The sequence below is a fragment of the Delphinapterus leucas genome, chromosome 6, assembly GCF_059928025.1.
Source record: "Delphinapterus leucas isolate spDelLeu-1000000601 "Yukka" chromosome 6, BTC_Dleu_Yukka2, whole genome shotgun sequence".
NCBI classification, from domain to species: domain Eukaryota; kingdom Metazoa; phylum Chordata; class Mammalia; order Artiodactyla; family Monodontidae; genus Delphinapterus; species Delphinapterus leucas.
The window spans coordinates 14,607,774-14,896,131 of NC_143134.1; the positions used below are offsets into that span (position 1 = coordinate 14,607,774).

At 37.1% G+C, this 288,358-nt stretch overlaps 2 protein-coding genes across 2 annotated transcripts; one reads left to right on the plus strand and one right to left on the minus strand.

Annotated features, from left to right (window-relative positions):
- Positions 1-34,587: 34,587 nt before the first annotated feature.
- GLRA3 (glycine receptor alpha 3) lies at positions 34,588-191,797 on the minus strand. Its single transcript, XM_089912733.1, has 9 exons — positions 191,708-191,797; positions 161,599-161,726; positions 143,579-143,646; positions 99,892-100,115; positions 88,035-88,117; positions 70,351-70,488; positions 68,060-68,274; positions 54,428-54,571; positions 34,588-36,613 (listed from the first exon to the last, which is right to left on the minus strand). The coding sequence occupies exons 1-9, from the start codon at positions 191,776-191,778 to the stop codon at positions 36,335-36,337; spliced, it is 1,350 nt and encodes a 449-aa protein (XP_089768859.1). The 5' UTR covers positions 191,779-191,797; the 3' UTR covers positions 34,588-36,334.
- Positions 191,798-270,032: 78,235 nt separating this feature from the next.
- On the plus strand, positions 270,033-273,418 carry ADAM29 (ADAM metallopeptidase domain 29). Its single transcript, XM_022594834.2, has one exon. It carries the CDS (start codon positions 271,025-271,027, stop codon positions 273,236-273,238), a length of 2,214 nt encoding a protein of 737 aa, XP_022450542.2. The 5' UTR covers positions 270,033-271,024; the 3' UTR covers positions 273,239-273,418.
- The last annotated feature ends 14,940 nt before the right edge of the window (positions 273,419-288,358 follow it).

Genomic DNA, 288,358 nt, shown 5'->3' on the forward strand with positions numbered 1-288,358 from the left:
TTTATTATTTACATACTAGGAGTCAGAAACTTTATGTAGTTTATATTTAAGCGTTACAACAGAACTGCAGGGTAGGCAATACTTTTCCAACTTCAAAATGAAGGAAGTGAGACTCAGAAAGCCTTTGTAATATGGAATGTAAACCTCAGTCTGTGTTATTCCTAAATCTGTGCTCTTTCTACTATACCATGCTCCCTCCGGACTCACACACAGTTGACAGTTTGGAAAAGAAAGAAGTTTTTGCTGAACTATTCTCACGAATTTGCTCCAGAGTCAACAACACGGCAAAACTGTAAAGGGAAATCCCTGACTGAAACTTGGAGACCAAAGAAATGAGAATTTAGGGGCTGTTGCTTAACAAATAGAGCCAAAATAATTTCAAAAATAACTGCATTCTATGATGACTTCTGTTTACTCCAAATTTAGAGTTCCAGGGGACCGTGGAGAAAGGTGAAAACTTGGCTGTTTTGCAAACTTAGAATGAATACGTTGTATACTATTTTTTTTTAATGTTGCAAAGAACTTTCCTAGGAGGTGTGCTAAAATTATACAAAGGAAAAAGCTGTGTGAAAGGAAATTGGAGAGAAAATACAATAAAAAACAAAAATATCCTCCATAAGTAGAAGTTAAATATTCCACTTGTTAAATGTTACCTCTTTTATGGTTTGTAATTTAATTTATTTTCTTGTCAGACATGGTGCTTAAGTAGAAATAACTCTGCCTTTTTATTTTTCTAGTGTGTTATTACTTATTTTTGCTTCTGCTCCAACTGGCAACCCTCTGTAGTTAAACTGCACTAATATGTTGAGGGTAATTATGACAATAAAATTAGTTTGCCTATTTGATATAATAAGTGGTCCCTATCCAAAGAATTTCTAGCCTTATGAATAAAATAAGTATTGTAACAGGGTTTGCTATAACTCTATAAGGCTAAGGGTGACATAGCATTTTTTCAATCAGGAACTGAATTTCATATCTCTGAAGGTTTCTAAATTACCACTAGACAGGGCTTAATTTTAAGGATCAGATTAAATTTAGAATCCATAGTATGAACTCTTTTAGACTTTAGAATTAAACATAATTCTACACAATTGTGGAATTTCTCATTTTGGCTTTGTTTTTCCTCTACCCATCTTGGGTTCGTTGCCTGGAGCCCTATACATTAAACTCGAAAAAAACAGATTACCAAGAAAAAACATGAACACAATTTTATTAACGTGCATCACGCATGTACACATGAGAGTACTCAGTGATGAGTAACACAAAAGGGTGGTTAGAAGTTGGGTTTATACACCATCCAAGGCTACAGAAAGGGAAAGGTTTTGAGGGTTGGGAATTCTGAGTGAGGGACACAAGTTAATGGAATGTGCCCAGGAAAAGTATGGTAAACAAGGGTTGTTTAGCATTTTTAGGGCAGATTTAAGTCAGAGATTTCTCCACTGATGAGTTAAGAGTCCTCTTCTTCCTGGTACAGGAGAGGGATACACCTTTACAAATGGAAATTTCCTTTACAAAAGGAAAACTTGTGCCCCATTTTTAGAGCTTTTCCCGGATTTGCTGATCCTCGTTGGCTTTTAGATCAAAATAATCTATATGCTAAAGAGGCATATTTTGCAGTGGCATATTCTGGTACCCTTTATGGTAATGTCTTTAAATCTCCCTTTTGTCTTTCAACATTTGGTCCACAGAATGGTCTTAGTACCCCCAACTATTTAAGAATAAATCCTTAAATAGTTATTATTATTATTTTTCATTTGGACACAACAGTAGAATTTCACAATCTCAGAAACAAAAAAATTTTTGTTGTTGTTGTTAGGGAATAATTTCTTTAAATAATCCAGAAAATCCAAATTAGTTGTTGTGTTTTCTTTCTGTGCATAAAGGATGGGGCTAATGAGAGGGTCTTGTACCCATCAATGTTTTTTATGGTATTGGGTTCACGGGGCGTCATGACAGCTTGGATTTGGACCCGTAGCTTTGGTTTGAGACAAAAAATACAGCTGCAATGTTTTTACTTCTTTTTCAATAAAAATTTTTCCACTTTATTGTTAATAAAAAGCTTCTGCTTAGTTTCAGGGCTCTTCATCTAATGCTTTTTTAGTTTCTCATGCTTTATATCTTCTTATTGTATTTTCTAATCAACCTTTAAAGTGAAACTATATGGTCAATGCTGAAAAGACCCAAAAAGCTTAAATAATTTTCACTGCCAAGAAGGTTGTTTTTTTTCAGTCTTGTTTTCTCCCTCTTACTGTCTCTCCCTCTGTCTCTCCATTCTTCTTTTGCTCACTTCTTTCCTTCCTTGCTTCATTCCTTCCGCCGTCTTGACACTTTTTAAAATATATTTCAAATACATTGAATATTAGCATCTTCTGGGCTTTTGACTCCCGCCCCTGCCCCCACCTAAGGAATCTAGTTTCTTCCTGAAGACTTCTCCCAGTTGTCCTATTTCTCATTGCTGTGTTATTTAGCACACGTTATAACCAAAAGAAGTCAGAATTAGAATTGTATGTGATGTAAATCAGCTAGGTCCTCTAATTTGATTACTTAAAATATTCTAGTTTATCTCTGCCCTTGAAATCTTTTCCCTCCTGCCCTTAACCCTATTCTACTTTTCTTGCCTTATGAAGTTGGATATAAACACAATTTAAAGAAGACAACTAGGTGTTACTGAAATCCAAATTAGGAAGCACAGATATTTCTAATAAACTTTCTCATTGTTGTGGTTTTTCAAACATGGAAACAAGCCCTGGTCTGAAAGCCCCAGTTTGGCAGTGTTGGGGGCAAGCAGGCCTCTGGGACTCTGGGCTACAGTTTCCATGCGAATGTGTGCCCATCAATTCCTAGTCTACCCATTTCAGACTGTGACTTCTTACACTTAATAGAACAGAAAAAGTTATTAGAGACGAGAAGGAGTGGGAAAAGAGGGCATTGATAAGAGAGATCAGGGTTAAATCAGGTCTTGAGGGAGGACACCGTGTGGGGGTCAATAGTTTGAACTCTGTTTATCAGAATTCTATGAACATTTCCTACCTTTCTTATTTCTTCTTTCTCAGCCTTTGAGGAATGATGTCATTTGTTTCTAGTGTGTTATATAAGTCTTCTTCACATACATATTTTATTTCTTCTTTTTTCCGATACTTATTTTTGGATTTTATTCAAATATAAATATTTGAGTTTATGTTTTCATACTTCATATAAATACAGTTTTATAAACCACAAAGGAATACATTTTAGTCGTATCAAGTGACTATGCAGGTGGGAAATACCTAGACACTTAACTGGGGCCTTTAAGGACCTTCAAAATCTGATCTACACCAACCTGGTCATCTTCCCAATTCCCTTACAGAGAAACTTACTATCTGTTTGAGGAGACAGATATAAATACAAATAGAAGATAGAGATTAAAACTCAGACTGACTAAGAAAAAGAAGTGATACTTGAATTGGGCTTTAAGGGGTGACTGAAATTTCAGTAAGTCTTGGTGGATTAGTACTATCCCAGGAGTAAGAAACAATATGAACAAATTTCTGTATGATGTTTTGGCAAGTTTCCTGGTATGATATCAAGTTTCCTGGTATGATTCGTCTCCAGGGTTGTTGTAGTGGTTGGTAAAGAGAAGTATTTATTATTTTGGGTTAGTCATAGAGAGCCTTGAATAAGACATTATTCCATTGCTTCCAGAAGAATCATAAGGTATCTAGAGTGAGGAGAATGTTAAGATTAAATCTGTACTTTAAAAAAAATTGTTTTTTTCTTAAGCCATACCACCTTCTAAAAGACTATGCAATTTATTTATGTACTAAGTTTATTATTTACTATCTATTTTCAAGTCCACAAGAACAGGATATTTGGTCTGACTTTTAAAAATAAGGCTTCCAAATGGCTAGTATGTGCATGGTTCAGAGAAGATACTCAGTAAATATGTGGTGAATGAAAGAACAGATACACACTTTGGGAAGTTAATTCTTGTGATAATGAGAAGGGCATGCGCGTTGTCCTGCGATCCTGCTTTTATTCAGTCTCCAATTCGACTGGCTCACTTACTCTTTTTTTTTTCTTTTTCTTTCCCTTTTCTTTTTTTTTTTTTAACGTCTGTATTGGAGCATAATTGCTTTACAATCGTGTGTTAGTTTCTGCTTTATAACAAAGTGAATCAGTTATACATATGTTCCCATATCTCTTCCCTCTTGCGTCTCCCTCCCTCCCACCCTCCCTATCCCACCCCTCTAGGTGGTCACAAACCACCGAGCTGATCTCCCTGTGCTATGTGGCTGCTTCCCACTAGCTATCTGCTTTACATTTGGTAGTGTATATATGTCCATGCCAAAACCATAATTCAAAAAGAGTCATGTACCAAAATGTTCATTGCAGCTCTATTCACAATAGCCAAGACATGGAAGCAACCTAAGTGTCCATCATCGGATGAATGGATAAAGAAGATGTGGCACATGTATACAATGGAATATTACTCACTTACTCACTCTTAAAGTCATATCCTGTATTTCCTTCTTGCTAATCCTCTCCCTTTTACCTATAGGGTATTTTCTGTGACCCAAGCCTTCTGTTCACCTACTTGAATCTCACCCACGAAAAGGAATAGAGAGAACATTGTACACCTGGGTCCAAACTTTTTTTTTTTTTTTTGGCTTCCTTAGGGCTGTTACCTCACCTACATGTAAAATGTGCATAAAAATACTGCTTCAGAGAATTGCTATGAGACTAAAATGAGAAGACTTATAAAATTCCTAGGAAAGTAACCGATATATTATAGAGGCTCACTAAACGTTAGTTTCCTTAGCTTTCCGTTCTTCAAGAGCTCAAGTTTCTATCAGATCCTTAAAGTCTTTTCTGACCACCAGAGATCATGGCGCTGGCCCTCGGTGCTGAAATACATCCTTCCTCACACACTCGCTGACGATGTCACTTGGTTAGCATCTGGACTCTCTTTTTGATGCAGAGCCCTGCACGGCCATGTATTCTAGCTGTTTCTGAATGTACGTGGCTTCAGAGTGTTACCACATCTGATTATCCTTTGCCGTCAACTAGAGCTACTAGCACATAACCTCATGTACAATGAACGTTCATATTTTTGTGTTTGCCTGCATTGCACTACTTTGTATTTAATCTTCCCCACATTTTATTCTTTCAGTATTATTTACTGAGACCCTGTTGTCTAGGCAATGGAGATACAACATTTTCTCTACCTCACAAAATTTACAATATCATAAAGTTTTATTTTACAACAACTTACTCCTACTAATAAAGTAACTGCTTTGTATTATTTGCAAAGTGTTCTCTGGAGTGCATGCCATGAAATTTCAATAAACTTGAACCTTGCTGGGTTTTTATCTGAAGGACAACATAGGAGAGTTGGGTTGTGCTCTTATCCATTTTTCTTGCATCTATTTGCTGCCATACCATAAGTTCATTCTCTAAGTCTGTGAGTCTGTTTTGTAAATAAGTTCATTTGTATCATTTATTTTTTGGTTTCCACATATAAGCAATATCATATGATATTTGTCCTTCTCTGTCTGACTTACTTCACTCAGTATGACAATCTCTAGGTCCATCCGTGTTGCTGCAAATGGCATTATTTCATTCTTTCTAATGGCTGAGTAATATTCCATTGCATATATGTACCACGTCTTCTTTATCCATTCATCTCTTGATGGACATTTAAGTTGCTTCCATTATTGGAATATTAATAGTCAGTTTGCCCAGAAACTGGGCTTTGTTGTATTTTGGGGAGATTAAAGTGTTTAGAAAATCCATTTTTTGGCAAAGCTATTTATTTAAGTCTGTAGGCTTATTGGGGTCTCAAAAATCTTAAATCTCAACATCTGAATATTGACAACACTTTCTTTACATTTTCTTTTTTTATCACCAATCCTGAGCCACCTTGAGGCAAAAGCATGCCTTTGGTAGAATGGAGATGAGGTGGGTAGAAGGAAACGCAAAGGAGAAAAGGCACATTCATCCCGTCCTATACATATGACCAAGCTGCGCTGGGGAGGCGGCCATGCCGCGAGGGAAGGGGCAAGGTCCCAGGGTCTTCATCTTTTGATAACAGAGGTGAAAGTTCACTGGGGAGCTCTAGGGTGGAACTTTTAGCAGGAAAAACTTCAAAACCAGGAAGGGCTTGGTGCTGCCATAAAGCAGAGCAAGAAAGTCAACCATGAAAAGGAAGCATTAAATCCAGCTGAGAAGGGAAGGAAGTGCAATGTCACAGCAGAAGTACTGAGGGCACCCAAGACTTCCCTGAATATTTTAGCTTCCTTTACAACCAGTGACATTACTCATGTGTTTCTCTATGTTGCATCTGCCGAGGGACTTATGAGAGAGAATAATTAGATGTATGGTATTACTTAAGGATGGTAGGACGCTAGGTATACATTGCTAGTTGGGATGATGTTTCTTGTGGTCTTTATACAAAGAAAGTAGGTCGAGAAAATTTAGATTAGGTCTTGAAACCTATAGAACGAAAGCAAACCAAATTATCTAAGTCTTGGGCTTTTGAGCCTAATAGCCTATGCTGAAATTTACAATCAAAAGTCAAAAGATTAAATCCATGGGGAGGAGGTATAATGATGAACACTAGCTGATTGTGTTGAAAACTTTCATTTGAATACAGATCATCTGGGGATTTTGATTCTGGTTTGGTAGGTCTGGGCAGGGCCTGAGACTGCATTTCTCACAAGCCCCTGGGACAGTTGATGGCCTTAGTCATAGGCCACCTTTGAACAAGACGCTAAAGAAGAGCTCTCAGAGAGACTTGATGGGCCTACTTGGGTGTCAGAATTGTCCTGGGGGGTCCTGGGATTTGTATTTTTCCAGACGAATTTTAGAATTCGCTTATGTAGTTAAGGGTGGCAGAAAATGCCACCCCAAAATATACCACTTGGCATCAGGATTATTTTGAGTTAAAGGCACTTGAAAAACAGCAGATACCAAAGGGATACTCTGCCTGCCTGCTTTCTGCCCGAAAGCAGGAGATAAAACTCCATGTGAGATTTGCCTTCTCTGTCCTAGGAGAAAAGAAACATTCTTATCACCAGAGATGCTGAGTTGACCCTGAGAAAAACCTGTACAAATAGACTTTGAAAAATAACTCTTATCTTCCTTTCGCCTCCCTCTATGTTTTAGTTACTTTTCTTCGGCTGCCACTCTTTGTTCAATCTACTAGATAAACATCTGGGTCTTGCTGCTGCTTCTTTGGGTCTTTATTTCCTGTGGGGCTGTGAGGTACATGGAAATATCTGTACGCTTTTCTTCTGTGAATCTGTTGTCTCAGGCCCAATCACAGACCCTAGGAGAGTCCAGGTAAAGCTTTGCACCCCCTTACGGTAGCTTCATGAAAAATTCCCTGGATATTTTGGTTGAAATTACATTAGATTTGCAGATAAATTTGAGGAGAAATTGAGATACACATAACATTGACTCTTCCCACTCAGTATTAATGTCTTTCTCCAGTTATTTAAATTTTATTTATATCCATCTATGAAAATTTATAATTTTTCTGTATAGCAGTTTTACATTCCTTTTATTAATTTTGTTCCTAGAAGCACCATGTTTGTTGCTGCTATCACCATGTTTGTTTTTATGTTAGTGCTTTTTCTTTTCTTTTTTTTTCTTTTGGCCACACTGCACGGCATGCGGGATCTTAGTTCCCTGACCAGGGATCAAACCCCCGCCCCCTGCATTGGAAGCTCAGAGTTTTAACCACTGGACTGCCAGGGAAGTCCCATTAGGGCATTTTCTAATGGGTTATTGCTGGTGTGTAAAGACACCACTCACTTCTCCATATTGATCTTTCCCCCAGATTTCATGCAGAACCCTCTTATTTGTTCTAACAGGTTGTCTATATATATATATTTTAATTTTTTCTGTGAAAGCAAATGTTTACAGATGACAGTTCTGTCTCTTCCTTTCTTCCCTGCTGTCTCTTATTTCTGATACTTCTTTTTTTTATTGGCAAGGAATTCCAATATGATGTTGATTTTTGTCAATCACAATAGACATTGTTGTGTGTTCTTCTCTTAATGGGTGATACAGCTATTTGTTCTCAGAAAAATTAAAATGATTTCCTACCTCAGGAAACTTTCACCTACCATTTCCTCTGCCAGAGATGCTGTTTCATCCATATTCTTCCCAACTCTTTCCTTTAGGTCACTCATGCCAAAGCTGAAATCTCACCCGTGAATAACTCATGATTATTTCATGAGTAATGCTACAGGAACCAACGACAAGCTAAGTAACTTAAACAATTTAGGGGCAGTGCATTGGCCTCAAACTGAAACATGCGGAGGTGATTGTGGCTTTAGTCACAGCCGGGATTGGAATTGAAGGCTTCCTCTTTTTCTCTTTCACTTCTTAGACAAATTCCCTGTAGGTTGTAAATGTGACTGCGGCCAGCTTTTTTAAAGTTTAGCAACTCCACGAGATGGGAATTTTTTTCTGTTAAAGTACCAGATTCTGACTGCCCTCCTTTGGGTTATGTGCTCATCCCCAAACCAATCCCTGTTATAGAGGAAAAGACACAATCTTATCTCCACGGTAAGTGGACTATAGGCGCCTTGGCCAACGGTCTGTCCAAAATTTCTCAGTGCCGACAATGAATAGCTCACAGATCAGGCTGGATAGACCAAAACATCTGAAGTCCACCAAAGTCGCTCAGAGGTATCCTTCCTGACACCCGCCCCCATCCTTTAATTCTCTCCCTAAGCCCTTTGTAACCTGCCTATCACCGATCCTGATTTGGAATTATTTCATTTAGGCGTATTTCCTGAACTAGAAAATAAGCTCCACAACGGATGGGACACCAGCTTATTTGTTCACCGTTGCGTCTCCAGGGTATAGGCTGATGGGGGCCACATGGGAGGAATTCAATAAATATTTTGCTAAAAAGAATGATTAAATTTAACTGTAAATATCAGGAATCTGTACTTGAGAAGGATAACCTTCTAATACTTATTGAGGCGACAATACTCAATATTATCATCTTCTTCACTTTTTTGGAAAAAAGTTGACAAGAGAAAGTGGAACATTAGCTTTTTGCTTCTCATTTTTAAGGAGGTCTGTTGCCAGTTAGATGCCTACTTACAGCCAAGCAGAGCTATGACTGTCACCGTGAACTTAAATGAATGAAAGGCCGATCTACATGAACAATTTATAAGGTCTCTTTTTTTCAGAACTACACCTTGCTTTTTACACGTATTGATTATCAGTATGTTATTATATGTGTTCTTGTTATGTTATCTCAGTCATCTTACTTAACTTCTCTAAAAGCCTTCATTATCATGTCTGTAAAACTGGAGTCAATACCTACCTCACAGGATATCAGGAAGATTAAATGAGAAGATATATTTTTGAAAACTAAGTACAATACTTTGCAATAGTGGGAACTAAAAAATGATCATTCTTATTGTAATTGTTTCTGGCCTTCTGGTATAGAGTGTCTTTTTTGGGCAGAATTCTTGTCAACCGCGTTAGAGGTGGCTGGGTTCCCTTATAAGCCATCTTTCGTATAAAATCTTTGGCAAATATAGCATGTACGTGGCATTCCTAGTACAGTCCTCTGTCTCTAGGCTAACCGTTTCTTTCAATTCTCTATCATATGGCAATTTCAGTATATGTGCCGCCAAAGCGAGCACTAAAAATCGTATTGCAGAGGACACAGTGACTAAGTAGAAAAGAGAAAAAAGGTATCACTGACATTTTCTCATAAAACATCAGTGCTCATGGCAGGCATCTAGGCCTCAGGAACTCACCGATGTTCACGTGGGTGGTGGAGAAGTGGGAGGACGGGACGCTGGGAACTGAACTTCCTGTTTCCCACTGACTATTCTAAGGTCATTCCTTCTATGTGGCTTATAAAATGTTTCCTAGGGTTATTACAGATTAATGTAGTAGACGGGTTTATCATTAAAGACATTGGCTTCCATGTAAAGTCATCTAAAACATGCCAAGTAAAAAATGTAGAAACAAGTGCAAATCGTTTCGAGCAGCAGCGATAGGCTGAACTGTCCAGATACGCTTGATGGACACTTTCCTTCTGGAAGGTCCACTCCTTCACCTGAGCCAGCTGCATTCACATTCTTGCTCCCAGATTCATGACTTAGCTTTGCCCTTCTAGAACTTTCCCAGTGAAGACACTAGAAGCAGCTGGGAAGGGGTGCTCAGCCAGAAGGGGCTGTGGGAACTGGATTTTGCAGGGAGAACTTCCTGGGATGTGAAAGCCCTGCAGGAAGGTGAAAGATACCTGGAACCACAGAGCCAGAGAGGCAAATAGTATTGAAAGCCTGCGTTCAGAGCCAAGCCCTGCAGGACAAAGGAGACAATAAGAGAAGCAGGTTAAGGTGTTCCAGTCGATTCCTTGAAACAGGTTTTGTTGTTTTATTACTTCCTCTTATGGGTAAGCCGTGGTGGTGGTGGTGGTGGTGGTGGTGTGTGTGTGTGTTTGAATGTGAGGGTGTTTGGATGTGGGTGTGTGCGTTACAAGAACCTGGACGAGATAGACACGTATCCCAGCAGTAAGCAAATAGGTAAGTCAGACTGAAACATACAGGGAACTATCAGTCATTAAAACCTCAGTCACTGGTGCTTGATGCACCTGCTGTCTGATTTTCCAAAGTTTTGTATAGATTGCCTATTTTTCTTTTCATTTATTTATTTACTTTCCCCTTTATTTCTCCATATCTGCTTGGATACTTTCCTACTGCATGTTTGAGTGTTTGACATATCTTCCAGGGACCAATTTCATTTCGCACGTATTTTCTCTTGGTTTCTTCTTGTCCGTTCATATTATTGCCTGCTTTTCAGTTCAGTTATTTTCCTCATCTTCTTTTGTTCCCGTGTTTATCCAGAAATTGATTTTATGTTCATCCTGACCTTCGATGCTGGTTTCAACTCGTAAGTTTTGCCTGGGTGATGACTCACTTCCTGGATCGTGGGACACGGATGGGTGGATTTTTCAAGCCCTGCCGTGGGCAGCCCAAAGAAACCGAGAAGTAGTGTGCGTGGTCCCTGGGGTGAATGAAGAAGGAGAAGCGTCTGCTAAAGGGAGAAGGCAACTGCTTCCCCAAACCTTCGGCTCTTACATACTTTTATCCAAATCTAGCCTGGCTGATCATAATTTGTTTGAATTTGTGTACTATCCCCCCAAGTGACCTTTCTGTCGCCAGTCTTTGTAGCTCATCTGTCTATCACAGCGAAGCCCTGATGATTCTTTCTTAAAACAAAGCAAGTATGTTCTTTTTTTTTTTCCCCCTGTGCTATACAGTAGGTCCTCACCAGCCATCTACTTCATACATAGTAGTATACATGTGTCAGTCCCAATCTCGCAATCCATCCCACCCCCTTCCCACCCCTGGTGTCCATACGTTTGTTCTCGATGTCTGTGTCTCTCTTTCTGCTGTGGGGAGGGGAGTGGAGAGGGGGAATGGAGAGTTAGTGTTTAAAGGGGACAGAGTTTCAGTTTAGGAAGGTGAAAAATTTGGGAGAGAGACGGTGGTGAGAGTTGTACAACAACGTGAATGTACTTGGTGCCACTGAACTGCACAGTTAAATATGGTTAAAAGAGTATGTTTTATATTGAGTCTTTTACCACAAGAAAAAAAACATTTAAGACAAGTATGGTTCTCCTCCAATGACACTTTTTTCTTGCTTTCCATTATCTAAGAGAAAACCCTCTTATCTCTACAAAGTCCAAGCTCGATGATCAGGATCTTCACAGCTTTGCTCCAACACCATCATTCAAGCCTCACCGCCCACTACCCATCACTCTTGTTTCCACCCTGGGGACCTAGACTCCCATCTAACAGTACTTCTCCAAACCACTTGTGTTATTTTCTGATTTGTCAACATTACATATATTCCCTCAGCCCAGGATAGTTTTCCTTATAGTTTCTTCACTTCATCTTTTACAGCTCACTGTCGAAGATCACCTCTTCTTCCCACACTGACTTTCTGAAATGCTCACTCACGTTTAACGCATCTTCTTTATCCCTCCTTTGATAGTTGCTCTTACCCTCCCTCTCCTCCCTTTCACCCTTCTCTTCTTTTCCCTTTATTTCTTTCAACTGTAGACAGAAATAATAAACTATAATACGAATAGAAAAGAGTTTTATTTGAGCCCAGCTGAGGACTGTAGCCTGGGAGACAGCCTCTCAGATAACTCTGAGGAAATGCTCCAGAGAAACATGGTTTTCAGAACAGTGTTATATCTTGTCAGAACAAAGAATCTCAAACAAGTCAGGTGTACATTTCTTCAAGGTTTCAAAAGAGAAAAAAAAAAAAAAAACAGAACAGCTCAGCACATACACAGCAAGTCAGTATGGCCTTGGCACCTGGGAAGGAAGTCTTATCACTGAGGGAGTACAAGCATTGGTGTTCCAGGAAGGGAGACATTTAATTTTTATTTTTAACATGGACATTCTTTACTTCTGGTCAATGCACCCTTTTCTTTAATAATTAAAGTAGATGTACAATGTATGTTTGATAGTCCACAAACAGGCTCTTCTAGTTAGCATAAAATTCAACTTAAATTGTGGATAAGCCAGAATGACTTCCCTAGGCCTCAATATGTGAAAACCTCTTTCATCACAACACATATTTTTGGAGTGTACCCTTTGTGCCAGATGGTGTGTTAAATGGAAACCAAGGGTCCCTATCCTCAAGGAGCTCACAGTTGCAGTGCAGCCGCATCGTTTATTGCTTGTGTCCCCTACTAGTTGCAAACTACTTGCAGGGCAGGAACTGACTTGTCATCACATTTTCAGTAATAGTACAGCAGAGGGCACAGAATAGACTCCCAGAACTGTTTCTAGAAAGAATGACGAAAGAAGTTAATGAAGTTTTTAAATAAAAAAATTTTTTTCTAGCTGTATTATGCATATTTAGTATGTTTTTGTAATCTATCTGATAAAATGAACAGACAAAAACAAATGCAACACTACCATTTGGGCACTGGACTGAGCTTGTATGTGCATGATCTCATTTATACTTCACAACCCTCTGAAAAATGTTGTTATTATCTATAGTTGAGGAAACCAAGGCATGAATGGTCACTTGCAGATCTTGGTGGACTTCAGCGTCTGAGTTTTCAATCATTTGCTCTCTCAACTGTCTCTAAGTTCAGTCTTCTGCTCTCTCTTTGTAATGATTGGAGCTACAGTAAAACTGTTTTTTGTCATACATATACATTAAAACTCGAATGGCCTAATATTCATTCAATGTATTATGATTTTTATGAAAGAAAACAATGTCCCACTTATAAAACAAAAAAGGGGGCTTCCCTGGTGGCGCAGTGGTTGAGAGTCCGCCTGCCGACGCAGTGGGCGCGGGTTCGTGCCCCGGTCTGGGAAGATCCCACATGCCGCGGAGCGGCTGGGCCCGTGAGCCATGGCCGCTGAGCCTGCGCGTCCGGAGCCTGTGCTCCGCAATGGGAGAGGTCACAACAGTGAGAGGCCCGCGTACCACAAAAAAAAAAGGAACATGGAATGTTATAGTACTGAACATACACTTTTGATTTTAAATATTGAAAACAAGAGTATGTCATAAGTGGATAAACAACAAGGCTCTGCTGTATAGCAGAGGGAACTATATTTAATATCCTGTGATAAACCATAACGGAAAAGAATATGAAAAAGGATATATACATGTATATAACTGAATCACTTTGCTGTACAGCAGAAATTAACATAACATTGTAAATCAACTATACGTCACTAAAATAAATTTTAAAAGAGAGTATGTCATAAGTTCCTTTAAGGTGTACACCAGAGTTATTGTTTGCTTAAGACTGTCTCAACTTGGTACAAAAAGTTCCTGCTTTAAATTTCAAACAGGATCACAGTAAATTTCATAATAACTTGTCAGCTTGTTTAAAGTAATGAGCTTCTGGAGGCTTACACCCCACTGGGCATGTTCTAATGACAAGGAAATGCCAAATGAAAGTACAATAAATCTGTACCAATAGAGACTGGGTGTTGTGACAGTACCATCATTGGAAGATTGGTTTTATAATTTATTCTGCTATTATATTCTCCTTAAATTTGGTCTCCATGCTGCTGGAAGGATTAACAAATGCCATTAACACATGTTTAGCCTGTTTAATGCTTTCATATACTAAATCAAATCTAAAAAGGAAGCACACTATTTCAAACATATGGAAAGTTTTCTTCTCTGCTGCAAATGTTAAATATAAATATTTAATATCTATAAATATTATATATAAAGGCAAAAGTACAATATAAAATGCCTACTTCACTCAACCTTAAGATCAGTGTTATAATATAAAATAATATAAATATATAAGTATTTTATATATCTATTTAACATATAGGTTATATGCTATAAGGGTGAGTGAGGTGGGCACTTTATGTTATACTTTTGCCTTTCCTGAGGGTCTACTATGCTTGTCTCTAACATGTTTACCATTTTACTTTTCAGAAATATTTATGGAGTATAACCAGCTGTTAGTTGATGTGTTAGTCTCAGGTACACAGACATAAAAAGTAAAGTTTCACCTCAAAGAACTCAGTAAATTTGGGACGATGGTCAAGAAAAACAATAATAACATAGAGAATAGCTGTTTTAATATATGTATACACAGAGTATTTTGGAAGTCAAGAAAAAGTGACTCAAAGGAAAACCTGAGTTTACTATATTCAACATGCTTCTATAATCTACTTGATACTGTTTTCCAAGGGGAGCTGAGTATTGTAAGATGATGACATGATATTAACTGCACATATTAGAATGCCAAACTCAGAGAACAACAGGTATAAAGGTGCCCCTGACATATGGTAATATTTAGAAAATTTTCAGTAATTTAATATATTTGCAGCAAAAGATATATGTAGGTCCCAGCTGAGGGATATGGCTGGAGCAGTAGGATTTCCAGACCGCCAAAGTCAGTGATAGAGTTCCACTAGAGAATTTTAAGCAGTGATGTGACATGATCAAAAGTGTATCTTTCTTTTTAGAATTAGCCTTTTGGACTGGTTGAGGATGACTAAAACCTGCAGTATGGAAATTGTTTGGAATCCATATGAGAAAAGATTAAGATCTGAACTATAATAATGGCAGAGGGAACAGATAACAAAATTACCAGAACACATAGAGACCAATAAATCAAAGGGTGGATGGTGAGAGCAAGACATTTCAGATAACTTGAAAGTCTAGGGCAAAACCTAATGATGCTTCTGAGAGACAGAACACGGGAAGTTGTGGTTTAGTTAAGTCTGGCATTAGAAATGAGTTTAATGTGAGTTTAATGAATTTGGAACCCAGGTCAGTGAACTGGGCTGTTGATATTGACCTGAGAGTAGTTATCACACGGGTGATAGTTGAAGCTTTTTGTTTGGATGAAATTGTCTGAGAATCACACAAAGTGTGAGATGAAAAGAGAGCTGGGCATATACCCTGAGAAAACCATAATTCAAAAAGAGTCATGTACCACAATGTTCACTGCAGCTCTATTTACAATAGGACATGGAAGCAACCTTAGTGTCCATCAACAGATGAATGGATAAAGAAGATGTGGCACATATACACAATGGAATATTACTCAGCCATAAAAAGAAACGAAACTGAGTTATTTGTAGTGAGGTGGATGGACCTAGAGTCTGTTATACAGAGTGAAGTAAGCCAGAAAGAGAAAAACAAATACCTTACGCTAACACATATATATGGAATCTAAAAAAAAAAATGGTCATGAAGAACCTAGGGGCAGGATGGGAATAAACATCAGACCTACTAGAGAATGAATGGGCTTGAGGACACGGGGAGGGGGAAGGGTAAGCTGGGATGAAGTGAGAGAGTGGCATGGACATATATACACTACCAAATGTAAAACAGCTAGTGGGAAGCACCCTCATAGCACAGGGAGATCAGCTCAGTGCTTTGTGACCACCTAGAGGGGTGGGATAAGGAGGGTGGGAGGGAGGGAGACCCAAGAGGGAAGAGATATGGGGATATATGTATATGTATAGCTGATTCACTTTGTTATAAAGCAGAAACTAACACACCATTGTAAAGCAATTATACTCCAATAAAGATGTTAAAAAAAAAAAAAGAGAGCTAAAATTGAAGACAGCTGCCGTTGAGAAGCCCATGAAAATCAAGGCATAGAAGTGTCCATTAGGGTTGACCATATTAAGGTTGCCTTTGGGAGATAAATTTAGTTAGAATATGTGGTGTTAGAGCCAGACATACTGTGATATAGATAATAATAATGTATTGACATGTAACAATCATTTTTTAAAATCTTTTATTTTAAGGGGATACAATGCCATTTTGATAAGTGAGTAAATTATACGCATAAATATGACAATTATATTGTTTTATGTCCTAGAGATCACCCAGTCATACTCCATGTAAATAACTGAATGACTCTCAAAAACATATTAGTCATATGGGGACAAGAAGTTTTCCAAACGTAAATCAGTATATGAGTGGTGAACTCACACTGGCTGATTTGAGAAGTGACAAAGCACGCTATTTTGGAGATACTCTATATTACAGCAAGAGGACTTAACTTCACAATCCAAGAGTTCTCATAAGGATTTGGGTGGAAGAGGTCTCTGCTCCAAAAGAAGTAAAAATTTCCCAGAAGAACAGCAAGTTTCACCAGCTTTCCTGACCAATGAAAAAGTTAATAGATTTTCAAGTGGATGAGGCATTTTTTTCTGTCCAGTCTTAGAATTTGAGTGGAGGGCTTCCCTGGTGGCTCAGTGGTTAAGAATCCACCTGCCAATTCAGGGAACACACGTTCAAGCCCTGGTCTGGGAAGATCCCACATGCTGCGGAGCAACTAAGCCCGTGCGCCGCAACTACTGAGCCTGTGTGCCACAACTGCTGAAGCCCGCACGCCTAGAGCCCGTGCTCCACAACAAGAGAAACCACCACAATGAGAAGCCCGTGCACCACAAGGAAGAGTAGCCCCCGCTCACCGCAACTAGAGAAAGCCCGCATGCAGCAACGAAGACCCAATGCAGCCATAAATAAATAAATAAATTTATTTTTTAAAAAAAGAATTTGAGTGGAATTACTGGTTGTGTTTCTTTTTCTTTTTTTTTTTTTTTTTGCGGTACACGGGCCTCTCACTGTTGTGGCCTCTCCCGTTGTGGAGCACAGGCTCCGGACGCGCAGGCTCAGCGGCCATGGCTCACGGGCCCAGCCACTCTGCAGCATGTGGGATCTTCCTGGACCGGGGCACGAACCCGTGTTCCCTGCATCGACAGGCGGACTCCCAACCACTGCGCCACCAGGGAAGCCCACTGGTTGTGTTTCTTGAGTTCCACTCTTGTTTGTCTTCATGAAACATCCGAGAGCAATAACTATGTTCAAAGTCTCAAATTAATTTATTCCATTTTTTTTCTGTTGTCTTAATTTTTTGTTCTAAGCATATCTTTCTTAGTTGACTTTAGCATCTGTTTTCATGGAAACTTTTATTTTCTCACTGAATGTCCTGTACCCTTAGAACCTTCCATCATTTATTTGTTCTGCTTTTTCTGATTTTGGATATTATACCGGAACAGATACATGGAACAAATTTCTCACAGAAAAAAAAAAATCTTTGTAGTTACCATAGTCACCATATCATGAGTAGCATGGCAAGAAAGGGCAAGGTGATTAAAAATAAATTAAAAGATTGAATCCAAAAAACTTAAAGTATAAAGTTTATAAATAACCTAAGGTAACCTGTAACTAAGTAATAAGAAGCCTTAATTAATGGGATATAATTGGATTTACTTTTCTGGACTGATGTTCAAGAGGAAAAATAAATGAAGCATTTATATCTGTGACCTGTATACTTCTGTATCTCTCTCTAAGCACAACAGAAGTTGTATTTGGAATAATTGCTTTTCAATATTTAAATTCTCATATTTTCAAACAACATAATTTTACTTTCTTACTATATTATACTTACTACAGGAGAAAAGTAAATTACCAAGTTTTGGAAAATTTTTCAGTAGCAGTACTCAAATTGAATAGGTCCTTACATTAATACTCAATTTAAAAAAGTCAAATAACAAGAACATTCATCCTCCAAGCATATAGATTGATTACAATTTAACTATGACGTGTATATAGAATACTTGCTTAGTAAATTATGTAATAATTTTAATACATGACAATCATATGTCACTGCCTTAGAATGGCCATTATCAAGTAGCAGTGGATATATTTACATCATGGACAAAGTCTAGTACATCCCCAGGATTCAATAAATATGTTTTTAAACAGTTGAAATATTACAATCTTGTAATTTGACTAATAATGCAGATAAGACTCAATCCCAAAGAATCTGAGGCGCTTGATGACTGAATTATGTCCAGATCACAAGTGGGAAGACATGTGAGATCCACAGTATCTTAGATTGTCGTCTTATCAACTAAAAGGCTCTGTTTAACAAGGAAAATACAACAGAACACAATTTTCAAAAATATGAGGAGGTTAAGAATCCACTATTACTGCAGATCTTACCTTTTGAAGACATCATACCCATATTGAATGCATTCCTGAGATGTGTGCTCAGTTGAATCCAATTTTGAGCTGCTATTTTTAGAGTCTTGTTAACTGAATTGACTGACCTTTTTAGCCCAAACAGTTGAGCCATGTTTGCTTGTAGATGGCATTTTTACCAGCTATTCTTGGACTGAAAAGTGCTCTGTACTATGTGGTCTCAGCAATTCTGTTCATTGTATTTCTAAATGCTCTTAACAAAAAATCAGCAAGAAAAAAAAAAAAAATCAGCAAGAACTCTTATATTCATACAATGGACTATCATTCTGCCATAAAAAGGAGTAAAATGTTGATTCATGCTACAACATGATGAGCATAAGAAAAGCCAGATACCAAAGGTCAGATATTTAATTTATTAATTAATTTATATGAAATGTTTAGAAGAGGCAAATCTATAGAGATAGGTCAGTGGTTGCTGACAGGTAGGGGAGGGGTAGGGGGAATGGGGGAGTGACAGGTAACAGGTGTGGGATTTCTTTTTAGGGCAATGAAATGTTCTGGAATTAGATACTGATGGTGGTGACAAAACCATGAATATACTAAAAGCCACTGAATTGTACTGTTTAATTTGTGGTATGTGAATGATATTTCAATTCAAATTTATAAAAATTAGCTACATCTTTAAGTCTATACCTTTTGACTACTAAGCATGGATTAATTCAAAGTGTATTTTTAGCCTGTTTTGCAATTTATTCTTAAAAATGTATTTTTCGGGCTTCCCTGGTGGCGCAGTGGTTGAGAGTCCGCCTGCCGATGCAGGGGACGTGGGTTCGTGCCCCGGTCCGGGAAGATCCCACATGCTGCGGAGCTGCTAGGCCCGTGAGCCATGGCTGCTGAGCCTGCGCGTCTGGAGCCTGTGCTCCGCAACGGGAGAGGCCACAACAGTGAGAGGCCCACGTACCGCAAAAAAAAAAAAAAAAAAGTATTTTTCTTAAAGGGAAATATGTGATGGGATGGATGTGTTAATTAACTCGATTGTGGAAATCCTTTCACAATGTATAGGTGTATCAAATCATCATGTTGTACACTTTTTATACTTCAATTAAACTGGGGGTGAGGGAAGAATCTAGTAAGACAAAAGAAAAAAGAAGGCTTAGAAAACTGGAGCTGGAGAATGGAGGATTGGGAAACTATAGATACATGAACAGTAAATAACCTGGTGAAAAGTAATATAAAGGAAATAGGAAGATTATGCGGGGATTTCTTCTATGCTTCTAAAATGCCATCTTAGTTATTAGAGTGTAGGTGTCTTTTATTTTCTCATATTAAAACTTCTCTGCTCAAATCAGAAACATCCAGGGCACTGATTTCACTTGGCTGTACACCTGAAACTAACACAACACTGTAAATCAACTGTATGCCCATAAAAAATTTTAAATGCATGAAGAAAGGAGGACAGCAAAAACAAACAGACAAGAAAAAGAGTATGTTTTTCTTGTGCTGATCGTAGTACTAAAGTGGTGTGAATTGTAAACCCTTTAATTGGGCTATAATTGATGTAGTCTAAGGAAAAACTGAACTTGAGACACACCCCAGGAATGATACCAGTGGTAGTTTTGGGTTATGATGACCTGTTTCAGTAAGTGCTATTAATGATGTGATGTATGGTTAATGATTTGATTTATGTTCATGTGCAAAATAAAATAGAAGTGCTGTATTGAAGTGACCATGGTGGGAGTTTTAGTAGACCAATGTATGCCATAGCTGGACTTAGTTTATGTCCCATGTCTATGTAAATACTACTCCACATTCTGCAGTTGGCTCTGCTTGAAGGATCTGCATAGGTACAAGAGTGGGTCAGCGAAGGAACAGCCAACCCTTGACATCTGATGCTATTTCCACAAGTTTCTACCTAGTCCCATTTTATTTTGGCAACACAACTGGTGAATAACGGGATAAGTCCTCCTAAATGGAGGTTTCATTCCTCTTAAAACTACTCCTGGTGGATGTAATAATTTATAAACCACTCCTTATACTTTACATATACGTGGTTGCATCTCACCAATGATGCTGTTTATCATTTAGTATACTTTTGGGTTTCCCCCCTTTCCCAAATGAAACCATAATGTTTTATGAATTTGTCTTGGATAGGATAAGCAAGCATTTTGCTATTTATATGGTCCCTTTCCGGGAGCCTCCAAGTGAATGTTATTCTTACAGTCTCCTCAAGGTTTTCTTATACACAGATTGCATGTTCTATCTTTACTATCTCTATACTAGATGACTCTCTTATCTCGACCACAACTAATGAAACCAGAAATGGTTACCTAAACCAAACTAGGTCGAAGTAATAAAGTGGGTGACAAATTAAGACCTAACAGAGATGCAAAACTCTGGCCGCCAGAAGCAGACTATATTGGAACGTGACGGGGTGGTCCAGTTAAATTCTTGCTTTTGGGGCGGTTTAACTAGGGGACCTACTGAGGAAGTTGGTAGTTGGTAACGGTAACTAGGAGACCAAATGAGGAAGTTAGTGGTTGGTAATGGGAGCAGAAGCTGAAAAACAGTGTGGAGACATGACAAGTCTGGAGCAGCTATTATATATGGAGAAAAAGTTAGGGGAGACTCAGTCGTTATTCATGGGGGGAGTTGAAGTAAAGCTGGAGTATGTTTGAAACTCAGAGCCTTGGAATAAGTGAGCCACCGAGAGTAGGAAGCAGCGTGTGCCTGCCATTGAGGGTGTGACCAGGTAGTGACTTACGGCCTGTGTTCTGCTGTGTGTTTCGGATGGCTTCTCAAGGTCTAGGAACACTGGCTTTGCAGTGCCTCGTCACTATCTAGTCCACAGATACTTATCAACTGCTCTATGCCAAGTGCATATTCATTAATGAACAGGCGAGCTCTCACCCCTGTGGAGTTTATATTCCAGCAGCTAAGATTATTTTCATAATTTTCTCCATATCTTTATAATAAACCTTTATCACCCGAATTAATGCAAGTGTGCCTTTTTCCCTTGTAGTCTGAAAGAGTCTAATAAAAATGCTATCTCTTTCTATTTCATTTTCACAGGCATTATTTTAAAGTGGTTTATTTTTTACAAATATTAATGCATTAAACTTTCTTGATAATTCTAAAAGTATCAATTTTACAGAAGAGGCAATGAAGGGGAAAACGAGGTTTAAAGTTTTCGCCTAAAACAAGGTTTAAAATTTTCTCCTAGAGGCTTCTCTGGTGGCACAGTGGTTGAGAATCCACCTGCCAATGCAGGGGACACCGGTTCGAGCCCTGGTCCGGGAAGAAGTTGCAGGGCAACTAAGCCCACGCGCCACAACTACCATTGAGAAAGTTTTCCATAGGATTCTCACCTTTGCTACATGGTAAATCTCTACTGGTTCAGGTACAATTATTTTTTGCCTCTTCTTTAGATACTTTTATTCTGTGGAATTATGTGAAATGGTTGAAAACATGCAGACGCTTGGAATGATTACACAACCCCGGTTGGCCTCACTCTTGACTCTGCAATTTACAGAAGTGCTGACCTAGAACACAGACTGTTATGTTCACACTAAATTACTTACAAACATATTTTGAATATCATCTATCTTCTCATTTTTCTTTCGATTTATTGAATTTTGGTGTCATTCACCAAGATTCCCAAATCTACCACAAATGTTTTTGATATACACCTAGGAGCCCCAGTGGAGCAACGTTTGTTGAAATTCAAAGTTGAACATATCCCCTTGAAATTCACTAGCACAAAAGGCTTAAAATGTTTGAAATGCTGCAGGTGACTTTCAGATTTATTCCCTGAGGCATGTACCTGTTACCAAGGAAACCTTTGGCAAATGTTACTAAACGTCTCACCGACTTGCTTTTTCACGTGCCCCCCGGTTTGTGCACGTGCCCCCAGTTTGTGGATTGGTGCTTATATATAGTCATAATATTTATATTTAATTTTTTAAAGGAAATTATTAAGGAAGCTAGGCTAGGAGCATTCTGACAATTCATTACATGCTTCAGTTTCTATAATAACCAACATTTGGTACTTTGATTTAGTTCATTAATTTATTTATAAAACAATCATATATTGATTGATCACTTACTAGTAAGTGCTTGATGTTGAGATTACAAAAATAACCTATGGTCCCTAAAGAATGCAGTTCTAACAGGGACGTGTAAAGAGAGGAATTATAGTCACGTGGTATTAGACATATGAATTGGGGAGAACATGTGTGTGTTCTATCGATCCTGACCCTCATTACTAGACTTTTAACTCCATCAACAGATTGTAAAGAATATTAGTCTTGTTATAGCTGAGGAATAGCTTGCTCATGGTTTCATGCATGGAATGACACTAGGATTAGGAAAAGGTGTAGGGAAACACATCTAATACTAGGTGGAAGGCTGTGGTTTTCAGCATTTATAACAAAGGCAAATCCACATAGTTTTGCCCTCGAGCACTCTTTTTTCACACCCATTTGTGGTTTTTTTTGTTTTTTTTCACTAGAGAAGACTAGAGAAAATTAATCTGGCTCAGAGGTGGCTGGACTACTGCTTGGCCACCCCCAAGGTTTAGGCTGCTTTTACGTGGACCAGTGATCTCATTATTGTGGTACATATCGAGCAGGACCCTGAGCCTTCTTACTCTCCCCTCAATTCTAATAGCTGATGATAACATAGGCAGGTATAAATATTGAAGAGGCAGACAACTTATTTATTTTGAAACATTTCAATGAAACTCAACCTGACTTTACTGTAATGGTCTGTAACTTGCCAGAAGGAGTCATATAAAAAATATTTCAGTCATTGAAAATTTTATTCATTGAAAATTCAATAAAAATTGAATTTAAACCATGATTATGGTTTGATTTTTGTGCTTGCTTTTCAGGTTTTGAAAATGGCAGCTAAGCAGAGTTTATAAACTGCAACAATATCTTAAGGAAATTTTATTAATAAATGTACAGAAAGTGAGAGTAAACTCATACTTTCACTCTTACACTGACCATTAAACAAGCAATAAAAATGTCACAGATTTATTGAAGAATAAATACATACTTAAAGAAAGACATAAGGGTGAATAATAAAAGGCACAGAGACACCCAAATTAACTTTCAAACACTAGTTCAATTCAAATAATTTCATGTTTGCTTTCTTCCTCCAATGCATGCTTCTATATGTTACAATTTTAGCAGATTTAGCATAGTATTTCAAGGCTGCTGTCAATTCCTATGTTTTTAAATTAGTCTGAAGTTGGAGTAGATTATCTGTAATGTTTCTTCTTAAATTATAATTTTACCATGTACAGTAGTGGTTGATTTACAATATATTTTATTTTTCTTTAGGATGTCATAGATAGAGCAGAGATGAATAAAGAAATTTTATCTAAATGCTTTTCAAACCCAGGGATTCATGCATGAGATGAATGTTTTTAATGTCTAATTAAAATAGTTCTTTTAATTATTAAATAGAAATTGAAATTTATCCACGTATTGAAAGCCAGAAAGAAATAGTAAAAGGAAATATCTGAATTAACAAAGTTTCGTTTTTGTGGTTTAAGGAACAATTTAGGACACTATTGCTATTTTGAAAGTATAGATTTTAAATCATACATTGAAACAGGCAAATAACATGACTGATGGTTGGACTAAAACTTGGTCATCTCAAGACATATTTTAATTTTCCATAGATCATATCACTTAAATATTTGTGGGGTTACATCTTCTACAGTATGAGTGGCCAGTTCACCCAGTCAGAGAAATTAAACCAGTCGTGTCAGTGTTTTAAGATGGAGGTTCTTCATATGCTGGGATGATGGAGAGACAGAGTAAGAATCTTTGTGTTCTCTCCTTTCCTTTTCTGTCTCTACATGTAGCATTTCCAACCTTTGGGGATCCAGTCGACTGTGGAAGAGTTAAGCTGACATGAAACGAAGCACAGAGAAATGGAACATGACTGCTGGGATGTAGATGATGATGGCAGCCCTGCATATGTTTTCTCGCTTTCAGAATTAGTATATATCCTCAGCAGTGCTGACTCTGTATTTATACTTCTTAAATTAGCTCCGGAGCAACTGCCCGGCTCCCAGCAAGAATCCCTGATGAAATTGGAATGGAATTGGAAACCAAAATGGGCACCATGGCAGCTTTCCCTCTATAACACTGAAATTTCTCTTCTGTTTCTCCTTCTTATTTGTTACTTATTTTAACTTTATATTTCTTTCATGATATAGTTTTCTCAAACTTTATAGTGAAATTGTCACTCTAGAAAGATGTTAATATTTTTCTTGGAACTTCTGATCCCAGCAAACCAGGGCCCTCTTACCTCAATCAAGATCAACAACAGGGTCCACCTGAGAGGAGAGCCCTGCGATCCGAAGCATGGGGTAAGACTGCCTGTATCTTTAGGCTCCATTTCATCACTAGAAAAATGAGGGTTTTGAGTAGGTCATCCCTCAAAACTCTGTTTAATAAAACTGCTAAAGAGTAGGATTATACTGACGTGTATAATTTGTTTTCACTTTAATACACTCTTGTATGCCAAAATATTGCCCTATATCATCAGTGAAATGACATTTAAAATTCCCAAACCAATGGGAGGGAGCCATCTTGTGGTTTAGGCCCAGTGCAGCTTACATTTAGAAGAGAAAAGAATGTGAAACCTTTGAAAATATAATATTATATATAACATTATATATAATACAATAATAAATGATAGATAGTTTATGAATGTGATCTAAAGTCTTAACTTACAGGTAATTAAAAGAAAACCCTTCAATTCTGGGTATGAGTAATTGTTCTTTAGACAATTCTGGGAACTTGTTTGAAACTAAAGGTATATAGCACATACCATGTTGTGATTTATTTTCTTATTTAATGAAGATATTTCAGTAGGTACTGAGTTAGTAGTTGTAGTGCTTACTGAAGATGCCAAAGGGGTTTGGCCCATCTCACTTAGGAAATAATGCAGAAGACAGAATAATGATATGAAAAAGACAATTGCATATTACCTTTATATTCTGTAATTACTTTTCTGAGTCATAAGAATCAAACATTGATCTCTAGAATCAAACATTAACTCTCTAATTGATCAATTAGAGAGTTAAACATGCCGATAATGGCATGTGAGATCGCCATATTTTGTTGCTTAATAATACAATATATAACACATACTAAAAGGTATGCATGTTTAGCATAAATAACACCAATGTAGCGGTTAATAAAAATATGATAATAATATTAAATACTATCACATTAATATTACTTTTTAAAGTTTCCTTTTAGAAACTAATTTATATTGTCTGTTAGGTAAATAAGTCGTATGAACGTATTTTCCCTAGGTGCATTTCTTTATATAAATAAAACAACTTTTTTCATTTATCCCAATATTTTCAGTAGTTAACTTTCACAGACAATATGCAAAAAGACGTTTCTAACATAAGCAATTCAGCATCAGTAAATGGGTGCTGACTTTTCAGATTCAAAGTAAATTACAGAGAATATATTATTTCCATTTATTTCTCATTCTTCTTCTTTTTCATTTAACATGGATAAAAACTGAATCAATAACCTGAACTGCAAAAATATTTTAACTTGCTATATGCAACACATCAATTTAAATTCCGTAATTTTAGAAAAGGTTGAGTCTTGTATAGAGATTAATGATTGCTCAGAAATGGTACTCACATAAAGTATGCATAAAATAAGCCTCTTGTCCACGACACATGGTTCCTGCAGATGTTCTTTTCTCCTTTGCTTTGCTTCTGAAGGTGTAGGAAGCTTTCCTATTTGCCGCCCCTTGCAGGAGGGACTCAGAAAGATTTGTTGGTGGTAATGATGGGAACAAAGGAAGAGCCCAGAGATAATATCTCCAGGTAGACTTCTGGTGCCCATTCTGGTGTTTATTAAATACAGTGTAACAGATTAAAACTATATTTCTTTCAAGGGGTTTAATAATCCATTATCAACCTTCTATCAGCAACTTTCTGGTAACTAAAAAAAAATAAATCTATGCTTTTGGATTTTCTACTCTGTTTCAAATAATTTCGAAATTTGAAAAAAATCCACTTTGTTTCCTATTTATATTTCATTCCATGTTTTTTTGGTTAGTCACTTAGCAAATACAAGGCTACACTTTGAATGATCTTGCATAGAACAAGTATTTCAAGCTAGGTCAATCTGTATGAAATTACTTTTTGGAAGAAATGTAACTGTTTCAAAAAAGACCCTGTAAGTCTAGAAATACAATTATTTCTGTAACTAGTTATTTGGAAGTCTTTTTATTTATGTATGTATTTATGTATGTATGTATTCCAAAGAAAATTGAATCTAACATCGTCTCAAAAGATTGAAAGAATGATTTTTTATGGATGACTTAAACACAGAGACCCATTTGGAAGAACAGGAGCCATTAGGTTACACAAGCAGATGTTGTCATTTGATTTCTAACTAGGATTCATTGTTTGGAGAACAAGTCTTCAGACCCTCTTGCCTCATGTCACAGCAAGGATGATGAGTGAGCCCAGCCTCCAGTTTCCAGTGTCCTGAGTGGGCTTTTTGGAGCAACACACTGTTGGGTAAAGACCGCCTACTGAGATAACTTGATAAGACAACACATGGGGTCAAATATTATATAGGGAAAGAGAAAAGCAAAATAGCTACATATTTATAGTATACCATAGTTCAGTAACTATGGTCAAATTCCAATTTAAGTTTTCCACGAATGGGTCATTAACAATGTAAATTGTACAAACTTATAAACAAGGAATATATACATAGAATATAAGTTTATCGAGGAAGAAAGCAACAGACAGCAAGAGTAAATTGGGATAAAATACCTAGAGAAAAATAACTAATTTAGTGGTATTGAAATGGCGAATAGAATGAGAATAATGAAAATATTTTAAACCATGAAAATAAACATTGATTTTTTTTTAAGTTATAGTTTACCAATAAGTTACACACATTATGCTTATTCACATACATTTTGGTTAATTATCTTTCACCTGTCGATACCTCTAGCACTTGTAGATGACCTTGCTTAAGTCTAGGGCAGCATTTCAGTCTAGAGTTTCCACTGACATTATGGGATGAACCATTCAAGTGCAAATTAAGAAGCTAGTGAAGCCCAGCTCATCAAAGAAAACACAGTGCCAATTTAGCAAGGAATTTCCAATCAATTTTCCTGAACCTTGTGCAGCCAATAAATACATAAAGACATATAAATTATAGGTACTCCAAAAATGAGAAGCAAGTTATCATAGACCATACTGCAATATTTTCTTAAATTTCCTATACATTAATTTTTCTCTTATTTCTTTATCAACTATTGTACCATCACTAAACTCCAGCCTAATTGTGTAAAGTAAAAAAAAAGCATACCTAAATTCTAAAAAACAAAAAAAAAGACCAACATTCTATCTTGAAGTGGTCTCTATGGGCAAGTTAAATAAAAGTGGTTTATTCAATAAATAGATTTTAAGGAAAAGACTTCCAAGCAAACAAAAATTATAAAGAATGTCAAATCATTTTTCTACATAGTAACACATCTTCTCTCATTCTATTCTGAGTTGAAAAGTTCCATTCACCAGCCTCCTTACTGTACTTTTCCTATAATGGAAGGTGTATGTTAAGGCTTCTCTGAATGATATTATCACTGGGTTTGTAATCTCAGTATAATCCTTTCCATCAGAACAGAAATGTATGACCTTTGTCAGGAAAACAACATGACCCCCTGATAAAATTTGATAAAATGGGACAAAAGAATTATTCATATTCTTGAAAGTGTTCATTTTTATTGTTTTTGATCAAATAATCTGCAGTTACATGATAAATACCATATACTATATATGAGTTAATGACTCTGACTTGAGAATTTGTCACTTGCAGAATTGAACTAAAGGTAATACAGGGAGAAACAAGTTGATAAAACCATGCATACAATTTTAAATATATTTTCAGCATAGTTTCCTGAAAAATATGACATCATCTGGACAGGAATACAGACAGACATCAAACTCAGGAAGACGTGTTTTAAAACTACAGAAAAATAATTAACACCATAGAATAGCAATACTTTTTTTGGTAGTCTTTTAAACATCTTGACTCACTAATAATAAATCCCTGTATATGACATTACCATAGTACATTGAAAATATACGGCACATTTTCTTTTCATTTTGTTTTCCACAGCAGGTTATATAATATTCACAGAAGGGCAGGCTACTTCTCTCTATTTTTCCCCAATATCATCATCTATCATACATTAAAATACAAACTGAAGGAAAAGCCACTGCATAATTCATAGAGATGAAAGTGAAGGCGTGCAAAATTATTCAGGCACGTTCAATACAGTCTCATGCCGGAATCCTTTCCTGGCCTTTGACCCACAGCTTCTTCCTCTTTGTTTACATTACAAACCAGATTGGATAATGAGTCTGTAGAGGGGCTGCCAGAAGGCACGTTGGCTAAAACCACCACAGAGAAAAACCATCTATTAAAATAAAACAACTTAAATCACTATATTTTTATTATAGCTTTACTCTAAAAATATTCTGTGTGGCTGATAGTTCTTTAATTCATATTACTTTGTAGGTTTTTTAAAATAATATATTCATATCATGAAATAGATTGTTAAATACTTAATTTAAAATTATTGTGTCATCATAGGAAGACATTTAAAATTACTAATGACAGTCTCTAGGTCCATCCACATCACTACAAATGACCCAATTTCATTCCTTTTCATGGCTGAGTAATACAGAGTGAAGTAAGTCAGAAAGAGAAAAACAAATATTGTATATTAACACATATATGTGGAATCTAGAAAAATGGTACAGATGAACCGATTTGCAAGGCAGAAATAGGGACACAGATGTAGAGAGCAAAAGTATGGACACCATGGGGGGGGAATCGGGGGAGGGGGAGTGGTGGTGAGATGACTGGGAGATTGGGATTGACATATATACACTAATATGTATAAAATAGATAGCTAATAAGAACCTGCTATATAAAAAAATAATAAAATTTAAAAAAGAAAAAAAATAAAGTTACTGCAAATGATTTACATAAACATTATATTTCATTATTTTATGAACCTGAAAACATCTCATCATTGTTTAGCACAATGTGTATTGATGAGTGGCTTAAATGAGAATAAAGCTAATGATCAGGGATTGAAAAAGTGTATTGATGGAGCCTGCACACGGGCAGCAGATATGGAAAAACACACGATGAGCTGTCCTTAAGGGAATGGAGGAGACTTAGTTGGAATTTATTAAGTAAAAGTCATTTCTTGATGAAGATAAACTTTTTTTTTTAAATCACTTAAAGCTGTGTCACAGCAGAAGAGGTTGGCTTCAGAATAATGACCTACCTGTTGCTCTAAGAGCTTGAGGAGAATGTGGATAATTTTGTATCAGGAATGTACCAGGGATGGTGAAGATTCTGACATTGGAAGGGAAGCTGAACTGAAACAGCTCAAAGGTTTATTTTTAATTTTAAGGAAAAGAGAAAGAGTTAAAATGAATTTGAAGAAAGAAAAGATTAAAAAGCTTTCAGTGTTAAATCAAGTATTATTAGAAGAATAGGTTTGTGTATGTTTATGTCAGTTGTTCTCACTTGTGGAACTTTATCAATAATCCAGAATGTCATGCTTACTCTGAACATACCTTATTCACTTTTCACTCAGAAAAGTGCCAGGTACCTAAAAGGTGCTTAAGGAATAGTTGTTGAATCACTGATTGAATTATAATCTCTTATGCTGAACACTAGTATGTATACATGTTTAAAAATGTGTTTAAGAGGGCTTCCCTGGTGGCGCAGTGGTTGGGAGTCCGCCTGCCGATGCAGGGGACACGGGTTCGTGCCCCGGTCCGGGAGGATCCCACATGCCGTGGAGTGGCTGGGCCCGTGAGCCATGGCTGCTGAGCCTGCGCGTCAGGAGCCTGTGCTCCGCAACGGGAGAGGCCACAACAGTGAGAGGTCCACGTACCGCAAAAAAGAAAAAAAAAAAAAAAAAGTGTGTAAGGGATTCTGATGTACAGGTAGGAATCAGAATCACTATTTTTTAAAATACTACTCCACCACCTTTAAAATTCTCTTATTTTGTTTATGTGTGAGCCATAAAAAATACTGAGAAAACTGCCTGTTAAGACACTGTGAAATCATCCAATAGTACTAGTTATTACTGATCGTCTTTTGAAAGCACTGTTTGACAAATATTTAGTCATTCTTCAAAGACAGTCCGAGAAGTGTTTTAGAATTCTATCATTAATAGTTGGAGAAAATTTGATCCACATAGCTTTGTTCATGAGCTGTTGCAACAAAGTATTATGGTTTCATAAATAAGGGATGGCCAAATCAAATGACTGCACAGCTCATATTTCCCACCAGGAATCACTGATATTGCAAAACACATCACAGGATTATGGACATTTGCCCAGAAAAGTTGACTTCCTTTGCATTTCCAATTTGAAGAAATTTACCCCATGAACAATATATAATGAGAAGTGTGTGTGCACGTGTGTGTATGGGTGTGTGTGTGTGTGTGTATGTGTAAGAGAGGGAAAAGGAAAGAGATTAAGGCAACATAAAAAAGGTGGAAGAAAAAACTAGTAAGAGGATCCTAGCAACTAGCTCAGGACTCTGTCTTTTGGGCTGATTTCTGGTAGAAGCTTCTCCAGAATATTTTCCCTGCCCTAGTTATTTTCAAATCCTAGGGGGCTCTATTTTATGCATGGGCTCTAAGCATCCTGGTTATGGAAGAATATGCATCACTTTACTTTTTAAGTAATTAGAACAACAGCTGTTTCCCTCTGGAGGTTCAGTATATTCTTATAGAGGAACAGGGGCTGGGATAAAAGTTTAAATTTAAAGTTAATTAACAACACAATTCCTATGGTGTGCTACGTATTTATTCACAAAGAATTTATATAGCAATGAGAATAAAATGGGATTGTTATATTTTATCACTCTTTGTAGTATATGAACCAGAAAATAAAAATCAATGCATCTGCTGAGGAAGACAGCTCAGGTATTATGGGTGTTTTGTTTGTATTCAATCAAGAGGGAATGTGTGTGTTCATATACACTGTATTTTCTAAAATATTTCATTGAAAACACCCCATTGTCTTACAGCCACAAACTGTAATTCTTCTTATCATTTTTAGCATCCCTTTAAAATGTCAAAAATGAGTTGACCTCATTTTTTAAGGTCTAAAATATGTCTTGGAAATGAGAGATGGTGTTTGCTTAGTTAAAGGTTGATATTCAATGCTCAATTCAATTAGGATGGACATGATTGTTTCTGCACTGCTATGAATGGTCCCAAGCAGAGGATACAGTAAGGAATTATGGAGGCATTGTGGAGAACAATACTTGGTTGCCATTATATTCAAAATTTCAGTCTTTTATAGAATTCTAATCTTCATGGTCATACTTTTCCACTACCCATTGTTCAGATAGGTTCAGCTAGGGAAAGTGGCCTTGTCAAAAATATTGGAAAAACTGCACCAGAAAGTCCTTTAATGTTGCTTGAACAAGTTAGACAATTCTGCATACACTTTTAAGAAATATTGAAATTTGTCACTTTAATAAATTGTGCAGTTTTTGCCACTAAATTATTCTCTGAAATGCATATGATGCCAGCAAGTTTTCATAGTCTGCCAGAGATGATGGTGCTAAAAGTTCCAACACCGCTACAATAGCGTGTAACTCAGTCCAAAAGCCAAGGCTAGGCAATAAAATTATCGAGTTCAAAAACTGAATACCCAAATGAACAAGCAAACTGTCGTTATCATAAATGTGCTTAAAAGGTAAGTATAATTCAAAAGGCAAGCTTGCAATTATAAAGGTGCAAAAACTATTCTGAGTCACTAAGACAATTTCCAACTAATCCCTTCAGTGAACTAAGATAATTATAAGTGCATAGACTATATTTCCATTGATGATATTTGCCTTGGATAGACTGTTAAAGTGCCTTGAGGTGGAAACCATACTTATTCTCTTAATGTGTTTCAATCAAGTTCATTACTTTGCAGTCTTCACCTTGTCAGCATGAATGAATATGGACTATATAAAAGTTAGTGCTGTGTCCTAGGAGTGGTCTGCTTTTCTTTACTAGGTCAGCATCAACTAGCTGAGAAATACAGATGGTATACCCCCGTAAATTTTGAGAGCTTTTGCTATTGTCTGTATTTCAAGGTCTGTGAAATCTATTTCAGAGTCGGACACATGACCTCAAAGATTGTTAATGATTGATTGGTCTAAGAACTGTGGCTTATATTCCTTCTGAGTTTCATTCTGAGAGGGCTCTAAGCGGCTGTCAGGGGACACCTGTGGATGTCAGTATTGCCAGCTTCCTACTTTTAATATTAAGAGTATTTTCTATGTTTAATATTGGCAAGTCCCATATTTCCTCCGGTCCATTTCATGGAATGTGTACTTTACCGATGAAAGAAAAATTTAGCTGCCAGTATAACATTCAGTCTTCCAAAGTGGCTAGCAGGTGAGGTATATCATGTTAAGAATAGAAAAGTATATTTTTTAAATGGGATGAAAGACATTCAGAAAAGGGGATGTATAGTATGGAGGATACGCGTATTATTCTCTTAAAATTATAACCACTTAAGTCGCAGAGTGCTGAAGTAGTTAACATCTTGCTCTCTTCTATAAAACATGTTGGCTTCTTTTTTCACATTTTTCCCTAAAATTTCCAGTATCTTCCATAAGATTCTGGGAGTTTATAAACCCAGTGTATGTATCTATATTTTAGGGGTATACAGATTTAAAGCATTTATAAATCAAAATTAAAGTAAAAATTGTTAGAATATAGCCATAGAATAGGAGTTGACTGTAGGATAAGATAAGTAGTCATAACAGTCCCTTAAATACAGCAACTGGGAGTTGGATGGGCTCTCCAGGTGAGTCACTGTTATGCAGAAACATCCAGAAAGTATGGAGAAGTTTTAAAGACCCTTGGCTTTCTTGCTTCCACAGTAACTTTCTGGAATCTCTTAAATAGTAAAGAAAGTTCTAGGTCCTCACTGTAATTGAACTCCAGTTCTAATAGTTGGGAAAGAAAGAGAAGGATGGCACATATATACTAAGGTACAAGGTTTCCTAAAAATTCATATGGAACCACAGACGTCAATGGTTGAGATACATAATTATAAAAAAAAGTGAAGTAAACGGCATGTAGAAAAATTACAAACTTTCTAATGTGACTATTTCAAAATGCTTCAGAATATCCATACTAGAATTCCAGCTTAGGTGTGGGTACTCAGGGTACATGCACACATTTTAATTTTCTCATCGTTAATAGATTTCTGGCTGGTTTAGTTTGAAATATTAGGTTTTGACACAGGGCTTATTTAGGCAAATACATCTCGGGGTGTTAATTATAATGTCGTTTTCCCATTTTAAAGGGTCTATGAGAGTTCATTAGAGGGGACAGATTCCTTTAAACATTTTGAATTCAGCTGTATTTGCAATGTCACTGTTGCCGTATGAGTGGAATGTCAATGCATTTTCTTAGTGTAGTGAGACAACTATATACACCTAAGCCAAGTGTAATCCTTTTGAGATAGGGAGATTTCTACCATACCAACGCCCCTGCTGAAAAAGTTGCTGTGTGGCTAGTATTTTTATATTCCAAGTTTCAGGCTTTAAAAAGAGACATTTTTAATATTCTCAAATATGAAAACAAGTGATGTCCATGAATTTCTTTGGGAGCATAGGTCCATTGTATTTGTGTTTGCTTTTGGCATAATTCACTTAATTTAAGCAATGATGAAGAACTTTAAAAATAAGATGTGTGAAGTACAGAAAAATGTATTCAAGTATTTCAGAGACACATTGAGACAATGTAGTTTATCATTAATTCAAACCAACTAGCTTACCCTCAGAGAACACCAACAGCATATCTTGGTCTAATCTATCTTGAGTACAAGAATATATTTTCATGGTTTTGGTTCATACAATCCTCAATGAAGAAGGACATGTTTAACTCTGGGGTGAACAGTCCTCAAAATAAGTAAAGTACACAGCAATAACTTCTTTCGGCTGTGGCATTTGCATTTAATGCCAAACATTTTTCTTTCCTAATAGTTTTAAATTACTTATAAAGGAGGGTAATTTGGTCTTTTACTAGCAAAAATTGCTAAACATATATTATTTTTTAAAGTTATTTAAAAAAATACAATTAGATAGACCAAAGTTCAATAACATTGAGACATTTTAGCTTTAAATGGCAGTTCTTACTTTTAGTTTGATAATGGTTAAAAGGCAGTAACTGGTACCATCTATTTCAAGAACTGGCTTTTTTTCCCTCTTAAATCTGAGTTAATCGTTTTCTTAATGGTTAAACTTTTCTCTGTCAATAATCTGGTACGAGTTTCCATCTAGTGAATCTGACCAGTAATTAAACATTTCTAAAAAGCATTCTAGAGCTTTTTAAAAATACAACATTAATGACAAAAATAATGCAAAACTGGCAAAACTGGAAAAGAATCAGAGTCTGGTTCAGTTTAACCTAGAACTCTATCATATATTTGCACTTAATTACACTGCATGAAATGAGTTAATGCCCCATTGTAGTTGAAATAATTCCATGGGGATGCTGATAAATTTTAAGTAAAAATTTTATTTAGAATTATTCACATCTAGTGGATGGCTTATATATTGAAATCATTAATTCAGAAATATAAAATAATCAATCCTCACTTTGTAGGAATGACTTATTTATATAATTTAGAATTAAAATCTTCCATCTTTACATTCGGAGCTAGGAGTTGGAACCCATATAACTTTGATGGGAAAACTGTTCTTATGAAAAAAATCTTTCTAAATCCATATTTGTTTTCAGTAAATTCATTTTTATCAAAATGTAAATACTATAATTCCATTGAATTTTAAAGTCTCATTCTAAGCTAAAATATAAAAGTCTTACTGAACTTTATTCAATTATATCAAAACAGTAAACATAATTACTTACAGACAATTAAGCAACTATTAAAAATCTAACAAAACAAAGATGCTGGCTTGAATTTTTCAGTGTTTGGCAATAATTAAAATTATTTAAAAAATTTAAAATACACAGCTATAACACTTTTTAAAAACAATAATGTTTTCAGTATACCTACATTCATCCATAGAGATATAAAGTTATGAAAAGTAGATTTTGTATATAATATGATCGCTTAGGCCATTAAAAAAATTTCCAAAGAGGGAAATTTAGTATTTTAAACAACTAAATTTAGTGTCTAAACAACAAAGTTTTTAATTTTAATCTTCTAATTTAAATTTTTTATTCCCTAAATTGGTTCTATAGCATGTGTATGTACAATCTTCCATCATTATTGAGCGAGTTTCCCACTGACTTATCTGATTATTTTTCTATCTTGTAACTACAGTGTAAGAAAATATTTTAAAGCCTCAAACTACTGATTTTTTATCTTCAACGTTTCCCCTTTTTCCTTTTCCAAAGTTTTCTGTGCAAATTTTACTTTTGTGATATTTAATATTGAATTAAAAATCAAAGAATTCCAAAGTAGTTTTCACATGTACTATTATGTGATATATTAGATACACATTGACAGCAATACTTCCACTTGTACGATTTACTGTGAAAAAACAGATAATCTTAAATTAATATGAAATAGAATCCCTATAATATATATATTTTGTATCCATTAAAGTACTCAACTGCCTCATGACTTTGCATAGCAAATCATAATAATACCTTTCCATATGCCACATATGACAAATGGTCATCATTTGTACACCACACACACACACACACACACACAGCCCTATGGCAAAAAACCTTCCTTCTGAGTTGACAGTTTGCACACTTGCACACCCTCAGAGACTTAATCTTGTTGCTGATGAATATCCTCATGCCTAAGAATTTTATAGATAACCCAGTAGAAAATATTAAAAATCAAAAAGGCTAATGGGAAGCAGGCTCGGGAGACGGTGTCAATCTTCTTGGCCCGGTCAATGAAGACCTTCCTCATTTCATCCAGGCTCTTTGGCATTACCTGGACAGGATGGTTTGGGCCCTTTGGAGTCACACCGTCTTTTGTTTGCAGACACGGTCCCATTCCATAGGCTGTGAAACTGAATCGGCTTTCCCTTACCTCATCATCCTGTCATAAGAAAAACATTAGAAAGCACTTTAACCCTGAGAAAACCAAAATTTAAAAAGAGTCATGTACCAAAATGTTCATTGCAGCACTATTTACAATAGCCAGGACATAGAAGCAACCTAAGTGTCCATCGACAGATGAATGGATAAAGAAGATGTGGCACATATATACAATGGAATATTACTCAGCCATAAAAAGAAATGAAATTGAGTTATTTGTAGTGAGGTGGATGGACCTAGAGTCTGTCATACAGAGTGAAGTAAGTCAGAAAAGAGAAAAACAAATACTGTATGCTAACACATATATATGGAATCTAAGAAAAAAAAAAAAAGGTCATGAAGAACCTAGGGGCAAGACGGGAATAAAGACAGAGACCTACTAGAGAATGGACTTGAGGATATGGGGAGGGGGAAGGGTAAGCTGTGACAAAGTGAGAGAGTGGCATGGACATATATATACACTACCAAACGTAAAATAGATAGCTAGTGGGAAGCAGCCACATAGCATAGGGAGATCAGCTCAGTGCTTTGTGACCACCTAGAGGGGTGGGATAGGGAGGGTGGGAGGGAGGGAGACGCAAGAAGGAAGAGATATGGGAACATATGTATCTGTATAGCTGATTCACTTTGTTATAAAGCAGGAACTAACACACCATTGTAAAGCAATTATACTCCAATAAAGATGTTAAAAAAAAAAAAGCACTTTAGTCATGGAATAGGGCATGTATAACAGGCATTTCAGAACGATAACTTAAGCTTTATCATGATAAATGATAACATTATTATAATGAAAAGGTAAAACATATAAAGGTGAGTTGCTTTTCTTTCCTATTCAAGTTTTACTGATTTATCCTGCTGCATCATACAGAAGTGTTCATTCAATGAAACACTCAAGTGTTATGTTTTAATGGAAAAATTAAATATTCTGGTATTGTCTACATATTGCTAGAATATCTAAATAAATCGAGCAAGAAAAGAATCTATTTGGATATTATATTATATATGTTCATGTACTAGATTTTTTTCACATCATGTGTTTAAATGTGTACATATATGATGTCAAAGGGAAAATACCATGATCATAGTTTGAATTTTTCTTTTTCATGGAGGCAAACATTTTAATGCCTGTTTCCTACAATTTCATGTTACTTCATTGGGAAATACAATCTAGATCGACAACACTGCTTGGTTATTGTTATTCTCACTTGATGTTTTATACTAACCCATTTGGCATACTATCAGATGGCCAGATATTCTAGTTCATATACTATTACTTTTAAGGTACATTGGTTTTGTCGAAATTATGAAGGAAATCTGGCAGAAGTTTCATGTTAAAGAAAATTATAACTTATCATGGTCCTAAAAGTATTGTTATTTTTCTCTAAAATGTTGCAAATTGAAGAGAATTCTCCATGTATATATATGAAAAAAACAAAATTTAAAGAAAAAAATACTTAATAAAAACACGATAGGGCTTCCCTGGTGGCGTAGTGGTTGAGAGTTCACCTGCCAATGCAGGGGACGCGGGTTCTAGCCCTGCTCTGGGGAGATCCCACATGCTGTGAAGCAGCTGGGCCCATGCACCACAACTACTGAGCCTGCGTTCTAGGGCCCGCCCGCTGCAACTACTGAAGCCCGCGCACCTAGAGCCCGTGCTCTGCGACAAGAGAAGCCACCGCAGTGAGAAGCCCGTGCACAACAACGAAGAGTGGCCCTGCTCACCACAACTGGAGAAAAGCCCGCGCACAGCAACGAAGACCCAACGCAGCCAAAAATAAAATAAATAAATTTATTTTAACAAATGATAAATGAAATGTGTTCGTGATAGGAAAATATGGTATTTAATCCTTTATAATGAAATTCATTAATGAATAATTTAATGCATTTGTTTGGAATGTAACTGTAGGTAACTGCCAATTAATTGGATTTTTGCTACTAAAATTCAATGTTTAAAAGATGACATCTTAAAAAGTTGTTACAGCTCAATTTTTATGAAAGTACTCTGTGATGGTAACATAAGAGTTAAAAGTAATTAACTGGCTCAAACTCTTGAAAATTATTTTAGGTCTGTGATAGCACAGGCCTAATGAACAGTATATTACAAAATATGAAAGCGAAAAATAGAAATTTAAATGGATTCTAAAACTGAGAGGATAATCAAAGTTGATGTAATAATGTATGAAACAGTTTTTTGGGGAATTAGGAAATAAGGCAATTATACCTGAAAAACAGAAAGATATAATTACTGGAATATATCTCAACTGTAAGATGTATAAGCAATTGAATTTTGAGGAAACAAGTCTAAAATAAAAGCTGATGATCCAAATTACATGTAACTGTTGCAGTCTTACAAAAATTGGAAATTGGTTTTCTAGTGGTCTTTAATAGGGATGTTCATTTATACTGCCAATGTTTTTAGCCACCATGGAAATGTTAAGGCTAAGTAACTGTTTTCTTTTTATTGTCTTTATCTTTATGGGGAAATAATCGATACATCACCGTATGAGTTTAAGATATACAGCATGATGGTTTGACTTACACATATTGTGAAATGATTACCATAATAGGTTTAGTGAACATCCATTGTCTTGTATAGATACAATAAAAAGAAAAGAAAAAAATTCTCCTTGTGATGAGAACTCTTAGGGTCTACTCTCTTCACAACTTTCCACTATATCATACATGATATATCTTACAGCAGTGCTAACTCAAGTCATCATGTTGTACATTATGTCCCTAGAACTTATTTAAAACTGGAAGTTTGTACATTTTAACCACCTTCCTCCACTGTCCATCTGTTCTGGAGAATTGAATATTTTCAGACCTTTAGAGAGCCTCCCACATACACACTTGTCTCAAAACAGAGATTTAAGATTTAACATACATAGTGAACAACTATATTTTCTCAGTTGGATCTTTCCAGCAAACTGTGAGTAAAGGGGTAACACCAGGCCTGGCTGTTGAGAACTGCAGAGAAAGACCTAGTTTTTCCAGCATGATTTCCTTGAAAACAGGAATGTGGAGTTTTCTCCCTTTACTGTGGCACCTGCCCTGGGGGAGCAGTTCAGTGGCCTGAAGCCTGGAGGGGCGGGGGGAAGAAGCTCTTGAGTCGCTGTTGGACCTCCCCATGAAATGAAGATGCTGTGTCTGGCGTGTCACCTGCCTCGCATGCTCCTAGAGGACCAAGTAATCTGGAGGGTCTGATTGACAGTTTGAACCTAAAACCTCAGTGGTGGTGACGGAAGGAGACGTGGCTTTCAGATCCTTTCAGACTCAATGTAGCCAAAGGTTCTGGGAGGGAGTTCTGATGAGAACGTGACCCTGACCCTCCCTGGGTTTGAGGTTGCAAAAGCTCCACAGAAAATACTGGGGATGAATCATACTGTTGGGATATGGATGACACACACATATGCCCTGTTGAACTGGCAGATGGATGATGAGTGAGATAAAACCGAAGGGTAACAGGGTCATAAAACTGAGGAGAAAGCGGCTTTGTCTCCTAGTAACTGATTAGCTTTGTGCAGCTAAAACCACTTGGGGGAAAGAGAAACCAGAGCACGTACATCAAGCAGCTTTGCAGCCTGTGCTCACGATGAAAGCACAAGTCCAGTGGGGACCTGGAGGGACACCGCACTTCGTCTTGATGTCACTCCTCTGCCACCCCAGGCAAATGACACTGGAAACGAGTGACTACAGTGCAGCCCTGGCCAGTGGAAATATAATGGGAACCACCAACGAAAGCTATGTGTGTAATTTTAAATCTAAACTTTACATTAACTACATTTAAATTAAAAGAAATAGGCAAAATTAATTTTAATAGTATATTTTCCTTGACTCACTACGTCCTAAATATTATTCAAACGTTGACTCAAGTAGAAATTAAAGGAGAAATTTTGTGTTCTTTATTGCATACTAAGTCCTTGAAATCAGTGTGCACTTTACATTTATAACAACCCTCAATTCAGACTCCATATTTCTAGGGCTCAACAGCCTCACGGGGCTAGTAGACACCACACAGGACAAAGTAAATAGGAGCTGGGCCGCTTTGCTGAGAAGAACCAGCAGATATCTGGGAGGTTCACACTTGCCAGGATCTTTAGGTTAATTGACATAAGAGCTGATCATTTTTCTGCATGCTGCAGCTGAAAAACAACGTTTGATGTGAATGCGAACTCCTAACTTGCTGCAATGTTGCCGTTCGGGAATTGCTGGCAGGCGTAAATTCAAGGACGCTTTTGGAGTGGGTGAAGCCTTGGGTGATGTGAATCTATGCTGAGAAGGAAAGCCGTCTGTTGTCTTTCTGCTGTGTACTGGAACAGCCCTGAAGAAGACACAGCTCTCTTAAGGGATGTAGCAAACCTGGGCTGGCCATACAGTAATTAAAAAAATAATAATAATAATAATAATGCAAAAAAAATGAGCCTCCCCAAACCATGTGCTCTGAGCTAAACTCTGGTAGACACGGTGATTCGGGGAGTCCCCCAGGCCTGGGTTCCCAGGTGGCTCTCTTTTGGGGAAGGCAGGAGAGTATATACAATTCATGGACACGTTTACTCTTGCAGCTGACATGCTGGGTTTCACTGAAGGAAAAAAAAATCTGGGCCATTCAGAAGAAAGAACTTGGCCAGAGAAGACTCTATCAGCTCTCTTTAGGTGGCTTTCAAGACACAGAGTGAAAAGAGCGAAAACTGACAGGATTCCTATGAAAGACTTCCTGGCACGTTGTCGCTAGCCGGGGTCGGGGGGGGGGGAAGCAAATCTGTTCTAGTTCCGGCAGCTGCTTCCCTGAAGGAGCCCTGTTAAATCTGGCACTTTCATCTCGGAAGTTAATCCAGTGGTGCCAATGGGAATGCAAACAAAAGGCGCTGACGCGGTGGCTGAATTGACTGCATCTGCAAAGACACAAAGAAGCCTGCCCACGAAGGCCAGGGTCTCCTTGTCCAATTCTGAGTGGGGTCCCAGGCTGTGTGCCATGGTTAATGGAGAATGGCCAGGGGTGGTGAACACAGCTCTTTGGGATTGTGGAAGCCAGTGCACCATGAGAAGTAAGACTGCTGGGAAACAAGAAGGCGAAGTTAACAGCAATGTTAAAAAGCTGGTGGAGCAGAGAAGGAGGCAGAGTTACGCTGTGTTCGTAGGTATCATGGTTGTAGTGAAAATTGCAGATAGGAAAAGAAGGGACTAAGACGTAGCCACTAGGCGGTATCACCTCTGGCTAAATGTATAACTGGGAAGGATGTGACTGTGGATGAAGGACCTTGCCATTTCTGGCGTGAGCCTAATCTTGGGCTGCTGTTCCTTAGCCCAGTTGTAATTGGATGTACTAAAATGGGAGCCCTTAGAATTGCCTAAACCTTCCGCTGTAGTAACTATTAAACAGCACAAGATTCCAGGGAGGTAAAGAAAACTCAGCTCTGATTAAGGGCGTGATGGCAGCAGGGGTGCTAGCCCCTCATTAATTTTCTCTGAAATAGTCCTGATTGGACTATGATAAAAATAAGCAGGTCTTGCGGGCTGACTGCTGACTATGTGGGTTCACTAAGGAAGTCCCTACAACTGCCTCCACGAGGTGGACGTGGTAAAACCTCTCTAGGAGTTTCAGGGCAGAGGAGGCTGGTATGCTTTGGTCCACTAGGCTACATCTTTCCTCTCAATCCCAATCTAAAAAAACCTCAAACAGGGCTTCCCTGGTGGCGCAGTGGTTAAGGGTCCGCCTGCCGATGCAGGGGACTCGGGTTCGTGCCCCAGTCCGGGAAGATCCCACATGCCGCAGAGCGGCTGGGCCCGTGAGCCATGGCCGCTGAGCCTGCGCGTCTGGAGCCTGTGCTCCGCAATGGGAGAGGCCACAACAGTGAGAGGCCCACGTACCGCACAAAAAAAAAACCCCCTCAAACACAGTGAGTCTTCATGTGGGGTAGACTGTCACCTTACTCTTTGTCCCTTAAGGAAACCTGACTTCTCCAACATGTGTCACAACCTGGTTGGAAGCAGTTTGGTCCAAATCATTGTCAGACTAAGCTGGTTAATGATGAATGAGAACTTTCCTCTTGGAGGAGAAAGTCAGGCAAGGTTTGGGAAGTGTAGTAGCACACATGACTAGGTAAAGCTTGAGATTCACACTAGATGCAGCCAAGAGTCAGAGCCCAGTAACGTCAGTGAAGTTTCTGGAAATATCCTGGATAAACCACTCGAGACAATTCACAAACAGTAAAGGACACACTGCTATTCTCCTGGACCCCACTACGAGGAAAACAGCTTGCAGCACTGTTTGAAATCTGGCAGATACGTTCTGGGTTTCTGTTGGTCATGGTGTACAGAGTGACAGAAAGACAGGCTGAATTTTTTTTTTTAAGGTTTTTTTTTTTTTTTTGATGTGGACCATTTTTAAAGTTTTTATTGAATTTGTTACAACATTGCTTCTGTTTTATGTTTTGGTTTTTTTGGTCGCAAGACATGTGGGATCTTAACTCCCTGACCAGGGATCGAACCCACACCCCCTGCATTGGAAGGCAAAGTCTTAACCACTGGACCGCCCGGGAAGTCCCAAGACAGACTGAATTTGAAATGGGAACAAGGGCCAACTGTAAGACATCTGAGGCAGGCAATAACCCAAGTTGCCTCTCTGAGGCCTTAAAAGTCATCAACTGTAGAGGTATCTGCTACTAAAACATGCAGACTGGAGTTTCTGGGAAAAGCTCAATAACAGCACCCTAAGGTGGCTGCTAGGATTCTATACCAGAAAACGCTCTAATGCCATGAGCAGATTAACCTATTTGAATGACAGCTACTGGCATTCTCTTGGGCTCTGGTAGAGACAGTCCCTAGACTAAAGGAATCTGAAGAGTACCAGACTCTATTTACGTCTAAGATATCTACCATGTCATGCGTGATGTCAAAATGTCATCTCCATTCAAGTTCCCTGATAAAAATGAAAATGATATATTCAGGAACAAGCTAAGAGGAGTAACTTGGGTGAAGTACATCATATGAAAATGTATCCTTTCAACAATGGACCCATGATGGAAGCTACCCAGAGTGCTATGAACCTCATGCTTCTCTTCCCACTGAGGAAAAACAGGTCCCTTCGTTCACCAATGGAAACTCTCATATGGATGGTCAGGACTCACAGTGTACCTGCAGTGGAATGAGTAGGTAAGTCTACACAATGGGCTGATTTGAGAAGCAGTGAATGTGGCAGTATCACAAGAACCGGTTCTTGATCTCAAAGCTATAGCTTTATATCTGGATATTCAGAGACTCCTGGGTCCTGGCCAGTGGCCTTGCGTTATGGTCAGGCAAATGAGCCCTTAATTGGGCAGTTAAGAACATCCCAAGAGGGCTTCCCTGGTGGTGCAGTGGTTAAGAATCCACCTGCCAATGCAAGTGACACGGGTTCAAGCCCTGGTCCGGGAAGATCTCACATGCTGTGCAGCAAATATGCCCATGCGCCACAACTTCTGAGCCTGTGCTCTAGAGCCCGCAAACCACAACTACTGAGCCTGCATGCCACAACTACTGAAACCTGTGTGCCCAGAGCCCGTGCTCCATAACAAGAGATGCCACCACAAGGAGAAGCCCGTGTACCGCAACGAAGAGTAGCCCCCGGTCGCCACAACTAGAGAAAGCCCATGCACAGCAACAAGACCCAACACAGCCCAAAATAAATAAATAAATAAATTTTATATTAAAAAAAACCGAAAAAACAATTTCCTCTTGAAAAAAAGGAACATTCCAAGGTGGGAGATGCAATTCCTTATAGAAATCCCAGGGTAGAATTAATTAGGTCATGTAGTCCCCATCTAATTACCAGCTCAGAAGGGGACTACAGCGCCAAGGCACATGTCTTGGATTGGTCTTTGATGTAGTCATGGTGGTGTCCAGGCCATGCAGCAATGGACAGAACGTGTCCCTCTGTTGCCCAATGAAGCCACTGATGTGGTCAGAGCTTGTCTGCAATATTAACAAGATAAAGAATTGCTTGAAAATTGCCTTTGGGTTGACTCTCCCGAGGACAAGAGCTAACACACAGCTGGCAGATAGAATGCTTAGGGTCTTTGCCCAAGCCTCTTGGAGGATTCAATGGATTTTAGCAGAAATAGATGGTCCATATTGGGCTTGTTTACACTGTAACAGAAGCCATAGCTGAAAATACTATTAATGGCTTGGAACAGGCACTTTTATACCAGTCTGGGCCCCTGGAATAGATCCCTTTGGAGAAAGGAACACACTTACAAATGGCTAGTATATAAAATGGCCGAAGAACACAACATAGTAAGGGCATCTCACATCCCATCAGCTCACAGAGCTGAGGTTTAAACAGAAATTGGAAGGAGCAATGAAAACATTATTACTAAAGACAGGATGACCAGGACATGAAGGGCTGGTTGGTTCACTGGATGAGTGCACAGACCACGTGGGTATGAGCGACAGTAAGGGGGAACACCTTTACAGAGGTTTCTGGTTTCTGGTAGTGGAAGTGTCGGGGGATAGAGAGCAAGGCTGTGACTTAACTCTGTCCCACCTCACAGGTTTTTCTTTTGTATTACCTGATAGGATGGTTTTGGGTCCACGACTGCATTTGCACTGTCTAGCTGAAAGGATCGTTGCTACTTATGATACTGTATCTGTTTCTTTAGACTAGGAAGCCATTCATGCCCTCTGTAGGTGAGAGAACTAAGAGTCCTGTGTGCTTGAGAAGCTATAAGGCCTCGCACTTAGATGAAGACGCTTTATCTGCTTTCTCTCCTGCTTTTTATCCTACTGTAAAGCTGAGAAAATGACATATGAGATTAAAGTTTATTTCTGTCGTGCAAGTAAGTTGGCCTCCTCAAACCTGTAATCAGAGCTATGGAGTTATACTGACAAAGCCACTTTACTCTGGATATGTGTTTAAATAGAAAATGACACTTTGAACAATTTAAACTTCATCATCTTCATACAGCACTCGTCCATCATAAAAGCTGGCAACGTGTAAAATGACCACATTCTATGTACATGCAAGAATGACAGTCCAGACGAGGACAATATTTCTCACACTGTGGTCCACTCAGCAGCTGTCTCAGAATCGCTGGCAGGGACTGCTGAGATCCAGTTTTCTGGATCTCAGTTGCGGAGATTTGTACTCATGAACATTTAGGTTGTCCCAGTAATCTGCATTTCCAAGCTCTCTAGGTGATCATAACGCACAATTTGTGGAAACAAAAATTTCCAAGAGGCACAATGCAGCTCTCCTAGTTAGCCTGAATCCATGGTGATATAACATTTTTTGAACACCTCTAACACTTTCTAATTTAAATTTGAAGTGGCAGCTTATGAAAATATACTCTGTAGTGACTTCTGTGTTAGTATGGAGGTATTATTTTATTTTTTAATAATTCCTGTTTTTAAGTAAGGCTGTTTCTAGGAGAGGCTATCTATAAGGCTATTAATATGACCTGTATCTCTACTCATTTTTAAATTTATGACAGACCTAGGAATACTTTAGGAATAGACTTTGGACAATTACATTATATAATGTGACTTGGTGCAGTATTGTTTTTTCAAAAGCATCTGGAATATGATTTCACTAACAAATGTATCGCCAGTGGCTTTCCTGTTAATTTTGGAGGTGAAAAAATAGAAACTTTAATTTTAAGTAAAAATATTTCCCTTATTAAAATGTCTCATTCAAATATTTATTTCCTGGCAAAGGTAATAGAAAGCAAGATGTTGAAGGATTCTTGTTCTAAAAAATGAAAATAAATTGGGCATCTGCATTATTTTTTTAAAATGTCTGTGCTATAGGAAATAGTTTTCAACTATTTTATATAGTCACACAAATATATTCGATGGTCCAAATTTAAAATCTGACTCAAGATTGACATTGAAAATGCAAATGTTTTTATCGTAGTTAAGCAATTCCATGGCTTCATCATTTATTGCCAGGGGTCTGGATAGTTCCAGTTATTTAATTCTCAGATTCTTGGTTTCTTATTCTAGGGAAAGATGATTATAGCACTACATAGCAGATTTTTTTAGGGTGAGAAAAATACATACAACCCCCGATAATTGTTGCTATCGTATTATCAATATTTTGTTTGTTATAATTGTATTATTATAGATGTCACATAATACACAATGTGAAAGAAAAATACAGCTTAAACAATTTTACCATTAGGTATTGTAAATCTACAGAAACTAAGTGAGCACTAAAGTTCTGTATAAAATAGGCCTACCAATTGCTGACTCCCCAGATGGCCTCACACTTGTAGACTTTTCACTAAAAATTAACTGACAGCATAAAACTAGGAGGATCACTTGGCTGCCTCACTGTCTTACTGTTGTGATGGATGGGCTTTGCTCTACAACTGCTGGGATTCTTGCAAATCTAATTCCTGCAATCAAGGAGGCTTTAGTGTTGTTAGTATGTTCCATGAAACAGCACAGGTATTTGGGGTGAGCCCATGAGATGAGGCACATGGAGTCATCTTATTTCTTAAGCAACAGGATCTCAGCTCTACTGGACCAGACTCCAGTCGCTACCCCGGAGAGAAGATGAGGGAAGCAAGGACCCCTGAACTCCAAAACGATCTTATAATTTTTTTTAAATGACTGGACTTTGGGGATCTTTTTGAAGGGCTACACTTAAAATAATAATTTTAAGCATGAATGAAGTTTTTCTATTAGCTCATCATTAATAACAGATTGCTATACTAGAAGGTGCATTAAATTATTTTATGACTCAACTAATTTCTCTGTTTTGTAAAACTCAGTCATAAAATTATCCCGTGTTTATATATGTTCAGAGGTGCGTGATATTCTTTATTCCAATTAACACTCAAATATTTTTTTGAGATAATTCAATTTTCTGGTGAGGTCTTTAGCTTGGGTTTCTAATGGACTAAAGGCCACAAAAGCAAGGTTTAGACAAACATCTAAAACTTTTGACTCAGACACTATATGTTAGCCAGTGTTCAACGTTCATAAAATTAAGCCACTTTGCAACTCAAAATACAGACAATAATAAAGATTAAATAGAATGAATTAAAATGAACCAAAGAACGTGGCTGATTAAAAAAGTAAAATTGAAGAAATAGCTTCATTTACCCACAAGTCAATCCTCTTATGCTTCAAGCAAGTTAGAAGGGTAGGCAATAAAAAATATAAAAAGCCATTTTGTTAGTGTATAATTCTTTCTACAGGAGGACCTGTTTTCACTAAATATGGAAGTGAGAAAAATGTTTCATTAATTAAGCAACAATACCATATTGTGAAACATTCTAAGTGCTTTTCACTTTAATTAGAGAATTATGCCAAAGACTAACTCATGTAACATGCATATTATAACTAGAATTATTACAGAAAGAAAGCCCAAGGGTAAATATAGTCATTCAGTTGAATTGCTTCATCTTTATCATCAAACATAATAAACTAACATATATATGAAACAAGAATTAATTTCCTATCCTCTTAGTCTTCAAAAATAACAATAACAAAAAATATTATTTGTTGCAGGCTTGGTGAAAGCATGAAGATTGCTAGTGAGCGGTGACAAAATATTAATTATATAAAACAGCATAAGTGATGATTAATTATGTGAATTGCTGTGAGATACAACAGCACTAAATATGTTACTTTCATCCTAATGTTTTTTTCCCTACTGGATACCTTTGAGATGTTCTTTATACAATCAAGATGCTAAGTAAATTATCCCAAAGGTTTTTTTGTTTAAATAATTTTCTGTAACTTTTCATTGTCAAGTAGGAAAATGACAAAGGAAGGAAAAGTGAATTGCTATTAATTCCCATTTATATGATTTCAAAGTGTGTAGATTTTGAAAAAATTATTAATAAACAAAACAATGGCTTGGTTTTGTTGAGAAAAAATCAACATCACTTACAAAATTCTAAGGTAAGATGAAGTATGTGAATGAATTAAAAGTTATTTTTCTGAAATAAGTATCAGCTTAAAATAAAACCCTCAGTTTAGACAACTATATACATTTCTATATCACTTAAAAATGGAAGGCTTAAAAAAATATAACTATATATGAGGTTAAAAATACTTTAGACTTGCAAGTCTATTGTCAATATAAAATTCCTTGAAATCCCAGGGGAACCTTGCATTTCTTATAGATGACATGAATTAATTATGAATTAGCCAAGTTTATGCTTGGCATATTGAATTTAGATTCAGAATGGTTTGGAGATTATTGAATGGTAAAATGTAAGCTTAAAAAGATGAATATTTTAGATGAAATATTATGAAAATGTAATACATATATTTTGGGGAATTGCTGAGAAGTCAATGAAATATTTTTTAAAATCTGTACATCTATTTCTATTTAATGTGCTAGATTCTTTCATTGCCAACTCATAATTATGGGGCAAAATAAGATACTATATTACAGTGGACAGCATATATAAAAAGCAGTGTATCTTTTTTAGTTAACTTTGTGATGGAAGTCACTAAAGTGTCACTAAATTAAGTAGAGATTATATTACTTTATTGAATATTATTTCCCTAAAGAGATATTTCAGAGGGGATATAGTTCTAAGAAATAGTTGTGTTTAACATAAACTCAAAATATTTGTTGGCAGGAAATAATTAAATTCTTACAATTTTTGTTTTACTTGAGAAAATGAAATTTCTAACCCCTGTGTATCAGAGTCACTCATATAGAATTTACTTTGAAATTATTGAGAACCTACTTTTTCTCAGGTATGTATCAAAGAAATTTGTAGGAAGTACTTACCTACTGAAAGAATATCTTCTACTCTAGAATATAGCATAACTGACCTCAAATGGAAACTTTATTGAATAATTTAGTGTATATGGGTACCATGTTGCTTCCAAGCATGGAGCCTCATCCCTTCAACCAAAATAGTACACATATATATTTGCATTTGTCCTAAGACTGTAGAGCTGACAAAAGGTTCAAGGCAGAAAAATCAATTATTTGTTATTCTTAAACGTTACCTTGAGTTATTTTTGAAGTAAGATAGGATATAAATACACACATAAATGGAAGTTTTTGTACTGATAGTCAAAATGCAGTCAATTATTTAAAAAAGATAACTATCACACCTAACAAAATACAAACTTGGTAATTATTTTTTGAATCTAGAACTAGTGGTCCATTCTTATTTCATTTGTGTACACAAATAATAATTAATGTACAGTAATAAGTAGGAAGATAGAGGTACTAGAACACGGTGTGTATGTGTTTTCACTCAGCAAACCATTGCAGTATTCTACTGCAGTGCAGAAGCTGCATGAAATGCATTAAAGCAATCCCATATCATCCATATTGCTCAACAAATAACATATGTTCGGAAATATTCTGAAGACTTTATAACCCTCCAGGACTCAAGTAATGATATCATACACAGGAAGAGCAACTTCCAACCAAAATACTTTCATATCATGCATGCACCCACACACACACAGCCCCGGGGATAAGCATTTATGACAAGGTGCAGCGGTGGGTGATCAGCACGCAGCAGGCTACGACAGTGTGGGGTGGGGAAATTTGGATACAAGAGTGAATGTGCATCCTTTCACAGCATATAAAAGGTTCCCTGGTACCTTCATAGAGGAAAAAGTAAGGTGTAAAACATTGTATGCAATGCCTAAGCCAATGCTGAACCAACTTAAAACTTTCCTTGGAATACCATGTACATCAGTGTACAGCCCTCTGTTGTGATCAAGCTTTCTCTAAGGGGGTGATTTTATTTACTGCCCCTTTTGCCAAACTAAAGTACTAAGAAGAACTCATGTAAGTCAGTACTCATGAAAAAGGGCGTGGCATCCACCTTGAGCCTCCTTTTCATTATATTGATTTAAAGATTTTCATTGCTCAGACCGTTTCTAAGCAAAGTGCATAGTTTAAAAAAAAAAAATGAGGAATTCATTCAGCCCAGAAGGCTATTAGGTTGACAAAAATCGTTTTCAAAGAGTGAAAATGATCAACCCCAAATTTGCATGATGATTAGAATATTATAAAACTAAATGGCGTGCACAGATTTCTAATCAATGTATTTGCATTTATTGTATTTTAGAGTGTGTTTGCATTTTAAACGATATTGTAAAAAACCATACTGTTTCTTTTTTAAAAAATAAGTATTTATTGACTGTTAGTGACAGAAATCTGATTTTTTTCATCAGAGCTCTTTCTGCATTGTTTTGTAAGGCAATATTTAATTGAATACATGTATTTTATACTAATGCTACTATATGTATGAACTGTTTAGTTACTGAAAATTTAAATATGTACCTTTCCCAAAGAGGCTACTATGGGCTATTATGCAAATTCAAGGCAATTAATTTTTTAAAAATTACCGTTAGGATAATCAAGTAAAAGTAATTGGATCATGTGAATTTTTTTTCCACCAGGGATGAAAACTGAAGAAGTAGCTAGCTATATTGGGAACAACTATGCAATTTTAGTAGAAAAGAAAAATAGTTCAGTGATTATTTAACTAAGGTGTGTAGTAGAATCTCCTGGGGAGGTTTTTTTGTTTTGTTTTTTTTGATATGGAGCTTTTTTTTTTTTGAAAGTCTTTATTGAATTTGTTACAATATTGCTTCTGTCTTATGTTTTGTTTTTTTTGGCCATGAGGCATGGGGGATCTTAGGTCCCTGACCAGGGATCAAACCCGCACCCCCTGCATTGGAAGGCGCAGTCTTAACCACTGAACGGACCTCCAGGGAAGTCCCTGGGGAGGTATTTTAAAATACACTGTATCCCAGAAATTTTTAATTTAGTAGACTGGACTGTTCGTATATGATTTCCCAAGCTAAATTCTTGGCTTTTGGTATGTTTAAAATTTAATCACTGAGTGCTATATTATGGACCTCCAAGTCAAGCTACTGATACGCTCTACTGTAGATTACATTTCTAAATATTTAGCCATTATAATTGGACATGTGTCCTTGTGACCTCTTTTTAATCAAACATTTCCGAGGATGCTATCAAAACCAAAATCATTCATTTACTCTAAAGAATCTCAACATGCTTTAACATTAAGAAAGGACGCTTAAGATACACAGGCCGGACAAAGCATTTTATTTTTGCCTTATTTTTAGGTCTCTATTTTCTGGCAAGAGGGGCTGTTTTCAGAACTTATTTATATAAATAAATTTCCCATTTATTTTGAAACTAATTTTGTCAAGGCATATGATTATTTCTTCTATGGAGACTATTATAAGATACATGTGATATTTCTGTTTAATATCTATTTTAAAATCATTTCGACCAGTTTGGTTAATAGGATGAAAGACAATATCTCAATATCTTTTGATTGAGTGAGGGAAGACAAAGGGAATTGTTAGAAAAAGAGAGTATCCTTAGCTGAAGGGGGTTGGCGGTTGTTCAGCTTTCAGCGTGCAAGGGGCTGTGTTTCCCCACCAAACACTGCCTGAGTGCACAGTGTGCTGTCTGCATTTTTACCAATGACCACATTCCTCTACTTAGAGTTAAGAAAGTGAATTTACCGTGTCTGAGAAACGGTAAAACTTCTCCAATGCAAAAGCTTCTGTCTGTGGGAAGGTAAAGTGGACCAAAAGGGATTGAGAAACCAGAGATAGATGATTAAAGTCATAGATGATTAAATATAATTGCACAATTGGTTTTAATTGCATAGATCATCTTAACATACATATGTATCAATTAATAGATTTTCACATATGCAAGGTATCCACCCCCCAAAGTAGGAAGTGAACTTAAAAAAAGAAACAACACTGGATTTTTTTTCCTGCACTAAATGTTAATTACAATATTTGCTCCCTGAATATTTCAAATAGTGATTAGAAAATAATCAGGTGTAACTATTTTTGCATTTTGATACTTTTCTAGAGTGCCAATCACTAGAAACATTAATCTTGCTGTCTTTCTGTGAGCCAAAGAATAAGGGGTGTCAAATATTTTTATCCCAATACACTTACAGGTGGTAAAATTGGATAAAGAGCTGCTTTGGTAAGGATTTTTTTTTTTTTTAAGGAGAAATCAGAATTGAGTATCTAAACTTGTAGCCTGTTATGTTATCCATTAGCTACTCTGACTGCTGGATGTGTGATGGGTGCAGAAAATGTCTGAGCTCTCAGACCTCCCTTTGGACACCACATGTGAATGACTTCCCATTTCTGGTGTTTGCAGCACGTGGCTGATACATCCTACATGTAGGAAGGAGAAAAAAGGTACAGAAATGAAAAATAAATGTAAAAAAGTGAACGAAAATTAGAGGGGGAAATAAGTGTTGCTTTACTTCTGATTCATGTTAGAAGGAAAAAATAGTCTTAATCAGTCATTAATGGGAAAAAAAGACAACAGCTTCACCCTGTGATACAGAATGCTTTGTTCTGTTACAGTGCTTCAGCCTGTGCCAGGTATCATATGAAACAGAGGAGCAAATGGGCAGTAAGGGAGGGAAAGAGAAGAGGAAAGAGAGAGAGGTAGGGTTGGGCAGAGTGAGAAAAGTATAAGGAAACCAGCAGACTGGGAGAGGTGGGGGGACAGGAGATAAAGAAAAGTTAATCTCTCCATGAAAATATATGTTAATGTATAAATGATGTGCTTTAATATTTATAAAAATTTGATCAAATGCAAGCCCTGGCATTGTTTCTTCTGTCCACCGTGTTACCCAGAGTATTGCAATGCTGAAACTCCTTCCATGCAACAGTGAATTGGGGTATTTATTGGAGCAGGTGATGATTCTGGGGAGTCAATTAGACATGATTGGATAAGTTACTGCCTTAGAATATGTTTAATACTGAGTAGGCTTAGCACTGGGAGATCATGGCTTAGAGCTTCTTAAAAAAATTTATAAAATATATAAATCACAGTCAGTCATTCAGAAACCATAAGAAATTCCTTAAAAAATTAAATCCTTAAAAATGCACACTACATATAAACCAGACTATTAATTTTAAGAGTTGAGAATGTTTTGACTTAAATATTACAGTATTTTGGATTCTGGCCACAATTTCTCCTGTAATATACAACTTTGATATTTCTCTTGATTAAGAGATCATTTGCTTTCAAAATGTCAGCTGGCACATCCACATTAAAAGTAAACTCAAAGATATGCTGGTTGATAGAGACTCTCCCTTGCAGAAAAGGAAAGGGGCTAATTGAAATTATGTAAATATAGAGAGAGATGACATTACAAGTCTTAATAGAGGTGAACAACTGCCATCCTGTACTTACAAATCCAATTAGGAGATTACTTCTACAATTTCATGTGGTCTCCCAGTGATGCTCTAAATAAAATTTCTTCTGGGTTTGACTTATCAAGTGATAGCAAGGCAAAAATACACCTTATTGTGTTTCGAGTGGGGATTCAGAAGAAATGTCTTAAAAACATAAAAGTATACATAAAAAGGAGACCACAGAGTTTTACATCAGCATCATAGTATTAATAAATAGGTGATATTTGATGGAAACAATTAAAGGAATTAGTTCGAAAAAAGGTACAACTTTAATAGCTATATTTGTTGACTTATGTCAAGTAAAACCATCAGAAACACTGCAACCTTGCAAATAAGAAATGATAGATTTTGTTAGTGGAAGCAAATAATGGTGTCCTTCCAGGACATACATTAGAAAGAAGTTGATAAAACTCTCAAGTCACCAGATCTGCTGTGTATAGTTCGATGTTACCATTTTCTCCCTGAGGCTATTTTTGACAATGTAAGTTTCAGCTGGACGAAACCAAAGGGACATCATTTCATTTAGTCCCTGTCCCCATTTCCTCTCTGTACCTCCCTATTAAATATCCCAAATTCACTTTCCAGGGAGAATTGTATCCCAGAGAACTTAATGCATTTAATCGCCTACCCTATTCTTTCTCTTTCGTCGAAATCTCAGAAGTTCTTTATGTTGTCTCGATACAAAATTGACAGCTGCATACTCCAGTAGTGCTGAAAACACGAAAAGGAGACACACTGCCATCCAAATGTCAATAGCTTTGACATACGAAACCTAGCCAGGAAAGAAACAGCGAGAAAATTGACTTGTCACTTCCATTGAGCACAATAATGAGTTATACTATTTATATACCAGCTTGGAAAAAAAAAGCAATGAAGTAACATTTCTTTTTTTTTACTTAACACATTTTTTTTTACTTAAAAATTTTTCAGAAATTAATTCTGCAAGTTTTATGTTTTAGTCCTACATTAAAATGTGTATTTTTTCCTAATAAGTTTTTTCAAATGAAGCGCTAGACCAAATGTATGATGAAAGAAAATAAGATGAAATGTAATTTTACCTTCAGGGTAGAATAGTATCATGCTTGGTAAGTGTGCAGTAACATTGAAATATACCTATAAGGTAGCAGAATGCTTGAAAAAGTATGAAGTAATATTGAAACATAGATAATGCTGTTGAACTTGTAGCTCCTTATTTTCTTCATGAAAAATGTTTTTTATTTTGAAATAATTTTAACCCTACAGACACTTTGCAAGAACAGTAAAAAGAACTCCCAAGTTCTGCAGTTGTTAACATTAAGTTACATTTCTCTCCCTCCCTCCCTCCCTCTCTCTCTTTCATCTCCATCTTTATATGCTTTTCTGCCTGAATTATTTGAGTGTAATATGCAGACATGATGCCCTGAACGTTATGTGTTTTTCCTAAAAAAAAAAAAGGACACTCTCCTACATACACCCAGTTAACCCTTCAGGTCTCACACTAAACTTCACCCAAATCCGGTTCAGAATCCCAGGAAACCTGTGCTTACCTGAACACATTGCATTGTAATTGCTTGTTTCTTGTTCTCTTTCTGTTTAGAGTGTGAAGTCTCTGAGGACAGATGGCATCTGTTTTGTTCTCCGCCACAGTGTTGTTTGACCCATGTGTGAGTGAATGGGCAGATAAATGAAGGTGTAAAATGTCAAAACATGGGGAAAAGTGAGCCATAGGTGATGATTCATATGGAAATTCACTTTCTGGAGTGACACTCTGGTAATACCTTGGAATGAATTGATTTTCTTTTCAAAAGAGGTGTCAACTTACACCACATCCAATGGTGTCAACTTACATGTGAAATATGCCAACAAAGGGACCCTCTGTGTCTCCTCCTGCATCTTTTTTTTCTAACACCTTTATTGGAGTATAATTGCTTTACATTGTTGTGTTAGTTGCTGCTATATAACAAAATGAATCAGCTATACATGTACCTATATCCCCATATCCCCTCCCTCTTGTGTCTTCCTCCCACCCTCCCTATCCCACCCCTCTAGGTGGTCACAAAGCACTGAGCTGATCTCCCTGTGCTTTGCGGCTGCTTCCCACTAGCTATCTATTTTACATTTGGTAGTGTATATATGTTCATGCCACTCTCTCACTTCGTCCCAGCTTACCTTTACCCCGCCCCGTATCCTCAAGTCCATTCTCTACGTCTGCGTCTTTATTCCTGTCCTGCCCCTAGGTTCTTCAGAACTTTTTCTTTTTTCAGATTCCATATATATGTGTTAGCCAACGGTATTTGTTTTTCTCTTTCTGACTTACTTCACTCTGTATGACAGACTCTAGGTCCATCCACCTCACTACAAATAACTCAATTTCATTTCTTTTTATGACTGAGTAATATTCCATTGTATATATGTGCCATATCTTTATCGATTCATCTGTCGATGGACACTTAACTTGCTTCCATGTCCTGGCTATTGTAAACAGAGCTGCAATGAACACTGGGGTACATGACTCTTTTTGAATTATGGTTTTCTCAGGGTATATGCCCAGAAGTGGGATTTCTGGGTCATATGGTAGGTCTATTTTTAGTTTTTTTAGGAACCTCCATACTGTTCCCCATAATGGCTATATCAATTTACATTCCCACCAACAGGGTGAGAGGGTTCCCTTTTCTCCACACCCTCTCCAGCATTTATTGTTTGTGGATTTTTTAATGATGCCCATCCTCACCAGTGTGAGGTGATACCTCATTGTAGTTTTGATTTGCATTTCTCTAATGATTAGTGATGTTGAGCATCCTTTCACGTGTTTGTTGGCAGTCTGTATATCTTCTTTGGAGAAATGTCTATTTAGGTCTTCTACCCAGTTTTGGATTGGGTTGTTTGTTTTTTTGATATTGAGCTGCATGAGCTGCTTGTATATTCTGCAGATTAATTCTTTGTCAGTTGCTTCATTGGCAAATATTTTCTCCCATTCTGAGGATTGTCTTTTCATCTTGTCTATGGTTTTCTTTGCTGTGCAAAAGCTTTTAAGCTTCATTAGGTCCCATTTGTTTATTTTTGTTTTTATTTCCATTTCTCTAGGAGGAGGGTCAAAAAGGATCTTGCTGTGATTTATGTCATAGAGTGTTCTGCCTATATTTTGCTCTAAGAGTTTTATAGTGTCCAGCCTTACATTTAGGTCTTTAATCCATTTTGAGTTTATTTTTGTGTATGGTGTTAGGGAGTGTTCTAATTTCATTCTTTTACATATAGGTGTCCAATTTTCCCAGCACCACTTATTGAAGAGGCTGTCTTTTCTCCATTGTATACTCTTGCCTCTTTTTATCAAAGATACGGTGACCTAATGTGCGTGGGTTTATCTCTGGGCTTTCTATCCTGTTCCATTGATCTGTATTTCTGTTTTTGTGCCAGTACCATACTGTCTTGATTACTGTAGCTTTGTACTATAGTCTGAAGTCAGGGAGCCTGATTCCTCCAGCTCCGTTTTTCTTTCTCAAGATTGCTTTGCGTTTTCGGGATCTTTTGTATTTCCACACAAATTGTGAAATTTTTTGTTCTAGTTCTGTGAAAAATGCCATTGGTAGTTTGATAGGGATCGTATTGAACCTGTAGATTGCTTGGATAATATAGTCATTTTCACAATGTTGATTCTTCCAATCCAAGAACATGTTGTATCTCTCCATCTGTTTGTATCATCTTTAATTTCTTTAATCAGTGTCTTATAGTTTTCTGCATACAGGTCTTTTGTCTCCTTAGGTAGGTTTATTCCTAGGCATTTTATTCTTTTTGTTGCAATGGTAAATGGGAGTGTTTCCTTAATTTCTCTTTCAGATTTTTCATAGGAATGCAAGAGGTTTCTGTGCATTAATTTTGTATCCTGCTACTTCACCAATTTCATTGATGAGCTCTAGTAGTTTTCTGGTAGCATCTTTAGGGTTCTCTATGTATAGCATCATGTCATCTGCAAACAGTGACAGCTTTACTTCTTCTTTTCCAATTTGGATTCCTTTTATTTCTTTTTCTTCTCTGATGTGGCTAGAACTTCCAAAACTATGTTGAATAATTGTGGTGAGAGTGGGCAACTTTGTCTTCTTCCTGATTTTAGTGGAAATGGTTTCAGTTTTTCACCATTGAGAATGATGTTGGCTGTGGGTTTGTCATATATGTCCTCTATTATGTTGAGGTAAGTTCCCTCTATGCCTACTTTCCGGAGAGTTTTTATCATAAATGGGTGTTGAATTTTGTTGAAAGCTTTTTCTGCATTTATTGAGATGATCATATGGTTTTTCTCCTTTAATTTGTTAGTATGGTGTATCACGTTGATTGATTTGCATATATTGAAGAATCCTTGCATTCCTGGGATAAACCCCACTTGATCATGGTGTATGATCCTTTTAATGTGCTGCTGGATTCTGTTTGCTAGTATTCTGTTGAGGATTTTTGCATCTATGTTCATCAGTGATATTGGCCTGTAGTTTTCTTTTTTGGTAACACCTTTGTCTGGTTTTGGAATTAGGGTAATGGTGGCCTCATAGAATGAGTTTGGGAGTGTTCCTCACTCTGCTATATTTTGGAAGAGTTTGAGTAGGATAGGTGTTAGCTCTTCTCTAAATGTTTGATAGAATTCGCCTGTGAAGCCATCTGGTGCTGGGCTTTTGTTTGTTGGAAGATTTTTATTCACAGTTTCAATTTCAGTGCTTGTAATTGGTCTGTGTATATTTTCTATTTCATCCTGGTTCAGTCTTAGAAGGTTGTGCTTTTCTATGTATTTGTCCATTTTGGATATCTTTATTATCATTACTCTGAATTCTTTTTCAGGTAGACTGCCTATTTCCTCTTCATTTGTTTGGTCTGGTGGGTTTTTACCTTGCTCCTTCATCTGCTGTGTGTTTCTCTGTCTTCTAATTTTCCCTACCTTACTGTGTTTGGGGTCTCCTTTTTGCAGGCTGCAGGTTCGTAGTTCCCGTTGTTTTTGGTGTCTGCCCCCAGTAGGTAAGGTTGGTTCAGTGGGTTGTGTAGGCTTCCTGGCAGAGGGGATGGGTGCCTGTGTTCTGGTGGATGAGGCTGGATCTTGTCTTTCTCTTGGGCAGCACTGTGTCCGGTGGTGTGTTTGGGGTGTCTGTGAACTTAGTATGATTTTAGGCAGCCTCTCTGCTAATGGGTGGGGTTGTGTTCCTGTCTTGCTAGTTGTTTGGCATAGGGTGTCCATCACTGTAGCTTGCTGTGTTGAGTGGAGCTGGGTCTTAGCGTTGAGACGGAGACCTCTGGGAGAGCTCTTGCTGATTGATAATACATGGGGCCAGGAGGTCTCTGGTGGACCAATGTCCTGAACTCGGCTCTCCCACCTCAGAGGCTCAGGCCTGACACCCGGCCGGATCATCAAGACCTTGTCAGCCACATGGCTGGCATGCCTTCAGAGTTGGAGAAGCTGGCTTGCAGTGGCTGTCCTGCGCCGCACATTAGAATCACCTGCTTCTTCCTTGTTTTGCCCCAAAGGCAGTGTTCCACAGAGAAAAAGATTAGCCTTGAAAATAGTCACAGCTCTGTGATGGCTTTTTTTTTTCCCCTTTGTGCTTAGTCAGGTTTCACTTGCTCACAGGGGGCCATGTGCACCCAGCTCTTCTGACTGGAGTTACTAGTACGGAATGGCTGCTGCCAACACCAGCTCAGGCGGGCCATGTCAGTCCTCCTGCATCTTAAGTGTGATTTCTACTGATCAGAATGACCTCTACTGAGCAAAGAGATGTATGCCTTCAATTTATTCTAGTGCTGTGCTGAGTGTCCAGCTCTTTGTAAAGTGTAGATTTAAATCTCATGAGCTCTGCAATTATGTCAGAAATTTCTGGTTGCCCTCAAATACATACAGTCCTGGAAGATATAATACAGCTTTCAAAGGCACAGTCTCAAGCTACACCCTTCCTGGAAGAATATAACTCATAGAGTGTGTGTGCATTTTTTAACAACCTGGATCTATAATAACATGACCAAAGAGATTAAATCAGATATTTAACTTCCAAATGAACCCGATGACTGTTTTCAATGACAATAGACCTATGCAAACATCATCTGTGCAGCCAGCCTTCTGCTGCTTGTGATCCGTACCTGAGCGTTGAGCCTGAAAAGTCTATCTTCCTCATCCTCTCCTGACTCCCATCACCAACTTCAACTCTCTTTCTCCTCCATCGTCTCTGCCCCTCCGCGGACAGCAAGCACAGGCCCTGGGAAGTTTGGAACTCTAGCGCTAGTAACTTCAAAATAAAGCAGCAGTTCCTACGCCAACACGTTCACGATGTATTCACAACACACGACTCACTCCCTCTGTGACTCAGAATATCACCTTCTTTCCACCCGCTGTCACCTCTGTCCTTTGGGGCAGTCTCACTCTAAACCAGCCCATCCCTCTGGACCACCTTGCTGAAGTCCCATCGTCCACCGTGCTGTTGGAACCCTGACTCTATTTTAAGCAGCCATCTCTCCTCAGTGTGACTCCTTGCACATATGAGTATGAGAAAATGAAACCTGAGTATCTGCTAATTAGACGCACCAGGCAGGAAGACTGTTGTCTTGGAAACCAATCCAAAGCCACGTGTGGAAGACCACCTCCTTCTCTCAAAGCACGCTCTTCCTGTGGCTCCTTGACCCACATTCTCCGGGTTTCTTCCCTCCACCCCACCCCACTTGGCTCCGCGGGCCTTTCCTCCCCTTCCTGAGATCCTCAGAGACATGGCCTGTGCCCCTTCTATTCTCACACTGACACTTCTCACTTCTAGCCCTTACCTGTTTCCATGGATTCAGTTCCTCCTCTGTGCTCAGGGCCTGCAAATCTCCATTTCCTGACTGAACCCCTCTCTAACCATGTTCTTACCTGACAGTACCTTTTGGATGGCACACGTACCTCAGACTTAATCTGACTTAAAAAGAAGCTATGAATCCCTACCAGACTCAGCCAAATGAACAGCAAACACACACAACGGCCACTTCCTCCTGGTGAAAAGGCGGTATGCTGTTCGTGGTTGTTCACCTCCAAATCTAGGGTTCTCTCATATCAAAGACCCGAGCCTGGGAATCCTACCTTTTTGCTATTTCTCAAATGTATCATTTTCTGTCCTCTCCTACTGCCATCGCACTGATCTCCACCACAATAACCTGTTTCGCAGTTTCTCCTAGTGCTGAAGTTACAGAGATGAGGAAGACAGACAAGATACATCTTTAATTGAACCTACATTCAAGTGGGGGAAAACATACAGTAAAAAATAATCACATAAATAAAGATAATTTAAGAGAACTGCAAGAATGAAACTACAATAGGGTAATGGGAAGAGAAGGACAGTGCGAGGGGGGCTGTGTTAGTTGGGGATGATCTGCAAAGGCCTCTCTGCAGATCTGACAGTTACCATCTCAGGCCACTTTCTTACTGGCTTACTGTGCTCTACTTTCCTTCCTTCAGTTCTTGGCACCTGAAAGCGATTGACAAGCTCCATCCTGACTCAGCAGCTTTGAACTCCTTGTTAACTTCTGGACAAGTAACTTCTGAACATTCCTTCCTTTGTGTAACTACTGGTTAATCCTTCAGGTCTCAGCTTAAAAACGACATTCTCAAGGAAACCTTCTACAAATGCCCAGAACCGTACAGCCCCTTCCTGCCTTCCTACCTCAGCTTTGCTCCTAGAACCCTTGTCTCAGGTCACTCATCACAGTTGTAACGATGTTTATCCGTGGGTAGTTCTTATAAGGTGACTGCTGGATAGCATCATTTAAATGTCCCCCCTTCAGCCAATGACTCTGTTCCACAATCCCTAAGGGCTATTTTCCAAAAACTTTGGTTAGGAGGATTCAAAAATGAGTATGTTCTTGAGGATTTCAAGGTGAAAGATCTATATTGATATTTTAGCAAACTATGTGTTGATAGCAAACAACAAATAATTCATCTTATTATTGACCTGGCCCCACTGTATCAACATTATCCATTTACATATCTTTCTCCTTTTAGGCTAATATATCTTGTGAGCTAAGACAAGGGCCAGATCTTATTTGCCTTTGTATTTCTAGGACCCAACACAGTGCTCGTTATACTATGGGCTCTCAGATAATGTTCAACTGATTGAACCATGTGAAGTGACTTGCCATCACTGGCCATTTATTATTACAGAAATAATTATAATAACTAACATGCCAAGAATATTCTTAGTAGTGTCCATAAAACTACTGAGTATTCTTAGTAGTAACACTTCTAATCCCCACAATGGTTGAGGAAACTATTCCCATTTCAAAGATGAGGAGACTGGGACATGTAAAATAACTTGTCACATAGCTACTGCTATAGACTGAATGTGTCCCTTCAAAGTCCCAGTGTTGAACTAAAACCCCCAAAGTGATGGTATTAGGAGGTTGGAGTTTTGAGGGGTGATTAGGTCATGAGGGTGGAGCCCTCATGAATGAGATCAGGACCCTTATAAAAAGGACCTCAGAGGGCTTCCCTGGTGGCACAGTGGTTGAGAGTCCACCTGCCGATGCAGGGGACACAGGTTCGTGCCCCAGTCCGGGAAGATCCCACATGCTGCGGAGCGGCTGGGCCCGTGAGCCATGGCCGCTGAGCCTGCGCGTCCGGAGCCTGTGCTCTGCAACGGGAGAGGCCACAACAGTGAGAGGCCCGCGTACCGAGGAAAAAAAAAAAAAGGACCTCAGAGAGCTCCCTTGCCCCTTCCACCATGAAAGAACACAGCTAGTAGATCACCAGCTATGAACTAGGAAGCAGGCTGTCACCAGACACTGAATCTGCCAGTACCTTGATCTTGAACTTCCCAGCCTCCAGAACTGTGAGAAATAAGTTTCTGTTGTCTATAAACCAGCCCATCTATGGTATTCTGTTATAGCAGCCTGAACAGACTAAGGCAGCTACCAAGTTGCAAAGCTAGGATCGAAAGACAGCTAATCTGGCTAAAGAGCCATAAACTCAACTACTATTGTATCAATATATCACCTGGTTATTAGGCTGCTTCTATTGAAGCTACCACCGTAAGTTAACAACTGTGAACACACTAAGTAGAAATAACTCTCTGTATCTTAATATTCCAGCCTCTTCAACTTTTATCTGAGAGTTAAGAGTGAAGTCAGTACATAAAATACATGCTGTAATGTCCTATATGTTTGTTGGTTCTGATCTGAAAATCTAGCAATCAGCTTCCTAAAAGACAATGTAGAAAAGGAGTTATGAGCACTGTAATTACCGCATAAAAACAAAATAGTTGCTCTGCAGAAGCAAAACTAGATCAGGGAAACATTTTATCCTCAGAAATACAATGAAAGTCTCCCCAGCAACATTCTCACATTAACTATAATGAAGTGTTTTTATGAGCTGGGAGACCATTGACTACTTGCCATGTGATAATCTGGGACCAGATTAGCTTGATAAATTACCATTTGAATGTGCAGAGCTGGTTTACTGCAAGGCTTTATCTTTTTCATTCTAAAAAATAAGTTTTAGGGACTTCCCTGGTGGCGCAGTGGTTAAGAATCTGCCTGCCATTGCAGGGGACACGGGTTCCAGCCCTGGTCCGGGAAGATCCCACATGCTGCGGAGCAACTAAGCCCGTGCGCCACCACTACCGAGCCTGCACTCTAGAGCCCACGAGCCACAACTACTGAAGCCCACACACCTAGAGCCCGTGCTCCGCAACAAGAGAAGCCACCGTAATGAGAAGTCCGTGCACCACAACGAAGAGCAGCCCCCACTTGCCGCAACTAGAGAAAGCCCGCGAGCAGCAACGAAGACTCAACGCAGCCAAAAATAAATTTTTTTAAAAATTAAGTTTTATAATGTAGGGAAAGGAATATAAGCATCATAGGTTCTGTAGACTTCTTTCCAGAAGAAAGTTTTTTTTTTCCAGAAAAATCTGCATTTATTCTACTTTGCAATGTTATTAGAAAACAGAGAAAGTCTGCTTCTGGTGTCCTGAATATGTGTATACTGGATTTTATCATGATTAATTATCCTGGTTATAAAGATTGGAATCCATTGCCTGTCGCCCAATTTAATTACTGCTGATATTTACAATTTACTCTCCTTTAAAACTGCAGGGTATTTTTTTTGAGAAGAATGAGAGCTAATTAGAAAAGAACAGAGTAGTGAATACAAATACTTCATTTTCCTTCCCATCCCGTCTTTTCAGTGTAATGTCATGTAGATCTTTGTGTGCCCACACAATCATGGCATCCAAATATAAATATAGCAGTTAGATTTATATGTTCTGACAGCTGTAATCACTTCTATAGTTGGTGTCTTTATGAAGAATAAAAACTTAATATGAGTGCTTTGTGACCACCTAGAGGGGTGGGATAGGGAGGGTGGGAGGAAGACGCAAGAGGGAGGAGATATGGGGATATATGTATACGTGTAGATGATTCACTTCGTTATACAGCAGAAACTAACACACCATTCATTGTAAAGCAATTATACACCAATAAAGATGTTAAAAAAAATGTGAAAGCTATTGTTATGTTTTCTGAGAACCAATGTTTTTATTATACTGTACAGTAGATACATGGCAATAGTTAAATTCTTTTTCATTAATTTGGTGATTCTCAGGGGAATATATGATTCTACATAAGTAAAGAGTAATTCAATTGAGTTTTTACATTCTTTTTGAGAGAGATGAAAAAAGGCATATTCTTGCTTTTCAAGTTAACGATGGAGTAAAGGTTAAAAGCTCACACTGTCTTTAAACATCTGCATGACATTTACTCAGTAGGCCCATATCATGTACTGATTCAGGCTCTGAGGATAAAAGTATGTAAGACATAGTCTGTCCTCTCAAAAAGCTACCCCTGGTGGGGTTCACAAACAAGTTGAAAGGGGGAAAATATTGCTGTATACCCAGATCTTCCCAGAGTTTTCTAAAGCAATTCTTTCTAGAATCATAGTTTACAAATTAAAATGATATTTTGTCCCTCCTATGATTTTCTCTATTCTTACCCATCCCTACACTTAATAAAAAATATAATTCCCTCAGTGCCAGGATCTTAACTATGTATCAATGTAAATCAAATATATACTCAAAAATAGTTCAGTGACTAATACTATCCTCTTTTTGACCCCTGATTAAAATCTAATTCTCCCAAGGAGGATTGCTTTTCACATCTAAAAAAAAAAATCACAAAATGTTGGGAATCTCAACGAGTTTGGGGGAAAAGTTTTGGGGTGAGTGCGTCTAGCTTTTAACTGAGCTGTCTAACCTATTCTGCGTGTGGGGGAGAGATGGACCTAGAAGAGGAAAGGAGAGAAGGGACTTTGAATATGCAGGTCCATTTCCAACTGGAGGAGGAGGGCCAACCACAAATACATCTTCTTTCCCCCTCTTTCTGGACTTTCTTTTACTCTTAGAAGAACCATCTCTGGTCTGCTTCCCTATGCATCTGTAGTTTACTCCTTGAAGTCTGAGGCTTGGGTGTCCTTTCCGATGATTCCATGTGACCGTCATAAACATCTCAAACTTAACATGTTCAACCAAAGAACTCTTACCTCCCCCAGCCTTCCCCATGAGTAACTATTACCACTACTTGCCCAGTTACTTAGCCTAAGGCTACCCTTGACTCCCACCTTTCCCTTACTCCTCAAAGTCCAGTTCATAAGCAAACCCTATCTATTTCATCTCTATTTGAGATTTTCTCAAAAAAAAAAAATCTACCTCTTTCTAAATCCATCTGCTACTCTCCATCTCTGCGACTACCAATCTAGCCAGACCATCCTCTGCTCTGAGCTATAGTTTTCTTGGTAGTATCTCTGCTTCCATTTTTACCTCTTCCTATTAAGATTCTTCCAAACTCCATCCAAAATAAACTTAATCCTTACCAACTTCTATAAAACCCTCCACGATATGGCTCTATGATCACTGCCATTTCTTCTCACTCACTCGCCTCCAAATACACAATGTTAGGAAGTGTTCCTAAGTTTTGCAACTTTGAAAAAATGCTGGCCATGGGATGCATTGTCACCCTCTTCTGGCCACCTAATGCAGGCACTGCGGAAATGCCAGATTGCTCCAAGTTCCAAGAAATGAATCATAGGAGTCTTCTTGCTGTGGGCTATTACATGCCTGATTTATGACACTGCAGAAGCCAGTGCAACAGGAAATATCAGCAAGGAATCTCAGGTCTGTAGTTCACAAGGCGTTGGCTCAAGTACATTCTCTGAGATTTTCTACTTTGGGTCTTACTTGACCAATTTCCAAGCTCCTTCTTATCTACAAGAGATGCATTGGCAGAGAGCCTGGACAGAACACTAAGCGATTATCATAAATTAGTGATTTATTGTTTCTTCCTCCTGTGTCTGATAATCCCCTATTGTTTTCCTGAATTTAATTTTGTTTTCCTCCTTCCTGGATTTTTGTCAGTATGAGAATGGTGGATATTTCTGTGGCAAGATTTTCAGGCATTTGAGGGTTCTTTTGTGAGGTTGAGAATAGCAGATCTTAAGGTGCATGGTTTCAGACTCCTATTCCTAAATGCAAGTGTGAGTCCTCGCCCCTTGCCTTTCCAAATCATAGAATCAAGATTGCATTTTGCAAGAGAATTCTACTCTTTTGAATGATCTCATCCAATAGGATAATTCTTGTTTATTCTGGGACTTCAGCATATGTCATCCTGAATTCTAATGTACATAACGTCTGTACATAACCCATTCCTTAACTATCACAAAGCCTAAGATGATATAATCACCAACTCTTAAGATATCTGTTTGCTAATCAATTCTTTAAATCTGTTATCATATTTCCAGTGTCTCTATGATCTGAGAGATGGAGAGGTTTTGTATATATCTATGTGTGTATTTGAGCTAATGATTGAAAATTTATTCCTTCCCTGAGATCACGGTGAAATTAATGCCTTTAAAAAACTTCTTGAGAAAAACTATGAAGTCATCTCAGACCTTTCTTTCCTTAAAAAAACAAAAACAAAAAAAAAACAAAAAAAAACTCCTGTCTCTGTTCCGTTTTTTTAATTTATTGCTTTCTTTATTTCTGTTTCCTCCACCCAAACCTTCATGCTCTCCCAATTCTGCTTTCATCTCTGTATCCAGATGCCTTTTTGCTCTGCCTCACAGAAACTGTAATTTCCTTAAATGAATCACTAAAGTGCCCCACTATCTGGATAACAACTTATGGAATGAATGAGCTTTCATTTCTGTTTAGCTTGTGGAGAAAAAAATCGATGAGTAAACTGGCAATTTCATTTACAAATTGACTATGGAACTTCAACTATTACTCAGAGCCCTTGAGACATTTATCCATATATAGAAAAGCATTTAATCTTATAAACAGATTTACAATTTTCATTTGGATGATATTTTATAAAACACTAGTTCATATAGATCATTTTGAAAAGACAATTATGTGTTAATAAAAGTAAACCTTATTTTGAAAGAAAACCATTAAATCTTAGCAAGGCACAGTGAGCATTGTTAAATATCAAGTTCTTCTGACAGTAAGTAACATTTTTAGTGATAAAATATCCTGCCATCAGCTTTTATTTATTTAGACATTTTTAATTGAATAAATTGAGCCAGAGGATGCAATTCATAGTAAGGGGTAAGGAAGCCATGACAGCAGATTTATAATTTACTTGGCATGGCAGGGAGATAGCATCAAATGCACCAGGAAAGTGAATATGATTTTATTACATTAATGTACATCATTGTAATGAAAAGAATAGTGAAGCTTGTTGGAGGTCAGACAGGATTACTTAATTTAGACAGTAGAAATTTCTCTCTTAGAAATTTTTTCATTTAGAAAAAGAAAATAATTTTCTATTGCTATGTTGCTAAATGCATAAAAAGGTATTCCTATGTTTTATTTCAGCACATCTTTAAAACACACAAAGCATATTTTATAATAAAGTGTTAACTGTCTCATGTAATTTATTGAATATTGTACTGACCGTGGAAAACAGAATGGTTGTCTGGGTACAGAAGGGTTGTGAGTGTATCATTGTTTACCCTCCTGATCACGTGGCTGACAGGAGCTGTAGCTGCCACTGCCCAGCATCATGAGAGCAGATACCACACATCACTGGCCAAGCAAAAGATCAAAATTCAAAACTTGAAGTGTGGTTTCTACTGAATGCCTATCACTTTCACACCATATAAAAGTCAAAAAAATCATTAAGTCGAACCATGGTAAACCAGGGACCAACTGTAAATACTACTGAAAAAGATCTGGCCAAAATGGATAATGATATATATACATATTAGTGCAAATATGCGTGTGTGCCCATTTAGCGCACTTACCTTTGGTAAGGAAGCTCGTGATCCTGAACTCTGTGTAGTCATAGTCAGCACGGTGGTTATTCCCAAGGCTACCCTGGCTGGAGCAGCATCCATATTGATCCAGAATGAAACCCAGGAGAGAATGACAATCAGGAGACTGGGAATGTACATCTGGATCAGATAGTAGCCCATTTGTCGTTCAAGATGGAATCGCACTTCTATACATGTAAACTTTCCTAATTGGTTGTGAAATAAATGCAGTAATTGGTAAAAATAGGTCTTTGTTATTGCAGCAAATGTCACAATTTTGTTTTCATCATAATTTTGCCCTACACCTTTCTGTATAATTATACAATTATAATGAAATTATATAACTATTATTTCTGTATAATTATAAAGTTATAATGAAATGGGATCCCAAATCATATATGCAAATTGTTTTCTGAAAAATAGTTTTCTCATTTTTCTGTTAGCACCTAGAAGCAATGTAATAGAACAGTGTACTATTTCAGGAAATAATATATAATCTTATTACTTCACATTTGATTAGCACTTCATACTTGCAAAGTACTAAAATGTCTATTATTTCACTTGATTCGTGTCTGCTTTTATACCTTCTTTTAAACACTGTACCTTGAGGTTCTAGCCAGGGTAATTAGGCAAACAATTAAATAAAAGTCATTTAGACTGAAAAGAAAGCAGTAAAACTAGCTCTATAAGTTGAAGCCATTACCTTGTATTTAGAAAATCCTAAAGAATTCACTAAAAATCTACTTGAGCTGAAGAGTTCAGCAACGTTACAGGATACACTATCAGTATACAAAAAGCAATTGTGTTTCTGTACACTAGCAATGGAAAATCCAAAAATTAAATTGAGAAAACAATTCCATTTACAAGAACCAAATAAAATAAAATATTTAGAGATAAATTTAACAAAAAAGTATAAAACTTCTACACTAAAAATTACAAAACACAGTTGAACAAAATTAAAGAAGATCAAAATAAATAGAAAGTCATTTTGTAGTCATTAATCAGAAGAGTTAATATGGTTAAGATTGCAATACTTCCCATATTGATCTACAAATTTATTGCAATTTCTATCAAAATCCCAACTGGCTTTTATGCAGAAATTGACAGGCTGATCTTAAAATTAGTATGAAAATGCAAGGGACCTACAATAGCCAAAATAGCCTTGAGGGAAAAAAAGAACAAATTTGGTGAACTCACACTTCCCAATTTCAAGACTTGCTACAAATCTACAATAATCACAGAATATGGTACTGTCATAAGTAAAGATATACAGATTAATGGAATAGAATTGAAAGTCAAGAACTGATCATTTATGGTCAATTGACTTTAGACAAAGGACTGAGACTATTCAACAGGGAAAGCATGGTCTCCTTAACAAATGGTACAGGGAGAACTTCGCTTTTTGGAACTTTCTGGAATTTTTTTTCCCAATATGTTCAATCCCCAGTTGGTTGAATCTTTGAATGTGAGCCCATGGATATGGAGGGCTGACTATATAGTGAAAGGCCAGGTCACAATTCTGGAAATGTTGAGCCCAAGAAAAATCATAGTTACTATATGGAAATAATAAGAGCAGCCACAGATGCTAGTGGGAGGCCACGCGCTCACCACTTTGGAGTGATGCATCATCTGTGGGCAGTTTAAGGGAACTTGTAGATTAGGCAATTAGAAGAGATATTACGGAAATAGCCAGTTCCAGTTGTGAGAGAAGTGAACAAATAACATGAAGGTACAAGTCTTGCAGTCCTTGATGTTGATGACTGTATCTGATATTTATTCTCAAAGGTAAAAGGCTACTGTGTCAATGTGAGTAGTAGGTGCTTAGTAACAATATCTTGAAATGCATGACATTGTGGCTAAACTAAAAATTTAGGCAAGTGAAGCCTTAAAAAAAAAAGCGACCTCTTTCATTTTTTAAGCAAACACAATGTTTACAGCTACAGGACAGTTAAAAAGTACATTTTATCGCTCACATAGAAATTAAAGGAACTTTTTTGGAAACATCATTACTATGTAACTACAGGCACTTCACAACAAAAGAAATTAGTTAAATATAATTGAACACCAAGCATTTCTTTTTTTCCATACAAACCAATTATATAACAAGATGTGATGAGTCAAAGCTTCCGTAAGTTTCAAAGACATCCATTCTCTGCTCTATGACTATAAAAAAAATTCAGCTATAAATTGTTAAAATAATTAACTTGGCGCTATAATTAAGAAACATCTGAATATCATAAAACCGCAAGTCATAAGTATAATGAAGAACACTCAACTCCTACCTGTGTTGTAATGTTTAGTGCAGTATCGTAAATCTTTCTCTTCTTTCAACAGAAACTGGGGCAAAGTGAGTCCTTCTGCCACTTGCACAGGTGCCTCATCTTGCCATTCAAAAATGAGATCATTCATTGTGTACCCAACTAGGCAAAACATAATAAAAATATTTATAGCGAAAAGGGCATTCAAAGGAGTGAAATTTAAAATAATCACTTGTAGTGTTCCCATAGGATGGGAAGACCAAACAGTGTCACCTTAACTCTATTGATTGAGCTATGCATGGCACAATTCCAGTCTACTGAAGTCTCTTCATACAGAATATTTATCAAATAATGTAAGAGAATGTAGTAGGCTAATAATAAGTATGGCATGGCATGTAGGAACCTTAAAGAATAGGCATATACATTCTTTCCTTGGGATGGGCAGCTACTGCATTAACTCAGCAATTCATTTTGGTTCCACTGCATGAGATCTCTCCTCACCTTTTCTCAAATTATTCAGGACCCTTTCAACAAAAACTGAAATCGTCACAGGTTAGGAAATGACCTAAACTATAACATCCATGGAGGGAACGAACCAGAGCTGATACCTTTCTTGGTTTAATCATTAACTATTTCAGTTTATGGCATCTGCTTCTACGTCCCGAGTCCCAAAATGGACAAAAGGATATCTTAGATAGAAATGTCTGCTGTTCAGGGAAAATCAGTATACAAAGAAAATCCACGTTTGTGGAGGGATAAACTCTTGCACATAGCATGAGTGAATTCTGACTAGAATTCACGAATGTATTTTGTAATAAGCCAGCGTCTTTTAGCAAATTAAAATGTCATCTGTCTATAGGAATGGTATCTAAGGAAAGCAGAATTTGATCTTTTTCTTCCCTCTGAGTGAGAAGCTGTTGAAAGGTGCACTTGAAGGCCGTTGCAGAGAAGGAGTCAAAGGGAACTTCACCTGTGGGGAAGATTGCAGGTGGTCAGAGTTCACAGCTGCCCCGGAGGTAGGAAGAGAGGAAGCAGCACAGTCTGGCCTCTGAACTAAGGCAAGGGGCCAGGTAAAGGAAGCAGAAGCTCTAGGTGCATGAAGCAAGCGGCAAACAAGGGAAAGTGTCCCAAACAAATTCTCTGGTAGCTAATGTTGTCGACAAGGGGCTGTGTGCATGATTAGAAACAGCTGGCGCGGGGAAGATTAGGCTGAGCAGGGCGAGGTGTCTGGAAGGGAACTGATCACCCTTCTTCCTCCCACAATACCTGGAAGCCATCTCCGAAAGAGCTGAATCTGATCCAGCTGTGGTTATAGTGACTAGAGCCAGATGCCCAGCCCACCCTCCTGACCCGTGGGCACACCTCACGACATCCACTCCACTGGCTATGGGAAAGGTGGCTTTAGCAGCAGCAGCATCCGTATGATGGCTCATTACGGAGCAAGCGCTATTTGGTAGAGGTTGTAAAGTCCTCCAGACTGAAGGGGACACGCCTGAATTCTGGTTCCAGGACAGATAAGAAGACCTGCAAGACTGTCCTCTAGACCATTGGACTTAGCACAGCAAGGACTTATGTTTGACTTGCTTATACTGGAATACCTTTCATTGAACCCTGCAATTAATGATTTGGTGGCTAATAACAGAAGGCTTTCACTTTTATTTGTAAGTCTTTTGATATATCCATTGTCTATACCATCTTACCTAAAGAGAAAATAGATGCACATTTCTCAAGGATCAAAAGGAAAATAGGCACTGATTCTTATTTACTTCCAGGTAAGACAAGTACCCTATTCTTCCATATGTGCAATCCCTGAAGACAAAAATATGTGAGATATTTCCCAATTTAGACAGATAAATGGAGAAATGAACTGAAACCCTGTTTTGTTTTTATGTTCTAAGTTTTTCTTAGGGTTTTCTATGAAAACAAAGTAGCTCTCTGAAATTCCCTCAAAGACAAGGCTTAGTTAGTCTCTGATGCAATTTATAGACAGCATACTCAGCTTGCTCTTGTGTCAAATAATCATGCACACTAAGTGATTTAGGCATGGGCATATCCTAATCAAGCTATGCTATTTCCTTAAGGTCCATCAAATATTTAAGTTTGAAACCAGAAGGAAAATAGTGAAATGACAATTTTAGGCGGTAATGCTTTTATTCTAAGTAACTAAGTGGATGTTCAAGGAAATTAACTAAATGGTAATTTTGCCTCAATAAGCCTTCAAACGTAACTTTAAAAAAAAATCAGTGCTTTTCTACACAGTTCACAGTGTTTTAGCATCCTTATGCTTTTGGTTGGCAGAACTTTATACAATTCTGAGAATTGCCAAGGTGAAGAGACCGGCTAATGAGATTCAGGCTGTGAGCTGAATGGCCTTGTACCATAATGAGTTCCACAACAAGGAATACTTCATTGAGGGAACAAAAGCATTAACCCTACCTTCAGCCAACAATCTCATAGGGTAGCTGCAGGGAAACGTGTAAACAAATGACTCAATGCAAGCAAACACTTGTTTCTTCAACAAGTATTTGTTCGGCACAGACCATATGTAAGGCACCCTACTGGGTTTCATGGGATGTGAGGTGCTATTACCAGGTAGAAAATAAGTGGCAAGGGGGAGGTTCAAAGTGCTATGTGCTTTCAGAAGAGGGATCTATAATAGCCATTTAAGCCTCATTTGAGTTGCACCTTGAAGAAAGGCAAGACCAGCATATAAAGAACGTGAGAGACAGTGAGGCACTCAGGCAAAGGAAACAGTATAATTGGTTGAAAGAAACCACAAACTCCCAAGGTTTATAATAGGAATAGCAATAACTTTATTTATCTAGAGCCAGTTTGCATGAAGAAGCATATGGAATAAAAAGATGAATTAATGTAAGATTATGTAAAATTTACACTCCAGGTTGCAAAGTTTGATTTTTTAAAATTCCCTGGGGGCAATGATAAACAATTGAAATCTTTTGAGCAGGGGAGTGACATGACAAAAATTGTGCTTTAGAAACATTACTCTAGTAGAACCTTCTCATGGGATTCACAAAATCCAAACTGCTTTCATATTCATAAGACATTATCTGCCTTTTTTCTTGTGTTGACATTGGTCCAGATGGTGAAAACACAGTAAGTAAAACTTCTAGTGCTTTAGAATAAAAGTGGTGGCTGCAAACTGTGCTAGTCGTTATTGTATTCTTTACTGCCGTATCTTGCAGTATAAACAATGCCATTTTATTTAAGAATGTCCTCAATCCTTGATGAAACAATAACAATTACAATCTTAGTAAATTCTGACCCTTATATAAATGTCCTTTTAATATTCTGTGTATGGGAATGGGAAGTACAGATAAAGCACTTCAGCTGCACGTTGTAACACGATGGTTCTTTTAAGGGAAAGCACTGGTGTGATTGATTTGCAAGTAAACCAGCTGGTTTTGCTCGAAACACCATTTTTACTTGAAAAAAAAATGACTGGCAAACTGCGGTTATTACAATTAGGTATATGGCCAATCATTTTCTTGAAAATAAAAGAAGTGAGTGAACCTATCGTGTTGAGGGAAACAACTGACAGTATTTGTTGTCAATGGTAGATTTTGAGCTTTCTACTTAACATTAAATTTTGGAAAAATTATTTTCCCAATACTTAAAGATTTTTTGATGAGCTCAGCGGTGATATTAACAGATGTGACTTTTCAATATTGTATAATGTCATGTGTCAATGTTTGGAATATCTGAATAACTCATTAAGCTAATGTTTTCCAAATGATCAAAGCATGATGTTAAAAATCATGCATAGGCAAAAGATCCATTTAACGTTCAAGACACAAACAGATTTTAATTTACAAGAGCATGAAGAGTTCATTGAAAAATATACAGCAAAGTGATTTAGTTATATATTCATATTTTTTTCAGATTATTTTGCTGTACTTTACTATACACCTGAAACTACCACCATGTTGTAAATCAATTATACTTCAACAACAAAAAAAGAAGAGTTCATTGCTATGGTTTCCAATTTCACATTGCAACCAAGATTTAAGAAATTACCACCTTCAGAAACTAAGGGTTTTTCCCCCATATTACAGAATTTCCTTCTTTTTAAAGGCTGAATAGTACCCCACTGTATGTATATATTACATTTTTTGTCCATTCGTCTGTCAATGGACATATAGCTTATTCCCACATCTTGGCTACTGTGAACAGTGCTACAATGACCACAGTAGTGCTAGTATTTCTTCAAGATCCTCATTTCAATTCTTGTGATAAATACCCAGAAGTAGGATTACTGGATCACACGGTAGTCCTATTTTTAGTTTTTGCGGCACCATGGATGAAGCTCAAGGATATTGTGCCGAGTGAAATAAGCCAGCCACAGAAAGACACATACGGCATGACTTCACCTGTATGAGGCATCTTAAATTATCAGATTCATAGAATTAAAGAATGGAATGGTGACTGTGAGGGGCTGAGGGATGGGGAAATGAGAATACTCAACAAGCATAAAGTTTTAGTCAAACAAGATGAATAAGTTCTAGAGATCAGCTGTATCGCCTCATACCTACACTCAACAATAATGTATTGTACGCCTAAAAATCTGTTAAGAAGGTAGATCTCATGCTAAGTGTTTTGAACACAATAAAATAAATTAAATTTTAACAGGTTTATCTGCATTCTTGAGAAGGTAAAGAAAAAATTTTCATTCTTCCTCAATGGTTCTTCAGGAATATAAGGTAGAGGTAATACTTCAGTAGATCATTTTGTCAAAATTGGAAATTAATTAAATATATAGTTAAGGGAAAATAAGAAGTTAAAGAACTTTTCAAAGTTTCAAGTCTAAGTCACTGACAAGTAGCTATGCCACAGTCTTTGCTTACGTCATGTCAGTAGAGTAGCCTTCTCTGACCATCTTATAAAATACTTTTCTTCCAATGAGTCTACATTACCCTTTCCTGTTTATTTTTTTCCTTTGAACTACTCTTTACCTGCCATGGTATATAGTCATCAAGTTTTTATTTTGTTTATTTTTTATCTAGCCTCCTGGAATTTAAACTTTATAAAAACAGAGATTATTCTATTTTAGTCACTGACATATTTTTCCAGTACCTAAAATAGTATGTAACGTGTACGAGGAGGTTGACTGTTTGAATTAGAAATAGATAAAGGGAAAGGAGGAAGATGGGCTTGTGTGTTTGTATCTGATGGGTTTACTTGCGGGTACACTGAATTTAAGATGCTAGCAGGAGACGCAGGTGTTGCTAACAAGTTTGAACGTTGATTTATATGTTGAAAATTGTTGAAATCACGGACCTATACATTGAAAGTGAGATCAGGATTGTAGTTATAAGTTTGAGAGTCACCTACCTAAGGATGATATTAAAATTATAGACTATCTGAGATTATCAAGGGAGATAATATATAAAGGAAAAAAAAAAGCTATAGGAAGGATCAGAGAATTTTCACCTTGGGAAGAGAAAGGTGAAGACAGAAAAGTAACAAACAGGAAGTTCAAGAAGGCACATTTCAGCTAAATAAGTGTAAGTGAGAATGTTCTAAAAGAATTTCACAGTGGAATTGGTAAGGTAACAAGTTTCCCTCAAGCAGAGGCTAGGAAATGATCTGTCAGGAATGTTATGAGACCCTTAATCATTGTGTTAGTTAAAATAGATGAACTCCAAAGCCTTTTCCAGCCCTCTGATTTTATGATATCATTGAATATAGCCTTATAAATCTAATTAAAATACACTATAAAAAAAGAATAGGAGGGCTTCCCTGGTGGCGCAGTGGTTGAGAGTCCGCCTGCTGATGCAGGGGACACCGGTTCGTGCCCCGGTCCGGGAAGATCCCACATGCCACGGAGCGGCTGGGCCCGTGAGCCATGGTGGGCCCGTGAGCCATGGCCGCTGAGCCTGCGCGTCCGGAGCCTGTGCTCCGCAACGGGAGAGGCCACAACAGTGAGAGGCCCGCGTACCGCAAAAAAAAAATAAATAAGAATAGGAAAGGATTAGTTACTGTTAAAGAAACAGACAGACTGATCAAAAGAATCAAAGATAAAGTGTAGAAAGCTATCTAAGCATGTATAAACATTAAAAACTTGTGCCAATTGCATGCGGCACTATAACTGGGGGGAGGGGGTTGTAGAACATCAAGTGGACCATAGCAGTATGAATATCTGTGGTGCGGGAAAGTAAGACGTAGGTATAATCTTGAGATGCAGAAAAAGCTTCTGGAGCCTGAACTTCTTGAGTGGTACCTCTGGGGCTAGTCGAGAGTGGGCCATAGCAGAACGCAACCCAATGTTCAGCCTCTGGTAACGACATTGATGTCCATGTGGAGAAGCGGCAGCATGGCCATAATAGCCTCAAAGACTTTGGTTCAAGACTCACATAAACCCAGACACTGTTTCCTAACACTATGAAGGAGGGGGCGTCCTGAAGAATTTATGATGTTGGGCTTCTCATCAACTTTGGCGAGTGGAGAGCTTGCAATGGATGTATGCAGAATTTTTTAAAACGTGTATAATTTTGTGCACGCAAATATCTTAGAAAATACACTCCTGATATATATTTAAATAATGAATCATAGTTTGAAGCACCAAAAAATGGGTTCAATAGATATGCAATTAATATGCTGTGGAAGTTTGCAATATTTGAAAGAATTGTAATTTTTCCTTGAGATCTTTTCCAGCCCTCTGAAAAAAAGCCCTCATGCAAATTCCCAATTTCTCTGGCATTAGATAAGAAAATAGTTTTTTAAAAACTCTAATTAAACACAAGAAATGGTAGGGGGCTTGTGTAAGATATCAGGAGATATAAATTTATAATCTTTTAAAAAATTCTTGTTATGTCATTAGAGAATTTCATATTAAAACAACAAGAAACCAACACACCTATTAGAATGACCAAAATCTAGAATACTGACAACACCAAATACTGACGAGGGGATGTGGACTAACAAGAATTCACTGCTGGTGAGAATGAAAAAATGGTACAGCCACTTCAGAAGACAGTTTGGTGGATCCTTATAAAACTAAACATACTCTTACCATATGATCTAGCAATCAAATGAGTTGAAAACCAAATGAGTCGAACATATGTCTACACAGAAACCTGCACATAGAAATTTATAGCAGCTTTGTACATGCCAAAACTTAGAAGCTACCAAGATATTCTTCAGCAGGTAAGTGGATAAGTAAACTGCAGTACATCCAGATGATGGAATAGTATTCAGCACTAAAAAGAAATGAGCTATCAAGCCATGAGAAAACATGGAGGAACCTTAAATGCATCTTACTAAATGGAAGAAGTCAATCAATCTGAAAAGGGTACAACTCCATGACATTCTAGAAAGAGCAAAACTATGGAGGCAGGAAAATGATCAGTGGTAACCAGGGATCTGGGGGAGGAAGAAGTGAATAGGCAGAGCACAGAGGATATTTAGGGCAGTGAAACTATTCTGTACAATACTACAGTGGAATACATGTCATTACATATTTGTCGAAACTCAGAGAATGCACACCACCAAGAGTGAACCCTAATGTAGGTCCACGGATTATAATAAACGCACCACTCTGGTGTGGGGTGTTGACACTAGCAGAGGATGTGCATGTGCGGGGTGGGTAGGGAACTGTAAGGGAAATTGTCAATTTCTGATCAATTTTGTTGTGAACCTTAAACTGCTCTAAAAGCTCTATTTTTAAAAAATCTCATCTATAAAAATATTCAAATATTACCAACAAGAAAAAATTTTATTACCGAAATGTTGCCCTGGAATTAATTTAACTAGTTCATTAATTTAATAAATAATTGTTGAGTTCCTACCCTATATAAGTACCTAGGTAAACGGCTGGAACTGCCCAGCTCCAGTCAAGATGCTCGTAGAACAGTGGCAACTGACAATAAAACAGATAAACTAACAGATTGTGAAGAGTCTGATAGAGAATAAGCGGAGTTCTATGTGAGTGCAGAAAGGGGTCTAAACTAAGCTGGAGTACAGGAGCAGAAGGAGAATCAGATAAAGCCTTCCAGAGGAAAGACTGTAACAATTATTCAGGTGTAGCAGTGTTAAATTAAATATTTACTATTCTCAGATGTGAAAACTAGAGGGGTGTTTGTTTTCAATCATTTACAACTGTTTGTATCTTAATATGATGCCTCCATCCCATCTGATTGGGGTAGACTTAAAGATGACTCAGGGACTTCCCTGGTGGCACAGTGGTTAAGAATCCGCCTGCCAATGCAGGGGACACGGGTTTGAGACCTGGTCCGGGAAGATCCCACATGCCGCAGGGCAACTAAGCCTGTGTGCCACAACTACTGAGCCTGAGTGCTAGACCCCAGGAGCCACAACTACTGAGCCCGCATGCCACAACTACTGAAGTCCACGTGCCTAGAGCCCGTGCTCCGTAACAACAGAAGCCACCACAATGAGAAGCCCGCGCACCACAACGAAGAGTAGCCTGTGCACAGCAACGAACAAAAGCAGCCAAAATAAATAAATAAAATAAATTTATTTTTTAAAAACAATGACTCAGTTGTTTTTTGAGAGCTTAGTGTCTTAAGAGAAAAAATATTCAATCTTCCAGGATTTCCCTTTTTCTTCCTTTCTCTTAGTAAAGGAGTCAATTGGTTATAAGAATTCTAACCATACATCTTCGTTTGCCAAAACAGCTCTAGATTACCTTTTTTTTTCTCCCCTATGTCCTCTCTGACTTATCAGTTGTTCTAGATTCTTCATTTTTAGATTAGGTATCATTATTAATCATTGTTTGAAAATACATCATTATTGGTTTGGTATATCTTCAATTTTACTTCTAGATTCTCCCATAGTATAATAGAGTATGAAATATTAGGTTAAACCTGTAAAACAGCCCGCTTCAGCAATGGTCCCTCTATCTTTATCAGACCCCTTCAGTAACTAATATTTCAAGGGCAGCTAACTCCTGATCGCAGTAGCGGCAGTACTTTTCACCTTTGTTACCCGCTCTGGGCACTTGGTATACAAACCTGGGACATGTGTGAAGTGTCAAAGTGCCTAAGTGTCACAGAAAATTATGTTAGTTGTAACTGAAAGCTGAGTACTGCTTAGTACTACTAGCTTAGTACTGCTAAGGATCATATAGGAAGTAACCCGAATGCTTTAAAACCTACAAACATTTATTTTATTATTTGGCAACACTCATATTTTGTAATAAACTCTCCTAGCTGCAATGGCTAAAAGAATTCAATATTTACTGAAAAAGCAAGCACCAAATTTCCATTTCACACAAAAAGTTGATGGTGAAGGTGCAACTTGAACAAAATGTTGTTTATATTTAACATTCACGAAAGGGGCTACAAGGATAGCGCTGTCCACATAAAAGCCACAAGACACAAATGAGCTGAAAACATATCAGCATCTATTTCAAAAGATATAGTCATTTTTGGAATACTGCCCAAAGATGATCATTTGATAAGTGTGTTTGCAGGGGGAGCATTTACGTATCACTCTATGAAAACTGAATTTTTATTTAGATCGAATGATTATTTTTCTGAATTAATTTCACTCTTTTTTGACTTCAGGTTTTCTTGGAAAAGCGCATAACAGGAAATTTGCAAGCAATTAAATGATGGCAGTTTTGTTTCAGTATCATTTCCTGCTTCAAAGAGAAAATTGGTTCAAATGATTTTAAATGAGTTTGATTTTTAAATCTAATTCTTTTGGAATTACATGTGTTGAGGATGAAGTATGTGATGTCACTGTAAATTCTATTGTAAAGTCTGTTAAATTCATTTAAAAAGTTCAGCGTTGAAAATAAATGTCACTTGTTTGTGATGGATCTGAATAAAATATTTGTTGGAACTCATCACCATGTTAAAAATTATGTTCTTACTAAATTGAAAAATCTATGGAGATGCAGTATTCTTGAAATTAGTAACGATGCATATATGATTTATTTTACATCCATAAGCTCTGCTCCATTCCATCAATTGAAGAGAAGTGATAGTTGTTAAATTTTACATTTTTATAGGAACGTCGAGTTAAGTGAACTATAATTCTCTGTGTGACAAAGCTGATGTTGAATTAAAAATTATATTTCATCATGGCATAACACATTTCTCTATTTACTGCTTGCCATCAGATAAATTTTTTTTTAAAATTTGAGCATTTGAAAGTACTTTAGAAATGAACTTATTAAAAAAAATGAACTTATATATTCTGCAATGGTATTGAACTCTCAGTAAATAGGTTCTCTAAATTTCGGTTGCATTTGTTCAAAATCAGTTGGAAATATTTAATCAAATTATGTTATGAATGGAGCACTAAAATTTTAGATTCTGAAACTTTTTATCAGATAGGAATTATAAATATGATGTTTCTAAACAGGTACACATTGAGATTAATCCCTACAATAGTAAGGGAGAACACTGAAGTCTCAAATGCTGTACAATATTTATTCATTATTTATTTAATAAATGTGCTTTGGAATATATTAAATTATGAGAAAATTATATTGATGGACTGCTTGTTTTTAATTGGATAACTTATATTGAAATTCAATGGAATTCAGAAGGCCTATTTTCCAGCGTGTGAATTAGGTGAAGAATTTTAAAAGATTCCTAAATAAAAGCAACTAATTTGACTGAGTTTTGTTCTATAAAAACATTTTTTGATAAAAGGTACTCAAGACAAAGACAGAGACAATATCTGTAAAAATATATGGGCTGAACTAGTTACCTACTTCAATACAAAGAAAAGTAAAATTAAGCTCTAAAATTATCAAGTACTTTAGCTATCTCAACTGCATACAGATTATTTTCTTAATAAAACCATTATAGTCTATATAGCAAGATCCACTAATGGTGTCAACAATTTCAAATTTAGTACCAAAATTGCAGCTTTAAAGATGATTCCAAATTAGTTTGGTTTGATTTAGGACGGATTATATTTAAAAACCTAGAACGATACTCATCCACTAATATAAAAATCATGTCAGTTAATAAATATATATTACAAAGATATAAAAATTTAAATACATGTGGTGCCCTTCATTTATTCTCCTAAGTGTCCCCATTTTGATGATAAATTATATGGTCACCCCTGTCATCAGGTATACTTTATACCAGGAGGAAATCGTAAAAGTAATACTTATTTAAAGAGAAAATGTGGGCTGAGCATACATTTAAGTTCAAAACAAGTTTGAGATTTATTAGTAAATTATAGATTCACATTTAGTTCTAAAAGTGAACTGGAATCATATTTGGTCATATATAATCACATATATACATAATCACACACACACTCATACACACGAGTAAAGGAAAAAGGGTCATGAGACAAACTCCAAAAGGGTTAATACACGTGAGGACAGTTGTGAGTCAAGGTTAAATCATGTCCCTCTTTGTTTTTCTATTGTTCAAATTTTCTAGTACAAATTTGCTGATTTTGAACACATCATTCAAATGTATTCCATTATCTTTAAAAAATTTCATCTTCGGTCATTTTTTAAAAATAGGTTAAAAGACTACAGAAGAAAGTCAGAAAGAGAAAAACAAAACAAATACCATATGCTAACACATATATATGGAATCTAAAAAAAAAAGAAACGGTTCTGACGAAACTAGGGGCAGGACAGAACAAAGATGCAGATGTAGAGAATGGACTTGAGGACATGGGGAGAGGGAAGGGTAAGCTGGGACGAAGTGAGAGAGTGGCACGGACATATATACACTACCAAATGTAAAATCGATAGCTAGTGGGAAGCAGCCGCATAGCACAGGGAGATCAGCTCGGTGCTTTGTGACAACCTAGAGGGGTGGGATAGGGGGGTGGGAGGGACATGCAAGAGGGAGGGGATATGGGGATATATACATACATATAGCTGATTCACTTTGTTATACAGCAGAAACTAACACACTTTTTTTTTTTTTTTTTTTTTGCGGTACTCAGGCCTCTCACTGCTGTGGCCTCTCCTGTCGCGGAGCACAGGGAGGCTCTGGACGCGCAGGCTCAGCGGCCATGGCTCACAGGCCCAGCCACTCCGCGGCATGTGGGATCCTCCCGGACCGGGGCACGAACCCGTGTCCCCTGCATCGGCAGGCGGACTCTCAACCACTGCACCATCAGGGAAGCCCCACACCATTTTTTAACACAACATTTTTTAACTCCAATAAAGATGTTAAAAAAAAAAGACTACAGAAGAAAATAGGTTATTGCTTAATACTTTATACCAGGAGGAAATCGTAAAAGTAATACTTATTTAAAGAGAAAATGTGGGCTGCGCAAACATTTAAGTTCAAAACAAGTTTGAGATTTATTAGTAAATTATAGATTCACATTTAGTTTTAAAAGTGAACTGGAATCATATTTGGTCCAGCTTCCTCAATTGGAAGCGAGAGAGAGAAAGAGACTGGGATTTCAAATCTTGTGTTCTTAAGGAACAGGTGGAATTTAAAAAACAAAAGGAAGAAAATGCTCACACTTAGCGGGTGCTGGCTGTCTATCGCCAGGAGAAATATTACTGCAGTAAATTTTATTAACCTGACAAGGAACAACTGCCATGTCAAAATGTATTTAACTAAAACACTGTAATTTATAATTTGTGCATTTAACTTGAATAATATTACCATAAACCAGGTTGTTACATGCGGTTTCATTTAAGTTCTTAGGCGCGCTAAATTATTTTCTTAGTATTTACACTTTCTCTAAAATTCTCTGGTGTAACTAACCTATCACCATTATTCTACTAGTACTTTGGTTACATTTCTCTCTGAAGACCTAAAAGACTTTATCATAGACGGTCAGTGTAACCTTTCTCCCTCTCTCTCTTAGGATAATGGTGGAAATAAAATTTGTGACTCCTAATTGGTCTCCTCAAATGACAATCATGCTGATAACATCGTTCACATTTTTCAAAACTTCACAAAATTACCACGCCTTGAATGTACAGTGTTTTAAAGTTCATGTGAGAAATCTCAACTAAAATCAGAAAAGGACCTGATCTTGAGCCCATTTTAATGAGGAAAATGTGTATATTTGGTTCTGCCCTGAGAGAGGTATGGGAGGGATCTGCCCAGCTACCTCTTTGGAATAAACTCCAGGTTGTGAAAGAACATTCTGTGTCTGCCTATCAGAGGGTTGGAGGGTCAGATCTGCTCAAATTTATGAACTAATCAGTTTATTTCATAGACCCAAACTATTCAAACAGACTCTGTGAGCCAACGTCAGTTTTGCAACACCTAAATGCTGTCTAAAGTTGGAGTAGAGACTAGGAAGGCACTATAATAATTCTGGAGAGGGTGTGGAGAAAAGGGAACCCTCCTGCACTGTTGGTGGGAATGTAAATTGATGCAGCCACTATGGAGAACAGTATGGAGGTTCCTCAAAAAACCAAAAATAGATCTACCATATGATCCAGCAATCCCACTACTGGGCATATACCCTGAGAAAACCATAATTCAGAAAGTCAGTACCACAATGTTCACTGCAGCTCTATTTACAATAGCCAGGACATGGAACCAACCTAAGTGTCCATCGACAGATGGATAAAGAAGAAGTGGCACATATATACAATGGAATATTACTCAGCCATAAAAAGAAACGAAATTGAGTTATTTGCAGTGAGGTGGATGGACCTAGAGACTGTCATACAGAGTGAAGTAAGTCAGAAACAGAAAAACAAATACCGTTGGCTAACACATATATATGGAATCTAAAAAAAAAAGAAAAGGTTCTGAAGAACCTAGGGGCAGGACAGGAATAAAAACACAGATGTAGAGAATGGACTTGAGGACATGGGGAGGGGAAAGGGTATGCTGGGACAAAGTGAGAGAGTGGCATAGACATATATACACTACGAAATGTAAAATAGATAGCTAGTGGGAAGCAGCCGCATAGCACAGGGAGATCAGCTCAGTGCTTTGTATCCACCTAGAGGGGTGGGATAGGGAGGGTGGGAGGGAGACACAAGAGGCAGTAGGTATGGGAATATATGTATGCCTATGGCTGATTTACTTTGTTATACAGCAGGAACTAACACACCATTGTAAAGCAATTATAGTCCAATAAAGATGCTAAAAAATAAGTAAATAAATAAAACAGTTTAAGAAAAACACCTTGAAGAATTTGACTTCAGTAGCTTTTACTTTGACAGGATTTTCTTAGCATCTGCTAAAAGAGTTTAACAAACAGTATCTCTATTGTGAGCTAAATTAATTTCTAATAAGGGGGCAGGAAGTGTTTAATGACCGAAATATGAAAGGGATACTTGAGGCAGTCTACCAACTCTTGATAAAGAAATAAGGCGGGGCGTCCCTGGTGGCGCAGTGGTTGAGAGTCCACCTGCCGATGCAGGGGACACGGGTTCGTGCCCCGGTGAGGGAGGATCCCACATGCCGCGGAGCGGCTGGGCCCGTAAGCCATGGCCGCTGAGCCTGCGCGTCTGGAGCCTGTGCTCTGCAACGGGAGAGGCCACAACAGTGAGAGGCTCGCGTACCGCAAAAAAAAAAAAAGAAAAAGAAAAAAGAAATAACGCGGAGGCAACAAGAGGCTTTGCTTTCCCGCACTGGGTTTTTGATTGATTGGAAATGTTGTTGGAAAGGCAGGAAGATGAAAGGTCTTGTTACATGAGCATGTGTGTCTGCAAAATAGCCCACGAAGCTTTCCTTATTCTAACGAAGTCCAGTGAGCCAGCTGTCCTTAGGCCCTGTACCCTCTCATCTGTAATAACGAACATTCATGGAACTATGGATTTCACTCACTGCTACCACTTGCTCATCATGTTCCCCCTTTTTCTTAAAACTTTTTGGAATCCAGCTTTGAGCCTCATCATTCTAATCACATTTGTCTTTATCATCAATAAAAATGACTTTTTTCAAGTACTTAAAAAAAAAACACCATTTCACAGCACTTGATGCTCTTAAACAGATCTCCTCAGTTGCCCCTTCTCTTTTGAGATTGCATGATTGCGATTTTAATTTGCTATCTATGACAACCCCTTGACTGGAATTCCTTCCAACAACCTCGAAATGAAGGCCTTTGTTAAGCGTTGGCTCTTCTTTGTGTGTTTGTTTTCATCTGTGCATTCTCTCCACTAAAAATTTTGTTATGGTTGAACCACTCTGTAGATGGCTGTTAATAGTATGTCTTCAGGTCTCACTCTTCCCTTTGCTTTATACCTAAATTTCCCGAACTTCAAATATATTAAGATTGGATTTATCAATATTCCCTTTAACATTTACTTATTCTATGTTTTCTTTCTCTGTCAGTATTTCCAAAACGATTCTACCTATGAAAGCTCTTTAGCTCTGACTCACTCATTCCCAGAGCCTTTGCATCCACTTTGTATTGAAGTGAATGAAGAATGGTGGAATATGTGCCCCCTAAATATGCCACTTTAGTAGAAGGATTATTTTGAGCTAAAGGCACCTGAAAAACAGCAGATGCAAGAAGACCATTCTAATCTCCCCTTTTCTTCCTGAAAACTGTAGATAAAAACTCCCACATGAAAGACGTGCTCCCCGTACCAGGAATCAAAGCCAAGAGAATTCTGTACACACAGACTTTTTAAAATAATTCTCATCTTCCTTTAGTTTCCCCACACAGTCTAGGTACTTTTCCACAATTGCTTCTCTTTGTTCAACCTGGTATAAAAGCATTTAGGTTTGGCCACTTCCTTGACTAGTCATCTCCTTATGACAGATCCCATGTTATGTAAAACTTAACATTAAATAAATGGGTATCCTTTTCTTCTGTTAATCTATCCTATCTCCGTTTAATTTTCAGGCCCAGCCTGAAGAGCCTAAGAAGTTAAAGATAACATTTTGCCTTCTCTACAGCATCAACCTGTACTGTTCCTACCTTCCACATTGCTCCTTTTTGTCCCCACTTTTATTCTTTTTGTTGGAATATTATGAAACCTTCTTAAATAACCTTGGTTCCTCTGGCTGAGAGAATTTTTAACAGCATAATATTGACCAACTCATTTTCTTGCTCCTACATCTTGAATAGCTCCTCACTATTGGATAACATCCAGCATCCTTGGTTTAGTAAGTAATTAGGGAACCAGTGTGGCTTAGACTATTTTTCATACGATTTTTTTTCTCGATTACTCTCCCATGTACCTAATTTTGTAACCAAGAAGCCTGTCCTCAAAGTGCCTTCCTGGGGACTTCCCTGGTGGCACAGTGGTTAAGAATCCGCCTGCCAGTGCAGGGGATATGGGTTTGAGCCCTGGTACGGGAAGATCCCACGTGCCGCGGAGCATCTAAGCCCGTGCACCACAACTACTGAGCCTGCACTCTAGTGCCCAAGCGCCACAACTACTGAGCCCGTGAGCCACAACTACTGAGCCTGCGCGCCACAACTGTGCCTAGATCCCGCGCTCCGCAACAAGAGAAGCCCCCGCAATGAGAAGCCCACACACCGCGATGAAGAGTAGCCCCCGCTCACGGCAACTAGAGAAAGCCCGCGCGCAGCAACGAAGACCCAAGGCAGCCAAAAATAAATAAACGAATTAATTAATTAATTTTTAAAAATGCCTTCCTGGAACAGTTAGAAATGCACACTGCTGGGAATCCTGTCTTTCTCCCCACCACCACCCCGCATTTTTTGCTAAATAGCTCCCCCAACTAAAACTAGATTTTTATTTTCCTTTCATTTAATTTAGTAATTTGTCCATGAGTATGATTAATATTTAAGAACTACGTATAAAAGTAATGCATTTGAATTTAACAAGAAGGCGATATTATCAGAGAAACGGGTATTTCCACTTCCTCACTTTAATAAGAATCACCAAATGTGGAGGGCGGGTTGCATCCCCCCACGACATAGGCACGCCATCTAGTGGCAGCTCCCCCGCACTACAGACCTGGCCTCTGAGGCCTGCAAGTCTGAAGATCCACCTGCAAATTTTTTCTCAAGGAATATGTCAAACAGACATTTTTTTTCTTGATATAACATAGTATAACAAGAAAAATATTGCATAATGCTTACTTTCTGTATGGCATTAAACACTGAAAACCAATTAAGTTTGGGCTGATTCTATAGATAAGTGCAGAAAAACAGAAGGACCTTAAGTTTTCGTGTGTTAACATTTAATCCGTGATGCACACGGATCCACTTTGAAAGAAGAAATTTAAAGAAACGCCTATAAGCTTGGATAAATCTCTGATAAAGTGTGAGAAATGTCTTTTCTCCGGAGATAACACACAACACAGCCAGCAGTGTACTCTCTGAGTAAATACTGAGGGGTCAACAAAACGGTTCAGAGTAAGCATAGCCTTTGAAGCCAGATGGTTTGTTGTTACCACCTCCATAAATTGGGGCAAAATCACTCAAAGTGACCATTTCCATATGTGGAAACATGGGGATAACAACATCTTTGTTGTGAGCATGAGAAATAATATATTCAAAATGCTTGGACTACAGCAGACACTCCATTAAAAAGAATGGTAGTTTGTCTTTAATGGTCATCATCCTTTTTATCTTTGATTTGTATAGAGAGAATAGCTGTTTCTCAAGCTTAAAAACTGTTATTTCTAGTCCTGAATTTACTTCTTTATCACAGTATAGAGTGCATGTGCTGATAGACATCATTCCTTTCCATACTATGTAGAGGATAACATGCCCATTTAGGAAATGTTAGACAAAAACAATGACAAAATAAATTATCTATATAACCCATCAAATATACATCTACTCTCTTTTTTTAAAGTATTCAGAAAAAGGAAGTTGTTCCTACTTACAGCTTTCCAGTTGCATAGTACAGGTTTGCACATCCATTGGAAAATTCTTGAGATCCATTGGACAGGAGAGTGTTAATGTCAATCTGAAAGAATTCAAAGTAATAAATTTTAAAAGAAATTTATAATATCATATTAATATTCTATTGTTCAAGGTACAATTGGAAAACCATGTTGCTTTGGTAATGACTAACATCTACTCAAATAAAATTTGCTCCAGCTTGGGTATGTCATTTACTGCAAAAAACGGTATCCTTTTACATCAATCTGGTCTGGGGGGAAAGAAAAGCTGTATATATAAACGTGCAATCACGTTTATTTATCTATTTATGTTTTCCTTCAGAAAGGGCTAGAGGTGTCTGAGACCCTTAAAAAAGATATTTGAGTGTGAGTTTTATAAAACGAACACCGAAGGCCAAAGACACACTTCTCCCAAATCACTGGGACAGCATCCCTGAGGAGGGAAGGAGATCCAGGGTTTGGAGTATGAGTGTGCAAAGGCTGGGTGCAGGGAAGCAGTTTGTCTGACAACTTTTATCGTCTTTGTAACTACACTGAAGAACTTCTAAGTGAACACCCAGAGTAAAACACTCAGAATCTGGAGGTCTCCAAAATTCTCGGTATTAAAGAGGGCTTCCCTGTCATGGAATTAGAGCATTTCACCAGATCTTATCAGGGCCACGAAATAGCCCTCTCGAATACGTGGGACACAATTCCATGCTTAACAATTGAACTTCTGATGTGGCTTCCCACAAAGTGAGATGACCTGATGGCCACCCCAGCGTTCCACCCACTTTTCCCCCTTCCAGAAAGCTTTAGTATGTCGGCATTCCAGATAATTCACTACTCTTGAATGTCTTTTTCTTCGAAAAGTATATTACTGAGATATCTTCAAGGATTACCAAGAATTTGTAGTTTCCGGACGTGAGCAAAAGAGGCCCAGATCCAAATAAACCTAAGTTTATTCAAACGAAGTTCTTTCCGGGGAACTCTCTAGCCAGCCCCTTGTATTGAAAGTCTTCCCACTGAAATGCAATATATTAGTGGGCACCTAGGCTGAGTCATTCACATAGACTCTGTGACCATAGAGTTTATGGTCTCAGATCACTTCATTTCACTCTATTTCAGTTTTCACATCTCCAAAAGGAAGATAATAATGGTACTTACTCTGGGGACATGTTGTGACCAATACATGAGTTAATACGTATAAAACGCTCAGCTGAGTGCTTGACACATAGTAAACACTAAATCAACATTAGTTATTAAGGATTACTAGTACATTCTCCCAACCCCAGCCTTCCCCATCTTCTCCTCCCCCAAATTATATAGGATGCACACAAAGATGACTGAATTAAATCACTGATAAGAAACTAAAGTTTGAACAAAAAAATGGCCATCAGCTCCACTAAATGTAACCACATTCCCCAAAGTGACATTTTTATGTAGCCCATAGACATAAAGTTATAATGGTGTATGTTTGACATTGAATACTCTTGGTGGGGCCCCAGTGACATCATTTGAGAGACATAAACGGACAGATGTGAAGCTGCTGGATTTTTAAGAGTCCCAGGGGATCATCTGACAATTCATTCAAGTCAGAGTCGAGAGCACACTAAAATAATTCACAGAATTTATTCTTCAAAAGCAGCTTTCTCCTAACTCAGCTAGGTTAAGTGATCCTGTAAGTGTGATCTTGTCCATTTGCAAAGTTCTCTCTTCAAAAGGCAATTGTAAAATCAGCTGGACACAATGTTCTCTGTCTTATAAAAGGGTTTATTAGAAGTGTATGAACAAATACATTTGAACGTACACCCATTAATTTTCCAAACATCCAAGGCTCTCTGGCCAGCCAATTTCAAATGTTGGCTTAGAGAATTAATTCTGTGACCTTTTGTATGGAAGTAAATAGCATTCTCAGAATCTTTTCCAGATCTCACCATGCTTGTGATGTCAAATTCATATCCTAGCTGTTTTTCTGGCGTAAAAAAAGAGATATTACATAATTCTTAAAAAAAAAAAAGACCCCGGAAGAAATTATTTGGCAAAGAAAAACACTGTTTGTAGAACTTCTGTCATAACTCATATCCTGAAAAAGTCTATTTATTGACTTTCTTTTTGTTTAAGGTACAATACAATTGCTTCTTTAACAGCACAGGGATGAAAAAAATGCATCGCCTTGGTGACTGTGATCCTGAATTTCTTTATCAAAACATTACATATAAATTAAAGATTTGTCCTGACCACATCAAAAGAAAACTAAATCAAGAGGTAATTACTCGCATTCTCCTGTTTTGGAAATATCTTCCTGTGTAAGAGAGGACACAGAGTTCTCTTTTCTGAGACAAGACACACAAACAGGATGTGCGTTTTTTTAATTTTCCCCTTAAAAAGTCTTGGCTTAGTGAAGCACTAATTTTAAAAAAAGATGACTATAATCTATGACAAACAATTCACCTCATTAAAATCAAGGTATTACCCATTTTCAAACAAACATTTCCCAGAGTATGCTGTCTATCTCAACCACTAATTGAAGTATTAAAAAAGGCTTTCTGACTCCACTTTAAGTTCCTTATGCAAAATATAAGTATTTTAATAGTTTTTAATATTTCTAAATTTAGTGTTATAAGGACAATTGCCTCTTAGCTATCAGCTTTGAAGTATTATCTGTAATATCATACTAGGTAAAACAGCTTTTGCTTGCTATGTGGTAGGCACTATTTTAAATACTTTATATCTGTCTCAACTCATTTATTTCTTAACATTTATTTCTTAACTCATTTATTTCTTAACATTTATTTCTTAACATTCTTAACTTTATATCTGTCTCAACTCATTTATTTCTTAACATTTCTTATTTCTTTATTTAGAGATGAGGATATTAAGAGGTTAACTCATCTGATATTACAAAGCAGAAATTGATAGAGCTGAATTAGACGCTCTGGGGGTCTAGCTGTCCATTCTATGCCCTTAACCTTTAAGTCTCCTGCCTTTCAAAGGCATCAGAACATTTTTCATGAAAATGAGTTATCTAATTAATATGACTTTTAAAATATATATTTCTATAACACAAGAAATGATACATCTCACACACTATTCGTTATTAAATTTAAAGTAAAAGATACATAAATGGGGCTTCCTTGGTGGCACAGTGGTTGAGAGTCCGCCTGCCGAGGCAGGGGACACGGGTTCGTGCCCCGGTCCGGGAAGATCCCACATGCCGCAGAGCGGCTGGGCCCGTGAGCCATGGCCGCTGAGCCTGTGCGTCCGGAGCCTGTGCTCCGCAACGGGAGAGGCCACAACAGTGAGAGGAAAAAAAAAAAGATACATAAATGATTCTTCCCCAAAAAATCAGTTAACTTTAGAAAATATAAGGAATTTGCCCATGGATTTTACATATTTGCTTGAGTGATTTGATATTTTATCATGAATAATTCTACAGGAGAGATGAGATTGTTGGAGCACTAGAAGGAACATTGGTACCAGCGTTCTAATTGGAGTTTTGTTGTCATCCGATGATAGAGACGATCATAAAGCTTATTAACCCATCACAGTGCAAACTCAGTATTGTTGATGGTCCCTTCAGGAAGCTGATATAAGCTGTGGACCTCTTCAGAAAAATATATAAAATCACACACATGCAGAAATCTACTTACAACATATATTTTATGGCATTGTAAATTGATATCCTTTGAATAAACAGCCTCTTAAAAAGCATCTGTTGAAATCAGTTTGCCTTGTCTTTTAAAGAATTAATGCCTGTCAAAGTTCAAAAAATAAGTACATATTGTACAAGGAAACTTTAATTCTTTTCACAACTGAATTTCAAAGAAAGTGGTTGTATTTAGCTTAAGTAAAAGTTGAAATTGTGTTATGATCTTTGACAGCTCGCCGTGTTTGGTATTTTTGATGTAAAGTTTCTTCCTGGTATTTATTTGATGGTTAATGCAATAATGCTTCTGCACTGTAAGTAGTAGGGTTGGATGTCCTGGTACATGTTAGTAGTATCAGTAAATGGAGCAGCAGATAATATTTAACGGCCCATGACGTGCTTCCATTATCTTGTGGATAGGATGTTACCATCCCCATTTTCAATTGATAAAACCAAGGCTTAGATAGATTGATAATTTGCAAGAGTCCTCAAATTTGCTAATTTATGGATTCTGGAAAAGACCAGAACTTAAGCTTTTTTGGGTTTTGTTTTCTCTTTGGAAAGATAAAAATTAAAATCTTTAGTGCTAATTGTACGCCTGGCACTATCCTGAGTGTTTTACATAGATTATTTCAGGCTCAAGGTGATTAGTATTTTCACCATCACGCATGTAAGAAAAATGAGCCTTTCGTAGGTAAAGAGACCTGCCCCAAATCACAGCTAGTAAATCACAGATTTACCTCCTGCTGGGTCTACCAAGACGGTAAGGCCCTGACAATACTTTCACCTGAGCCGTTTCTCATGGCTGTTTGTGTAGCTGCTAATTTTGAGAGATGAGATAACATCCCCCTGGACAAAGAGAAGGTTTGCTTACAGCGTGCTATAAAAGCAGTGGATTCCCCACACTCAGTGTTCCACAGCTGTGAGGCAGACCCGCAGGTGTGTTGTGCCCACCTGAGCCCGATGTATTGTTCCCACGAGACCTGAGGATGATGGGGAAGTTGAGCAAAGACCCTGAGGCTCCTGCTGCTTGCTGGCAATAAGGAATAAATTCCTTTGTCTCTGGCGCTGGAGTCCTGTGTCTGCAGTCAGCACTCATGAAATAATGGGTTGGCCAAAAAGTTTGTTCAGGTTTTTCCGTAATGTGTTATACATACATACATATGATACATAATAGGCTAACTTTATAAGTAGAATAAAATCAAATCCCAAACTTGACAATCTAGAGTCATGTGTCTCACCCCAACACCCTCATTTGAAAAGCACTTCATTTAAAAAGTATCAGTATAATTCATGGATATCATTTAGAAGTTCAGACAGTTATAGAAAACATACCAAAATCAGCTGTACCTTTGCCCTGCCCATCCCTATCCCCAGTTCATTTCTAGCCCCTCAGAGGCAGCCTTCTTTAGATATGTGTCTGCAACTTACATTCATATATTTAAATTGCTATCACATTATGCTTGATTTTTAAAATTTGCAAAGGTGTCTATTAAATTGCTACAAAGGAAAATAAGAATTTACTGCCCTTATACCACACTCTGTGTACACAACTCTCCAGCAGAATTCGAAATTCAGTTATGTAAACATTAATGGTTAAGTTAATATGCAGTGTTTACATGTTGTGAATATGTAATTACTGTTCATGGTGAAGCTTAGTCATTTGCTGTAATTACAGTGCTTGGATAGCATTTTGTTTTCCCTAGTGTTAACAATTGTCTCATTTTAATCATCTCTGCCGTTTCTATTCCCTACTATTACTTCACACTCAACAAACTCCCTTTCAGAACCAAATCCCTCTCAGTGATTAAACAGAGCAGGCAATGGATCAATTCCTTGCTTTTCATAGAAATCTCATTTCTTTTTCTCATCTTCCTTTCTGGTCAGATATTGAACCTCTGTATTGATACTCTGATTTTCATATCTTTTCCTTCTGATTTCCTATTTCTTAATATCTTGATTCTACTTCTTGGCAGATTTCTTCACTTCATTTGTCCTTTGCAAGAACAAATATTTGATTGATGTTTTTTCCACTTTGGTTTACTATTTGCACTTTCTACGCTCTGAATGACTCCGTTTCTCCTTTCCTAAATGTCTCGTATTTCATGCCTGCTGTTGCATCATCTGTCCAGAGACTTTTATTTTTTCTTTATGGCCTTTTCTGCTCCCTGAATTTTCCCTTGAGTCATTTCTTTGTTTCTTTAATTTTCTTCTCTTTGCTCTTTATTTCCTCTGCATGTGTATTCTGGCCTCTGCTTCTTTTTTCATTACTGGTCCTATTGCAGGATGTCCTCCAATGTCTTTTCATATTGAAGAATGAGGTACTAAAAACTATTTGGAGTGCAACTAACAGCAGATGATCCACTGAGTAATGGTCTTCACCATAGGATGGCTGCCCAGATTTTTCACTGGTGGTTCCCCGACTGTCTGTACATCTTTCCTCTTGGGCATTTTAGGGGGAATAGGAATATCACCATTCAGTGTGCAGAACTCACAGAACCCTCGTTTTCTTGGGGTGATGCTTCACCACAGATGCCAGTTGTGCCTGGAGTCCCTACTCTCCAGAAGTTCTTGGCCCAACTTGTGGAGGTTTTCTGTTCTCCTGCTTTCTGCCCAGTTCAGAAGGCAAAAAGTTAGATCCTAGCCTGAAGAACACAGGCAAGAAAATCAGGATAAAGGACTCACTGTCATTCCTGCTTAGGTTACATCAACTCTTTTGCTTTATCTCCTTTCTAGCCCCCATTTTATTATTTATTTATTTAGGCTGTGCCAGGTCTTAGTTGCGGCATGTGGGCTTCTTAGTTGCGGCACGCATGCAGGATCTAGTTCCCCAACCAGGGATCGAACCCAGGCGCTCTGCATTGGGAGTGTGGAGTCTTGCACACTGGACCACCAGGGAAGTCCCCTAGACCCCATCTTCTGAAGTCCTACCTGCCTCGAATTTCTAAAAGTTTGAGGATATTATTTTCTTCCTTTTGCATTCCCCCACTTTGGCTTAGGTTTTGGTTATCTCTGTGAAGTCAGTTTTCGCAAGTGCATTCATTTTCAAGTTTCCTAAAATATCTTGTCATTACTCATCTGTCACTGTTTTCTTTCCCATTACTTTCATCTTCCTGTGTGTTAATGTCATTTCATTCCTTATTCAGTTTATTTCTTTGTTTTAGTGGCTTTAAGAAGGAAGTACATCAGCCATAAAAAGGAAAGAAATTGGGTCATTTGGAGAGATGTGGATGGACATAGAGAGTGTCATACAGAGTGAAGTAAGTCAGAAAGAGAAAAGCAAATATCGTATATTAATGCATATATGTGGAATCTAGAAAAATGGTATAGATGAACCGATTTGCAAGGCAGAAATAGAGACACAGACGCAGAGAACAAATGTATGGATACCAAGGGGGAAAGGGGTGGGGTGGGAGGAATTAGGAGACTGGGATTGACACATATCCATTATTGATACTATGTATAAAATGGACAACTGATGGGAATACACTGCATAGCACAGGGAACTCACCTAGTGCACTAGGTGCACTAGGGAGGGAAGTCCAAAAGGGAGGGGATATCTGTATGTGTACGGCTGATACATTTTGTTGTTCAGTGGAGGCTAACACAACATTGTAAAGCAACCGTACTCCAATAAAAATTAATTTAAAAAATAATTAGAAAAAAATTTTAAAAGGAGGAAAGAGATTTCAAAAAGTATAATTACAAATTATACTGTCTCCAGATGATTATCAATTGAAGTAAACTGGCCTCCTAATGGTAGTTCAAGTAATCACAGATTAAGCTAAAATGCTGTCACCAAGGTGCTAGGAAATATGAAGAATTTTAAGGCAGAGAAAATGAAGAAATAAACATGTACAAAAAAAAAAGAAGGAAGTAGTGAGAAATGGATAAGTTCAATAAGTCAGGTTTGCCAGGATATTTTGCTTCTTTCTTTGAACAGGCAGGAAAGCAGATCTCTCATGAAACATCACAGATGCTCCATTTGTAAACTGAACAAGATTTTTTTTTCCTAGCACAACTTCTGTTAACAAAGAAACTGTTTGCCATTTGAAAATTTCAAAGTCCTGTGAGATTTCCAAAAACAACTCACAAAAAAATGAATTTAGTCTTTGATCATGTGAGTCAGGATAGAGCAAACAAAAACCAGGGGCCAAGAGACATCATCAGTTTCATCTGAACTCATACTGAAAGATGAAAAATGCAATTCTGAATTATTCTATAACTTTTCTCAAAATATTAGAAGAAACGTGGGAAATTCATAATGGATGGCACCATTTTCCAAGTCCAATGACTTGATATAAACAGCTAAATAGCCATAATCATATAGGATACAATAGAATACACACACACATTGTATTTCAATTCTATCAATGGAAATCTTCTAGACATTATTATTTTGCAGAATGATTATTTCACGCTACCTGGTGATATGTTCTTGCAACCTATGACACCCAAAATCTGTCTGAAATGAAAAGGTACCTTACAATTAAAAATAAATTATACCTTTCACAAAGTTAATTTTCAAATTAGCAGGAAAAGAGGTAAATTTGCTTTGTTTACACCTGGCATGGATCCCCTGATAGCCATCAGAAATCCACATCACAGAGGAGTCAAGGGTCGTGACTTCAGGTTAAAAGCCTCTGTCTCTTAAAACATATATATTTAATTCATAAGTAATATATAACTCTTACTGAAAAAGTCAAACAACATTAACTTACATATAGTGAAATCTATAGTTCATCTTTATTTCTACCCAAGTTTTACAGCTCATTTCCATAACTGGTTATTCTTAACCAATTGTGGGCATCCTTCTGCACTTCTTGTATGGAATTAGATATACGTGTATCTTTCCATACACTTTTAGGCTTAAATATATAGAATGTTTTAAACAAAAATAAGCATGAAACATTTCTAACCTTAAAGATATTTTGGAGGCTTTTTCTTATGAATACATTTAGGTCTATCTCACGCAGACCCTTGATGTTGGGCTATCATTGTGTTCTGTCTTGTTCTCATTTGTGAATACATAGGGTCTTTTCTTTTGTTGCTATTTCAGTGGTGCAGCGGGCATCTTTGTAAATGTGTCTTGTGTACACGTGAACACATAAGTAATGTAAATTCCTAGAAGCAGAATTGTTGAGGTGAAGGATAAGCGTATTTTATATTTTTATATATACTAAGAAATCATCTTCCCAAACAGTTAATTTCAAGTCATATGCCTACAAAAGGGTATTAGACAATGCTGACTATTACATCTTGTTAATTTCTGCCAATATGTTTATAAAAAATGTTTTATTATTTATTTTTCATTTTCCCTTACATCAATGTTATAATTTTTGCTTCAACTGTCAAATATAATTTAGAAAACTTAAGAGGAGAAGAAAAGTCTATTATATTTGCTCATATTTCTGATGACAGTTTCCTTTCTTCCTTCTTGACGTTCCAACGTTTCTTCTTTTATTATTTCCTTTCTGTTTAGAAAACTTCCTTTAGCTATACTTTCAGGGGAGTTCTACTTGTAACAAATTCTCTTAGTTTTCCTTTATCCAAGAAGGTCTCAATTTCCCCTTCATTCCTGAAGGATATTTTCACTGGGCACAAGATCCTAGGATGACAATTCCTTTCTTTCAGCACTTGAAAAATATGTCACTTCTTTCTGGTTTTTGTCATTTCTGATGAGAAAATTTTTTTCATTTCAACTATTTTTCCCCTACAGATAAGCTGTTGTTATTCTCTGGATGTTTGCAGGATTTTTATTTAGTTTTCAGAAGTTTGTGTATGATGTGACTTGGTATGAATATCTTTGGGATTTAATTCAATATCTTGAATCTGCAGGTTTATGCCTTTTGCAAAATGTATATGCAAGTTTCAGTCATTAATTCCTCTAGTATTTTTTGTAGCTCTATACCCTATTCTCCCTCTCCATCTGATTGTTAGACTTTTGTTATACTGCCTGAGGTCCCTGAGGCTCTGTCCTCCCTTGGCCCCCAATCTATCATTTCTCTGTTGTTCAGAGTGGGTAATTTTTTTTACTATTCTTAGAGTTCACTGAATCTTTGTCCTCTCCATTTTTCTACTGAGCCCATCCACTAGGTTTTTATTTTAATTATTGTATTTTTCAGTCCTAAAATTTTTATTTGGTTCCACTTTATACCTTCTATTTCTTTGCTGAGGCTTTCTATTTTTTTTTTATTGGTTTCAAGCATATTTGTAAGTGTTCACTGAATCATTTTTGTCATGGCCATTTTAATGTCTGTCGATAATTTTAACAACCTCATCATTTTGTTGTTGGCATCTGTTGATTGTCTTTTTTCATTCAGTTTCAGGACTTTCTGGTTCTTTGTATGGTGAATGACATTTGGTTGAAGCCTAGACATGTTTATAATATTTTATGAGACTCTGGATCTTATTTAAACTTTCTGTTTGCACTGGTTTTCTCTGACACTGCTCTGTCAGGGCAAGGGGGTGTGGGTGCTACCTTATTCCTTCCAGGTAGAGGTAGAAGTCCAGTTCATATCCCAGTCTAAGATTTATAAAGAAAAAATTATCCCACGCATTCACTTCCATGTTGTTTCTTGGGTTCCAAGGTCCTTACTCAGTCAATGTTATTATGACTACCATTGGGAGTCTCCCCAAGTTTGTGATATACATTGTGTCTAGGGTTTTCAGTTGTATTTGGCAGAAGAAATAGGGAAAACTATATCTGCTCCATCTTCCCACTATCTTTTGATACTTATGCTTTTTAGTAATTTTCCAAAAAGGTTCAAAATTCTCTTGCTTAGACCTAGGATTCACCACTAAGCTATTCATTCATATGGGAGCACAGGGCTTAATTAGTGAATGAGACCTGAAATCTTCCTTTATGTATTATGCAACAATTAATGATTCAGGATTATATTAACACATATTAGCTAGTTTTCAGAAATCTGATGAAAGTGTCAATTCACAACAGAGTGATGTCACCTTGTCATTCTTAAGAAATGATAAATGTATTGAAAGGAAATTTGTTCACATGGAATAGAAAAATATGCAAAACAGATATAATATACTGGGATAAAGATATCAGCATTATTTACAAAACCACTTTGTAGAAAAATGTTTTCAAAATCACTAAGCTACTAAGATTAAATTTTCATTCCTGTTATTTCTATTTTATACTATTACCTGGCAAAAATAGCAACCATCCCTGATATTGAGCAGATGAACTCAAAATCAAATATACCCATTCCTGATGAGAAGAAAAGTTAACAAAAGGGAAAATAGAGAGGTAAAATCTAAGGAATTAATATTCAGGCTACAGCTCCAATATTAAGTTTACCTTGATACCTTTAAAACATGTTACTGATGATACAAATATTTTTGAAGCAGTTGCCTATTACAATAAATAAAGCATATTGTCTCCTCTAAGAAATATGACATGAATTCTCGTCCTAACTTCCTGGTTTTTTTTTAAATTGAACTAAGTGATAAAAATAATTATGGAAAATTTAAGATAACCATTTTATTTTAGAATGTTTAGAATAGTTTTCAGATGGCACACAAGTCATCAAGTAGATTAGTGTAGCTATTTACTGAATCTATACCTGTTTGCTATTAAATGAACAGCCAAAGCTAAATGAGTTCTAAAGTTCAACTGTCAAGAAATGTTATTTTTTGGTGTTTATATTTTGGTATTATTGTTATGTTTTGATATTAGCTTTAAAAGGCTACATGGTCTTCTGAGAAATGTATAATAAATAACTAAAATGTAAATAAGAGCTTTTTCTAAAGGATTACCACAGAAGCTCAAGGGCATCTTAAAAAATACATACACCTGATAAATAATTTATGGGAAATGAATCCCAGACAAGAAAACTTAAATATTTCTTCACGTATAAATATTTAAAGGAAGTATGCATACATAAAAATACAATCACAACATATGATTCAGGCTACGTTCAATTTGCCTTTAAACCACCCACTAACTTGGCTGATGTAAGAACCTGGGCCATTTGTTAAAAAAGTGGATTTCCAAGAGTTACTCATATAGTTCTTGGATCTGGAACTTGGTGTCTTATTGTTGATTAAATATATTTGGGAAATGGTATAGTGGGAACTTAAGTGGAACAATGAAAGCACTTACTCAAAAATTTTAAAACACTCACTAAAAACTAAAAAAAACCTGCTACTCTGTTTCACTGAAATCAGGGATTTAAGCCTGTGGCTCACCTTATTGAATAAAGAACATTCCCATTCTTGAAAATTCGTAACAATTTGTTGTCTGTAGTAACTTCATGAAAGTTGGCTCCCTTTTCATTGGCAAAGAACAAATCAGGTTTCCAAATGGAGTCCAACATGGAAGGGTCTAGGTCTAAGGAGTCATCAGGATATTCACTATATGCAAGTCGAGGATCGTTCCATTTCTGACGAAGAAAGATATTCACTCTGTAATCCTGTGACAAAAGAAAGAAAGGGTGAAAAAAGCCTGGTTTAAAATATTTAGACTTGTATGTGTTGGTCTTTGGGCTGCTCTGAATTATAGACAAAGCCACTGACATCCTTGTGAGCTTTCCATACCCCTCAATCCTCACTTGTTACCACCAAGAGTCATTCTAGTTCTGAGGATTTGCCCAGGTTTTTTGTGATCTATATGCCTCCAAAGAAAAGGCCACAGAAGAGCACAATTTTATCATGCTTGTATTTTGCTGTTCCATTAGAATTTTACTCTCCTGGCTTGTCCGAATAAAACATTGGATTGCTATTAAACACTCAGAATAAAATATTTTTGGATTTGCATTTATTTTCTAGAACCATTTCTTTTAGTAGGTATCCATTAGCATCCAGAATGCATTTAGTGAAATTTTCTTGAAAGCTGTCTATTTTCTAAAAATGAACATATGTACTTCTTTACAATAAAGGCACATTTTCTCATCTTTAGTATAATATGTAAGTTCTATGAAATTGGTGATTTGGTAAAAATAAAAGGTGGTTTTCAAATAAGGGATGAAACCTTTTGCTAGGTGTCCCATGTGTTTTCCAAAGTGACAAATCCTTTAAGATTTGACTTAAGAGATTTCCCAATTAGACCTTTCATAATTAAGTTAAAAGAAGAATCAATGATTTCAAAGTCTTGCTCACGATTTCCGGACTAATGTATAGAGTGACAAAAATTGACAGCTACGTGTATGTGTGGTATTTTTACACAGTATATGAGTATAAGTACTATCTATGACTTTACAAATACAATTTTCCCCTTAGACTTTTGAAACGAGCAAATAAACATGCAGACTTCATTATAAGTATAAGTGAACATTTTAAGAAAGCTTCATTTCCACAAAAAATAGCCAGGGCTGGAGATATTCAGAGAAACTGAATATCAGTTTTCGTCTATTTTTTCATTCCTTGAATACCAAATTACCAGTAGTCAGAATACAGTGACCAAGCAATCACAAAGAATGCTTCCGTAATATCAGACCCGTAGATTGGTTATCTTGCAAGGAGGTCAGATTCAGAGTTTGTAGTGAATGTTACAAATGTATATGTGGCCTTGATCATTAGTTGTGCACTGAGATCCCTGTCTTCTAACTGTAACTAAGGTTACATACCAGATAGTGTTTTTTCCGCTTTCTAGGTGCCCCATGTATTTTCCAAAGTGACAATGGAGCAGAGGTCACTTCAGCTTTCTACCACAAAGCTCACAATAATGTGGAAATCTCACCAGCCTCGAGGATCTGCAGAACTTATAAACGGGGATACATGAACAAGCTTCTACCAGACAAGGACGGGTCATCCTCTCCTAGACTAGGGTTCAGAGCCCCAAGAAGCACAGCTCCATGGCTGGTGGCCAGTTCCTGCATCCCTCGCTGTCCTGTAATCTGTGCATCCACCCTAACTACCACCAAACACATTTAGTCCAATGATTGGACTAAAGTCAGTTTCTCTCTGCCTGACCTCTAGGGAGGACTAAAGCAAGACAAGTTATAATGATACTTGCCAGGAAAAATAACTGACTCGTAAAGAATTTCCTTTTGGACTGATTCTTAAGACATATTTTTAAAGGTGAAGTATTTTTATGCTGTAATGAATTTATTGATTGAGAACACTCTGTGATGCTAAAATAAAAAGTCCTTTTAAGCTGTAGTCTATGTGATAAAATTTGGTAGACTCTCCCCATCTTTATGTGATTGGTTTACTGATAAACTTTATAGACACAATCTCAGATCTACCAGGAACGCTTTTTGCTCCAAGAAGAAGCTGAAAAAAGACATCAAGTAGCCTTCAGTTTCTGTTTCTAAATCACACAAGGAAAATATCAACTGTCATCTGTCACCAAGGCCGAATGTTATCCTGTATCCATTGTGCTCTTTTTGTGAATAACCAGGACTATCTTTGTTTACTAACATGTTGAGGTCTTTGGTTTAGAGCCAAGGTTCAAAGGAAAACTGAAAAATGACCATTTCCTGAAAACCCAGAAACTTAGGTTTCAACAGTCCTCACAATTTGGGTTTTGACCTGCCTGCAAATGAACATTGTAATGGGAAGCTTCCCTATCAAACAAATTCAGCTTTTCAAAAATAAACTTTTAATTTTAAGCTCACCTCATAGCCAATGTACCCCATCTGTGCTCAGCAACCGATTATATTATTTCTGAATCCTGATCATAAGTGAAAATGTGCAAAGAAAAGGGTATAAAAAACATTCAAATAATACCACTCTAAAAAAAGTCCTTGTAACTCAAGTTGAAATAGCTTGCTTATAATAAAAGGCCATGGACCAAAGAAGGAAAGAGCTTTGCAAAACAGAGACAAATGGATGTTTATGCAGCATATGAAAAAAAATGTCAAGTGGACTTACTAAAGCCAGTTTAAAAATTCAGTCATTCCTTGGACATACTTAAAGACTAAGTGTTTTTGTTTGTTTGTTTGTTTTGGGGGGAGGTTTCTGTTTTATTTATTTGTTTATTTATTTATTTATTATTTTTATTAACAGTATTGTGTTAGTTTCAGGTGTAAGTGTTTTATTAAAGGAATCTTCCCTATTCGCCCTGGCTATGCTTCTATAAGGGTGAAAATGTAGAAAGCTTATATGTGAGTAAAAAAAGAAGAAGAATGAATATGAGATAATACATCATGAGAATGAAGTCAATATTTGTATCCCACATTTCTAAAATCTACCCATGTATTGAATTCATTCATAAATCTTATAAGGCAGCTGAACTGACATTTACGTGTATGGAATCATTATATTTTAGAACAGAGACATTAATGATTCTTTTTCCCTAGAAACTTCTTTTGTAGTAATATACATTTTTGCAAACCCTTCAGAAGTTAATTTTATTTTTTCATCATTTTGCATGTTACACAATGAGTTATTTTAAATGTTATATAAGTGTATTATTAATCTTGTACAACAGTGATAGAAATGTAATTATTTCATAATATAGAAAGACTAATTTTGACATTTTGGAAGTCAAATTTTATTATTATTATTAGAATAGAGTGTATCACGCTATTCTAATCACTTTAAATTAATTGTGTAGGAAAATATTTTGTTGACCAAGTAAAATTATATATCGTGTTTGGATTCGAAAATAAATATCCATTAATATGTGGTTTAAATTCCATCTGTATGTCACATAGTAAAAGAAGAACCACACTAAATTTTCTGACCTAGTATTTGAAATTCTTACATTATGAGGTACAAATAAATAATAATTCTATTAGGCGAATATTATAATGATTATAATATACCAGGCTCAGAAGTAAGTCTTCTTGGGATCAAATGTCAGCTCTCACAGTGAATAGCTTTCTAATCTCCCTGCACCTTGTTTGTTCAACTGTGAAATAGGGATGGTTATAACAGCACATCCTCTGATAGAGTTCTTGTGAACGTTGGATTGATCCACATAAAGTACTTAGAACCACACTCATTAAATGTTAGACCCCCAAAATTAGAAGCCATATTAGATAGAAATTTGCTTGCATTTTCTGTTTCTAAATTAGTTTTGAAGTACTAGGGGCATTTTGATTTGAATCTGAGATAGTTGAATTTGCCATAGAAGAATATGGGACAGATAATTGTAATGTTGAAATCTGGTGAATAATATTTTTGAAAATTTGCAGAACTATTATGATAAGCTTATCGTTGACTTCTGTATTTCAACATTTCTGTATTTTTATATTTTGTCTTTAATCAATTGCCCCTCCTCCCTCTTTATATATAAACATACATACATATACATTTTAAATTTGTTTGTTTGAGTATATAAGGCCCTTTTCCCTCATAGCAAATACAGCTGTTCACGTTTCACTTTGTGCCAGATGTTATACTAGGTGCTTCATGGGTTACTTCTACTATTCTCATAGCAAATCTGTGAGGCAGGTGTGATTATTATGTGTGCTTAGCTTCACAGATGTGGAGAAAGGAACAAAGACACATTAAGTAACTTCAATGGGATTACAGAGCTAATAAATGAAAGAGCTATAATCCAGACCACAAGTTCTGATCTCAGCGTTTTAACGATATACTGACTGCATAATATACTGACACTCATGATTGTCTTGTATGCAAACCAAACATTTTATAAACTAATGCAGATTCTGGTTTATGGTGGGGTCTTTTGGTAAGGAATTTGGGGATTTACTGATCAACATGCTCACTGATGGGAAATTGCAAGCACTAAAACTAAGTGTTCCCAGATTAAATCAAATTGTTGCCACATTGTCATGTGTCCTTAGGGGTACCCTGGTGGGAGACCAAATTTAGTAGAGAGCACAACCCTATGTATCAGCTAAAATGACATATAGAATATTAGTGTCATCTTTTGCCTTACAGGGAAGCATAGGATTGCTAGAAATGAACTGAAATGACCAATTAGAAAAAAAGTAGAAAGAATCACCTAAAGTTAACAAAGAAAGTTAAGTACTTCTCTTTTCTTTGGTTCATAATTCAGTTAATTTTTAAATTCCTTAGTGTTTTCAGGCAATTTCTAATCCAGTAGCTAAGCCTACCCCCAACCCCTTCCCCCTTCCTTTTCTCCCTCCCTTCTCACTCCCTCATTTCTGCACTTTTCTGCCCTTTCCTCTCCTCCTTCCTTCTCTATTCCTTTCTGTTTCTGGGTCTCTGTCTCCCTCTCTTTCCCTCCCTCTCTCCTCCTCCCCTTCACTCACAAACCTGCGCCGCAGCACTCCTGCCCCCTCTGCCTCTTTAAAACCTGCTGCCAAATTATTATTTTGTTGTTGTGGGCAGGTGTTTTTACATTGTATTGTTACAGATCGAAGAAAATATGTATCTACAATGCTGCCACTGTTGATACCTTAATACCTTTGTTTTCTTTTCTTCCTACACATTTTCACACAGTTGAAATTTATCATACCTGCTCTATGCATCCTTCATTTCACTTAATGTATTTTATGCATTTCCTGGTAATCCTCTTAATCATCATTCCAGTGGCTATATGATGCACTTTTCTTACACAAATACTTTTTCATGTGATTGAAAAGGGTCTAGTGCCTATGGAATTACACAATTTGTGAAAAACTGAAATGTGTTCATTTATTTTCAATAACCAAATATATTTTTTTGCTTTATGTCTCAATAAATCTGAGCAAGAATTAGGAGTATAAAGTATTTCTAAAATAGAATGTGCCAGGCATATAATCAGAAGGTAATATGTCTAAAACAAGACTCTTTGAAAATGGCACTGTAAAAATAATCATCACAAAACGGCACAACAATAACTACCAAGTACAGTATTTTTTCTGGACCACTTGAATGCTTTCCAGTTGATTGTAAAAATTTTCATCTAAAATGGGGTTTGTAGTGGCAATTATCACTGCCTTTCTTATTTATAATTTGATTTAATGAGAATGGTTTTACGAATTCAACATTCAGTATACTAATTAATCTTCTGAAAAAGATGCTCTTTCCCAGGTTAAAGAATTCAGTTTCTACCCCTATTTTTAAAGTTATTGATGATACTGTTGAAGCTATTGTTAGGAAGTGGTACTTAACCTTATTAAATTATTGGAAATTTATTTGCAAGTCATGTGATTTTTATCTTGATATAAATTTTGCCCCAGTATATCATTAATCATTTACTGTCTGTAAAAAGTAAGATGTGATTACCTAATGGTATATACATATATTGGAGCACATGTATATTGAAAAGTTGAGATAGATTATATTTTTTTAGCTAAAAACTCAACAGAATTTATTCAAATATTAAAAGATCAATATTATTCTCAAAGTTATTTAGCATTATGCAGCAAATGCTTATTTTATCATATATTGCCAACCTGGAATTTAGTTTAGTGTTGATAATACAATAGTGAAAGATAATCTCTGCTCTCCAATTGCTCACTATATTGTAGAAGATAGCCTGTAAACAGATAATTTTTTTCACATTATAATTGCTATGTTGGAGGCATGTACAGCAAGCTAGGAAAACACAAAGAAGGGCTAGCTAATAGGGACCAAGGTGGAGTGGTTGGGGAAGACTTCCTGAGGAAAATCTAATTGGGCTTCATTTTCAAAATGAAATAAAATTTAGCTGGGCAAACATTGGAGCCATAATAAAATGTGTCCTGTAAAATATTGGACAGAAAATCCAGTAACCACTAGATTTTTGTATGATTAATATAGGAATTTGGCTGAATCTTAATTATTATAATTTATATATATATATATATATATATATATATATGGGGCCCTATGACTGCAAATTATTTTCTGGATGAAGGTACAAACTATATATACTTCTTAAAAGTATTGCTGTCTTACAAGACAAGAAGAGGATTCTTCAAAGACAAAAAGAGTAGCAAAAATAAGAGTGAGCTAAAGCCAAAGGAATGATAAACAAACACAAATGCCTAAACTGGGTGACTGAGCCTTGGGCCACCACAAGGTAGAAAAACAGAACTTGTGACTGAGGATTAATTAATTAGACCATCAATATTATCATAGATTAGGTTCAAACAAATATGAGCTCATAACAATGACAATATTTTAACTAAAGACAAAAGAAACCAGACATGAGCAGACATGGACTTCAATGGAAATACCAGATCAAGAATAGGAAATAAACATGTAAAATGTATTTAAAGAAATAAAAGATAAAGTTGATAATAGGAAGCTATAATACCAGAGATAGTTTTTAAATAATCGAATAGAATAATAAATGAAATGAAAATATAATTGTTGAAATTAAAAGTTTAATGAATATGTAAAGCATATAAGAATCAGTTGAAATGAGAATTGAACAGAATGTACAGCTAAAGAAATATCCCAGATTAAAATAGTGGGAGAAAGGGAGAAAGAAAAATGTTTTAAAAGCTGAGTCTTTAAGGATAAAATGGAAAAACCTCAAGTAATCTGCATCTAATTAGGATCCAAGAAGGATGAATTAGAGTAGAGAAAGCCAATAGTCAGAGGAAATGACAAGGATTTTCAGAACAAACATAAGAAACTAATGCTCAGATTCAGAGAACTCAAAATATATCAATAAAGGTATGTAAAAATAAGTTTATATGAAGACATTATATGAAAACTGCAGAATAGCAAAGGAAAAGAAAATACCTTTTAAAAAAATCACCTTTCTATTGCCAAATAATATTTCATTGTGTGGAATATCACATTTCATTTATTCATTCATCAAAAAGGAATGGAGTACTGACACATGCTACAACATGAATGAAATATTACACTAAAGAGGCCAGTTACCAAAGACCATGTATTATATGATTCCATTTATAGAAAATGTCCACATCAGACAAACCTATGGAGACAGAAAGTAGATTCCTAGTTGAGGGGAAGCAGGGAGTGACATGGATGCTAGGGAGTGATAAATGTCCAAAAATATTTGTGATGATGTTGTGCAACTGTGTGAATATTCTAAAAATCATTTAATTATAGACTTTAGTTAGATTAATTGTATGGCATATGTACAGTAAGTACTTATCACCTATACTGGAAAATACTTAGACTGGCAGCAGACTTCTCAACATCAATAATGAAATTCACAATATAATGGGTCAATTTACTCAAAATACTAAGAGAAAATTACAGTGAACTCTGAATAGTGTACTCAGTAATATAATCTTTCAAAACTGAAGATGAAAGAAAGTCATTAAAGAAAAATACACAGCTTAATCTTGAACATTTATAAAGTGGACTTCTAATCAATTTACTTCAGAAAGACAGAAAAAAAAAAAAAAAGCCACAGAATCCTGTTCCAAAATGCAAACAGAAATGATGAGAGGGCCTTCCCTGGTGGTGCAGTGGTTGAGAGTCCGCCTGCCAATGCAGGGGACACGGGTTCGAGCCCTGGTCCGGGAAGATCCCACATGCCGCGGAGCGGCTGGGCCCGTGAGCCATGGCCGCTGAGCCTGCGCGTCCGGAGCCTGTGCTCCGCAACGGGAAAGGCCACAGCAGTGAGAGGCCCGCGTACCGCAAAAAAAAACAAAAACAAAAACAAAAAAAAAACCCACAAAGAAATGATGAGAAACTGATTAAAGTGAATATAAATTCAACTAGTCTTCCTCTATATAAAAATGTTGCTATGAATGCATAATTTATGGGGTTTAAATGAACTGAAAGATTGGAAAGACAATATCATATACTAAGACTAAAATCGTATGTAGAAATACATCCAAAATATGTTAAAGACTTTTATGCAGACCATTTTATAATTTCTTGACAGCATAAGTACTTAAATGGAGAGAGATGCCATGATTATACAAAAAAGATTAAACATTATGAAGGGAGCAATTGTTTCCAAATTAGTTGTTAGATTTAGTGCAATTTTTGTCAAAGTCCAACAAATTTTTTGAGGAAATTGACAAGCAAATCTTTAATATATATTTATATTAATCACACAAATTATAAGCTTCAGGAATAGCCAAGGCATGTTTATAAAAGAAGAACAAAAGTAGAGTGACTTCCTGTAATAGATACTTAAAATGACTAAAATGCTGTAAGACATTATGATATTGGTGCAAAGATAAACTGACCAATGGGACAAAATGAAGCGTCTGAAAACAACCCTTATTTGATATATAAAGGAAATAGTTTGCAGATTAGCGTTGGGTGCTTAATAAATGTTTCTGTATATGACAAGAAGTTCACATTCTATCCCAATGTGACACCACTCAAGAAAGCAAGTTTGGGTAAAAGTTCAAGTATAAGAGTAAAATTTTTAAAAATGGAAGATATAGCAGAGTATTCTATGGCCTTGAGGTAGGGTAGATTCTTTAATAAATTCTATGATGTCAAAATTAAGAAATTCTATTCATCAACAGGCCACTTAAGGAAAATGGAAAAGCAAACCACAGTGGAAAAAGATATTTGCCACACAGGTATAACTGACAATTGGCTACTGCCAGACTATAAAAAATCTCATACCAATGGATGAGAAAAAGACAAAAAACTGAGTAGAATATAGTCAGAAGAAGACATGTTTCACTGGGCAGAGACCACAAATGTCCAACAAATATGTGAAAAAATGTTCAAATTCACTGGTAAACAAAGATGTGCTAATTAAGATATTGAGTACCATTTTATACCCACTGGGTTATTAAAAATAAGAAGTTTGATGATACGCAATTTGGCAAGGATATGGAGCAAAATGATAGCTTATATACTGCAGCTGAAAATAGAAAAAGTGGGAAAAATTGACATTGTATTATAAATTTGATATGTGAATACTCAAGATACAAAAATTTTAGTTCTAAGTATAAATCTTAAAGAAACCCTTCCACATGTGCACCAGGTGACATATACAAAATATTTATAGCAGCACCATTAGTGATAGTGAAAAACAAAAGCAAAACAAAACAAAGACTGGAACCAATCCAAACATTCATTGGCGGGAAAATGTATAATAAATTATGTCAACAAAATCAGATACCATATAGCTGTGAAAATGAATTAACACTACTATTTGCAATGAGGATAAATCTTAGAAATGTTAAATTTAGTAAAAAAAAAAGTATCAAAGATATGTTATAGCACCATTTTCATAAAATTCAAAACCAAGCAATCCCTCTCTCTCTCTCTCTTTCTCATTTATCTGTCTATTTCTATCTATTTCTCTTTCCCTCTCTCTAATAAAATTTTGAGAGCAAAGGAATTATAAACACAAAATAGTTCACAGTGGTTACCTAGGGAGATATTAGGAGAATGGGATTTGATGGATTATACAGGTATGTTTAATACTGGTAATATTTTAGTTTTGAAATTAGATGGTGGTTTCAACAGTGTTTGTGTTATTAAATTATACCTTGTCACTTAAATAGATTACTTATGCAATTACATACCAAAATATTATATCTGAATATGAAATTAATCACTGGAAATGCTCATTGGAACTACCCTATTCATTCATGCGAAATACCCTACACACTGTAGTGTTTTGTCATTTATATACTTTGTGCAATATATTTTATGATTTATAACATGTTTTTATTAGCATCTTGTTATGCCCATCTTACATGATGTTGTAGTCGGTAGAGTGATGACCCCAAAGATGTTCAAATTTCAATCCTCGGGACCTGTGAATGTGTTAACCTTATTTGGCAAAAGAGATTTTGCAGATGTGATTAAGAACCTAGAGATGGGGTTATCTGGGTGGGCCCAATGTAATCATGAGGATCCTTATGAGTGAAAACGAGGCAAAGAGTCAGTGTCAGTGATACAATGTGGGACTGGATTGGTTTAAGATGGGGGAAGAGAGCCATGCGCCAAAGAATGCAGGCAGCCTCCAGAAGCTGTAGAAGACAGGGATGAATTCACTCCCAGAGCCTCCAGAAGGAACATCGCCCTGCAGACACCCTTATTGTTTATTTTTTGGACTTCCAGTAAGTAATTGTTCCACTATGGGAAAGTATGATTTGGATCACAAAAAGCCCAAAGTCTCTTGGAAAATGAACTATTATTTGGTCTTCAGAACATCCTATGGTCAATCAATACTATAAGAGCTCCTCAAATCAATCAAGAAATTCTAAGGACCCACTATTAGGAAGAAAACTTTTCTGAGGATAGCCGAGAGACACTTCACAGTTTAAAAGATGGATAATAGCACCACATAATAATTTTTTGAGGATTTTCCAACTAGTGTTTCCTTGAATGTCTGATGTGAACTGTGTTATATTTTATGTGTCTTTTTCTTTAACTTAAATTGTGGTCAAATACATATAACATTTACCATCAGTGACTTTTAGTACATTCACAATATAGTGCAACCATCACACTTTCTAGTTCCAGATAATTTTCATCACTTAAAAGGAAACTCTGTGTCCATTAAGTGGTCACTTCTCATTCCCCCTTCCCTCCAGCCCCTGGCGACTGCTAATCTGTTTTCTATCTCTACAGATAGGCCTACTCTGAATATTTCATATTAATGGGATTATACAATAGATGGCCTTTTGTGTCCGGCTTCTTTCACTTAGCATAATATTCCCAAGGTTTATTATATGGGTGTTTTTAAAGTGTATTTAAAAATACATAGACATCATCTGCTTAATTTACAGAAACGTGAAGGGTCTCATCGAGATAATTATACATACCAGGTGATACAATTTTAAAGATGTGTTTTTAGAAGTGAATGCCATATATGCCATATATATACATATATATATAATCAAAATCCACAAGAACATAAAAGATGAGAACAGTATTTTTAATTGAATGATTACTTTCAGGCTTGAAACTAGATACCTTAAATAAAATTTGTAATTGAAAAAAATATTGATTAAAATCTGCCTTGCGTATAAGTTTTCAGGAATATATTTAATCTTGTAAATGACTAACAGCCTCACCTTGCGTTACAAGTCTTTTTCAATGATACTGATATCATATCATTAATATTGAGTATGATAGCAGAGTCTGACACTAACAGAGCATAGCTAGTCTTTTCCCACCAATCAGGTCTTAATTTACTACCATCTGTAATTTGGGATTAATGTTACAGAACAGACTAACAAAGGAAGATTTATTCTGAACCTATATAACATAAAACATTACTAAAGTAAATAAATTATGCAAATCCTTTCTTTACCTTAAGGTATTCCCAGTTTAAATACAGATTTTTTAGTTATACGCTAACATAATTTTTAAATTTAATATATTATTTTGCAACAATGTTCACACTTCCCTTCATAATTTTAATGAACTTTTAACACAGCTTGGATTTGGGAAAAGACATAGTTTAATAAATAAAAACAAAGGAATGCATATTATTGGCAAAGGATTTTTATTTTGTGTGCTTTTACATTTGTCCTCAGTAGAAAAGTTGGTCGTGTAAACAAATTATTCTAATAAATGTTTTCAGTATTTTTAAATTGTTAACACTGAGGCTTAAAATATGACACTTTTATATTTTAATTGATATTTAAATTTTCAGTGGTTTTTCTGAAAAAACTCCTTATGACCTTTGGAAATCTTTTGATTCATGAGGGCTTATACTGTATATTATTTACTATGAAATGGTAGAGGTTGAATATTAAAAGAAAAATGTTCCACTTTGGAAAAGTTTTAGTGAGCTAAATTTTTGTTGTTGTTGTTGGTACGCGGGGCCTCTCACTGTTGTGGCCTCTCCCGTTGCGGAGCACAGGCTCCGGACGCACAGGCTCAGCGGCCATGTCTCACGGGCCCAGCTGCTCCGCGGTATGTGGGATCTTCCCGGACCAGGGCACGAACCCGTGTCCCCTGCATCGGCAGGCAGACTCTCAACCACTGCGCCACCAGGGAAGCCCTTGCCACATTCTTTTTGATTAAAGCAAGTGACAAAACCAATCCAGGTTCAAAGAGAAGAAAAATAAGATTCATTCTTCCTTTTGATGAAAGGAGCAGGAAATTCACATTTCAAAGAAGTATGCAAAGAGGTACGGAAACTTATGGCAGTGATCTTTGCAAATCATCTACCATAAGGCATCAGGGCAATAGATGGAAAATCATTATAATGAAAAGACCACAACAGGTGAAAGGAAAAGCTGGCCTGTATTTCTCTCCAACATGCATACCTCACAGAGCTATCACTGCTTTAAGTCATAGTAGTAAAACATTTTAAAAATATTATTAAAGAAAATTTATAAATTAATCAGACTTGCTCTTAAAAACAGTACATTGACTACTTTTCTTTTTTCTGACTTAGACAACTTTCTCACGAGTAGAAGGATCACATAAAGTATTTTTAAAACAGAGATTTCTTGTGCCCATTTATATCCTAAAAATCACAAATACATCATAATTAAAGGCTATGCAGAAAAAAACCTAGGGAGGGCCATATAACAAGGGCATTCTGTATTTTGAATTTAATAAAGTATTACTTTAAAACTACAAGAATGATATCTTTTTATGATGCAGAACCTAGGTAGAAGAGATCTAACACTGCATGAGGTAAGAGATTATTTGCTCATCTCTGAGTTTTGTTCAGCTTTGATCCAAATAAATAAAATTTTTCTTTTTTCAACACACATCATAATTGGCATGATCTAGAAATTTCATAACATGTTTTTGTAAAACTAAAATTAAAAAAAAACAAGTATGACAAAACATAATACAGCTCAGCGATTGTGTTTTTAAAAGAGAAAAATACGAAGAAAATATTTTAAAATTTTAAGAAATATTTTTTGTTAGGACTGACAAGCCAAAATTGAGTCATATTTGCATTCATATTGACCAGGGGCATATCTAAGTCATTTGGGGCTAAGAGAATGTATTGTTCAGTGTTTTTAATATATATGAAATATTTTGAAAAATCCGATTTGAAGAGTAAGAGCAGTAAATCTTGCTTCGAATATTGAGTTGGTCAGAATGAATTAAGTTTTATAACATATTCCACAATAACTGTAGTACTAAAAATTGTCAAGTGCAAACAATTTAGCCTTAATAAGTAATAAGAAATAGAAGCCCCAGAAAAGAAAGAGGATTACAGAACTATATTGCATTTCGAATCCAATAGCCACTGGGCTTTTAGGGGGCAAGATACTGCTTCAACTGATGCAGAAATTTAAGAAGGTAAAATATCTACCTCTTTTGTTTGAAATGTTTGCTTTTTCCTCTCTGTTTCAAGAGAAGAGGGAAAAAAAGGTAGTAATTCAGACTAGCAATATGTCATTTGCAAGTTGTAAAGTTGCCATGATCACGGCAGGCAAATGACAGCTCTTACAGCCATTTCATCACCTTTCCCAGAAGGACATAAAGTACTAGAAGAGAATGTCTGTGAATACATCATTCCCCTTCTTAAGATACCCTGGTCCTTATGAAACCCAATCTTTATCCTAAGGAGTGGAGCTGATGGGAAGGGATGATGCCGTAGAAGAGAGATGGCGGATGATTGAAGGCCCATGCTGTGGCTCTTCTGTTTTACCCTGCCCTTCTCATTTCACAGCAGCAAGAAAGAACCACCTGTGTGATTATACAAACCTCCATGTATGTTGTGGAACAAAAGCATTTCTTTGGGAAATACAGAAATAAGGTATTTCCTCCAGTCTAATTTTAGACTTGCTGACTTACACAAATAGTAGAGAGTTCCTGTATCCTCCTGACCCAGCTTCTCCTAATGTTAATATCTTATATGACAATAGTATAATGTTTGGAACCAGAAAATTAACATTGATATGATACTATCAACTTACCTACAAATCTATTTTAAATTTCACAAGTTTTCCCTCTAATGTCTTTTTTTCCTTGGCCTAGATTCTGATGCAAGATCTCACATTGCATTTAGCTGTTCACTAGCTCCAATCTGTGACAGTCTCTCAGCCTTTTTTGTCTTTCATATCCTTGACGCTTTTGAAAAATACTGGCCAGTGATTTTATAGAAGTCCCTCGATTTGAGTTTTTGTGATGTTGTCTCACAGTAAGATTGGTATTGTTCGTTTGTAACAAGAATATCGCTGAAAGGATACTATTTTCTTCTAAGTGCATCCCATCAGGGCAGACGATGTTGACATACCTCATTATTGGTGATATGAAGCTGGATTATTTAGTTAAGGTGGTGTCTGCCATGTTTATTCACAGTGAAGCTAGAGTGAAGTTTATTTGTTACTGTTTGCATTATATTTGGGGTCTTCCCACCCCAAATCCTGGCTGATTTCAATCATTTCTCTGTTTTTGCTGAGATAAAACCTTACCATAGTTCTATAAGTCAGAGCTATACAAAATTATTCTCAGAGATCCCTAGGGCATTTTAAAGACTTTTTGTTATTTCTGAAATTTGTATGTTTCATACACTAGATGTTTACACTTAAGTCAGTATTTCCATAATTTTAAGTTGAAAAACTCTTATTCAAACAATGGTGTGTTTCAAAAGTGACAGCACCTTAGAACGACAAGTGAACTCACAGGAAGGATGGAGCCTTAAGGTTGAAGAAGTTAGGTCTATCTCAACTACATTCAGAATTTCTTTTACATACTCATAACCAAACTACACATGCTATAGATCCTATTGTGATATGTTCTATTATTAGTCACCCAATATTCTTGCTTTTCTCTTTGTGGCTCTTTCTCTGAAGTGGAATTATACATCCCTGCCTTCTGAACTCAGGAATGGCCATGTGACCTAAGAGGTAAATATGAGAAAATTAGACAGTGAGGTGGTAGGGGTAGCAGTAGAGGCAAGAATAGCTGAGGAAGGACCAGAAATGCAAAGGAAGGAGGCAAGATAAAATATGGCGCCTGGAAAAGGTGAAAGTTCCATGATTTATCCGGAATGCAGAGTGGGTTAGGAGTTGGGATGGAGAGAAACATGGGGTGGGACAGGTTATATAGGCTATAGTAAGTCAAAGGAATTTGAATTTTTCTCTAAGAGCAAATAATTGGGAACCAATGAAGGAGCAGAAAAAAGACAGGATCTTATTTGAACTTTGAACGATCCCTGTAGCTTCAGGGTAGAGGCTGGACGGGCAGTATAGCAGGCGCCGAGTTAGATGCTGTGGCTGTGACTGTCATGGCAGTGATAGATGATCTCTAGAACGGTGGCAAAGCAACAGATTTGAAGAAATATTTGCGAAGTGAGTTTCTGGGACTTTGTGATTCATGAGATATTGGGGTACGAGAGAGGAAGAAATGGATTCTCAGTTTTCTGGCCAACGCTATGAGATAGCCAACTCAGGAGACAAAGCAGATTCAGACACGGTGATCTTCAGGGTTTTGTGCAATTGCAGAAGATACACAGTTCAGATATTTGAGAAAAACTTATTAACTAAAGTGCAGTATCTGTGTACAATTCATTTAATATTTGCTATTACAGCATATGTACAGGCTAGTTCAAATACTCTGTTCCAAAGTTATTTATGTTTGTTCTTTGCTTTCCCATCCTTTTCATGTAGAGACAGGCTACAGCTACTGAGATAAAAATTACCACTACATGTGTGGATGGCAATTAAAACCAAGGGAGAGGAGTAACTCACATAGAGAGGATGAATATAGCAAGGAAAGGGCCTGTGATTGAACCCTGAGAATGCCCAGCATTCGGAAAACAGAAGGAAGAAAAGGCGATACATTTATTTAGGAAGTAGTGGTCAGAGTCAGAAAAGCAGGAAACCAAGGCAAGAGAGTTTTCAGGAAGAACAGCATGATCAATAGTGGCCAGTTTGCAAAGAGGTCAACAAAGTCAAGGGTTAAGCAATTTATTGCGGTTATTGAATACACTGGAAATAGGAGTTTTAGTGAAGTGATTGGTGAGAAGCCAGATTGAGGAAAGAGTACTAGATAAGGAATTGGAGAATGGGATCTTGTACAACAACTTGAAGTAATTCAGCTGTCAAAGGAAGCAGAGAAATATGGGAACAGCTAGAAGTGGATACATCATCCAGGGAAAGGTTTAACTTTAAGAAGACAATTAGCAAATTGAAATGTTTAAGGGAGGACACAAAGAAGGCAAGATCATAATGCATTGATAAGACATTGAAAGTGGTCCCGGAATACAAATGACTTCAGGATTTGATCTAGAAAAAATTGGGAATCAGTCTCATGTGAAAGGAGGGAAATATGCCTCAATATATTATCAGGAACATTGGTGTGGATACAGGCTAGCTCTTAGGTTTGGTGGCAGGTAGATAAAGGGGGTTTTGTGTGCTGGTTTCTACTTTTTCTGTGAAGACAGAGGTAAGGTCCTCTGTTCAGAATGGGAGGACAGGTTTGGAAGTTTGACTACAGTGTGGTCTGCGTGGAAGACCCACACTCAACCTCCGTTTGACCCTTCTTCTAATGCATCTTCCTGTGCTGCAGACACCAGAAAGATAGAACATTAAAGCGAGGGATCTTTAGACAGATAGAAAGATATTAACAAAAACTGTAAGTATTTAAGGTGTACATTATGTGCAGCATGTATATACGTATACATAAAGAAATGATTACTTCACTCAAGCTAATTAACATATCTCTTCACAGAAGTTACATGGAGATGTTACCTTTTTTTGTGATGACAACACCTAAAATCTACTCTCCTAGCATCTTTCAAGTGTTAAATATGGTATTATTAACTATAGTCATCGTGCTGTACAAGAGACCTCTAGACTTATTCATCCTATACAACTGCAATTCAGACCCTTCGATGAATTCCTCTGCATTTCTGCCACTGCCTACTCCTGGTAGCCACCATTTTACTCACTGCTTTTATGAATTCAGCTTTTTTTTTTTTTTAAGATTCTACAAAAAAGTGTGATCACACAGTATTTCATGCAGTATTTGTTTTTCTATGTCTGGCTTATTTCATTTAAAATTAGCCATCTTGGGAATTCCCTAGAAGTCCAGAGGTTGGGACTCAGAGCTTTCACTGCGAGGTCCCAGGTTCAGTCCCTGGTTGGGGAAACTATGATCGTTCAAGAAGCCACATGGTGCAGCCAAAAATAAATAAATAAACAAATTAAAAAAAAATTAAAACATAAAATTAGCGATCTTGATGTCACTTATGTCTCACCATTCAGGTGCACTTCTTGGCTTGACCACAACCTGCTCATTCTGAGTTTCTGGGGTTGTGATAGCATTGACTTTTTCTGCAGCAGTATCAGTGGAGTACCCATTTTTTGTCACTAGTTTCATTCTTGTTGAATTGGGTCAACAGTGCATATCTAGTAGTTCGTGGTGGCTTGGTTGTGGTGATGGTTTCCTGAATCCTATATTTTAGCAGACAGTGTGATCCTGGGACCTCCTAATTCACCTTCCTTCTGATTCATCATCTTGACAGCAGCTTTGCTGACAAGCAAAATCTGTAGTATAATTCTTCTTCCACTTTCCAGGAATTTTATAGGCATCTGATTCCCAGGAGTAAATCCATTTCTGTGAAGTAGTTCCTGTTACAGCCACTGAACACCAACTGGATCAGTATTTGTCACCAGAAGTAAGTTACAAAAAATGGAAACCACGGACTCTTCAATTGGCCTGTTTGTCTTTGAAGACCATGCTTATTTCAACCACAGAAAGGAGAGGACACTAATAGTGCATGGAAACCAGTGGGAAAATGAACTGAAATTTTTAACCAGGACCATCCAAAGTGAAGTGTATGAAAAATGTAAGGCCATAGGATTCAAGGCAAGAGAGGTGGGCTGCTTGCTTCTAACTGTACTGGGAGTTTAAAGAAAAAAATATTCAGTTCAGGAATTTAAATCCTTAGGTGAAGGCATGGCTGGAAAGCCAGGGATTTCTCATGATCTTCTTCACAGAGTGTCTTATCTTCTGTAGCTTCCTGGGTGAAGATTGTATGGCTGAGAACTAGATGCAAAGGATGAACCTGTGGATTACTAAACCAGAAAGCACTTTCGATTCACTTCTTTGCAGGGTGACATATGTGAATGTTAGGGCCTTGACTGGGAAGGGGTGAAGCTTCAAGCATTAGAATGGTAAACATTAGGAAGATTTGGAAACCTCCAAGTATCCTGAGCAGCAAAACTCCACTGCTCCTGTGTTTGCAAAAGCTTCTTCTTCTGGCCAGTGTGATGAGGGGTATGCCTATTCTCACTGTACTCTACCTCAACCAACCATCGTTGCCCCCAGACTTATAACTAGGATTAGATCTCAGAAAGCAGCCAGTGAGCCAGTTACAGGCAATCCCAGGAGAAGTTTTACACCCCAAGGTATTGCTAGATGTTCCTAATTTATATGTGCATAAATATTTATATGTGGAATGGATTCTGAGAGTACTAGACCATGGAGTGTGAAATGAAATTTTAGAATTGGTTAAATTTATTGATCTGGGTGCCTTTACTGAGATTCTGGATTTAATGTGTTAGCTCAGGGAGCTAGGAGTTGTTCCAGTTGCTTGCTGATTTGGTTAACTAAGAGCTGGAACAGCAGGGACCTGTGCAGAATGAGGTTGGTATACTATACATTTGTTAGTCAATCACAGAAGATATCCAAAGACTTAGGAAATACGAGACATAGAAATGGATTTAAAATGTGTGACCAGTTTATTCACTCCTCCCAGCTTAGTACCCTGAGAGGGCTTATTTACCAAGGCTTTGAAAAATACACTGGAGAGTGACAGAAAAGCATCTTTTTAAAAAGCACTGCGATGGTTGTCCTTTGAAAGCAATTGCCATCATAAGATATTGCCACTGAAATGTGCTCCTAGATTTTAGTGGTGAGATAGTTGCCAGGGTGACAAATATCACTTAGCATTACTTACTTAATCCCAGAGGCAAAATAGACATAGTTCCCATAACTGGAGCAGAGTTGGAGTGCCTATTCAGAACATGTGAACCACAGTGATCTTTGATGGTAGGTGGTTGATCATGGGGGTCAATAAGTCTGAAATATATGGGTAACTCATTAAGGAAGATCCTACTTGTTCTGAATAATCGAAAGAACTCTAGGGCTGACGAATAGAGAATTTACTCAGGTTACCAAGAGAGACACAAACTTCATTTAATTAGAAGACGTGAGTTCACAGACTCAAGCTCCTTTGGAGAAGGACCCTCAGTACATCACAAATGCATGCTGTGTTTCTTCCTACAGGACTCAGAAGCGATGTATTATGACTGCATGCTGAGAAACAGGAAGTACAAAGATCAATCCTTCTGAAAATGTTGGACCACAGATCTCAGTTAATCCCAGTTCCTGGACATACGAAATACTACTATTGTCAACTGGTCAGAGTGGCAGGTTATGGGAGAGTTAGATAGTAATTAAATTTTGACGAGAACTTATCTCACTTTGGTTTCAATGATTCTGTGAATCCATTCTGTTTTATGTTTTCATTTCCTAAATGAATGGCTGGAGAGTTTATATATATAAAACCCCACCAACTGCAGAATTCTCACATAATCTCTTTGACCTGTGAAGTAAGAATTATTAAGATGAGAAGACTCATATGGAATTCTCTGAAGCCCTTTTCTTCTCAATACAGCAAATGAAGAGTAGCGTTGAATTCCTGGGAGAGCCAATGAAATGAGTGACTCCTTCAAAGACTTGCATGATGGTGGGGTAGTGATTCCCTTCACATCTCCATATAACTTTCCTTTTGGCCTATGCAGCAGACACTTCAATCTTGAAAACTGACAATGGACTATTTTAACTTCATTCAGCTATTCTTCAATTACAGCTATTGTTCCATGTGTAATCCCTTTATTGCAGCAAACCAGTAGTACTGTCACCAGCACCTGGTTTATGACTGATGCGTTAAAGACATTTTTCTATATCCTAAAGCAGAGAACATCAGGATCATTAGCTTTCATCTGGTATAGATATCTCTGCTGCTCTGCAAAGAAGAAATGGATCCAATTCTGCAGCCTAGTGCCATAATTGTCTATGAGAACGTTGATCACCCAGCTTCACAAGACATCCCACTGTTTGGCTATATTGAAGAGATCATGCTGCTAGAATAGGTAAGTAGAAAATAGCAGATGCCTTTAGAAGAGCCAGAGCGTAGGAGGTAAGCCCCAGGAGACTTCAGCAATGTTTTAGGGCATAGAGGGATTGGAGCATGACTGGATAACTCTTTCAAAATGAAGGACAAGCTTTTTCCTTCCCACCGAGAGAGAGAAACAATACTGACTGGGCCTTTTTGAATTATGGCAACAACATATACCACATTTGAGTATGATGTTTTGCCCTGTTCACTAAGTAACCATGAGAATGCGAATTTTGAGCGGTAATCAACCTACCAACACTTCCAACACTTTTATAACTCTCTTCATCTTTGCACTGTATCCATTTCCACATAAAATAACTAGAGTGTGTTTTCTTTTTATGCAACTCCGTGCCAAAAGACAGGAGACAAAGAGATCTGAAATTAACATCAAAGCTTGAGATTTTTGAATTTGTTCCAACTTTGGAGGAAATTTCATGTTTTGACCAAGTGCTGGGTATCCATAGCGATGGGTGATGGAAGTTAAGTAAAAAAGATGTTTATTGAAGGTAAGCTCGGGGGCATGGAGAGGATGGATGCTCCACCTGCTTAGAACTAAGGCCGACCTGGAGACGGAGGACCGCCAAAGTCTTAAATGCATGAGTAGAGTGACCACAGCCCTGGTGTGTGACAAGCCTATGCAGGGAAGGAGTGTGGATGGTTGAAGATAGTAGCTTCAAAGCCGAATTGAAGAGGAAGGGTCGGGAAGTGGAATAAAGAAGTAAGGAGGACACTGAGATACTCCCTGACCTGAGGTTCGCGAGCGATGGAGGCTGAATGGCCTGCTCTTCACAGGTGACGGAAGTAATGGAGAAAGTCCTCCTTCAGTAAAATCAAGAAAATGCAGCTACTCTTCATGGGCAAGGGTGTGTTTGTGTGTGGTGGGGAGGCAGCAGCAGAGGAGCAGGTAGGAGTAGGAAGAAGAAAGCTGTTAATCGGGAAACAGGGCTTGTAGAGGCAACAGTGGGCACATTAAGGAGGGAGACAAGACGTGGGAGGAGGGTCATAGGTGAGGCTGAGAGTAACAGTTTACTCCAAGTGCTGTGAATGAAAATATGTGGAATGTGAAACATAGCATCTGGGACCAGCATCAAGCTGTTGAAAAGATGACCCCTAAGCCCCATTCTGGTTAATGGAGGTGGAAGGGAGAGGAGGACAGAGGCCCATGACTGGGCCCTGGGCATCTCCCTGCTGAGGCTTTACTAATAAGTGGGTTGATCTTCAAGTTCTTAAGGAAGTTTTCAGGCCATTCTTGAAAGTGACTTATGAAGCACTTTCCCCTCTGTGACTCTATTTCCGTTTTATAAATAACTTCATTTGTACCATTTTCTTAGATTCCATGTGTAAGTGATATCATATGATATTTGTCTTTCTCTGCCTGACTTACTTCCCTCAGTATGTCAATCCCTAGATCCAGCCATGTTGCTGCAAATGGCATTATTTCATTCTTTTTTTATGGCTGAGTAATATTCCATCGTATATATGTACCACATCTATTTACAAAAGAGAAATAGAGTCACAGATGTAAAAAACAAATTTATGGTTACCTGGGGGGCAGGTGGGGGAGGGATAAAGTGAGAGACTGGGATTGACATATACACACGACTATATATAAAACAGATAACTAATGAGAACCTGCTGTATAAGCACAGGGAACTCTACTCAATACTCTGTAATGGTCTATATGGGAAAAGAATCTAAAAAAGAGTGGATATATGTGTATGTATAACTGATTCACTTTGCTGTACAGCAGAAACTAACACAACGTTGTAAATCAACTAGACTCCAATAAAAAATTAATAAAAAAAAGAACTTTCCCCTCAGAGATCTACTAAGGTACAGTGTCTTCCTAGTAAAAATTACTCTTATAGCACCTTAACAAGGAAAAAGAGAAGCTCATCTATTTATCTATCAATCAATTTATTTTTGAGTAAATCACGCTTTTCTAGAACCTTCCTCTGGCTAAGCCACAATAGTAACATTATATGTCATATGTACTACGTGTGTTTCACAAAGATCTGTCGCCACTGGAGCAGGCATGAGGGATGCACTCCATGGAAAGTATTTTGAGAACAATTTTATCAAATAGTGAAAGATACGATGCAGCGATGTTTATATAAGTGAAGTCAAAACACAAAATCATCACAGAAGCAGAAAAGGAAATAAATTGGGCCCTTGTGTCAGACATAGAAAGTAAATCTGAAACAAATGTGAACGTATTTACAATCTGTATAGGGGTGTGTGTGTGCAGGCACACACATCATGTTTGAAAAATAACCTTGAAAGAAGAATAAATTCATACATTAATAAAAGGGAGCCTATAGTTTGGCCTCCAGTCCGTATGTATTAACAGTTTTGTAAACAGCTAGCGGCATAAAAATGTATCCATTCCCCCTCAGAATCCCCAGTGTTTCTACCCCATTTTCTTCTGCTGTTCCATATCCACCAAGCAACTAGGAGAGAAATATTAGCCTTGGGCAGTGCACTCATGGGCACCCCCGTGAATACATACTTTAGAGAACACATTCTCAACAAAGACAATATTGTTCCCAAGGGAACAAAAATTGGTTCTTAGTGGGTGAAAAAAACTTACTCTTTTTATGTACAATCCAGATATATACACAAAGTATATAAACAGATATACAGTATATCTGAATTATTAAAATTTCCTGGGAAGGACAATTAGGGGAAAAGATGTCTAAAAAGGCTCCTTAAGGAGGCATAGTGGGGAAAAAAGGTTGAGAAACACTGCCTTAGAAAAAAATAACGAGAAAAAGTGATACAGAGCATATTCATTTCTTTTTGTGTCTGCTGTCAAGTTTTGATTAATCACATTTAATTATAGTGCATGGGTGAGGAACAGTAATTATCTTTATAGCTCGTTAAAATATGATAAAGAGTAAAATACATTCAGAATCTGAATTTTTAGGCTTTTTAGTAGCTGCTTCTTGGGATGCGTATATAACAAGCATATAATACAGGGTATGTTAGAATGGCCAATGATTGTTGAAAGATGGGATGAGCAGAAACCATGGGAAGACCAGATGCAGGTAAGAAATGGCTCTAGGAAAGAGAAACCCAGTGAAAGAACCACCTAAAGCAGACAAAATAACTTCCACCAAGGAAAGGGGTTAAATTTCATCTAATCAGCTTAGAGAGGGATCTTGGCTGCTCCCTTATCACCTCTGGGGGAGAGTCATGTGCCCGACTTCCTGGAAGTCTAGAAGTGAAACACCACCACTGCCCAACACCATTAAAGAGAACGGAGGCAAGTCCAGTGGAGAGACAGGGAGATAAGAGCTCAGTAGGATAAAGTAGGGGGAATTCTTCACTAATTCCAAGACAAGAAGAGTCCCAGTTGGGCTGGGAGATTTAAGGAAGAAGCAAGCACCCCCAAACGTCTTCCCTACCCTAAGATGGAAAACAAGACTTTATTATCATCTACAGAAAAATCGAATGGGTTTTACAGATGATGGCAGCCCAGCACAGATTGTGAATATTTGCACTTTATCTTCTTGATATAGATGCTGATATACGTTATAAGTTCATTTTTGTGAATTAAACCTCTTGATATACCTTTGTGGCAGGATTATTTGTTTTATGCTTTAGCTAGTCTCTGGAGTGTTGGAAATGTCCCAAGAAACTACTAAGGAGATTTTCTAAAAGTTGGTGCAGATTATAGTAATACATATGTGCTAATCAATCTGTGCTGCTTCTCCCGTAGGACAAAGAGTCCATTACCAAGCCTCCTTGACAAGATTGAGAGCAAACGATTTCCCTTATATTTTAAAAACCAAATCTTGAAGTACTAAACTCATTTGGGGGATCTATACACATCATTGCTGAGTGGGAATTTTCCATTTTCTAATTGACTGCCCAGCAACATGAGCTACCTGACTCTGTTGCCTGATCTGGTGTATTTGATAGGACACTTGTGGCACGGCCCCAGGTCCCTGTCAATCTGGACTGTTTGAAGCCCACCTGAAGCATAGTTAGTTGGCTTGTTTTTTTTTTTCAATTAGGCTGTTAGTTTCATTCCAGCAACAGAAATGTGTCATCTAACTGGTCTAGAGAATGTCAGTGTTAACTTTAACTCACTCATCTGTGGAGATTCAGCATCACAGCTGAAGAGCTATTTGCAATTTAAATTGATTGCCAAGTATTTAACATTAATTTACATGCGAAATCCATGACTAAGTAACAAATTACGACTAGTGCCAATCATCTTAGAGAACACAATTCCCCATCTCGCTGCCCATTTTGTATTTAGAGGTTGAGATGACATTTTGGAGTGTATTCTTTCAGAAAATCAAATTCTCTTAGAAAAAGGTTCATGATGATAAAGGCCATGAAGAGGAACACCATTGCTCTGAACCGTTTATGGACTCTCAGATCATTTCTACGTCTTGTTAGGTGGCCAACAAAAGTGCTTAACTGATCTGGTAACAGTGAATTCTAAAAAATGTCTTCCTCTAGAGAGGACCTCATGCAAATAATAGTCACTTTGCATTACAAATTAGCTTTACAGTAAGGTAGAGAGACCGGAGTTAAATTAAGTGCATCCATCTTTGATACAACATTTACCCCTAGAATCTTCTTCATTTTTTCCCCACCTCAAATATTTCACATGCTTAAACAAAATACAATTTTTCAATCTACTCAGCCAGAGTAAAAGGAAGCTCTACAAAGATATATATTCAAATAAAGGAGAGAAGTTGCAAAATATGTGCGCAACAACTACCCCTCCCCCGCCCCCGCATAGAGTTTTCTTTCTGTTTTCTTGTCATCAGTTTCTTTTTGGCACCTTCCCCCCATAGAACTGGAAATGTGCTTTCAAACGTTGTGTTTGTTTTAACAACACTGTAGCACAACTAGACAATTGTACTCTTTGTTATACCCTTTATAAGAAAATTTATCTGGGTGAACAAGATCTGCAGACTGTCTCTTTTTGAGATACGGTGATTATAAGGATGGTGTTGAGGATGACTACGCCAGGCAGAGATTTATTCCTATTTCTGATGGGGTCACCAGGATGTGTAACCTTCATGCATACCTATCTCTCTGCAACCTCTTCCATAAATATGCCCTGTTTCTGATTCATGCTTATAAATGAGTTCAGAACACATTCATGCTGCCAGTCACTGGTTACTCATGCTTGAAATTAAAAATCTTTCAGACCAATGTTGCTGTTATATCTGGTGAGGCTTTGCCTATTACTCAAAGTAAGAAAAATAAGACAGAGAGGATAAGATGTTAACAGATATAATGTGGAAAAGATAGCAAGATGCTTTTGGGTTATTCTGAAAGTAAGTGAAATGGCATCTATCTAATCATATGTTATATTAACGTTATTAAATTTAGAAATATGAATTAGACAGAGCTAGTCACTGAATACCATTATGGCACTCATAAAGTAAGTTCTTTTACAAGAAGTGAATTGTTTGGCAATAGATACAAAGGACCCATGACTCATGTGGGGAAAAGGTTACAAAAGGAGAGAAAAAATGGACTTCAAATTACACACATTTCTTTCCAAATGTCATGAAGAAAACGTTACTGTGAAACCTAATTGATACCTGAAATAATTGCATCTTAATATTTCTGAGTTTTAAACATTATTCTTCAATTACCATAAGCACTATATAATAGCTCTAATTTCTTATCACAGAGAACTACCCACACAAAATTTTAGCATGCGTAATGAATTTATCTCTCCATCAATACAGCTGAAAAAAACACTTTTTGAGGACAGATTTTAAAATCCCAGGGGAAGATTTGAATTGAAAAGCCAAGTTCATCTGCACAATATGAGCCAACATTAACTTGTGTACAATAGTTACTTAGCTCCTATTTTAGCAACTGTAGCACCAACTTAAGATGGTGACAAAGACTCAGATGGCAAAAACAGATCATACTGCAAAGCAGTAAACATAAGTTTATCCACTTGTGTCAAGTACACAAGAGCGAAGTTCTCTTTTCAGAAACAATACTTTTGGTTAGCCAATATATATACAGGGCAACAAAGAATATACATACATATATGTGTGTGTGTATGTGTACATTCAACAATACATATTTAAGAGCTACTTTGTGCTAAGATTATCCTAGTTATTAATGATATAATGATGAATTTATCAGAGTGGACTGCTGCTCCATGGAGCCTATTATCAAAAAATTTTAAATAAATGCCCATAGAGTTAAACAAAATATTAAAAAGGGAAAGATAAATAGAACATAAATTTGGTTAAAATATAGGATGTCAATGAAGTCTATTTGATAGAGCAGTACAAGGAGTTAAATGCCTTCCTAACAGAGCCAAATAAAGTAGCATAAAAAAATCATCATCAGGGCTTCCCTGGTGGCGCAGTGGTTGAGAGTCCGCCTGACGATGCAGGGGACACGGGTTTGTGCCCTGGTCCGGGAAGATCCCACATGTCACGTAGCGGCTGGGCCCATGAGCCATGGCCACTGGGCCTGCGCATCCAGAGCCTGTGCTCCGTAACGGGAGAGGCCACAACAGTGAGAGGCCCGCGTACCGCAAAAAAAAAAACAAAGAAAAACATCATCATAATGTGTGAATGAATTGCCTTTATGTAAGTTGTTATTTGCACTGAAGGAATCTAAAATGTATTCACATGAAATCACAGGTTATTTGAGACTCATATGAATTCCCTACAATTTACTTATTAATCACAATTCTTAAAGACAGGGAATATGCAGCAGAGAAATATAAAAGAAACTCTGATGGAGGGAATGAGGTATAGAATATCCAGTGTAGTAGGTTTCACAGAAAGAACAAATGGAGAAATAAAAGTTGAGAAGTATTATTCTTAGAAGATTAATATTAATCATAGATTCAGAAAGCAGTGAAAATCCCTTGCAGAATAAAAATCCATATGTAAGCTAATGAAGAAAAAAAAGGAGCTAAAACTAAATCACCAACAAGAGGAATGAAAACGCAGTCATTACAAATATCCCTCAGATGAAAGGATGAGGTATTGTAAATGTTTATGTCAATAATTTGAAAATTTTAAGGAAATGGACAAATTCCTTGAAAAACAAAACTTTTGCAAAACGTACACAATAGAAAAACTGAATAGTCCTATATTTGTTCAAAGAATGAGATCTATGATTTGAAACCTTTCAACAAGTAAAATGACCGACCCAGAAAGCATAATTGGTGAGTTTTACCAAATACTTATGGAAGAAATAACACTGGTTTTACACAAACTATTTTAGAGAGTAGAGGAAGAAGGAACACTTCCTAATTTTTTGAACTATCATAATATTTTTTTTCTTTCCTTTTTTTTTTTTTTGCGGTACGCGGGCCTCTCACTGCTGTGGCCTCTCCCGTTGCGGAGCACAGGCTCCGGACGCGCAGGCTCAGCGGCCATGGCTCACGGGCCCAGCCGCTCCGCGGCATGGGCATGTGGGATCTTCCCAGACCGGGGCACGAACCCGTGTCCCCTGCATCGGCAGGCAGACTCTCAACCACTGCGCCACCAGGGAAGCCCTATCATAATATTTTTACCACACTCTGCTCTTAAGATTGTAGAAAAAGAAAATTATAGTTCAATATTCAGAGTGGACATGGCAAACCAAATATTAAAAAATTAAATCCAGCAATATATAAAAAGGGTAATCAATTGTGATCAAATGGGGTTTATCCAAGGAATGCAAGATGATTTACTATTTGAAAACCAACCCATATTTAATTTATTTGTATATGGTCCATAACGTGAACAGAATGAAGGAGAGAAGTCAATCATTTCAATGAATGCTGAGATAGTACTGAGTAAAATTCAATGCCTCTTCATGATTAAAAAATAGCTAACACAACATTGTAAAGCAACTATACTCCAGTAAAAATTAATTAAACAACAACAACAAAAAACCCTCAGCATCCAATTAATGGAAGAAAACTTCCTCAATCTGATAAAGATCATTTAGGAGAAACCTAAACTCATTCTTAACTGTGAAATATTGCATGCTTCTTAACCAATATCAGAAAAAAAGACAAAGTTGGCCATTCTCCATCCATTTGTTTCAGCGTTGTACAGGCGTTGTGAACTAGTGCAGTAAGATAGGAGGGGAAATGAAGAGAGGACGAGGAGGAAAAGAAGAAGGACAGGGAAAAGAAGAAAGATATAAAGCATAAAGATTGGAAAGGAAGATGTACAACCGTCTTAACAGTTTGCATGAACATATTCACAGAAAATGCAAAGAAACTGGCAAACTACTAGAGCTACTTGTTACCAAGTTCTTAGAATATATGACAATATTCCAAAATATATTGTCTGTCTAAAGATTCATAGAAACAATTGGAAAAAGTTTTTAATTATAACATTTACACACACATACACACACACACACATTTCCGAGCTCTGTCTGCTGAAGGGGCCTAGAAGCAATGAATGATACTTCAGCATCAATGAGCACACCTAGTACCAAGATCTAGGTTTCTAGTACCATTCTCTAATAAAAGGAACTGAGGATCCTTGGAGAAATTGCTGATTCTAGGGCAGGAAATATACAAGATGAGCCTGGAATATCCTACACTGGCAGAATCCAAGGAAGCACACAAAAACCAAAATGATGCAGATATGTCAAAGGGACACAGGAGCAAACAAGATGAGCCAACCCAATGGCCAAAACTAGAACAATTTGTACAACAAAATGTATAGCGTAGCATTGAATTACAACCCAAAATACATATTGATATAAATAAATTATTGAATAAATTAATGGAAAGGAATAAATAAATGTCCTTTATCAAAGAATCCCAAATAATGCATAGATATGACCCCATAAAGGAGGTAGAGCATAACTCTCCCCTACCCGTAAGTGTGGGAATAGTCACAGTGACTTCTTTCTGAAGAATACAGTATGGAGAAGATGAAAAAAAGGGGTAAATTTACAATGGAGTAATCTGACAAACACTTACCTCAACCATGTGATCAAGCTTAACACACTACCCTAACTGATAATGCGTGGCTTTAATATGAAGTGATGAGAATGGCACTTTACCTCTCTGGCCCTCCTTCAAAAATCTCATGATCCCAGTCTAGTCAAATAAAAATCTTCAACTGAGGGACATTCTACAAAATACCTGATCAGTACTCAAAATTGTTAAGGCATCACAAACAAGGAAAGTGTAAGGGAGACATGACAAATAAATACAATGTATGAGCCTAGATAGATTCTGAGACAGAAAAAAGACATTAGTAATTACTAAGGAAATCCTAAAAATGTAGAGACTCTAGTTTATAATACTGTATCAAATATTTGTTCATTAGTTGTGACAAACGCATCATACTAATGTGAGATGTTAATAATAGGGGAAACTGGGCAGGTGGTTATAAGGGAACACTCTGTACTAACTTTGCAAGCTTTCTGTGGATGTAAAACTATTGTAGAATAAAAATTATTTTAAAAATTTAAAAATATAACATTCATAACCATACATCAATACTTAGAAATAAATTTAACAAAATATATGACAACTTCTGAACAATGTAGGTGAAAGGACCTGCGGAAGACAAATCATTACAATATGTTCATGGATTAGAAGACTTAATACCTGTTTCTGATTTGTTTTGTATTTAATGATTTCCATGTTCTGCAGACAGTGTGATGAGTGGGAACTTTAAAATCTAATAAAGGATATCTACACCAAACTCAAGCAAATACCAATTTTATTTTAGAAGTGTTTCCTTTAAAGTCAGGAACAAAATAAATTTCATTCAGCACTGTTTTTGCTAAAACAGCAAGACAAGAAAAAGATACAAAGCTTATAAAGACTGAAAGAAAGGAATTAACATGCTAATATTCCTAGACAATATGATTGCAGGAAGGAGCTATAAAGTATTAGGCCTGAAATGAGAGTATGTATATTAGGGCAATGTGAAAACAATCATGTTCTTATATGTCATCAATGAAGAGTAAGAAAATATTACTAAAATGTTGTAATTTTTTAAATATATTTTAAAAATAAGGTGGAAATTGTCAAATTTAACAGATACATAAGAAATTTTTGAAAAGTTATATGCCTTTGTTGAAAGATATTAAATAATACTTAAGTAAAGGGCAAGATATATTGTATTCATGAATGGGAAGACTCAATATTTTAAGATGATAATTCTTTCAACACTCTGCATATTCAAGTTTATTTTGTGGAATTGACAAGATTCTAAAATTTATATGAAGAAGCAAACTTCGAAGAATAGTTAAGAATACTCTGAAAGAAAATAAAGTGTCTGTTTGGGAAGTATTAAATATCAAGTCCAATTTAAACCTATATTAAATTAAAAAATGTGTCATTGGTACAGGTATAGACAAATTGATCACTGGCACAGAACTGAGAACTTTGAAATAGACTCATTCAATTTAGGAATATATATGTCAGAGGTATAGTTACAAATTATTGAAAATAATTATTCAAGTGTGAAACAAATAAAACTTAATGCATCCTGCACATCATACAAACATATAGAACTACACAAAATTCCAGGTTAACTAAAACCTAGAGAGGAAAAGCAAAAAAATTTTAGGAGAAAATATAAGAAAATCTCTTTATGAATTTAGGTGAAAGAAGGATTTGCTAAGACAAAGAAGCACAAACCAGTAAGTAAAACAAGGTTAGATTTTGTAAATGAAAATTTAAATTATTTCTACATTCCAAGACACCAAACACACATTGAAAAGAGCAGAATGGGTATTTTAAATGCATGCAACTGACAAGGTATTCACCTTCAGAATAATACATGTATGTGTGTGTGTGTGTGAGGGTTATTTTGTGTGTGTATAATAAAAGCAAACAAATATAAATGGGGAAGCAACACACAGAGGCGTTTCACACAAAGGACACCAGAGTGGCTAAAAATCATTCAAGAAAAATGAATAACCTCACTATTAATCAAGGAAGTACATGATAAGAAGCAATTAAAATCCAAGTGGGTAAATACTAGCTGTGGGAGATGTAAAACTCTAAATCTCATAAAATTGCTAGTAGGTGCTTAAAGACAGACTGGCCACTTTGGAAAGCAACTTAGTTAATATCTGAACCAAGTAATTTTACTCCTGAGAATATAACCTTGTGCCAAATAATTCCACTCCTGGGTATATACCCTACAGAATATCTTGCATATGTATACTGGAAGATAATGTGTGACAATTTTCAATGCAGAGGGTTTTGTGGTAGCAAAGACATTAGAAATAATCAAAATGTCCAACAAACGTAGAATGAATAAATACATTATGGAATATTTACTCAAATGAAAATGAATATAATAGTATAAGCATGGATTACCTCAAAAATATACATTTGAACCAAAAAATCATGTTATATGTAAATACTACAGTGTGGCAATCTGTTTATATTTCATTCATGCAGAATGAAATTTTATGTCTATCAAATTCAGGAACAAAGCTTCCTTTGGAAGGTAGAGAAATGTGCTTTGGGCAAGAGTTCATGGTCAACTTCAATTTATTTGTAATGTTTAATTTCTTAACATGGCAACGGGTGCATGAGTGTTACTTATTACCTATGCAAAAAGTGCATAACTTTATTTGATTAAAAAAAAGCTTTATTTGATTAAAAAATACACTTACAAAAAAAGAATGTGTAGGAGTTTAAAGACTCTGTTAAGAATATGTGAAGGAACGCTATCAATTTTTTATGCCACATTAGCTTAGATTTCTCTGGTGAATCTAACGACCCAGTGATTCAAAGAAACATTTACATGTGCATGATTACTTTTGCAACTAAATGTGAACCTTTAATTTCTGTGGAAAATGCAAGAACTGTACGGTTTGACCATTCTGTAAGATCACAGAACACGTTCAGACACTCTCATCCAGCCTCACCATACACTTCTGTATACAGGCATCTGAAAAAGCATTATACCAAAACACCTCAGCGGTTTTTTTTTTAACATCTTTACTGGAGTATAATTGCTTTACAATGGTGTGTTAGTTTCTGCTGTATAACAAAGTGAATCAGCTACAAATATACATATAACACCATATTTCCTCCCTCTTGCATCTCCCTCCCAACCTCCCTATCCCACCTCTCTAGGTGGTCACAAAGCACCAAGCTGATCACCCTGTGCTATGTGGCTGCTTCCCACTAGCTAGCTATTTTACATTTGGTAGTGTATGTATGTCAATGCCACTCTCTCACTTCGTCACAGCTTACCCTTCCCCCTCCCCGTGTCCTCAAGTCCATTCTCTACGTCTGCATCTTTATTCCTGTCCTCCCCCTAGGTATTACAGAACTTTTTTTTTTTTTTTTTTAGATTCCATATATACGTGTTAGCATACGGTATTTGTTTTTCTCTTTCTGACTTACTTCACTCTATATGACAGACTCTAAGTCCATCCACCTCACTACAAATAACACAATTTTGTTTCTTTTTATGGCTGAGTAATATTCCATTGTATATATGTGCCACATCTTTCTTCATTCATCTGTCCATGGACAATTAGGTTGCTTCCATGTCCTGGTTATTGTAAATAGAGCTTCAGTGAACATTGTGGTACATGACTCTATTAGAATTATGGTTTTCTCAGGGTATATGCCCAGTAGTGGGATTGCTGGGTCATATGGTAGCTCTATTTTAGGTTTTTAAGGAATCTCCATACTGTTCTCCATAGTAGCTGTATCAATTTACATTCCCACCAACACTGCAAGAGGGTTACCTTTTCTCCACACCCTCTCTAGCATTTATTGTTTGTAGATTTTTTAATGATGGCCATTCTGACCGGTGTGAGGTGTTTCCTCATTGTAGTTTTGATTTGCATTTCTCTAATGATTAGTGATGTTGAGCATCCTTTCATGTGTTTGTTGGCAACGTGTATATCTTCTATGGAGAAATGTCTATTTAGCTCTTCTGCCCAGTTTTGGATTGGGTTGTTTGTTTTTTTGATATTGAGCTACATGAGCTGCTTGTAAATTTTGGAGATTAATCCTTTGTCAGTTGCTTCATTTGCAAATATTTTCTCCCATTCTGAGAGTTGTCTTTTCATCTGTTTATGCTTTCCTTTACTGTGCAAAAGCTTTTAAGTTTCACTAGGTCCCATTTGTTTTTGTTTTTATTTCCATTTCTCTAGGAGGTGGATCAAAAAAGATCTTGCTGCAATTTATGTCATAGAGTGTTCTGCCTATGTTTTTCTCTAAGAGTTTGATAGTGTCTGGCCTTACATTTAGGTCTTTAATCCATTTTGAGTTTACTTTTGTGTATGGTGTTAGGGAGTGCTCTAATTTCATTCTTTTACATGTACCTGTCCAGTTTTCCCAGCACCACTTATTGAACAGGCTGACTTTTCTCCATTGTATATTCTTGCCTCCTTTACCAAAAATAAGGTGACCATAGGTGCGTGGGTTTACCTCTGGGCTTTCTATCCTGTTCCATTGATCTTTCTGTTTTTGTGCCAGTACCATACTGTCTTGATTACTGTAGCTTTGTAGTATAGTCTGAAGTCAGGGAGCCTGATTCATCCAGCTCCATTTTTCTTCCTCAAGATTTCTTTGGTATTCAGGGTCTTTTGTGTTTCCATACAAATTGTGAAATTTTTTGTTCTAGTTCTGTGAAAAATGCCATTGGTACTTAAATAAGGATTGCATTAAATCTGTAGATTGCTTTGAGTAGTATAGTCATTTTCACAATGTTGATTCTTCAAATCCAAGAACATAGTATATCTCTCCATCTCTTTTTATCATCTTTAATTTCTTTCATCAGTGTCTTGTAGTTTTCTGCATACAGGTCTTTTGTTTCCTAAGGTAGGTTTATTCCTAGGTTTTTAATTCTTTTTATTGCAGTGGTAAATGGGAGTGTTTCCTGAATTTCTCTTTCAGATTTTTCGTCATTAGTGTGTAGGAATGCAAGAGATTTCTGTGCATTAATTTTGTATCCTGCTACTCGACCAAATTCATTGATGAGCTCTAGTAGTTTTCTGGTAGCATCTTTAGGATTCTCTATGTATAGTATCATGTCATCTGCAAACAGTGACAGTTTTCCTTCTTCTTTTCCGATTTGGATTCCTTTTATTTCTTTTTCTTCTCTGATTGCTGTGGCTAAAACTTCCAAAACTATGTTGAATAATAGTGGTGAGCATAGGCAACCTTGTCTTGTTCCTGATCTTACAGGAAATGGTTTGTTTTTCACCATTGAGAATGAGGTTGGCTGTGGGTTTGTCATATGTGGCCTTTATTATGTTGAGGTAAGTTCCCTCTATGCCTACTTTCTGGAGGGCTTTTATCATAAATGGGTGTTGAATTTTGTCAAAAGCTTCTGCATCTATTGAGATGATCATATGGTTTTTCTCCTTCAATTTGTTAATATGGTGTATCACATTGATTAATTTGTGTATATTGAAGAATCCTTGCATTCCTGGGGTAAACCCCACTTGATCATGGTGTATGATCCTTTTAATGTGCTGCTGGATTCTATTTGCTAGTATTTTGTTGAGGATTTTTGCACCTATGTTCATCAGTGATATTGGGCTGTAATTTTCTTTTTTTGTGACATCTTTGTCTGTTTTTGGTATCAGGGTAATGGTGGCCTCATAGAATGAGTTTGGGAGTGTTCCTCCCTCTGCTGTATTTTGGAAGAGTTTGAGAAGGATAGGTGTTAGCTCTTCTTCTCTAAATGTTTGATAGAATTTGCCTGTGAAGCCATCTGGTCCTGGGCTTTTGTTTGTTGGAATATTTTAAATCACAGTTTCAATTTCAGTGCTTGTGACTGGTCTGTCTATATTTTCTATTTCTTCCTGGTTCAGTCTGGGAAGGTTGTGCTTTTCTAAGAAATTGTCCATTTCTTTCAGGTTGTCCATTTTATTGGCATATAGTTGCTTCTAGCAATCTCTCATGATCCTTTGTATTTCTGCAGTGCCAGTTGTTACTTCTTTTTCATTTCTAATTCTATTCATTTGAGTCTTCTCCCTTTTTTCTTGATGAGTCTGGCTAATGGTTTATCAAATTTATCTTCTCAAAGAATCAGCTTTTAGTTTTATTGATCTTTGCTATTGTTCCTTCATTTGTTTTTCATTTATTTCTGATCTGATCTTTATGATTTCTTTCCTTCTGCTAACTTTGGGGGGTTTTTTGTTCTTCTTTTGCTTTAGGTGTAAGGTTAGGCTGTTTATTTGAGATGTTTCTTGAGGTAGGATTGTATTGCTATAAACTTTCCTCTTAGAACTGCTTTTGCTGCATCCCATAGGTTTTGGGCCGTGTGTTTTCACTGTCATTTGTTTCTAGGTATTTTTTTATTTCTTCTTTGATTTCTTCATTGATCTCTTGGTTATTAAGTAGTGTATTGTTTAGCCTCCATGTGTTTGTATTTTTTACAGATTTCTTCCTGTAATTGATATCTAATCTCATAGCATTGTGGTTGGAAAAGATACATGATATGAATTCAATTTTCTTAAATTTATCAAGGCATGATTTGTGACCCAAGATATGATGTATCCTGGAGAGTGTTCCGTGAGCACTTGAGAAGAAAGTGTTTTCTGTTGTTTTTGGATGGAATGTCCTATAAATATCAATTAATTCCATCTTTTTAATATATCATTTAAAGCTTATGTTTCCTTATTTATTTTCATTTTGGATGATCTGTCCATCGGTGAAAGTGGGGTGTTAAAGTCCCCTACTATGATTGTGTTACTGTTGATTTCCCCTTTTATGGCTGTCCACATTTGCCTTATGTATTGAGGTGCTCCTATGTTGGGTGCATAAATATTTACAATTGTTGTACCTTCTTCTTGGATCGATCCCTTGATCATTATGTAGTGTCCTTCTTTGTCTCTTGTAATAGTCTTTATTTTAAACTCTATTTTGTCTGATATGAGAATTGCTACTCCAGCTTTCCTTTGATTTCCATTTGCATGGAATATCTTTTTCCATCCCCTCACTTTGAGTCTGTATATATCCCTAAGTCTGAAGTGGGTCTCTTGTAGACAGCATATATATTGGTCTTGCTTTTGTATCCATTCAGCCAGTCTATCTTTTGGTGGGAGTATTTAATCCATTTACATTTAAGGTAGTTATCGATATGTAGGTTGTTATTACCATTTTCTTAATGGTTTTGGGTTTGTTATTGTAGGTCTTTTCCTTCTCTTGTTTCCTGCCTAGAGAAGTTCCTTTAGCATTTGTTGTAAAGCTGGGTTGGTGGTGCTGAATTCTCTTAACTTCCGCTTGTCTGTAAAGGTTTTAATTTCTCCGTCGAATATGAATGAGATACTTGCTGGGCAGAATAATCTTGGTTGCAGGCTTTTTCCTTTTATCACTTTAAATGTGTCCTGCCACTCCCTTCTGGCTTGCAGAGTTTCTGCTGAAAGATCAGCTGTTAACCTCATGGGGATTCCCTTGTATGTTATTTGTTGCTTTTCCCTTGCTGCTTTTAATATTTTTTCTTTGATTTTAATTTGTGATAGTTTGATTAATATGTGTCTTGGGATGTTTCTTCTTGGATTTATCCTGTATGGGACTCTCTCTGCTTCCTGGACTTTATTGACTATTTCCTTTCCCATATTAGGGAAGTTTACAACTATAATCTCTTCAAATATTTTCTCAGTCCCTTTCTTTTTCTCTTCTGCTCCTGGGACCCCTATAATTCCAATGTTGGTATGTTTAATATTGTCCCAGAGGTCTCTAAGACTGTCCTCAATTCTTTTCATTCTTTTTTCTTTATTCTGATCTGCAGTAGTTATTTCCACTATTTTATCTTCCAGGTCACTTATCCATTCTTCTGCCTCAGTTATTCTGCTACTGATTCCTTCTAGAGAATTTTTAATTTCATTTATTGTGTTGTTCATCATTGTTTGTTTGCTCCTTAGTTCTTCTAGGTCCTTGTTAATCGTTTCTTGTATTTTCTCCATTCTATTTCCAAGATTTTGGATCATCTTTGCTATCATTACTCTGAATTCTTTTTCAGGTAGACTGCCTATTTCCTCTTCATTTGTTTGGTCTGGTGGGTTTTTACCTTGCTCCTTCACCTGCTGTGTGTTTCTCTGTCTTCTCATTTTGCTTAACTTACTGTGTTTGGGATCTCCTTTCACAGGCTGCAGGTTCGTAGTTCCCATTGTTTTTGGTGTCTGCCCCCAGTAGCTAAGGCTGGTTCAGTGGGCTGTGTAGGCTTCCAGGTGGAGGGGACTGGTGCCTGTGTTCTGGTGGATGAGGCTGGATCTTGTCTTTCTGGTGAGCAGGACCACATCTGGTGATGTGTTTTGGGGTGTCTGTGACCTTATTATGATTTTAGGCAGCCTCTGTGTTAATGGGTGGGGTTGTGGTCCTGTCTTGCTAGTTGTTTGGCATAGGGTGTTCAGCATTGTAGTTTGCTGGTCATTGAGTGGAGCTAGATCTTGGCGTTGAGATGGAGGTCTCTGGGAGAGCTTTTGCCGTTTGATATTACAAGGAGCTGGGAGGTCTCTGGTGGACCAATGTCCTGAACTTGGCTCTCCCACCTCAGAGGCACAGGCCTGACACCTGTCCAGAGCACCAAAACACTGTCTGCCACACGGCTCAGAAGAAAAGGGAGAAAGGAAGGAAGGAAGGAAGGAAGGAAGGAAGGAAGGAAGGAAGGAAGGAAGGAAGGAAGGAAGGAAGGAAGGAAGGAAGGAAGGAAGGAAGGAAGGAAGGAAGGAAGGAAGGAAGGAAGGAAGGAAGGAAGGAAGGAAGGGAAGGAAGGAAGAAAGGAAGGAAGGAAGAAGGAAAAGGGAAAAGAAAGTTATTAAAATAAAAAATTTTAAAAATTAAAAAACTAAAAAGTAATAAAAAAGAAAGAAGAAAGCAACCAAACCAAAAAACAAATCCACCAATGATAACCAGTGCTAAAAACTATACAAAAAAAAAAAAAAAGACAGATAGAACCCTAGGACAAATGGTATAAGCAAAGCTATACAAACAAAATCACACAAAGAAGCATACAAATACACAGTCAGAAAAAGAGAAAAAGGAAATATATTTTTTTTAAAAAAAAAGGAAGAGAGCAGCCAAATCAATAAACAAATCTCCCATGATAATAAACTCTAAATTCAAAACTGAGATAAACATAAAACCAAAAATAAATTGGATGCAGAAAGCAAACCCCAAGTCTACAGTTGCTCCCAAAGTTCACTGCCTCAATGCTGGAATGATTCATTGTCTATTCATGTATTCCAGAGATGCAGGGTACATCAAGTTGATTGTGGGGATTTAATCCACTGCTCCTGAGGCTGCTGGGAGAGATTTCCCTTTCTCTTCCTTGTTCGCACAGCTCCTGGGGTTCAGCTTTGGATTTGGCCCTGCCTCTGCGTGTAGGTCACCTGGAGGCATCTGTTCCCCCACCGCCAGACAGGATGGGGTTAAAGTAGCAGCTGATTCGGGGGCTCTGGCTCACTCAGGCCGGGGGGGAGGGAGGGGCATGGAATGCAGGGTGAGTCTGCAGCGGCAGAGGCCGGCATGACGTTGCACCAGCCTGAGGTGCACCATGTGTTCTCCCGGGGAAGTTGTCCCTGGATCCCGGACCCTGGCAGTGGCGGGCTGCACAGGCTCCGGGAGGGGAGGTGTGGAGAGTGACCTGTGCTCGCACACAGGATTCTTGGTGGCTGCAGCAGCAGCCTTAGCGTTTCATGCCCGTCTCTGGGGTCCGCACTGATAGCCGTGGCTCGCACCCATCTCTGGAGGTCATTTAGGCAGTGCTCTGAATCCCCTGTCCTCGCTCACCCCGAAACAATGGTCTCTTGCCTCTTAGGCAGGTCCAGGCTTTTTCCCAGACTCCCTCCCGGCTAGCTGTGGTGCACTAGCCCCCTTCAGGCTGTGTTCACGCAGCCAACCCCAGTCCTCTCCCTGGGATCTGACCTCCAAAGCCCAAGCTTCAGCTCTCAGCCCCCACCCACCCTTGTGGGTGAGCAGACAAGCCTCTCGGGCTAGTGAGTGCTGGTTGGCACCGATCCTCCATGCGGGAATCTCTCCACTTTGCCCTCCGCACCCCTGATGCTGGGCTCTCCTCCGTGGCTCCAAAGCTTCCCTCCCATTACCCCCTGTCTCCACCAGTGAAGGGGCTTCCTAGTGTGTGGAAACTTTGCCTCCTTCGCAGCTCTCTCCCAGAGATGCAGGTCCTGTTTCTATTCTTTTGTCTCTGTTTTTTCTTTTTTCTTTTGCCCTACCCAGGTACGTGGGGAGTTTCTTGCCTTTTGGGAAGCCTGAGGTCTTCTGCCAGCGTTCAGTAGGTGTTCTGTAGGAGTTGTTCCACATGTAGATGTATTTCTGATGTATTTGTGGGGAGGAAGGTGATCTCCATGTCTTACTCCTCTGCCATCTTGAAAGTCTCTCCCTACCTTTATTGTTTTTATTTTGTAAAAATAATTTATTCTATGGGCTCTGGTGAAAAGTCATGGTTCATTGAGTAAATACTGACTTAAGGCACACAGCAGAGCAATTCTCTCTCCAGCATATGTGTGACAAGATGGAGAGCCATCTGTTTGCTGAAGATAGGACGTTATGACAATATATCCACTTTGAAATACAGCTCTATATACACACCCTAACTGCTATACAGTTACACATGAATTTTTTAAAAAAAATTCCAACTTACAAATGCTGTCACCCCAGAATATAATCCTTATCCACAACTCACCACAGGTTTGCAGGAGTACGATTACTGAGAGTCACTTAACGTGGAGATATTAAGCTTCACCTCATTGTAACAATAAAAAAAATTATGCTCCTTTTGTCACCACCATCTTAAAAGACAGGATAGAGGCACCTCTCTCACCAAGGCCATGTTGCAAGATGGAAGCGTGACTGATGATGGTAAACCAGCTTTTATTTCTAATTTAATCTTCTTAAGAACTGTGGTTTCCAACAGTTGTTGACTCATCATCTGCTGAAGAAGAATGTGAACTTGGGGTAATGGAGGCTAAACAAATCCTCAGAGACCCCATTGTATATAATGACGTATGATTCAAATGTGAGGGAAATGAGGGAATTTCCACAACGTACATAGAAAATGTTTGATGACTGTATGTCAAGCATAATAAAATTGTACTCAAGTGAGAATGGTTGGCACTACATTAAGTTAATTAGACAAACACTGGGAAAGGATGAGTTTAACAGTTAAAAAGAAATTTGTGCTTAAGCTATTGGGGGAAAAATGCACATAAGTATTAAGGAAAACAAAGTTGGTGCAAGAAGAAGATGCAAAATATGTTAAAGATTCAAATTGACTTAATTTTCAAAAAATGGCTAAAGTAGAATATCTACTAGGGATATTTTCTCAAGAATCAAATAATTACCTCAAATGGGACTAAAGCTTATTTTAAAATGGGGAGAGATACAATAGGTTAGAAACTAGACCAGTAGAGGGAGCATAATATAGTTGGTCAACGAAGACACTAAGCATGGTTAAGATCTCTGTTAAGCAAAGATATAAAGATTGGGAGAATTATTCACTTTTATTTTAGATATGAATTCTCAGATGCAAAGATATCCATTAATGATTACAAGTAATTTAAAATTCCATCCTCTCAATTTAATACATTGTTTCAGTTGAATTCAGTTATTTGTATTGTAGGAACAAAATTAAGTATATTTGTATAAAAAATGTGAATGTTAAAAAAATAAATGCAAGATTTTGTAAAAATAAATTAACTTAATACTATGGCAAGTAAAACAATGGGGTAAAGTTTAGTTGCAGAGCTGTGATGGTGGAAACTATGAATAAAATACATCAGAGTAATCAAGTGGTAGCAAACTATTTTGATTCTTAAGATAAAAAAAAAATAATCTAATTTTCTCTATGCCTATGTAGATGGACACCACATTGCAGCTATCCTACCTGATACCAGTAAAATTTTTTACAAATATTGAATCTGATTATGTGAACAGAAATAATGTCACATGTTTATGAGTCTGGAAGGTTAAAAAGAAAGATATCAAGGTGGACTTAGTTAATTTTATACTTTACCTCTGGGGTGTTTGATTAATGTTCATTGATGCTGCTTGTGACTCTGAAGAAGCAAGTGATAGATGCTAAAAATGATTTCAAAAGGATACATTATGATGGAAGATGAAGGAATGGAAAGGATTTCTATGCTGGAGAAGGGAAATAAAACTGAGTGAGGGTCCCTGGGAGGGTGTATTTGCAATATTCTGCAAGCTTTTGGCATAATATTATTCTGCAAAGGAAGTCTGTCTAAAATTATTAAAGGTAAGAAATTCAGCAGATGTAGTCGTCATCCTATGGAGTGTGTGTTATAAGCACTTAGTGCTAGACTGATGAACTATGTCATAAAAAGCAGCGACCTTCAGGAACATGACAATCTTTGAGGTTTTAATGAGGAAATCCAACCATGTCTTCTCTTTTTTCCAAATCCCTTCCTCCACCCCACAAAGAAAAGTCAGGCTAGAAACCTTTCCAACTATTGCTGTTGAAACTGTTTCACGGAAGTGATCTTGCAAAAGAGAAAGTATAAGCATATGTCCAGGCTTTCAGGATGATACAGTGTTGTATAGTAGCAATTAAAATGAGGAAGTTGTCAGGGCTAGAAATATAATTTGGGAGGTCTAGGTAGAAAAAAATCCAGTAGAGATTCCTTTGTCTATAAACATGATTTGAATTGGGTCTGTATAAATACAGGGAATAAATCAGGACCAGAATAAATAAATAAAAGTCATATGAGCATCCTAAAAAAAAAAGAATCAGGACCAGATATTCAACCAGAATCCAGAATATGTCAACTTCTGAAACAGGATTATAGTGACTTCAGGGTCAAAACTGCACCAGAACCACACTGTGCTTACACTAGCAAATCATGTCATTTCCTCTGTGTTTACACACAGGTACACACATTAGTGTTAATTTATATACTGCAGTGAAGATAATTCTATATAATGCCCCAAAATGAGTTCAGTTCTTCTCCACTGAGGCTTTTATTGTAATTATAATATATTGAGTTTGAATAGAACCACAGAGATGCTGCTAAATGACTAAATATTGCATACATGAGGAAAACAGCATTTTAAAAAAGTGGTGCCCGAATAAAGTCTCTCCCAGTTGAGAAAGATCCTCTATACACACACACACACACAAGTCTACACAGCCTCCCACATAATAATTTACATATAGATTTTTCCTTAGAAAATTTGTTATCAAGTCATTCTGATATATGTAAAATAAGAATAATATCCTTACTTAATAATGGCTTTAGAAGCTAATAAATCTTTAAGCTTTTCATATCCTATTTTAGCTAAAATCAACTTTGAAAATTAATGTACATTATACTTGCTAAATTTAGGAATGGAGTATAATTCTAGGTAATTTAAGAACCACAATACATAGTTTCAATTTTTAAAAAAGTTCCTAAAAATAATAAAAAATAAAATTAATTAATTAAAAGTTCTGGCTAGACAATCTTACAGATATTCAGTGGTTCATGTGTCTATTTTATTTTAGCTAAAATGTACAATGAAAACTATAAGGCAAAGAAAAGATACAACATGATCTTTAGAGAAAGTTATAAAATTCGAAACAGAATACATTTGGTTTGGAAATGATAATATTTTAGCTTTAATAGCTTGATTATGTAAAATGTTCTCAATTACACAGTGATGAAGTCTCAGTTCAGTGAGTTCAGTTAAATTAAAGTATATACCACAGTTTGCAAAATAGTTATGATATTTGATCAAATATTCATTTGGAAAGGTAATCAGAATACTTAAAATAACGTTATAAACACATTTATAAGTATACAAAATAATTAAATGTGACATTATTTACTCTATGCTTATGTCTGCTTATTAAAGAACATTGACAATAAATAAATAATTCATAAGGTAAAGTTTTAGTTTTAATTTGAGATCTAATATTTAGTTACTGAAATGGGAAAAATCAATCTTGTTTTCACTAACCACCTCTAAATGAAACATTGCCTGCAGTTGATTGTAATTTAATTATACTATTAAGTTTATCTTCTAAAATCTCACTATATGAATTTTGGCTTTCAATTACATATTACCAGCAGAAAAATTGCCATGAACATGATTACAAACTACCCCAGTGTGAAATTCATTACGAAGTCAACATGCCTACTTACCATGGTTGTCTCAGCGATCGAACCAAAGCTGTTTATGAATATGTTGCACGTGACATTAACTGGAGAGCCTGAAAAAGAGATTAAAACAGAAAAGCTGTTTAGATACTGATCTAAAATATTTTCAAGTAGCTCCATGCCTCTAATTTGTAGTTTAAAAAAAAAAAGAATTCAAAGCATTTCATTATCTGGCTACAAAGCTTTGTCATTAGACTTGATAGCTATACAAGTAAAAAACACTGAAATATTGTGTGGTAGGGGTTAAAATAACTCAGTTAATCTCTGCCTAAGCTAGTCAGATAAAATCACACACAAAAGCCGATATCTAAGCCTAATTTATTTTGTTTGTTTTTACATGAACGTAATTGAGCCACTTAATTTTACAAGGTTTGCTACAAAAAAAGACAGCAGCCCCTTCCCCTATACCCCCATTTAATCCCTCCCTGGAGATGATCACTTCAACTCATTTAAACAACTCTTTGGATGTTTACCTCAATTTCTCTGAACAATAAGTTTATTTTACTCCTTTAGATGTTTTCATTTTAGACATATGTTCTGACGGCCACAGCAGAAGGTAAGGATTTCGCTTTCTTTCACACCTTATTCCCACCCCTGCTACCTTACACCTTTTTTCTGTCCTCCCATTACCCAAATACAGCTACATTGTCACTGTTGTTAGATCACTATTCACTTTTTACTTTATTATGACAAGGTAAATGTTACCTCCAACTAACCATATAATATACTATGATCACTCTTTCCTGCAGAACATGTTCCTGAGGTCGATAATTGTTTTATATATTTCACATAGTTTCCTCCATAGGTATCATTAACTTATGCACAAGTTCTGAAATGTCTAAACTGTATTTCTGTATCAGACTCATCAGATACTCTATTATCTTTCTCTTCCATCAGGCTTACTCCATCCTAGATTTGTTGTCCTGGAGCATAGCAGTCATCTTATGCTTTCCCATAATCCTCCTACTGGAGATGCTCATCCTTCTCCTTTGTGGGACCTCTTTTCGTGGTCCCCATTCCTTCTTCTTTCTTGGCCCATTTCTTCATTTTAGTGGAACATGTCCTTCAGTAATTTTTTGAGAAATGGTGCACAACGATGTGAAGCTTTTCAGAACTTGCTTGTTTACAAATGTTCTTTTTTATGCCCTCACACTTAATTAACACCTAGATTTGGTACCACATTTTAGGCTGGAAATTGTTTTTTCTTCTGAATTTTAAAGGCATTTCTTCATTAGCTTCTATTTTCTAGTATTGCTGTTGAAAGGTCCAAAGCCATTCTGATTCTTGATCCTTTGTCAACATAAAAGGGATGTTCTCTTTGTACCAATATTTTTATTCTTTAAAAAAACGGCTTCATTAGTTAAGATAGCTTATCACTCAAGGTTTTAATTTACATTTACTTAATTACTGGTGCACAAGTTTCATCTTTGCTTTTCTACTCATTTTCTGATAGCATTTATCTTGCCAGAATGAGGTACAGAAAAAAAAACTATTTAAAAGTAAAGTCTAGGGCTTCCCTGGTGGCACAGTGGTTGAGAGTCCGCCTGCCGATGCAGGGGACATGGGTTTGTGCCCCAGTCCGGGAAGATCCTACATGCCGCGGAGCGGCTGGGCCTGTGAGCCATGGCCGCTGAGCCTGCGCGTCCGGAGCCTGTGCTCCGCAACGGGAGAGGCCACATCAGTGAGAGGCCCGCGTACCGCAAAAAAAAAAAATAATAATAAAAAATAAATAAAATAAAAAAATAAAGTCTATCCATAGGCCTATGAATTCTATGTACATTGAAATCACCTGGTGATCTTTAAAAAAGATTGATACATGATTCTTACCTTCTAATTTAGTTGGTATGACATGCAACCAAGGCACTGGTATTTTTAAAAGCTAGCTACATAATTCAGATGTGCAACATAAGAAATTCCAGAGTAGGAAACAGCTGTGGCCATTAGACCATAGGACTAAAGTGAATTGGGGTTTTATTAGAGATAGAGAAAATGAGAGATGGGAGTCAGGACTTAGAACAGCAAAGCTATTCATTTTAATAAGAGAGTTGACTATTATAAATTTGGTCAACCTGCTAACAAAACATGGTGGCTGTTATGTACTTAGAAAGAGCCCAAATTCTATTGCGTCGAGATGTCTAGAACATAACATTCAAACAGATATAGAGGCTACATTGTTTGAAATATAAAGGATGGACATTTAAGAAAACCTCATAAAAGTTCTGAATCCTGGAGGTGCTATAATTAGTTATTACTAGTAGAATGGGTTTCTTTTTTAACTTTAAAAAACGTTTTTTCAAAATGTTATTTCTAAATATTAACAATTTTTTTAAAATTTGTAGGATGATAGAAATGTCTTGTCACCACGTAAGAGAAGAGAAAGCACAGGTATTGTACTCCATGATTATTTTATCCCACCATAAGAGAAGTATGAAGTCACAATTAACTGTTAGAAGATACATATATGTGTGTGTGTGTGTGTATACATATATATATTTTTTTAACTTAATGTAAGTCTAAGGTGGTGAATTCTAAAATATATACACAGCCTGACTGGAATCTTGAAAAACTAAAAGCCAATCTTTGATATTCTCTAGGCTATTCTCTTTCTTCTTGAGAACTCTAAAATTCTATTTTCGTTTGCTGTTAACAGCAACATGAATCTGGGGAATATCTTTTCCCTCAAGACATATTCTGTCATTGACTCAAATCCATTGGAGGAGGGAAAACGCAAACGTTTTAGTATTGGGTTAATTCATCTTCCAGTAGAATGAAGCTAGAGGTACATCCATGTTGGGGAAACATGGCCCTGTAAGAAGCTGCTGCTACACAACTGCCAGCTCTATCTGACTGTGATCTCTTTGGCTGAAACTGGAATAAAGGAAAGTGGGGGGATGAATTTCTTATTTTAATTCAGCAAGGGGCAGAGCTTTTATTTTTTAGTCTCATCTTCTAAACTTAATCATTATGCATAGAATTACAGATAATATTGGTGAAAAATAGGATGAAGGTGAAAATTCAGCATAGGCTTCAGTGACCTGAAGTTAGTAATGTCTGTTCTGATGCATTTCAGGGTCCCCTGAGAGCAGGTGCTGTACAGCACATCCTAATGATTCCAGAAAGGTTCTGAAAGGGAGCGATATGAAGTACTGTGCTAGGAGGAGGACTCCTCTGATGCATTTGTTTTCTCCCTAAAATAACATGTTTCCGTAGAAGAGCAATGGTCCCAGGAGAGGGGGCTACTTTAGGCTTTCACTAGCAGCTGGGAACATGATGCCTCACACTGTATGAACCAGACTCCAGCCCTTGCTTCTCCAATGCCTCCCATCAGGTGCAGAAAACTTCCTAAGGTCAGAAAGTCAGCCTGCCCTAAGCTTTATTGTCTAATCCATCAGTTATCAGATGTGTTCCTCGCCTGGTTATTAGGACATACAAAAGTGCTATTTAGTTTCCATTTTACTACTTATTTGTATGTATTCTCTTCTTCAGCATAAAGAAAGGTGAATGGATTCAGGCACCAAACTTTAATTTCAAATTTGAAAAATAGAGCACTCACTTGAAAGATATACATATAAGATATATACTCACATGATATATATATATATATAATACATATATAGAATTTATTTTATTTTAAAGAAATTTAAGATATATTAAGGTATGAAGCAATTTGGAAATAAAGTCTACTGTTTTTAAAGATAGTCTTGGGGTAGATCATAGAATTTCTTCAATGTAATACCAAGGTATTTGGAATTTACTTTATGAACATGAAGGAGTCTTTACAGATTCTTGTTCATGAGAGTGTAGTAAACCAACACAACATGGTGAATGGTTGAATGGATAGCAAAAGCTTAAACATAGAGAAAACAGGAATTTATTGTAACAGTTTAGATGGGAAATACAATGGCCCTGACCAAGGACAGTGACAGTGGAGATAGAGTACAAGGAATGAAGTGGATACAGTTTACAAGGCAGTATATTCTACACTTTAAGATTCTGATCCATGTCAGATCAGGGGAGCAGTCTTGGAGTAGTCTTTCTACCCTCACTATTAACATATATTATATATTCAAAAATTTTGTAGGGAATGAAGCTCAGAGGGGATTGTAAATCTTCTATTGCCATTACAGAGAGCACCTGTTTAGCAGTCATTGGTCAATCTGGTACTTCTATGTGCCAAAGCAAAAAACTGTTATATCCATCTAATATACTGCTATGTTTAGCAACAGAGCAAATAACTGCTATAGCATCCATATGGCAAATTGTGCTTTAAAATTGTTCACTGCCTTAGCCATCGTCGGCCTGAAAAGCAAATGACAGTAGTCGCAGATGTTTTCAGCAGCATGTCTTCTTTTAGATGCCTCTTAAAGAAACAGAACATGGGGCTTCCCTGGTGGCGCAGCGGTTGAGGGTCCGCCTGCCGATGCAGGGGACATGGGTTTGTGCCCCGGTCCGGGAGGATCCCACGTGCCGCGGAGCGGCTGGGCCCGTGGGCCGTGGGCGCTGGGCCTGCGCGGCTGGAGCCTGTGCTCCGCGGCGGGAGAGGCCGTAACGGTGAGAGGCCCGCGTATCGCAAAAAATAAAAATAAAAAAAGAAACAGAACGAGGCTTTTAAGCTCAGAGATGGACAAAGGCAAAATGGCAAAGTACAATGCAAAGCCTTGGCAGTTACATTATTGTTATTCATGTTGGGGAAAAATTGTTCACCAGGCAAATCTAGAGCAAATAAACATAGAGACAAAAAAATAACCCAAGTGTTCATGAAAATGACTCTAAAAAACTTTTAATGTAATGCTGCTTTAAAGCCACACCATTTCGAAAGACATAAGACTGCAATCAAAACATTAAATTTCAAAAAAATCTGTTTAGTGATTTGTTTTTATTTTAGATAAATATATATATTTATGTAGTCAGGTCATGAGGAAAGATATTTATTTTTTAATTGACAAAAGCATATTTGATTGCTGTAAATCCATATTTTAGATTATTTTTTAGATACTTGAAAAAAGGTTTGAAATTTATGGCATAAAAATAGGATCCAATTTATTCTTCCCTTTCCCTTCCCTTTCCTTCTTGAAAATGTAGCCGAAATCCATTCTCTTGGGCAGTACAAGATAGGCTTCCACGCTGGGGATGGCTGTGGGGAGTGTGGACAACTACAGCACGGTGAGAAGGACATCAGCAGGGAAGGATTTCACAGCATGGAGTGTTGAAGCCTGAGTGGGGCTGCCTTGCATGGGGAGTGAGAGTCTGAACAGGACCCTGAGGAATTTGTGCAGGAGTGGGAGTGGCAGCAGACAAGGGAGATTCATTATGTATTGATCAAATATGTAATTATATTAAGGATAATGGGAGCCTTACTGTCAAATGAGAGATTTAAAATATGGAGACTCAGAAACTAGAATACACCTATGGTAGTAGAGATACCAGGGAGAACTCATGGTTTTCAGCAGATAGAGAATTAAATACATAGATCTAAATGAATATATGTGTGTGTGTGTATATACGTATGTGTGTATATGTATGTATACTTATGCATATATGTGCATGTATACTTATGCTCATATGTGTATGTATACAAATACATTCTGGCAGACACCAACTTAGCCAGTTAATCAAAGTGAACATCATCAGTCATGGTAAAAAAATTAACATCGTCCACAACCTAATAAGATGCAATTAGAACACAGCATCACTGCTGTGATATTCCTATCAAGATGCATTACCTAAATTGAATCACGAGGAAACATGAGACTAATGCAAATCGAGGAATATTCTGTTAAATAAAGGAATAATAATATCTTTTTAAATGCCAAGATCATGACAGTCATAGGAAGAATGAGGCTCTGTTTGGACTGAAGGAGACAATGAGAAATGACCCGTAAAACACAAGACATGATTCTAAACCGGATTCTTTTGCTGTGAAGCCATTATTTAGATAGCTGATAAAATTTGAATGGGAGCCTGCAAATTAGATGGTAGCAATATATCCATGTTAATTTGCTTATTTCAATGATTAGACTGTGGTTATCTAAGATAATGTTCTTTTTGGCATGATACACCCAAGTATTGGGGCATCAGGTCAACAACTTACTTTCAAGTGGTTTGGGCAAAAAAATAGTTTGTGCTATACTTGCAAATCTTCTGTTAGTTTGAGAATGCTTTAAAATAAAAAAAAAAAGAGAAATAAGTACTACAGAGAGAACATATTAGAAAATAATCAGGGGCAGAGTCAAGATGGCAGACTAGGAGGATGCGGAATTCTCGTCTCCGAACAACTAGGGCACCTACCAGGCACCGGTGGGGGACCACGGACAGCTCAGGGGACGGGAGGAACCCCCAGCAACTGGGTAGGATGTGGAGTGTGGTGGGAGTGAGGGGAGGAGAAGTGGAGGCGGGACAGGACTGGCGTCCCTGAGGGGAGGCTGAGGAGGGGAAGGGATCCCATGCCCGAAGGGGGAAATTGGGGGACGACTGGGAGGGCAGAGGATCAAAAAGGAGCGTGGCCAGGTTTCCCCTGCCCACTTGGGCCCCCAGGAACCTGCTGAGATGCCAGGCGTGATCCTCTGCCCACCTAGGCCCCCTCCAGATGCATGGGTCCTGAGGGAGTGGGAGGGAGGGAAGGGGGAGCAAATGTGAAGGCCAGACCTACGGGAACAGCACTCCTGAGGGGCGGCTGGGGGAGGGGAGGAATTCCTACACCCAGCAGGACCCACCTATGGATAGGGGTCCAGCAGAGATGGGGGAGACCCTGGGGGTGATGGGGGAGGGGCACAGGGGAACAGAATGGAACGTGGCCAATGCCTTCCCTGTCCACTTAGGCACCCGGAGCTTGTTGGGCCCCCAGGCCTCGTCCTCTGCCCTCTGAGCCTCCCTCCTGCCGTGCAGAGCAGAAGCCCCACCCCTACACCCCCACCCAGGGCCCCACCTCTACACTCGGAGACCCCCTCTGAGACCCCCTCCAACGCGCTGGGCCTAAACCCCACACACACACCCTCACTCAGGGCCCCACCTCCAAACTCCAGAACTCCACACTCCAGAGGCCCTCCTTCCAACGTGCTGCCTCTCCCCTTCCACGCAGGTCCTAAGCAGAGGCCCCGCCCCACGCTCAAACATCACTGCCCCCCACCCGCCTAGGTCCCGCCCCAGCCTAAACCCCACCACTGCCTAAGTTCCACCCCCTACCTAAACTCCACACCCACTAGCAAGGCTTTTTTTTTCTTTTTTCCTCTTTTACATTCCGGCTCTGTTTTACCTTGTTGATTCATTCTTATTGATTCATTTATATTTTTATTTTTCCTAAAAAATCTTTTATTTTTCTAATTTTATTTTATTCTTTATACTTTATTGTTCTCTCCTTTTGGCTTGTTCCCCCCGAACCCCCATTTTTTTTCTCTTGTGGTTTTATTCTACCTTGTTGCAGTTGTTTCAATTATATTTCTAGTTTTCCTAATATATTTTTTATTTTTATTTTTTTTTTTTGCGGTATGTGGGCCTCTCACTGTTGTGGCCTCTCCTGCCGCGGAGCACAGGCTCCGGACGCACAGGCCCAGCAGCCATGGCTCACGGGCCTAGCCGCTCCGTGGCATGTGGGATCTTCACGGACAGGGGCACAAACCCGTGTCCCCTGCATCGGCAGGCGGACTCTCAACCACTGCGCTACCAGGGAAGCCCCTAATATATTTTTGATCTTTGTAATTTTATTTTGTTTTTTATTCTTTGATATTGTACTGCTCCTTTTTTTCTTTCTTTCCTTCTTTTTTTTTTTGTGTGTGTACCACACCATGCAGCTTGTGGGGTCTTGGTTGCTAGGCTGGAGGTCAGGCCCGAGCTCCTGTTGTGGGAGCTCTGAGTCCAAACCACTGGACTAACAGAGAACCTCAGACACCAGGGAATATTAATCAGTGAGGCCTCCTGGAGGGCCGAATCTCAGCACCAAGACCCACCTTTATCCAACTGCCTGAAAACTCCAGTGCTAGATGCCTCAGGCCAAACAACCAGTAAGACAGGAATACAGCACCACCCATCCAAAAAAATGAAATGACAAAAAAATGTTACAGACGAAAGAGCAAGGCAAAAACCTACAAGACCAAATAAATGAAGACAAAATAGGCAACCTACCCGAAAAAGAATTCAGAGTAATGATAGTAAAGATAATCCAAAATCTCAGAAACAGAATGGAGAAAATACAAGAAACGTTTAACAAGGATCTGAAAGAAGTAAAGTGCAAACAAACAGTGATGAACAACACAATAACTGAAGTTAAAAATACTCTAGAAGGAATCAATAGCAGAATAACTGAGGCAGAAGAACGGGTAAGTGAGCTGGAAGATAAAATGGTGGAAATAACTGCCAGGGAGCAGAATAAAGAATGAAAAGAATTGAGGACAGTCTCACAGACCTCTGGAACAACATTAAATGCACCAATATTCGAATTATAGGGGTCCCAGAAGAAGAAGAGAAAAAGAAAGGTACTGAGAAAATATCTGAAGAGATTATAGTTGAAAACTTCCCTAACATGGGAAAGGAAATAGTCAGTCGAGTCCAGGAAGCACAGAGACTCCCATACAGGATAAATCCAAGAAGAAACATCCCAAGACACATATTAATCAAACTATCAAAAATTAAATAGAAAGAAAAAATATTAAAAGCAGCAAGGAAAAAGCAACAAATAACATACAAGGGAATCCCCATGAGGTTAACAGCTGATCTTTCAGCAGAAACTCTGCAAGCCAGAAGGGAGTGGCAGGACACATTTAAAGTGATAAAAGGGAAAAGGCTACAACCAAGATTATTCTGCCCAGCAAGGATCTCATTCATATTCGATGGAGAAATTAAAACATTTACAGACAAGCAAGAGCTAAGAGAATTCAGAATCACCAAACCAGCTTTACAACAAATGCTAAAGGAACTTCTCTAGGCAGGAAACAAGAGAAGGAAAAGACCTACAATAACAAACGCAAAACCATTAAGAAAATGGTAATAGGAACATACATATTGATAATTACCTTAAATGTAAATGGATTATGCTCCGACCAAAAGACATAGACTGGCTGAATGGATACAAACACAAGACTGGTACATATGCTGTCTACAAGAGACCCACTTCAGACTTAGGGACACATACAGACTGAAAGTGAGGGAATGGAAAAAGATATTCCATGCAAATGGAAATCAAAAGAAAGCTGCAGTAGCAATTCTCATATCAGACAAAAGAGACTTTAAAATAAAGACTATTACAAGAGACAAAGAAGGACACTACATAATGATCAAGGGATCGATCCAAGAAGAAGATATAACAATTGTAAATATATATGCACCCAACATAGGAGCACTTCAATACATAAAGCAAATGCTAACAGCCATAAAAGGGGAAATCGACAGTAACACAATCATAGTAGGGGACTTTAACACCCACTTTCACCAATGGACAGATCATCCAAAATGAAAATAAATAAGGAAACACAAGCTTTAAATAATACATTAAACAAGATGGACTTAATTGATGTTTATAGGACATTCCATCCAAAAACAACAGAATACAATTTCTTCTCAAGTGCACATGAAATATTCTCCAGGACAGACTATATCTTGGGTCACAAATCAAGCCTTGCTAAATTTAAGAAAACTGAAATCGTATCAAGTACCTTTTCTGACCACAATGCTATGAGACTAGATATCAATTACAGGAAAAAAACTGTAAAAAATAGAAACACATGGAGGCTAAACAATACACTCTTAAATAACCAAGAGATCACTGAAGAAACCAAAGAGGAAATCAAAATATACCTAGAAACAAATGACAATGAAAACACGACGACCCAAAACCTATAGGATGCAGCAAAAGCAGTTCTAAGAGGGAAGCTTGTAGCAATAAAATCCTACCTCAAGAAACAAGAAACATCTCAAATAAACAACCTAACTTTACACCTAAAGCAATCAGAGAAAGAAGAACAAAAAAAACCCAAAGTTAGCAGATGGAAAGAAATCATAAAGATCAGATCAGAAATAAATGAAAAATGAAGGAAACAATAGCAAAGATCAATAAAACTAAAAGCTGGTTCTTGAGAAGATAAACAAAATTGATAAACCCTTAGCCAGACTCATCAAGAAAAAAGGGGAGAACACTCAAATCAACAGAATTAGAAATGAAAGAGGAGAAGTGACAACTGACACTGCAGAAATAGAAAGGATCATGAGAGAATACTACAAGCAACTATATGCCAATAAAATGGACAACCTGGAAGAAATGGACAAATTCATAGAAAAGCACAACCTTCTGAGACTGAACCAGGATGAAATACAAAATATACACAGACCAATCACAAGCACTGAAATTGAAACTGTGATTAAAAATCTTCCAGCAAACAGAAGCCCAGCACCAGATGGCTTCACTGGTGAATTCTATCAAACATTTAGAGAAGAGCTAACACTTATCTTTCTCAAACTCTTCCAAAATATAACAGAGGGAAGAACACTCCCAAACTCATTCTACGAGGCCACCATCACCCTGATACCAAAACCAGACAAAGATGTCACAAAGAAAGAAAACAAGGCCAATATCACTGATGAAAGAGATGCAAAAATACTCAACAAAATACTAGAAAATAGAATCCAACAGCACATTAAAAGGATCATACACCATGATCAAGTGGGTTTATCCCAGTAATGCAAGGATTCTTCAACATACACAAATCAATCATGTGAAACACCATATTAACCAACTGAAGGAGAAAAACCATAATGATCATCTCAATAGATGCAGAAAAATCTTTTGACAAAATTCAACATACATTATAAAAAATCTCCAGAAAGTAGGCACAGAGGGAACCTACCTCAACATAATAAAGGTCATATATGACAAACCCACAGCCAACATAATTCTCAATGGTGAAAAACTGAAACCATTTCCTCTGAGATCAGGAACAAGACAAGGTTGCCCACTCTCACCACTATTATTCAACATAGTTTTGGAAGTTTTAGCCACAGCAATCAGAGAAGAAAAAGAAATAAAAGGAATCCAAATCAGAAAAGAAGTAAAACTGTCACTGTTTGCAGATGACATGATACTATACATAGAGAATCCTAAAGATGCTACCAGAAAACTACTAGAGTTCATCAATGAATTAGGTTGAGTAGCAGGATACAAAATTAATGCACACAAAATTCTTGCATTCCTATACACTAATGATGAAAAATATGAAATAGAAATTAAGAAAACACTCTCATTTACCATTGCAACAAAAAGTATAAAATACCCAGGAATAAACCTACCTAAGGAGACAAAAATCCTGTATGCAGAAAACTATAAGACACTGATGAAAGAAATTAACGATGATAGAAACAGATGAAAAGATATACCATGTTCTTGGATTGGATGAATCAAAATTGTGAAAATGACTATACTACCTAAAGCAAAATACAGATTCAGTGCAATCCATATCAAACTACCAATGGCATTTTTCACAGAACTGGAACAAAAAATTTTACAATTTGTTGGAAACCCAAAAGACCCCAAAGAGCCAAAGCAATCTTGAGAAAGAAAAACGGAGCTGGAGGAATTAGGCTCCCAGACTTCAGACTATACTACAAAGCTACAGTAATCAAGACAGTATGGTACTGGCACAAAAACAGAAATTTAGATCAATGGAACAGGATAGAAAGCCCAGAGATCAACCCAAGTACATATGGTCACCTTATCTTTGATAAAGGAGGTAAGAGTATACAATGGAGAAAAGACAGCCTCTTCAATAATTGGTGTGAAAAACTGGATAGCTATATGTAAAACAATGAAATTAGAACACTTCCTAACACCATACACAAAAATAAACTCAAAATGGATTAAAGACCTAAATATAAGGCCAGACACTATCAAACTCTTAGAGGAAAACATAGGCAGAACACTCTATGACATAAATCACAGCAAGATCTTTTTTGACCCACCTCCTAGACAAATGGAAATAAAAACAAAAATAAACACATGGGACCTAATGAAGCCTAAAAGCTTTTGCACAGCAAAGGAAACCATAAACAAGATGAAAAGACAACCCTCAGATTGGGGGAAAATATTTGCCAATGAAGCAATTGACAAAGGATTCATCTCCAAAATTTACATGCAACTCATGCAGGTCAATATCAAAAAAACAAACAACCCAATCCAAAAATGGGCAAAAGACCTAAACAGACATTTCTCCAAAGAAGATATACAGATGGCCAACAAACACATGAAAGGATGGTCAGCATTACTAATCATTAGAGTAATGCAAATCAAAACTACAATGAGGTACCACCTCACACCGGTCTGAAGAAAAGGAAACCCTCTTGCACTGTTGGTGGGAATGTAAGTTGATATAGCCACTATGGAGAACAGTATGGAGGTTCCTTAAAAAACTAAAAATAGAACTACCATATGACCCAGCAGTCCCACTACTGGGCATATACCCTGAGAAAACCATAATTCAAAAAGAGTCATATACTACAATGTTGATTGCAGAACTATTTTCAATAGCCAGGACATGGAAGCAACCTAAGTGTCCATTGACAAAGGAATGGATAAAGGAGATGTGGCACATATGTAAAATGGAATATTATTCATCCATAAAAAGAAGTGAAACTGAGTTATTTGTAGTGAAGTGGATGGACTTAGAGTCTGTCATACAGAGTGAAGTAAGTCAAAAAGAGAAAAACAAATGCCATATGCTAACACACATATATGGAATGTAAAAAAAAAAATGGTTCTAATGAACCTAAGGGCAGGACAGGAATAAAGATGCAGACATAGAGAATGGACTTGAGGACACGGGGAGGGGGAAGGGTAAGCTGGGATGAAGTGAGAGAGTGGCATGGACATATATACACTACCAAATGTAAAACAGATAGCTAGTGGGAAGCAGCTGCATAGCACAGGGAGATCAGCTCGGTGCTTTGTGACCACCTAGAGGGATGGGATAGGGTGGGGGGGGAAGGGAGATGCAAGAGAGAGTGGATATGGGGATATATATATGCATATAGCTGATTCACTTTGTTATACAGCAGAAACTAACACAACATTGTAAAGCAATTATACTCCAGTAAAGATGTTGAAAAAAAAAGAAAAAAAGAATCAAACAAAATCTAAAAATACAGGGTGCAAAATTTAAATCTGTGAACATTTCAGGTGTTCATCTACAGTTTTAGAAAGCCTTATTTTTTTTTTGAAGTTTTCAACTTTTTTTTTTTACATCTTTATTGGAGTATAATTGCTTTACAATGCTGTGTTAGTTTCTGCTTTATAACAAAGTGAATCAGCTATACATATACATATGTTCCCATACCCCTTCCCTCTTGAGTCTCCCTCCCTCCCACCCACCCTCCCTCTCCTACCCCTCTAGGTGGTCACAAAGCACCGAGTTGATCTCCCTGTGCTTTGCGGCTTCTTCCCACTAGCTATCTATTTTATTTTTGGTAGTGTATGTATGTCCATGCCACTCTCTCACTTTGTCCCAGCTTACCCTTCTCCCTCCCCGTATCCTCCAGTCTATTCTCTAGTAGGTCTGCATCTTTATTCCCATCTTGCCCCTAGGTTCTTCATGACCATTTTTTTTTTGATTCCATATATATGTGTTAGCATATGGTATTTGTTTTTCTCTTTCTGGCTTACTTCACTCTGTATGACAGACTCTAGGTCCATCCACCTCACTACAAATAACTCAATTTCGAGAAAGGCTTATTTTTAAGAGATTTTTCTTGTTAAAATGACATTGTATTACATAAAAATGAAAATAGAAAATACAGTTTTTTCAGAAAATAACTGTGAATTTTATTCAAGAAGCATTGTATCTGGATGGATAGGAATAATTAAAATGGATAAAGAAGATTCTAACACTTTCCCTGAAAAAAAAATATGTGCAGAAATGAGTAATAGGTACACATTCCATTCTGGGGATAGAATGAGTTATAGCAGAAGAGACTATGAAAATTGCACTTGTGATGTGGGAGAAAAGGATTAATATAGAGGAATATTACAGATGAAAAGACAGAAACCACAGAGACATAGTGAAGGCGAACAATGTTATTTCTAGATAAAGAGAATGGTCATTGGAGGCAGAATGATAAAACCTAACGAAAATGCAATAAATATATAGGAGGAATACACAAACAGGTGATTGCTGACAGAGTACTTTCTGCCTGAATCCAAATTAGTTTTAAGGTTATCAAAGACCAACTGAGCGCCTAAACAATAGAGTCAAAGGAAAGAAACAAAATCTAGAAAAAGCTGGTAGACAGTCTAGTTAAATAATATTTTATTGTCTATGGATTTACTTTTATTTTCTATGCAATTGCTTTTTTTCTGTTAAACTGGTTTCCAGTTTCCAATGATTCCTGGAAACTTCTATTTCAGGATGGAGGATCGAGCATAGTTTTCTTCTCTCCAAATGCATAAAAATGATATTATTGAATAAAAATGAGACTAGATATATCACACCAAAGAGAACGAGAGGAAAGTCAGAATTGGTTTAATCACATAAAATATAGAAGGCAGAAGAAAATGGTTGACAGACAAAACAGAGAAAAGTCTAAAATAAATGATGATTAGAACTGCATGGAGAAGGAAGCTAAGTGCTAAGAGGCACAAAGTTCAGGGTCATCATCCACAGGAAAGGAGGTGGGTAGTTAGGTTGGGCAGCAGGGGAGGCCATAGACGCCTGTCTCAGGAAGCTCCCTGCTCCCTTATTCATAGTCCCCTAGAGCCGGGATGGCCTGGAATTTCCATGGGTTTGAAGGATGCACATAACTTTTTTTTTTTCCTTTTGCAAACATAGCTTATTAAGGTGATTGGAAATAATATGATTCTGTAAGCAATGCTGACTTTTTAAATGTTTTCTTTTTCCAGCTTTATTGAGATATAAAAGGCATACAACATTGTGTAAGTTCAAGATGTACAACGTGTTGATTTGATACTGCAATAAGATGATGACTTTAGCATTAGCTAACACCTCCACCGTCACATAATTACTGTTTCTTTTTTGTGGTGAGAACTTTTAAGTCTATAATAGAGTACTGTTAACTATAATCTCAAGGCTATACATTAGATTCCCAGAATTTATTCAACTTCTCTTTGCAAAAAAAAAAAAAAATAACTGGGGAAAACAGGGTTCCTGCCAGTACCTCAAAACGAAAGTCATCGCTATTCTGGCATTTGGAGAACCCCAGAGCAAAGCCTTGCCACTCAACACTCACCTAAAGCAAAGCTGTGCCCAGGGCAGTATCATCTCTGTCAGATTTCCTTTCCCAGAGAGAGAAACAGCAGAAAACTATCTCTCTCCATACACAGCAGACAAAACATGTATCAGCACCCGGGCAAATCAACTCAGCCCTTCCTCAACGGCAAAGCATTTCCATCACATGCAAGAAAACTAATGGCTTCAAGAGAGTGAACAAGATGAATAAACATAATTATTCCTGCAGGAAAAAAAGAGAAATTATCGGGCAGAAAAGAAAAACAGAAGAGGTAGAATGCAAGAATGGAGGCATCCAATTAGCGGTCTAGTTAGTGCAAAGAACTTTCATAGCACCTTCTTTGTAAAAGGCCTGGAAAGCCATCAAAGAGATTAAACAGATGCTCACTGGAAGTGACCAATTTTCCTTTTGGAGTGTTTGCCTCAAAGAAGTAGAATTGTGCTGAAGGTCTGCTGAGGCTATTCATCACTAATATTTTTGGACAATTTAATTTTTACCCAATTCAGGTCCACGATTTTTACTATTATCATAAAACAACAAACAGATAAACATACAAAATAACACCCGCCTGGCAATGTGCAACACAACCTTCCTGCAGTTTGTGTGGCTTATGCCTGTTACTGCAGTGTTTTCTCTCAAACAAATAGGATTTTTAAAAGGTGTACTTATTTTAGAGAAATGATGCAAAATAGTACAAATAAGTATCATAATTTTGTTTAAAGAAAAATGTCTACATCTAGAGTTTTTCAAACTTAGCAGTATATAAAAGAGCAAATACAAAGTTACATTTTTTTTTTTTTTTTTTTTTGCGGTATGCGGGCCTCTCACTGTTGTGGCCTCTCCCGTTGCGGAGCACAGGCTCCGGACGCGCAGGCTCAGCGGCCATGGCTCACGGGCCCAGCCGCTCTGCGGCATGTGGGATCTTCCCAGACCGGGGCACGAACCCGTGTCCCCTGCATCGTTAGGCGGACTCTCAACCACTGCGCCACCAGGGATGCCCCAAAGTTACATTTTAATAAAGTCATTTTATAGTTTTTTAATAATTGTTCTTTTCTATGGTCTGGAAGGTAAATTTTGTTTTAATGTAAATGTATTTGTGAAAACAATCACAAATTTAAAATCAGTATTCCAGAAATAAATTTTATAATAATGTGTTTGAGACTGAAATAATTATCAGTAATATTATTGTTGAATGTTGATAATTTGAAAGGCGAAAACGCTGTCACATTATTATAATTTGCACTTCATTGATTGTTAATTAGGTTGAATATTCTAATTTATCTTCTGCAAATTGTCTGAGAATGTCTCTACTAAGATTTTTTGTTTTCCTCATACGAAATTTATAAATTCCTGAAAGGTCAAACATACAGATTTTTCTCAATAATTTTATATTTTAAAAACATTTTCCTATTGTCTGATCAGTTATCTAGGTATTTTCTAGGTTGTTTTTTTTTTTTTTCATTAAGATTTTAATCCATGTCCAGTGGTCAGGACTCCGTGCTTCCACTGCAGGGACATGGGTTCCATCCCTGGTCGGGGAACTAAGGCCCTGCATGCTGCACAGCACAGCCAAAAAAAAAAAAAAAATTTCTTTTTAATCCATGAAGAAGTGAATACTAAATCATTTAAGTTATTGTAATATATTGTCACATCTGTTTGGCAAATTTCTGTTCCTATTCTTTTTTAAAAAATATATAGTTAATTTTGCTCCTTTATTTTTTTCAAAAAAACTTAGACTAGTGGAATATCACATTATTGATAGACATGCCCCTAAAATCTCACAGTATTAATTCCTGGTTTTTGACAAATTGGAAGGGAAAGCATATATAATATCCACTTTAAATTAGTTCATTTGATTCAGTAGGCACATTTTTTAAAAGAGAAAGAAAATAGACAAGGGAATAGAGGGGAAGGTGGTAGGGTGATGACTGAAATAGGTGAAGGAGATTAAAAGTTATGAACTTCCAGCTGTAAAATAAATAAGTCAATGGCGATGTAATGTACAGCATAGGGAATATAGTCAACAATGTTGTAACAAGTTTGTATGGTGACAGATGGTACCTAAACTCATTGCAATCACCATCTCATAGTGTATAAAAATATCAAATCATGAGATTGTACACAAACTAATGTAATGTTGTATGGTCCAAAGAAGACTAATTGTGAGAGCTATTAACATGAGAATATATTTCTTCTTTTAAGGCATATCTTTGACCAATATAGTGCTTGGAGGATTATTGGAAATAAGCTTTAGAATTTGGGGGGAAATCAATTTGAAAATTTATCTTGTTTCATCATCTGTCATACAGAGTGAAGTCAGTCAGAAAGAGAAAAACAAATACCCTATGCTAACACATATATATGGAACCTAAAAAAATAAAAAGGTTCTGACAAACCTAGGGGCAGGACAGGAATAAAGATGCAGATGTAGAGAATGGACTTGAGGACATGGGGAGGGGGAAAGGTAAGCTGGGGTGAAGTGAGAGAGTGGCATGAACTTACATACACTACCAAATGTAAAATAGATAGCTAGTGGGAAGCAGCCGCATAGCACAGGGAGATCAGCTCGGTGCTTTATGACCACCTAGAGGGGTGGGATAGGGAGGGTGGGAGGGAGGGAGATGCAAGAGGGAGGAGATATGGGGATATATGTATATGTATAGCCGATTAACTCTGTTATAGGGCAGAAACTAGCACACTATTGTAAAGCAATCATACTCCAATAAAGATGTTAAAACATAATAAAAAATAAAACACATGTCATATATTCTAGTAAGTAAAACAATTACCTTTAAAATTGGGTCTGATTCTTGCATCATACCCCGACGTCCTTCCCATTAATTTATCCAGAAAGTCAGAAGGTGACATTGGGGCACTTCGAGACCTTGCACTATCTGTTTCCTTTGTTGCAACCAAGCTGCAAATGAGAAAAAATAATACAGATTTTACCCAAAGAAAAAGTCTTCCTAACAGTTGTTACCTAGAAATAGAAAATAAAAATGCTAAGCAAAAAAAAAACAAAACTTTAAGTTCAATAAAACAAAAAAATACAGTTTGGGGCTTCCCTGGCGGCGCAGTGGTTGAGAGTCCGCCTGCCGATGCAGGGGACACGGGTTCGTGCCCCGGTCTGGGACGATCCCACATGCCGCAGAGCGGCTGGGCCCGTGAGCCATGGCCGCTGAGCCTGCGCGTCCAGAGCCTGTGCTCCGCAACGGGAGAGGCCACAACAGTGAGAGGCCCATGTACCACACACACACACAAAAAATACGGTTTGAAAACACTAAAACAAAAAAAAAAAGGTTTATATACTGTATAGTGAATATTATCATAGTGACAGATAGGTATTTATAGATTTACAGTCAGAATTTATAATTTTTCACATGTATTCAGTAGTGACAATATTTGAGTTAAGTCTGGAAACAAAGCCACTCCAAATTATTAGGCTTCCAAAATTTGTATTTATCCAAATTTGATTTCTGATTGCAATTTTTAGCTAAAATTATCCTAAGTTGTTCAGACATAAGAAAATATGAAAGTTCAGCTGTGAAATACAATTCTTATTGCTTTTATAGAGGAAAAGAACATCACCTTTCAAGTTTTAAGAATTGTTCTCAACAGTAATAAAACTTCGGTCCTATAGGTTAAACAACAATGTTCTTTTCTTCAATTAGAGTGAGTGCTTCCTATATTAGTAACATACTCAGTTCAATTCATTCTGCTTTCACTTGGTGTCATTCATACACAGTACATTTTGTTCAGACCTAAAATTTGTGCATGGAGTTTGAGAAATTACCATAAATGTGGTCTGTGCAGTTGGCTATTATGGAATGAGAACCTGTGTCCAGGAAAGTTAAAGGGTTATTGTATTTTTTTCATTCAAACATTTTCCTTTTTCTGCAGCTGCTCATCCTAGAAGCCCACAAATGACTGAACCCCCGACCAGCTCCTCATTTACCTAGGTTGGTCCCAGAAGGTCTAGGCCTACTTGCTAATATCAAATGATTCTTTTTATCCACAGAGTTTGCTCAGAAAAGTGAAGCAGGCTTTCTGAACACACATCTGTTTGAAATATTTATATTCAACCTGACGTTACTTCCTGCGATTGTCAGTCATCATGTCCTCCCAGCTCTGTCACTCAACTTAGAGCCTCGCCAAACCCTGAACCTTTGTGGTCACTCTCAGCAGTATCAAGTTATTAAATTCCTCCTGCCAGAATGTTTAATAAGAAGGGAAAATAAACCTTAGAGCCATCACCATTAAATCGTCTACCACACACATATATTCAGTAATTCATAATCACAATGGTAAAATCCAATATCAGTGGTAATGTGAGAACAATATTTCTGAAAGTATAGTATCACAGTTAACAGCACCTATTAACTCTTGCCCTGTTCTAGAGGATCTATCTAGTTCTGGACATTCTGAATCACTTATCTTCTCAATAACTTTCATTCTGTCTTTCTTTCTTTCTCTCTAAACAGAAGCTTCTTCTCTCCCTATTCTTCTGGTTCCATATTACTTTGTAAGCCTTTATCTCTGATTATTACTAGTCAGTTGAACTCCTTGCCATGCTGATCCCTGGAAAGTTTATTCTAATGTCATCATCATCATCATGAAAGGAAAAACAACGCTCCTCTCCTCTCAATAACTCCAGAACTTTCTTCTACCATCTGGTTTTAAGTAACTTTTACCTGCCCTCTTAAGCAGCATTTGTCCACTTTCCATGGCCCAAGAACAGCAGGCAGAAGAAGGCATTGTCAGAGCTCTCCTAGCTACATATTACTGCTTCTAAACTATTCCCTGTATTTCTTTTGCAAAACCCTTCCTTTCAGTTGTCAGAAAATAGTACATTCTTTCACCAACAAATAAACCAACTTACCTGGCTCTGAACCAGTAATACTGTGTCTCCCTACTTTTAAAAAAAAATTATAGTTAACTATGTACGCTGAATTGGCATTCCCTCACATTTTGCACTGCATGGGGGAGATTATCATAGGTTATCCATGTCAGCCCTATATGCAGTGACATGTATCCTTAGAAGAGAGATGCAGAGGTATATTTGATGGCAGGCAGAAGAGGGAAGTCAGTGTGGCCGAGAAGCAGAGATTAGAGTGATGTGGCCGTAGGCAAGGAATGCCGGCGTTCAACAGAGGCTGGAATAGGAAGGGACTGAGTCTCCCCTAGAACCTCCGAGGGAGCATGGTCCTCCTCACATCTTGTTTTGGGCCCAGTGAACTGATTTCAGACTTCTGGCATCCAGAACTCTGAGAAAATAAATTTCTGCAGTTTTATGCCACCCAGTTTGTAGTAAATTGTTACAGCAGTCAGAGGAAACTAAAAGAAGCCTTCCTGTGAATTTTGCATTTTAGTTACTCTACCGTTCAAATCCAAAATTTCTCTGCTGTTCTTTCTGTAATTTCTATCTCTCTGTTGGTATTTTGTATTTGGTGAGATATTATTGTCATACTTTCTCTCCAGTTCTTTGGGCATGGTTTCTTTTAGCTCTTTGAATGTATTTAAAATAGCTGATTTATGGTCTTTGCCTAGTAATTGACTTTTCTGAACAAATTCTGTAAAGTCTATATTATTTATCGTATATGACTATGCGATATCTTTTCACTTAGCTTAGAGATCAGCTAATAATTGGACAGGGATTTTTTTTAATTCCCAGGACCAATAAATCTCATAGTATTTGCTGGGGGTCCTGAGTTCATGGGGTTTTGCTTCAACTTTGAGTCAGGCAGTTGACAAATCTGCCTTAGCCTTTACCTCCTATTTACACAGGGCCCAAATGCCCCCAGAGTTGAGAATTCAGGGTCTCTCTGGGTTCTTCCTGAGCATGCATACAGCCCTGGGTGTATTCATTTGCCAGGACTCTCTTAACAAATTACCACTGACTGGGTGGTTTAAACAACAGAAATTAATTTTCTCACAATTCTGGAGGCTAGGAATCCAAGATCAAGTTGTTGGCAGGGCTAGTTTCCTCTGAGGGCCTCCATCCTTGCTTGTAGGTGGCCGTCTTCTCTCTGTGTCTTCACATGGTCCTTCCTCTTTGTGTGTCTATGTCTTAATCTCTTCCTAGAAGGACACCAGTCATATCAGATTAGGGTCCACCAATTTGACTCCATTATATCTTAATTATCTACAAATAAAGTCATGTTCTGAGGTATTGGGAGTTAGAACTTCAACATGTGAAATTTTGGAAGGATGCAGTTCAGCCCACCATACTGAATGCTCACAGCCTTGTACATAACGTGTGGACTTCTAGATGCCCAAGAATATGTGGAGCTTTTCTAAACCCCTATGAACATATCATTCTGCTGCTTTTTCTTTTAAGATTCATGGTTAGTCTGCACCCACTGTTCTCTACTGCCTCAGGTACTCATGAAGTTAAAAATTTGACAAACATCTCCGGGAAAGGGTAAGCTCCAAGTTAGGTCAAATAAAAGTCTTGCGAGTGAGGTATCCCAGAAAACCTCCAGACAGGTCAAATAATGACAATTTTCCAAGAATATGGTTTTAAAGGAATTCAAACTCCATGCTGTCCCCTCTGGTAGCTGCCAGGCTGCTGTTTTTACTGTTATTGTAGGCTATAGGCTTACAATGCTACCGTGGAGCTCGAGACAGGGGGATGGGAATAGGGCAAGTTATAACACCAGAAATCCCACTGTTCTTACCAAGATTCAGATGTTTTTCTTGATTAAACTAATTCGTGGATTACTGCACATCTCTGATTAATTACCAGAGTTCTGAACAAGTTGATTGTCACTTTTTTTGACAGTTTTCTCACTGCTTTTACAGAGGAGGGAATTTACAGAGGTCGGTATTCCACTAATTTTGCTATCACTGATCTGACAGTGTGTTCCTAGATTTCTTTTTATATTTGTTTTTACTGTATTTGTGTTTTAAAGAGCCACACTCCTCACAGCTCCATCCATCTTTCTCTCTGGATAATTGTAGTCACTCCTGGTAACAGCTAACTCCCATAATACTATTTTGTAAGACTCTAAAAAAAAATCTTTTCTCATAAGTAATGTAAAGATTTGCTTTTAAAAGAAAAGATACAGAGTTTACCTTCTGGGTTTCCCCATAACAAATAGTCAACACTTGTAATTGACTAAATACCAGTAAATATTCTATTAAGAGACATTCTTTTGATGTTATACTTAAAAATTAATAAAATCCCTAATATAATTTGATTAATGAGCTTTGAGAAGAATACATGAAATACACATTGGACTGAGATGGAGTGAAGGTAGGTAAGAGATGATAAATTATTTTAAAATTATAATACATAAACTTTTTAAAGACTTGTATAAGCTGAGAGGTTTACTAACAATACAATTAAAGCAACTTATAACAATAAAATTGTAAAGATATACTTTCTCATGCCAAAATGTATTTAAATATCTGTTAAATGTTGAAACAATGAATTTTGAGTTCTCATATAATTTGTTAGGTGCAAAGCACTCTGTTAGGAATGGTAAGTATGTATAACACAAACTTGAATCTGTAGTGTTCACAGTTCAATAGATTACTCTGTCTGGGCCCATCTGGGTTCTACAGAGAATCCTTGGGAAGGATCAGAGCACAGAAGCTGGGAAGTGAGATTATAGTGAGGAGAATGATAGGCTGGCTCCTTTGTTCCTGCCACTTCGAGCAAAACCTTCATGTTTTATAACAGGGATTCACAACCAAGCTCTGCATGATAATACCTATTAATAAATGAGAAAATTCTGAGCAGAGAAATAGTCCAGATTTCTTTACTAGTTATATTTCTTTCAGTGACACGAGAGCCATTCAATGACTTATGGACAATTGATTTTATTTCTAAAGATTCACAGTTTTGACTCAAAAGGAATTACTGTTGGCAAAATTACATTGGGTATTTGGCTAAAAAGCATTTCTACACAGGCTATCCCTTCGCTTCTGAAAATGGTGGAGTCTGTGCATATGGGGAGACTTCTAATCACCTACGACTCTTGCTCTGGTATATTTCTCCTAGAATTTTCTTCCTATTACAGTAATATCTAGCACCATGGAGACTAGCACTGTAGGAAAAATGGTAGACTGTCTTCAGACAACTGTAATCATTTAAGAGAGCTTATAGTAATAAATATACATACACAGTATGAGGCTCTGTGTGACCAATCTGAGATCTTACTCTAATTTTTAAATAGTCAATATCATCTATACTTACATATTCAAAAACATTTTTCTTAAGTTGTTAAAACTCAGGGTGGGGGGAGCTACCATATGATGCAGCAATCCCACTCTTGAGCATATATCCAGACAAAAACATGGTTCGAAGGTACATGCACCCCAATGTTCATTGCAGCACTGTTTACAACAGCCAAGACATGGAAGGAACCCATCGACAGATGAATGGATAAAGATGTGGCACGTATATACAATGGAATATTACTCAGCCATTAAAAATAATGAAATAATGCCATTTGCAGTAACATTGGTGGACCTGGAGATTATCACACTAAATGAAGTAAGTCAGGCAGAGAAAGACAAATATCATTATGATATCACTTACATGCGGAATACTTTAAAAAATGATACAAATGAACTTATTTACAAAACAAAAATGGACTCACAGACTTAGAAAACAAACTTATGGTTACCAAAGGGGAAAGGGGGAGGGGGAGGGATAAATCAGGAGCTTGGGATGAACATACACACACTACAATATATAAGATAGACAACCAACAAGGACCTACTGTGTAGCACAGGGAACTCTACTCAATATTCTGTAATAACCTAAACGGGAAATAATTTGAAAAAGAATAGATATATGTATACGCATAACTGAATTACTTTGCTGTACACCTGAAACTAACACAACATTGTAAATCAACTATACTCCAGTATAAAAAAAAAAAAATTCTTAAAAGGAAAAAAAACTCAGGTTAGGGGGAGGCAGTAAGAAGAAATCTAAGTTGCATTTAGAGTGGATTTTTGGGGTTTTTGTTTTGTTTTGTTTTAAGATCTTTTTTTTTGATGTGGACCATTTTTAAAGTCTTCATTCAATTTGTTACAGTGTTGCTTCTGTTTTATGTTTTGGTTTTTTGGCCCTGAGGCTTGTGGGATCTTAGCTCCCGGACCAGGGATCAAACCCGCATCCCCTGCGGTGGAAGGAGAAGTCTTAACTATTGGACCGCCAGGGAAGTCCCTAGAATGGATTTTGGATAAGAAACTTTATTATGAAGTCCATTTTTTTTTTGTCTAAACCTCGTCTTTCAACATATTTATAGCAAGTTACTAAGTTGTTAGCAAATGACTCATGATCAGTATTTTTGAAGGAAGCATCTTTGGATATTTTAGAAGTCTTTTATTTATGAAAATCTCAAAACAATCTCTGCACAAATTTGCCTGGCTCCCACACTTGGCTTGTCTTTTCTATGCTGTGCCAAGTACTGAATTTACTATTAACTTTCTTGGAAACTCTATGTGGGCTCATACACATTCCCATCAATTAACACATTTTTCACTTAAGAATCTTATATATTCTTATTTTTATAATGACTTGTCACTTGAAAGTTGAGAGACTTCAATTTCTGAGAGACTGGCAGAAGCCTATATTTTTTAAGCATTAAAATCAAATACCAAAATCCATCAAAAAGATAAGTCCCTGCCCCTCCCCTTCTATCCCCTCCCTTCCTCTTTAATGAGACAAGAAAGTAAAATATATCCACTTTTGGAGGGCAGAAATAACTACTAAATAGAGATGCTGTAAAGATGGATTTAATATCATTGTCCATACTTATTTCACTCTGCTAAATGCACCTTAAAATTGAGAGAAAATATGAAAGCTGTAGCTAGGAAACGTAATATGGGTTTGAGATGAGTCTTGGCACGAGGGCCACAAATCTCTGTGCATCTATTTTCATGAGTTGGTTTGCACAGAAGCACAGTGACTTATGGGGAATAAATCAGTGCCCAGACTCTTGAGGCAGAGAAGGTTTGGGGTATAAGGGGGAAAGACAGTTGACTATGTATTCTCTAGCTTTATAAACCAGTCCTATGGGGTTACAACTCTTAGTGAAAAAAAACTGTCACAGTTACTATTATTTGGAACTTTCTGAGCTGCAGACACAAGCAATTGATATTTCAAGCCCACAGTTTGAAAAATAAAACCCAGAATTGAAGAGATGAACATTCTTTCCAATTCTTTATGGCTTTAGTCTCTTTATGGGAGAACTAAAGAGAAACTGAAACATCTGAGAATACGTGATGTTTTGAGCATTTCACACTAAAGCATCCTGCCTTAGAAGAGGACGAATTGTTTGCCATGATGACACAGGCAGTGAAGCGGGCTTTAAGTTGATTGTTTAATATTAATTATTTTAAAAAGAGGCCAAAGTGGAAGAATATAAAAGGACTATTCTAGAATACCCTTGGAGGCTCAGAGAAATAACTCAAAATTAAAAGGGTACTGGGATCTTGATTCTTCCCACTGTGAGCAATGTGCCAGTGAAATACGATTATCATTTTAAAGCGATCTCATTTCTCTCTGCAGTTTGATGAGGCTTGGGTTATTTTAAATTCACCTAACAATAAAAATGGTAGCTGCTTCCTGATCTCTCAGGCACAGGATTCATGTATATATATGATATCATTTTATTCTCATAACAACTTTTCTAGTTAGATATTATTACCTATGTATTACAGATGAAGACACTAAGGTAAAGAGGTTTTTTCCCAGGCCACTCAGATATTAAATTTATAAGCCAATATTTTATTTTTATTTATCTTATTTATTCTATTTTTTAAATTAATTAATTAATTTTTGGCTGCATTGGGTCTTCGTAGCTGTGTGTGGGCTTTCTCTTGTTGCAGCAAGCAGGGGCTACTCTTCATTGTGGTGTGTGGTCTTCTCACTGCGGTGGCTTCCCTTGTTGCGGAGCACGGGCTCTAGGCACGTGGGCTTCAGTAGTAGTGGCACGCAGACTCAGTAGTTGTGGCGTGTGGGCTCTAGAGCGCAGGCTCATTAGTTGTGGTGCACGGGCTTACTTGCTCCACGGCATGTGGCATCTTCCCGGACCAGGGCTAGAACCCGTGTTGCCTGCATTGGCAGGTGGATTCTTAACCACTACACCACCAGGGAAGTCCCTATAAGCCAATATTTTAAATCAAATTAAACTTTCCACTGAAAACACTAGACAAGGTTAAAAAGAAAACAAAACTGTGCATCGGAGAGCTAAAAACACAGTGAAAAGTCACATGGCTAAGATCTAAGACAAGGAAACTTACAGAAGTGAGTTTCCCTTAAGGATGGCAATAAACTTCAGAGTACCAGCTGAGAGGTTAACAATCTGTGTACAAGTTTTGAAAGCTTTATGGATTTTAGGGGGACAAAAAGGCGTGAACTCCTATGAGTTGGTCTGAGATCGCAAAGAATTACAGCTGCTGAGTAAGAATGAAACAGAAATACAGAAGTCTTAGCAGGAAGCTAAGCATAGCTTGGAATTGCCTCCATTTCTGAAACTGGAATAAAATAATCAGATTGCTAGCAACCTAGCTCTCTGATAAAAGCAAACATACATTAAACTCCTGCTATTCCCACACAAGCTTGTTTCTCTTCCATTCTTTTCAAACTTGGTTAATGGTAACAAAATCTTTACATTTCTCAGCTGGAAAATCTTTGATAACTCTTGACTCCTCTTGTATTCCACATATCATATCCTTCCAGTTGGTCCTACCTTATAATTTTATCCATAATCCAACTACATCTCACCATATCCTCTTCAGCTCCTCTGGTACAACCTACTGCTAGGCATTACCTTTGGAATACTCATTGGTCTTCTATTAATTTAATTAAATTCTACTTATCTTTGTGATCTTGGTATAAGCATCATTTCCTCAGGAAGCCTTACCTATTCTATCTCATTCTGCAAAATCCTGTTACAATATTTATCAAATTTGTATCTCATTAACAGCACTTGTTACAATTGTAATTGTATTTTTAATAAGATTAATCAATCAATGTCTATCTCTGACTTTATAGGATCTTCTATTTAAGCAAAACTCATGACTGTTGCATGTGTTTTAATAGCCCCAGAAGTAATCCAGAGCACCCACAGTAAATAACTGGATAAGTATTTTTGAAATGAATTAACTAAATATAGTGATGGAGAGGTCAAACATTATACACCAGAGAGTGTCCAACATTTTCATCCTTCTGTCCTTCTGCCCAAGTTAGGAGTGATGCTTATGAATAATCAGGGAAGAGCCTAGAACAAATATTTAGAAACAAGGGGAAATCAGGATATAGAAATCTGAAAGAGAAAATTAAAGCAAAGTTGTATGTCTGAAAATCATCATTTAATGGTGGAACTGGAGAATTGTCAATTAGAATGTGATGGGTGCTTTTTTAGCCAGACCTGATTGCAGTGGTATCTACATTCAGTGCTTACATAAATTAGGACTTAGTAGGTATGTCTGTTCAATGCTTGCTAGTTGTCAGTGATAAGTTACATATTGTTTGCGTGTTTGTATATGAAGGGTTAATATAGGGTTATAGGTGCGGGATAGGAGGTGGAGGGATAAGACAGGTGGAGAAGGAGGACTCCAGTAAAGTAGATGACAGGCAGAGTGAAGTAAGTCAGAAAGAGAAAGACAAATACCGTATGCTAACACATATATATGGAATTTAAGAAAAAAAAATGTCATGAAGAACCTAGGGGCAAGACGGGAATAAAGACACAGACCTACTAGAGAATGGACTTGAGGACATGGGGAGGGGGAAGGGTAAGCTGGGACAAAGTGAGAGAGAGGCATGGACATATATACACTACCAATGTAAAATAGATAGCTAGTGGGAAGCAGCCGCATAGCACAGGGAGATCAGCTCGGTGCTTTGTGACCACCTAGAGGGGTGGGATAGGGAGGGTGGGAGGGAAGGAGATGCAGGAGGGAAGAGATATGGGGACATATGTATATGTATAACTGATTCACTTTGTTATAAAGCAGAAACTAACACACCATTGTAAAGCAGTTATACTCCAATAAAGATGTAAAAAAAAAAAAGTAGATGACAGGGATAGATAGTGTAGTCATCTGAGGTTTCTTAACTCTCATCTTTATATAAGTTTGTTCGTTTCATCTACAAAATTTATTTTTATCATAAAGTCACTCAGTTTTACTAAATGCTTTCAAAATGCTGTGCTCAAAACTCATGCTAGTTGTTATAACTTCTATGGAAACTGTCTATTCTCATGGGTAGTAGTTTACTTCTTTATATTTTTGACATCAGCTTATTTCAACTGAAAAATCTAAAAGGCCATAACACAGCTAATTAACTCATTGATTTGTAGCTTCTTAATGACTTGTTTATTTTAAAGAAAACTAATTAAGCATTTCAGAAACATTGAAAATTACTTAGAATAGACTCAATAGTTCCTATTATGTGTCCAGTGCCCAAGATAACTAAATGAAAATCATCATAGTAGAATGGTTGAAGCTCCAGATGGACAGCCAGGAGGCTTACATTTTGTTCTAGTTTTGTCATTAACTAGTTGTTTCACGTTGGGCAAGCCAGATATTCTTTAACCAGTATAAAAATGGAGACTTAAAAGTGGTACACATTTTTCACAGAAAATTGCAGTAAAACAAATGACATATTCTACACATATGTTTCAAAAAATGTCAAATTCTTATGCCAATGTCTGGATTTTGCCTTTGATAGCATGACTCTTTTGGTCAGGGATATTTTTAATTGAAATAAAGAGAAATTCACTCAAGCTAATTAATGTAAAAGGGCCCTGAATGGTATAATAGTATCTCATGAAATCCAAGTGTAGAAAATACCAACAAACTCAGGAAATACTGAGCACCATAAAGAAAAAATCTGATGGACCCATCCTAGCTTATGAATTCAATTCACGGTTGAAGGCACCTTAGTAAGAGAAGTTCAAAGTCATATTGCAAATGTATAATTATAGGGGCCCTAACTGACACACCTGTTTACCACTCTTCCTTAAATAACTTCTTATTCAGGACATTTAGTTTTCAGAAATCAACTACTGAATGAATATTTAAAGCAATTCTGGTTTTATATTGTCTTTAGTTTAATAGTTTTATTTCACTTCTGGTATTCTAGCAAGATTTTAAATAATCAAAAGAAGTCTATCAATTTGTATAAATTCAGTGAACACTTCTAGGAGGAGGGGCTGCTGAAATAGTAGTCCAGAATATCAGGCAGAAAAAGACTGAATAGACATACAAGAGAAAATATCTTAGAACCTGTGGTGTCATGGGAAGGACAGAGACTAAAGGAATGTTACTGTGTCTGGAATAGAGACAGAAGGTGTCAACGTAATAACAAATGAGGCTGGAGACGGCTGTAGGTAGCCAATCATGCAGTGCCTCATGGATCACATTTTGGACTTTTGTCTTTACAGCTCCCATTTGGAAACAACTCCTGCGGTCAAAGTGAGAGCTGAGGATAGTGTGAGGAATTTTGATCGCAGTGGGGTTGGAGAGAGTAGAATAATCTAAGAGATATATATATCACTGATAAAATCCACAAAATTTAGTGATGGTTTGGTACTGGTTGGGAATGAGGAAAATGTTTCAAGCGTGATTGCAATGATTTTAAAAACGCTTATTTAAATTTTTTGACACACCTCCCTTCAAAGGGTGGAGCCTAATTTTCCTCCTCTTGAATGCTGCCTACACAAAGTAAATTCTTGATGACATGAATTCTGTAGTTTGATCATAAAATGCATTGCTACTTCCACCCAGCTCTCTTCTGGGTCATTCACTCTTCCCTCAGCCACTCAAGTAGCTACATGGAAGAAAATGAGAGCTTCTACCAATAGGATTCACGAACTTGCCAGTCATTTGACTGAGCCAACTTGAAATCAGATTCTCTTCACCAGTCAAGCCTTCACGTGGCTGCAACCATGGCTGACATCTTGACAGTAACCTGACGAAAGATTCTGAGCTAGAACATCTACTTAAGCTGTTCCTGAATTTCTGATCCATGCAATGAACATTCATTGTTGTTTTAACGCACTAAATTTCAGGATAATGTGCTATGCAGCAGTAGTTAAGTGATGTCGACCCAGCTTTCTGGCTAGAGCAACTGTATGGATGGAAACATCATTCACTGATATAGGACAGCGGGAAAAGGGGGACCAGCTTTGAGAGTTATGATAATGTGTTCAATTTTGGACCTGATGAATTAAAGCATGGTTTTAAAACATCTAAGAGACACATATCCAATATCATAGGTTATCTATATTGAAAAACAGAAATTTGCAATGATATTTTACTGGATGGTTTCTTTGAAAACTTTTAGTAAGTATGCTGGCACCTAAGGGCCATCACGCTTGCCACCCCTTCTACCTAAACCAATCTCCTCTAGATCCCACTGTATGGCTCCCTCGTCACCTTCAAGTCTTCACTCGAAAGGTCTCCTTGAAAATGTCTTCCCTTCTGCATATACACACTGCTATATATAAAACAGATAACTAATAAGGACTGACTGTATAGCACAGGGAACTCTACTCAGTACACTGTAATGACCTACATGGGAAGAGAATCTAAAAAAGAATGGATATATGTATATGTACAACTGACTCCCTTTGATATAGAGCAGAAACTAACACAACATTGTAAATCAACTATACTCCAGTAAAAATTAATTAAAAAAAAGAAAATGTCTTCCCTTCTCACATTTTCTCTCTTCCCTATCTGTTTCTGCTTTACTTTTCTCCATAAAACATATTATTAGATAAAATACTATTCATTCACTTATTTATTTTTATGTTTTCCTCTACTGGAAGATAACTTCATAAGAGCAGGGATTTTTGCTTATTTACTATTATACCCCCAAATCCTGGAACACTGATTGAGATATTATATAAATATACTGAGACATTATATAAAACCACTGAGATATTATATAAATATTTTTGGACTAGAGGAGTAAAAATAGTACTTGAAATATATCATGAGATGAATAGGGCTTCCCTGGTGGCACAGTGGTTGAGAGTTCGCCTGCCAATGCAGGGGACACGGGTTCATGCCCCGGTCCGGGAAGATCCCACATGCTGCAGAGCGGCTGGGCCCGTGAGCCATGGCCGCTGAGCCTGCGTGTCCGGAGCCTGTGCTCTGCAACTGGAGAGGCCACAACAGTGAGAGGCCACAACAGTGAGAGGCCCGCATACCACAAAAAAAAAAAAAAAAAGAATTGTGCTGCTCTCCTGAATCTTATTTGACAAAACACCACTTAGACCTTTTAAATGTTCATAAAACTTTTTAAAAAACACATTCTCTAAATTTCATTTTAATCTATTAATCTACTGTATTTCATAAAAATACAGTAAAATAAGGGAAAAAAAGCACCGTAATCCCACAAGCCAGAAATGAGTGATACAGAAATCATCCTTTTACTTGAGATGTTTAACTGAGTTATATTTACAAAGGAAACAATACAGCAGAAGTAGTGCTGCTTTATTTTGATCTAATTGTGCTTGCATGAATGCTTACTAATAAAATGCACTTTTATAAATCCCCAAATCAATAAGATTGAGGGCATAAAACCATGATATTTTTAAAGCACCAGTCTCTGAGTCTCTGAACCTGAAAAGAATATTAAAGTGAAGCCATGCTAAGGTTTTTTTTTCTATAATAATATTGAACCAGCAGAGCACCGACTTATTCAGATTATGGTAGATATTCCCTTTTGTGTGACTACAAATGTTTATGTTAATGTCACCTTTCAATGGAATGTGTTCTGACTTAAGCATATTTGAGTTATTGGACATTTTTCTTCCCGTGGTGCAGGAAGCCCTACATTTGTCTGTTCGTTACATTCCTTTAAGGAGAGAGGAATGGCACAGAAAAAAGAAGGGAATCAAACAATAAAGCAAAAAGGAGTTTATAATTGGAAGTGGTAAGGAAAGGTAAATACAGCAGTGAGTATAGTGTTGTTCAATTTCCCTCTAGCGAAAATTAGACTACACATCAAGGTTTTTATTGGATTATACTCTTTTTAAAAATTAAGAGTGAGAAGAGCTTAGCAAGATACAATCAGTGACTGTACATCATACTTAAAGCTAATATTCATCTGAGGTTATATCCACCCTTCTCCCTCTGCCTCACCTCCATTCTTTCTTCCCCTTTCCACCTTCCTTCTACTTAGGTGCCTAAACTATCTGGGGCGAGACATTTACAGTTTCCCAGGAAACAAAAGGATTGTAAAAGCTTCTGGATTATAGAAGTTATTTCCTCTTCCTGTAAGAACATGTTTTCCTTTAATCAAGCATAACAAAATCTCTGGAGATAATGCCTCCTAGGAAAAGACTACCTATTTTCAAGATTGAAAAGAAACGGGCCAGAGATGTGAGTGGACACACCTACACTGCCACACATGGTGTTCATGTATAGAACCCTGAGAAGAGCAAAAAGTTTGAAAGTGGGTCTCATTCTTATATTTTTTGATGAAACTATTCATTAAAAAAAACTTACTGTGATTCTAGCTGAATGAGCCACATTTCACCTTTTAAAGAATGATGTGATCATTCCTTTTTCTAGTGTAGAAGAGCCTAAATCACTGTGCTCTTTTGGAAAAATAAGCAGTTAATTTGAATTAGGTGATGTGGGCTCTACCTCTGACTTTGCCACCTAAATGAGCGAGGGCTGAATAAAGATCATGTCCTAGGCTTCATCCCGCTCCCCTGCAGAGTGATGGGGGCTTTTGCTCTCACGGGGCTGGACCGACTCTTCCAAGAAAGCTGGGAGCACAGCCTGCCCAGTACCAGAGGTAATGTGGACTCAGCTATATTCTGTGTTTTGTAACCGTTAAATCAGCCTAAACCTGTCTGCTTCGTTGTTCATCTTTATCTCGACTAATGACCTTGTCTCCTACTTCAAAGAGATAACTGAGCATGCAACTGAATAACAAAATCACAATTCCCGTCTCTACCGCCTGCCACATTCTGCCTCCGGTCCCAGAGAAAGACGTAAGACTTCTGGTTCAAAAGCTACCCCTCAACGACTGCTCTCAAAACTCTTCCTTTTCACCTCATCAGTGACTTTGCCCTTTCTCTTCTGAACCTCTCTTGTGTTTTCCTAAGCATTTCCTAATCTACTGACTTCTTTCTTCCAGGATGTGAGCAAGCTCAAATCTCCTTTCATTGTAAAAGCAAAATTAAACAAGCAAATGAAGAAGTGCCTGCCACATCTGTGTCCACTGTTACTTCCTCATGCAGTATAGCCTCTTCTAAAAAAGGGAATCTATATTTTTCTTTAACGCACAACTCAATGTTCTAACATAGCTGTACATGTATTTTTGTACCAAAAGGCTACTTATAATCTTCCACATTTCTTTTGGTTTTTATGGCATTTGATATTATTGTGTTATTGATCATTCTTTTATTTCCAAAACTTTTCTTTTTGGTTGTATGACGCACTCTGTGTTAGTTCTCATTTTTCTCTTATCATAATCCCCATCCTTTTTTTTTTTGGCCAGTACCTCTCCTTCTGCTCTTCCCTTAGAAGCTGGTGTTTTTAAGACAGTGCTTTTCAAATCTGAATGTGCTTTATGACTCATCTGCCGGGCTGGATAAAATGCAGATTCTGACTCAGTGAGTCGTGGTGGGATTCAGAGTTTGCAGTTCTAACAGCCTCTCAGGTGATGGTTATTCTTCTGGTTAAAGGACCACATTTTGAGCAGCAGTGCCCTCAGCAGGGAAGGACTTTTTGACATCTGCAAGCCCCAGTGGATTACAGGTGTGCTGTGTTAGCCACAGCTCAGCCTGCAGTGTGTGAGATGGTGCAGCTAGAGCCAGGCTTGAGGACTGAGAGTCACCAGGCTTATTTGTTTGTACAATGAGATGAAACATCCATGTGTGCTCAAGTATTAAAAAATGTAGGAAAACCTTGCCCCAGAATTCTAGCCATCCAATCTTATCTAGTCCCAGGTCTTGTGTTCTCACCTCTGTGCTGAAGTTTTCCATCAACTGGATATCTCATAGGCATTACATTCACCATACATATCTGGAACTTAACTTATGATACTTTTCTACATGGCTATGCCTCTTCTTTTATGCCCTATTCTTGTCGTGGCACTATTTTTCACCCAGTTACTAAAGGTATAAATATGAGGCTTATCCTAGACCATTCTCTCTGATCCTCCACGTCCAAGCAGTGGACAAGACTTTTTTTTTTTTTGGTCATTTCTCATATTGCTCCTTTCTCTCCATTTTTGGGATGTCCTATTGCATTAACCGTTTTCTACTCTCCCTGAGGCCAGTTTTTCCCTTCCCCACTGTGAACATACTTTCTGTTAAGTTCTCCATATTGCTTCCTTTTTTTGGATAATAGTTATACTTTATTTGTATACTGGAATATTTATTCTTATCACAAACATTCAACCATTCTGCTTGAATATAAGCAGCATAATGTGTTGTAGAAAAATAATAAATTTCCCCTTTCTCTTGAGAAAAATCAAGGTAATGATCTCAAGTTGTGTATTTTTCCGCAAATATTAGGATTGAAAAAATAAGAAAAAGGGGGTAAAAATAAAAATAATGCTAAACACTGAAAATTAGAAGAGTCAACCATGATATCTACTATTTAGAATAAGCTGATGTTTAGAAACATTTGAAAAAGTCTTGGAGATTTTCAGAGGTCTTAAGTTTTCTTCAGTGTTTGCAGTAACTTTAACTAACCTGCAAAATTATCAAAGTGTTCCCTTTTTTCTATATAATAATTTGGAAATGATTCATATTATAAAAAAGATATACAACCCCAATTTTAAAAATTAATATTTGAAAAACAATTAATTTTGGCAAAAAGTAAAAGGTGGTATAGTTGAAACATTTTGAGAAACATTTTAAAATGGAAACTTCTTGGGACTTCCCTGGTGGTCCAGTCGTTAGGGCTCGGTGCTTTCACTGCTGCGGCCCCGGGTTCAATCCCTGGTTGGGGAACTAAGATCCCACCAGCTGCGTGGTATGGCAAAAAAATAAAATAAAATGGAAACTTCCCTTTATTCTGGAAAATTATATAAAAAATATGACCTACATCCCCTCCAGCCTTCTCTCATCCCGCGCATGACATATAATGTAGCTTCCAGTCACACTGAACCAGCTGTGGTTCCCACATTTTTCATGCTGGTTTGTGCATACATCTTTGCACAGGCAATTGATTCTGCCCAGATCACCTTTGCTTCTCACTTTGACAATTCAATTCAAGGACCACATCTTTTGAAAAGTTGTCCTGCCTCCACGCTGCACCCCCCCACTAACAATTATGTGCCCTCTTGTGCACTTAGTGAATCCTATGTTCTCATTAAAGCAGTTCTCTCTCTCTCTTTCTCTCTCTCTCTCTCTCACACACACACACACACACACACGTATTATCACTTTCCTGTGTATCTCTCCTCTAGACAAGTGCTCTCCAAACTTCTATAATTGCCCACTCCAAAACTTCAAAAATATCCAAACATGCACTTCCAATAAATGTATAACATTATTACGTATATGCTTGCATGTATACGTATTGATAAATATGTTCCTTGACAATATTTTACTCATATATATGCATATTACTAGTAATCTATATATCAAATTTGCCTGAGGCTTATTTTATTTTTATCAATTTTTATTTTTTAAAACATAGTGATTCAATATTTTTATAGATTGTACTTCATTTGTAGTTATTATCAAATATTGGCTCTATTCCCTGTGCTGTACATTACATCCTTGTATCTTATCCATATTACTTCTTTAGTGATATTTCTGAGACACAGTCTGATCATGCTCCTTTCCTACTTGTAATAATTCCCTTTGGCTTCACTTGAAAGACTGAGTTCCATAACGGTGAACGTAAAATATGAGCTGGAGCCTCTGGACCTCCCTTCGCATGCACTTCCAAAAAGCCAAACTTGCCACTTCCATTTGCAACTTAGTGGCCGGAACGTGGCCACATGGACACTCAAAGCTAAGAGTGAAACTGAGAAATCTTTAACTTCTTGGAAATGCCTTTAAAGATAAGCCTCTTCTTCTTTTCTGATAGCTGGAAAGCAGCTATGATTTCTGAAATCAGGGCATCTATCTTGGATCTCAAGGAAGAAATCCTACGTTAAGAATGACAAAACAAGAAGATAGAAAGATCAGTGAACTCCCATTCCAGATGTGGTCTGGTTGCTTCCATGGTTTTTCTTTTTCTTTTTTTTGAAAGAAAAACAAATCTTTCTTAAACCAATATTATTGTGCACTTTCTGTCAGTCACAAATGAACCTAATCTGAACTAACACAGCTATAAAGGGCTAGTCTGTTTATCCCTTGTTTATTTTCCTGCCACTCAACATCTTTCACATCTACCACTACAATGGATTTTAGAAAAAAAAAAGCTTCTTTGAATAAAGGCTACTGATATTAGGTGAAGTGAGAAATTAGAGCTGTAATCCTAAGTACATATTTTCCCTTAAGGAGAGATTAGTGCGTTTCTGACTGTGTTCGTTTAAAAAAAAAATGTATTCCATAGATGGATACAGCTTTACCCATTACATTTTTAAAGTAGCATGTTAAGTACAATCACTCAGTGTATAGAAAAGCCACCCAGCCCTTCAAAGACAGAGCTGAGATCTGACCCTGAGTCGTCTTTCTCTAAATTCCTTCTTGTTTTCACATGTGCACACAAGTGCATGCACAGAGAAGACTGAGGCAAGAAAGTTAGTTTCGAAACCATCTAAAATAAACTAGCTCTTTCCTGTAGAGTTATAAATCTCATCTTCTTTTTACTACTGTATTTTTGAGCTTGAATTTTCATATGTTCCAGGAATTTGAATTTTTTTCATACTGATTAAGATTTTCCAATGTAATTTTTGCTGTAAGTTGATGTATATAACCGTACAAAGGCACACAAAGAATGTCATACACTTTGGCCTTTTGAAGTAGAGCAAAATTTTAAGTTTACATATTATTATTTAGGGGGAGATAGTTAGGCTACACATAAAACCTAATTCTCTATATAATCTCAGGAGGCACCAACTGAGGTCTGCAGTAGATTCTGTGTCTTTGATGATACGTACCGTATTTAAGATTTGTAGGGAGAAAGAGATAAGCCCAATTTCAGGAATTTAAGAGGGGAAAAAAAGATTTCATAATCTTTTAAAGGGTTTTAAAGTTTTTAGAAAGAAGCAACATGAGGCAGAAGGGAGATTTCTAATGGTTTTATCCATATAATCCTCTGCTACCTCTATTCTTCCCAATAAATAAAACAAGAGGCAAGAGAAAAACACGGAAGGTGCATTTCTTCTTACTAGGCAGTACTATACAAAGTTGGGTCCCTTAGTGTTTTAATAGACTAAAGGTAATTCTCTTCTTAAATAGGAGCAGTTTAAGAACTGGTGGAAAATATCATTTAATGCATATTAGTGTTTTATTATTTTATAATAAGAAAGGAATTTATAGAGATAGATTGCTTTTAAGTTTTTCATTACGATTTTATCATGTGTCATTCTTCTTTCCCTTGTCAGGAATGTAATTGTTTATAAAACTATGAAAAGTCATAAATCTCTCCTTTTCTTGGATTTTTGTTTTATTTGATCTACTAATAATTAAGTTTCAGTACTCAGACTTCAGATACACATTTAAATGATACAAGTTAACAAAAATATATGTATAGTGATATCAACAGAACTAGTGAATACAAAGTAGCTTATGTGAGTATTCTCTTCTCTCATAAGCAAGTGATAACAATGAAATATTTTGTTTAGAAATAGAGAAAACTATTATTGGAATAAATATTTGTGGATGTTTTCTAACACGCTACAATAGTCATATAGATTTTCCCCAGGAAGTTAGTTCTAAAACAACATAAAGCATGAATTTATTAGACAGGAAAACTTGGGGGGCCCATGGTTGAGATGTTACTATGAAGTTTGCTGTATCCTCCATTTCACATGGAGACTGGCCCATTGTCTTTTCTAAGGATGCTTCTTCTGTCTGAAACACTCTTCCCTCTTTCTTGCCCACTCACATTCCATCAACTGTTCACGGTCCATTTAAATTCCCTGCCTCTTTATAAAAATTTTATACTCCTCTGCATTCCAAAAAAGATATTTTCTTTTCCCAGTATTTATAATTGTTACTATTTTGGGTAGTTGTTCATGATCATTTTCAACAATTGCCAGCAAAAAAGAAATTGTCATTCAACCACCCTTTATAGAGTCTCTTGGGCTTAAAACATTAAATGTATGTGAGTAAACAGATTAAAGGCAAAAATAAATATTCTGTGATATCAATGGTTCTCAGTTTATCTAGGGAATTGGAAACGTGTCAGTGATTCTGATCCCAGAACTGTGAGAGGTGCCATAATAGAAATTCAAACATTATGCATTGAGAACATGCATTATTTATTTGATTATTATTTAGAATGGTCATTTAATTATGTCTTCTTTTTTCACTGCAGAGATCTTACAAAAAGTAATTAAAAATTATATGTTGCTTTAAAATGTTTTATATATCTATATATGTATTTTATATATACATGAAATAGTTATTTGCTACAACCATTTTTATATTAAGTGCTATTCCCTTTTTCCAATGTTTAAAAGAAGAAGCTATCATGACATGGAAGCTCAGTACTGCTTCATTTTGTAGGGGTGGGGATGGATCCCAGATAGGAACAAGTGAGACATAGGTAAGTAGTGAGGAAATGGAAAAATGTAGAAGAATATTTTCTGTGAAAGAAAAGAGAGATAAGAGGCAAGTGGGTAAATATATTACCACAGACATATAAAATTGGGAATAAAGAAAAAAAACAAAGCACCAAATCTCTCACTAATTTTCCTCCTAAATGCTAGAAGGAAAGAAAGACGGCATAGTATTTTTATTTATGCCTAGAATTATTTATTTGAAATTGTAAATCTGCTTTGGGGGGGTGGGGAGAAGTGTTTCATTTCAGAAATGAGTGAGCCCTGTCAGTGTGCAAGACACTCTTTTAAGCCCTGGTGATAGAACTAGAAATATGTTACTGTCGCTGCCCTCCAGGGCTTCACGGTTTGAACTAGAGGCAGTATTCAGGCCATTACCACAGCCCTGGGACATATGCAATAATAAAGGTGCTGTATTCCTGGAAGCACAGAGGAGGTATCCTCACCTAGACTTGGGGGAGCTCAGAGAAGGATTCTTCAAGAAGGTAAAGTGAGTTGAGTAGAAATTAGCCAGACAGATAGAATGCATATGGTCCTCCCAGGCATTTGATGGATGGTATTTGAGTGGTTGTTTCATCAACGTTCACATCATTTATCTTCCCCCAATTCCCCACCTTAAGTATTGTATGGCCAATAAGAACCAAACCAAAGCAAAACAAAACCAAACAGCAAGATAAACATCGTTTTCTGATGATTTGCTGACACCTTACTGCCAATTAATAATCATTCGTACTTTCTTTTCTATTAGTAGCATTTTACTTGTTACTCTATTTTCTTTCAATCAGTTTTTTTGTTTTATGTGGACCATTTTTTTTAAGTCTTTATTGAATTAGTTACAATATTGCTTCTGTTTTATGTTTTGGTTTTCTGGTCGTGAGGCATGTGGGATCTTAACTCTCCGACCAAGGATCGAACCCACACTCCCTGCATTGGAAGGTGAAGTCTCAACCACTGGACCGCCAGGGAAGTCCCAATCAGTTTTTATTTTAATGGTAACATTACTCTCAGCTTTTTGTACATATCCCTGAACTCCTGAATTGAAGAATATCCAGACCTTATGTCAGTACTAACTGTTGAGATCCTTTCTATAACAACTATAAATTTAACTTTAAAAAGGAATTTGAACTTTTTCATTTATCTTACTTTGAAAACAAAAGAAAGTCAACAGAGTCTAAATCATAGAAAAATAAACTGTAAATGATATTATCTCCAAGAGTTTTTTTTTAAAAAAATAGTTTCATGAAATTATGAAAGCCATTGAACAGTGATGTTGGTAGAGGCAGCTGTGATTTGAAATTTATTGATGGAAGCCTAGTGGCTTCTGGGAACTTAATGTATTTACAGAAAAAGATGTCACTAAAGTTTCCTAACGCTTTTAGGATTAAATTATCTTAAACGGTGTCAACAGATAAATGATTGCTTTACTTCTAGGTCATGACTCCAAACAATGAAACTATACAACTATAGTCTAAGTATCATAAAAAGTAGCAAGCTTTACACCATGCATTCTCAAGAGGGGTGTTATCACCCCAAGAAGGGTGGGTGAGAGTTTTATCTTGGGGGTGAAAAATCTTATTCTTCTTACATATAAAGCACAAATCTATCTCTATCTCTATGTATCTATGGCTATATACTACACATGAGCAAATATACAATGTACTGTGATATTACAATTTCATGCAGGCAATTAGAAAAAAAAAGTCTAAAAATATCTTTAAAGGGCTCCTTAGGAGGCAATGATGGGGAAAATAGGTTGAGAAATAATGCATTATACAATAGAAATTTCAATTTCTCATGGTGATAAGGAGAAGCAAATCTATCACTTTTCCACTGGGAGCTGCCAATTTATGTCTGTTTTACAACTTCTCAGAGCCGGTAACATCTTCTGAGGCAATTTATTTGATCTTATAGCCTTTATGATATCTTGAACACAAGATTCCCTTTCCACTCCAAGTAATAACACAGGTTGAAATAAAATTCAAATCTAGAGTTATAGACAGATAAACAGAGATGACAGGTAGGTAGGTGTCATCTCAGTGCTGATCTGTTGTTTATCAAGCATCTACTCCACGCATGACATTGAATTAAATATTATGGCAGTAAAACAAGATCAGAAACAATCCTATCCTCATGGGAGTTACAGTCAAGAAGGAGAGACAAGACTTGCATGAAAATCTAAAACACACATTTGAAGGTGATGTCACGTCCCCCCCTCTACGGTGGCATATTATAGAAAGTTGAGATTCTGCTTCTCCAGCACATTGCACACTGCCTGGAAATGCAGTCATTGCTCCATAGACTTTTATAAAGTTACAAAGAGATTCAGGTAGACTGCTACAGGCACCCTGCAACTGGAGCATACAAGCTTCATGCATGGAGCAACCACATGGAAAATATTATCAATTCAAACTGTGTCTCAAATAAAAAACACACTCTCCACAAGCAGGATGGTCATTTTAAGTGAAGAAGCAAGCATTAAAAAAAAGGAAAAAAATACAGAAACAAATATTTGGGGAGGGGGAGCACATGTGCCCAAAGGAAGTTTCCTATGTCCAGGAGAAAACAGAGTGACATTTTGTTTTTTATTCATTAAAATTATTTGATAAATATTTTCCTTTTCAGGTAAAAAGGTCCTTATTGCTGGAAATTTTAACGTTTACAGTATGACTACCTGTTATAGATTTTTTTTTTAAATATTTATTTATTTAGGCTGCAACGGGTCTTAGTTGCGGCACGTGGGCTTCTTAGTTGCGGCATGTGGGATCTAGCTCCCAGACCAGGGATCGAACCCAGGCCCCCTGCATTGGGAGCACAGAGTCTTACCCACTGGACCACCAGGCAAGTCCCTGTTATAGATATTTTTGAGAGATTTTCAAATTTAGGTACAATATTGGATGGACTAGTTACCTCCAATGTAAGCCCAACCAACCTATATTGGCAATGTTTGTAAAGTAGTATCAGAAATATCTCAGGGTCTATAAATCCTAATTGGTTATTTTTGTCAGTGTGCAAATTTTGCATGCACTCCTAGAGAATGCTTCATCGTTTGCATTGGAAGTTATTCCATGCAATAAACTATCTCAGAGGATGTTAATAACCTTTCCGTTTTATGCTATTCTTAATTGTACCACTGAGGTTACTGCTTCTGTGCATCAAATTGTCTGAGAGGTACTGGTAATACTTCCTCCTAAAAATATCTCTAGTATGGAGATTCTGAAAGAATTTCAGAAATACACTGTAACGGAGCTGCTTTATTTTATTTTATTTTATTTCATTTTTTGCTATTGCTTCCTCTTCTGACAACATCTGAGGATTTCAAACTCTGTTTCTTAAAATGTGTGTGGTTGCCATGCAGGTGTTAGAATAGCTTCATTTTCTGGGGCGAAAGAGCTCATTCTATTCACACACTCTGTTTGTTACTAAACAGTTGGTCCTGTCTTAGAATACCTGCCTTCACTCCAGAACCAGTTCTCGAAGCTAACTCACTTATCTCTCTTCTTGATGCATTTTTGCAACAAGACAAAGCTACAGCTTTCTTCTAGTGGAGAAAGACAAACCACCCATGTTTCAAAATGGACATCTGCATACACAGGAGTTCATTTTCAATAAATACAGTTAATCCAAGTATAAGGCTAATCATTTGGCGAAGAGTTTAAGAGACAGGTTTGGTGGGAAAATCAAGGAGGATTCATCCAATATGCTTCATGTAGTAAGTAAAAGTTAAAGATGCATCTTCTCCAAAAGAATTCCCTAAAAGTCTCCTGAGAAAACTTAAGTTTTTAATCATCCGTGATTGTGGACTAGTTTATGAGATTAGTTGAAATTAGAGCATTCAAAGGCTCTACAGAAAAGGGATAGATATATGCTATTGATAAGAGCAAGTCCTTGGGATCGACAGTATAAAATTATGATAAATCTATGACTTTGTCACTTGTTTATGACCAGTCGCACCTCCACAGTTTAGCTGAGGACTCTCTCTGAGTACGTCTCTGTGCCCTGCTCTAAATGTTCTACCTTCATCTCATATAAATATTTTTTCTGTTTTTTGTTCTTTGCACACAGTGTGATCACCTTTGTAACAGTTTAACTGTTCAGTCTACAGTTCAAGCATTGTCTCTGTGTTCTCAGCTGACAGCAGGATACCCACATCTACTGCTACCATCTCAAACTCAAAACCAAGTTCACTGTCCCCTTTTCTTCCAACAATCCAAATCCTCTACCTGATTTTCTTTCTTTAAAGAGATCATATTTTGATGAAGAATTCAAACATGATCTCCAAACTCTACAACAAGCAGATTGTCCTTTTCTTCTAGTAGTCTTGTCATTGTTGTCTGTTTACATAGTTTTTTACTATTACTGATGATTATTAGCAATCTTATGATTAATTGTAATTTTGAGGTAAACTCCACCTCTGAAAGAAAGGCATTTATAGAGATATTTTGAGCCAAGTTACCAGACCATTCCTATAATGATAACTATCCAGTTATAATTAAATGATTTGCTTCTAAATTTCATCCATATTCCATTATGAAAGGAAGCTGCAACTCCACACTTCGGCTGGTTTATTATTGTAGTCAGCTCAATAGTTGTTGCTAGCAGAATATGATTTTAAACCATAAATTGGAAATCTGTCAACTGAATTTGACCATCACCATTCCCTTAGCACATGATAGGCTTGTATCATTCCTATTGCATAGAATATTTTCTTTATATCTCATTTCTGCCCATTGAACAAGCATCTTATAAGATCCAGCACAAGTACCAACCCTCTGGGGAACTTCCCTATTTCACATTGCCTAAAACATTGCTGTTTCTGTTTGTCTTTTGTCACTGGCCCTTTGTATTTTCTTTCCTGCTAGACTCTTAAGTTCCATGATGAGAAAGGGGATAATTTCCCAATCATCCATAGCCAAACTGTACCTAGCACAAACATGTGTGCACAGAATGTGATGATGAAATCTTGTTGAATTGCTTAACATTACACGTTAAACACATATTTGGTGATTAACTTGCCTCAGTACATAGCTGAGTGATCAAGGGAGAGAAAAATTACATACAAGAGGAAATATTTAAAAGCTGTTTCCTGAGTCTGCAGAGCAAACTGCTTGAGGCATTGACTAGAGAACTGGGCCACGATCCTTCTACACTTAGGAAAGCATATGATTATTTATAGATACAAAGGGAAGAAGCATATATTATGTGTAGCATAATTTAAAAACACTATGTAGAATCCTGCTACAGTACCTACATACAAGAAATCATCATAATAATGACTTTCCCCTGAAGTACATTTTTCTTCAAAATCTTACATAAGAAAATAGACCCAACATTAGAAAGAATTTTCCCCATCCTCCAAAACGTACCAAAAGCAAAAAATAAGAAATTCTATGCCAAAATGTTTTTCTTAGGCTTTGAAGTAAATCAAGAAAACATTTTGTTTGTGATTATCATGAAGTATGAAATTCATACATTCAGTGTTTTGACACAATATACCATAATTTATTCAAATAGCAAGTCTGCGCTGATATCAAACTATAAAGATGAAAAACAAAATTGTATGTTGTGAAAATAATTAATTTAGATGAAATATTTTTGGCAGTTCTCCTGCTTTTGGAATTTGCTCTGTAAGCTCTTCATAATCATCACTTATTTACATTTCAAAGAAAGCTGAACACTGGTGTTTTGTTCTTTATTTTATTAGTATGAGAAGTAGAATCCAAAAGCCATAGGAAAATTTTTTCAAAAAACAGCAATATCTGAGCAAAATGTGAAAATTTTAAAAACTTCACTACTAGGAAATTAGATTTCTTATGTCTGTGTCTGACTTGTATTTATTAGAAGAATTCACCTCTTTAATAAGTTTCCTTTAAATATTACATTTCTAATACCTGATGTATTCTGATAATGAATACTCCTAATTATAGCATAGCAGTAAATGTTTTTGTTCTGCTGTTTTTGCCTTAATAAAACTCATTTACTGGGGTTTCCCTCGTGGCGCAGTGGTTAAGAATCTGCCTGCCAATGTAGGGGACACAGGTTTGAGCCCTGGTCCAGGAAGATCCCACATGCCGCGGAGCAACTAAGCCCGTGCGCCACAAGTACTGAGCCTGTGTGCCACAAGTACTGAGCCTGTGTGCCACAACTACTGAAGCCCACGCGCCTAGAGCCCGAGCTCTGCAACAAGAGAAGCCACCGCAATGAGAAGCTTGCATACTGCAATGAAGGGTAGCCCCTGCTCGCCTCAACTAGAGAAAGCCCACGCGCAGCAACGAAGACCCAATGCAGCCAAAAATTAATTAATTAATTAATTAAAAAAAATAAAGTGGTACTGACTTGTAGAATCTCTGTGGGGAGAGAAACTTCCTAATTAAAAAAAAAAACTCATTTACTAAAATGTAGAAATTATGCCAAGATAGAAACTAAAATATTATCTGTGGGCTTGCAATAATAGTCTACGAAAGCACTATAAATTTTTCTAGTAATGTTGCACTGATCAAATTTTGTACTAGTAATAGCAATAGGAACTCTCATATATTACTGATAGGAGTTTAACTAGGTACAACTACCTTAGAAAACTTGCAGTATCTACTAAAGCTAACCATACTCATATCCACCCTATATTCTAGCAATTCCTCTGCCTAGTGAAACTCTTGGACCCAACTCATATAGTCCCCAAAATGCACGTATTCACATGTATTCACCAAAAAAAGGCATGATCAAGGAGGTTCATAGCAGCACTAGCCAAAACCTAAAAAAATACCCAAATATTCCTCAGTAGGACAATGGGTAGATTGTGATGTCTTCATATAATGGAATACCATACAGAAATGAAAATAAACAAGCTACTGCTACATGCTATAACACAGATAAATCACATATGTTTCATAAAAATAAAGCAGACTCAAATAAGTATATAAAGTTCAAAAGCAGGAAAAAGTTTTATTGTCACATAAGTCAGGATAGAGATGATTTTGCGGCAAAGTAGTGCTTGGGAAAAGATATGGTGGTAAGAGGGGGCATGGTGAATGCTCGTGTAATGCTGACAATTCTACTTCTTGATCCGTGGTCTCTTGACATGGTGTTGCCTTTGTGCCACTTTATTTGGAACTCTGTTGTTTGCACATTTTTCTTTGTGCATTTATATCTCAATAAAAATTTTTAAAACCTTAAACCTATGAAAAAAACGCTTCTACTAGTATGTTATTTAATTAAAACTTCATATATGGTTTCTGGTTGTTGTTCTTACTTCCAAATTTCCCTGGAAATAATATTTTTCAATTAAAAAGATATATTTATGAATTTAAACAAAATACTTTTTTGACTTTAGTTTTTCCTTTACATCTTTCCTTTTTTGCTCAATACCTCACGAATAGGCTTAGCGAACAAAAAATGGTCTCCATAAAGAAACTGTATTTTGCAAGATATTTCCAGTAGAGGGAGCTCCACTTTCTAAAGGAAATTTCTATAGAAAATTTTCCTTCAAGGACCATCACTAAAAAATAAAAATACTTAATTTTTTTATGTATGATTAAAGTTCTTCATAGAGTGATGAGCTACTCTCATCTAAGACCAGTCTAAGATAGAGAAAACTTTTTTTCGATTTGTGAACGAAAAAAGAAAAACTTGATGAAGAATACATGTATCACCAAAACTTCTATATTGGGTATGTCTTTTTCAAGTGATTATATTTTTAGACTATTCATAAAAAACATTTTAAACTAAATTATTTAATATTAATGAAGATAAATTCTTTCTAAGAATATATTATAACAAATACCATGGTGATTTGCCATTATACAAATTTGACCTCATCGATCAAAATATTTTAGTTATTAACATTAAACTTCCTAAACCTAAGTATCTATCAACTAAGCTCTTCTGATTTCTTTGAAAAAAATAAGTATGTGTATTATCTAAGATATTAAGAATTATGGTAAAATAATCAATTTATCTTATGACATGAATTTTGTACTCCTTTCCATACAATTTACATAAATGTAAAAGGTCTACATTCTTTGCTTTGATCACTACGTATGAAATTTGTAACAACTGTAAAGTTACAAAAATTTACTGTCATTAAAATATTTTTCACTGAAAATATTCTGATTTACAATGGTTTCAACACCTCACTTCAGAAAAAATCGATAATTCCAGAAATATAATAACCTTCACAACTAGTTCCTGTTACTAAAGGTAGTTATTATGGGATATGCTATGTTTTTCTAATGTGCCTAACGATGAAAACTTGACATAGCAACCCAGAAAAGAATATTTACATACTTCAAATGGAAATCATTATACAAATAACTTAGTTACTCTCATTATTTGATTTCAGTCTTCTTGAAAGTCTTGTGAGCCAAAAAATGGAAATTTTAAGGTAATTATAATAGTAAAGTAAAATTTATATTGTTAGTTCAAAAATTCATATGAGCAGTATCTTGCTTATATATTGTTTGATGAAGAATGGGGGTTAAATTACTTGATCTGTGTTTAGTCTCTCTTCTCTTTTAATTAAAAAGAAAAAAAAAAAAGAAAGCCTACCAAATATGACTGGATATGATAAGAAAATGACACATCATAGAACAATTTTACCATTCAATAGGTTTCTTATTACTTTCTCCAAAATAATTATTCTTGGCATAGAACATATCTGGTGATTTATTATTTTGCCTCCATGAACCAGGTTCTTTAGAAAATAGTACTTGCAAGGCCTTTATTATTCTATTCATTTGAACTTAACCTCTAGATATATCAACAATGTTCAGAATATCTCTGATCACTAAATGTTTATGCTCTAGATTTTTTTTGTCTTTTAAAAAGTAAGTAATGTTCCATTTCTAATTACTAAATGTTTTGTAACTTTCAAAAAAGAGAGTAACACCCAGAATTTATAATTCACTTAGAAAAAAGAAACACTTAAAGCAATTTGAGAAGGAAGACCTAGGCTTTGGAAATATTTTTTTGCTAGGGTAACCTCAGCTGCAAATAATATAAGATGCCAGTTACTAAAATACATTAATTAGTGAAAACAGAGCAAAGTTATATGTTGTAGAGGTCTCAAGAGATAGACTGCTAGATACCTTTAGATAGAAAACAATACGATTTAAGGGACACTTTCAACAAGTCAACTTCGAGTTGCATTCTTGGTTTCATCCATGACAAGTACTTGCAAGGCTTGAATGAGTTCTCCAACTGTTAAATACAAGTGGACTCACCTGAGTAGCAGTGCTGCTTCCCAGAAGTAAAATCCCGAAACTAATGTCCGAAAGTGTCTCACGTAGGCCATGATACGGAGGGAAAGATTCACGACTCTGAAATGAGTCTTAGCCAAGGCATGGGGAAGGAGAAAGCCGGGAATGAGAGTGTGCAGTCTAACTGCGTGTGGTGTTGGTGGAGAGCAACGCCTGGAAAGCTTCAGCACCTGAGACAGCTCCCCGCGATCCGCGGAGACCCTCTCTTTCAAACACTTGAAATTCCCTTTCGACCCCTTCTCTGAGCAGGAGCTGAAGGGAGATTCACAGGATTACACATGTGCAGGTGATTTATACAGTGACAGCGAAATAACGGATGAGATGAGAAGTCTGAGGTGCCTAGGTTCTGGGCAGCAGTTCACGGGAGCTCTAGCGGCAAAAGAAGAATGCTAGTCCTTTCCTGACTCAGACCCACGACTGGAGAAAGAAGAGCAACAGCGGGAGCAAGGATGCGTCTGCACCTGCTCCAAGCGCCGCCCGCCCGAATCCCACTGTCCACCTTTGGGTAAACCCCGGGCCACTAGCGTGGCAGAGGGAAGCGGGGGCGGGGCCAGACAACACGGTCTTGCCAGCCAATCACAACCGCACAGCGGGGCAGAGTGACAGGCCACTCACGACGGTAGGCGGTGCTTAGCTAGCCAGGCTTTAAAAAAAAAAAAAAAAGAAAAGAAAGAAAAAAAAGGCGTTGAGTAACTGGTGCAGAGCCTAAACCGCAACTGGAAGGAACTGGGGGAGGGGAAGCCTCTGCGCTAAGAACTGGGGAGAGTCAGCAGCATTTATGGATTAGGTAGCAGAATCGCGCTAGAGGGACCCTCCATTGTTCCCTTCCGGGAGAAGGCGCAATTTAGTAATAAAAGGTCTTTTCGGATGTGACCCTGTCTCTTTGACCTTACATCAAAATGCAAGAGTCAACAGTAAACCCAGACCCTTGGAGAGGTCTAGGGAAGAGCAGAGAATGTGGTGCTGAAAACCAGCGGAAGAGGAGAATCAGCTGCTTCTAGAATCGTCTCACAACCCTGGCCGGCTTCTGGCCGGGAAACGTTGTTGACTAGAGTCAATTGAGTTTCCTTCAGTGACAATACGGGTTCTAAAAAGATGAAGGTGGGAAATCTAAAGAGATGGCTTCTGAGGGGACAACGCTACACACCCGTTTTTTCTTAGGCGTTTTCCATATCTTAACATTAAGCTCCAGGGAGAACGACAACTAGGTCATATGGTTCATCTTTTCTTCTGCCATCCAACTCTCTCCCTCGCCCACCCCTCCCTAACCATTTATATGGGGACTTGGATTGGAAGACTGGAAAGGGAAAGTGAGTGTGCGTGTGCGTGTGCGTGTGTGTGTGTGTGAGAGAGAGAGAGAGATCATGCACACGTTTCTATGCTTCATGCACCTCAAAATAATGGAATTTTTAATCATTAAAACTTAGGCTATTAGATCTTTAAGTGGCTTTTATTTACTATCAACTAGGATCAAAATATTCACTCCTTGAATCTTAGCTTTTTCCCAAAACTCCCTCAGGTATTTATTCTGAAAGCCCTACTTTAATCTCTTACTTTTCTCAATGACCAAACTACATGCCAAGAATGTCTTTCCTTTCTCACAAACGTTTTCTTCTTAATTAAATCCAAGAGCAATTGACATATCAATTATCCCATAATTCTCTGTTTAACTGGAAAAGTATGTCACTAATTTTTACCCCCCAAATGAGGGCACAGTGAAAAAAAAAAATCTTTCTCTTTACTCTTTAGTAGACAAGCTTATTTATATTCCGTGTAAATAAAGAAATTTTGGATTTATTTCCAGACATTATTATTAAACCTGCCTCTTTTCACATTTGGTTTTCCGACTTAAGTCACAAACTTCCAGACCTCTTAAGGAATATAGTTGATTCTGCCCATGAATGTTTCTATCTTGAGAAGTTTCATATAATTTTAATTAACGCTGTTTTTCAGTGAATCTTTTGAAAGCTTTCTAAGTGCAAATGCTTTTTAGTTGGTCATTCTTTGAATAGCAGTAATTGTTTTAAAAACCACACACAATCAAAAAACAAAACTTACTATATTTCAAGAAGACCTGGGTTCCTTGCCTTGCTTCATCACTATCTTTGGAAAAGTAATACATTTTTTAAAATACTTTTACTTAATATATCTTTAAAAATATATATTTATTGAGGGAACTGAATGAAATGACTTCTGAGATTTATACTCTGGCCCAAAGGAGACAGCCAATGAACGTTTAAGTGAGCAAATCAGTGGATAATATTTAAAGCTCTGTGTTTACATTAATCTGGATAATTATGTTACATGATAGCTTAAAAGGCAGGATAATTTTAGCTGTTTCATCTCATCATTAACATGAAAACATAGGAACGTTAGACTTTATCAAATTTATATAGTCAATCAGTTTATTGAATATAACGTCATATAAGAGGATGGCTGGAATCTCCATATTACTTGTTTTTCTATTTCTTGCTTTTTTTTTTTTTTTTGACTGCGCCCTGAGGCATGAGGAATTTTAGTAGTTCCCAAACCGCAGAATGAACCCGTGCCCCTGCAGTGGAAGCATAGCATCCTAACCACTGGACCGCCAGAGAATTCTCCCCATATTACTTGTTTTTCATAGCATCATGATTATTTCCTTCAAATTACTTATGGCAAGCTACCATTCCCCTCATTTATTTGTTTGACTTTTCCACCAGAGTGAAATAATGGCTGTTATTTAGCACAGCACCTAGCATACGGTAGATACTCAATGTTTGTTGAATGTGTCAATGATCATACTAGAAATATGATTATTTTTAAATTAGTAAACGAATGTGTGGGGTACTAGATTAACTTTGATTAAATAATTAGAAATGAATCAAAGTGCGTTGTACTGTCTTGTTTCTTTCAACATTTGATGATTAATTTCCCAGTGCTTCTTGTCTATGGATTTTTATGTTGTTTATTCTTAATTTCTATAAAGTCAAAATAAATTTTATGCAACTACATATTGTGGTAGCCATTCTTGTAAATTTTACTCTTTGGAGAATAACTGTCCTGATTGTATGGGTAGGTGAATGAATGTGTTTTTGGAAAAAAAGACCATTTTATGGCTGATGAGCATCTGACTAGCATTCATGTAAAATTAAGCTGGATTCTGATATCGCCAAATCTCTGCTCTTCTTCTTCAGGCCTTTATTATTTCCTTCTTGTACTAATAGATTATTTTTCACATTGGACAAGACATGGCACTTCTGGGCTAAATGAGATATTAATCTTCCTCATATTTAATATTTTCCTTTTACAAGGAAGGAATTGTAGCCCAAAGTGGTTAAGTGATGGTTACTAACCTTCGTATTCAGCAAGCTGAAGATATCAAAACTGAATTTGGTGCTTCAGGTGCACTGTCCAGTATTTTGCATACTACCACAGAGCTATCTTTATTTTCACTATTAATAATAGTGAAATAGTATTTTCACTATTGTTTCAAGATATATGCATATTACTTAAGCTACAGAAAAGTAGATCAATTTCAATGTAAAGATAAAGCTTTTTTCATATGCTCAATTGTTACTGCCAATGAGCTAAACATATATAATATTTTGTACATATTGCTAAAATGATTTGTTATTTAGTGAAAATTTTACTTACTTTTTTGAAGTTAATGTAGTATCGGGTTAATAACTATTTACTGAGAGTCGATCAGATTCAGTAGCATTGGGTCATTCTAGCCATCTCATCAAAAGCTTGTGTATGAGTCAAAGTGTCAGTTTTAAAACTTATAAAAAGCAATGTCACTTTTGGAATAATTAGAATAGTCACATCTTTGAATTAACACTCTGGGAAGATTGAAACAAAGCTTTAATTTAGGGCTTCCCTGGTGGCGCAGTGGTTGAGAGTCCGCCTGCCGACGCAGGGGACACGGGTTCGTGCCCCGGTCCGGGAAGATCCCACATGCCGCGGAGCGGCTGGGCCCGTGAGCCATGGCCGCTGAGCCTGCGCGTCCTGAGCCTGTGCTCCGCAACGGGAGAGGCCACAACAGTGAGAGGCCCGCGTACAGCAAAAAAAAAAAAAAAAAAAAAAAAAAGCTTTAATTTAAAAATCAATCAGGAAGTCACATGTTTAATACAAATTAGGTAGAGGAGAATTAATCCTATCGCAGTGATAGATATCATCACCAAGTATGTGTGCCTAGTGAATTTGTCTTTTGCATAGGGATCTACATACTGAACAAACTACAATAATAATGACATGTTAGCTGATCAGGTGACCCTCTTTTTTTGAAATAGTAGCAGAAATATCCAATGATTTATCTCCTTTTTTTCTTTTTTTTCCAGGCTACAAAATTTTTCACATGGATCTCAGCAACAGTCTCCTAATTTTTTCTCTTGCTTGCTCTCTTATTCCCCTCGATTAACCCTCCACTGTGAATATTAAGGGGTTTTTGTTTGTTCTTTGTTAGTTTTAGTATACCAAATGATGTCACTTCTATTCCTAAGACTGTTCAATGCCTTTCCATTGCAACAGATTGAAATCCACATTCCTCTTCACAGCCGGCTCTAAATGATTTTCCACTGACAATCTCCTCAGCCTCATTTTTTCTAGTGTGCTTTTCCCCCATAATGCACCAGTCACATGAGCTGTTTCTTATCTCATGATTTCTCTACTTCAAACTTTCTTCCTCTGTGCTTCTTATGTCTAGTCTCTTTCAGCCATTAACTCAGAGTATAAATCTCTCTCTTCCTTTCTTTCAACAAGATTTCCCCTAAACCTTTATATTAGGATTTATTTCCTTCAGAAATCAAACTAGAATTTGTTTGTCTTTGTGTGAATACTCCTGGAAGGCAGGGGAAATGTGCATCCTTATGCCTGGCCCATGTCTGGCAGGTGGTAAATGAGCAAGAAATATTTGTTGAATGAATGAACAAATGCAGAAACTTTCTCTGCTCTTTAGTTCTTTCTTTTCAAGATTCCATTCTTACTAATCTCTTTTAACCTATTCTTTCTTCATAAAATTGTTTAGATTATAGTGTTCTTTCCAGGCCAGATATATTCCTTAGCCATCTAAAAGTAATCTTTGAGTTTATATGTGGGTCTTCAGTTCACTCTGAGAGTGCCTTATTTATAAATAAGATTAATATAATACACTCTATTATGATATTTACTTTTTTAACTCTCAGACTGTCATCTTTTCTCCGAACTGCAGTGAAAATTTGCCATAATTCCCTAAATGACTTCAAATAGTGGGATATTTGAAGCGCTTAATTGACTGGATATTTTGTTCTTTCTCTGAATATCTGGTCTCAAGTAGGCACGACTTGTAAAAGTACTTCCAAATTATTTCCTTAAACAGTTTCTTCACCAACAAATATAAGGTTTATAATATGCACCATCTTGGGAGCTTCCTGAGATATACATGTGAATGGGAAACAAATCTTGTCCTAGAGGAACTATAATACACATAGTGTGTAAGGTGTACGTGAATATTCATAGTATCTCATAGAATGTTAAGTATTGAAAGAAGCAAAGAGAAATGCTATGGGAATTCAAATGCATTACTTCAAAATAGAAAGCACGAGTAGATTAGAAAATGTTGATAGAGTGGGGAATATTCAACAAAGCTTTGAAACCAGTTCATGGTTCATTTTTAGAATTTGAATGAGTGGAAACTATAGCAGAAAAACTTTGGGGCGAATAGGATTTCAGTAACAATATTTGTGCAGTTAACTAATGTATTGGATATTTTACATCTTATCTTAATTTCTGCTCTCAAGATTCTAAGGTATACATATTTCTGACCATGTTTTAATAATGAGGAAACTGAGTTCCCATGATTTTAAGAAGCTTTTCCAATATCACACTATTATTATTTTAAGGCAGAAATGACCTTCAAATTGTATCTAACTTTTGAACAATTTATACTATTGGTATGAAAAAAAAGGATGACTGAAGGAAAATAGTGGTAAATAAGTTTGAGGCATATCATGGAGGACTGTAAATACTGGGTCAAATAATGAACAAATTTAAAAATTGTTGCTAAGTTTTCTGGTTAGTTGACAACATGTAAATGTGGTTGTAATGTCAGGAGATACCTTCACCCACTTGTTAATACACCAACCAATAAAACCTCCATTTCATACTTACACTCCTGAGGAGGTTTTCTCATCATGTAAATTTTTTTCATCACAGGCCTCTTATATAAATATAAGAAATATAAAAAGCTTTAAAACAAACAAAACCCCAAACACCATAACCTTAACTGATGTTTTCATTTTTCACCTGAGATGAATTATGAGTATGATGCTCATTCTCAGTATCATATATGTGTCATGATATGCTAAATTGATTATGGCAGTCAACTACAGATTGGAGTATATTGCAATATGTTATTTTCAAAATGAGTAACAACACTACTTCCAAACAAATCCAATAGAATATTTTCTCCAAAACTCTGATTTAATTTGAAAATGAAGAATATTCATATATATTGTTAAATATCCAGGTTAGAAAAAAACTGAAAATTTCAGCAATCCCTTAGCCTTACCATACTTTATATATTCATGCTGATTATCACTAAAATAATATTATTTTCTTCATTCACAGGTCAGCCACAGGACACGTACTACTACTAAACTTTAATTACTTGTGATTTGAAGTCTAAATATTCTATTATTGGTGGATAATACATAATAAGGCATATATCCATCTACACAGCTTTTGTCAGAAACAAAGTAAGAAGATAATTAGGGTGCATATACAATCATCAGAATACGTAGATATGCTATAAAAATTAATAATTTACCTCTATAGAAACAATTATAATCCATGAATTGAGATAACTAATAAATATTCTATGATTTTGACTATTAATTTCTAATTTCTGAAAATGAACAAATTTATATGTATTTTACAGGAAAATTATCACTCCCAAATTTCTCCAAAATTTCTTTAAGATTTTCTTAATGATTTATTTTTAGTATTTTTGACAAACTAAAAACAAAAAAAGCCCATTCCCCAAATACCTAAAGTATGAAGAAAAAAAAGCTCATCCCCCAAATACCTGAAGTATGAAGAAAATACTTGTTTAAAAAACCTAAGTGGTAAGCTGAGATTGCATAGAAATCAGAGGCCCAAACTGATGAAAAATCAGGAAGCTAAAAATGCAAATGAGAACTAAAACAGAAAAGATTCCAGTAGTAACAAGCTGATCCCTCTTGGACTGGAGTTTCAGTGTTTACCAGTTGCCCACTGAATTGGAGACAAGAACTAACTCAAAGACCTAAAAGACTTGGTTTTTTTTAACCAGAAATCCCTGGAATTGATAACCACAAGAAGCAATTGAGAAAAACTATACACATCCCAAAGGATTCTGAGAAAGAAACTTGTCTGTCCCAGCTTTAGCTTGGAATGGAGGAAAAAAATCTCATTGAAGAGTTATTTGCCAAAAACTAGCTCACACACAGTTTTGAACCAGAATTAACACCACATGTGGCCACATAAATGCAAGTTACAAATGTGTATTTAATTGGTGCTGTCAATGTAATATCCTTAGAAAACTGGCAGAAACAACTATAGTTACTTGCTAGAGGAATATATCTTAGGACCAAGTCTGAAAGAATTTCCTTAGATAAAAGTCCAAAGAACATATGCTCAATATCAAAAAACAAAACACATGAATAGACAAGCACCATGAGTTATAGTCAACAAAGCAGTTAAAACAGAATTACAAGTGCAAAGACTGTAGGCATTTGAATAAATGGCTACAGAATATAAAATAAGTGTGTTTAATATGTGAAAAGAACAAAAATATGACTAGGACTATAAAATTGGCCAGGTAGTTGTGAAAGATAGCCAAGAGAGTATCTAAAAGTTACAATAGCTGAAATTAAAAAAGCATTTGATAGCTGAAATAGTGGATTTAATATGATAAAATATAATTAGTGGGTTAGAAAATAGATCCAAAAATTTACACAGTATGAATCATGCAGAATAAAAGATATTCAAAACAGGTTTAAAGACACAGCGAAGAGATTCATAATTTCTTACAAACATTAGATTTGTGTTCCCCCCAAAAGAAAGATGTGTAAATTAAATGGAGTGTAAGTAAAATATGAAAAAATAATAACTGGAAATTTTATCAGAATGATTAAACACGAATTCTCACAATATAGAAGTGCAAAGTGTCCCAGTAGGACAGGTGGAGAGAAAACTACAACTAGAGTCATCTTAATACTGTTAAAGAAAAAATATTCAATACCAATTGTTAAAGCACAGTAAGGAAGACTTTATTCAAGGGAGCAAGGGGACTATCACAATAGGTAGAGGACCATTGAGATGGAATTTTGCAGTGGGGGAGAGAGATTAAACTCAACTTCGAGTACAGCATGGGCGAGTGGTAATTTATAGCCAAGGAGCATGGTGGGGGTGGGTGGCTAGAATATTACTAAGAGGAAACAGGGGTAAGGGGAGATTCTGGCTAAACCAACCTAACAGGATTCTTGCTATGGGGCAGGTCAGCCCACCTTAGGGCTGGTGGAGGACGAGGAACTTGATGAGATTATCAATGGTCATCAGATATTGAAGCGGGGAGGGGATTCTGATTAAAATGACTTAGAATTCTTGCTAAAAGTGGACAATGCATAGATGAACACAGAGGCCGAAAGTCAGGCCAAGTTGGAAAAGAGTGCAGGGGAGGCTGAGAAAATTTTGTCAATACAACTATGTATTACCAAAGACAAATAGAAGGTCTCAAAATCCACTACAGAGAAAAGACAGATTATTTTTTAAAAATGAAAATAAAGAGTAACAGCTATATATAGTTTATAAGAATCAGGAATAAGCTAAAGGCTATCTAGAAGGGTAAAACTAAAAGGAGGGGGGAAAGTACATCAGGTAACTGCTAACCAAAAAAAAAACAAAGCTGGTGTAGCCCACTAATTTTAGACAAAATTAAAGGAAATTACTTATGTACAGAGAAAGAGGGTCTCTACATAATGAAAAAAGTTTCACCAAATAGATATGAAAACTAAATTTGTATGCACTTAATGGATAATACAGCTTCAAAACTGTAGAGCAAAAAAAAAACAAAATCCACCATTATAATGGGATAGTTTAATATACTATTCAGTATCTGTTGGACCAACCTTACAAGAAAATCTGGATATGAATTTTGAAAAAATTCTTTTCAATGCTTTATATATAATATATATGTAATTAACAAATTCGTTCTAATGAATAGTTATACAATATTACATCCCAACATTTTGCAGTAATAAGCATTCTTTTTAGACCTGCATTGAACATCTATAAAAATTGAACATAATAATGTGGGCTATAGATAAGTTTCAACTAATTTAAAGAAGTGGTTATCATCTCAGAAAATGAACCCATGACTGGAATTCAATAAAATTAAAATGAATAAACATGCATTAAGAAACTTGTGGATATAAACAATGATATAAATAATAATTAAAATTTAAAAATAAAAATACTACATATTAAAAGAAGATAAACCTGTGGTTAATTAGAAATGTATAGCCTTAAATGGTCATAAAATAAAGGCTGAAAATTAATAAGATACAACTTATGATGTTGGAATGAACAAATGAATGAATCTCATAAATGTAGAAATAAAGAATAAGAAACGTAAGAACAAAAATAATTTAATGGAAAACAAATATGAAATAGATGATCAGGAAAGCAAAATGTTGTTTTTGAATTTTATATTTCACAAATTTAATAATAATATATTAGTCAAGTACTGGTAGGCAGAGTATTTCTTAAAAAATCAAGAAGAATAAAGACTGACAACCCAATAGAAAACAAATATGGAAAGATTTCAGGAACAGGAATTTTTTTAAAAAAAGAAATAGGTCATTTATAAAGTTAAAGATGTTAAACTTTATTTGTAGTTAAGGAATGCAAATTAAATGAGACACAATTTTAGAGCCAACAGATGGGCAAAGTTAAGTTTAATCATAATACCAATTGTCCCAAGAATGTGGATCAATGTAGAAGTTATACAGTGTTAATGAAAATATACATGATATTATACCAATTAATCTAACGGTTGTGAGCACGTTGTGTATTTTGTTTGCAAAAGGAAACTGTCTATTTTCTCCTTTTAAATTAAAATTCTCTAAAAAATTATTTTGAGTGGCATATTTTAGAATATTTCTTTTTAAAAAATTTTTATTGGAGTACAGTTGTTTTACAATGTTGTGTTAGTTTCTGCTGTACAGCAAAGTGAATCAAAGAATATTTCTTTTTTAAAGTCTACTTAGCTAAGAAGTTAATAACTATCCTATTTAATAAAAAGTGACATTGTTTAAAATGATTCACTAATTCTTTTACTCTTGAGTCTTCAAACTAAAGCTTCTTTTCCTTTCTGTAATTTTCCCTGCCTTTCACTAAACTTAATTGAAATGTAGGCTATGAGTTGTTTTACTAGAGAGGGTCCCACTTGACACTTAAATAAAGTGATTAGACTTAAACAATGACAAGTTCTTAAGCCCACTAGTTACTTTTCTGCTTTAAAAAAAAATGTATTGCAAAGGCAATATTTTATGCTTTATTGTTCACTCAAGTGAAAATGCAAATAAATTACCCAAAAGGTGGTTTATAGATAAGAGAGTTTGTAGTAACAACAATGCCTTTGAGTGTTTTTATAAATACTCATTTATTTTTCAGCTGGTAATATGTACGATGAACATTTGAAATTTTAGTTTCTTATGATAATTGTCTCTTGGCTCTCATGATCCCCTCAGGTCTTTTGGACTAGAATCCTTTTATCATTCTATCTACCTGAAGAATTTTGTGTTGCAATATGCCTACCTTAACGGCATCTGAGGTCATCACCAATCTAGAGCTTAATTAATATATTCAGTAGAGTCTCAGGGATAGACAGTTGACTTAAATATGGCTGTTGTGGGTTGAACCATATCCCTTGAAAAGAGATATGTTTGAAGTCCTAACCCCCAGTACTTCAAAATGTGACCTTATTTGGAGATAGGGTCTTTATAGAGATGATCAAGTTAAAATGAATCATTCATTAGTTTGGGTTCTAATGCAATATGACTGGTGTCCTTATAGAAAGGAGAAATTTGGACACAGAGATAGACAGGCTTAGAGGGAAGATGATGTAAAGAGACACAGGGAGAAGATGACCATCTAACAATCCAAGGAAAGAGACCTGGAGCCAATCTTTCTCTGTCAGCCTTCAGAAAAAACCAACTCTGCCAACACCTTGATTTTGGACTCCTACACTCCAGAACTGTAAGACTGTAAATTTCGGTTGTTTAAGCCACCCTATTTGTATTACACTTCTATGGTAGCCCTACCAAATTAATAACATGGCTCTCTATACCTTTTCTCCAAATTCCTGACTACCTGTCTTTTCCAAGTCAAATTGGTGTTGAAATTGATCTATATCTGGGAACAGGTGAAGGTTTAGGCTCAGAGGAGATCTTGATGGAGAGAACTGGTACAGACTCTTTCTTCCTTGGGATAGAGTAAAGTTAACCACAATCTTGGAAAAACCTGGCACAGAGATTCTTAGAGGAAATTTTGACATTGATGGAAGTTTGTCCAATAAGTGTGACCTTAGGGACTATGGGGGAGCTGGACTAGGTCCTCTGCTCCTGAAGTTGAGAATAAACTTGGAGACCTGGGAACAGGGAAGCTTTAGCCTGCTACTCAGCGGGGGACCTGCAGCCCCTCTGCCCCGCGCAGCTAGCTCAGTGTTGCAGAAACAAGCTCCACTTGTTTACTTCTACCACCAGATCTAAGGGCTAATAAAGAAAATAACAAACCATCTAAGGGATTCTAACAGCCAGAGGGAGGAAGATCCAGTCAGTACAAACACATTTCATGCCAGCAAAGTAGAGTTGCTGTAAGAGACAGAAAGCCACTTGAACAAACAAATAACACAAACACTTAAGGAAACTCAAGTGTATCCCAATCACTTGAGTTTGTTTTGAGGAACTATAACTGAATTAAACATTTTTAGGCCCGTTTCCTTGTCAGTTACTAACAGAGAGTTTTTCTCATTTTCTTCAAATTATGAAAAATCTGTTGACATCAGCCAATCAAATTAGTTTTTGCCACATGTACAGTTTTGTCAGAGTTTTGTTCCCTCATGTTTATTGGTGCTTGAAAATTTAATACTTACTATGTCACACAGAACATTGCTGTTTGAAAATTTGTTACTGTATCACATATATAATGTTTATGATATCAATTCTGTGGCTAAGAAACAATATATTTTATGTGCTTTATGGGTTACCATTAGAAATTTTGATTTGTTAATATTAACTTCGCCTCAATCTATGTAGTGTTTAGGAAAATGAAGAAGAGAGTTATAAGAGAACAAAACTTGTTAAGTCCTGTGAGTTGTCCTTATTATTTTTGGAATTAATAAACAGCTATTACGTACTTAACTCTTTCGTCCTCAATATTTGAATTATTCTCAGAATATCATGCTTGTTGTCTTTATAATACCAATTTAAACATAGAAGTACTCTTACTTAAAGATGTTATAAAACATTTATCTTAATAAGATTATGTATACTATATATTTCCTTTTTGAAATAATTTTTCCTATTATGATATCATTTATGCTTTATTTTGGCATTCATAATTTTGCTTTTAGGCAAAGCATTTTATCATAATTTCATTACAAAAGATTTTCTCCAGTCAGATTATTATATTTTCCAGTTAATAATTTCTTGTTTTTTTTCTATCTTAAAATAGAATTTTCCTACATGCTTAACTTCTTCAAACGTATTAACTAGTGTATTAGTTGAAAACTACTATAATATCAGAAGAATTATGATAATTTGCTTTGCAAAACTTCAAATGAGTTCCAATCTCTTAAGTGTTCTGTTTTATACATAATATATGATCTGTTTAGGGGATAATGTGATTCATTACACTTATGCATAATTTTGTGCTCTTACTTATCTGAAACTATACTGATTTATTTTCCTGAGCACAGTAGTTAGGTTGTAGCTGAGGGTTGCTTTTTTTTTTCTTTTAAATTAGTCACCATGCTATACTTTATATCCCCAGGATTTATTTTATAATTGGAAGTTTGCATATTTTGACCCCTTCACCCATTTCACCCACCTCCCAACCTCCACTTTTGGCAACCACCAATCTGTTCTCTGTATCTATGAGTTTTGTTTTGTTTTGTTTGTTTGTTTGTTTTTAGATTCCTAGAGAGATCATACAGTATTTGTCTTTCTTCTGTCCAACTTATTTCACTTAGCATAATGACCTCAAGGTTCATCCATGTCATTTCAAATGGCAGAGTGTCCTTTTTATGGCTGAAAAACATTCCTTTGTACGTGTATATATGTATTTTATATTATGTATGATTATATATATATATATATATATATATATATATATATATAAAACATTTTCTTTACCGATTCATCCATCTATGCACAATTAGGTTGCTTCCATATCTTAGCTATTGGAAATAATGCTGCTATGAACATGTGGGTTGCAGATATCTCTTCAAAGTAGTGTTTTCATTTTCTTCAGATACTTACCCAGAAGTATAATTGCTGGATCATATGGTAGCTCTATTTTTAATTTCTTGAGGAACCTCCACACTGCTTTACATAGTGGCTGCACCAATTTACGTTACCACCAACACTGCATGAGGGTTCCATTTTTCCACATCCTCGCCACAACTTTTTATTTCTTGTCTTTTTGACAATAGCAATTCTAGCCTGTGTGAGGTGATACCTCATTGTGGTTCTGATTTGCAAATCTCTGGAGATTAGTGATGTTGAGCACCTTGTCATGTACTGGGGCTTGCTTTTTACTTCAAAGCTGGAACAGTTGCAGCTTTAATAATTGTCACAAATTTATTTCGGAAAACGAATTCTTCTTAACTGACAAACTTTAACACCTCCATCCATCTACCCACTTAATAGATTTAGATATCCCTCCTCTATACTGTATGCTTATATCAATTATAGAATTTATTACATTTCAAATTTTTATTTACATGCTTGCTTCTTCAACTGAACTGGGAGTTCCTTTAAGGATAATATTGTCTTTGGTCTACATCACAGCCTTGAAACTTACTTACATACCTGACACAGAATACAGGCTAAACAAATGTTTAGAATGAATGAATGAGTAAAGTGTGTATTTTTATTAACAATTGATGTAGTATCTCTTTTGGTTACGTTGGAATTTTTAGCCAGAGTGACTGATTTGCCCTCATTTAATAGTAACAGAGCTAATAAATGGTCTACATATCAATTCAGCCTGTTTTCATACCAAAGGATATTTTTCATATTAAACAGATACTACTGAAACAGATGTTCCTCAATTAGGTGCCCAAAACAAATGAAACAGAGCTGATGCCACATATACAAACAAATGTTTCACAGTTGCAGTTTCAAATCTGTGGTCACGATGGTTAGTATTCTATTTGTGTGCAAAAAAATTTTATTAGTCATTTTCTGGACATGTTTGAAATGCTAAGTATCTGAAATACTTAATATGCACTTTCCCTTTCTTATGCCCTGGAGGAAATCCGTGAGAAGTGTAAATATTTTAAAAGGATTAATTTTTAACACCTTGTAGATTTTTTATTATTTGCGTTCTAGAAATATAATTTAATGTGAGAAAGATATTTATTTGCTGAGACACTGGAATTTTAAGGAAACTTCAAGACCAAAAAAGATTTTTAGCATTGGATATAACTGGTCTGAATTCAGGTCCGAAAATTGTCGCTTAACCTCCTTGTTATTTTGGACGAAATCCTTGTTCTAACTTAGCTTTAGTTACTTATTATAAAATTAAAGTTATGATATTTTATATATTTTCCTTTCCTCTTCAGTTTCTCCAAATAAGTCTGACTTCTTTAGAATTTCTCTTGAAACTTCCATAATTATTAACTGAAAAGTTTGTTACTCTATATTCCTATTTGATTTTATCTACTTAAAAAACATTTTAATGTATAAAGATATTTCTATTTTATTAACTTTTAAAATAATAGCTTTGGGGCTTCCCTGGCAGTCCAGTGGTTAAGACTTCACCTTCCAATGCAGTGGGTGAGGGTTCCATCACTGGTGGGGTGGCTAAAATGCCATATGCCTCGCGGCCAAAAAACCAAAACATAAAACAGGAGTAATACTGTAACAAACTCAATAAAGACTTTAAAAATGGTCCACATAAAAAAATCTTTAAAAAAATAAAAAATAAAATAGTAGCTTTATTGAAATATAATTTACATTCACATTATACAAATTCACTCTTTAAAATTACCTTTTAAAATGCACATTCCTCCATGTGCATTTCAGTGGTAATTAAGTTTATTCATATAACTATGCAACCATTCCCAGTATCCGATTTCAGAACATTTTAACCACTCAAAACAAAACAAAACAAAAACCCATACCTATTAATAATCACTTCCTATTTTCCCTGTCTTCTGCCCTTGGGAACCACGAATCTACTTTCTGTCTCCATAAACTGACCTATACTGGACATTTCATATAAATGGAATCATACAAGATGTGTGCTTTTGTGACTAATTTCTTTCATTAGCATAATGTTTTTCAGATTTGTTGTAATACATTGACCCTGATATCCTAAATTAGTTTGATGTCTAGCAAACATAAGTACTTATGGTTCTATTTTGTTTTTATCTAATAGACTTTATTTTTTTAAAACAGCTTTATGTTCACAGCAAACGAGAACAGAAGACACAGAGATTTTGCATTTTCCCCCTGCATCTACTCATGCATAGCCTCCCCATCATCAACATCCCCAGACTAGTACATTTGTTATAATTGATGAGCCCACATTTGAACATCATTATCACCCAAAGTCCATAGTTTACATTAAGGTTTACTCTTGGTGTATCACATTCTATGGGCTTGGACAAATGTATAAGGACATATACCTTATAGTATTATACAGAATAGCGTCACTGCCCTAAAAATCCTCTGTGCTCCACCTATTCATTCCTCCCTTCCTGCCTCCAAACCCTGGGCAATCACTGACCTCTGCTTATAATTTTGCTTTTTCAAGAAATTCATATGGGTAGAATCATACAGTATGTACTTCTGACTGGCTTTTTTCACTTAGTAATATTCATTTAGGTCTCCTCCATGTCTTTTTTATTTTTAAGATTTTTTCTGATGTGGACCATTTTTTTAAGTCTTTATTGAATTTGTTACAATATTGCTTCTGTTTCATGTTTTGGTTTTTTGGCCACAAGGCATGTGGGATCTTAGCTACCCAACCAGGGATCAAACCCACATCCCCCACATTGGAAGGCTAAGTCTTAACCACTGAACTGCCAGGGAAATCCCCCTCCATGTCTTTTAATGGCTTGATAGCTTATTTCTTTTTAATACTGAATAATATTCCATTGCCTGGATATACCATAGTTTATCCATTCACCTACTGTTTCAATTCCATTTATTTCTTCTCCAATTTTTATTATTGCTTTTGTTTTGCTTACTGTGGATTTAATTTGCTCTTCTTTTTAGTTTGCTAAAGTGGAAACTTAGAGTATTGATTTTAGATCTTTCTTCTTTTCTAATATATTCTTTCAGTGTTATAACTTTCCCTATAATCACTTTTGCTGCATCCCACAAATTCTGATAAACTGTGTTTTTATTTCCATTTAGTTCAAAATATTTTTAATTTCTCTTGAGATTTCTTTTTGACCTATGGGTCATTTAGAAGTATGTTGTTTATTCTTCATGTATCTTGGGATTTTCCATTATCTCTCTGTTATTGATTTCCATTTTAATTCCATGGTGGTATGAGAAGAGATATTATGATTTCTTTATATGTTAAGGAGTGCTTTATGGCCCAAAATGTGGGTTATTTGGGGAATTGCTTGATGTGAACTTGAGAAAAATGTGTATTTTGCTGACGTTAGAGGAGATAGACTGTAGATGTCCATTATATGCAGTTGATTAATGGGGTTGTTAGTTCAGTTATGTCCTTACTGATTTTCTCCCTGCTGAATCTATTCATCTCTGATAGAGGTGTGTTGAAATCTCCAATTCTGATAGTGGATTCAGTTGCAGTAGTAGAACTGGTGTAAAAAGACTGTAGTAATGCCATGGTGAGGTGCGGTCGCGTTACACATTCCTATGCTTAGTTCTCAGTCTTTTAATAAGCTTATGCCCTCTGGGTGGTAAACTTCACCAATGCTTCTCAGTTGTTTCTTTTTTTTACCCCTTAGGCAGTACAAGATGGCTAGAATGGTCTGGAGTTGGGTATTCTCTTCCCTCAGGTCAGTTAGGCTCTGATAAAACCCAAGCAGTTTAAATTAGGCGGTAGTTAAATGGTTTCTCCTGAGGACAAACCTTGTAAAGAAGAACAGAATGCTCTGGTGTCTTTAAAAAAAGGCTTCTTTCTCATCTCCCTGCTGGAAGTATGAGAGGAAATTTTCTCTGCTATTCACCCTGAGAACCTGGTAGAGCTCCAGGATGTAAAACTCACAGAAGTGTGGGACCCACTCCCATGATTCTGGGTCCTCTGGAGTTTTTTTTGTTTTTTTCTACAGGTGCTCAATTTTAGTAGATGGTCAGCTTCAGTAGTAATTATGGAATGCCAATGAAAATAAAAAATGAAATATTATTGACCTCAAATATACTAGCAACAATTAACATCCTTAGCATTACTAAGCAGTGGCATTCATCGCTTGTGAGAAAGAAAATTCAAATAATCACATAGAAGAGCAATTTGGTAATATCTATCAAAACTAACTATGCATGTACAATTTGACCCCTGAATTAGTCTACTAACTATACATCCTAGAGAAACTCTAACACATGCAGGCAATGAAATGATATTCATTACAACACTATTTTAAGCCCCACAAAATAGAGAGAAAACTTGTGTCCATCAATAGGAAAATGAATTGTACTTTTTAAATAATATTATACACAATGTTAAGTGTATGAACTGGAGCTCTCTGTACCAGCTTGGACACAAAGAAATAAGCTCTACCCCAGGATCTGGCCCTGCCAATCATCAGTTAGATAGATAGATAGATAGATAGATAGATAGAACATTCTGTCCAAAAGGTGCAGAATACACACTCCCTTCAAGTAACATGGAACATGCCCAAGGACAGACCACATGCTAGGCCACAAAACAAGTCTCAACAAATTTAAGAAAACTGAAATCATATCAAGCATGCCCCCTGACCACAATACTACGAGACCAGAAATCAACTACTATGCTGTACGCCTGAAACTAACATAATATTGTAAGTCAATTATATTTCAATAAAAAACAAGAAACAAGTTGCAGAAGAATATATGTAGTGTTACAAAATTTAAAGTCAAAAAAGAAAATAATTCGTTTAATAATGCAGTTATATGTAATAAAAGTTTACATGGGAATGATAAATAACAACGTGAGTACCATGATTACTTCTACATAGGGAAGGGACCGGATATTATGTGAGTGGAATACCAACCAAGGGGTCTTCAACTGTATTTTTTTTTTAACATCTTTATTGGAGTATAATTGCTTTACAATGGTGTGTTAGTTTCTGCTTTATAACAAAGTCAATCAGCTATACATATACATATATCCCCATATCTCTTCTCTCTTGCGTCTCCCTCCCACCCTCCCTATCCTACCCCTCTAGCTGGACACAAAGCACCGAGCTGATCTCCCTGTGATATGCAGCTGCTTCCCACTAGCTATCTATTTTACATTTGGTAGAGCATATGTGTCAATACAACTCTCTCACTTCATCCCAGCTTACCCTTCCCTCACCACGGGTCCTCAAGTTCATTTCCTACTTCTGTATCTTTATTCCTGTCCTGCCCCTAGGCTCTTCAGAACCATTGTGGGTTTTTTTAGATTCCATATATATGTGTTAGAATACAGTATTTGTTTTTCTCTTTCTGACATACTTCACTCTGTATGACAGTCTATAAGTCCATCCACCTCACTACAAATAACTCAATTTCATTTTTTATGGCTGAGTAATATTCCAATGTTTACATGTGCCACATCTTCTTTATCCATTTATCTATCGATGGACACGTAGGTTGCTTCAATGTCCTGGCTGTCGTAAATAGAGCTGTGATGAACATTGTGGTACATGACTCTTTTCGAATTATGGTTTTCTCAGGTTATATACCCAGTAATGGGGTTGCTGGGTCATATGGTAGTTCTATTTTTACTTTTTTAAGGAACCTCCATACTGTTCTCCATAGTGGCTGTATCAATTTACATTCCCACCAACAGTGCAAGAGGGTTCCCTTTTCTCCACACCCTCTCCAGCACTCATTGTTTGTGGATTTTTTGATGATGGCCATTCTGACCAGTGTGAGGTGATACCTCATTGTAGTTTTGATTTGCATTTCTCTAATGATTAGTGATGTTGAGCATCCTTTCATGTGTTTGTTGGCAGTCTGTATATCTTCTTTGGAGAAATGTCTGTTTAGGTCTTCCACCCATTTTTGGATTGGGTTGTTTGTTTGTTTGCTATTGAGCTGCATGAGCTGCTTGTATATTTTGGAGATTAATCCTTTGTCAGTTGCTCCGTTTGCAAATATTTTCTCCCATTCTGACAGTTGTCTTTTCATCTTGCTTATGGTTTCCTTTACTGTGCAAAAGCTTTTAAGTTTCATTAGGTCCCATTTGTTTATTTTTGGTTTTATTTCCATTTCTCTAGGAGGAAGGTCAAAAAGGATCTTGCTGTGATTTATGTCATAGAGTGCTCTGCCTATGTTTTCCTCTAAGAGTTCTATAGTGTCTGGCCTTACATTTAGGTCTTTAACCCATTTTAAGTTTATTTTTGTGTATGGTGTTAGGGAGTGTTCTAATTTCATTCTTTAACATGTAGCTGTCCAGTTTTCCCAGCACCACTTATTGAAGAGGCTGTCTTTTCACCGTTGTACATTCTTGCCTCCTTTATCAAAGGTAAGGTGAACATATGTGCGTGGGTTTATCTCTGGGTGGGTTTGGGGGCACTGGTGTGCCCTGTGACCTCACTTCTCTCTTATGAATTTAGGCAGAGTTGTTGATTTTTCACTTTGCTTACCTTTGTACTTGTTAGGATGAGTGGCAACTTCTGCTGGACCAGAAACCTGAAGTTTCTGATAGTCTTAAAGTATTTTAAAAGCCTGACCTGATCTTAATTTTTTGGGATTTTTCACAGCTTTGGGGATTTCTTGTCTTTTTTAATTACTGCATACTTTGGTCTGTAAAGAAGACTTTGCTTGAGACTAAATCATATTCATTTTAAGATGTAGGCATATTTAGGGCATTTCAAGAAGGCAGTAGGGTCTATATACATGTATAAGTGAATACTAAGGGGGAAACTTATTTTAAAGTAGAGTCAAGTCATGTAAATTCAATGATAAATTAGCCTCATTTCACTTCCTCAGTATACTTAAATATACTTAACTCTCTCTTGCTTAAAGAATTTAAATGTGTTTTTGCCTCTAAATTGAATAGTTCCTCTCTGCATTATTGACTCCTCTTGTCCTTCATGCCTCAAGTTGAATAATCACCAAGGAAGACCTTCATGACCAGCCTGTGTAAAGCAGGCACTATACCTATAACTTTCTATTACATCACCCATTTTATGTACCTCACAGGTGATGATTATTTATTTATTTTTTATTTTTTTATTCTCTGTCTCTCCTCCCCTAAGGTAAGGTCCAAGAGGTAAATACCCTCCTTGACTTCCAATCTGCATTTCCTGTGTCCTAAGATTCAAGAAAGACAGAATGAAAAAGAGAGACAGATAACAGAGAGAAGGGAAATAGGTGTTTTTCTATAATGTGGGATATGAAAATTTGAGAAGTCAGATCAGAGACAACATTTATGCTGATTGATGAAGACCAAGGTGAAAAATGGCAAATTTGGGAGTATTCCTGGCCTAGGCTGTGGGTCCTCAACATTATAAGTCATCAGTAGTTGGTGCAAACGTCAGCACCAAGGTCAGCTCCTGGGGCCAGACATTTGAATCTGTGAAACAGCAGATGCAGTTGAGTCTCCAGTAGGTATTGGTAGCACAGTTGACACTTGGAGGATAGCAACAACTGAGATATGCAGTGAGCAAAAGAAGAAAGAGAAAGTGCTAAAATACATGCAGTAGTCATGGAGACAACTCAATTCTTGGAGCACTGAGTATGACACTTTCAGGAATCTCTCAAAATTATCTAACAAGAAACTGGGGGAGGCTGGATTTCCTGAAGAATAAATAAGAACATACAGTACCAGAGAAACTTTACTTTGTAGACTTGTTTTTAACCTTTTCGTATTGTCAAATGAGGTTTAAGAAATAAAGGTTTCCTTCTGCAAATAATTAATTTTATTTATTTGTCCCTTTGAGAAAGAAATCAGGACACCAAAAAAAAAAAAATCACCACCTATCTCTAAGGATTTTCTGTACACAAGAGAATATAAAAATCTAAAACAAGTAATTGTTCTCTTTTTTTAGCCATAAATTAGGGGGAAAGTAGATATTTAGAATTAAATTGTTTTTTTTCTAGTGCCTTAAGTTCAAAGCCATGTTCTCTGAAACTTAATGTAGAAAAACATCATGACAAGTATTATTAACTCACTTTTCCAAATGTCCTCATATCCCAGTCATGCTATGTAAATTCCCCCCAGGGTAAAGCACATACAAACACTTTATTTGAGTGTCATCTTTTCTGTAGCACAAAGTGAAATTTCTAGCAACCCAGTATTGGCTATGAATGTGGGCATTGCTCTTGTCTCCACTCCTAAACAATAGACCACTGGTGGTTACTTAGGTTTTGTATGCCAGTTTTTCACAATTGTGAGAAAAGGGTTTCAGCTTGGTCACAGAGTTTCACAAATAAATGTTGAGTAGATACCTTGGTCATTGCTCTTAAATTTTTGTTCCTTACTTTGTGTAAATACCTGTGGTGAGTAAGGTTGTGAGTTTTCTTGTGTCTTACACTAATCTATATCATACAGAATATATTCTTTCTTAAAATGACTTTAATATAGTTAATGTGATCTACCATTTCTCTCTACAGAGAATCACTTCAACAGTACTTGAAGACCATGCATTACTTTCAAGGCCTAGGATCACATGATGTTGAACCATAATTTTTCATCCAAGTCTTATACCTTGCACCTAGATAGTATTAAAATTTCATATTTTCTTAGATCTAGGGGCTGACAAAACCTTAAAACAGTTTCAGGTAAAATTATGTTTTATGTTTATAGATGAAGCCTAAAATCAAATTTATTGTTAAATCTTGACATTTATCTAAGAGGAGATTCAATTTAGAAATAGCTAAAGGAGGGCTTCCCTGGTGGCACAGTGGTTGAGAGTCCGCCTGCCGATGCAGGGGACACAGGTTCATGCCCCGGTCCGGGAAGATCCCACATGCCACGGAGTGGCTGGGCCCGTGAGCCGTGGCCGCTAAGCCTGCACGTCCGGAGCCTGTGCTCCGCAACGGGAGAGGCCACAACAGTGAGAGGCCCGCGTACCGCAAAAAGAAAAAAAAAAAAAAGAAATAGTTAAAGAGTATTTCTGAAATTAGAGATGAGATTTGAGGGTCAAACGTAAAGAGGATACCTTTTATTTTTCAGTCATTTTCTTTTTCCCAGTGTTGCTCTAGGTAAAACAGGTGCATATTATAGTTATTGTTGGATTTTCTCCAATTTATGACATTATGTATTTTACATTCCTGTAAAACTGTCTGTGAGAATAGGGATTTTATATCTAGAAAGTAAGAATGATATTTATAAATCTACAAGGCAGGACCTATAAACTAATATTTCTTGCTCAAAAAGATCTCATAAATTATATATAGCAGATACATGAATACTTACTTTCCTTTCAACTATGCTCACATTAAAACATGAATCTTTAGCCTTCTTTAATTTTTCCTCAAAATATATATATATATAAATATATAAATGTTTTCTACTTTTAGAGCAAATATAGTAGCATAATATTATGCCTATGAGGATAAGACAGTATAAATATCAAAAGAAATAAATGAATTACTGTTTATGTGCATAGCCACATCTTTTAGGACAACAGACAGTCACAATATAAATTTAAATAAGTGATCATGTCTCATATCAGAACTGTTTTAGCCTGAAGATTGTGATGCATTGTCATTTACAGTAACAACTGCTTCCTTAACAAACTGAAAGAAATTTTATTTTTTTCCTCCTTAATCAACAGAAAGTCATGGATCCAAAAAGAAATATACACCACAAACTGGAAATCATGACCTGTATGCCATGTTCCTGGAGCTGGAAGTTTGGACAGATCATATTTTCACAGCAGGAGTGCTGTCTGTCTGAGAGTCCTTGGCTCAAGTGGAGGTTTCAATATACCCAATTCTCAGACTACATGCATGGCAATTCTACAGCACTGCATAGCAGCAAGCCATGGTCTCCTTCCTCTTAATGGACCTTTACTGCTCAAAGTCTACCACTCCCAAGACCTGTGTTTGGGATAACTGTAGCCCCAAAATGTGTTCACACAAGCACTGGGCTTTAGTTATTGTACCTGAACTACACAGTAGGTGTCCTGCCTGCTTGATGGACTTTTTGCCTCTTGATCTTGGCTACCAGTGTCATGTCTTGTTAAAACAACAACTTGATCACAAACTTCAAACCAGTTGAATTTCTCAAACCACTTGAAATCCAGCCCTAATTCATGCACCCCTCTGTAACAAATTTGACTAAATGCTTCCAGACTTTTACCCCACTCCCTGAGCCATGTCTTTTTCCAGAATTTTTTTTCATGTTTTCAGAGAACATTTATTAAATGTTCATGACACTTCGTTAAATAGAAAAATGTGAGTTACCAGACTGTGTGTTTGGACTAAATGTTTCTATTCCTCTCCCCACAACCAAAATTCATATGCTGAAGCTCTAGCTCCCCAGTGTGATGGTTTTGGAGGTGGGGCTTTGGGGAGGTAATTAGGTTTAGATGAAGTCATGAGGATGGCGTCCCATGCTGGGATTAGCGCCCTTATAAGAAGAGGAAGAAAGATCAGAACTCTCACATTGCACCACGGAAGGACACAGCAAGAAGGAAGCTATGTAGTAGCCAGAAAGAGGGCCTTCGCCAGGAACTGAATTTGCCAACACCTTGATTTTGGACTTCTCAGCCTTCAGAACTGTGAGAAACAAATGTCTGTTGCTTAAACTACCTAGTCTGTAGTATTTTGTTACATTAACCCAAGCAGACTGACATAGTATGCATACTGTGTTCCCGTGTTCTTCCAGTATTTTTTTGCATGAATCTTCGTCAAGGATGCCTAGATTAGAACTCCCTTTGAATCCTAGCTGCTTAATCCACTGATGCCCTGTGTGCCTGACTTTAAACTTTTTCTCTAGAAGGTTTTTAAAAATTAAGAAATCTCTACTTTTTAGGGTTTATTCCAAAGACACGTGAACCTAGCTAATATAAAACTAGGACATTTGCATTATGGTGGGAAGTATCATAATCTTAACACATACTTGATAAACTATTTTAAAAAAAGCAAACATTAATTGTGTGTGTACTATATTTCAGGCACTGAGTTAAAATTTCACACACTTTATCTCATTTACTCTATCAAGAGCCCATGAAGGAGTTGCCAGTATTATTTCCATAATATAGAAGAAGAAAGCAAGACTTAGAGATGTTAAAAACAAGACAGCAGACCCAGAATGGAGTTGCTTATGCTAAACCCTGTGTCACCAAGTTAAGACTTAACCTAATTACAGTTTCTGCTTCAATAGAATCTTAAAACCAGTCAATCAGAAATCACCTGATCAACACTAGTTAGTTAATCTGCCTGATAGACCCCTGCCAACCTCCAAAGGAAAGTATTCTTGCAATAACCAACCTGCTTTTTGCTTATTATAACTTCCTTGTTACTGCTCCATTCTGCCCATAAAAGTCTTTCACTTTATACAGCTCCTTGGCCCCTCTTTTTATCAGCCAGATTAGATGCTGCCCCATTCATGAATCACTGAATAAAGTCAATAAAATCTTTAAAATTTACTCAGCTGAATGTTTGCATTTTTTTTAACAGAGAGATTATGTAATTTGTTTATGGCCAAACAGCGAGAGCAGATATGACTCATCCCTATGGCTGTCTGACTCCAAAGGCTATGTTCTTACCTACATCTCACCAACATTAAGATTTAATGCTAATTAAATCTTACCCACCTCTGAATGGAAGGCTGAGGAAGATGACTTGATTTCTTGTTGCTTTAGACAGGGTATGCTGCCTTACCTATGAATATATTTTAGAGTCATGAAAGGTGTAACTGATTTTTCTGTTTTAAAATTATAGTCAATGTTTATGATAATCTATAGCTGGTTAGTCAGGCTATAAGAACTATGCTGCTAACAAATTTTCATTTCAAGTTGGTGTTTTGCTAGCCATTCACAGACACATTTAATTGGTTTCAAGGAGCTCTGAGGATTAGTGTGAGTCCATAACCAAAAACGGAAAAAAAAGAGCAAAAGCTGGTGTCCTAGAATATGGTAGTAGTTCAAATGACTTCATGAATCAATTTTAATTTTATTTTAAATAATAAATAATTGAGTTTTAATAATATATAGCTAACTATTATGTTTATCATGATAAAGTTTCAAGATAAATGATAGTACCTCAGTATAATCTACATATGATACATGGACATCATGAAATATTATCAATAAATTGAGAATATAAAAGTAAGAATATTTTCATGTTTTTGTAAATGATTTTTTGAAACTAAAAATCTTAAATCTAATTGGTTAGAAGTAGAATGCACCATTTCACCTGCCAAGAGCCTTGAGAGAATTTCCTCACATTGGAAAGGCTGGGCGCATAAGAATCTAGCACCATCTCGGATGATTGTGTCCCCAGGATGTTTTCCTCTTCCTGGCACAGGAGAAGGAGACATGTTTACAAATTTAAATTTCCTTTATAAATGTAAATTTCCTTTACAAAAAGAAAGTGTTTGCTCTGTTTTTAGAGCTTTTCCTGTGTCTGCTGTTCCTCTGTTTTCTTTAGCTCAAAATAATCCTTACGCCAAAGTGACATGTTTTAGGGTTGCATATTCTGGTCCCCTTCTCTGATTAACCAGCAGGTAGGGTAAAATCTCAAACTGTTCACAGTTCTTGATGGTTTTGTCTAGGGAGGAGTGCTGCTGAAAGAGGAAGGACAATGACCTCACACTCTGAGATCAGTGATATGATTACCTGGAATTCAGTAGGGAGTGTTGTCAACCACTTGTTGAATGTGGGGAGGACTAAGGGACAGCAGTGCCCTGCCTGTTAAAAAAAGTTTAGAGGCTGAGTGGTGAGCAATATGACTGAAAAAAACTGGTCAGATGGTGCCTTGGTCATTTTCACTCTTATCTGGGTGAGTGGAGGAAGAGGTATTATCAGGAAGATGGGGTGGCCATCTCCACAGTCCCATATGAAAGGTAATGCCATTGTGGCTACTGAGCCAGGGAACTCCTAAACTGAAATAATGTTGGCAATGAGGACTTTGCTCTACAGTATGGAAGTGCGCATGTACTGAAAGTGTTAGAAGTTCATCTGGTTGAGTAGAAGGATGGAAGAGATTGGAAGATGGCGGAGTAGAAGAACGTGCTCTCACTCCCTCTTGCGAGAACACCAGAATCACAACTAACTGCTGAACAATCATTGACAGGCAGACACTGGAACTCACCAAAAAAGATACCCCACATCCAAAGACAAAGGAGAAGCCACAATAAGACGGTAGGAGGGGTGCAATCACAATCAAATCAAATCCCGTAACTGCTGGGTGGGTGCCTCACAAACTGGAGAACACTTATACCACAGAAGTCCACCCACTGGAGTAAAGGTTCTGAGCCCCACATCAGGCTTCCCAACCTGGGGGTCCGGCAACAGGAGGAGGAATTCCTAGAGAGTCAGACTTTGAAGGCTAGTGGGATTTGATTGCAGGGCTCTGACAGGACTGGGGGAAACAGAGACTCCACTCTTGGAGGGCACACACAAAGTAGTGTGTGCATTGGGACCCAGGGGAAGGAGCAGTGACCCCAGGGGAGACTGAACAAGACCTACATGCTAGTGTTGGAGGGTCTCCTGCAGAGGTGGGGGATGGCTGTGGCTCACCATGAGGACAAAGACACTGACAGCAGAAGTTGTGAGAAGTACTCCTTGGCATGAGCCCTCCCAGAATCTGCCATTAGCCCTGCCAAAGAGCCTGGGTAGGCTCCAGTGTTGGGTTGCCTCAGGTCAGAAAAACCAACAAGGAGGGAAAACAGCCCCACCCATCAGCAGACAAGCAGATTAAAGTTTTATTGAGCTCTGCCCACCAGAGCAACACCCAGCTCTACCCACCACCAGTCCCTCCCATCAGGAAACTTGTTCAAGCTTCTTAGATAGCCTCATCCACCAGAGACAGCATTAGCAAGAAGACCTACAATCCTGCAGCCTGTGGATCAAAAACCACATTCACAGAAAGATACACAAGATGAAAAGGCAGAGGGCTATGTACCAGATGAAGGAACAAGATAAAACCACAAAAAAACAACTAAATGAGGTGGAGATAGGCAACCTTCCAGAAAAAGAATCCAGAATAATGATAGTGAAGATGCTCCAGAACCTCAGAAAAAGAATGGAGGCAAAGAATGAGAAGATGCAAGAAATCTTTAACAAAGACCTAGAAGAATTAAAGAACAAACAAACAGAGATGAACAATACATTAACTGAAATGAAAACTACACTAGAAGGAATCAATAGCAGAATAACTGAGGCAGAAGAACGGATAAATGACCTGGAAGACAGAATGGTGGAATTCACTGCTGCAGAACAGAATAAGGAAAAAAGAATGAAAAGAAATGAAGACAGCTGGGACAACATTAAACGCAACAACATTCGCATTATAGGGGTCCCAGAAGGAGTAGAGAGAGAGAAAGGGCCCAAGAAAATATCTGAACAGATTATAGTCGAAAACTTCCCTAACATGGGAAAGGAAATAGCCACCCAAGTCCAGGAGGCACAGAGAGTCCCATACAGGAAAAACCCAAGGAGAAACAAGCCGAGACATATAGTAAACAAATTGACAAAGATTAAAAACAAAGAAAAATTACTGAAAGCAGCAAGGGAAAAATGACAAATAACATACAAGGGAACTCCCATAAGGTTAACAGCTGATTTCTCAGCTGAAACTCTACAAGCCATAAGGGAGTGGCGTGATATACTTAAAGTGATGAAAGGGAAGAACCTACAACCAAGATTACTCTACCCAGCAAGGATCTCATTCAGATTCGATGGAGAAATCAAAAGCTTTACAGAAAAGTAAAAGCTAAGAGAATTCAACACCACCAAACCAGCTCTACAACAAATGCTAAAGGAGCTTCTCCAAGTGGGAAACACAAGAGAAGAAAGGAACCTACAAAAACAAACCCAAAACAATGAAGAAAATGGTCACAGGAACATACATATTGATAATTACCTTAAACGTGAATGGATTAAATGCTCCAACCAAAAGACACAGGCTCGCTAAATGCACACAAAAACAAGACCCATATATATGCTATCTACAAGAGACCCATTTCAGACCTAGTGACGCATACAGACTGAAAGTGAGGGGAAGGAAAAAGATATTCCATGCAAATGGAAATCAAAAGAAAGCTGGAGTAGCAATACTCATATCAGATAAAATAGACTTTAAAATAAAGAATGTTACAAGAGACAAGGAAGGACACTACATAAGGATCAAGGGATCAATCCAAGAAAAGATGTAACAATTATAAATATATATGCACCCAACATAGGAGCACTTCAATACATAAGGAAACTGCTAACAGCTATAAAAGAGGAAATCAACAGTAACACTAATAGTGGGGGACTTTAACACCTCACTTTCACCAATGGACAGATCATCCAAACAGAAAATTAATAAGGAAACACAAGCTTTAAATGACACAATAGACCAGATAGATTTATAGGACATTCCATCCAAAAACAGCAGATTACACTTTCTTCTAAAGTGCGCACGCAACATTCTCCAGGATAGATCACATCTTGTGTCACAAATCAAGCCTCAGTAAATTTAAGAAAACTGAAATCATATCAAGCATCTTTTCTGACCACAACACTGAGATTAGAAATCAATTACAGGGAAAAAAAACGTAAAAAACACAAAGATATGGAGGCTAAACAATACGTTAGTAAATAACAAAGAGACCACTGAAGAAATCAAAGAAGAAACCAAAAAATACCTAGAGACAAATGACAATGAAAACACAACCATCCAAAACCTATGGGATGCAGCAAAAGCAGTTCTAATAGGGAAGTTTATAGCTATACAAGCCTACCTCAAGAAACAAGAAAAATCTCAAATAAACAATCTAACCTTACACCAAAAGGAACCAGAGAAAGAAGAACAAACAAAACCCAAAGTTAGCAGGAGGAAAGAAATCATAAAGATCAGAGCAGAAATAAATGAAATAGAAACAAAGAAAACAATAGCAAAGATCAATAAAACTAAAAGCTGGTTCTTTGAGAAGATAAACAAAATTGATAAACCATTAGCCAGACTCATCAAGAAAAAGAGGGAGAGGACTCAAATCAATAAAATTAGAAATAAAAAGGGAGAAGTTACAACAGACACTGCAGAAATACAAAGCATCCTAAGAGACTACTACAAGCAACTCTATGCCAATGAAATGGACAACCTGGAAGAAATGGAAAAATTCTTAGAAAGGTATAACCTCCCACGACTGAACCAGGAAGAAATAGAAAATATGAACAGACCAATCACAAGTAATGAAATTGAAACTGTGATTAAAAATCTTCCAAGAAACAAAAGTGCAGGACCGGATGGCTTCACAGGTGAATTCTATCAAACATTTAGAGAAGAGCTAACGCCCATCCTTCTCAAACTCTTCCAAAAAATTGCAGAGGAAGGAACACTCCCAAACTCATTCTACAAGGCAACCATCACCCTGATACGAAAACCAGACAAAGATACTACAAAAAAAGAAAATTACAGACCAATATCACTGATGAATATAGATGTAAAAATCCTCAACAAAAAACTAGCAAACAGAATCCAACCACACATTAAAAGAATCATACACCATGATCAAGTGGGATTTATCCCAGGGATGCAAGGATTCTTCATTTTACACAAATCAATCAATGTGATACAACATATTAACAAACTGAAGAATAAAAACCATATGATCATCTCAATAGATGCAGAAAAAGCTTTTAACAAAATTCAACACCCATTTATGAGAAAAAGTCTCCAGAAAGTGGGCATAGAGGGAACCTACCTCAACATAATAAAGGCCATATATGACAAACCCATAGCAAACACCATTCTCAATGGTGAAAAACTGAAAGCATTTCCTCTAGGATCAGGAACAAGACAAGGATGTCCACTCTCGCCACTATTATTCAACATAGTTTTGGAAGTCCTAGCCACGGCAATCAGAGAAGAAAAAGAAATAAAAGGAATACAAATTGGAAAAGAAGAAGTAAAACTGTCACTGTTTGCAGATGACATGATACTATACATAGAGAATTCTGAAGATGCCACCAGAAAACTACTAAAGCTAATCCATGAATTCGGTAAAGTTGCAGGATACAAAATTAATGACAGAAATCTCTTGCATTCCTATACACTAATGATGAAAAATCTGAAAGAGAAATTAAGGAAACACTCCCACTTACCATTGCAACAAAAAGAATAAAATACCTAGGAATAAACCTACCTAGGGAGACAAAAGCCCTGTATGCAGAAAACAATAAGACACTGATGAAAGAAATTAAAGATGATACCAACAGGGCTTCCCTGGTGGCACACTGGTTGAGAGTCCGCCTTCCGATGCAAGGGACATGGGTTCATGCCCTGGTCCGGGAAGATCCCACATGCCGTGGAGCGGCTGGGCCTGTGAGCCATGGCTGCTGAGCCTGCGCGTCCTGAGCCTGTGCTCCGCAAGGGGAGAGGCCACAACAGTGAGAGGCCCGCGTACCACACACACACAAAAAAGATGATACCAACAAATGAAGAGGTATACCATGTTCTTGGATTAGAAGAATCGATATTGTGAAAATGACTATACTCCCCAAAGCAATCTACAGATTCAATGCAATCCCTATCAAATTACCAATGGCATTTTTTATGGAACTAGAACAAAAAATCTTAGAATTTGTATGGAGTCACAAAAGACCCCGAATAGCCAAAGCAGTCTTGAGGGAATAAAACAGAGCTGGAGCAGTCAGACTCCCTGACTTCAGACTATACTACAAAGCTACAGTAATCAAGACAATATGGTACTGGCACAAAAACAAAAACATAGGTTAATGGAACAAGATAGAAAGCCCAGAGATAAACCCATGCACCTATGGTCAACTAATCTATGAGAAAGGAGGCAAGGATATACAATGGAGAAAAGGCAGTCTCTTCAATAAGTGGTGCTGGGAAAACTGGACAGCTACATATAAAAGAATGAAATTAGAACACTCCCTAACACCATACCCCAAAATAAACTCAAAATGGATTAGAGACCTAAATGTAAGACAGGACACTATAAAACTCAAAGAGGAAAACATACGAAGAACACTCTTTGACATAAATCACAGCAAGATCTTTTTTGATCCACCTCCTAGAGTAATGGAAATAAAAACAAAAATAAACAAATGGGACCTAATGAAACTTAAAAGCTTTGCACAGCAAAGGAAACCATAAACAAGAGGGAAAGACAACCCTCAGAATGGGAGAAAATATTTGCAAACAAATCAACGGACAAAGGATTAATCTCCAAAATATATAAACAGCTCATGCAGTTCAATATTAAAAAAAAAAACAACCCAATCCAAAAATGGGCAGAAGACCTCAATAGACATTTCTCCAAAGAAGACAAGCAGATGGCCAAAAAGCACAAGAAAAGCTGCTCAACATCACTAATTATTAGAGAAATGCAAATAAAAACTACAATGAGGTATCACCTCACACCAGTTAGAATGGGCATCATCAGAAAATCTACAAACAACAAATGCTGGAGAGGGTGTGGAGAAAAGGGAGCCTCTTGCACTGTTGGTGGGAATGTAAATTGATACAGCCACTATGGAGAACAGTATGGAGGTTCCTTAAAAAACTAAAAATAGAATTACTGTATGATCCAGCAATCCCACTACGGGGCATATACGCAGAGAAAACCATAATTCAAAAAGACACATGCACCCCAACATTCATTGTAGCACTCTTTACAATAGCCAGGTCATGGAAGCAAGCTAAATGCCCATCAACTGACAAATGGATAAAAAAGATGTGGTACATATATACAATGGAATATTACTCAGCTATAGAAAGGAAGAAATTAGGTAATTTGTTGAGACGTGGATGGATCTAGAGACTGTCATACAGAGTGAAGTAAGTCAGAAAGAGAAAAACAAATATCGTATATTAACGCATGTATGTGGAACCTAGAAAAATGGTACAGATGAACCGGTTTGCAGGGCAGAAATTGAGACACAGATGTTGAGCACAAATGTATGGACACCAAGGGGGGAAAGCGGCGGGGGGCGGGGGGCTTGGGGTGGTGGTGTGAGGAATTGGGCGATTGGGATTGACATGTATACACTGATGTGTATAAAATTGATGACTAATAAGAACCTGCTGTATAAAAAAAAAAAAAAGTTCATTTGGTTGAGCCCTGAGTGATTGACAGCTGAAACTGAAAACAAATGTGCCATGCTTACCAATGTGAAGCTGTGTTCTCCCTCTTCTCCCACTGGACTCTCACCTTCCTTGTATTGCAATTTCATCTGCTTTAAGGATAAGGAGGATTTGTGGTGGGCCCCAGAGCTCTCTGGTCCCAAGGAGGACCAAAGGCCATATACACTCTGAACTATGGGATGGAGACGGTTTTAAACTTTAATAACTCTATTGGATCTGGCACCCAAAGTGCCAACCTTCTCGCTTCCATGGGGCGAAGAGGTGTCCAAATATAGCTAACGCAGTTAGGCTAGAGTTCATAGGGGTCACGGTAGGTGAGAGAAGTTTGGACCAACTCAATGTACTTTTTTTGGCTGCTTCTACATCTCATGTATAGTAGGAATGGGTATATTATATGCATGTACTTCCCATCCCAATAGTGTCAGGGGGGTTCTCCTAGGAGTTGCTGTAGAAAAGTTGCTTCTACCTCTGGAGTACTGCAACCCTAGCTCTTTGAATTTCAGTGACTGATGATTTTGCGATTGGAGCCTACTGTGGGTTGAATTGTATCCTCATAAAAAAATATGCTGATGTTCCAACCACCAATACTTGTGAATGTGATCTTATTTGGAAATAAGGTCTTTGCAGATATCATCACGTTAGGATGAGAGCACAGGGAATTCAGTTGGGCTTAATACAATGTCTGGTGTCCTTGCAAGAAAAAATACATTTGGACAGACACATACAAAGGGGACACCATGCGAAGGTATAAGACACACAGGGAAGAAGACCTTGCAGTGATGGAGGCTGAGAGTGGAGTGAGTCAGCAGGAAGCCAGGGAATGCCAAGTATTTCTGGAAGCTTCCAGAAGGTAGGAAGGGGCAAGGAAGTACCTTTCTCTAGAGACTTCAGAGGAAACATAGCCCTGCTGACACCCTGATTTTGGACTTCCAGCCTCCAGAGCTGTAAGGGAAGAAATTCCTCTTGTTTTAAGCCACCTAGTTTGTGGTACTTTATGATAGTCCTAGGGAACTAATACGTAGGCTCTGGTTTCCACCTAGAGTGGCCAGTTGGGGGTTTGGATTCATCACCTGCCTGATGTGACTATCAGGAATAGATCCTTTGAAAAGCAGCTATGAGCTTGGTACCGAGCTTTTGTCGAAGCTAAACTCCTGACTTATGCAGTCACTGTTGTTAGTGCCAAGTTCCTGTGCCGAATGCACAGCAAGGCCAACAAACCAAAACGTCAGAGTTTGGAGCAGAGAAAGGTTTATTGCAGGGCCAGGCAAGGAGACGGGGGGCTCAAAAATCAAACCCCTGAGCTCCCCAAAGGGTTTCAGAAAATCATTTTTAAAAGCCAGGTGAGGGATGGGGGTCATAGGGTACGTGGTCAGCTTGTGCACACGTCTCTGATTGGCTGATGGTGAGGTAACAGGGTGGTATCACAGGGTTTAACATTATCAGTCCTTAGGCTCCTAGAGGCCTGGGGCTATGTGCTCATGGACACCAAGTAGTTAACACCTTCCATTTGGTGGGGGGTTTTCACATCTGTAAAACAACTCAGGAAATGTGCATCAAATACTATTATCTAGGTGCTTCAGGGAGGAGCTAAAGCAGAGGATATGGGGAAAGGGTCTGTCCCAGGAAGGCCCCATAGGGTCCTGCTCAGTTACACTGTGACTCTCCAGTCTGATATTCCCATTTTGGGGTGGTTCAACTCAGCCTTGATGATCAACAAGGTGGGAAGTAACTATCAAACCTCACTTGTTAAGTAGAAGTGAAACATTCAAGCATGCAGCCAGCCTTGTTCCAGTGGAATCTCTGCTTTATGTGAAAAGGTGGCAGCTGTCCCTTTGGGGTAAACATTATATCCCACTCTACAGCCTAAAGCAAAATTGCTAGCTCAGTGGGGCCTACTATTCACAAAAGTTTCCCTAAAGGCCTGGTTCTGAATCACTATGGTATTGATAAATGGAATACTGCCTGCCATATCAGTAAACAAAGGACGTCACAGTCATCAGTGATTGTAGCCCCAGCCTGAGGTGAGCTGGTGAGCCCTGAGGGAACTCAGGAAGGAAAGAATACCTACCATCTAGCAGCCATCAGACTGCAGCCACTCCCCACAGTGAGCCCTGAGGAAACTCAGGATGTGAAAACACAGGATACTGGCCTCAGAGAGCTGAGGTGCATATCAAAGGAATGATTTCAGTGAGCCCAGGCTCTTGCACCTTCCCATACACAGAAAAGCACTAAATTCCTTAACTTGACATATCTGGTTTTCTTTAATTAACAATAATCTTTTGACTTTCACACTACCTGCCCTTGGTTGCAAAACTCCTACATATCCTGGCTCCCCCCACCCTCTCCCCACCCTCTCCTCCTTGAAGCAATTCTCTCAGGGTTACTTGAGATGCTGCCTCTGGAGCCTGAAGTCCTAAAAATTCCCACCAAATAAAACTTAACTCTCAACTTTTAGGTTGTGAATAATTTTTTAGTCGACAGTAGCCACTGGCATACTGGACTGTTCAACTTCAGCCCTGACTATGGCAGAACCAAAAGCACTGGTGTCACTCCACTCAGCAGGCAGAAACAAAGGCTATTCTCATATCTCTGGCCAATACCCGCCTTAGTAAATTGTTTTCTATATTTTTTCTGGATTGTGAACTGTTGCAAGTGACCTAGCTGTTAGGCATGCCATTTTAAACATTGCAAGCTGGCACATTAAAGACACCTTTCTTCGGTATTACAGGCTATAGAAACAAATTGCAGTTGCTGTTCAAACTCTCCAGTTTGCCCCTATAAGTGTTCATGGTAAGGGCCTGTTTTCTAATACCAACTACAATGAACAATGGGCTCATAGACAAGGTATTTGATGGACTTTTCACACTCCCTACTATCCACAAGCATCTGGTATTACTGAACGTCGGAATAAACTCTTCAAAAATTTACTCAAAAAATTTTCTGAGTCTATATTCTTTCCTTCCTCTTGAAACACATGCTTTAGAAAACCACGTTAGTCAGTGACTTAGTCTCCAGAGATGCATCATTTCCTCTTGGGTGTTTCCTGGGTAATGATCAGGATGAATGTGATGGGGGTTATATAGACCGGTTTTGAAAATTCAGGATTCTGCCCTGACCATTCCTGGGTATGCTGCTTCTATTTTCCCCCCTAGCAAGAACCTTAGTCTGGCCTTGTTTGTGTACCCTCTTGGTAGCAATCCAGTGAAAAGAGGACCTAGGTGATGCAAACTTAGTTCTGATTTAGCTACTTCGGTTATCTTATTGGATTAACATGGTCATAGAACATAATGAAATGATTACTTACTTGAGTACACTGCTTGCAAAGTTCTTCTTTAGTGGCCCATGTGTACACTTTTGGACAATGCAGTGGGTTTCTTTAGGTTTCATAAAAATTCCCTTGTACCTCTTGTACCTGAGTTTTCCACATAAAAGGTTTGGGTGTGAGTAGGGAATGGCTGGGTAAAAAAAAAAATATTAAGATTCAGTTATAGGTACTGGAAAGGGATTTGTGTTGTAGCAGACAGATACTGTAGCAGACAGATCCCCAGCAACTCCGCCTCTTTATGTATGTGGTGACAGAAAGCTTAGCAAAGTTGTCTACCAATGTTAGCAGAAAGCAGAACTTGTAAGTGATGAACTTGTTTGTTTAGCGGAGGAGATTTCCAAGCAAAGTGGTAAATGTGCCACCTGGTTTCTTCCTTCTGCTTATAATAAAACTACAAGTGAGAGAAATTGAGGGTAAACTGGTCAACAAAAAGGATCCAGGACTTGATGAATTTGGAAATCCTCACATGTTCAGATGGCAAATGATGCTGCAGTTCAGGCATCACTTCTGAAATCTTGGCATAGGGAAAAAGCCAAGGATGGTGACTACATAAACTTCTGCTAAAACTTCAGCAAAAAAGTTATCTATTCTCACACAAAAAACCTTTGAAAAGATTAAGGGTGTGACTCTTAGATCCTCTTAATCAAACCATAGGCCTCCAGGAGGCTTAAGGGCACTGACCCTTATCCGTCTCCACAGGAAGCTAAAACAGAGAAGGCAACAATTTGGAAAGATCTGTAGAGATGGATTTTGTCAAATGGAGTTAACTCCATTGAAGTCCAGGGAAGTCCTACAAAGTTTTTAAGAAGTCTATTTCAAAAAAAACACAAAACCCCACTGATCATTGGACTGAAAGGGGCAGAAAGAGTGTAAGATGAAAAGAAGTTGTCAGATCTCCAAAATTCTGCTGGCAGGAAGCAGGCTGATAAAATAATTCAGCTTGAGAAGTGTGCAACCTTCTATCAAAAAGGAGGAAATCAAAGAGTGGAGCTGAATGACAGGGAGGGTTAACCCCAGATTTTGAAAACTAATCAAGAAATGCAGGGCTTACCTGGTGGCGCAGTGGTTGAGAGTCTGCCTGCCGATGCAGAGGACACGGGTTCGTGCCCCGGTCCGGGAAGATCCCACGTGCCGCAGAGCGGCTGGGCCCGTGAGCCATGGCCGCTGAGCCTGTGCGTCTGGAGCCTGTGCTCCGAAACGGGAGAGGCCACAACAGTGAGAGGCCCACATACCACAAAAAAAAAAAAAAAAAAAAGAAGAAAATACTTTATTGGGCTTCCCTGGTGGCGCCAGTGGTTGAGAGTCCGCCTGCTGATGCAGGGAACACGGGTTTGTGCCCCGGTCCGGGAAGATCCCACATGCCGCAGAGCGGCTGGGCCCGTGAGCCATGGCCGCTGAGCCTGCGCGTCCGGAGCCTGTGCTCCGCAACGGGAGAGGCCACACAGTGAGAGGCCAGCGTACCGCAAAAAAAAAAAAAAAAAAAAAAAGAAATGCAGAAACATTTGCCCAGCTGTATTTCAGAACTGCTGAACCATTGGCCCCTTTGTACCTCCCAGTGTCCCTCCGTTTTGACTGTTGATGCATACCAGAATATGCCACCCCAAAACATGACTTTCTAGCATAAGGATCATTTTGACCTGACATTTTTGAAAAACTGCAGACACAGGAGAAACTCTGAAAACAGAGAGGTTACCCTTTACTAAAGGAAATCTATATTTATAAACAATTTTTACATTAGAAAGGGGTTCTCTACTAGGAATGAAACCGAGCAGGACCCTGTGGGGCTCCTGGGCATGGAAGCCTGTCTGTGTCCCCCATTTCTTGTTTTTAGGGTTTTTGTTTTTAGACTCCAGTCTCCATGACCTTCTCTGAGTTCCAAAGGGCAGATTCAAACAGTTGCTAATCAGGGAAGGGAGGGGTGGCAGAGACAAGGGAGGAGCAGTCAAGAAACAATAGTGCAGGCTTGGGACAGGGTCCTGGTTCTGCCTCAAGGGATACACACATAACAATATCTTTGAGCTCTTCTGCAGAACTAAAATCCCCACCAAATGGCAGATGTTAGCATTCTTCATTCCAGAGAAGACCACCTGAGGCCAGATTAAAGAAGTGCAGGCCCTGCCCATGCCCTAATCCTTATCAGCAACCCCACCCTTGAACCATTGCTATAGAACTCCTCACCAAATCCCCCCAGGTTGGGACACACAGTTTTTGAGGGCAGGAGCCCACTGTGTCCCCCTTTGCCTGACAAAGCAATAAAGTTATTCTTTTCTACTTCACCCAAAACTTGGTCTCCAAGATTCGATTTGGTATCAGTGCACAGAGGCCGAGTTTTTGGCATCAGGAAGACAGCTATTAACAGAGATAATTTTTTCACCTGAGAGACTTATCTGCAGGGCCGGGCAACCTTTGTTTATCAAACATTTTCTGCACTGGCCTTCCCTTGAATTTCCTCTCCCCTCCCCTTTTTCTTTCTTTTGTCTTTAGCTGAAGATGATATTTAAGCTGGTGGCTTGGGCCAATTCAGGGAATTAGTTTTCCTGGGTATCTCCCATGTATACATGAAGTATACATGCTAATAAAACTTCTATTTATTTTTTCTTTTGTTAATCTGTCTTTTATTATGGGGGAGGGATGTCTCAGAACTAAAAAGAGTAGAGAAAAAATTATTTTTTCCCTTTCACACAGTCTTTAGCTCTTATTCTATGTTATTCTCACCATTTTATATTGGTGTTGTGGATGTTGACGGCTTGTCTCTAGTTTTGCAGGTGCACAGATGGAGAAGAATTATGCCCTAGGAACAAAGAATTGCCTCACATTACAACCAGGAGTCTCCTCTGCACCTGGACCTTATTTAGACGATGAGATTTTGGACTTTGGGTTTGGTGGATGAATAACAACCCTGAGGCACTGAATGTATGTTGCATGTAAGGATGGACACATGCAAATCATTGAGGGGCAGAAAACAGACTCTGGGAGCACAGACTACAGGATGACGCTCACTCAATAATTCCTTCCTCTTGGTGTACATTCCCCTGTATAATCTCTTTCCATTGATCATGGGCATTGTGACAGCAAAGGTGAGGTCATCCCATGATTATTTTACAACCTTATATGGCAAAGGTGATGAGATATCACTCCTGTGATTATATTGTGATATCCACATGTTGCTGGCCTTGAAGAAGTGAGCTACTGTGTAGCAAGGAACAGTGGGTATTTTTTGTTTGTTTGTTTGGTTTTGGCCATGCCACAGCTCGTGGGATCTTAGTTCCCCGACCAGGAATTGAACCAGGGCTCCCTGCAGTGGAAGCATGAAATCTTAACCACTGGACCACCAGGGAATTCCCAGGAACGGTGGTTTCAAGAGCTGTGGGTAACCTCTAGTTGCTGAGGTAGTTGCCAGTAAGAAACTAAAGTCCTAGTCCTACAGCCACAAAGAAATAAATTCTTCTAATTATTTGAGGGATCTTGGGTGCAGACTTTCCCTCAGTCAAGCCTCTGGTAATACCACAGCCCTGACCAATACCTGAACTTCAGCTGATGAAACCCTGAGCAGAGGATCAGTTAAGCCATGCCCAGACTCCTGACCTATAGAAATTGTGAAATAATAAGTGGCAGCTGTTTTAAGCTGCTAAATTTGTAAAAATTTTTTATACAGCATAGAAACCTAATACAAGGGTGATGAAGGAAGGAAAGCCTCAGCGTTTTGGGAAGGAACAACACAGACCCCAAGAGGGAGGGAGAAAAAAAGGACATTATTTTTTTTTTATCTTTCTGACAACCCAAGGAACTTTTCTTATGAAGAAAAATGCCTTGATATGCTCTGTGACGGTTAGTTGTATGTGTCAACCTGACTGGGTCAGGGGATGCTCAGACAGCTGGTAAGACATTACTTCTGGATGTGTATGTGAAGGCGTCTCTGGGAGAGATTACCATGTGAGCCAGCAGACTGAACAAAGGAGATGCCCTGCACACGTGGTGGGCACCATCCAATTGGATGAGCATCTGAGAAGAACAAAAGGGGGATGAAGAGCAAGTTCACTATCCTTGCTTGTGCTGAGACACCATCTTTTCCTCTCCTTGGACATCAGTGTTCCTGGTTCTCAGGGGTTCAGGCCTTCAGATCTGGACAAGGGTGTCACCACTGGCTCCCCTGGTTCTCAGGCCTCCAGGCTTGGACTGGAAGTAAACCCCTGGTTTTCCTGGGCTTCCAGCTTGGTGATGGCAGACTGTGGGACTTTGCAGCCTCTATAATCATGTAAGCCAATTTCTCATAATAAATCTCTTCTTATATATCTCTATATATCCAGTTGGTTCTGTTTCTTTAGAGAACCCTAACACTTGTTCTCACAGACTGTTGCTAGCATCTTAAATTTTATTGACTGCTGGGAATTCCCTGGCGGTCCAGTGGTTAGGACTCCAATCTTCCACTGCAGGGGGCACAGGTTCCATCCCTGGCCAGGGAACTAAGATCCTGCATGCAATGCAGCTCGAAAAATTTTATAGACTGCTAGGTCTACACATCATCACCAGGTGACAAACACAATTTGATCATCAATCTCGTTGATAATTCTACTGAAAACTGCAGAGGATGGCTCCAGACCCTTTACCTGCTTTGGGGTAAGTAACAGACTGTCCATCATTTCTGACTCAGGAATTTTGTGCCTTCTGTCTGTACCCATGAAGTTGTGGCAGTCTAACCTGTGAAGTTACAAGTAGGGAAAACTCAGACCTTTCATAGTTCTCAACAAGGTGATATGTGTCACTTCTGGGCCAAGACAGAGGAGAAAATTGTATGCATGTTCTCTCCCCCCCCCTTTTTTTTTACCTCTATTAGGCAGAAGAATGCAATGAAAGGAACTGTTTCTCTCAATCACTTCATGAAAGACAGCCCCCAGGATAACAGGAAAAATTCGTTGTTCTGTTAGATAAGAGAGAAATGATTTTTTAGTATACTAACTCACTGAAATATTGGGATTTATTTGTGATAGTGGTGGGAGGTGTGCATTAATTTGACCAAAAAATGAGAGACTGACAAATGTGAGTGGCTGGACAGTACACACATGTGGACTCCTGAAAATACTTGTGGAAACCAGCACTGATGAGTGCTTAAGGCAGTCCATTTTAGTAGGCACCCGAAGGAGTGATTCTGTTTACTCATCTGCCAGGTTATATAAGCTGTAACGTCAAGGCCTAAAAGTTCCATAGAGTAAAGGGTGTGGGGAGAGGAACCAAGAAAAGACAGGCTTGTTGAGAACGATTTCTAAGAAAGAATTTTGGCATGGTTCCTGGTACTCTGAACTGGCTAGAAGCAAAAACCTTCCCAAGTCATAGGGAATTTTATCACCGAAGAAACCAAATCCCAGCATAGAAAGCCTTCGACATTTGTCCCTTAAACTGCCACTAGATCCCAAAACTTACCGAAGCAGAAAGCAGTCTGCCAAAGTTACCAGCATGGAATATATAAGTAACATTCACCCTACCTGTGACTCTACAGGAAAATGAAGAAGGAAAAACTGTGCAGAACATAGTCAAGGTTCATAGAGAACAAAGTTCTGGGTCATTAGTTTCCAAGAGCAGAATTGTGATCTAAGCAAGTAAATTTTCCACCTCTATCAGGGCAGGTCTTTGTGGTACCTTCCCACAGGATTCCCTTCTCTGAATGTCCAGGTGTTTTTTTACATATAATGGATCTCTTGTCCTTGCTCTGTAGCTGTATAGTGGATGGGTGAGGGGATAAGGGTATATGATTATACCTGACAGCAAGATCCTGGATTTTGAGCCCAGAGCAGACTGTCTGAGCCAAAATTTAGAAGCAGTCTGAGTGCCTGAATCGTCAAGTGGAAGAAAGAGCCACATGAATAAATTTGTGAGAAATGCAGTTCTATTATGTTAAGCCACTGAAATTGGAGATTTATTTCTTACAGGACTAGTGTTACCCTAAGTTGGTGATTCTCAAACTTACTTTCATTTTCAGCCCATAGAAAGCTTTTTTTTAGACTTTTTTTTCCTAATCACAGCCTCTGCATTAAATTTTAACACCATAGATATAATCTATATCTGTTTACTTACTATATGTGTATGTCACTGTGCTTTACAGAGTAAGATTCACCTCCTTCCCAACCCAGAACCAATTTTTGTCCCCTTGGGGGCACTGTTGCCCTGGTTGAGAACACATGCCATAAATGATAGTAAAATGTATCTGCCTCCTGTTCACCTCTCTTACCTCAAATTTCCCTCCTGTCCCTGCATACTGATCATTTATTTTAGCCTTTTTTCAATTCCTTGAACATACCAAGCTCTTCTGAACCTTAAGAACTGTTTTCCTGGTTTCTTTTTTTTCCCCTTGAAAACTCAATTTCAGGATGCACTGCTGCCTTCCTCTAATTTTTCATAATATTTCTTAGCATTTTCTTAAATGATACTTTTGCAGAGAAACCTGCTTTTAAAGTGGTTTTCACATTTGTCTCTTAGTACTATTGTTTTCTTTAATACCACTTAGGACAATTTATAATAATATATTTAACTGTTTTGATACTTAACGTCTGTTTCACTCACTGAGAGACACTCCATATATACTCAGAACGTAGTGTTGAAATAGATTTCTAAGCCCAAGATAGAGCTGCTCCTCCCCGGGGTGCTATGTCAGAAGACTGAAACGTAGGTAACTCTAGTGTCCCTGTAAATGCTCCCCTTGACCAGAAATGCAGTGCGTGTAATCTGGCAGCTAATCCCCAACTGCCAAAAATCTGTAATGATTTCCTGGTTCTAAATAAGGTCAGATATGCAACCCCAGCCAACCAACTTAAACCAAATACTCTCTTATTTCCTGATTGGCCTGCTAGCTTTTAAGGAAACCCCTGACCTCCTAGCCATTCACGCCCTGTTTCTGCATACTACTTCCAACACTTTACAAAACTTACTCTTCCTATATATCCAATGACAAATTTAAATTATGAAGGAGTGATCACAGTTCAGGCGGACAAAAATAAAGTCAGGCAGCCATTAAGGATCTGGTCTCAGACACGCCTCTGCACCACTGAGAACTTGAACTTTCTCTGAACTGTACCACGTTCAAGGACACCACCAGCTGTATTCAGAACACCTGCCAGCTGCAACCTTGTGGTCTCAAGGTCTCCCCTTATAACTGTGGAAGCTTTTCGGACCCCAACCAATTCTTATCCAGCATCCCCACTTCTTGCCAGGTCCAATTATAATTCTTGGTAAACAACTCATGTAACTCTCTGTAACCTTGCAGCTTTTTGCCTTTATAAGCCTCTCCCATTTTGTAGTCCGAGGGAACACAATTCAAGTGCTTCTTGAATCTGTGCCTGCCATACTGCAAACCTAACAAGCCTCAAATAAACACCTTTTAATTTCAATCAGGTCTCTGTTTCTGAAATTTTGGTCAACACATCCCTTGGGAATGCTCCACTGCTTGTGAGGCACTGTACTCATCCAATCCATGGGTTTTCCCTTGAATAAAGGACATCAAACTCATTATGAAACTGAGCAGGACCTTGTGGGGTCTTCCTGGGTACAAGCCCCTCCATGTCCTCCACTGCTTGTTTGGCTTTCCCCAAGTCCCAAAGGGCAGACTCAAGCAATACATGATTAGAGAAGTGGAAAAGGCAGAAATGAAGGAAAGCAGTCCAGCAAGAGAAGTAATAATAGCTTGATCAATAGTCACAGGACTCCTAGTTCCTCCTGAAGGGATAGAAATAACAATCTGATGCATCTCTTTGAGTTGTTCTGTGAGACTAAGACCCTCACCCAGTGGAGGATGATGACTACATGCAGACCACAAACATGTAGACCCCAGACTGGTTGGAACCAGAAAGTCAATGATTAATATTCTCTAAACATCACCCTATTACCTTACCACCAACCAATCAGAAGAATGTCCATGAGCTGATCACACATGCTGCAACCCTCACTCCAAACCCTTCCCCGAAAGCCATTTGGAAGTTCAGGTCTTTTGAGCATTAACTACTCATTCTCCTGGCTTGGTGCCCTGCAAATAAATGCTGTACTTTCCTTCACCACAACTGGTGTCAGTAGATTGGCTTTGCTGCCAAATCTGGACCAAGTTCAGTTCTGTAACAATTTCTAAAAATTTTTTTGTTATTTGACCATAGCTAATTAATATTGAAGAGTGGATATAAAAAAGTATAAGTGAAGAAACAAAGGCAGGAAGGAAGGAGGGATAAGAGGAAGAAAAGAAATCGACAGCAGGTCAATTCCATTCTTACTTTTATAACCTTCTCCTCCTTCCATTTTCTCTTTGCTCTCTGGAGTTCAAAGTTCATATCTTGAGTAGGGGAGGAGAAATAATTTTCCCTCTGCCCTTCTGAGTTCTTGACTGAGACCCCTTGTAATAAAAGACAGATTAACAGAGAAAAGCAAACAGAAGTTTATTAACATGTATAACTCATGCATACACAGGAGATACTCAGGGAAAGTGCATAAGTCCCTGAGATGGCCCAAGCCACCCACTTAAATACAGTCTTTAACTAAAGACAAAAGAAAGAAAGGTGTGTGTGTTTGGGGGCAGCTATGGGAGGTTACAAGGAAAAGCAAGGTAAACAAGGCTAATGGTTTGTTATACAGTTAAGTCATTGCCTTCTCCATTGATAAAGAGCTTCAGGTGTTATAGAGTTAATTCTTCTCCTGGTACAGAGAGGGAGACACCCTCAGAAATGGAGATTCCTTCATAAATGTAAATTTCCCTTACAAAACGGCAACTTCTATTCTTGTTTTTAGAGCTTCTCTTGTGTCTGCAGTTTCTCAAACATGATAATCTAAAAATAATCCTTGTGCCAAAGAGGCATACTTTGGGGTGGAATATTCTGCTACTCTTCACTACTTATGGTGGTTTGTCGCTAATACTGCAAAAACATAGGACGTGATGGGTCTAACAATAATCAATACATGCTGGACAGTTTCAACCACATAGTCATTTGATGTTTCACACTCAGACACTCAGCCTCCAACAAGGCCCCCAATCCAGAGGTTGTACACAAGTGGTATGCAGTTCCCTGCTGAACATGGGAAGGTCAGATTCCACAACCCTAGTGGTCTGTGCTGTGACTCTCTTATTCAATTATTCCAAAGACTCTATGCAATATTCTTTTCTATAGCACGGGTCAGCATACTCTAGCCCATGGGCCAAATCTGACTCAGGGACTGATGTTATAATTAAAATTTTATTGGAACACAGCCCTATCATTTATGTATTATCTGTGGCTGCATCTGGACTATAACCATGGAGTAAAGTAGTTCTGGTACAATAACAGGGTTAAATAGCTGCACATCAGCAGAATTTAGTAGTGGTCACAGAGACCCAATGGCCCTCAAAGCCTAAAATATTTACCATCTGGCCATTTGCAGAAACAGTTTGCTGACTCCCGCTCTATAACATCATCGAATCCACTAGATCACATGACCCAAGTGGTAGAGCTCTTTGTACTGTAGCCTAGTGGTCCCCAACATTTTTGGCATCAGGGACTGGTTTCGTAGAAGACAATTTTTCCACGGACGGGGGTGGGGGTGTGGGGGGGATGGCTCAGGCAGTAATGCAAGTGATGGGGAGCAATGGGGAGCGGCAGATGAAGCTTTGCCTACTCGCCTGCTGCTCACCTCCTGCTGTGTGGCCTGGTTCCCCAACCCCTGGCACTGGTCCACAGCCTGGTGGTTGGGGCCCCCTGCTGTTGCCTACATCTGATGCAGCACCTTCTGCTCTGTACCCCATTTGAAATTGGCAGCCTTCTAAGTCACCCTATAAATGAATTAGAGCAATATTCCTAAGTATGGTATATGCTCTTCCAAAAATCCAAAAATATCTACCAAGCACAGTGACTCTTTCTTAGTGGCAGAAAGTTCCAATGTCTTGGCATGTACCAGATCATCAGATTCTTCAAAAGTTTTACGAATGTGGCATAAAACTTCAAAAGTTTTATGAATGTTTTATGAATGTGTCTCGCAAGCCCTCAACTTACCAAGTCATACAGAGTATTTACTACTTCTTGCTTACTAAGCCCTCAACAAAGAATCAGAGAGATGTCCCACAGAATGTTCAGGTAATTGAGACCCCCTTCAGACTATACTCTGACAGAATGCAGCAGAGTTAACACAGTCTAGAGCAGGACTGTTTTCTTTCCTGATGGGGAATGAAATGAAATGCAGATTATGTAGATGAATAGCTACTGTATTAATTTTCCATTGCTGCTATGACTAATTACCACAAACTTAGTGGCCTGAAACAACAGAAATTGTCATCTGTAGATCAGAAATCTGACACAGATGTCACTGAGCTGAGATTAAGATTTCAGGTGGAGGGCATTCCTTTCTGGAGGCAGTAGAGGAAATTCCTTTACCTTGTCTTTTCCTGTTTCTAGATTCTGCCCATTTTCCTTGGCATGTGGCTCCCCCCTTCCACATTTTAGATCCAGCAGTGTTGGGCCAAGTTCTTCTCACTCTGCCATCTCTGTGATTCTGTCTTCATCTTTGCTCTTCTACTTTTAAGGACCCTTGCAATTACATTGGGTTACTCAGATAATCTCCCTATTTTAAGATCTGCTGCTTAGCAAACTTAACTCTCCTTTGCCAGGTAACCTAACATATTCACAGGTTCTGGGGACACAGACATCTTTGTGGGGTCCTTATTTTGTTTCCCACAGCTAAAAATCAAGGGCAGAATCTATGTTGCTCTGTTCTAGGAAATATACCACATCTGGCACAGCAGCTGTGAGAATGGGTCTATCTCTTGGTTAAACGTGTGAAACTCCACTGTCACCTGCCATGACCTATGTGAATTTTCTTATATGTGGCTATTGGTGAATTAAATGAGGATATAAATGAGGATCACAAAACTTAATTTTTTAAAGTCTTTTGAGTTTGGCATTAATTTCTACCGTTTGACTTGAAATGCACTTGTGCTTCTCATTTACTAGCCTGACAAGGAGGAAGAAACAGTATCAAAGATTTCTGCTTATTCTTTTCTTTCATAATGGTCCTCATTCTGATGCCGAAAGCTCAGCCTCTGTACACCAGTGCCAAATCGAATCTCGGAGACAGAGTTTTGGGTGAAGTAGAAAAGAACAGCTTTATTGATTTCCCAGGCAAAGGGGGACACAGCCAGCAGGCTCCTGCCCTCGAAAACTATGTGTCCCAACCCAAGAATTTGGTGAGTTTTATGGCAATGGTTCAAGGGTGGGGTTGCCGATAAGAATTAGGGTGTGTGCAGGGCCTGCACCTCTAATCTGGTCTCCAGTAACCTGATGAGTTTCTGTGGTTCCTTTAATCTGGCCTCAGGTAATCTTTTCTTTTTTTTAATAAATTTATTTAATTTTGGCTTTGTTGGGTCTTTGTTGCTGCGTGCAGGCTTTCTCTAGTTATGGTGAGCGGGGGCACGCGGGCTTCTCATTGCAGTGGCTTCTCTTGTTGCGGAGCATGGGCTGTAGGCACATGGGCTTCAGTAGTTGTGGCTCGTGGGCTCTAGAGCACAGGCTCAGTAGTTGTGGCACACAGGCTTAGCTGCTCCGCATCATGTGGGATCTTCCCGGACCAGAGCTCAAACCCATGTTCCTGCATTATCCGGCAGATTCTTAACCACTGTGCAACCAGAGAAGTCCTCAAGTAATCTTCTTGATGAGCCTCTCTGGTTCCTTTAGTCTGGCTTCAGGTAGTTGTCTCTGGTATGAACAATGCTGACATCTTCCTTTTGCTGGGTTTTAATTCTACAGAAAGCTTAAAGACATTGTTATGTGTGTCCCTTGAGGCGGAACCAGGACCTGCCCCAAGGCCGCACTATTGTTTCTTGGCTGCTCCTCCCTTGTCTCTGCATCCCCTCCCTTCCTGGACTAGCAACTGTTTGAATCTGCCCTTTGGAACTCAAGGAAGGTCATGCTGGCTGGAGTAAAAAACGGGGTACATGGAAAGGCTTCTGTGCCCAGGAGCCCCACAGCGTCCTGCTCGGTTTCAGTCCCACACACAGAACAGGGAACCAATATGAGGGTTCTCTCAACTGCTTAGCATATTGATGTCAGCACACTCAGGAGCCACGAGGACGACCACAGAGGGTCTGCTGATCTACTACTGTACATGAACTGGATCCAGGCATGCAATATCTGGCATCTATGCCCTCAACCCACTTTAACAGGTGAGTTATGATAATGTTTTGTTTTTCTTTGGCTGAACTTAGCTCAGACTTTATTTCCAACGGCTCTAGGAAGATCTTCAAATTCCTCTTTCTACAATATACAATTACTTTGCATATTGGATGGAGGCCACTTAGGGAAAGACTGGGAGACTATCTCCTGTACATATTTATTGTGGTATCAGGATCCTTCAACCTAAGGACCTGATTTGCCTTTCAAACTCCATTAATAAAATTTCTGAAAGGGAGGTAAATCTGCTTTGTCAAGAGCGGTATTTCTCTATAGAGACATTAGTGTTGCAGAACACATTATTAACAATAGACTTTGTGGTAGCCAGAATTCCAAGTTGGTCCCCAAGATTCCTTCCCCCTGGTGCATGCATTCTTATATAATTCCTTCCCCTTGAGCGTGGGAGAACCTGTGAATATGATGGGATTTCACTCTTGTGATCAGGTTCTTATCAGTGGACTTTGAGTTAATCAAAAGAGAGATTATCTGGGTGGACTTGATCTGTTCAGGTGAGCCCTTAAAAGGGACAGAATTTCCTGAATTCAGAGAGACTGGAAGTATGAGCAGGCCTACGGAACACCTGAAGGCAGCATCTACAAACTAAGAGCAACCCCGGGCCAACAGCAAGGAAGAAAAAGGAACCTCAATCCTGCAACTGCAAGGAAATAAATTCTACCAACATCTGAATGAGTTTGGACAAGAACCCCTAGACCCTGCTAAGAACCCAGTCCTGGCAAACAGCTTGTTGTCAGTCTGTGGGGACCGTGAGCAGAGAACACTGAATTTATGGTAATTTGTTATGCAGAAATAGAAAACGATGAGTGCACATGTCATTCATTTAACAAATATTTATAATGTTCTTGCCAATAAACTAAACAAAGTGTTACAAAATTTTCTGCTTAAATTAACCAAAATGAGTCTGGCAGTCTGTATTGTTGTGTGTGTGTGTGTGACAGATATTTTAAGTACTTTTCTATTTACGGGAAATCTTTTTAAAATTAATATGATTGCTATAGTCTGAAATGCTTGTGTCCCCCTAAAATTCATATGTTGAAATCCTAACCCTCAAAGATGACGTTGTTAGAGGTGGGGCCTCTGGGAGGTGTTTAAGTTATTAGGGCAAAGCCCTCTGGATGCGATTGGCGCCTTGTAAAAGAGGCTCCAGAGAAGTACCTAGCCCCTTCCACCATATGAGGACACAGTCAGAAGGCATTCACAGTGAATCAGGTAGAGGGTGCTCACCAGACTATGACCATATTGGCTCCTTGTCTTGGACTTCCAGCCTCCAAAACCATGAGAAATAAAATTCTGTTGTTTATAAACTTCCCAGTCTATGGTAATTTGCTATGACAGCCTGAATGGACCAAGATGATGATCATAATCAAAACCATTGGGACATTTCTTCGTGGTGGTCTTTATGAGCATATGAAATACCTGGTTTCTGTTTATATACATTTTTTTACTCATATGTATCTAAAGTAATAATGTTTGAAGATCTATTTTATATTTTAATTGCCAGCATTTTCCTGTATAATGAGTGCAATTTTTTTTTTTTTTACTCTTATGTTTAACTAGGAGTCTGAGATAAAAATGTCAACTTCTTGTTTCAAGGAAACTATTTTGCCTTCTCATCTGTGATACACATTTCAAAGAAAACCTGGCGTTATTTGCTCTAATTTTAGAAGTAAATATATAATACTTTATTTGTATTAATTTAAACATATAATTTCCATTCTATGCTCTATTTTTATGTTTGGTTTTTTAAACTTTGCTTGCATTTTCATAAATATTTACTTTTAGAGTATCTATCTTTTTATCTTTAAAGATTGCTATCACCGATAAGAAGTGAGAAAGGAATATTTAAGGAATACACTGTACTCCTTGACTTCCCCCATGAAATCTCCTGCCTGGTGATAATTGGAGTAATATTGCTTCAGATGACTTGCTAAGGTAACACAGTGGGAGAACCAGATTGTCTTAAACATAGTTCACTACTTTTGACCATATCAATGGCTTTTTAAAAATAGAAATGACACATATGACAGAGAAAAATTAACTTATCTGTCCCTAATATTCAGCATGCTATATAAAATAAATTGTCCTTTGGAAAGTGAGATGCTGATGCAAGACATCGCAAAATAAAACAAAACAAAAACAAAATGTTGAGTTTCCAGCTAATAATTCAATCAGACCACATCACGTTAAATACCTGAGGTATCCTGTAAGCTCAGAAATGTTGAATATTAAATATATGGAGTCTCTCTCGTAGCTTCTAATTCACTATCCGCTACATGTATTATATGCAGATTTTTCTTACTTCACCAAGGATAAAAAAGTAGGATGAAGCATCACTATCTTTAGAAAGTACTTTACTCACCATCCTTAAGAGTCGGGGCATGCTGGACAGAGGGTTTGCCTTTGGAAAGGGATTTCTGATCTCTATCAAATGGAGGTGCCCAGGGAATCTGAGCCCCGGGTGGCAGCAACTCACTGGAAGCAGAGTAGTCGAATCAGTGGTGTGCTTGGGCAGGCTCATCTTGGCTTGCAAGAGCTGACTGTTACATTTTCAGAAATATTGTGAACAGATTGTTAAACTGTGTGTATCTGTGTGTGTGTTTATATGAGTGTGTTCTAAATATATACATGTATATATAATATGCATATTATATATGTTTATCTGTGCTATGTATATATAACATATATGTGTATCTATCATATATGTTTATATATAGTGTATATATGTATACATAATAAATTATATTAAAAACAAAGAAAACAATTTGGAAAAAAATTTCTCCCTCTATAATACAACTAGGCAGAAACATAGATATAAGCAAGAACATATATATATATATACATACATACATATATATATATATATATATATATATATATAAAACTTGTTTTGCTGTGTCTCAGGTAAGAATTCCTATAGCTGAGCTTTTATAGATGCAATGGCAGGCAGTGTAGAATTGAACAGGAAGTATTGTGAGAGAAGACATTCACAAGAGGAAATACATAATTCATGAAGGAACAGATGGGTTTGTAAAGTTCAGAGAAAATAAACAGCTTTGTTGACTTCAGTGAGAAAAGAGGAAAAGTTGGGAAATAAAAAGAGATGAAATTGTTTAAGTAAAAGTACATACTGGAGTATGTATTTGACGCTTGAATATTTAGGCCATTTAAAGTATCCTCCAATGAATAAAATGTAGACTATTTCTCTAATAATCAGATAAGCAGGTGCAAACTGGAAAGTAGGAGGGGGATTTTAAAAAGTTACTAAAAAAAATCTTTTCAAAAAAAAATAATTTTCCCTCATTGTTTATTCTAGGTCCCTATCTCAGCTGTTTGTTTTTTAACAGATGATTCAAACGTATACAAGGTAAGTACATCATGGATGGTGGGAATGGGGTTTGTGGGTTGGGTGTGGTTCTCACATCAGGCCCAGCAAACTGCGGGAGGGTACCATCTCTAGAGCCCATCTTCCTGGTTCCTAATGCCAGGTTAAGCACCTATTACAGTAAGTCCCCTACTTACAAACTTTCAAGTTGTGAACTTTCAAAGATGCAAACTTGCACAGAGAAAGGACGAAGAGAGACAAGAGGAGGAAGAAGTAACTGAAGAACCGAAGAGATTCACGATGCAGGAAATGGCATGGGATTATCTTGATTTGAGGAGGCACTGTTAGTTTCTCAGGCACAGGACCTGAACATAGAATGGTACACGAAGGTTGCAGCAGCCGTTCAGAATGCAATCCAGTGCTACCATTCCATCTTCAACAAGAAAAAAAGAGCTACTACCCAGACATCACTGGATTGTTTTTTTCAAGAGGTTAGACAGCACTGAATCCAGCAAAGAACCAGAACCTGCGCCATCAAGGTCAGGCGTGAGTGAAATTGCAGCCTGCCCTCCATCTCCTATTGCTGACCATCCTTCAGCTCTACCATCTCCCACCTCCCCTCCCTCCTCCAGTCAGTAACTCTTCTTGCCTGTTCACTCGATGCCAGCCCCTGTGTGCCAGCTGTTGTACTGTACTACTGTACTTTTCAAGGGACTGGACTGTAAGATTAAAAATGTTTTATTTTTTGTGTTTGTTTTTTATGTATTATTTGTGTGAAAAGTATTATAAATCTAGTACAGTACAATATAGTACAGTACTATATAGCCAATTGTGTTAGTTAGGTACCTAGGCTTTGTTGGACTTAACAAATTGTTCTCAACGAACGTGCTCTAGGAACAGAACTCGTTTGTATGTAGGGGACCTACTTGTAGTGTCTCACCTGGGGAAAATTACTTAACCTCTCATTCCTTGTCTATAAAATGTGGATTGTAGGATCTACCTCTGAGGGTTATTGTAAGGATCAAATGAGACAATATCTTCAATGCCTGTAAAAGAGTACCTGGTGCATATTAAGGTCCATATGAAGATGTATTAAGTGCAAATAACTTGATTTGCTGCTTTTACATTTAACAGACCCCATAGGGTAGCAATCACCATATCACATTCCCAGAAAAGGAACAATATGAAATTTTTGGAAAGGTCATAAGACTTGAAATAACTCAGTATGAAAGTATGAAATTAGTTAAATAAGTTTGTAAAATGTGTCATAGTTATTATATAGACAATAGTAAATGTACATTAAGAGAAATACTATAAAGAAAGGAAACATAATCACACCAAACCTGGTGGTACTAATCGGTTTACCACTATTTTATACTCTCTCCTAAGTGCCACATATATATACATAGATGGAGACGGTGACCTCAATCACATTGGCTGAACAGTTTATAATCATTATATCCAAGTGACATAAAATATCAGCAGAAAACGAAATAAAAAAATGAGGATGCGGGCTTCCCTGGTGGCGCAGTGGTTGAGAGTCCGCCTGTCGATGCAGGGGAGACGGGCTCGTGCCCCGGTCCGGGAAGATCCCACAGGCCGCGGAGCGGCTGGGCCCGTGAGCCATGGCCGCTGAGCCTGCGCGTCTGGAGCCTGTGCTCCGCAGCGGGAGAGGCCACAGCAGTGAGAGGCCCGCGTACCGCGGGAATAAAAAAAAAGAAATGCAGATGCTTACCCAGTTGTTTGATCTTCTTTATACCAAACATACAAATACTGTTAATATCTTTGCATATGTCTATATTTTAAAGTTATCTCACATTTTGACAAAGTATAGAGACAAACATTGAGAGCTTTGAAAAATTACAGGGATTTGGAAGTTAAAATAATTTCTGAAAAGTGTTCCTATTATGTAACAATTGTTTGGCATCAACACTAAACCATACTCAATACAAAACAAAGATTTAATCATAGCTCAAGACTATAATCTTTATTAAAGTTCCACTAATGAGCAACTGCTAAGGTATACCTTGTATTTCATTCCCAAAACAAGAAAGTTCTAGTTTCCAATTTAAATGCATTTAAATTAGCATGTAAATGTATCCTATAAACATGTATCAGGCTGAGATATTATTCAGTATGATCACTGTTGTGGTGATTATTATGTGCCATTTAGTGAACATTCACTGTGTACTTGGAGCCTTGCTAATAAACACAGTGTGTTTAATTCTGTGGATTTCTGATGACTTTTTTCCCATAGGAACACAGAATACATTATAACATCTCCCTTCAAGCATAACACATAGTGTAAAAAGGTTAAACGAAACTGATGTATTTTTTATTTTTGTTTCTTAACAGTTTTGTCTATTCATTGGAATTTAAGAACTCAGGAAAATTTAATATTTTAAAATTATAACTAATTGGCTGCCTGGCTCGCTATATTTCTTGTGAATTTTATGGATTTTATTCTGAGACTGTATCTTTTTTAAAAACAAACATTTTAAATATTTTTATTTTTTATCTAGTTATTTGATCAGTATTCTCTGTACACAATGCAATTTCTGTTTTTATCTAATATATATTATTTATATTTTACAACTTTAATTCAAATATATTTTTATTAATTTTGAAAAAAGCACACTACAATTATTATATAATGTTACTCTACAAAACACTATTGAATATCATAACTGGAACAGTATTTTGTGTATCAAAAACTGCTTTTTATTTTGATTAAATTACAGAATATTTTGGTTGGTGATCTTTCAGTGCTCTCCTTCAGTTACTTGGATATCAATGCATTTGTTTATAGACAAAAACTCATTGAAGAGCTGAAACAACCACATTCAACCACTTCCCTTGTTCCTGTGAAAGTCTATAAAAAAAAACAAATTGAGAAATAAACAGTCATCACAGAATTAATGTCACTGAATACCAAACACTGTTTAATATTAAATATTGTAGTTGGAAGTATATTAACTTGGACATTTCTTCAAAGTTAGGAACTTTGCTAATGTCAAATCATTTGACTGGAACCATTATCTTTCAAGGGTTTTGTTTGAAAAAGAAATCTTTCAAAACCTAGCTGTTGTGAATCTTCTCAGTGAAACAGTGATCACATGGTTCATAAATAAAATATTTTGTGGTATGAGATGTTAGGCTAAAAATCCACAAATTCAACAAATAGCAACTCAGTAAGATACAGAATTGTGTTACACTTGATCATCTTGTAAGTAAAAATAATTTATCACTGCATTAGGGTGCATTTCTTTATTTATGTATCAATGAAAATAAATAACACAAATGTATACGAAAAGGCATTATATACTTTCATTAATAGCTATTTTGGGGGCTTCCCTGGTGGCGCAGTGGTTGAGAGTCTGCCTGCCGATGCAGAGGACACGGGTTCGTGCCCCGGTCTGGGAAGATCCCACACGCCGCGGAGCGGCTGGGCCCGTGGGCCATGGCCGCTGAGCCTGCGCGTCCGGAGCCTGTGCTCCGCAATGGGAGGGGCCACAACAGTGAGAGGCCCGCGTACCGCAAAAAAAAAAAATGAAGAGTTTATTTGAGCAAAAAATCAATTCAAATTGTGCAGTGCCAAACCAGAAGTGGTTAGGAGCATGCCATCTACAGGAGTTGGGAATGACTTAGAGGAAAATGTGGAAGCAAAGAACTATTTAATTGGCTCTAGCTTAAAGCCTACTTGGTTGTGATTGGTTGTCCTTAAGTTTTGATTCCGTAATCTTGAGGCATTTACAGGCTTAGATTTTGGTTTACTCACAAAAGCCACCAACGTATTAGAGCCGCCTCAGTTTAATGGCCTCCTTGTTTAATTAATTTAACAATTCTTCCTTTTTGGTCATTTTCTCATACATGAGATTGACCAAAAATTTGGTATTAGTGTCACTCCCAGTCACCATCAGGTTTAAGTTGTTCTATCATGAACAAAACACATAATTAGTATTCCTGAAAAGAGTCTTACAAGGATAAAATCAAGACGTCAGCAGAGCTGTTTCCTTCCGGAGGCTCCAGGGTAGGACACTTGTCCTTGCCTCTTCCAGCTTCTAGAGGCTGCTGGTGGTTCCTTCCCCCATTGTCAAGGCAGCTGGGCAGCATTTTCTGTTCTCTCTGACCAACTGCTATTTTTTACAAGGACCCTTATGACTACACTGGACCCACCCAGATAATCCAGGCTGGTCTCCCAATATCAAGATTCTTAAACACACCAGCAATCCTTTTTACAATATAAAGTAACATTCACAGGTTTTCCATGGATTAGAATGTGGACATCTTCAGAGAGACATTATTCAGTCTATTCTAGTTATAACAGAGTTTCTTTCCTTCATTTATAGAATATGAAGCAAAATGCCCTAGTAGTACATGAAAAAGCTGCAGACATTTAGCATCCTCTAACACAGGGAAATGGTCTTTCTCCCTGCATATACTGACTTCCAAACAAAATTATTCAGTTTTTGAGAAGCAATTTACTTCAATTTTTCACGTTGAACTCTGTTAGCTTCCCTTTTGTTCCTATTTATTTATTTATTTATTTATTTTGCGGTACTCAGGCCTCTCACTGTTGTGGCCTCTCCCGTTGCGGAGCACAGGCTCTGGACCCGCAGGCTCATCGGCCATGGCTCACGGGCCCAGCCGCTCCGCGGCATGTGGGATCTTCCCGAACCGGGGCACGAACCCGTGTCCCCTGCATCGGCAGGCAGACTCTCAACCACTGCACCACCAGGGAAGCCCTGTTCCTAATTTTTGATTAGTAGGTGGTAGCAATGAAAGCAGAATGGAGAAAGTGTGTGTGTATCTGTGTTTGTGTGTGTGTAAAGGTCACGCTCGTTTTTAGCCTTCCAGGATGTAAGCAGGAAATATAGATATACCTTCTGTGATAGATCATAGAAATAATGTTATTTGATATAATTCCTTGTAACTGTGTTCAGATTCTAGATGACTGCTAGCACTATAGATTTATGAAACTACAATTTTGTCATTTAGAAGTTGCTATAGACTGAATGTTTGTGTCTCTCCTAAATTCATGTATTTAAGTCCTAACCCCCAGTGATATGGTGGTAGAGGCTTTGGGAGATGCCTAGGTCATGAGTGTGGAGCCTTCATGAATGGGATTAGGGCCCTTATAGAGAGATTCCAGAGAGCTCCCTTGCCCCTTCTGCCATGTGAGGGTGCAGAGAGAGGACAGCTGTCTGTGAACCAGGAATTGGGTCCTCACAGACACTAAATCTGCCAGCGCCTTGATCTTGGAATTTCCAGCCTCCAGAACTGTGAGAAATAAATCTCCGTTGTATTTAATAATAGCCTCAGCTAAAACAGGAGGTGAAAATAATTGGGCAGACTATAGCATGCGATAGTATTGACAATTTCATTACTATACTCTTTCACCTTATTTCTGCTCTGAACAATCTGACATGCATCTCTTGATTCTTTTTATGTCCCCAAATATCAAGGTTAAATATCAAGTTTAAAGAAAGTGAAAGACTACGTAATCTTTCATTCTTACTCCATGTAAAATACAACAATAGACTTGGTTCTTTACACATGGCAATCAAATATATTTTATACATAGTCTTTATTAACAAACCTGAAGAGATCAAAGAAATGCTTTCACATTCAAATTTGAAGAATAAAATTATGTTAACAGCTTTCTTTAGAAGTCCTTCTGATTTCAGACTACTTTTGCTCATCAGGTGCTCAGATATTCAATTCATGGGGTCTCCTTTATGCCAAATGAGGCACCCGTGTTTCTTGTCCCTCTCATGATTGTTCTTTCTTCACACCCTCTAATGATTGTTCATTCTTCACACTTGGGGTCATCATTGAAGCTCTGTTTTCTGGATCTACTCTGAGGATTCACTGTTATTTTTTCTCCCCTATAATTTCCCCACAAAATGCTATCTGATATCCTTTTTTGTTTTCTTCCAGTTTCTATAATCAATACTTTAGCCTGTTGAAACTGCTTCTTGACTGTGTTTCCTGCTTTCAGTATCAACTTCATTTACCAGTTTGATTACTCCGTCTGGACTTGTGAAGGCCTCTTCTAGCCTGTCATAAGGAGCTTTGATCTCAGTGTACGTAGATTTTCATGCCTATTGTGGTAATCATGAGGATTTAGTTATAGTTGAATAGCAGTGGAATTTTTCAAAACCTTGACTAAATATCAAAGGATATAACAACTCACTACTAAGTTGTCTGTAGTCATCACATGTAAATATATAATAATAATGTAACAGGTGAATTACAACTTGACGTTTGGGGATTGACTGATGGATATGCTGCATTTCTGGTCAAGTGGGGCATTCACAGGGACATGAAAGTTATCTAAGTTTTGGTTTGCTGATGTAGTACCTCTGGCAGAGGTGGTTCCATCTTGGGCCTAGGAAGTTATTTCAGCAGATGCAAGCTAAATGCCACATTAATTACTGAAGGCTGCTTAAGGCAGAATTTTGTTTTTGCAATTTAATTATAGTGCTGTGATTGATTTATTTTGACTAGTATGGTTGCAAAAATGTAGAGTTTATTTTGTAATGTTTTCTTATAAACTTGTATAGAGTGATTTTCTCATAAAAGTGGAGAAAATGTATTTCCTATTGATGGGAAATTTATTTAGAAGAATTATGTAAGACTCTCAAAAACTTAACATAAAATAACTGCTTTAGGTAAATAATAACTGTACTTTGTCATATGATAAAGCTCAGCTTATTCAAAGTATGTTTAAGAAATTATTCATCGAAAATTCTTATAGATTAGAAAGCATAGCTGTAACATAGAACTCTTTTGAATTAGACCTTGTAAATAATTACTAATGGTGACAAAAATAAAATGATAAACTTGAAATGTTTTACATTTCTCTGCACATTTTGTAAGCTCATTTTACATTTTGAAAGTTTATCTTTGCTTACACATGAAATTATAAATGACATAAGTTATTACTCTGCAATACCTCATAAATTATTGAACAGCTACAATTAATAAATTAAAGGTAAGAATAAGAAAATTTTAAATAGATTATAATGTGTCAATAGATGCTACTCTTTCATATTATAAATTTATAATTATTTGATTTCAACACAGAAACCTGTAATTAACTTCTATTTATTTATTTATTATTTTTTCATGGTATAACTTTTTTTATTGAAGTATAGTTGATGTACAATATTATATGTTACACGTATACAATATAGTGATTCACAATTTTTAAAAGTTATACTCCATTTGTAGTTATTATAAAATATTGGCTATATTCCCTATGTTGTACAATATATCCTTATAGATTATTTTATACATAATAGTTCGTACTTCTTATTCCCCTACCCCTATATTTTTCTTCCCACCTACCTCTCCCCACTGGTAACCACTAGTTCATTCTCTATATCTGTGAGTCTGTTTCTTTTTTGTTATATTCACTAGTTTGTTGTATCTTTTAGATTCCACATATAAGTGATATCATAGAGTATTTGTCTTTCTCTGACTTGTTTCACTTAGCATAACACCCTCCAAGTCATCCATGTTGTTGCAAATGGCAAGATTTGATTCTTTTTTATGGCTGAGTAATATTCCATTATATATATATACATACACACACACCACATCTTCTTTATCCATTCATCTGTTGATGGACACATAGGTTGCTTCCATATCTTGGCAATTGTAAATAATGCTATGAACATTGGGGTCCATGTATCTTTTTGAATTAGTGTTTTTGTATTCTTTCAATATATACCCAGGAGTGGAACTGCTGGGTTGTACAGTAGTTCTATTTTTAGTTTTCTGAGAACCCTCCATACTGTTTTCCACAGTAGCTGCACCAATTTACATTCCCACCAACAGGGTACAGGGGTTCCCTTTTCTCCACATCTTCAACATTTGTTTTTTTGTCTGTTTTTTAAATTTTTATTTATTTATTTAAAAAATTTTCTTTATTTTATGGCTGTGTTCGGTCTTTGTTGCTGCGCGCAGGCTTTTTCTAGTTGTGGCATGCAGGGGCTACTCTCTGTTGCAGAGAATGGGTTTCTCATTGTGGTGGCTTCTCTTGCTGCAGAGCAAGGGCTCATGGGCTCTAGAGCACAGGCTCAGTAGTTGTGGCGCACAAGCTTAGTTGCTCCATGGCATGTGGGATCGTCCCGGACCATGGATTGAATGCATGTCCCCTGAATTGGCAGGATTCTTAACCACAGCGACACCAGGGAAGTCCCTTGCCAGCATTTGTTATGTGTGGGGTTTCTTTTGTTTTTTGTTTATTTTTTTGCGGTACGCGGGCCTCTCACAGCTGTGGCCTCTCCCGTTGCGGAGCACAGGCTCCAGGCGCGCAGGCTCAGCGGCCATGGCTCACGGGCCTAGCCGCTCCGTGGCATGTGGGATCTTCCCGGACCGGGGCACGAACCCGCGTCCCCTGCATCAGCAGGCGGACTCTCAACCACTGCGCCACCAGGGAAGCCCTGCTGAATTTTTAACAAGAAAGAAATCCAGTATCTTTCATCTGGAATTTAAATGTGGATTTGTTAAAATTTAGTTGGATAACACATCACATGCAGGTAAATAACCCATACTGCTCATTATACTCAGTGTCACTCTGGGTCAAATATTATAACAAGGAAGGGACTTTGTATAAACCCTATTTTTTAGTATCATAGCCGTGTTAACTAAAATATTTGGCCTCTTAAACATTCCCCAGCTTCACAAACCAACATTGCACATGGTTTGATGATTTAATAAAGGTGATCTCATGCACATATACACACAAACACACACACACACACCCTTTCTGTTTCCTCTTGACTTTTTAGATAAGCCTGTGGGCTAGTTGAGTTTGAGAAGTGAAATGAGAGATTTTAGTTCCTCTGAGGACTTCTTACACTTCAAATTATTTAAGAAAAGGGAAATATAAACCTATTTGAATTACTGTGTTTAACCTGAGAATAACCCATAAAAAAGACCCAGATAGATGTGTAGAAACTGACATATAGAGCTACAGATATTTATATAAAGATACGAATGTATATGTAAATAAAACCCACTGGTAGAATCAGTGGGAATATCTCTCAGTGTCTTACCAATGATTTTAATCTGAAATGACATTTTCCTCTCTAATATTAACATGAATTATTGAGGCTAGGATTTTAGTCAAACTCTCAGTTTTATAGTGATATTAATTTTAAAAATTGACTTATTATATGGACTTGTAGTCTCATAAATAGAGCCACTGTTAACAAATTACCCACTACCAAATATGGAATGCAGAATTGAAGTATAAAATTATTATTTCTGGTTCCATCTAAACAAATTCATTGGTTTTGAAATTAGTGTTGAGTCATATAATTAATAAAAAAGCAAGTTCATTTTTTGATGTATAAGCAATCTCTTCATAAAAACTGATTACAATAATCATGCAAAAATGAAAACAGGAGCTTAGAATTTAGCACTATTTGCTAATTTACTCTATGATTTATTATAATCTCCTAACCACTCTACACAGCTAGTGATCAGCTGACTTTCCAGAGAAAATGGCTTTGTTTAAGACACAGTACTGGAAAATACTTTAGATTCAACCAGAACGGTAGGAAAATTGCATAAAAACCAGCTGCTGCTAGGTTCTGATGTCTTCTCAGAGATGTGGAGAAATAGTGTTTCCCCCTCCCTTACAATAAGAAAAAATCTTGAAAAATGGAAATTAATAAATTTTTCAATTAGATAATAAAAATTTCAATGGAAAACATTTTAACTAAAATCAGGAATGTGAAAAGCACTCTCGGGGAGACGCAGGATCCAGCAATTTGCTTAGTTGAGACATAAGATGCTGAGTGGCATATAAGCTGGTAAGAAGAATCAACCAGATTTTAACTAGTTGCTCAAGTCTGAGGATAGGTGAGGCTGAGAGAGACACGAGCAAATTAAGTTTGCACCCTTCTGCAAACTTCCCCTCCAGGAACCCCACAGGTACTCACAGGGAAGACTGGAAAAAAATCCTAAGAAAGTTTCCCTCCAGGTGCTGTCTGGGGAGTGAAACAGGAAATACCAATATCCAAATACCAAATACCTAATGTCCACCCATCTCATCTTTCTTATCTGTCCTATGGAAACAAAGCCTTAATATGCAAGGTCCTCAAAACCTGATGCCCGAGGACACAGATGGGAACCCACTATAGTTACAGAAAAACGAGGAGAAAAAAAACCCTACCCCTTGTGAAGGGTGAACTCATACTAAGCCCAGCATTACCTCTCGAGAAGGGCCAGGATCACTCGTGAAGACCTCAGATCTGGGTCCCGCTGTTTATAGTACTTGCTTAGAACTGCAGCTTAAGGAGAACTTCAGAGAATGGACCTTCCTGCCCACCCCCCTGCCCCAGCATCCAGCTACCATACTCACAAGATTTGAGTAAAAGTAAAAGTGGAATATAGCTGAGAGAGAGGCAAGAGAGAGATCGTTTCCGGTGAGAAAAAGTGAAGAATAAAATGTGAAATTTCATATAGAAAAAGAGTAAAGCTAGAATTTGACAGTAAAACTGTATTAAATCCTGCTTAGCAAAGGCAGGAGACTGTCCTTGAAAATTCTTTCTTAAAGACTCTTCCTTAACTCCTCAAATGTGTACACTTTGAACAGAAAGGGTATTGGAAAAATAGTTGCACCGTTTTTTTAGCTAAGATACAAAAGGAAAAAAAAAATAAAGTGGGGCAATTAATGAAGTTTCTCCAAGGGGGAATCAAGTGACCAATTTCCTTTTATTTCAAGGGCCAATTTCTCTAAATACTAAAGAAAAATCTTGCAAATTTTTGACTGATAGGCTGTATGACATCTGTCGTATTTCCTGAAACTCTTCTCCAGCCTCTCACAGGGAACCAACAGCTATCATGTGCTACGTACTTTCAATACCCTTCAAACACTTTGCCTGGCCCAGCTTGTCAACCTCAGACCTTCTAGAGAGAAAATTCTTTCCTCCTTTGTGACATCACACCCACTAACTAAATGGGGTGAGATGAAGGATTTACTTTAAAATAGATGCTCTCCTGATGGCCTATTCCTGGACATTCCTGAGGACTCCTAGATCATATTCAGGTCATAGATAATTTAAACATTGGTTTCCCTGTACTCTTAATAGAAATTAAATGTCTAAGGAATAATCATACTTCTGGGCATAAATTATGCTGATTTTCCAACATTATTTGAGCTGAACCTATCAGACTGAACTCTCCAAATATCTCCCCAGGTTTGGGCCATACCCTCTAAAACCAGAACCAAAAGAAGTACTAAAATCAAAAAGATAAAAACCTAACAGAGAAATGAATCATTAACCCTTGTATCATTCTTTGTAATACTTCTATTCTCTAAGCTAAAAAAGGAAAGGAAAAAATAATCCAAAGGGCAGGGATATAGATCCGTTCAAAATCTCAGGAGTATAAATCTAATAATCATTTCCTACTTCCTTATAGTACCAAATCCAAATATTCTCTTATTTTGGTGCATATGTTATAGCTATAAATCTGTTTTCTGTTCTTTAACATCTTTTTTATTTAGTTATTTCTTTGCTCTCTCTTCGGAAAATCAATAAAGTCCTCAACCAAGACCTGAGTTACATTCCTTATATTTTTATCTCATATATTGGTCATCTTTTTTGGACTCAAGTTCAGTTGAGCTCTAGAACTGACTCCATCTATCTATTTATTGTTTCTTCTCTAATAGGCTATACACTTCCTGAAGAGAAGTAAAATTTCCGTCAAAGTAAAGTATATTCCTTGGGTCATAATTTATGTCGAGGAGGCAAATTTCTCAATTCTGAAAAATTGTAACAATTCAGAATTTTTCCTGGTTAGTAACCAACATACATTTATAATATCACAATGCCCATGGATTAGGGATCCAGGCACAGCTTAGATGGGCCCCCTGCCCCGGGTCTTACAAGCTGAAATCAAGGTATCGGCCACATTGCTGTTCTTGTCTGGAGCTGGAAGGCCTCTTCCAAGCTCGTTAGGCTATTGATAGGATTTAGTTCCTTGTGGTTATAGCACTGATGTCCTCAGATCTAGAGGTTGGCACCCTCCACTGGCAGCTTTCAACCTGGTTGTTTCTTTCTCTTTGAGGAAGAGCCTCTTGCTTTTATGGCTTTCACCTGATTAGGTCAGTCCCACCCAGAATAATGTCCCTTTTGAATCACTCAGTCAACTAATTAGGGATCTCAATTACACCTGTAAAATACTGTCCCCTTTGCCATATAACAAAATCTAGTTACACAAGTGCCATTTATCATGTTCACAGGCCCTACCTACATGTAAGTGGGAAGGACTATACCAGGGTGTGAACATCAGGGAATCTGGGGGAGGGGCTATTTTAAGCATTCTGCCTGCCACACCAATTTACAGGAATTGCTCCAATACTGTACGACTTAACCATGTCTTTGTTAACCAAATCTCTTACCTGGGAATTTAAGCATGAATAGGCAGTTTGTGCTTTAAAAAATCAGCTCTTCAACAGCCTCTCACTATGGGCCTACCTTGTCATAAATCTTGCTACCTATTTGTGCATAAGAGATTTGGACAAGCCCTTGGTGTTCTGACTCAACTTTATGGAATCATCACAGATCAATACCAGGCAACTGTTTTTCTAGTATTAGCCCAGTATCAAGGTCCTCCTCATTTAAAGCTGATTGCCAACATGGTGGAGACTTCTGCTAACATAATTTCTTTTAAAGTCTGTCTTAAACCTAATGGTTTAAGTTGCCAAACTTTGCCACCCACTGAAACAACGCAATATTTATCAGTAAGAAGGCTTATTTCCTATCAAGTCATATTTCTTACTGCATTTCCATTCATCCTTGCAATACTTTAAATTCTACTTCTCTTCTTCCACAGAAGGGAAGTTCATGACTCCCTAATTGCTGTTTTTCAAATATCTAATAGATTTATCAAAACACTCCTAATAAGTTTATTAAAACATCCCTAGAAATCTAGATTTAATCTTGCTCTTCAGTCATCTCTTAATAACAGAGCCAGAAAATATCAGGCTGAATATATTATAGCAGGTCTCAACTCACCACTAGAATATGACTCCTTTCCAGAGGCAAAATCTTCCCAGATGACAGAACTTGTTGTGATCCCAATAGCTTCCTGGCTAAATAAAAAGAGTAGGGTTTTATACACACACTAATAGTAGAAATACTTTGGAAATAGTCTATTATTTCTGAAAGCTTTAGAGAAAAATAAAGCTGCTTAACCTAAGTAGGAACCCTAGTTTAGAATGGCCAGCATATTAGGGACATTTTTTTTTAACATCTTTATTGGAGTATAATTGCTTTACAATGGTGTGTTATAACAAAGTGAATCAGTTATACATGAACATATGTTCCCATATCTCTTCCCTCTTATGTCTCCCTCCCTCCCACCCTCCCGGGACACTTTAATAGCTATAATTTTTTTTGAGGAGTTGGCTATTTTCAAGATAGAAGCCCATTCAAAGAGAGATATCTAAGCAAAAGGAAATGACCTTGTCGATCATTATGCCAAACAGGCAGTCACCACCAAGATCCCAAACCTCACAATACTAAAAGAGACCACGACTTTGGAGAATTTCAAAGAGAATATCATGCAATACTGTATGATGCCAGCCTTTGGTCCAGAGTAAGAAAAAGCCATTTATTATGTGGAAATAACTCTTTCCACACTTAAGAGTGGCTGCTTGTGGCCTCAGAGAAAATCCTGAAAATTTTTACATGATATATATTACCCACACATCTAGGATAAACTGGCCACTGTATTCAATCAACGTTAGTGAGGAAACAAATTTCATTGCCTGTTGTTAATGAGTGGTACCCAAAATTTAAAATACTTCTGGACAAACCCATGAGGGCATTTTAATAAAAAATCGTTGCGTGCTCCCCAGCAACTGATATTGAGTTGGGAATACAAAAGCCTACTGGCTATAATCCAAATTATTATCCCAAAACTGAATAGGGATGTGTTTCCTTGTTAAAGATGCCTGCCTTAAGGATAGTAGCCGAGGACATCACCCAGCATCCATTTTAGCTCATCAATTTCCACTCTCAGAAAGACTTAGTTAAATGAATTCAAGAGTGAGATAATCTGGACCTGGATTTTAGGACCAAAATCCTAATCACCTAAGGGGAATTTTGGATTTTTCTTCTCTGCTCAAGCCTCTTCATTTCATGCTTTACAAAACAACCAGAAATAGGATGAATTCTACATGCTATGGTTCAGAGGCTAGCCAAGGGCAACTAGACAAAGCCACCAACTCTTATCCAAAAATGTCACTCAGTTGGACAGGTAGGTAGTAGTTGAAAATACAGCCACTTTAGATTTAATAGTGGCTTTTGAGGGTGAATCTATGTGATTTTAGGAGAAAATGTTTGAATCCCTACAAATCTCTCTGGCATTTTTAATACTACTAAAGTAATCTGAGAATGAATGAAATCCAGCAAGGAAGTACAGACGGTTCCCAATATATGATGGTTTGACTTATGATTTTTTGACTTTACTATAGTGAGAAAGCCATACAAATTCAATAGAAACTGTATTTGAATTCTAAGGTTTGAACTTTTTTCAATATTTGGTCTGATCCTCTCTTGTGATGCTGGGCAGTGGCAGCCACAGCTACCCATCACCCACGTGATCACGAGGGTAAGCTAACCGAAACCTACTTACCACCATTCTCTACCCACACAACCATACTGTTTTTCACCCTCAGCGCAGGATTCAATAAATTACATGAGATATTCAGCAAATGGGCATTGTGTTAGACGGTTTTCCTCAACAGTCGGCTAATGTAAGTGTTCTGAGCATGTTTAAGGCAGGCTGAGCTAAGCTATGATGTTGGGTAGGTTAGGTCTGTTAAATGCATTTTTTGTTGTTGTTGTTAAATGCATTTTTGACTTAAGATGTTTCCAATTCACAGTGGGTTTATCAGGACATAACCCCACTGTAAGCAAGGAAGATCTGTATTTCCTTTGAAGACAAGATATATATATGAGAATGCTCTGGAAAGAAACCTATTTTTTTAACAGTAGCAGTGATTTCAAAGGTAAATATATAGCATTGCTCAAAATGAAATTGTGAAGAATGAGGTTAAAATAAGACTAAAAAAGGTGAAGAGCATATTTGATAATGTGATATCATTTTCAAATATAGGATATTTAACTCCCAGAAGCCACTTTAAAGAGAAATGGTTAATGGTCCTTAAAATTCTCTTCTACATAGTGTAATATTGTTATACACTTAACTGTAATACCTTTTTTTCATATTAATATATGTTATATGGTGCTTTTCCACAGAGTACTAAAAGATATATATAGAGTGACATCAAAAGAAAAAGTTACAAAAACTACTATGTATTATACTAACTACATACATGTTCCTGCAGGAGTAGTTGTTGTGGTTTTAGTAATTATTTATTAGAAACTAATGTAAGCCACAGAGCAACCAAGGCTCTCCCCAAGTGTTCCTTTGACTCATTCTCTAGCCTCAAATCTCCTAGACCCAGCACACACTTTGTACTGTCATACTCAAATACTTTCAATTTTCTATTCTTGATATTCTTTTTTTATTAAGGCAAATTTTATTTTATTTTTCAAGGTTATTTTTATTTTTTTTTAATCTACTTTATGTATTTATTTTTGACTGCGTTGGGTCTTTGTTGCTGCACACGGGCTTTCTCTAGTCGCGGCGAGCGGGGGCTACTCTTTGTTGCCGTGCACGGGCTTCTCATTGCGGTGGCTTCTCATTGTGGAGCACGAGCTCTAGGTGCGTGGGCTTCAGTAGTTGTGGCACACGGGCTCAGCAGTTGTGGCTCATGAGCTCTAGAGCACAGGCTCAGTAGTTGTGGCGCACGGGCTTAGTTGCTCTGAGGCATGTGGGATCTTCCAAGACCAGGGCTCAAACCCGTGTCCCCTGCATTGACAGGCGGATTCTTAACCACCCCACCACCAGGGAAACCCAAGGCAAATTTTATTATTTTTTTTTAATTGAGGTATAGTCAATATAAAACATTAGTTTCAGGTATACAAAATAGTGATCTAACCCGGCAAAATGATCACTACAATAAAACTAGTTAACATTGGTCACCATACATAGCTGTAATTTTTTTTCTTGCGATAAGAACTTTTTAAAAATCTATTTATTTATTTATTTTTGGCTGTGTTGGGTCTCTGTTGCCCCGCGCAGGCTTTCTCTAGTTGCGGTGAGTGGGGGCTACTCTTCGTTGCGGTGTGCGGGCTTCTCATTGCGGTGGCTTCTCTTGTTGCAGAGCACGGGCTCTAGGTGCGCGGGCTTCAGTAGTTGTGGTGCACAGGCTCAGTGCTTGTGGCTCGCGGGCTCTAGAGCACAGGCTCAGTAGTTGTGGCGCATGGGCTTAGTTGCTCTGCGGCATGTGGGATCCTCCTGGACCAGGGCTCGAACCCATGTCCCCTGCATTGGCAGGCAGATTCTTAACCACTGCATCACCAGGGAAGTCCCGCAATAAGAACTTTTAAGATCTATTCTCACCATCTTTCAAATATGCAATATGGTATTATTAACTATAGCAACAATGCTGTATATTACATCCCCATGATTTATTTTGTAACTGGAAGTTTGAACCTTTTGACTCACTTCACCCATTTCATTCATCCCTCACCCACTGCCTTTGGCAAACACCTATCGGTTGTCTTTATGTGAGCTTTTTTTTTTCTCTGTATTTTTGTTGTTATTTTACCTTGCACATATAAGTAAAATCACGTAGTGTTTATCTTTATCTGGCTGACAGTTCACTTAGCATACACACACACACACACACACACACACACACTTCTTTATTTGCATTTTCTTTATCCATTCATCCATCAATGAACAATTAGGTTATTTTCATTTCTTGGCTACTTAAATAATGCTTCATGAACATGGGAGTGAATCTACTTTTTGAGTTAGTGTTTTCGATTTCTTCAGAAGTGGAATTGCTGGATCATATGGTAGTTCTATTTTTTGTTTTTTGAGTAACCTCCAAACTATTTTCCATAGCGGCTGGACCAATTTACATTCCCACCAACAATGCACAAGGGATCCCTTTTCTTCACATCCTTGCCAACACTTGTTATTTCTTATCTTTTTGATAACAGCCACTGTAACAAGTGTGAGTTGATATCTCATTGTGGTTTTAATTTGCCTTTCCCCGATGATGAGTGATGTTGAGTACCTTTCCACGTGCCTGTTGGCCATTTGTTCGTCTTCTGTATGTATGTTTAGGAGCTACTCAGTCAGTTTTTAGGTTTTTTCCAGAGGATGTTGTTCCATATGTAGCTGTATATTCAGTGTGTCTGTCAGAGGAGGTGAGTTCAGCATCTTCTTGCATTGCTGTCTTGAACCCCATTGTGTAACTTTTTTATATGCTCTGTGCATGAAATTTTCTTCGAGCAGAAGCTTTTGACAAATTCAATTTCTTTGACAGATTAATAGCAATTGAGATTTTCTATGTAATCTTAAATTACTTTTGATAAATTGTATGTTTCCAAGGAAATTATTCATTTCATGAAGTTATTCATAATATCCCTTTAATGCCTGTAGGGTCTGAGGTGATATCACCTGTTTCTTTCTTGAAATTGGTACTGTATGTTTTCTCTTTTATTTCTTGATTATCCTCACTAGAGGCGTATCATTTTTATTAGTTTTTCCAATGAAGAAAATTTGGCTTTGCTAATTTTCTGTTTCCTTGGTTTCTACTCTTTATTATTTCCTTCCTTCTGCCTGCTTTAGGTTTAATTTACTCTTTTTCTTCCCTGATTGAGTCTTTCTTATTAGAAATTTTCTAATAATAGCATTTTCTAGTGTTTTCTAATAGCATGTGTCTAGTATTTCCTAATAATAGCATTGCTTTAGCTGCAAACTACGTAATTTAGATGTTTTATTATTCATTACCATTCAGTTTGAAACAGCTTTTAAATTTCTCTTGAGATTTCTTTATTGACACATAGATTATATGGGAGTGTATTGCTCAGTTTGCAAATGTTAAAGGCTTTTCTAGATATCTTAGTATTAACTTCTAATTTGATTGTTATAGTAGATAACATACTTTAACCATTTCAATATTTTGAAATTGACTGAGTCTCAGTTTATGGTCCTATAGATGGTATATCTTACTGAATGTTCCATGCACACTTGAAAAGAATGTGTGTTTTACACAGATAGGGCATAGTGTTCCATCAGTGTCAGATCAAGATGTTTGACAGGGTCATTCATATTTTCTATGTCTTTACTATTTCTGTGACTATCAACTTCTCATATAAAGTATGTTTTCAGACCACTACAGAGTTAAGTTAGAAATAAAAAATAAAATAGAAAATTAGCTGGGAAATTTCCAAATATTTGGAGATTTAAAAATTTGCCAATAGCTCAAAAAGATGAAAAAAAAAACTTAGGTTTAAGTATAACAAAATATGTGCAGGATCTAAGTGTGAAAAACTAAAAGACTCTGATTAAAAAGATCAAAGAACATCTATGTAAAAAGAGAAGTATTTCATGTTTATGGATTGAAAAAACTAAATATTATTAAAATGTCCATTCTTCCCAAATTGATCTATACATTCAACGCAATTACAATCAAAAACCCAAGAAGTTATTTTGTAGATATTTATAAACAGATTCTAAAGTTTTAAAAAAAGGCCAAAGACTTAGAATAACCCACATAATTTTAAAGAACAACAAAGTTGGAGGACTATGCTATCTGGCTCACTATAAAGCTATAGTTTAAAAAAAAGCACATGGTATTGGTGAAAGAATGTGCATATTAATGAAACAAAACAGAGAGCCTAGAAACAAACCCACACAAATATAGTCTACTGATTTTTGTTGCAGTAATAAAGGCAAATCAATGGAGAAAGATCATCTTTTGACAAATGGTGTTGAGAATATTGAACATCCAAAGACACAAACCTTACAACTTCCGTAAGTATTAACTCAAAATGGATCATAAACATACATATAAAACACGAAACTATAAAACTTCCAGAAGAAAACATAAGACAATGTCTGGATGCTTTGACAACAAATTTTTAGATATAACACCAATAGCATGATTCATAAAAGAATAAAAATGACATATTGGATTTTATTACAGTTAAAAATTCTGCTCTGTGGAAAACACAGTAAAGAGAATTTTAAAAGTTAGTCACAGATGGGAGAAATTATATACAAAACATATATATGATAGAGGATTTGATCCAAATACAAATCACCCTAAAAACTCAACAATAATAATACAAACAACCCAATTTAGAAATGGGAAAAAAAATCTGAACAAACACTCCATCAGAGAAAATGTACAGATGGCAAATAAGCAGAGGAGGGGATTCTCAACATCATTTGTCATGAGGAAATTGCAAATTAAAACAATGAAATACCCCTACATACCTGTTAGAATGAGTAAAACCCAAAAAGCAGACAATACAAATTGCTGGTAAGGACGCAGAGCAAGAGGAACTCTCATTCATTACTGGTAGAAGCACAATGGTACAAACACTTTGGAAGACAGTTTATAAGTTTCTTGCAAAGTTAAACATAGTTTTGCCATAAAATCCAACAATCGTACTCCTCAGTATTTATGCAAGTAATTTGAAAACTTATGTTCGTACAAAAACCAGAACATGAATGTTTATAGCAGCTTTATTCACAATCACCAAAAACTGAAAGAAACCAAAATGACCTTCAATATGTGAATGAATAAACATACTGGTTTTATCAACACAAGGGATAGCATTCAGTAATAAAAAGAAATGAAGCAACAAAAAGACATGGATGAACCTTAAGTACATACTACTAAGTGAAAGAAAATCTGAAAAATGTACCTAATATATGATTTCAGTTATATGACATTCTGCAAAAGGCAGTAAAAAAACAATAAAAGAACTAGTGGGTGTTAGGAATTTAGAGGAAGTGCATAATTCCCCATTCCTTAGATGTGGGCTGTGCAAAGTGACGTCCTTTCAAAGAGTACAATATGAAAAAGGGAAAAAAAGAGTAACTGTACAGTGGAGAAGTTGGACAAACACGAACAAGCTAGATGACCACCATCAACAGTGATATCAAGTTGACAGGAGGCACACTTGATATGATGTGATGAAATGGAACTTCACCTCTGTGGCCTTCCTTACAAAAACTTATAATCTCAATCTAATCACTTAAAAAATCAGATAAGCCTCAATTGAGGGGTATTCTGCAAAACATCTGCCCAGTACTCCTCAAAACTGTCAAAGTCATCAAAAACAACAATGCCACAGCCAGAGGAACCTAAGAAGACATGATGTCTTATCATAACATGGTGTCCTAGACGGGGTCTTAGAACTAAAAACAAACATTAGGTAAAAATTAAGGAAATCTGAAATAAACATGGACCTTAATAATGTGTGAATATTGGTTCAACAGTGAAAAGTGTACCATTTAATGTAAAATGTTCCTTATGGGGAAAGAATGGGCATGAGCATATATGGGAACTCTGTACTATATCTGCAGTTTTTCTGTAAATCTAAAACTGTTCTAAAAAGCCATTTATTTTTTTTAAATACTATTAAAATATCATAGCTGTCTTGCCCATTTCATATGTTCATGCCTCCAAGGCTAAGAAATATAGAATTAACTAAATGGATCTTTTGTTAAAGATGAGCTGAAAGGAAATACCTCACAATGAGACAGGGGAAATGACTTTAAACTATGCAGTTTTCCCTTTTAAAACTGTTCAACTCAAATGTTCTCAGAAAGATTTTGTTTTACATTATTAAATCTGAAAGAGTTTTCATACCTCTTGTACTTATGCCAAAATTAAAGGAGCCAGGAAAAGTATCCATTTCAAAGGAAAAAGGAAGTGACTCTCCAGTTTGTTATGCAAAATCCTGTGCTCCTGAAAAACAGAGAAGTGAACAAAACAGAAGATAAAATGTTAGAGGAAAATTGATGACAAAAATTACCTTAAAGGCTTAGAAAAAGCTGGAAATTCATAGTGTGTATTTTCTGTTTTTCTTGCTTGCTGAAAAAGAAACAAAGTATTAAGGTGCAGATGTTTCTAAAGATACGGAATCACACATAGAAACGCTGCTTCAAACAGACACTCTTTAATGAAAATCCATTTGTTTAGAAAGTTATTTCCTGTTCAGTATAAAAGAAAGAATAGTTTGTAGACAGAATTAACTAGAAACTTGTGAAATCATTTGTTGGTTTTATTTAAAAATAATAAAACTATTATTTATCAAACATTTAATATGGTAGGCATTGTCCCTAATATTTTACCTGGGTTATCTCATTTAACCACCAAAACCATCCCAGAAGATATACATTTCATTTCCATTTTACAAGAAAAGAAACCAACTCTATGAGAATTTAATAAACATATCTAGTAAGAATAAGTCCTGGTATTTGAACCTAGCAATAATGCTTCAGACTGATGCCTACTTTGTAACACTGTCTCCTAGTCATGGGTATAAATAAGACTACTTAGCCTACAGAAACTTTGCTTCAATTGAAAGAGGATATAAATTTGTAAATATTTATGCATGCATATAAATCTATAAAGCAAATATTAACAGACCTAAAGGGAGAAAAGGACAGCAATACAAAAATAGTAGAGGACTTCAATACCGCACTTTTATCAATGGGTGGATTATCCAAACAGAAAATCAAAAAAGAAGCACTGGACTTAAAACGACACATTAGACCTATAGGCCAATATCCCTGATTAAGATAGATGTAAAAATCCTCAACAAAATATTTACAAATTGAATTTGGCAATACACTAAATGGATCATACACCACGATCAAGTAGGATTTATTTCTGGGATTCAAGGATGATTCAATATACACAAATTAATTAGTGTTTTACACCACATTAACAAAATGAAGAATAAAACTCATACGATCAACTTAATAGATGCAAAGAATCATTTGACAAAATTCAATATCTATGTATGATAAAAACTCTCAACAAATTGGGTATAGAAAGAACACACTTCAACACAATAAAGGCCATATTGTGGCCTCACAGCTCTTATCACACTCAAAGGTAAAAAGCTGAAAACTAAAAGCATTTTCTCTAAGATCAGGAACAAGACAAGGATGTCCAGTCTTGCCACTTTCATTCAACATCGTACCAGAAGTCTTAGCCGGAGCAATTAAGCAAGAAAAGAAATAAAAGGCATCCAAATAAGAAAGGAAAAAATAAAACTAATAAAACTATCATATTTGCAGATGTAAAAAATCCTAAAGACTCCACCAAAAATTGTTAGAACTAATAAGTAAATTTGCAGGATACAGAATCAATACACAAAAATTTGTTGCATTTCTATACACTAATAATTAACTTCTGATAGAGAAATTAAGAAAATCTCATTTTCAATTACATCAAAAAGAATAAAATACCTAGAAATAAATTTAACAAAGGAGATGAAAGACCTGTACACTGAAAACTATAAAGACATTGATGAAAGAAACTGAAAAAGACAAAAAAGAAATAGGAAGGTATTTTATGCTTATGGATTGGAAGAATTAAATTGTTAAAATGTCCACACCAGGCAAGAGAGTTGATGCAATTCCAATAAAAATTCCAATGGCATTTTTCACAAAAATAGTACAAATCCTATAATTTTTATGGAACCACAAAAGACCCACAATAACCAAAGCAATCTAAAGAAAAACAAAAAAGCTGGAGGCATCAAACCTCCTGATTTAAACTATATTACAAAGTCATAGTCATAGTTTTCAAGAACACAATGGGGGCTTCCCTGGTGGCGCAGTGGTTTGGAGTCCACCTGCCGATGCAGGGGACGCGGGTTCATGCCCCGGTCCGGGGGGAATCCCGCATGCCGCGGAGCGGCTGGTCCCATGAGCCATGGCCGCTGGGCCTGCGCATCCAGAGCCTGTGCTCCGCAATGGGAGAGGCCACGGCAGTGAGAGGCCCGCGTACTGCAAAAAAAAAAAAAAAAAAAAAAAAAGAACACAATGGGGAAAGAACAGTCTCTTTAATAAATGGTGTTGGAAAAACTGGACAGCCACATGCAAAAGAATGAAGCTGGACCACAATCTTTTACCATAAACAAAATCAACTCAAATTGGATTAAAGACTTGAATGTAAGACCTGAACCATCAAACTCCTAAAAGAAATCACAGGGGGTAAGCTCCTAGACCTCAATCTCGGCAATAACTTTTTGGATTTGACACTGAAAGGAAAGACAATAAAAGCAAACATAAATTAGTGGGACTGCATCAAACCAAAAAGTTTCTGTACATCAAAAGAAACCAACAAAATGAAAAGGCACCCTACCAAATGGGAGAATATATTTGCAAATCATATATCTGATAAGTGGTTAATATACAATATATATATAAAACTCATACAACTCAATTTAAAAAAAACCCAATTTAAAAATGAGTGTGGGAAGTGAATAGACATTTATTCCAAAGAAGACATACAAATGGCCAACACATACATGAAAAGGTCCTCAACATCGGTAATCATTAGGGAGATACAAATCAAAACCACAATGAGATATCACCTCACACCTGTCAGAATGGCTATTATCAAAAACACAAGCAATAACAAGTATTGGCAAAGATGTGGAGAAAAGGGGACCCTTGTATACTTTGGTAGGAATGTAAATTGGTATAGCCACTATGGAAAACAGCCTGAAGTTTCCTCAAAAAATTAAAAATAGAACTACATAATCCAGTAATTCTATTGGGCATTTATTCAAAGAAAACAAAATCACTATACCAAAAAGATATCTTCACTCTCATATTCACTACAGCATTATTTACAATAGCCAAGGCATGGAATAGTCTAAGTGTCCATTGATGGCTGAATGGATCAAGAAAATGGATGTGCGTGTCTGTGTGTGTGTGTATCACATATTTTTATTTTTTATTCAAAAAATAAGCTATCTGTACTGTATTTTTAGTTTCTATTTATTTCCACTCTGATCTTTGTTATTTCTCTCTTTCTACTAGTTCTAGGCTTAGTGTGTTCTTCTCCAGTTCTTTTAGGTGGAATGTGAAGCTGTTTGAGATTTTTTCTTGTTTCATGAGGTAGGCATCTATCATGATAAACTTCCCTTCTAGTACTGCTTTTGCTTCATCCCATATGTTACAGTACGTGCATTTTCATTTTTGTTTGTCTCAAGGCATTTTTTAGTTTCTCTTTTGATTTCTTCTTTGATTCAATGTTGTTAACAGTATGATTTTAAATCTCAACCTATTTGTAAATTTTCCATTTTTCCCTTTGCCTTTGATTTCTAGTTTCATTTAATTGTAATCACAAAAGATACCTGGTATGATTTCTGTATCTTTAAGTTTATTAAGATTTGTTTTGTAGCTATGTGATCTATTTTGAAGAGACATCCATGTAATCTTGAGAAATTGTATTCTGCTGCTGTTGGGTGGGATATTATGTATATGTCTTTTAGATTGATTTGGTCTATAGTGCTATAAAATCCTTTATTTCCTTGTTGATATTCAGTCTAGATGTTCTATCCTTTGTTGAAAGTGGGGTATTGAAGTCTACTTTTATGGAATTGTTGTCTATTTCTCCCTTCAGTTCTGTCAATGTTTGCTTTATATATTTATATTGCTCTGATGTTGGGTGCGTATATATATTTCTTATACTTTCCTGGTGGATTAATCCATTTATCATTATATAATGTTATTCTTTATCTCTTTTGACAGTTTTTGACCTAAAGTTTATTCCGTCTGATATGTCTAGTCATTTCTGCTCTTTTGGTTACCATTTATAGGGAATATCTTTTTCCAATCTTCACTTTTAGCCTATGTGTTTCCTTACATCTAAAGTGAGGATTTTTCCTAAACAACATATAATTGAGTCTTATTTTTTTACATCCATTCAGCCACTCTATGTCTTTTAATTGGAGAGTTTAATCCATTTATGTTTAAACTTATTATTGGTAAGGAATGATCTAATATTATCATTTTGTCCTTTGTTTTCTATTAATCTTTTTTGTTCTTTTGTATGTCTTTTTTCCTCTCTTGTTGCCTTCCATTGTGTTTTGTTGAACTTTTTTGTACTTTATATGCATTAATTCCTTTCTCTTTTTATTTTGTGTAACTTCTATAAGTATATTTTTTGGGGTTACCTTGGGGCTTACATAAAATATCATAGTTAAGGTAGTCTATGTTAAGCTGATAACAACTTAAGTTCAATTGCATACAAAAACTCTACACTTAACTTCTCTTTAGCTCACACTTTATGTTGTTGTTGTCACAACTTATATTTCAATTTCTACTGTGTATTCTTTAACATGTTTTTCAGTTTTAGTTACTTTTAATACTTTCATCATTGACTTTGATACTAAAATTAAAAGTAATTTACCCATCACAATTAAAGTTATAATGTATTCTGGTTTTATCTATAGATGAGTTTACATTTATATGTTTATATAATATATATGTATGTATATTTCATACTTTCTTACACTATCATGTTGCTGTTTAGCATCCTTTCAACTTTAAAAAATCTCATTAGCACTTACAGTGCCTTACAGTTTATCACAGTTTACAGTGATAAACTCCTTCAGCTTTTGTTTAGTGATGTCTTTATGTCTTCTTTATTTTTTGAAAGACTGTTTTGCCAGGTATAGCATTCTTAGTTGATAGTTTTTTTCTTTCAGCATTTTAACTACATCATCCCACTCCCTCCAGACTTGCAAGATTTCTGCTGAAAAATCTACTCACAGTTTTATGGTGGTTCTTTTGTATGTGACATGTTGTTTTCTCTTGCCACTTTCAGAATTTCTTGTCTCTGACTTTTCACAGTTTTAATGAGTCTTCATCTGGGTTTCTTTGGATTCATCTCATTTGAGACATTTTGGGCTTTGTGCATGTGGATGCCCATTTCTTTTTTCAGATTTGGGAAATTTTCAGCCATTATTTTTTTTAAATAAGCTATCTGGTCCTTTCTCTCTTTTTCTCTCTCTTTCTATGATTTCCATCATGTGTATACTGGTCTTCTTGTCGGTGTCCTATAAGCCGCTTGCTTTCTTTATTCTTTTTTTCTACTTTAACTGAATAATTATCAATGACCCATCTTTGAGCTGAGTGGTCCTTTCTTCTGCTTGATCTGCTCTAACATTCTGGATTTAACTGGTGTCACTGGTCCATATTCATATCTGGAGATGTGAGAAACAGAAGCCAATAGGCTGTGTCTCCTATGTCATTTGGTGAAGGGGTGGGATATATCAGGCTTTATGAATGATACTGCTATGTTTAATATAGGGTTCCATTCCCTGCCCTAGTGTTGAGCTGAGGTTGGGTCAAATTGTTGGGATTTTGTTGCTGCCTCTGAAGGCAGATAAGGTAGTTAGTTACCTAGATATTGAATCAGTGTTAGGCTGGCCTGCCAGGGATTTTATATTGCCAATGTAGGTGGATTGAACAGCCCACCAGTGCACTGATTGTGGAGTGTGTTTTGGGTTGGCCTACAAGTCTTTGAGGTTGCTGCTCTGGATGAATCAATCCACATGTGTCTTGGCTCAAGAGCAGATGCTGGAGCACCTTACTGGTTCTCTGTTGAGCTTTTCCATTCTCTGTCATGTGAACAGAGAAAGAAAACTATTCTTGAGGCTTTTTGTTTGTTTGTTTTTGTCTACGCCTGCTGGTGATTCAGTGTTAAAGACCTCTCCAGCACCCAATTTGGGATATCTGAGAGCAATTAAAAGAAAACCCAGGGAACTCACCTTGTTGCCATTCCTCAAGTCTAGAGGTCTCTAGCCAGTCTGTCTTTTGCTTTTTAGCTTTCAGAGGTGTTTTTCTGTCTTCCACTTAATTATATCCAGAGTATTTAGTTGTAACTAGAGAAAATAAGCAGGGAAAACTGAGTCTATAACACTTTGTTCCAAAAACAAAATTGGCCACAGGTGTTGAATAATATTGTACATTAAAATGTAATCAAGTGTAAATACCTTTTGAGTAACACTCCAAGGCACAATAAAAGTCAAGTTGACCATTCTTTACTATATAAAGAATTAAGCTAGGCACTTTGGGGATACTAACATTTGTGAAAGACATAGATAATGCTCTTGAGTACTTCTAATATGACAAGTCTAGTGAGGAGAGTAATGTAAGAAAGATAAAACTAAACATTTTGTTCTAGGGAGGTAATAAGTACTACAAAAGAGATTTTAAAATAACAGGAGAGTGTTGTTGTTGTTGTTGCTTTTAATATGTATCTCAGGTAATTGGGTAATTTAGGACTTGAGGTTGAAAAAAACAGTTATTATTACTTATACCAATTTAACGTGTGTAAATTAGGAAAATCCCAGCAATCCAAGACATATGGTCACCTTACCCTTAAGATTTTTTTTAACTATTTATTGTGGAAATATTTAACATATACATATATTTAGAGAATAGTATAATGAATCCTTAATTGCCCACCATCCTAGTTCAATAACTATAAATCTATGGCCAGTTTTCACTCTTCCATACTCCCCCAATGCCCCTCTGCCTTATCAATATTTAAAAGCAAATTCTGTGCAGTTTCTAGAGTCAACCCTTGATCAAAACACTAATCACTTTTGTTGTATGACTTTCTCTTTCTCCCTATTAGGCCCTTTTCTAATCACCCCCATCCATATGTTATATTTTGTTTTACTTGTAGGGCTTATGCTCTAATGGTTCAACTCTGCCAGAAGACAGATACTTAATGATAAGCTCTGTACACTAAGCAGCTCAGAATAAGGAGCCAGACCATCTGTGACTCCCAACCCTGCCTGCCTTCTTCTCTGGACCCATAATGGTAGCTTCATAATGACTGTGATTAAAGCCCTGTTGTACATGAGGATCATACTCTTGCTACACTGGCTTGGGGTGTTTCTGTCTTTTTCAGGACACATCCGGGCTGAACACCCCCAATATCACAGTCCTCCAGAAGTGGTGATTCCCTTGAAGGTAACACACACTGGCAGAAGCATGAAGCCTCCAGGCCGGCTCTCTTACAGTCTGCATTTTGGGGGCCAGAGACACGTTCTCCACATGAATATCAAGAAGCATTTGCTGTCCAGACACCTCCCAGTGTTCACCTACTCAGACCAGGGCGCTCTCCTGAAGGACCAGCCTTTTGTCCAGAATGACTGCTACTACCATGGTTATGTGGAGGGGGACCCAGAATCCCTTGTTGCCCTCAGTACCTGTTCTGGTGGCTTTCGAGGATTATTACAGATAAACGATGTTGTTTATGAAATTAAGCCCATGATTTTCTCTACGAAATTTGAACATCTGGTATATAAAATGGACAGTGAGGAGACCCAATTCCCAAACATGAAATCTGATTTTATGCAAGAGGAAACTGTACACCAATTTGAGTTTCAAGAGACTGATAATTCTACCCAGAAACAAAGTCATTATGATGGCTGGTGGATCCATTCATTCTTTGTTGAAATTGCACTGGTGGTGGACAATACTCTATATAATCATTTTAAAAGGAATGTCTCAAAGTTGCAGGAGGATCTATTTCTTATTGTAAATATAGTGGATTCCATTTATCAGGTAATGGGTATGAAGGTGTTATTGTTTGGTATGGAGATCTGGACTAAAAGAAACCAGGTTGAAGTGGATGCTGTAAGGAGGTCTCTGAGAGATTTTTGCGATTGGAAGGCTAATACCATTGATGCCCGCATGGCACATGATACTGTACATCTTTTTATAAATAAGACCTTGAGAGGATTAACTGGTTTAGGCTATGTTGCAGGAATGTGTAGGTCACACTTTAGTTGTGCAGTTGTTACTTTTGCAAACAAAACCTTGGCCATTATTGGAATTGCAGTAGCTCATCATATAGGTCATAATTTGGGTATGTTTCATGATAATGTATTATGTGTGTGTTCTGCAGGTTATTATAGATGTATAATGCGTCATGACAACCCACCAATAGCCCAATTTAGCAATTGTAGTTATTCTTATTTTTGGGGATATTCTGTACAGCAGGCAAAATGTTTGCAGTACACTGTATACACAAAGGACATGTTTTCAAGGAAGCGCTGTGGAAATGGTGTTGTTGAAGAAGGAGAAGAGTGTGACTGTGGATCTTTTCAGGATTGTTCAAAAGATGCCTGTTGTCTGACAAACTGCAGTCTGAGTTTTGGGTCTACTTGTGCTTTTGGGCTTTGTTGCAAGGACTGCAAGTTCTTACCATCAGGAGAAATGTGTAGAAAGGAGGTCAATGAATGTGATCTTCCAGAGTGGTGCAATGGATCATCCCATATGTGCCCAGACGATGTATATGTAGAGGATGGAATTCCCTGTAATGACAATGCCTACTGCTATGAAAAGAGATGTAATGACCGCAACGCACAGTGTAGGCAGATTTTCGGCCAAAAGGCAAAAAATGCAAACGACAGTTGCTACAAACAAGTAAACACTCAAGGTGACCGTTTTGGTAACTGTGGAGTCGAAGGCCCTACATATCTAAAATGCAGTATGTTGGACAGCTTATGTGGGAGAATTCAGTGCGATAACGTGGCAGAAATTCCCCTTCTGACAGAGCATTCTACTGTGCATGGGACTCGCTTCAACAATGCCACCTGCTGGGGTACAGACTACCACATGGGGATGACCATACCTGATATTGGTGATGTGAAAGACGGCACAGAGTGTGGCCCAGAACATGTCTGCATCGGAAGGAAGTGTGTCCATCTCTCTCGCTTGGATAGTAATTGTTCACCTAAGTTCTGTAACATGAGGGGGATCTGCAACAATAAACATCACTGCCATTGCAACTATAAGTGGGACCCTCCCAACTGCCTAAAACAAGGCAATGGAGGTAGTGTTGACAGTGGCCCACCCCCTAAGAGAGAGAGGATAAAGAAGATTTACCTGGCCCTAACATGTCTTATTTTGTTGTTAATTCTATTATGCTGTCTTCTATTGCTCTGTATGAGGAAAAAACCTAAGGAAAAAAAGGAAGAAGTTCAGCCTCAACCTGAAAAACCCAAGCAAAAGACTCAGACTCAACATGGGAAATAAAAACAATTAGTACCCAAAAATGTATCTGAATAGATATGCATTAAAAAAGGTAACTCCTATAATGTTTCTACTTATTCTTCTTTATTTTAAATAATTAGAAATTTTATTTTTCCTGAAATGTATTTCTTTATATTTTCTAGAAAAAGGCATGGTACCTGGGTGGTGTACCAGTTTTTAAGTTACTGCTTTTCAGTGTCAAAGCCCCTTCCCATTTTGTGCTCTGCATTATAGGAATCACACAGCTGCTGTATCAGCCCTCTTTCTACAGAGATCTGCAGTAGGGTGAATGCAAGGGGATTTGGGAATCTGGGAGATCTGCTTCCTGTATGTCAATCTTAATAACAAATTTTACACTGGCAGTTATACTTAGTTTCAATATCCTTTAAAAAAAAAATTCAATCCAGACCAACCTCATTGTCAGTCTAAAAGATACCAGCATAGCTGTCTGGGTCTGAGCCCCAGGTCTTTGATCTCTCTACCAATGTCTCAGATCCTCTGCACCAGCTTAGCAGTACCTGCTGTGAGAGTTTTGAGTCTCATTTTTGAGATTCATGGGGCCAGCCTTACAGTTCTCCAGATTCAAGTAACCCTACTTCTTCCCTTTGCTCTTCAGCTCCATGAATGAAATCACCTTCTTGCAATTAGTATTTTATGGTTATTAACCAGTTACTAGCACAATGCCTCCCTTAACTTGCTGTGTTCTTTAGTAGCTGGTTACCCAATGCTTTATATTTAATTCCATCCCCCTAAAATCACTGATTTTTTTTTTCTGACTGAATTCTGTTACAGTACTCATCTTGGTATAATGAAGTACTTATTCATTAAGTACCATTCATTGGGAGTGAGGAAATATCAATTTTTTTTCTTTGTTTGATTGAGTTTTTCTTTACCACTGCCCTTAACCATCTTGGGAAAATTACTTACATTTACTGCAAGTTTCCAACAAAATTTTAAAAAGTACAGAATGATAATAATAGTTGTCTCTAAATTTCTGGGTTTCTTTGGTTATAAAATAGGGTAAAAAAGATACTTTCAATTTTAGTTAGGTCTATGCAGACAAGCAATGTTTCTGAAAATGACAGCTATACAATGCCAAGAACATTTCTTAAAATTTTATTTTAAAAGTATCATAGAACTGTGGAGGAAATGAAGATTAGAAGACTTAAAAATTACAAGGAAGGGAAAACAATTTAAATTATCAGTACTTTTTCCCCTGGAACAAAAATCTTTGTTCCCTGTAACATGATGGTTTTGAAAATAAATTAATGATCAAGCTTGGCCTACCCAGTTAGAATTCCTCTGTTGAAGAAAGAGAAACCTGAAAAACTCTTAGTGTGCAGAATAGACTAGATTGATAAATTAGGCACTTAAGGGCATCAAATTCAAAATGAGTTTTTCCCACACCACTTTTGCTGAGTTTAGATCCATTTGCTGGGAAATAGGTTAAAGTCTTTAAAGACAAAGATATCTGCAATCTATTCTAGTTAGGAAGCAAAGACCTAGTGGAAAGGAGTTTGCCTCAAGGACATGTAATGCCTTCTCTTTAAAACATCTGGCTGATTTTGAAGGAGCTTGGAATATAAGCTAGAGAACTTGGTTTTGAAGATTTGAGTATCAGAACATAGTCACCCATTGCTTTCAGCGCTGAGAAAATAGAGGCTTATGGGCTCCCAGTATAAAGTCCAGTAAAGTATATGTGTCTCACTAAAACTACACTATCTCTGACCAAACTCAATTCCTTATTGAATTAAAGTCATCAGTCACTCAGCCTAACTTCCAAACAGAGGAAAGATAGAAACTTCTCAAGTTGAAGGTAACTCCTATGGTTCCTTATATAGAACATCTAGCATACAATAAAGCATTATCACATATATCAAAAGGAAGAAATTATGGCCAATAATAAAGAGAAAACAACAACAAAGATAGTGAAAGAAAAGATAGAAGCCAGCTAAAAGATCTAAAGAGTGGAAAAGATGATAATGAACAAAAATTCCCTATGGCTAGTATTTTAGAGAAACTGGAAGAAAAATGAATAGACCATGTGAAAGAAGGTAGATTCATTTCACCAGAAAATTGGCATCTATGCGAACTTATTAAATTCAGAAAATCAGTAAACAGTTTGAATTATTGACTGCATTGTATAATTAGCTAAATTAGTTAACTATAAGAAAAGTTAATTTTAAAAAAGTCAACGACTGACATAGAAAAAAGCATTAAAATAGAGAAGTGATATGTGAAACACATCAATAAATCTGAAATCATTCAAATAGAGTATCATTTGAGGAAGAAGAGAATTCAATAGAAGTAATAAAAAACATATAATGGCTGAGAATTTCCCCTAAGTATGGAAACATATTATGCCACTGCTTTAAGAAAATCAATGAATTTCAAGCAGAATAAGCACATGGAAATACACACCTAACCATATCATAGTAAAACTGTTGAAAACCAGAGACACAGAAATCTTAAGAGCAGCCAGACATAAAATATCCATATCTTAAAAGAAATGACAATAAAAATAGATGGTTGACTTCAATAATTGAATGCAGAAGACACTGAAATAACACATTTACTCAATAAATTGTAGTTGCCAAACTAGAATTCTTTATTTTGTGAAGATAACATTCAATAATGGAGAACAAAACTTTCCTTTGGCAAACAAATCATTGCCAGCAGGCCAGCACTCAAAGAAATTCATTTCTTTTTCAGTCAGGAGAAACATGATACCAGAAAGAAACATGAACGTGCAGGTGGGTGTGAAGTACACAAGAAGCAGTAAATATGTGGGTAAACTAATTAAAATTAACTGTACAAGGATACTAGTAGTATCTTATGGACTGTAAATATATGCAGAACAAAATGCAAATATATATTTGTCACAAAAGCTGGGAGGTATGTAAATAGAGATAAAAGGTCTAAACTTCTAGCAATATTGGGAAGAGGTAAATTAATGATGTGGATTATACTATATGATGTTGCAGATGCATGTTGCAAATCTAGGGTAATCATTAAAATAATAAGACTACGTACATATAAGAAATTTATTGAAGGAACAAAAGGCATAATAAATGATATTGGTTTCTACAAGTATAGGCAATTGAGGAGAAACAAGCATAACGCAGACGTGAAAATTAAAAAAACCTGGTAGATATAAGATCTATGTAAAATGGATTACATTAAGTAGAAGGCTGACATATTTCAAGTGAATAAAGTATAAAGTCTAGCATTATGCCATTGTTTATTAGAAACAATTTAAAAATAAAGACATGGAGAGTGTAAAAACTTAAAAGAATTTTCATGCACATATTAACCAAATTAAGTTAGTGTAATCTTTTTAATATCTGATGACAAAGACTTTAAGGCACAAAGCATTACTATAAATAAGAAGGAATATTTTGTAATGATAAAAGGCAAATCACTAGAAGATATGACAATCTTAAATGTGTATGCATCCACTAATAGAACTTCAAATATAGAGGAGAAAATATAGAAATAGACAAATCTACAATTACCAGTAGGGATACTTTTAGCCCACTTCTCTCAGTAGTAACAGAAAGAGTAGAAAATAAATCCTGCAGGATCAGGAGACTTTCAATACATAATTAACAAACTTGATATAATAGGTATACAAAGAGAAGGGATAAACCCAAAAGTGGATAAATTCACTTTGGTTCATCTGCGTATGGACTACTACCAAAGTCTACCTTTTGATGAGCCAAAGAAAAAGCCCCAACAAATTTCACACGGTTTTAATTAAAAAGAGTATATTTTCTCTAGACCTTATATAATTAAGCTGGAAGTCAACAGCATTAAATATAACTAGAAAAACTCCAATTGCCTGGTACAGTTCTGACTCTGATCCCACATCTGACACCAACTAAGATTCTGCACCCAATTTCAATGTGTGTTTGGGGGGTTCCTTACACCTCCAAGAAATTCTCCTATATCAGCTGGGTGTTCTACAATTCAACTCAATTCTAATACTACCTGCAGACAGTGTCAGATCCCAGAGGTTAAGGGCTCAGCCCAACATGACTGCTCTCCCCTCTTTCAGATACCAATCACAAGTCCAGGTTGTCACCTGTGCTTCTGACCAACAAGCTATAGGTTAGAGGTTCCAATGACCCCCTACTTAGGTTCAGTTAATTTGTCAGAACAGCCCACAGAACTTGGATAAACATTTTACTTACTAAATTACCAGCTTATTATAAAAGGATATAACTCAGGAACAGCCAGATGGAAGAAATGCACAGGGCAAGATACGTGGGAAGGGTGCAGAGCGTCCATGCCCTCTTCATGTGTACCTCTCTCCCTGCATCTCTACGTGTTCACCAACCCAGAAGCTCTTCAAACTTCACCCTTTTGGTGTTTTATGAAGGCTTCATTACTTAGACATGATTCATTAAATTATTAGCCATTGGTGACTGAACTCAATTTCCAGTCCCTCTTCCCTCCACGGAGGTAGGGGGCAAGGGAGGTTGAAAATTCCTACCCTCTAATCACATGGTTTGCTCCACTGGCAACCAGCATCCTTCCCTAGGTGGTTTCTAAAAGTCACCTCATTAATGGAACAAAGGACAACTTTACTGCTCTCATCACTTTAAAAGTTCCAAGGCTTTTAGTAGCTCTGTGACAGGAACAAGGTTAAAGCTCAAATATATATGTCTTATTATAAATCACAATATCACAACTGGAAATAAAATATATATATTTCTAAATAATCTATATGTCAAGGAGAAATCAAGACAGAAATTAAGAAATAATTTGAATTTAAACACAAATAACTACAATATATGTATATTACATAGTATTCAACTAAAGCAGTGTTTTAAGGAAAATGTATAGTCTCATATACCTATGTTAAAAAAAAGAAGACTGAAGATGCACTGATTTAACTTTATATGTCATGAATTTAAGAAAAGGAATAGCTCAAAACTCTACGAGACTTGAGGTCACTTAATTCTCAAACCTGACAAAGGCATTACACCCCCAAAATTTTCCTATTTCTTTTATGAAAGTAGATATTGTAAAAAATAAATAAATAAACAATAACCTCAATTAAATAGAGTTGTGAGACCAGAAGGAAGAGTTCTCACACCCTGAATGATAGCAGAACTCAACAGGAAGAAGAAAGGTCCTTCTTCTTTCTTGGCAGCAACTCAGCTAATGAAACACCATGGACTCTTTGTTTAGTATGGCCCACCCAACTTCCTTTTCCTATCTACAAAAGAGTTCTCCTTCCCTGTGTGTGGGAGCTTGCACATGGCTTGCCATGGTTGCAGACTCTGAACTGCAATTCTTTGCTGATCCCAAATAAACCCAATTTAGCTAGAGAAAAAACTGGCAGTATATTTGTTTCAGGTCAACAATATAATATTCTTAAAATGTTTGTAAAGAAAATAAATTTCGGCATGTTTTGTAGACAATAATGCATCCTCATGATCAAATGGTTTATATTTTAGGTATTTCTAAATTATCAGAAGAGCAATCTCTATAATTCACATTAACAGAGTACCTGAGAAAATCATATCTCAATAAACACAAAAATTATTTCACCAAAGTCTACATTTATTAATAAAATTGCTTGGTCTACATGGAAGAGAGGGGGATTTTCTTAATATAATCAAGTATATCTAGAAAAAAAATGACCTAAAATGCCCCACAGGAAATATCATACATAATGGTGAGCTGTATGAGACTTTCTAAGGATATTGATGAAGAGACAAAAATGGCACCCTGTCGCTACTTCTTATGAACATGTTACTAGGTGTGCTAGACTGAATAAAATTAGAAATAAAAGAAATAAAATGGTATAAGAATAAAGATGGAAGAAATAAAACTGCTATTATTCACATGTGGCATTATACTATACCTAGAAAATATAAATTAACAGAATAACTAAGTTAATAGAGCAAGGTTGCTGATTACATGGTCAGTATTCCACGCTCATTATCTAACTACCAGTAACAAGCAGGTAAAAACGAAATCGAAAATTCATTTCATTTGCATTAGTATCAAACATAACATTTCACAATATATAAATATATCAAATCACTGTTATACACCTGAAACTAATGTATTATATATCAGTTATATCTCAATTTAAAAAAAAAAGAAACCAGCTGAAACTTTGCCAACAGTATAAGCTGATGGGAAAGACTTGGGTCTGCAAGGATTCCAATCATAAAAATAAATGACTTAGGCCTACATCCCACTCCTAAGATTGCTAAGAAAGCAGTAGTAGAGGAAATACTTTGGTAAGTAGAGAGAATGTAATTAAATCTTGATCTTTCTCACGGTGTCTTGTTAGGAATATTCAGGAACTTCAACATGAGATCAAGAAACAGCTATTATGTCCTGGCACTGGTGGGCACCATTTTTGACATACATCATCTACCCTGCTAGCACTGCTCACCCCACCCTGGTGTTCCCCTGCAGACTTGCCCATCCTGACCAGCACCTCTCCAAAGCAGCTGCCCCCCTGACACATCCAGTGGGCAGCCAAAGTGGCTCCTGCCCCACCACATCTGGTGGGTGGCCACAGCTGGAACAGGCACCGCCTCCAAAGAAATTCTTGCTTTGCACACACAGCAGACAGCCTAGACCTGTCAAGTGCCTCTCCAAAGCAGCTCTTACCTTTCATACCTAGCAGGCAACCTTGCCAGAGACTGGGTCCCCTCCAAAGTGGTTCCCACCCCACCCAGGGCACCCAAATAAAAACCACCTTGAGACAAATGAAAATGGAAACCCAACCTGTCAAAACCTATGGAACACAGCAAAAGCATTTCTAAGAGGAAAGTTTATAGCGATACAGACCTACCTCAAAAAATAAGAAAAATCGCAAGTAAACAATCTACACTTAAAGGAATTAGAAAAGTAAAAACAAACAGAGCCCAAAGTTAGTAGAAGGAAGGAAACAATAAGGATCAGAGAAAAAATAAAAGAAAGAGATACTAAAAGAAAACAATAGAAAATATTAATGAAACTAAGAGCTGGTTCTTTGTTTATCTGAAAAGATTTTAAAAACTGACAAATCTCTAGCCAGACTCATAAAGGAAAAAAGAGAAAAGGCTCAAATAGTAAAATCAGAAATGAAGAGAAGTTATAACTGATACAACAGAAACATAAAAAATCATAAGAGACTGCTGCAAAAAATTATACACCAACAAATTGGAAAAGCTAAAAGAAATGGATAAATTTCTAGAAACATACAAATTCCAAAACTGAATCAGGAAGAAATAGAAAACGTGAAGAGACCAATTACTAGTAATGAAAATGAATCAGTAATCAAAACAATCCCAACAAACAGAAGTCTAGGACCAGATAACTTCACAGGTGAATTCTACCAAACATTTTAAGAAGTGTTAATACCTATACGCCTCAAACTATTCCATAAAACTGAAGAGAAAGAAAAATTTTCAAACTCATTCTACAAGGCCAGCATTATCCTGATACCAAAACCAAAGACAATATGATATATATATATCTCTCCAGTATTTTTGATGACATTGATGCAAAATTACTCATCCCAATATTAGCAAACAAAATTCAGCAATACACTAAAAGAATCGTACACCAAGGTTAAAGTGGGATTTATTCCAGGGATGTAAGTATGGTTCAATATCTTCAAATCAATCATTGTGATATACCAGATTAACAAAACGAAGGTTAAAAATCATATGATCATCTCAATAGGTTCCTGTGTGATACTATACACAGGAAACCCTAAAGACTCCACCAAAAAACTATTAGAACTAATAAATGAACTCAGTAAATTTGAAGAATACGAAATTAAGAGAGAGAAATCTGCTGCATTTCTATACACTGATAATGAACTAACAGAAAGAGGAATTAAGAAAACAATCCCACTTACAATCGCATCAAAATGAATAAAATACAGGACTGATGTCAGTATCTTGGTGGCATGAGATGTTCCCATTGTCTCACCCCTTCTATCTACAACCAGTAAAACATCCATAACTCAACAAAAGTACCTGTGCCCAACACACCAGGTCATGAGAAAATCCTGCACATCATATATCTAAAGGTGGGTGAACTGGACCACACAGAGGAGATGGGACCATAGAACAATGGAGGTAGTGCTTGTAATCCGAGACCCCCAGCAACGGTGGCTGAACCTGCAATCCCAGAGAGCTGGGCAGCTTCAGGGGAGGCACCACACTGACCTCACAGCCAAAGTGGTACCTGCAGCCATGGGGAACTTGACAGCAGTGGCAGTGGAGCCTGCCAACTTTGTCCCTCCAGTTGTGGAGGTGCCCATGACTCCACCCCCTCCTGCTTACAGTGGCAGAGCCTGTGAACCTGACAACCCTGCTCACGGCTGAGACACCTGCAATACTGGCTCCCCCTCCTTCTCTTCCTCCCCTTGCAGTGGCAGAGTCTGTGACCCAGGAGACCCCAGACAAGGTGGAAAACACCCACCAGCTTGGTGCCCCAGGCAGTGACACCTGTGACACCAGCAGCAGCGAGGCACCAATGATCTGGTATCACAAGCAGCAAGGAGGGCGCCAGGCAACACATCTGACAGAGGTGGTAGAGGGTAAAAGATGCCAATTCTAAAATATAACCAGAGGCAGCGCAGGTATGAGAAAATAAAAGCTTGTGCTATAGCACCACCTACCGGAAAACAAAAAAGGCATCCAATTACTAATCTGTTGAGTCAGTATAATCAAGTTTAAAAAAACAGATATATTTAAGAAGAGAACTGTTCACTACTTCAAATATGACAGTTCTCCAGGAACCAAATTTAAACTCATGGAATATTGCGATCTGAGAGAGAATTCAAAATAGCTGTCATGAAAAAAATCAAAGAGCTACAAGAAAGAAAGGCTGTTCAAGGAGAATATTAGTGAGCAGAAGTAATACTTTACTAAAGAGATTGAAACTCTAAAAGAGAACCAAACAGAAATTTGGGAGCTGAAGAATTCAATAAGTGAGATGAAGAATGCACTAGAAAACAATGGAAATATTGCAGACCATATGGAAGAGAGAATTAGCGATCTAAAAGATAGAAATCTAGAAATTATACAGGTAGTAGAGGAGAGAGAATTAAGATCCAAAAAACATGAAGAAATTCTATGAGAACAATCCAACTCTATTAGGAAGGGTAACATTAGTATGCAAGGAGAAGGGAGGGAGAAGGGGGCAGAAAGATTATTTAAAGAAGTAACAGGTGAGGGCTTCCCTGGTGGCGCAGTGGTTGCGAGTTCGCCTGCTGATGCAGGGGACACGGGTTCATGCCCAGGTCTGGGAAGATCCCACATGCTGTGGAGCGGCTAGGTCCGTGAGCCATGGCCGCTGAGCTTGCGCGTCCAGAGCCTGTGCTCCGCAACGGGAGAGGCCACAACAGTGAGAGGCCCGTGTACCACCAAAAAAAAAAAAAAAAAAAAGGAAGTAACAGGTGAGAAATTCCTAATCCTGGGGAAGAAACTAGATATACAAGTCCATGAAGCTACAAAAACAACTAATTACCTCAACGCAAAAAGACCTTCTCCAAGACATATTAACAACTGTTAAAGTCAATGGCAAAGGCACATTATATGAAAAACTGTCAGGGACAAAGGAAAAAATTAAAAGGGTGGCAACCTACGAATAAATCACCATTGGGCTATCAGCTGATTTCTCTGCAGAAACTCTATAGGCTGGGAGAGAGTGGGATGCCATGCTTAAAATATTGAAAGATAAAAGCTGTCAGCCAAGAATATCCAGCAAAGTTATTCAGATATGAAAGAGAAATAAAAGCTAAGGGAGCTTATCAACACTAGACCTGCCTTACAGAGATAAACAATTGTTGAAAGGAGCTCTTCTACCAGAAAGGAAAAGGCAAAAGTACACAAAACTTTGAGTAAGTTGATAAATAGAATTAGAAAATTGCAACTCTAACAGGTTATTAAACAATTATAGCACGAAGGCTAAAGGGTATAGACAGTAAAAATCACTACAGCTGTTTCAATTTGATAGCAAACTCACAATATAAAAAGGAATAATTTGAGACAACAAAAACCCAACAGGGGAGGTCAAAAAGGATGGAACTCACATAGGCAAATGAAGATAAAACACTATCACGACAGGAAAAGGACTATTTTATCTATGAGATATTTTATACCAAACCTCATGGTAACCACAAAATATAAATCTAGAGCAGAAACACAAAATGTAAAAAAAAAAAAAAAAAGACAACACTGAGAAAAACATCATAGAAAACCACCAAACTAAAATGGCAGACAGAAACACAGGGGAAAAAATGGAGATACAGAGCAACCAGAAAAAAAACAAAAGATAAATTGGCAGTTCTAAACTGTCATTTATCAATAATCACCCTAAATGTAAGTGAACGGAATTCACCAATCAGAAGACAGAGTGGCTGAATGGATTAAAAAACAAGACCCAACTATATGCTGTCTGGAGGAGACGCATCTCAGTTCTATAGACAATCATAGGCTCAAAGTGAACAGGTAGAAGACAATACTCCAAGCAAATGGCAACCAAAAGTAAATGGGTGTAGCCATGCTCATGTCTGACAAAATAGGCTTTAAGCCAATAAAGGCAACAAGAGACAAAGATGGACATTATATAATGACAAAGGGGAAAATTCATTAAGAATGCATAACAGCTATTTTAATATATGTGCACTTAACACAGGAGCAACAAAATATATAAAGCAATTATTAACAAACCTATAGAGAAAAACTGACAGCAACACAATAATAGTAGGGGACTTTAATACACCACTTACATCAATGGATAGATCTTCCAGACAGAAAGTCAACAAGGAAACAGCAGCCTTAAATGAAACATTAGACCAGATGGACATAATAAATTTGTATTGAACATTCCACCCCAATGCAGCAGAATGCACATTCTTCCCTCTCAAGGACAGACCATAAATTGGGACACAAAACAAGCCTCAATAAATTTAAGAAGATTGAAATCATATCAAGCATATTTTCCAATCACAATGGTATGAAACTAGAAATCAATTACAAGAAGAAAGCTGGAAAAATAATAAATATGTGGAGACTGAAAAACATGCTACTGAACAACTATTGGGTCAATGAAGAAATCAAAGGAGAAATTTTTAAAATACCTGAAGACAAATATAAAGGAAAATGTGATAAAGCAAAATCCATGGGATACAACAAAAGCAGTACTAAGAAGGAAGCTTAGAGCAAAACAGAAAAACCGAGAAACAAGAAAAATCTCAAATAAATAGTACAGCGTTACACCTAAAGAAACTAGAAAAAGAACAAACAAAGCCCAAAGTTGGCAGAAAAATAAAGTTCATAGTGGAAATAAATAAAATAGACACTTAAAAGACAACAGAAAATATCAATGAAACTAAGAGCTGATTCTTTGAAAAGATAAACCAAGTTGACAAAACTTTAGCTAAACTCACTAAAGGGAGAGAAGGCACTGAGAAGTAAAATCAGAAACAAAAGAGGAGAAATAATAATGGATTCCACAGATATATAAAGGTTTGTAAGAGAATATAACGAACAGCTGTAAGCCAACAGATTGGACATATGACTGGTGTCCTAATTAAAGAGACAATTTTGGACCAGGAGAGAGCATCATATGAAAACTGAATCATGCTGCCTCAAGGCAGGGAACTACCAGAAGCTAGGAGAGAAGCCTAGAATAGATCCTTCCCTAGTGGCTTCAGAAAGAATAAGACCCTGTGGACACTGACACTGGACTTCCAGTCTCCAGAACTGTCAGGCAATAAATTTCTGTTATATCACTCATTTTGCCTTCTTTGTTAGAACAGCCCTAGGAAACTAACAGAAAGATGAACAAAGTCATAGCCAAATTTGGTCGTTTAAAAAAGTAGCTGTGATGAAAGCCAGAGAGAAAGTGAAATTTTCCAATATTGGATAGTACAGATATGGACGTCCTAAGGTAGAAAGGCAATAGAAAGACACCAGCAGACACCAGACTTACAGACGTTGCCAACCTCCTCTTTGTCCCATGCATAAACTCTCAAGGATAATAAATACCTAATCTTGCTTCCTTGGTTTACCCAGGCCAACTTGCTAATTACCGTTAACTTATGATATCAATTTTTAAATGCCAGCTAGTCAATTTACCTATTAAATTTATTCCCATGCTGTTCTTTACTCATTTCTTCCTCTAAATTTAGCTTGCTTTTTTTTCTTTTTTTTTTTTTTTTTTTGCGGTACGCAGGCCTCTCACGGTTGTGGCCTCTCTCCCGTTGCGGAGCACAGGCTCCGGACGCGCAGGCTCAGCGGCCATGGCTCACGGCCCAGCCGCTCCGCGGCATGTGGGATCTTCCCGGACCAGGGCACGAACCCGTGTCCCCTGCATCGGCAGGCGGACTCTCAACCACTGCGCCACTAGGGAAGCCCTAGCTTGCCTTTTTTAATGACAAAGTTTCCACAAGAGATGAACTGTATGTGCACACATGAAGTGCCTCTGAGTTATTCATTGACCTACAAAGAAATAATAGTATGATCAAAATTACTGAAACTAAAGTGCTTATACTGTATGTTTGGAGCTCAGGGGTTGCAGATAAGGAATGTAGTCAGATTTATTCAGATTGAAAAGTAATTAGAATTAAAGTTTGATGGAGATGGTGGAGCCACAATGAGGAGAGACTCTAGCCAGTTGTCATGGTCTATAGAATTAGGAGAACCTTGTTGCTAAGCAGCTACATCTAGAATTTAATCAAATTAGAGACAAAACAGAAAGGGGTTTAGATTTCTCTTTGTCATGTTAGCTCTGGAATAAAAACTTTGTTCACAGAAATAGGCAGTACAAACTCAATGAATACGGCTATAGCTAGAAAGGACCATGGGAATTACTAATTCATCTGGTAAGTCATTCAAAGAATTTAACTGTAAAGGACCCAAGCACTAGCATTTGTGTATGTCTGAAAACACACACACACACACACACACACACACACACACACACACACACCAAGAGTCTTTACCAAGTATTCAGATCTTGAGAGGGAACTATGACATTTATTATTTCATATTCTACTCTAATTTGCTTGGTTGAGAGCCACAAAGTTATGTTACTCATATTCTGGATAACAGTGAATTAAGCTACAAACGAAAGTGAGGGACATGGTAACTAGGGTACAGAGATTGATGACTTTGATGAAACTGTAGGGAAATAAAAAGAATTTGTAAAAGATGATGTACAACAGTCTACTTGGCAGCCTCTGTACCACTGTACACTATAGCATGTTATTAGTGATAATTCTCTCAGGAGGTGTAGCCTCTGTACTCATTGTATAAATAACGTAATAGGGGCAAATGTAGTATTGCCTTAGTATTCTTTGGAGTTTGTTTTCCTATTACCTGCTTGCAAGCTGAGATCTTAGGAATAAATTCTGATGATATCATGCTGTTTCAGTTTACTCTCAACAGTACTCTATTATTCATAAATAATTCTTTTTTTTATCACAATAACAATTCATACTCCATAACAATTACCAAATATATATCAAGAGAGACATGCAGAGTAAACCCTTATATTAGGATTATACTAATAATCCTAAGAGGTATTGGCTTCAAAATGTTCATTTAGTGACCTTGCTGTCTTCTCCTGGGCTCTTAACATTTTGTGAAACAGTCTTCCTATTTAGTCCTAGAAAAGTACCCAAGTACCCTAGGAACTCAGGTCACTTTAATGGTGACGATAACGTTTGGCATGAAACAAGTCTCCCACCAAGTAACTGCAACAATAAAACAAACACAAGGTAACATACCAGATCCTGTGTTAAACATCACAAAATGGAGAATTACTGGAATTACAGTTGAAACTAACATTTTTGAAATTTAATAAAAACAACTTGAAAAAACAAAGATAATGTAGCTTTCAACTGAGGGCCCTATGCATTGATGAATAAATTTAGAATCAGAAAGTTAAGGAAAATGTGGACAACATATCTCAAATTACTACAAGCATAGTGTGTTGAAATAAAATATCTGTTCAGGACTTCATCCTTCATCCTAAAGTATTAGGCTATGTCATCCCAACTGGTAGTTTCCTCCTTTTATGCATTCCCCTGCAAGTACTCAATTTATTTTCCCAGCAGTGTTGGCAGTTCGTTGTAGGAATGGAGAAAGCAAGCAAAACTCTAGTTTGAGTTGAGGATTTTAGGTGACGGTGGTTGAAATGATGGAGTCTAGAACTAGCTGTGAAGGTTAAAAGTAAGATGAACAAAACCTAAAATGTGCAGTAAATCACAGAAAGAATATTTAAGTCCTTTATTAACTTGAAGAGTAAATATATTAAGAATAATAGTTATGATTAAGTTTTATATGTAAGCATGAATGTAGTCATGGGTTCTAATAAGATAAAGTTCACAGTTAGAGGTGAATGGCTACACATTGTTGAAACTGAGTTCCAAAGGTAAAATAACCTGAGTGTTCCGTGGGTTGTCCACATGCTTGCTTAAAACAAGAGACGGCGATAATTATCGCTGGAGAATAAATTAGTAAATCAGATGCCCAGACTCTGAGGCTTCCATAGGATTGATTGAGAGTGGGTATAAGAGTGAAAAAGAAAGATAGTGGTGTAATGAGATGGCTACTTGTTTAGTGGACTGAAAGTGGTTTAGGTAATCCAAGCAAATTGCAACCAGAGATCCAGTGTGTATGGCATATGGGAATTCTGAGAATGAAAATTTTCCTCTTTGCTGGGCTTCACATTGTTGACAGGTTTAAAAGAATTAAGTAGGAATAAGGATAGAAGTGTGAGGAGAGAGGAGGTTTTTGTTGCTTTCCATGAAAGTAAGATTCCAAAAGGGAAAGAAAACTGATTCCAGAGAAAAGAGGTCAACGTATGTAGAACCAAGATTTTTTAAAAATTAAGCAGACATGGGTACATGGTCCAGGAGATGATAGGTCCTGAATCTGGCAATTATCACTTTTATATGACATACTATGGAATCTGCCCACTGCCAGGGGCACAGATCCTATCCCTACTGCTTTTTCTCCCATCCTACACAATTACGTGTATATCTTTTCTACAGCCTTGTTTGTACAGTAGTCCTTCAGCCAATTTTCAGTAAGTTAATTCAAATAGATATATGCACCCCCAATGTTCATAGCAGCATTATTTACA

What these genes read in the sequence shown, in the direction of transcription:
- ADAM29 (XM_022594834.2), top strand. Translation starts at nt 271,025, where the DNA reads ATGACTGTGATTAAAGCCCTGTTGTACATGAGGATCATACTCTTGCTA.
- GLRA3 (XM_089912733.1), bottom strand. Translation starts at nt 191,778, where the DNA reads ATGGCCTACGTGAGACACTTTCGGACATTAGTTTCGGGATTTTACTTC. An exon ending in AATCAGACCCAATTTTAAAG is followed by an intron (nt 143,647 to 161,598) that starts GTAATTGTTTTA and finishes TCTCTTTTTCAG; the next exon opens with GCTCTCCAGTTAATGTCACG. An exon ending in AATGTTCTTTATTCAATAAG is followed by an intron (nt 88,118 to 99,891) that starts GTGAGCCACAGG and finishes GAATTCTTTCAG; the next exon opens with ATTGACATTAACACTCTCCT.